This window comes from Leptodactylus fuscus, chromosome 3 (genome assembly GCF_031893055.1).
Source record: "Leptodactylus fuscus isolate aLepFus1 chromosome 3, aLepFus1.hap2, whole genome shotgun sequence".
Classification (NCBI taxonomy): Eukaryota; Metazoa; Chordata; class Amphibia; order Anura; family Leptodactylidae; genus Leptodactylus; species Leptodactylus fuscus.
The window spans coordinates 169,850,614-170,138,971 of record NC_134267.1 but is presented as its reverse complement, the minus strand read 5'-3'; the positions used below and the strand labels follow the sequence as shown (position 1 = coordinate 170,138,971).

At 40.4% G+C, this 288,358-nt stretch overlaps 2 protein-coding genes across 4 annotated transcripts; one reads left to right on the top strand and one right to left on the bottom strand.

Moving 5' to 3' along the window:
- Positions 1–48,499: 48,499 nt before the first annotated feature.
- SHOX2 (SHOX homeobox 2) lies at positions 48,500–56,208 on the bottom strand. 3 transcript variants are annotated; one of them, XM_075268753.1, is made up of 5 exons: positions 55,831–56,208; positions 53,590–53,834; positions 51,729–51,786; positions 51,041–51,129; positions 48,500–49,573 (listed from the first exon to the last, which is right to left on the bottom strand). In XM_075268753.1, exons 1-5 carry the CDS (start codon positions 56,165–56,167, stop codon positions 49,280–49,282), a joined length of 1,023 nt encoding a protein of 340 aa, XP_075124854.1. In that variant the 5' UTR covers positions 56,168–56,208; the 3' UTR covers positions 48,500–49,279. The 3 variants fall into 3 exon arrangements, with proteins under 3 accessions (XP_075124854.1, XP_075124856.1, XP_075124857.1); XM_075268755.1 differs by having other exon boundaries at positions 53,590–53,798; positions 55,879–56,208; XM_075268756.1 differs by having other exon boundaries at positions 48,500–49,537; positions 53,590–53,798; positions 55,879–56,208.
- A 3,342-nt stretch (positions 56,209–59,550) lies between these two features.
- Positions 59,551–285,942, top strand: RSRC1 (arginine and serine rich coiled-coil 1). Its single transcript, XM_075268757.1, has 10 exons — positions 59,551–59,624; positions 61,719–61,922; positions 62,426–62,539; positions 105,561–105,725; positions 145,721–145,757; positions 171,871–171,922; positions 239,418–239,486; positions 277,581–277,687; positions 283,291–283,437; positions 285,703–285,942. Exons 2-10 carry the CDS (start codon positions 61,741–61,743, stop codon positions 285,793–285,795), a joined length of 966 nt encoding a protein of 321 aa, XP_075124858.1. The 5' UTR covers positions 59,551–59,624; positions 61,719–61,740; the 3' UTR covers positions 285,796–285,942.
- Positions 285,943–288,358: the final 2,416 nt, after the last annotated feature.

Genomic DNA, 288,358 nt, shown 5'->3' with positions numbered 1-288,358 from the left:
GCTAAGGACACCATGCCTCATGGAGGAGAAACCTACATGGAAGTGTGGACTTCTTCCTTCAAGGAGATAATTTTTGGAGTCTATTGCTGATGCATGAAGATGCCTACAGCTGACTGGTATTTATTTGTTCTACTGTGGACACGTGGGACTCTGCTACAGCCTGGGAACCTATTATCACCCACCTACCCCAGGAGTTATGGAAGCATGGCAAGAGAGCAGCACCATGTATACCTGGATGGTTTCTGACTTCTTTGGGGGCAGTAGAACACCGTGGTAAGAAGAAAGGAGGAGGAGGGGGGCTTGTGATGAAGGACATTTGGGGCATTTTTTGTGGTTAATGGACAATAGTGCTGATGTAAGATACCGAACTATCAGCGGTGAGCAGGAGATCTCACCACCTACCAAAGAACTGCCACATGTTATCATGATAGCTGACTATGTCCCCCACCTCTCCAAAATTTCTGCTTGTTATATCCACATGCTGTGACCCCTCCTCGTGTCCTATAACCATGGTCGGCTGTATTATTATTAACATCAATCCGCACAGAAAACTAAATGATCCTGCAGTGTGTCTGTGTTTCTTTCTTTTTTAGTTGCTATGATTCCTAGGATTTCTCTATCTGCCATGAGCTTGTATGTGTTTTCTCTCTTGTTATATACTACTGTACCATCTATGAAACTGTATCACTGAAATTTCCCCATTGTGGGACTATTAAAGGAATATCTTATCTTATCTTATCAATGATCGGCAACCTAAGCTTGCCAAATGAACCGGTTAGCCTTTACCTCTCTGTTGAAACTTTTGTCCCAGTTTCATAGAAAGCTAGTTAACCTGTAAGTTTATGTTGATAGGGAAGGTGCAAATAGGATTGAAACCCTGAATTTTAACTCTGGAAAACCAACTACTTAGACCACATGCATTTACAATCTACTTTGCTAATGAAAATGTGCCAGGATTCAGGCTATTGCTATTAGCTTCAAAATCTGGTGTACATGTTTTACACCACTGTGAAGATAGATCCCCAGACCATAACAACAGTTGATACACAGAGAATGGAGAAGGAAGTAGACAGCTGTTCTCTGTATGGAGACAGAATGAAGTCACTTCAGCTTAACCCCCAGTCAAATGAATCTGCAGTTCCTCATCTGACCATTATTCAGAGAACAGAGCTGTCTGCTTCCTTCTCCATTCTCTGTGTATCAGCAGCTGATATTAGCTAATCCATTAGGGGTTTGGATGTCGGACCCCCACCAATCTTATACTGATTACCTATTGTAGCCTGGAAAATCCCTTTAACTGTTTTTGTCAGAACCTTGTCTTACGCTTAACAATATAGGTATTGGTCTTATTAATTAATGCTTACTAATTTATTTGACAGCATTAATACTGTATGAATAGCCCACTATTTTGGAAACCATCTTCTCATAAGGCATTATAAATAATTTTATTTGTCTGTAAGTAGTTCCCATCCCAGACTATGTAGCTAAAGATATTATAACCACATACCCTCTAACAGAACTGAATGGATATTGAAAATGACATCCAGCTGATGAATTTTATTTGCTATATTTAATATTAAAAATGAATTACTCTAAAACCACACACTAAAGGGATGGGAAAGTGCTTACATTTTCTTGTGACTTTCGAACCATGGGACCAAAGGTTGAGACATTTAAAGAAGTTAGTAAAACCACTAAGTGCCTCAGCAGCCCAAATTATAGACTGTACTTTACAAGTGCCTGTAAAATGTATACCTAGTATTATTGTGTTGTAAATCATCACTTGAGTATACGTCAGTAAATTGGTCAATCAATGATCAATGATTGACCTTTGTGTCACGTGGACAGTGCGGGATGGCTTAACAATAAATATGAAAAAGTACATCATGTTATATGTGATAGTAAAGCTTGGTTTCGTTTTGAGAAATATTATAAAAGTCACTGTACAGCAATTCGCTAATATTGTGTTATCTATAGCTCTGTTTTTGACAAATAAAAATTATTTGTTGCGGTATAAAAAGGTATGCAAATTTCCAAAAACTTGCTGTGTGTTTGGCAAAATCTTTGTTGTGATTCTATAGAAATCTTTATTATACAATCTGTTTTGCTTATGTGATACAGAGATTCTTGTCCTATCAGAAGACAGACCACCTAACTACAAGGACTGAGTAACACAAAAATACATATATACACAAAAATACATATATGCATATATACTGTGTGTCAAAAACTATACCACTTACAATATAGAAACAATAACACCACAGATAAATCACTGGTAAAAGCATTATTGATGCTGAATATACATAAAAACCATACAGATCACGATAAATCATGGAGTCCATCCACAATCCCCACATAATATATATCAATTCATGTACAAAGAGAACTGCATATCAGAAATAAACACATAATCCAAGGAAAATAGTACCAAAGTGCCAAAAGATTATTAAATGGTATAGGGAATACAGACGTGCGCCCCAGCAAGTTTTTTACCCTTCTTCCTGAAGAAAAACCCATCCTAACAGAAGGGAATGAAAACTTAGCAACTAAAATGAAAACAGACTGGGCACCCCCAAATGGACACAACCTCAATACGGATAAATATATAAAGTCCATCAAACATAAAAATCAAAGAGTGGCTTAGCTAGTGGGTGAGCAGAGGGGGTGGCTGCCCCAGGCTCAGTGCCTCTTTGGGGCCCACCCCGGGGCCGCCATTAATACATATTTTACTTGCAGATTTTCTGCCTCCATTATACCTATAGAGAAAGCGCCACTGTTCTAGTAGGTATAACATTGCCATAAGTATATCACATGCTGCGGTTTTAGAAATTGCAGCATGTCCATTGAGCATATTTTTCCACAATGTGTGGATAGGATTCGCTAGAATCCCACCCACTTTGCAGGAATTGTAAAATGCTGCATTTTTTACGTGGTGTTTATAGCATGGCCACACCACAGTTTAAGGAGTTTTCCAACTCATTTTTATTGATTATCTATCCTCAGAATAGATCAGCAGTAAGAGATCAGTGACTCCCTGCTGATCAGCTGTATGAAGGGGCCATGGCACCTGTAAATATCACACACTATCTGTCTATTGCGATCGTGTGATGTAATTCTAGCCTTGTCACATAGATGTGTATAGGACAAGGCTGTAGTTATATTACTTGGTTGCAATGAAATGTATGATACTATATAAACAGAGAAGGGGTCACGGCGCTTACACAGGTATCACAGTTCATTCAAACAGCTGATCCTGGGGGTCCCGGGTACTGGAACTCCAATCAATTTTTTTTACCTTTTAATTAGGCATCGCCTGGGGCAATATTAATGAAGGACACTTTTTATGGGGGTGCACAGGGAAGTTATTATTTTACAAATGCACTTGTGTAACATCTCTGCCTGTTCGGGTCTCTGCACCACCCTCTGCTCGCATGCTGTGGCGCAGGAGACAGGTGCAGTTTGATAATGTGCTTAGAGTTTTTGGTTGCATTGTGTGAACATGGCACTAGTTCTGTAATTGAATTTGCACCACACCCGTCTTCTGCCCTTGTCTGCCTCTGTCCATGAAGTAGTTAAATTTGGTCTTGCTCTGTGATTGACAGCCTGCCTTCCTGTCAGGTCCAGGGCGGGTTCATCCTCCCCTATTTAGTCTTGGCTCACATTCACACTGGTGCCTGTTATTGCCTTGTGCTTGCTGGCTTCTCTTGCTGTTAATTTACTTGTATTCTTATCCTTGACCTCTGGCTTTCCCTACTGACTATTCTTTTGGACTTCGATTTGGCACTGCATTGCTCGACCGTTACCGAACCATGGCTAGCTGACCTCCCATTGTTTTTGTTTGTCTTGTCTGTGTTTTGTGTGTCACATATATAGGAAGGGATCGTCTTCGATTGCCGCCTATTACGTAGGATAGGGCCTGGCAATAGGAAGGGACAGTTGGGGGCTTCAGCTTAGGGCTCACTGTCCCTTGTGCCGCTTCCTCCAGGGTTCTCCAGCAGCTTCTGGGGTATTGTCATCTAGCAATTCCCTAACAACTTGGAGGTATTATTCATTATGGGGGTTATATTTTATAATTGGGGATAGCATTAGGATGGGTGTGCAGGTGAGAACAATGTAGGTCCGGTGCCTGGAAAAGTGAGCAGCCAAAGATGTTCGTGCTGCAAACTTTACAGAGATTGAAAGTGGTTATGGTGGTCCAAATGGAAGAGATATGGAATGAAAATGTGAACGATTAGAAGAGACATCACTGGCAAGTCACTAAATGTTATTGCACTGCACTGTATACACCTAAATGGTCTGCAGAGCCCTGTGTAGAGCCGATATCTGCCACTATACTGTCACTGTATGCTGATAATATTGGTACACCTAAGTTGGGGGCCAACTTGGACAGGTTCCCCCCCCCCCCCTCCCCTTCCTCAGTCACTAGCTACACCTCTGTCAAGCATCAGTGACTAGCTTGGAAGGCAATCTTCAAAAAAAGCAATACAAGGTTATGCCATGAAAACTGGAGATAGTCGAAGTACAGTACTCAGCTCTCCCATTGAAATGAATGTGAGCACCATCCACCTCCTGACACACCTACATAGTCTGTTTGTGGTCAGGCTAAATGCACAAAAGGGTGAAAACTCAGCCCATTCTCAGGATCGGTAGGGGTCACAGCAGACAGACATTCTACCAATCAGGTATTTATGCTGTGGATAGAGAATAAATACGTTTTGTGGTCTTACCTCTTGATACCAGGAGATAAAGGTAGTATTATAGTCAAGATAAATTCATCAGGCTACGAGAAGAAGGCATACAAACAAGTAACAGATTCATTATTACTAAAAATTGAAGACTGACCCAGCACAGAATTTACAAGCATCAGTCTATTATTAAGCATAGTGACCAGAGTGAAAATTTCAGGATTTATTACTTGTTCTTTAAAATATACTGACATAGAATTTCAAAAATATAGCAACAATTCATAAAAATGTCAGAAAAACCTGACTTAAAAACTCTGTAATTTTCTTGAGAAAGGTTGGTGCAGATTTATTAAGACTGGCATTTAATATGCTAGTCTTAATAAAGATCCTGACTGGTGCAGGGAAGCGCTGATATATTGGGACTCTTCATAAATCAGTCGCATGCCCTTAGACCTGAATGGAGAACTACGTCAGTTAGGCATGAATTATAATAACTATATTGGGCCAAAGCGCCCCTGCTTGCCCCTTCCTACCTCGATTTCCCCCCTCAGGGTTATGGCACATGTTTGGTGCAAGAAAGGGCCTTCACATCAAATGTGCGTCACAATATCTGTAATAGAGGGATTGATACATTTTCCCCATTCCTCCTCAACATTCAGGTATTTTTTTATGGAAATAAACTTTCAAATAAACAATCATAGACATATACCAGATGTATAATTGTACCAGAAGCAAGTTGATTTCCTACATACAGTACTGTATTTTAGGGATGCGTGGGAAAACAATGTTACAAAGTAAAATTCATTCAAAAATTAAGTGCATGAATAAGAGAATAAGAGAAATGGAAGGCAAATGAATATTTGTTATGACTACTCTCTATAGGAGGAGACCTGGACATGATGTTATGGCCCCCACAGAGCCCTGATCTCAACATCAACCAATCTGTCTAGGATTAAATGAAGAGACAGAAGGATTTGAGCAAGCCCACATCCATAGAAGATCTGTGTTTAGTTCTACAAGATGATTGGAAAAACCTCTCTGACTTCAGTTCCTTCAAAAACTATGTGGAAGTGTACCTAAAAGAATTGATGAGCGGCCATATCAAATATTGATTTTATTTACAGTTGTATTTTGTATATTCACTTAATTTCACTGATGCCACAGTTGTCTTGTGAAGTGACAAGGTTTATGAAGAGCCCAAGGTACCACTAATCTGCCCCTGGTCTTGACAGCTTGCTATCGTCATTATCATACTTAGCTATTAAGAAGTATCAATGTAACTTCTCTGCCTATTCGGGCACCTGCACCACCCTCCACTCTGCTTGATTCTTTGCTTGGTGTTTTTCGTTGCACTGTGTGAATACTGCTCTATTGTCTGTCCTCTGTGGTTGAATGTCCACCACACCCATCTCCTGCACCTTGTTTCCCTCTATTCATTAAATGGTTAATTCTAGCCTTGCCAGTGTGATTGGCAGCCTGTCTACCAATCAAGCTTGCTGGCTATTGTGACTCTGTCCTTAGATTTTGTCCTTGCTAAGCTCTTCTTCTGCTACTATTGTTTTACTGACCTCTGACTCTTGGCTTCCCTTGTGACTACTCTTTGGATTACGATTTTGTACTGCTTTGCCTCTCTGGCTTTTGACCCTTGGCTTGCTGACTCCTCCTCTTCTGTGTTTGTCCTGCCTGCGTTCTGTGTCATCACATATATCAAGGAAGGGCTTGTCGACCAGTTGTCCTCTGTTACCCAGGGCAGTGAGGCAAGCAGGTAGGGGCAACAGCGGATTCAGCTTAGGGCACACTGTTTTGTCTTGCTTCTTCCCTCAGGGTTCACCAGCAGCTACAGAGGAATGGCTCCTATAGCAATTCCCTTACAATCAACTATTGAAAACTACTGAAGAAGATTTTATATCTTCTATGTACTGACTAATATGGAACTGTTCTACGATCTGGCTTTGCTTTCTGGCATCACCACTCTGCTTACCTCATGCTACTTTCTAGCCATGAGTGTTGTGTTTCAGTCTTGGCTGTATGGTACACTGGCCACAAACTCTAAGCCTTACTATCTGCCTTCAGCAAATCTCGGGCATCTATGGGCAGTTTGTTCAACAGAAGGCTATCTGAGTGGAGTCACCTACCTTGCTTGCGTGCTGCAAAGGTGTTAGTCTGTTTTCTTCCTGTTTATCTGTTGCCTGAACTCAGATGTTTTCCTAGTATCTGATTCTGTGCCGCCTGTCCTGATCTCTGTTTGGACTACTGCATTGATTTGTGCCGCCTTTCCTGACCATTGCTTGGATTACTGTAACAAATATATCCTACCTGCCATGATCTCAGACCAAACCTCAACTACTCTCATTTGTTTGATCTCTCAGTGCTACACACTGGTGTCCCTCAATACTCCAGGGTCAGTTATCACCTACATCAGAACTATCTCCAAGTGGTAGCAACCTGGCGATTCCCTACAGCAAAGACCAGTTTCTTTTTTTTTATATATATATATATATATATATATATATATATATATATATATATATAAATTCTTTATTTATAACCGATTTACAGGTAAGCAAAACAGAAAGCAAAACCATAACAAAACAGGACCAGAAAAACCGGACCTGCGAAACAAAGTCACACAAAAAGGCATGTCCGAACGGACGAGACAAGACAAGGCAATAGAAATCAAATATCCAAAATAAGACACCAAATAACAAAAGGAAAGGGAGGGGAAGGAAAAGGGGAGGGGAAGAGAAAGAAAGTGAAGAAGAAGCAAAAAAACCACAGGCAACCCAGAGCTCCATCCACCGACCCGCCAACTGTAAGGGAGCGTCAGCCAATCATTTCTCTGTATGTTTAGGTACCCTGAAAGAGAAGCCATGGAGTCCAAGCTTCCATATAGGCCTCCCGCGCATCACTTGGCTCTGATATCCTCACTTTATGAAGCCAATGGTGGAGGGAGGGGGGATTGGAAGACTTCCAGAAAGATCAGTTTCTTGTATGGGGCTTAAAGGGTAAAAGCAGGTGATCATTTAGCCAGTGCCCCCCCAAGAGTAGCCCAAAGCCAAATAGGTTTGGTGATATAGTGGGTACGCACTTGCTGCTTTTTACATATACAAATAATTTCTTTAGCAAAATGTAAATTTTTAGGGATTTCCGGGTGATGTGGAGACAGAAGTTGGTATGGTCATTGTTGATCAGTATGTCAGTCTGATCCTTAGGAGGATGATTTGCTGAGTTCTCGCTCATGATGAGCTAAGTGAATCTTATGTACTGCTTATGGGCATATGTTCTGCTTGTAGAATGCATCTGCATGTATATTGTGTGTTTGCATGCCTGTTTTTAAATATGATAACACCGTTGAGCTAGGTATTTTGTTAGTCATCGCATTGTGTTCTCTTTGATCTAGAATTTTCTGGAAAGAGGATGGCCCCATAATTTTTCCAAACAGGCAGAATTTGATTGTACTCATTGACTTTCCAGCAGGCATTTTTCTGTCACATAAGGTACAGTCTTTACATGCTATGGTGCCTAGACAGATTAGGTAAGAAAAAAGTTTCATATAAAAGGAAGTTACCCAGGCCTTTCAGGTTTTCCAGGGTTCTGTTCGGACCATTGTGGTCTCCCTTCAGTGTTGATTGTTTGTGTCAGTGCGGGGATGGAATCGGGACTTTTCCCGAAAGCTAGTATCACAAACCATGCCATGCAACTAGTAAAAGTGACACCTGTGTGAACAGGAAGTGACACCTGTGTGAACAGGGAGACTGCTGTGTGTTGCCGCGTGGCTACCTCTCTCACACTGATAGAAGGTTTCTGAGTACTCTACTAAACCATTTGCTAAACTATTGAGAAACTGCTGTTGAACTTTGCTGTACTTGATCAACTATTGTCAATTCCTGATGCAAACACCAAGCACCTTAGCAAGCACCCAAGTAAGTAGGGACTCAGTTGAGCTACCTTTGAATAGACCAGTGAATGGATGGACCCATATACTTGTGCCCATGTGGGCCATGATGATGGGCAGGTTTCTGATCCATTACGCTTCCTTTGGAGGCATTTTTGTAACTATGACAATACACATAGGGTAGTGGGTCAGGTTTTCTTTGGTTGACAAAATGTCCAAGGAATACTACCTTTAACCAAAAGAAGATCTTTGTGATTTACTTTCTTATGACAACCTTCTAAAACTGAGTTTTGTTAAGAATTATAGTATAAAGAAAGCACCTCCATAATATTATTAGATTTGTAGTGCAGTATTTTCCAATAGTTGAGAATTAGATCCCTAAAAATGAAATTCACTTTAATATAACATTTTCGTTGCACAGCAGAATCTTATAGTAATGTTACAACCGTACATACGATTTCTTGTGTCAAGGATATCTAGTGTCTGTCTACAAAATAAACACGAACAAGATTTGTTCATGATGTTCTATGTCATTTGTATCTCTGGACAGTATTAAATCCATGTAGCACAAATACACCCATCGATCATCTTATTTATTTTTTTTAAAGCAGAAATAATTCCTAATGAGTCCCGCCAGAGCTCTAAAAGAGACACAATAACAAGTTTCTATATAGTAGAGCCAGAAGGCATCTGCTATGGAGGTACAGTCATAACAAACCTTGCTGTAGAAATAGAAAAGGATTATAAATCACGTATACATGTAAGGTGATCATATAAAGATGATAATATCGTTGTCATTGCCCAAGGATGGCACTCTCAGACCCTCATTTACTATAGTCTTAATTATGCATATATTTTTTACTATTTTATTCCAGAAATCGTTCAGGAAAGACAAGTCTTTAATGTTGACAATTCTACATTTCTTTTCCTTTAGAAATAGCACAAGATACATAACCCAGGTGCCAAACGAAAGACTCATGCTTGCATTGGATGATGTTGAACATGTCTACACCTTAAAAAATCCCTTCATTTTCCAGAAAGCATGAAAAAGGCCATAGTATCAGGCAACTTATGAGGTTTGGCATTCACGTGATCTACTGTGAACATCGTAAAACGTTTGGGACTTCCAGGAAATATTCTGAAATTTTTCTAACAGCTGCTAAATGGTTCAGGGAAGCAAACAATATTGGCTTTGTTCAAGGCAACATTTCTTGACAATGTCTTCCAAATGCATTTTGGCTTAATCTTATACAAATGACAGATAGTGTTATTTCAGAATCAACATTCAGAATGATTCTATCCTTTAATGTCCACTCATCACCGGGGCCATGTACAACAAGCTGTTGCCACCTGGGAAACTACTTATTAAGTCATCCTGTTTCTTATACTAGAAAACTGGAGTCAAAGTGAAGTATTACAAGTTGAAAGTGAGTGCTAATATAATGCAGAGATGCTTGAGGGTTTTGCAGTGGCTATCTAAGTAGATAGAAGGTGTTAGTGTAATAGTAGTGTAGTATCTTCATATAAGGGCGGGTTCACATCTGCGCCTTGTCTCCGCTTTAGCCAATTCAGCCGATTTTCATCTTCTGCCCTGAGAAACTGGACAAAGGACGGAGACCTGGCTTTCAGTTTTGAAACCCATTCACTTTAACCCCTTCCCGACATGCGCCGTAATAGTACGGCGCATGTCGGGTCTGTAACTATGGCGACCGCCCAGGAGCCGGGCGGCCGCCATAGCCGCCGGGTGTCTACTGCTTTAAGCAGTAGACAACCGGCTCTAATGCCTCCGATCGGTCCCCGGACCGATCGGAGGAATTAACCCCTCCGGCGCCGTGGTCAAAGGCGCCGGAGGCGCCATTTTCCTAGCGGCGCATGGGCGCCGCCATTTTGCCTGGGATCGCCGGCTCCTGGAGCATGCTCCAGGGCCAACATCCCATTGCCATGACAGCCGGGAGCCTGTACAAGGCTCCCAGGCTTGTCTGCAAATCCTCTCTTTTGCAGGCTGGTCTATGCAGCCTGCAAAAGAAAGGATGCTTTTTTGCAATGCATTACAAGCATTAGCATTGTAATGCATTGTATTAGTGATCAGACCCCCTGGGGTTCAACACCCCTAGGGGGTCTAATAAATGCAAAATAAAAAATAAAAAAAAAGTAAAAAAAAATATAAAAAAATATAAAAAGTATTAAAAGTTCAAATCACCCCCCTTTCCCTTGAACACATATAAAAGTAGTTAAAAACTGTGAAACATATACATGTTAGGTATCCCCACGTCTGAAATCGCCCGCTCTACAAATCTATAAAAATATTTTTCCTGTTCGGTAAACGCTGTAGCGGGAAAAATAGTCAAAAGTGCCAAAACCGCCGTTTTTTCACTGCTTTGATTCTGATAAAAATTTGAATAAAAAGTGATCAAAGCAATAACATTTTCCGAAAATGGTAGAACTAAAAGGTACACCCAGCCCCGCAAAAAAAGATGCCCTATGCATCCCTGTACACTTATGTATAAAAAAGTTACGGCCGTCGGAATATGGCAACTTTTAGAAAAAAAAAATTTTAGCACAGTTTTGGAATTTCTTTTAGGGGTCAAAATGTAAATAAAACCATATAAATTTGGTATCCCCGGAATCGTACCGAAACACAGAATATAGGGGACATGTCATTTTGGCTGCACAGTGAATGCCGTAAAACCAAAGCCCGTAAGAAAGTCGCAGAAATACATTTTTTCTTCAAATCCACCCCATTCTGAATTTTTTTCCTGCTTCCCAGTACATTATATAGAATAATTAATGGTAGCATCATGAAGAAAAATTTGTCCCGCAAAAATTAAGACCTCATATGGCTCTGGGAGCGGAGAAATAAAAAAGTTATCGGGTTTAGAAGGAGGGGAATCAAAAACGAAAAACGAAAATCAAAAAATGCCATCGGCGGGAAGGGGTTAATGGGTTTGCAAAGTGGTCACCTGTGAGCGTCTTCTGCCTGTCCACGGCGAAACCGTTCTTTAGCCAGACACAAAGTCGGACATGCAGGACTTTGTGCACGATTAAAAAAGAAAAAACGTTTTCCCCGCGGACAGACAGAAGATGCACACGTGCGGACACTTTGTAAACTCATGCAAGTGAATGGGTTTGAAAGCTGACCACTGGGTTTCCGTCCCCTGTCCAGTTTCTCGGGGCAGAAGACGGAAACAGCCGAATTGGAAAAGCAGAGACCGGGCGCAGATATGAACCCGTCCTAACCTAGCTGGCAACCACTTGCATGTTATAAATTCTTTGCTTTCTAAGTACATTAGACGAAATATTTTTGTTCCGAAAAAAAAATTTGGCATTGAAACAATTAAATTTACAATCTGCCTAATAGGAGAAAGCACATGTGGTCAAAATTCCATAGTAAATAAGTGATAACTATTTAGGCTACATATACATGCATTGTGTGCAGTGTACATGTCAATGAAAATGTCATGGATGGCGCACAGATTGGTATTGATCATATTGTGTATACACTTTTTTCTCAGAGAATAGGTTGTTTATGGTGACAACTTGGTGAAATAAAATTATTGTACAGTATTGTACTATACTATAGTACACTGGGCTAACACTAGCATTGTAATCTCATCATTTGGGGGAACCGAATGACAGAGAGTCGGACCGTTAAAACTGCACACCCAGACCCCGTTGACTATAATGGCAATCGCAAAGTGTCCACCATTTCAAAATTGAAACTGGCGGAGAGAAAAGTTCTCCATGCTGGGCTTTTCTATCCTCCTATTGTTGACCTTTTTTTATGTGTCGGAGTCTTCTATGGTTGAAGCCCCATGTTGCAGAAACGCAGCATTTTTTGTTGTAGATTTTGTTGCATTTTTTTGAGCCAAATCGAATGAGAACTATATAGGAAGTTCTTATACTTCTTCCAACTCCTGCCTTTGGTTAAAAAATCACTCCAAAATCTTCAACAAAAAACCTGCGTTTCTGCAATGTGGTGCTTTAGCCTAACAGAGACTCTGGAGCAGATATGAACCCAGCCTTACAGAAGTTAAACTTGATGAACTGTCCTTTTTTTATCTTTACTTTATACTTAAGTTGATACTTATTAACATGTTCATTTGTGTCACAATCCAGTCTGTAGGACACTATGTATTATCTATAACATGGACCTAGTATGAATATCCAAGTTCAACAAGTTCTTGTGTTTCAAAACATTTCCTAAGTCTAGTTGCATGTTGTCTATATAATAAAGTATAATTTGCTAATATCCAGGACGACTCATCTGCAGGTTTATTTTATCATCACAATTCTTCTTGACCTAAACAAATTATTCAGAGCTAGTACCAAGGTGAACTTGTTGACCTATTTTAATGTGAGTTCTACTTTGCAAAGTAAACATTATAGCAAATATTGCATAGCTTATTTTCACAATAAGAGCATAATATAACTGCAGCATAACACATAATTGTTCAAGTCTCATCAAAATCTTAGACAAAGTTCAGTACACAGAAACTACCTGGCTATTCTTCAGCAACATGTATAACATACATTTGCAGCAGTTAGTCCATGTTTAATACACTGCAGATGAGTTGGTATCTATGCAATAGTGTTACCTAAAAATATCCTTATTCCTGAATATTAGGACTATTGTCAACTTAAGGTACCCCCATTTATAGTGGCTATTATATGTTCTAGTCTTCAGCCTGATCAATACAATGTGCCTAAGTAAATTATACAATAATTTCTATGTGAGTTAGCAGAAATAACATAACACAATGAACTGCTTCACAAAACAAGGACATCTTTAGGTGCATATACATAATTTTCTTATGTTGCTAACTCTGAGACAGATCTTATAAGCTGTTTTTCCTGGCTTTACTGTGGCCCAGGGTTATTTGTGATGAATGAACACAAGTAATTCTTTCTAATGCAAGGACTCGTAGTTTCTCAAAGAGTCCCTGCACCAACTGCGCGCCAAAGGTTCAACACATTTAATAAACATATTAACTGTGGAACATCTCTGGTATACAACTACTGCATGGACTTTTCAGTAACCAAGGAAGGGTTAATTCACCATAAGAAACCCAAGACCACTTACAATAAAGAGGTAAGCAATTGTCTGCTTCACTGCTGTCTGTAGACTACTGGGAAGAGTTGTACCTGTCTATAAGGGAGTCAGGTGATAGATACAGTTTTCTAGATACGATGGGGCTTCACACCAGATGCTCTTTGAAGGTGGATGTGACAACACCAACCAGACATGCGGCATTCACTGTAACACAGTGCAGGCTCCTAAACAAGAAACACTATAGGTACCTTTTTTGATCTGGCTCCTGCAGAGTTTCAGCATCATCTGGCCCAACAACTTATGCAACATGTGTCAAAATGTATCTCATAGAAAACTTTGGAATTCATTGTGACAGCTTGTGTGCACCACGACAACGGCAAACCATTAGGGACAATATATATATTTGAATGCATACTAAGCTTTTATCTCACTCTAAATGCTTTATTCACATTAATACAGATTTGTATTTCTCTAGAATGTCCCATATGGTTCTGCTAATACTTGTGAGGATAATCTGTGGAAGAGATCCTCCACTACTCTGTGTATAGTTTATAGCCAGACATCAGAGCAGCTAGTCTCCATACACCAGCTCTGAGACAACTGAAGTGTAAAGATAGAGCATGCAGATGTAAAAACAGCTAAAAATGCAAAATGCAACCCATATGACAGCTATAAATAGTGTTATTTCTTATGTACACATGCTGTACTATTGACATGTTTGTATGCACAGTTTGCAAACAAAGGTTAGCTTTGTTTTAGGATTTCAAAATCTTTCGCCCTCCATTTTTGTTTTATTCAAATTCATGCTTATTTCTCAATGTTTTTTGTCTTCTGACTGTTCATGCTGTTTCATTGGCAGGACTTTATGCTCGTAATTCTGTCTGGTGCCTCTCTCCCACAAAGTGAGATTGGCATCTAGACAACTATTGCCCATATGCCATAATTCAACATTTATACCATGCTTTCTGGAAAAAAGAAAGGTAATCTTAAAGGAACTGCCCAAGATTAAATGAAAATGGAGTAAAGGCAAGATACAGAATACAACTTCTAGACAATGGACATCAGAAATGAACTTCAACCATAGCAAACCTTCAGAATTCACAGTATGCCCTAACTGTATAACATTTGTATAGTTGTAACATCAATAATATGAAGCATGTATCCATACAACAGGTCCAGGAAAAGCAAAAGAATGGCAGATAACCAACAGCTGACCTGCATGGTGATGAGAAATGGATAATGGGCATGATTTTCACTGAATTTAGTAGACACACTGGCGTAACTAGGAATGGCGGGGCCCCATGGCGAACTTTTGGCATGGGCCCCCCCAACCGACGCCGAAGACCTCGATCGACCCCTCCTCCGCACTCTATTATGTCCATTAGTGTCCCCTACACACTGTATTATGTCCATTAGTGGCCCCTGCACACAGTATTATGTCCCATAGTGGCCCCTGTATACAGTATTATCCCCCATAGTGTCTCCTGCACACAGTATTATGTCCCATAGTGGCCCCTGAATACAGTATTATCCCCCATAGTGGCCCCTGCACACAGTGTTATCCCCCATAGTGTCCCCTTCACACAGTATTATACAACATAGTGGCCCCTTCACACAGTATTACCCCCAATTGTCACCGGGCCCCCTAATGGCCCGGGCCCTGTGGCAGCCGCCTCCGCTGCCTCTATGGTAGTTACGCCCCTGAGTAGACAAAAGATGATAAACTGATGGTAAACAAAAATAAAAAGATGACAGCTGACTCTAGCTCTCCCTGAGTTTTTCTCTAGATCTATCCCTAAACCTTAAGCCTAACACCAAACACGACTGTCACTGACCTTCAGTGACCCTAATATGTAATACTGACCATAACAATACTAGTATTAGGACCCAAAGAGAATGAACCCAAACAAAGAAGAGGTGAACCAAGAAGCAAGGCAAATCCAAATAGGGAGATAACATGATCTGCAATGTTTATAAACAAGGACTGAACCAGAATAAACCAAGAACAAACTACATTACTCAAGCAAGTAGGCAAGATACAAGGTACTAGACATATACCAGGGTGGCTTGAATAAAATGCACACAGCTTATTTTGTAACTGGTAAGTAACTGCAGAAGTCATGTGTAATACAGTGGGTAAGTAACCACTGTGCCACTAAACTGGATTGACTTTGAACTACTCCTAATCTGTTTTTTTGCTGCAGGGAACCACCAAGTTGCTACTTCAGGAACAGTCCTAGTTTAGTGATGACTGATTAGGTTAATAGACAACAGTGCATGGCACCAAAAGAACAGGCAAGGACAATGTCAGGGAAGGTGAAATTCTTTTGAGATGGTATAACAGGAAGAAGTCAGGGCAGTCAAAACAAGTTCAAATACAAGTAAACTGGCAGAGTTTAGAACATGGGCAGGTAAACTAAGTTAGCTAAATGCCTTTGCTGCGACACTAGGAACCTTATTGCTCAGGCAATTTCCAATGAGTAAAGGTACCTTAAATAACCCAGTGATGCAGGGAATTGGCCCAGGAAAAAGTACCGCAATGCAAGGAATTGGCGAGGAGCTGGCTTCTGTAATAAGCAGCCAAGAAGCACCATATTGGCAGAAACAGAAGTTGGAGGCAGGATGCAGGAAGGAATGCCTGCTGAGATAGGTGAGGGGAAATGTAAGTGCTTGTAGTCCATTGGCACTGCACCAAGAATATCTGAAAAGAGGCAGATTGATCAAAGACTTCTCCCCAGTTGAGCCAGGACTGCAGCAGAGAGGTTGACTGACCACTAAGGTATCATCTATGAGACAGCTACATAACAACAACCCCAAACAAACTGATGGATAGGAAGTGCCCAAACAGCAGAGGAAGTTCTGCTCTATGTAACTACAAAAGTAACAGTACTTACCAAATAGGGAGAGGCTCCAGCTGGAGATAGGCACAGTCAGGGCCTGAGCTAAATGTAATAATTGTCCTTTTCAGGGCAGGGCAACTAGGCAGGGAGAGGAACCGGATAATGTGAGGGCCAGTTAGCCTACAAATAAGAATTACCCTTTTCAGGGCAGTGACAATAAACTGTGTGTGTATACCCTCCTATACTGTCTCCTAGCACAATAACTGTGTGTGTACCCATACCGTCCCCTAGTGCAGTAGTTTACTTTGTGTGTACCCATACTGTCTCCTAGCACAGTAACAATAACTGTGTGTGTACCCATATTGTCTCCTTATCCAATAACAATAACTGTGTGTGTACCCATACTGTCTCCTAGCACAGTAACAATAACTGTGTGTGTAACCATACTGTTTCCTAGCACAGTAACAATAACTGTGTGTGTACCCATATTGTCTCCTTATCCAATAACAATAACTGTGTGTGTACCCATACTGTCTCCTAGCACAGTACAATATCTGTGTGTGTATCCATACTGTCTCCTAGCACAGTACAATATCTGTGTGTGTACCCATACTGTCTCCTAGCACAGTACAATATCTGTGTGTGTATCCATACTGTCTCCTAGCACAGTACAATATCTGTGTGTGTACCCATACTGTCTCCTAGCACAGTAACAATAACTTTGTGTGTACCCATACTGTCTCCTAGCACAGTAACAATAACTCAATGTCTCCTAGTGCAATAACAATAACTGCATGTGTGCCCATATTGTCTCCTAGCGCAGTAACAAAAACTACATGTGTACCCATACTGTCTCCTAGCGCAGACTTCGGCTAACATGGTGGATGAGTATCTGTCGACACATCTCCTGGTACTGAGTGATGGTTCCTCCCCAATAAATTTCTGGGTTGCTAAATTGGACATGCGGCCAGAGCTTGCCCTCTATGCCTTGACCTCCCCAGGATATGGGTAAGTATACATTTTTAATAAATTTTGTTGTTTAGAAAGTAGGTGGGGAGAGGGTGTTTAGACTAGTGTAGGGATTAGTTTTTATCCTGGACAACCCCTTTAAGAATTCATCCCATAGCACCATAACATGAAAAAAGTTAAACTATCCAAACCACAGACTTTATGTCACCTATTTAAATGTATTTACAATACAAAATATATCATTTTAGTATTAACACAATCATATTATCCCTCAAGATAAAGAAAACATCATTTCTCCTGCACAGCAAACTCCAATAGGGTTTTCCAACCCCACTCAAATTTCTTCAGCTCTCATGAACTATACACTGGATGGAATATTAAATGGTGCCATTTGGAAGTACAATTTGTTCTCTAAATAAAACCACTCATACGGATATGTGAATTGAAAACTAAAAAATAATTTATATATTTTAGAAGGCTGGAAGTAAAAAAAAGAAAATGCAGAAACATAAAATGTCCACAGTCAAAATATTTACAAATTTTGTTTGCTGTGAACACAACCATTTTTCCTAGAATATACAAAATAGGATGGGATTAGAATAGCATAGGTTACGTTCTTTCTGCATAGGAAATTATTGGTTACTTGCCTTTTATGCTTTAGTTCTAAATGGATTGTATGAGTTGGGTGAGGCTGAGCTGATGTTCCACAGTTGGCTACCATTTTTTACGCTAATCATATTACTTGGAAAGTAGTTGGAACAATACACATAACATAAAAGTAGGCCAACTCGACCATCTTCAACAAGAGTCCCCAACATTCTTATGGGAATAGGGCCTACTAATCCTTCCTTGACAACAGAGATGGAGGTAAAGAAGGATCAGCCATGTAACATGCCTGACAAGCAGTTAACAGAGGTCTCCAGCAATGGCATATTCCACTGTCCACATTGAAATAAAATGCCCAACCAAGTAGAATGTTCATGGTGTTTATGGTGGAGGTGGAAGAAATAATTTATGCATATGTGAGCATGCTTGTCAGTATTTATAGTGATTATACTTGTGAAGAATACTTACATTTACATTTTAATAGCCTGAAATGGCTTTTTACAGTCTAAGCAGCATATTAGTGTAATGTCTACAGTATTTAATATTAGTTGTCTATTGAATGTATGATTCCTCACATTTAGACAATTCTCTAGACATACTAAGTCACCAATATGTACATTATCCTAATATTATCTTCTTGAACAGCTGAAACCAAGCCTGAAAAGTTGGGAATAGTTTATTGTGATGATGGTGATCTGAATCCATTCGACTATCTTTATCGGTATTTGTTTGTGTAACCCTTATATATCGGCATATCTCACAAGAGCCTGCTTTCTCTATTGTTTCTGTTTGATAGTCCCATAAATTCTCTCAAATGTCTTTTCCAGTCACTGCAAAGTTTGATGTACTTGTTTCTTAAAAAAATATTAAGCATTATTATTGTTGCAGATCGTAATGTCTACCATCTGGATCCTCTTTACTGCCTTCATTGCATTGCCAGGAGAAAATGATAAACAAAACTATGTTGTGATAAATCAAAACAGAAATAACCATTGAATGTTGCCAATGAACGTAATGAGAAATGACTGTTCAGAAAACACAGGGTTGCACAAAATCAAAAGCACTAAAGGAAAGAATACCTGAAAACAGCCTTTATATCTATACTCCATGCTACTTGAACAGCTATTATAGTTGGTCTAATGCTAGTAGAGAAATGCTATATCATCTCTATTAAGATTACATTCTAAACACAAAATTGTACAGCTAGTTTAAAGGGTGAAAGAACATAGATCTATTATGTTCATATAAAACGTTAAATGCTGCAAGAACTAAGCTCTCGTTCACATCAGCGTTTGGATTCCATCCAGGGGAGTCAGCATAGGAACCCTCCCCGAGCGAAATACCAAACGCAAGTGCAAAGTGCTGTGCTGTAAAAGCATACGGACCCATAGACTATAATGGGGTCCGTGTGCTTACCACCAGATCTCCGCAGGGATCGTGCGGACAGGAAAGTAGTTCCCAATCTACTTTCCTGTCTGCATGATTCGTGCAGGCAGCGCGTGCCAAGCATATAGATCCCATTACAGTCTACGGAGTCCGTGTGCTTTACAGCACAGCGCTTGCAATTGCGTTTGTATTCCATTTGGTGGGTCTACATGCTGACTCTCCCCGGATGGAATACAAAAGCAGATGTGTACCAACCATCAGGAAGAAAGCAATGTGGCTGTGTGCGAATGAAGAAAGTAGGATTCACAGGGGCACTGCCATACTGGACTGGATCACCAATCCCCAAAGTGCCATCGACTGACAATGACCTATTGCTACAACAATCAGGGACTATTGTAGACTTGAAGGCTTGCTATATGTAAGGTAGGGCTCACACTACTGTTGGATTCCGTTATTAAGGTGTCCATTAAAAAAAAACAAAAAAAAACGGACACCTAACATAACAGACATCATTAAAGGACACTAACTGATGTCAATGAATGTCACTTAGTTTCTGGGGGGTTTTTTATTTTGTCCATTTTTTTAAATTTGTTTCTGCTTTCTGAGCATGCATAGAAAACAATGGACACAAAATAATGGACAGTAACTGATGGCTATCAGTTACTGTCTGTTATAAGTTTGTTGCCCATAGACTTCAATGTTAAAAAAAAAATAACAGACTGTTGCTGTCCATCAAGAATCTCTTTTTTTCAAACAAACATAAAAGTCCTGAATGTGGGATTTTTTGTCTGCTGGAAAAAAACGCACTTCTGACGGATTGGGTGTTAACAGAAACTAACAGACACAAGATAAAATCCCATTGAAATTAATTTAAATTTTAATGGATTACTGATGATTCAGCTAGTGTCCATTGCTAAAATCTAGAAACAAACAATAGATGTGGACACTACTGATGGTCACCAACGTTAGTGTGAACGACACCTAAACCTGCATTGCATGCTGCCAGCAGCATGTAATAGAAGAGCAGGAAATGTACAATATACTGCAATATAATACTAATGCAATATATTGTACAGGCGATCAGACATCTTAGGGCTCAAACTGCCTTAAGATAAAACAAATTCAGTTTTAAAAAATGTGAAAAAAAAGAACGTAAAACAAATTCAAATGACCCTCTTTCCATAGATCACATACAAAAATAAGTATCCTCTTGTGCAAAAATGTCCTACCTATAAAAAATATTTATCTTAAACAGTGATCACTGCAGCTAGAAAAAATTAAAATGGTCAAACCACTGTATTTCAAATTCAAAAAAAACAATTGTAAAAATTTTTTTTAAAACTATCATTTGCACCTTAAAAAAAATTCCCTTTCACAGCACCGTATACAGGTGTGAATGTAGTGAAAGAAAGAGGGGTTTTTGTATTTTTCAAAGTTTTAATTTTTTTAAATGGTGTGTAAGCCGATGGCTGGTCAGGTAATGCAGGGGGTGTAGATCTCACCCAGACTACTCAGTTGGGTGAGATGAGAAAACGCCAGGAATGTTTGTTCTCAGCAGACAACTTTCGTCTGCTGAGCATTTTGGTAAATGCTCAGTATTGGGCTGGATTTTTAGGAATGACAGGTAGATTGGTAGTGGGACCTGTCATTCCACCCCCCTCCAGTCCACACTTTGGGGATGTTTCGGCAGCGACTCAGCTGCAGAGAGTCTCCTCATCAAGGAGGCTTAAGAAGTTGCTCCAGCAGCAACACTTTGGCAGAGCTTGGCTGGAGAGTGAAAGAGAGAGGTCATATTTTTGGAGCTGTGTCCTGAATGACTCATGAATGACTGGCTTTTGATTTCTGTGATTCTAGGTGAGGTAACCTATTCTATGATTAGTTAGAGCCTAGCCGGGCAGGTATTTATTTTTGTATTGTTACCTTTTGTTGCTGACCTACCTTTTTGAGTGAAAATAAACTCTACCTTTGTTTTTGGACTAAAGAATCTGGACTTTTGTGTCTATGCCACCCCACCTAGAAACCCCAGACCCTGACAGGTGTTAAGTGAAAGCTGTAAAATTCTACCTCATTCAGATTTTTTTTTACAGCTTCCCAATACATTGTATGGAGTATCAAATGATGCCATCATGAAGTAAAATTTGTCCCGCAAAAAATAAGCCAACTCTGTAAATAGCTTTTTCAAGACTGTAAGGAAAATGCACAAAAACAGAACACTGCTGTGTCTGTGAAGGATTAATAGAAACAGAAATATACCTGTGCATTCATAAACCAAGAGAGCAATGTTCAGACTAGGATCTTTCTATGGATTCAATTTGCCAGATTTGCCTAACGTGCTAAAACAGCGTTACCTAACAATTTATTGGGGGTGGGGGATTTTAATCAAGGATTCCCGTTCAATATAATATCATAACTTGCTTGTAAAACCCTTCAAATGCTGTATTTCACAAAGCAAATAATGGGTAGCCACACATAGACACGAAAAGCAAATCACTTTGTGACACAATATTAAAAAACAGTATTGTCTTGTAAAGACAAAATTAGGATAAAAATTTAGATAAAAAGCGATCAAAGCAATAGACAAACACCCCGGCAAAACAATAGACAAACACCCTGGCAAAAAAAAGATGCCTTATGCATCCCTGTATATAGAAATATTTTAAAAAGTTACAGGTGACAGAATATAGCAAATCCAAGAATTAATTTTTTTTTTTTTTGTAAAGTTTCATAACTTTTTAAGGGGTCGAAATATAAATATATATATAACTTTAGTATCCCTGGATTTGTCCCAACCCATAGAATATAAGTGACATGTCATTTTGGCTGTACAGTGAACGCCATAAAAACAAAGCCAGTAAGAGAGTCATACAAACACAGTTTTTCTCCATTTCCACCACATTCTGAGTTGTTTTCAAGCTTCCCAGTACATTGAAAGGAATACAAGATGGTACCACTAAGAAATACAATTGGTCCCACAAAAATTAGCTAAAAAAGTTATGATGTGTGGAAGGCGGGGAATCAAAGACAATGATCGAAAAGAAAAAATGGCTGTGACAGGAAGGGGTTAAAAAAAACTATAGGAAGTGAAGCTCTGAGCAGTTCATTAGACTAGGCTGGTGAAGATCTGAGCACTCTAAAAATAGCATTTAGGAATGATTTATTAAGAATCCTAATCCTTTCCTGTATAAGGACATTAGGAGGTAATACTTATTTCCCTCGAGTTTTTTTTTATTTCATGTAAACTGAAAAATCAAGTGATCCCAAGTTAATTCAGCCAAAATGTCAGTGAGAAATTGTGAACCATACAAATGTCCCTCATATGAAATAAATCATGTTGCCTTGTCTGCTACAAATGATTTTGTTAGATGTGGAGTGACATGAGGAGAAACTTTACAGTTCACTTTGGATTTTACAGGCGCCTTGAGTTTTATGCGAATAATAATAGGTTGTGGATAAAAATGTAAATAGCCAGTATGATGTATGTTATGTCAGCGGCTTATGATGAATGAGAAAATATTGTCATAGGCCATCTTATGTTTATATAATCATCATCACATCTTTCAAGGTACATCAGTCAGAGTTTATACAATCACTGCAAGATTTCCCTTTAACCAAGCGTATTCAGCAGCTGAAAATCTGATCGATGTTCAAAGCCAGAGGTTGGCAACCTTACTCCGCTTATGAGCCATATGCAAATATAAGGTATGATACTGAGGCATAAAAAACTAACTGTGATAAATATGTTATGAAATACTTTATTAAAGAAAACAAAATCAAATAAAATCTCAATGCATTAGCAATTTACAGTCATCCTTCAAACTACAATATTAATTGGTTTGGGGATGACCATTGTAAGTAGAGACCACTTTGCAATAAAACGCTTAGAATTGGTTTCGAATCCTAAAGAATCTCAACCCAAAATAAGAAAAAATGATGAGTGAAGAAAAATACGTAAATAGTCCGGCTTTAAGGGGTTTTTGGGACGGTGTTCACCGTCTGACTTCTCAAATCTTTCAGTCTTCCCTTCCCAACACCTCAGCTTGCTTTCTTCTACATCTCTCCAACATTCCTCGATGGGCCTACCGCCGGTCGGCGATTCGCCACCTGATCAACGCGGCCAGAGCGTGTATCCCGGCCCTCTGGAAGTCTCCTAACCCCCCGTCTCTGCGACACTGGATCCGTAGGGTAGAGGACATTCAATCTATGGAGGACCTCACGGCGTCTCTTCGAGACAAACATGAGTCCTTTCTGAGGGCTTGGACCCCGTGGATCTTGTTTCAGGGATCCCAACTTTATAGAGACACCTTGGGACGGGATTGGGACCTGGTCCTGGGCTTGGGCCCCCCCCCCTTCCTCCTGCTCCCTTCCTCTCCCTTTTGTCCCTTTCCCTTCCTTCTTTCTTTCACGCCCCCCCTCTCCTTCTGTTTGCTCCGCCTCCCCCTTCCCTTGGTCTTGTTTGTTCGCCCATTGATTGTTGTGGCGGCCCGCCTCCGCATTTCTTGTCTTGTTCGGTTCCTGGGTCCCAGGGGCCCTTTGTTGTTATGACAATCGTTTGCCTGTTTTTTACAGTTTGCTCGGTTTCTACTGTATCTGTGTTTATAAACAAAGAATTTATAAAAAAAAAAAAAGAAAAATACGTAAATAACATGCAGATGTAGTAAGTCTGCACAAACAAAGTCAGAAATGATACCTGGAACCTGGAATCACTATGTATGTGTGTACATGAGCTTCTAAAGAGTCCTGTATAGTATACACAGTATACTGGAAAAAAACAGCCATCATTATCTGGAGTCCCGAAGAACAGACTATGGGCTCATTCACATCTGCGCCCAGGTGTCCGTTCTGCAGGTTTCCGTTTCCTGCATAAAACAGGGAGACGGAAACCTGCAGGATTCTTTCTCACCCATTCATTTGAATGGGTGAGAAAGCTGTCCGGCCGTGAGCGGCGGTGAGCGTTTTGCGCTCTCCGCCGCGAAACTGGGTTTTTAAATCCGGACACAGAGTCGGACATGCAGTAGTCTGTGTCCAGATTAAAAAATTCGGTTTCGCGGTGGAGAGCATAAAACGCTCACCGCCGCTCACGGCCGGACCCGGTCTGTGCTTTCCGTCTTCTGGCATGCAGAAGACGGAAAGCACAGAACGGAGAGTAGAATTCAGGTGTGAACCTAGCGTATCCTGGCATGTCTAGTACTGTATTAATTGGTAGATCGGCAGTACTAGATAACCAATTATGGCGTCCATTCTACTACTAAAATTCTCACGCTGGATTTCCAGTCGGTTATACGTGTGCCAGATCAGGGTTGTCTGTGGGACTGAATGTTGATAATGGTTGTTGTTTGACTATTGCAACACTCTAATAATTGGTCTTCTTTTTACTAAGCTCTCCCCTCTACAATCTGTCCTGAATGGAGCCGCCAGACTCATCTTTCTGTCAAACTGGTAAACAGTTGCATCTAACTTGCGTCAGTCGTTGTATTGGTTGCCCATCCATGGAAGAATAAAATAATCACACTCACTATAAATCCATCCATTGGGCTACACCTCCCCTACATCTCCTCCCTCATCACTGCCTACTACCCTAACTGTCCTCTCTATTCTCCCAGCAATCTTAGACTTGTATCCTCTGTTATCTGAACATCCAACTCCCATGTCCAAGACCTTTTTGCAATCTGCACCGGTGTTCTGGAATGTTCTACCTCTATCAATTAGATTAATACCCAACTATGGCAGCTACAAACATGCCCTAAAATCACCTTAGACAAGCTTTTTGCATGACCTGATCACATGGTTGTTCTCCTCATCGCACTCAGCTAACATTTCTTATTCAAAGCTTTCCTTTCTTCTCTATTCCTTAGAACCTGACTTCTCCATCTAGAGGTTATCCTGCAGTCCATGCACTTAGTATCTGTACACCCACAGATGCCAGCTGGTGACGACTCACACAGATTCAGCTATATGACCTTATTTATTAAAAGATGGCTGGACCATTGTACCAAACAAGCCTTCTTACCTCCTGTGTCTATTTCCCATTAGAATGTAAGCTTTTGAGAGCAGAACCCTCACTCCTATTTTGTGATATGTCAATTGTTTGTCACATTGTAATGTCAAGTACTGTCTGTTTATGTGTTCTCTGATTTTGCTGTGGAATATATCGGTGCAATATAAATAAAGGGTTTTATTATTATTATTATCATTATTATTATTATTATTATTACCACCCAGGAAAGACCACACAAGTTTGAGAACCCCTGTATTTTCAATACAAATGCTAGAAGGCAAATTGCTCTATCATTGTTGAAAAGATTCTTTGCAACTTTTGGTAGGGATTGTTCCATATATAGGAGCTGACTTATCAGACCATGCACACTGGTTTCCTGATATACAAGGCATGAGCAAATATTGTAACCTTTTCTGCCCCATTCCCCATTCTAAAATATGGGCAGGGTGAGGAGGCATCAAAGTGGACCAGGCTGGGGATGGCTCTGCCCAACAGATTTACTGTGATCCATGCAGAAAACTGGCATGAGCTATAGCTGAAATCCTCTTTAGACCTGGCTGACATATACTTTATCCTTGACACACAGAACCTCCTAAGACACACCATAAATAATAAGCGGCCAAAGCATGGAAATGGATTACAACTGACACACAAAGGAGCAGTCTTAATAAACAGGCCTCATAATGGATTTTGCAGGAAAAAAAAAGTGACTACATTTTGTTCAGCCAAAGCTGGCCTATCAGGAAGGAATATGTAAAGTAAGTGTATGTAAAGTTGGACAATAGTTGTACAAGAAATTTGAACAATGATGTAGAAGAAAAATATTAAGGGGCAACATGGCGGCTCAGTGGTTGGCACTGCAGCCTTGCAGTGCTGGAGTCCTGGGTTTGAATCCTGCCAAGGACAAAACATCTGCAAGGAGTTTGTATTTTCTTCCCGTGTTTGTGTGGATTTCTTCCCACACTCCAAAGACCTACTGATCAGGAAAAATGTACATTGTGAGCCCTATATGGGGCAAGCAATCTACAAAAAATAATATATATTGCAGGAACGATTTTGTATCAGAAAATATCATTCAGTGCATACAGCCATTCTGATTTTTTTCATAATATATCATTTTCTGGTAGGAAAAATGACTGAACATTTCGATACTCTGAATTAAAGGCATTGTTGGTCTGATGTGGGAGCCTGACCATGGGCGGATCGGAGGGGCGGAGCAAAGGGGGTGTGGCGGAGCGGCGTTAGCAGGCAGAGAGCAGGCAGGGAGAGGACCTGCTCTCTGCCTGAGCGTGAGGGGAGGCCGCTGGAGCAGTGCTGCGTCCACAGGGCCTCCCCAATCCACCGCTCGCTTCCCGTGCCGGGCTGCCGATACGGTGACGCTAAGCCAGTCCAGGACAACATGTCCTGGACTGGCTTAAGTAAGCAAAAATGCTGTCCCCCCGGGGCCCTGGCATAACGCCACCTGAAGCGGTGGTTTCAGGTCACCTCATGGGAGGTGTGGCGCTGCCAGTGCCGCACCTCCCATGAGGCGACCTGAAGCGAGCGCTTCAGGCGGCGCTATGGCAGGGCCTCAGGGAGGGCGGCATTTTTTCTTACCTAAGCCAGTCCAGGACAAGCTGTCCTGGACTGGCTTAGTACGGAGCGGTGGATTGGGGAGGCCGCTGAAGCAGCGCTGCTCTGGCAGCCTCCCCTCACACTCAGGCAGAGAGCAGGCCTGCTCTCATGCCTGTGAACGGCGCTAAGCCCTGCCCCTCCGCTAAGCCCTGCCCCCTCCGCTAATCCCCGCCCCTCCCCGGCGGGGGGGGGGCTTTCTCTAGTTCGCTTCGGGCGGCGAGAGGGGCAGGTTCACCCCTGGGCGCTGCCCTCACTGATCATGAAAACAAGGGCCCTATGACCCCCTGGGGCAGCAGGTTGACCACGTTGCTACTCTATTGATTTCTATAAGACTAGCAAAGAAAATCCAAACAATATAAAGGCAGTCCATAGAAATGAACATAGTGGAAGTGCCCATGTTTGGCCTGCTTATTTATTCATACAGGGGGACATAGGACCCACTTTTCTCTTTATCTCTTATGTGTAAAAATAATAAAAACAGTGAAACAATTAGTAAGGAGAACATAGAATTGCAGAAATATATATTTTACATTCATGAAATATTTACAGAAACAGACATTGAACACTATGAACACTTGTTTCCGATAACTGACCTGATAATCGAGCCAAATAATAGTTCCTTTATTGACTATAAAGCCAGTGTTATGCAAATGGAAACAGCTGAATGGACCAGAAATCCATTTCATTTTTTTTTTTTAAATATCGGCCTATATGAATGTTTTGTATCTATGATATTTACTAAATCTTATCACAATCATTTATCATTTCAAATTAGGTTATAATCTGAGAAATTGGATGTTACAGACGTTGTGGTTTCTGCTGGCACATTCATGTGTGGGAAATTGCATATCCATCCGTATACACTAGCTGTCTGGATGGTTGGCCTAGATGAAAGAATGAATGGGATGCAAACTGCACTGGCGTTCATTAATGGCTGCACAAGCAGAGTATACAGTATTGGTTTTTCCTACAATTAAGCCATTTACTGAATATTTAAGGGCTTCACTTTTAATAAACATTGAGTTTAATTGGAAAGAAAGCACAACTCTATAGCTAATGAAGTCTTTTCATGGAGTCGACACGACAGGCACTACCATGTGTTTACATTACTCAAGTGGCTTCATGTTATGTCCATACAGTAGTGTGAGCGCGATTTTCTCTGGGTAAGGCTCTGAGGCGCTATGTGTTGAAACTAATATATTTATGTATTAAGCTTTACAGACATGTGGTTTCCATTCATCTTAATTCAACTCTTAGGAATGTCATCTGTGAAGTTATATTTACATTTTTTTTACATTGGAAATGTTTGCTTTCCTTTAAAGGTTTACCAAATGTCAAAACAATTTAAAATGTAAATACTTTCCAATGATAGCGTACTTGTGGATTGTATGAGCTTGTAGAAAAAGGAATATAATTAGACTGAATGCAGACTGAATGTAAACATGGCTACGCCAAGAACCAAAGCGAACATTTCCCTGTAACGGAATGTAAAAGCATTCAGCAAATACTGTAGTGTTAAGATGGAGTCATTTTCCTTTCCTTTCTTTCATTATTGATATATTCTTGAGCCACTGTAGTTTTACTTCTTTGTAATGTTTAATGTATCATAATGACATAATGAGACTTGAGCTGAATCGTACGAACAGGAATTTTAGCTACTCGGTTCAAGCTACTGCCATGAGCAGCCATGGGAGCTATCCATTAAACCTATCAATGAGTCTAAGGCTGCTTTCACCTGGTATTTGAAGTGACAGTTATGGGTAAAGTACTATGCAAAAGTGTTAGGCAGGTGTGGAAAAATACTACAAAGTAAGAACGCTTTCATAAATACACTGATGAGCAAAAAGGGTAACAATGTTACAACAATGTCTTTCAGGCTCCATATCTTACGATCCACTACAGCTCATAGATTGTAAGCCCTCGCGGGCAGGGCCCCCTACTCCACTGTGCCAGTTGGTCACTGTTAGTATTATATCTACCTGTATATTTTGTGTATTGTATGTAACCCCCAAATGTAAAGCACCATGGAATTAATGATGCTATATAAATAAACAATAATAATAATAACAATAATAATAATACAGCTTTGAATGTGAGACTACCATCATGTTATAGACAATCATCTTTACTATCTCATACATAAATTTGACTTGCAACTATTTAGCATATAATTAGTTATGCATATTCCTGTCATTTAACCATATTGTTAGTGTTATGCTTTTTGTTTTTATTTTTCTTCTACTACAAAATACAACCTGTTCTCACATAACCTCATAGCTCAGTGTGTTATTAGGTGGGTTCCCAAGTGAAAGGTCACTGGTTCAAATCAAGGATCAGCCATGAAGATGATTTCCTAAGAAAAGAGAAAAATCAGCATCATCCAGCTCATCGATAGCATCTCTTGATCAAGAAAATTGCCAAACTGCATCATGTGAGTGCCGTGACAGTTGAAAGAATACAAAATGAAGTCCATCCATCCATTCAAAAGCCAATAGGTGGACACCCAGGCAAAATATCAGAGTCAACAAGTTGGCTCATCGCAAGGTCTATTAGTTTTGGCACGGCAAACATGGCAGTGAAGGTGGCTCATATGCTTCATAGTAGTGAGATCGAAGATTTCTATGCAAATCCATTACACAAGTCTGAAAAAATGGTGAAGAAGCCTCCATTTCATTTTCATCATAAGAATCATCGGCTTGAGTTTACATAACAGTATGAAATGTGAACAGTAGAAGATGAAACAGGTATTTTGGAGCAGTGAGACAAAAGTCAATAGATAGGGCTCTGATGGGTGAAAATGGGTCTGGGAGAAATAAGAGAAAAGGGGGCTAACAGATCAAGAAATTGAAGGAACTGTCAAGTTTGGTGGAGGAAGCTTGACAATGTTATTTTACAGCCAAAGGCATTGGATACTTCACCAGGACAAATGGTGGTCTCACTGCTGAGCTATATGTGAGTATCCTACATGACTAGTCACTTCATACACTTGAGTACTATGAGTATGGAATGGACAACATAGTGTTCCAGCAGGACAACAACTCAAAGCACACATTGAGATTAGTGAAGAAATGGTTCCATGATATTGAAGTAGAGGTGCTGGATTGGGCCCATAGTCTCCAGACCTCAACCAAATCAAAAACTTGAGGATAGAGTTGAAGAAAAAGCTGTGAGTCAACCAGTATGCACCAAAATTTTGAACATGTAGAAGATGATTGTCTACAAAATTATGGTAGTCTCACATTCAAAGCTGTAGCGGAAGGAAAGATAAGGAGCTTGAAAGTCAAAAGTACCTTTGATCCCATTTATTTTATAAGTTTCTTCTTGGTTGTTCTTCTACACTGTAAATAATCTTTAGATGTATTGGCTTCATAAGAAATTAGCCCTAGTGAGTAGGCAAGTTAGGGTAATGAGAATTAACATCCTATTCATGTCAAGATCTTACATACGTGATGACAATCTAGGACTTTAGTGCAGTCCAATATATAACAAATACATAAGAAACAGGAATCAGTATTTTTATTTATAAAAACTAGTGTAGAGATAAACTGGGGTGCTCTTGATGCCAGACAATAGTTGCTTCAATTTTCAACCTTCATCCTGAGGGCAAGTTCACACGGAGTTAACGCGCTCGCATTATGGCACGTATACACGTGTCAGAATGTGAGCGCTCAAAACAGATCCTATTCATTTCAATGGTCATTATGGGCGTATAACGTGCGTAATTTTGCACGTGTAATTTTGCAGCCGGAAAATTGCACGCGCAAAATTACACGCGTTATACGCCCGTAACGACCCATTGAAATGAATGGGATCTGTTTTGAGCGCTCACATTCTGACACGTGTATACGAGCCAGAATGCACACCCGTAAACTCCATGTGAACTGGCCCTGAGGCCCCACATAGCAGGCTGCAGCAAAAAAGTGTGGCGCCAAAAAATGGCCATTTTTTCCCTATAACGATTTCACAGAAAGTTCACAGAGGTTTCCTCTGCTGGCTTTCTGCTTCAACTATACTTATAGGAAAACTGCATTTCCATAGGTATAATTGACATGTTGTGATTTCCAAAACCGTGATGAACATTATAGTGTGGGTGGGGTCATTAAGGAACATTATACTATGGGTGGAGGCATTAAGGAACATTATACTGTGGGAGGGGTACTATACTGTGGATGAGAACACTAAAGAGCTTTATACTGTGGAGATATATACTCCCCCGCAGTATAATTCCCCATTAAAGCCCCCATAAATAAATAACATTTATCAGCCAGGAGAAACTTCCATCTTCTGCTCATGGTCCCCAAGCCCTGATATCTTACAAGAAGTGGCAGCAGGGATCAGCAGTCACCTGTGAAGGACGCCGGGATTATTACCAATACCTGCTGCCATTAATGCAAGGGATAAGGGCTTGGGGACAGCAGGCTGGAGATGAGTATTTCTTCCGGGTTTGGACTGTGGTCTGCCATTTAAGTATCCCTGAACTAGATTATAATGGATAGATTGTAGCACAAACAGCAGAATAATAAATAACACTTTACATCTATCTTTAACTATCATCACAAAGCATAACAAAGCTAAGAAAATGTGTAGACTTTGGAAGAAATATATGTTATCAGTCAATGCACCCTGTGAGTTTGCCCAAGGTAATGCTTGTTCATTGGACTCTGTGTAAATGTATTTGAGATCACACTTAGTATAATATAATGGAGACATTTGGAATGATCCATCCTTGGATGTCAATAAATAACATCAAAGCTGACCTAAATTTTACCTGATTAAGAAACTGGAATTAAATGTATGAGATGCAATACCTAATCGCCCTTATTTGTAACCTCTGACCTATAGTAACCCGCCTCCTGACCCCTACCCTTCAATACAATCAGAGCAATACTCATGTGGTACTTCCTCGTGCGGAGGAAACAAAAGGGTTTTACAGCAGCTTTTCTCCCCTCTACATCCTAAAAAAAGAACACACTCCACTAAGCTGTACAAGCATGTGCACAGAAGAAATGAAGCATTGCACTGAAATGAATGGCCTTTTCATGCATGATCTGGACAGTTTTAGCTCTTCAGAGCAAGAGATAATCTTTGTAGTTGTACCTATAGATAAGGATCCCAAAATGGGGGCTCTGACTCTGAAAACTGAAAATTTCTTGGTGTTTTCTGATGTATTTAATGACTGCACTATTTTTGTTGCTCTTCTTTGAATACATTGTGTTTTACGTTCTTTTCTCATAAAATATGCAGAGGTTTGGAACAAAATTTTTCATATTGGGGTGTGATAAAGAATATTAAACAAAGCATAATAACATTACGATACTGTTACTGTAGTTGTTAAGGCTAAATGTTTATCTAGAATAGGGGTCAGCAATCTTCGGCAATCCAGCTGCTATGAAACTACAACTCCCAACTAGGGTTGAGCCGATCTTGAGATTTCAGGATCATTTTTAAAATCTGATTGCCGATTATTTTCCATCTGAGCCGATCCCAATTCCAATCCTAATGCAAGTCAATGGAATTCTTTTTAATGATCGAAGATCGGATTTTAAAAACGATCCTATTCAGTACACAGCATGGAGTCCAAAAATTGAATGCTTCAATCTTTGGACTCCACTGTTAGGGAATAGCCAGATGATAATTCCCCAGAAGCTGCTGGTGAACCCTGGAGGGAAGGCCACAAGTGACAGTGAGCCCTAAGCTGAAGCCCCCAACTTTCCCTTCCTATTGCCAGACCCTATCCTAGGTAATAGGCGACAACCACGAAGACAGTCCCTCCCTGAATACGTGAAACACAAAATGCAGACAAGACGAACAACAACAAAGGGAGGTCAGCTAGCCAGGGTTCGGTAACAGTAGAGCGATGCAGTGCCAAATCAGAGTCCAAAAGAATAATCAGTAGGGAAGCCAGAGGTCAAGGATTAGAATACAAGTAATTAAACAGCAAGAGAAACCAGCAAGCAAGAGGCAATAACCAGCACCAGTGTGACTGTGAGCCAAGACTAAATAGGGGAGGAAGAACCCGCCCTGAACCTGATAGGAAGGAAAGCTGTCAATCACAGGCAAGACAAAATCAAACCACTGAATGGACAGAGGGACCAAGGGCAGAAGACGGGTGTGGTGCAAATCCAATTACAGAACCAGAGCCGTGTTCACACAGTGCAACTAAAAACTTTAAGCAGATTATCAAACTGCACACACCTCCTGCGCCACAGCACGCAAGCAGAGGGTGGCGCAGAGACCCGAACAGGCAGAGATGTTACATCCACGCTGTGTAGTGATTAAAAAAAATCCCGCCAGCTACTTAGTCCCCCCTTACCTGCACAGATCCGCTGCCGCTCCCCATTTTTCTCACTCCTCTTCTCTCTCATTCACATGTCTTCAGAGCGCCGTGCGTGCCTCTGCCTCCCTAGGTTAGTGTTAGAGATGCTGGGAGTAGGCGGGGCTTGTTGTGGCTTAAGAGAGTGTGGGCGGGTACAGGGTGGGGATATGTGAGTGCACCACTACCCTCAACCCTACTCCCAACATGATCCATTCACTTCCATAAACAGCAGAGCAAGTATGCATGCTGGGAGTTGTAGTTTTATAACAGCTGGAGTGACAAAGGTTGCCTACTTGTGATCTAGAGGAAGGCAAATAAAGGTGGAAGGCAATTGCTTCACACTAGGGAAAAAATTCCTTCCTAACTCCAGATAATGCAACCAAAGTGGATCCTGGATCAAAGCCCCATCTCCGAAAAATGCTTTTCGGAGCATCATTACACCCCAGTGCCATCTTGTTCTTATTCCCTTCACTGAGTCTAATATTTTCTTTGCTATAAACAAATGAAGATCTTAGCCTTTGCTGGTAAGCAATAACCATACATATAAATATATATATGGTATATACTGTATCTGCACATCTTAAAGAGACAGTGAAATATCTGCAGATATCTCGGCAGAATTGAGCCCACTGCAGTGCCACCAGTGAGCCTACGCTGGCCTGGTAAGCTATGAGTTATACACCAGCACAGAACAGTGTTCATACAAATGGGAAAACAGTTGCAATATGAAGGCAATAAAGGTGCCAAACTTAATAAATATAACTATGTTTTCTTGCTATCTTTTTTTCAGGGAATAGTCATTTAAACTGAGCCTGACAGTTTGGAAAAGTAATATCAGATTCATGTACACTGAATCATTTCCACGTCAGGAAGTGGCCGGTTCTGCCAGGAGAGAGCATTGGTAAAGATTTGTCAGTTAGTAAAAAACTGTATTGGGATGTGTTATTAGCTCTTCAAGGCTTCTTATTTCCCCAGGCTCTCACTGACCTCAGCTTGAGATATGACAAAAATTAGTAACCTGGATACTTCTGATTTTGACTTCTTTCAATGTTACTATTGTTATATCTTTACGTTTAATGATTATATTTAATGCTTAATCACAGCAGAAATAAACAAGCGTATGGTTTTAATGCTCTTTTTTAATATCTTTTTATTATTTTATGTTAGTTGAAAAAAATTACATTTAAGTACAATTTTGAAAATACATATACTATTGAATGGGTTTTTTTTTGTAATTGTATTGTTGAAAATGAAGTGAGGATGATTATTCAGGTTCAGCCGTATGATAATGTACATGAGACACCCATTGTCCCTTAAGTAAGTAAGTAAAGATGCATTAAAATATATATATATATATATATATATATATATATATATATATATATATATATATATAAATTCTGCTTAGATGTGATGGGGGCTAATTTAGATGAAGTGAAGGAAATTCATGTATATGGTCAATGTTTAAGCTACTTTCTCTAATAAACTCTCTTTTACTCACTCAGGTGTATCAAGAGCACTACAGAGGACATATTGTTATAGGGGTTGTCTGGGATTCAGTTTTTCCTCAGTAGTGGCCATAAGTACTTATTCATGAGGGTTTGACAGCTATCCCCTGGACTGATCAGCTGTACAAAGCCGCTTCCATCACTGCAGCTCAGGGCTCATTGAAGTTAGTGGGAGCTGAGCTGCAATGACAGCACTTGGCCACTATACAGTAGATGGAGCTTACCCCTTTAAGTGCTGATACTTACAGTATTGGTGTGGATAAACTACTTGAGATGAATTATTATTATTATTTATATATGTATATAGCACCATTAATTCCATGGTGCTTTACATTTGGGGGTCACATACAGTACACAAAATATACAAACAGATATAATACTAACAATGACCGACTGGCACGGTGGGGTAAAGGGCCCTGCCCGCGAGGGCTTACAATCTATGGGGGAAGGTGGATAGAGACAGAAGGAGAGGGGGAGACTGTTCAGGTGGCGATGTGGTTACAGTAGTGTTATTGGAGGTTGTTGGCCTTCCTGAATAATTGAGTCTTCAGGGCCTTCTTGAAGCCTGTGATTGTGGGGGTCAGACTTATGTGTCTTGGCAATGAGTTGTAGAGTATGGGGGATGCACGGGAGAAATATTGGAGACGGTTTTGTAAAGAGCAGATGAGAGCAGAGCAGAGTAGAAGGTCTTTGGAGGATCTGAGGTTATGTGTGGGCAGGTAGCAGGAGATTAGGTCAGATATATGGAGGGGTCAGGTTGTGGATGGCTTATTAAACTTACTATTATCTGCAGCGGCCTTTGCTTGTGTATGTCTATGCTTTTCTCTCTTACTCAGCTCTTCCTCCTCTTCCACCATCCCCTCACTGTAACTTTCTATAGGTATCTGTAATCCTATACTTCACTTAGCTGACAATCTGTTTCAGGAGACCAAAATGAATTCAGCAGGAAGTTTAAAGTGAATGTCAATTAACAAGCACAGAGGAAGGAGAATAAGAGTGTAAAATTATGTTCACATCTGTGTTGGAGTGTCCATATAAAACTGACGGAAACCCTATGAACACCCAGCGAACCCCATTATAGTCTATGGAGTCTACGGGTGTCCACGGTAATTGCTTTTTAAGCAGACAGGTTCTGTGTCTCTCGGCTAGTGTAAACCTAGAGTAAGGGGTGAAAGAAGGATTTTTTTCTGATAATATATTGCAAAGTTTATTATATTTAGCTTTACTATGGCAAGTTTATGCATAGTTTGTTGAAAAGGTAGTAAACTTTTAAGGGACATGATATTGCTGCATGCTGTTGTGAGCGAGCTGCAATCATCTCACCCCTATGCACTCTTCCTGGTGTCGGGAGACTTCAACCACGTCTCCCCAGCATCCACTCTACCAGGTTTCACACAGTATGTAACATGCCACACAAGAGACAACAAAATGCTGGACTTGCTCTTTGCCAATGTAAGGGATGCATATAACTCATCTGCCCTACCACCCCTAGGCAGATCGGATCACAACCTGGTACATCTGCGACCCACTTACACTCCACTGGTACGCAGAGAATGAGCTGTTACCTGTACAGTGAAAATTTGGTCAGAGGAAAGTGTCGAGACTCTTAGGGACTGTTTTAATATAACATTATGGGAAGTGTTTCAAGACTCATTGCCAGGTGACATTGAGGGACTCACTCACTGCATAACGGACTACATTAATTTCTGTGTGGACAGCACGGTACCAACTAGAAAGGTGAGGTGTTTCTCCAATAACAAACCATGGATCAACTCTGAGATTAAAGCCCTTCTCAAGGAGAAAAAAGAATCTTTAGGTCTGGGGACAAAAATGGCCTGGGGGAGGTGCAGAAACAGCTGAGACAACTGATCAGAGAAGGGAAAGCCAACTACAGGCGGAAGATGGAACTACAGATGGAGGAAGGTAGAATCTCAAAAGTGTGAGACTGTCTTAAGGCTATATCTGGACATAAACAAAAGGCTGGTCCTCAGATAGAAGGGAAGGTGACAGGAAACGGCTTAACGAGCTTAATCTATTCTTCAATAGATTTGACTCCAAACCAACTGTCCCTTCACCAGCATGTCAGCCAACCCCCCCCCCCAGCCATCACCTGTCCAACTGGATGCTAGACTATCTCACAAACCGCCCTCAGTATGTGAGAGCCCGGGACTGTGTGTCTGACACTGTGATCTGTAGTACGGGGGCACCACAAGGTACTGTTCTTGCCCCATTTCTCTTCACACTATACACTGCTGACTTTAGGCACAACTCATCCAGCTGTTACTTACAGAAGTACTCCGATGACGGATGGGAAGACCAAGGAGATGGTGGTGGACTTTAGTAAACGGAGAAGTGCTCCGACCCCGGTGGAGATCCAAGGAACATGCATTGAGATAGTCAGGACTTATAAGTATCTGGGTGTGCTCCTCAACAATAAACTAGACTGGGCTGATCACCTGGAGGCGCTGCACAGAAAGGGCCACAGCAGACTCTACCTGCTCAGGAGGCTGAGGGCCTTTGGAGTCCAGGGGACACTTCTTAGGGCCTTTTTCAACTCTGTGGTTGCTTTAGCCATCTTTTTCGCTGTGGCCTGTTGGGGGAGCAGTATATCAACCAGGGACATAAATAGACTTGACAGGCTGATCAGAAGGGCCAGCTCTGTCCTGGGGAGCCCCCTGGACCCAGTACAGGTGGTGGGTGACAGAAGTATACTGTCCGTGGTAAGCTCCATGCGGGAGAACAAATCCCACCCCATGTATGATACCTTGATGGCACTTAGCAGCACTGTAAGTGACCGTCTGCTTCATCCCAAGTGTGAGAAGGAGCGCTATTGCAAGTTCTTGCTTCCAACCGCGACCAGGCTGTATAATCTACATCAGACCAAGTGAAGGTCACTCCGCACGGTCACTCCGCACAGAAAACTAATGATTATGATTATGAAGTCTTCCTTCTTTCTTCTTTTGTTCCTTAGCTGCTATGGACTCCTAGTATATCTTCTCTTCTCAGCTTATGTATGTCTGCTTCTGTAATATATTACTGTGTATTATCCTGTATCTGTATTACTATGCTGTAACATACTGAAATTTCCCCACTGTGGGACTGTTAAAGGATTATCTTATCTTATCGCAAACTGTAGTAATACTTGTGAATTACCATTCAATGCTTCCTTACAAGAACAAAAAAAAAATTACAACCATTGCAAAAAAAAAAAAAAAAAATTAAAGTAAAAGTTCACTAGAGAGAAATAGACCTGCCAGAACTAAGTGCCAGGGCTCCATCTTTTCCCTCTACTATCTAGTGCCTGATTCATGAAGAATTTCTAGTGGTCGATTGAGCCCTAGATTTATAATTGAATCTTATTATGGGATTTGTTGTAATTATTACAAGATTGGGTATGGCAGAGTGGGAATCTGTTCCTTTTGGAATAGAAATACTAATTTGGCAATTAAATCCGCATGATGATAGTAGACTTATTAACTGAGTCATGCATGATGTTAAGGAGGCTGCCCTCTAGATGGCGGCATACAGAGTGCACTGTTCTCCTAATTACATCCTGGAGAATAGATTTGCATATTTTTTACCCAAGATTGGGTATAGTACATAAAAAATGACAGCATTTTATCAGTAATCATGCAATTTAGCTATGACTTGTATGTGAAGCCTTGTAGCCATAGAGCCCAGACTGTGCTTAAAGTAAAATAATATTAAGTATACTGCTGCTGGGAACCTCAGCAGTAACTTCTGCTTTGTCAGTTCTTACTTTCTCATCCCATTGCTACACAATTGACATTGATTTTAATGGATCATGGTTGTTCTCTTGCCACTTAAGGGGAGTCTATCACTGCCCCATCTACTTTAAATTGCTCCCATAGTGCTATAGGTGCTGTTAGTAAAACAATACCTTTCTTATGTTTCAGAGCCCCAGAGATGCATATAAAAAGCACTTTTATTCTTTATTCAAATGAAGATCTTGGAGCACGGGGGGGGGGTATCACTGAGCACTGCTGCATCATCACTAAACTTGCCCATCCTGCATTCAGCTCATTGGGATGATCAACTCCCACTGCCGAAGGGGAGGAGCTAAATGCACTATGAGCATGATTAGTAGTGCTCAGTAAAGGAAGAAAGCTCCCCTTATGCACCAAGATCCTCATTTGAATTTGAAAGCATCTTAAAACGTTTTTAGTATACTTTGTGCTATTAAGAAAAAAAAGAAAAAATGTGCAAAACAGACATGCAAAATAGAAATGACATAAATATAAAGCTCTATACATCACCAAAAAATTATATCAAAAACCCAAAATGAAAAAAAAGGATATAGCCTTTAAAGCTGCATGTACCAAAACCCTGCAAATGTGTCCATTCTTGAACCAGGAAAAATGGACCAGTCATGAAGTGGTTAAAGTGCATCTTTCACCAATTCCAATTATTTGTATCCTTTAATATTCATGGCTCCACTGATTTCAGCATAGTTGGAATTTTTTCTCTAACCTGCTACCATTCCAGACCAATCAGTGCAGTTAGTTTTGGTGCCTGATATGCTATTTAGGCTCTCTACTGTCGGCTGAGTGGGCTTAGGCAGGAGCAGACAAGGTGCTGAGATTCAGAGTTGTGACAATGTCCAATGAGAAGTTGGCAGGTCAGACCTCAGAGTCACACCACCTTGTCTCCTCTAGCCCAAGGCCCCCCAATTCACAGTAGGCACCAAAACTAACAGTACTGATTGCTCAGGAATGCTGGGAGCAAGATAAAAATGTTGACTTCTTCAGAATCAGTGGAACAGTACCTGTTATAAGATGCAAAAAACTGCAGGTGCTGGAGGTGGTGAAAGGTCCTCTTTAAGGCCTGGGCCCACGTTGCGAAAATGCACCGTTTTGGCCGTGGCAGAACCACAACAATAAATGTAATGTTAGGATCAATTTCCCATTCTGATTTCTCTCCCCTTTTATCCTCTTCTTAGCTGTTTCCTGGGGCTGGACCAATGCTAGCGTGAAACAACTGCAGTATGGGCAACATGTACATGGACCAGTTAATTGAATATACGAGTATAAAAGGGTATTGAATTGCTTTTTAAATTAAATCAAACATGTTGTTGACAGGATAAGGAAAAGGTCATGTTTTGGCATTTTTGCCTTGGCATCAAGAACCTTGTCCTGGCACTAAAGGGCTGATAAAGACTTCCCAGACGGCAAGGAAAGCATTCAGAAGATAGTCGCTTAGAGATACACAGCAAAGACGCAACAATAAATCACGTTTAAAAATAGAAGTTAGGTTTTATTATTAAACCCACATCATGAAGAAACAAGACTTTGGGGACGCTATGTGTGATTCATCCTATTCTACTGATAGAAGACAAACACAACATCATATACAGTACATATATGTAATATACTGTACGGCTACTGTGTTATATCGATTTACGGCCCTGGAAAAAACCTTCCAAATCTACAGATTTACTGTCTTGAACAGTAAAGACATTAAAGTTAATCGCGTGTTCTTAGAACCTGTTTGGCTTGTGGCATAGAATTTTATATAGGGGTACCCTGTAAAGAGTTAATGCCACTGAGTATTTAGAAGATATTTCCTCTTTATCAGATGGTAAATTTTTCTAAATATGTTAATTTCGTGGTAAAAGCCTGAATACTCCAGACTAAAATATGCCGACAGCAATATTATCTACAGATGTATAAATAAATGACTGCGTACCGTGGCAATAATTGCTGCTCTTTCTTTAATAGTTCTCAAAGTGTCCCTTACCTTTGGATTGTTATAGATTTATCATCAATGGAAAGACCATGTCAACCACAGAGCAGCACAATACAATTACAAACTAGGACGCATAATTGCTATACACAACACCATCTGCAGTGTAGGGTAGAATGTTATCAGCTCAGAAATCCATATTAATATCTAAAGTGTTCCATTCATACCGCTGGCTGACAGTCAGAAGAATTGCTTTCATTAGGTTTTTCATAGCGAGATCTTAGAATTGATCACTTTACATAATGTCTGAGATGCAGCACAGCTAGTTATTTATAACACAGCCACACAATTTAACCCCTCAGAGCTGGGGAATATTTAGAGATTCTCGACAAAAGAATAGTACCGGTTGTCCCCAATGCATTACAATAAATACCAATAAATACAATGTGCCAATAAATACCTTTGTATCACTGCACATGGTGATTGATAACATGAGTGGGTAATCTGTACTATTGACAAGCCTAGTGCGGACACATAGCCACAACAATGACACAGAGTGACCCACGGGGCAATGATTTTCCCAATTCTGCATTGTGCTCCATGCTCTTCCTCACTGGCCAATGGTTTATACTTTTGCTAGAAACAAAGGTGTCAGATGATTGTCTGTAAATATTATAATAAAGGGTTAATCGAGAGATTTCAGGTTCAGGTAGGACATTTATGGTGTCTCTTCATGTGAGTAAATTGGATTTATTTCAATGATAGTAAAACTACGAAAGTTTAAAGCGATTTTTCCATCTCATAAAATGATGGATTAGATAACTATACTGATAGGAGTCCCTCTCCCAGCAAACTGTTCGGGCGAGTAAGTTCACAGACTGAGAGTCACAGTCGAAACTCAGTTGTGTAAATATGGAGTAAAACTATATGCACATAACAGACAAAAAAAACAGACAGTAAGGCCCCGTTCACATGGAGCACGGAATGGCGTATTTTGGTCCTGATTTTGACGCGGGAAGCCGCGTCAGAATAGGACTAAAATGTGACTGCTGCGACTGTCGTGGCTCCCGACAATCACGGCTTCCCGCTCCGCAGTAGGCCCAAATGAATGAGTCAGCCGCGGAATCCGCCTGAAGAAAGGGCAGCTTGCTTCAGGAACATACCACTCACGGAAAAAAGGAAGCTAGCGGTCTACATCAACCTCTATTATGAGGGGGTGGATTGTGAGGTGAATTCGGCGTCAAAATCCGCCCCCTCTTGCCCCGTGTGAACAAGCCCTAATGCTTCAGCCCCACGTTCTGGAAACACAGCATTTTTCTTGCAGATTTTGCCATGGTTAATTTGGAGCCAAATTCCCAAGGGATTTAATAGAAGGAAGGGTTTCCTATGTATTATCCATTACTTTTCAAGTCACTGTTGACTTTGGATCAAAAACCACTTCAAAATCTGCAACAAAAAAATGCTACGTTTCCGTAATGTAGGGCCTCAGCCTTAAAATGGATTAAACTGTCAGTTTTTAACGTCCATTTTCCATCAGTGTGTTAGGTCCCATTCACACGAACAAGGTTCAACAGTGAAATTTGGTCCATGTGCTGGCCAGATTTACCATCCTGCACCTTATGCTGCTAGGAGTCCCTGCCTCCCAGCTACAGGGACCTTGCACGTCTTATACCTCATGGACATGATGTCCATGATAAATGACCGTGTGTGCAAGTGCACAGATATGGTGGTTAATGGTGGGCATGCATCGTCAGTTTTTAAGATGAAAAACAGTCATTCAATAAAATGGACATGTAAATGGTGAATTTAATTCAGTGTGTTCTCAAAACTGATGTGTGATGGACACTTCCGTTTTTTCGTTGTCATGTGAATAAGCCAAATGAATTGTGATGCAGTCTTTTCTATTCTTTCTAAAAAAAAAACAAAAAAAAAACAAACCATACACTAAGCTATAGCAACACCCTATGGGCGCTAAGGTTTTGCATGCATGTAATTTTTTGTTGTTGTTGTTGTTGTTGTGTTACTGCTATATTTACTATATTATTGTGGAATTTCTACAAACAAGGATGCCATCAACACCAGAAATCTGGAATAGGTTGGCATAAATGTGGTGCATGTTTGGTGCATGGCTGTTCAATGTGCCAAAGATACACCACATCGGTGGAATTTCATTCCCACTTGCCACTTTTTTCAAAAGTGGTTAGAACAGGGCAGAGACCACAGTGAGCCAGGACGAGAGTGCCTGATCTTGACTAATTCACTATACCTTGCCAGAAAACTAGTGTGAGTTTTTGCTGAAATCTGCGTCAGTTCCTGACTAGAGTAAATTTCATTTCTGGTGCACAGGACCTCCTGCGGTTCACCAGAATTATTAAGATGCCAAAGTCTCTAAACAGTTCAGGCACAACTCATACCAGCAGGGAATGGATCAATACTGGTGTTGGAAATAAGATAAGATAAGATAATCCTTTACTAGTCCCACAGTGGGGAAATGCCAGTCTTAACAATGCCACCCCAATGTTCTTTTCACTTTCATGTTTTACCTGAAAATATATTAGTCCCTGTCTTGGACCGTCTAATGAGAATAATTTGGAGCCATCTGAAATATGTACTTAAATAAAAGTGTGAGCTAGTAGTCAGACATTGCTCCCTGTTAGACAGGTGGTGCTAGATTGTGTGGGACTTTTGACTGCTAAGGACAAATGTCGGTCTGAGATGACAGCCTTTCACCCGACAACTAGGAGCTTTAATGTAAAGTTATGGTCAGACCTCCTAGGATTTTCCTCAAAATGTTTATGTGAATTTTCTTAGTCTGCTTATTTGGGAAGCAGAAATAAAATTGTTTCCAGCCAGTGAATCTCTTTCTGCCGAAAGCCTGTTCTAATTCCACAAGAAAATCTTACGTTATAAATTTTAGCTTCTTGATGCACATTTCTATCAAATTGTGTAAAACCTCACCCAGATACATGTTTACACTATATAGTGTACCTGTATAACAGATGGATCCCTACACTACATAGAGTACCTGTATAACAGATGGATCCCTACACTACATAGTGAACCTGTATAACAGATGAATCCCTACACTACATAGTATACCTGTATAACAGATGGATCCCTACACTATATAGTATACCTGTATAACAGATGGATCCCTACACTACATAGTGAACCTGTATAACAGATGAATCCCTACACTACATAGTATACCTGTATAACAGATGGATCCCTACACTTCACAGTGTAACTGTACAACAAATGGATCCCTACTTACACTACACAGTGTACCTGTACAACCGATGGATCCCTACACACCTACAAAGTGTATCTGTATAACAGATGGATCCCTACCCCTACACAGTGTACCTGTAAAATAGATGGATCCCTACACTTCACAGTGTGTCAGTATAACAGATAGATCCCTACACAACACAATGTACCTGTACAATTATAGACAGCAGCACTTCTTTCTCCTTCAGGGTTAGGCCTGCAATATGAATTGAGGAAAGGTAGAAATAGTTTAATTTTTTACCAATTACAAACTGCCTCTGAGAGGTGGAAGGAGTACATGACCAAAATGGAGGCAGTAAACATCGCCACGTGTACAATGCAAAAGAAAAGGTTAATCAGCACTTCTTGGAGAGTCCAGTTCTGACTTTTGCTATGAAGCCACACAAACTATATATACGCCCCTGAAATGGTGGACAACAATTCCCAGGCTTGGAGTGTAGATAATTATTTACACATATCTGGATTTTCCTGTTATTGACTGTGTATAAACCATCAAGAATTAATTTGCATTAGCAGGGGTAAAATAACTAACACCTCGGACACTAAGCTTGCACCTTGAGTGTGAACTTATGGGCACCTCTGGCCATCATCTGCATCACTCCATATTTGTCATCATCATAGGGCAGATTGAATATACCACAATTCGGGCTTAATTTGTACCATTCTGGCTTAATTTGGGCTATGCACCATATTTAGATCATATTTTATACACTTTGACCTTGTCTGACAATGTAGTGGGAAAATGGGTGCAGTTTATAAGAAAGGTTGTGGGCTTAAGATGTACAAACCTGATCCAAAATTGCTTCAAAATTTTGGCACCAATTCCTGCAAAGTAAGTCAACTAGTAAGTAGTATAAAGCAGAGAGTCTGACTATACACCAGATATATCAACTACTATTGCATTGTATGACTTAGTAGTTTAAGTCCTCACTGTCTTGGACAGTCTTTCTATATTAGGCTCTACTATGACTACTATTCCAATTTTAACTATTATTTAAGAATTTTAAACTGACATATTAGAAATAAACTAATAAAGCATTGTTGTTATCAAGTAGTTCAAGAACCATAAAAATAGCCATATTTATAATAGTACCTATTTATGTCCATTGCTTTTACAATTCTTTTATAGGGTGTGGTGTGCTATCCAGGCCCAATATATAAATGCATTCCTAAATATTTTATCACTCTGTACATACTATCTATTTCTTTTACTTTTCCCAGGGGACTGCCACTAATGCCAGCTCTGTTATAAAAATAAGTGCAGAGATGACAGTGATTGGGACTATGATGAAAAAAGGAGTAAAACTAAGCGTCTTCATTTATTTCCATTGTAGCACTATAGCGCTGCCGGCTAGAAGAGGAGGGAAAAATGTTGGTGATCAGAAACTATTTATCTGCTCATGTTGGAGTCGCTATTCCTCTACTATTTTTGCAATACTGATGTCCGGTATTGTAAAATATATGAATATTTTTAATAACTGAGTCCTTAGGCCACACTTTTGCAGTTTTGGTGTTATTTAAGAGTGAAGTTGAGCTATAGAGAATGCAAAGGTAGCAGTCACACGAAGCCCCTGGTACCCGAGGAGGCCCAAAGCCCCTTCTGCGGCATAAAAAAAACATTACTTTTATAGGCAGGGGTCTCTGGTACAGATTTTTCTTTGGAGTCCAGAGGTGTCCAGTTATTCCTAAATATAAAAGAAGCCATATAAATGAAAAATTTGTAACAGTCCATTCCACCTGGCTGCAAAAATTGGCATCCAAAAGTTGTCTTGTTATGTTGTGATATCTTGCAGTAATTCTGAGATGTTGCCGGAGTCATTATTACTGTGAGAGAACCTGGGCCTATTATAAGACATTACGTTGCTTTGGTTGGAGGGCCTGGTTTTGACTCCTATTATCTTCTGGTCTTCCAAGCTATACTTTTCATTTTATACGCAGCCATTCTTTTAGAATATATAATAGTTATTAAGCTTCCTTCACATCATGTATGGAGATCTGCTCCATACTATAAATGGTGTTAGGAAAAAGATTGGATTTTGGCACAGAGGGGAGTAGAAACTATAATTTCCTTATGCTTTTCTTCTCCCTTGTGGTTTTCTTCTCTCTTTTTTTTTTTTATAGAAAAAGAAGACTCGCTACAGGGCTGAGATTATTATTATTATTATTTTTTTTTTAAAGGCCATACAGGTAGCTAGATCACCAGGGCTGGTTATATACCTTTTAGGATTTTAAAAAGGAAGCTAAAATTTATGGTAAAATCTAATGATTGTATACTTAAGAGCTGTGCCGTACACCAACATAGATTAGTAAGGTATAAACATGGCACTTGTGAAATCTGTAAACCTGGAGAGCTACTATCAGCAAATGCTCATCGGTCTACTATTTCATGTTCAGTTGTAGAAGTATTTAAGGACTGTGTTCGTATTAAGCTTTATCTTCAGATTTGCACAGGAGAATTAGAATTCTGCATGTGAACAATCCTGTTTTCTTGAGCTAGGGAGAGCTTCAGTGCACACATAGGAAGCTTATGTGCTAATAAAATGATTGTCAATGGTTTCAGGCTGTGTCTCCCTGCTCGCTGTGGATCATTCTTTATGTAAGTATTTATGTAAAATGCCTCTAGTAACATGCATGAAACTCTGCCCAGCCTGATTCATCGCAGCACCAGGCATAAATTAATCACTTTAAGCCTCCTAAACAGCTGCCATGTACTGATTTTTAAGGGGTGGGGGCGACGTCTTCCAGGGTAATTTTACTTTCAAAAAATAAACTGTATTAACCCTGAATTGATTTGTTATTGAGTGACTCTGTAAGAGATACTATTGAAAGAAAAATGGTAGTAGCAAATGAAGAATTCTTGTGTTCTAACCGTTACCTAATAAAGACATGCTTGGTTTTATCTATCAACCTTGGCTTGACATAATGATAAATATATGGCAGCCAGGATATGTGCTGTATTTCTAAATACGTCTTTCTATCACGTAATCCAAGTATCAACCGTTATATAAACAGGGTTGCAGCTAGTTATTTGCAATAATGTAATATGTGCAGGGAAGATAGAAATAATTCTGCAATATGTCTTGTAGAACAAATTTGTTGCAAAACTGAAAAGACAATGGCGGTGGCGACACTATAGATACATCATCGATATGTTATTAATATATTATTTAAAAAGAACAAATTATTGCTTAGATTTTCAGCTATATTATCTATGACCCTTCACTAATAGCAGATAGGTAGTTTTTATTTGCTTTAAAATATTTTATTAGATTTTTTTGGACGTTGCTTTTCTTTTTTGGTTTTCTTGGCCAGTCAAGGGCTACAAAATCAGTTAGAACTCCGTCAATGAAAATGATCATGACTATAATTATATTTAATACTAACTTATTGGTTATATTTAATATGAAATCATGTTTTAATAACACACAAGTATTTTTTGCATTATGTTTTCGATTACTATATACTGATGCACTTTACCAATAGTTTGTGTTATAGAAATAAATCGAACACATTTATAGTTTTAGGATCAGTTGTTTCTACAAAAACATTCTGCAAAAACGCCAGTGTGGTAAGTCAACCTAAATTTGAATGTACCCTATGAGAGGTAATTGTAATTTATACCTGAATAATTAGATTATGATCACTTTAATATTAAAACATTCTCTCTATTCCTGTATATCTATTCGTCCTTTCATGTTATTCCATATTATAAAGATATGCAAAAATATTCTTTCTGTTTAATGATGAGAACGCATAGTATTATTTCTTTTTGCTTGTACACATGACAAATGTCAAAATCTCACATATTATTACGCTTTAATGTAATAAAACCCTGTTTAATATTAATGTTAATCTAAGTAGAAAACTATAACCATTTGTATAACGCTCCCCAACCATTCAACTAGGAGGAAAAAAACAAACTTTAGCATCTGAATTCAGTTTTGACAAGTTTTGTATTTGAAATTACGTAGCCAAAAGTGGTTAACAGAGATGAAATAAACCTGAGTGATTTCTTTTAAAATATATTGTACCAACATCAAATGTTATGCAGCAATAACATACAAAGTGTAAAATAACTTAAAAAGCACACTGAAAATGGAATATATAAATAACTTGTTTTCATGGAGAACAAATAGTTACAAAGCCCGCCCATCAGAGTTCATTTCTAGGAGAGCTTTTCTTCCCCCCCCACCCCTCTCGCAAATCTCCAAATTGTGTTTGCTAGCAAACTGTAATTACAACCGCCACTTCCACATTAAATATCTATATGTATTCAAAATAAGGATCACAAAGTACTTGAATAGAATACAACTCTGCCAAAAAGAAAATGCTAACAAATAACTATTGAGTCACAATGTAACCAAAATAAACTTTGTTCATGTGTATTAACATATTTTACATGTAGCCAAAGGCTAGCATGGGATGTGCATTAAATATCATCTTTAATACAGTACACTCCTGGCCAATGGTAAGAGTCAGATTATATCTCGCCTTTGGATCATGGGTTCTGTTACAGAAATAGAGTCCATTAAACTTTTTGAATAGTGGAAGTTTCCCAACCAACAAAGGACAACTTGGTGTGTGTCTCGAGTACACGAAGGGTTAAATAAGACACCTAGGGGGTCATATGGTCTCTTATTTCTCAAAAACTGCAAACGACAAGCAGTATTGTGTCTTTTTCTTCTGCTAAATTGAAAGAAGGGTGAATAGAAACTGCATCAATGAAATGAGAAAAATACATGCAAACTGGTAATTTGTTGCAGTCAGTTGTACATTTTGCCACTAGAAATAAGCAAATAAATAGTCTTTATTTTTAACTCTAGTCATTCTTCCAGAAGTGTTGGAGTATCCAGAAGATGATACACAAGGAGGCCCGCCTCACTTGTAGTATTCCTTGTATTAAAGTGAACTTTGCACAAAAGGGTCAGTGTCGAAACCTGGGAACTTCAAACCTCTTCTTTTATATTTTGCCCTTGATAATAGATTACATCTATTTTTTTTCTCCATTTTTCTTCTTTTGTAAGTTCCACAACACAAAATGTGCGTGTTCCCCATCCCCAATTTTTCACACACATCAGCATAAAAAATTCTAATATATAGATTATTTAAGAAATATAATTAGTGCTTTGTCTCTGTGGTCTCAGTGTCCATACATACAAGGTCTTAGTAGCCATTTTGGTCCAAGAAAGTGGAAGGTGTATTGTAGGTAGTGATACCATAGGGAGGACCAATGTCTCAAATAAAAAAGTTTTCTGATGTATAAACATTCAAGACTTCAGCAGCCTCTTCATCAGATGAGTTATGACCTCTTGATGCCTTTAAGGAAGGGAGTTGGCTGTAACTGAGACCATGTTATAAATAAAGAACTTAGGGTAATGTCTGTAGGACCCCACAGTCTGAGGCCCTGAGCATTGCCAGTCACAGCCCCAAGGCAGCTGCATGTTTTTTGGCTTTCAGTCTGAGGTCTGCAATACTTGAGTTCTTGCTTGTTGTCTTGGCAGCTGCAGCAGCAGCTACTACCGACGCAGCCGTCGCCGTCTCTGCCGCCAATGTTGCCAACGGGAGACCAAAGGGTGGAGCAGGGAACATCATGTATGGGGCGTGAGCTGTCAGATGAGGGTGTAGATGGTGATGAGCATGGGCCACAGCACTGTCCAGCTGCAACTGTGCCTGAACCTGGAAGGACAAGGATGGCACGTTGCAATGACTATCCTACAAATAGTATTGCAGGCAAGCAAGAGCAACAAGAAGAAAAAAAAATAAAGCATTAACAAAACTACAATCTGCTAGAACTGAATGTAGCATATTCTGATAACCCATAGCTGCTATGGGATATGGTGAAATGATAAAAAAAATAAAAAAATTTGTTACAAGATCATTGTTTCTTTGATAACACTGGGACCAAAGTATATAGAATTTCATGTATTAGTGTAAACTATGACAGAGAATAGTAAAAGAACTTCAGAAAATATGTGTTGGAATTATGCACCATTATTGTCAATGTCATGCTAGGAGTTCCTAGATATTACTATGGGACATGATTACATGTCTCATTACCTATCAACATGTGTATGGGACATACATATCTACTACTTATGTCAATTATTTGTAGCCTTACACATTTGGCAAGCAAGTCATATGGGTCTCATATGGGTTTCCCTCAAATTTAAGGCACATGAAAGGTCTATAAGGTCACAATTAAATTAAATGTGCTGTATAAACCACACTATTGGTCAAAAAAGATGCAATGTCAGAAAAAAATATTAATATTTTGCTTGATCGTAATTACAATATTTAAATTAAAGTGAGTAATATTTCTTTAAGAAAACCCAATGCATCTCTGTAAAGTAATGTCAATATGTTTTTCTAATGTTGACATTTGTCAGGTACATGTTGACAACCTCAGCAACCAGCACCACAAAGTAAAATCTATTGATGGATAGATGGAAAAAAAATCTAAATGGAATATAATGGGGGAATTCTCCAAAAGTCAGCACTTACTTACGGAAAAAATAGCAATACAGGAAAATTATAAAATATTAGATTTATGTATTTGGTTAATTTGTTTCTGTAAACAAACAAGAAAACTACATCATTGCTATATAAACTAACAAACTAAAATACTGCACTGTATTACAATAGCAGAGTGCTGCTTTATTTAGACTCATATAGATTGTGTCTAAAATGAGCTTGAGGGAAAAACACATGGATAAAGCACATTGATTTCTTCTCTAGCTCTTAGGCTATAGACTGTTAAATACTCCATACACCTACATAAGCATTGATTGTGTTGGAGCAGACTATTGGCAGTAATAACTATTGTATCTAAGGGATTCCAGTTGTAAATGTGATGGGCAGACAAGAGGAGTGAATACAGATAAAGCAGGACAGGACACCCTGGTGTTAACACTTGTGTCTTGACATTGTAGTCAGATCTCTAGTTTGCAGTGATGTCATTGTATAATTGAGCTGCATGTACTCACTTTATTAAATATTAACAAACATGCTTTCAGAGGAACCATTATATAAACAGTGAATGAATCTGTCAATCTCCTACCCTGGCTATTTCTGGACAGCACACATAACAGTCTTTATAGGGGCACATCAGCTTTATGATGAGAAAGAAGAAAGATCTAACCTAGGACAAGTATCACACAGAGTAGGAGTTAATGTACTTGCCTGCTGGAAGGGCATCCTCAGTGCTCCCACATTGACATAAGGTGCAACACGACACGCTTCAAACTGGCTCCCTGCTCCTATAAGAACTCCTGCAAATATCAGAGAGAGAAAGATCAGATCTGCAGGACCCCTCCTGTGTCTGTATATCAGTGCCCACTCTAATATAGAAATGCCCCCTATATTATAACAATGCCCCCTCTAACACAACAGTGCCCCTCTAATATAGCAGTGTCCCCTGTAACACAGCAGTGCCCCTCTAATATATAGCAATGCTCCCTGTAACACAGCAGTGCCCCTCTAATATAGTAGTGCCCCCTCTAATATAGCAGTGCCCCCTCCCACTACAGATAGATTACATTGATTGAGCTCTGCTGTGCACGGGTCAAGAGAGGTTAGTGATGTCAAATAGGATAAAATGAAAGCGTTAATTAAATTACATAAACTATAGAGCATACTTTTACCATATATAATCCCTATACCATTTATTCATTTTATGCAATATATATAAGGCCGTTAATAGACATAAATACTGTATTCAGATTTGTCACATCTCATTTTTGTTAGAGGATTCTATGATTCATATCTGGATAATTCTATGATTCATATCTGGATAATTCTATGATTCATATCTGGATAATTCTATGATACGAAACAAAATTATGTAACTCAGTTTATTTTCTTAATGTACCTTTATGCAATTGGTTCTCTTGTTTTCTGCATTTTGCTCTCCGATTCTGAAACCAAACCTGAATGAAACGAAATAAATGTAAATATGTCTGTAAAATGAGATGTCTTTTATCTGGATGTGGACGACAAGAAACATTAAAGGAGAAAATAAAAAAAAAAATTATTTATATATATATATATATATATATATATATATATATATATATTAGCATCAGTCTAATAAATAAGGTAGCGACACAAGAATAATGTATAGAAAATATTTCATGGACATGCCTGTATATGTATGAATATATATATGTGACATTATCTTGAGTCTCTGTGCGGTGCGCAGAATTAGCAGGCACTGCAGCCTGGATAGAAGTTTAGGTTTCTCCTCTGTGCATTACACAATAACACTCACTGTATAATTGTCTCATTATTATGATAATCTCATTGCTTCCCTCAGAGAACATCCCATATCAAGAGCTAGAAGATGATTTACAAGCAGACAGGAGATAAAGAGATAGATTATGATAGATAGATAGATAGATAGATAGATAGATAGATAGATAGATAGATAGATAGATAGATAGATAATAGATATCATTACTTTATAAATTAATATGAGATACATAGGTGCATATATAATGGCAATACCACATAGATCAGAACAAGTTTATTTAAATAATATAGTCTAATATCGCATATTGCAAGTATGAGTATATTATTTGTATAATATCTATATTCTACATACAGATACACACACTATATATAGGCTTATACCACACACTATATATAGGCTTATACCACACGTTATATACAGGCTTATACCACACACTATATACAGGTTTATACCACACACTATATACAGGCTTATACCACACATTATATATAATCTTATACCACACACTATATACAGGCTTATACCACACACTATGTACAGGCTTATACCATACACTATATACAGGCTTATACCAACACTATGTATAATCTTATGCCATGTACTGGTTCTATATCCACAGCTAACACCAACTGGAATCATTACACAACATAGCGCCACACCTAACACCGGGCTGGAGGAATTTCTATGAACTGTCTTATTATTAGACACATTTTTTTTCTCTCTGAAAAATACAGTAATAGGACAAAATCCTCATCTATCTGTAATATAAAGCTAGTCTATGAGCAGACTGAAGGTGAGAGCTGAGGACTGTTCATACTCTACTGTATTTGCCGCATGAAACAGTTCATATATGGCGGGAGGATTGTACTCCTGTATGATGGCTTCTGTCTATAGCTTACAACCTGACAGATGAAGGGATATTCCTAAAGAAAGGGGTATTATAGCTGAAACTAGCAGAGGGAAATCCGGATACATATTACAAGTAATGAAGTGGTGGAATCCCCCGAAACGGAGAGACGTCTGTAATAAGCTGAATATATAGAGATCTGATGTAGACAGGAATTTAAAGGAAATATTAGAGATACAACAAAAAAATGAAATAATTAATAATTGATGACTCAATTAATTACAACGCATAAAAGTATTCTGCTACAAAGCTGTATATTGCTGAGCTAATCACAGACACTTCCAGATTTAATATAATGGAAGCAGTAGAGAGAAAGACTGATAGATATAAGATAGATAGATAGATAGATAGATAGATAGATAGATAGATAGATAGATATGAGATACGTAGATATGAGATAGTTATTATATTAGATAGAATGATATATATGAGATAGATGATAGATAGATAGATAGATAGATAGATAGATAGATAGATAGATAGATAGATAGATAGATTCGGACAGTAAAGCTCCTCTCAGATATATATATATAAGTTCTCCCTGACTAGTATAATACCATATACCCCATGTACCTGCACTCTGGCCTCAGACAGCCCCAGCCTCTGGCTCAGCTCTTCCCTCATGAAGGCATCAGGGTAATGGGTCTCATCAAAAAGTCGCTCCAGTTCGTTCAGTTGCTCCAGGGTAAAGTTGGTGCGGCTTCTTCTCTGCTTGATCTTGGTTTGCCCCTCTTCTTCCAGAACCTTCATGTCCTCCTTCCGTTCCTTCATGTCTGGGGACACTGCATAAAGTGGAGGACACTGGTGATGAGACCCTGACCTTATACACAGCAGAGGATCATCCCTCCCATATACTTATTACACCACACACATCCTAATCCTATAGTCCTAATGAAGCCCCTTTCACTAGTCTCTATGTATAATACCTGTCTACATACAACTGTCCCTGATCAGGATGGATTACAGTCTGGCTGTTGATAATATATAACCTAGTGACACATGGGACTATAGCCTGTCCAGTATATACAGGTGAATATATTCCTCTCTGATAGTGGTAGGCACTGAAGAGATAAAATGACGTGCTCTCTATGATAGTGGTAAGTATAGAAGAGATACAATTATAATATGTTCCTCCCTGATGGTGGATGCAGAAGATATACTATAATAATCCTTCCATATATCAGGGAAAATTCCTTAAAAGTAGAAGCAGTGCCCTGCAGGAGCTTCATACACTGCTATTATCCTATTACCTGTATCCATTGGTATATCAGACCAAATCTGTAATGCAGAATGTAAAATTATCTAAATAATTTTAAAATTTTATTTTATTCCAAAAGCTATAAATATTTCTCTCTTCAAAAGTAAAAATAGAGTAGCTGACCAATGTCCAGGCCTGCATTATCAGCTGGTAATAGCGACACAACAGGTCATGTGTACAGCTGTGTATACAGGCAGTGTGCGGGCACGTGTGTGTATACAGCAATGTGTGCAGGGAGTGTATACAGCAGTGTGTGCAGGAAGTGTGCGGGCACGTGTATACAGCAGTGTATGCAGCAGTGTGTGCAGGGAGTGTGCGGGCACATGTGTGTATATACAGCAGTATGTACAGTAGTGTGTGCAGGGAGTGTGCGGGCACGTGTATACAGCTGTATACACCGCCGGCCGGCTCAGCACCGCGCACATTTGTTTAGGAAATGACTTCCTGGAGTTGCTGGATGTGCCAAGTAATTCTTCTTATTATCCTAAGAGGCAGCTCCAGAGCTGACATCCTGTGCCAGTCATGATAGGCAAATCCGGCATTGTCCTGAGATTTGATTATACAAATCTATGGCATCTTCACATCTCTCCTCTGTGCACTGGACTATCTCACTAGAAATCAGATCTAGATATTCTCTTATTCTTCTCATCTATTTTATTTTACTACTACTATCATTATTCCTACCAGCACTGTAATTATAATTATAGCCATTACTTATATATTAATATACACTCTATATCTGCATATGTCTGTTTACACTATATGTGTGTGTGTGTTTTATTTATTTATCTCTAATTATTGTATTATAGAATATATAATAATTTGTATTAGAACCATAATGTAATTGCATTCCTCATGCAATATACCATTACATCACTTATATATTATGAATTATCTCATATTAATTACTAGATTAGCATTGTACTGTAATATTTATCATTAATTTATACAATATTTTAGTGATATGACATTTTTTATTAAGAATAATAGTAATGTTAATATTTTGTATCAGAATTAGGTGCCGTTATTATACACTGCAAATGCAGAGGTCTGTACAATACTAAAACTATTGATAAAAAATACTACTATTATTAGTAATAATACTACTACTAATAATAATATTCTTCTATACTGATCATCATTGATATTATTAGAAGTTTAGAGAGAGCACACGAGGTTATAATGTGCACTCACCTGTATACACGGAGCGGTGACTTTTAGGGACAATATCACCCATCTTCTCATCATATACAATTGATTCTAGCTCCTAATATCATCCTTATTCCATATGTTAATACTCCAGAGCTGAGTGAGGGGTGGGCAGGGAGTATGGTGACACTTGTCAGTAGTGAGTGCTGTCAGTGTACTCTGCACATATGGTGCTGTAAATAATTCATCTACAATCTCCTATATACAGCTGTAAATTGGACTGGGACTTTTCCTGGGGCCATCCTGGAACTTTTACAAGTGGAATATAATCTTCTAGACTCTATCTATGTAGAACTAGCAGACAGGCCCAGAGAACAGTATAGAGTTTAGTCCATGTATATATATATGTATGTATATGTATATATATGGTGATGGGTTCGGAGGAGAATAGTTACCCTCTGTCAGCTTGGGGCTCCCGCTGTCCCGGATCCTGTCGGCGGTCAGTTCCAGCTCCAGCACCGGTGATCTGGCACCACCTCCACCTCCTCCACCTCCTCCGCCACCTCCACCCCCTGCTATCCCACGGGTCACCGGTATCCCGTCCTCCCGTAGCCCTTCGGCACAGGCCTGCTCCTTGCCCCGGGCCGGGCCGCTCTCCAGAACCTCCCGGTAAGTGATCATCTCCTTCTTCTCCTTTATCTTCTGATCAAACGACTTGGACACAAAGGCAGTGAGTTCTTCCATAGTGGTGATGATAAGGAGCTGGCTGCTCTTCCTTGCAGGCTCCTCAGTGCTACTGATGCTAATGATAAGATATAGGCAGAGCCCCCCCAGTCAGTGCTCAGCACTCCACACACATCACACAGGGATGAGCTATTGAAGTCGGACTATTTATACTTTGTAGCGCCTGCCCCTTGTCCTCCCCTTGTAATAAGTAGGAGAGATCCCCCTGACTCCCCTGCAGCTTCCTAGTGCGGGATCACTGCAGCCCACAGCTCCCTCCACAGCACCAGCACTGCTGCCCGGGCTGCTATTGGCCACCAAACCAGACAACGAGCCCTCTTTAATTTACTTACAGCCCCTGCTCTGTGTCCTGAGTGAGGAACACACAGGGGAGATGGGTGGGCTGGACCAGCTTATGGGAGGGGACACAGACAGATTGGCATCTCTTTACCAGGGCAACACATTACAACTTAGAAGCACCCTCTGCCTTATTTACTGCCATGGGCTCCACTTCACCCAAAGTCTACATTGCAATAATTTCCAACTATTTAATCAATCTCCTCCAGTATTGCACTGGTTAAGTGCAACAAATGCGGGGCAAAGGCCAATGACCCTAGTGGCCAGGGACAGATCATATTATTGTCACCAGTAGAGCTCATACTCACCACAAGATTTCATTTGTCACCAAATATTAAAGACCTGCCTTCATAGATAGAGTACATTGTTTAATAGTAGTTAATTCATGAAGATCTCAAAGATAAACCAGTCACCTGGCTCTAAATTATTCAGGTTATTAGCTGAATTATTATGCATTTATTTAGTTAGCTATTTGTGGCTGAAATTCTATACCCCGTGTCCAGATGAAACGAATTCATGTTTGCAGGGGGACAGCAGAGGGGTTGTGGTTCTAGTAGTGCAGTAATCCATGACTTTATTAATCCACTCTATTAGGATGTGTGAGATTCATCTTCACTATGAAGCATAACGAATATACCAGCTCTATACAGTCATGTGGATATAAGGACCCATCCACTCATTACACATCTATTATTAATTGTCTATAACTCCAGCTGCAAGGATTGATTCCTTCCCTTCTGACCTTTCCAAATGTAACAAACCACAGAAGTGTATTTATGTGTAGTGACATCAGGACTACTACAGGAGACCTAGCCCATAGCGGAAAACAAATGATTGTCTATGCTCTAAGAAAATTATTACCTGAGTCATAGAATTTTTAGAAAGATGCTTTAAATATTACAATATCATTTTCTATACAAATGTTGACAACTGAATAATAAAATAAATTGTACTAAATATTCTATATTATTTTATACTATATATATATATATATATATATATACATTTGTGTGTGTGTGTATATATATATATATATATGCATGTATATATATATATATATATTATAATATAATAATAGTAATAATATAATAATAATAATAATAATAATAATTATTATTATTATTATTATTATTATTATTATTATTATTATTATTATTATTATTATTATTATTATTATTATTATTATTATTGTGAAAGGGTACTCTCCAATAAATGTGCCGGAACAAACAAGGGTGTAAGAACCGAATTTGTGTGAACTCAGTAAAGCCGAGCTGTGTCTGTCCTGGTGGGGGGTAATGATAAAGACATCACTCACCTCCTCTCCTCGTCAACTACTGTGACGGGACACAAGCCTGCCCCAGAGACCACAAGGAGAAGTCACCAACTTATTACCATCAATCATACATAAAACACATGTAACTGAGAGCAACAAGCTCTTGTTCTCTTCACTGGGATTATAGTTTACATTTCATTCAACCTCCTCCAGTGATGAATCCTATAAGTGTAATGATTAAAAAAAAAAAATCAAATTATTCAATAATGCATATATATAGTATATATATATATATATATATATATATATATATATACACACACACACATATATATTTAGATATACATATATGAGAGTGTATAATATGTTAATATGTGTAATAGATAGTAATAAAATATTATATGCTATAAATATAAATATTACCAAAGTAATACAATAATAAATAATACAAACCTATAATGATTGATCCTGGCCATATCATACAATAATTACATAAATATATAATGGACGAATGATGACTAATGATATAGAGCAGCGTGTCACTCATAATGATCTTTATTATACTCGCTGTTCTTGTGTTCTTGTATTAGCCTACAAGACCTCAGTTTATTATTGATTTTAGGTATTGATTACGTTTTGGCGATGATCTTTGGTTTCACATCTAAATTGCTACAGAAATGCTTTCTACTGCTGACATATAACGTGGTCCTGATGATGATGAGGGGGCTGCCCTGTACTATATTCACCTTGATATAATATAATTGCCGTGGATGACGCTATTATAGGGGATCTAGCCCGTAATTATGAGATCATACAGAATAATGTATGTGACAGCAGGCAGTTATTACACACATAGCATAAACATTTCATGATTAGAAATATTATTTATTAATAGTTTCTCAAGAATCAAGGTGTATCACAATTGATCACATACTATTACTACAATATCGTGCACATAGAGAAGTATACAGGAAAAAAATATTAAAGGATGATGAGTGTGAGATGAGGCTGCTCCTTAGAGACAGGGCATGCTAATAGTCTGTGCTAGGAGTGACACTAAGGATTGTCACATACAAGTTACATCCTGAAAACTGCCCTTTTGTGTACTATATATTATCATAGATGTCTGCACTTGTAGATAGACAGATATTAGATGAATAGATAGATATGAAATAGGTAGGATAAAATAAATAGCCGTAGATATATATGAAATAGCTGAATAGCCATGAAATATAGTAATATGAAAAGGATTAATAAATAGATACATACATACATAGCTGAACGGATATGAAATAAAGAATGGATAGACAGACAGACAGACAGACACACAGACAGACAGATAGACAGATAGATAGCTAAATATTCAATAACATTGCAAACGTGTTTAGTTAAGCACACGTCTATGAGTAAATATACACTAAAGCTTGTAAAGCATACACTATATAGTAATATATATAGTAAAGCTTTCACTCTATAATACCCTGCTAGTAGCTCACTATATACTTCACTCACTATATACTCCACTCACTATACACACCACTCACTATACACCATTCACTATACACACCACTCACTATACACACCACTCACTATACACACCACTCACTATACACATCACTCACTATACACACCACTCACTATACACACCACTCACTATACACACTGGTACAGAGAGCTGCAGTGATCTACTACGCGCCCTGCCTCTGGTTAACAGCGCGAACGCCAGCAATCGACTATTGAGCCTTCGATGACTCGCGCCTGCTCGATTCAGCTCGATTGCTCAGGTCTGGTTGTATGTGTACAGCGTGGGTCAGGCAATAACAAGAGCGCCGATAGCCGCTGTTTCCGGTAAGTGAGCCCGGTGGTCTCCGGTGTAGTGTATGTACATCGTATGTAATGTGCAGGGGGGCTGCTGCCGGCTGTGTGTAGCAGAAGCTTCAGTTTGGCTCCTGGCAGTATAGCTGGGCCTAAGCTGTGTAGTTACAGTGTGTGGTGTGTATATTGACTGGCAGTGTTAGTATACAGATTCTGGTGATGGGTGAGGGCTGGGCAGACAGTAATGCCCTTTCCCTGAGGTACCATGCTTGAGGGTATGTCATGTCTTACTGACCTTCAGTTTTGACACTGGTCATGTTGACAAATGTAGCTATATCCTGGTGACAAGGTTTACAGTGTGACATAGAGATCACATCTGAAGACTGGTGTACTACTAAGGGGTGGTGGCATAATGTGGGCTGTGTACCTCTACCCCTGTTCGGTGGGCAATGTAGCCCCCACTAGTACAGCCAGCTTGCTGTGGTGAAGATCACCAAGTAAAGGCTGTTCCCCTTGTCCCTGGCATTGTACCTTCATACATCTAATGCTCATGCTGCTGAATGTATATTCATACCATACTTTATAATGGTTTTTCTACTGTATAAGCAATGCTACCTCTGTTGCCGCCCCTGCTACCTCTTGTGTCACCCCCTGTACCTCATAGATTGTAAGCTCTTGTGAGCAGGGCCCTCAGTCCCATTGTATGAATTGACTCTTACTCTGTAATGTATCTTTTCGTCTGTACTTTTACCCTACAGTTTGTAAAGAGCTGAGAAATATGTTGGCGCTATATAAATATAATGTATTGCTCATTGTTGAAGAGGGCCTAGAGCGCACATGAAAGCTGTGGTCTCTTCAAACAGCTGATTGGCGGATGTTGTGGTTGTCAGACTCCTACAAATCTAATATTGATAATATATGCTGGGATACTTCATCAATATTACAATGGTGCTCTAAAATAAATAAATAAATAATAATACACTGCTAAAGTCATGTGCTTGCAATATTGTGAACATTTACACCTGAGTAATTTACACAGACACTGCAAAGCAGATGGGATACTAGGAAATCTCATCCAGATATTGCAGTGGAATTGCTGAGATTTCCAAAACTGTTACGATTTTGGAAATCTGTCTAACTATTCGGCTGAGCATATCTTCTGAGAGGGGATAAAGCAACTTTTCTCCTTGAGAATAAAATATATAATATTATTCTTGAATACAAAACATCAGGCAGTTGAAATCTAAGTATTGATCCTTATTTTCCCCAGCAAAACTGATCACTTAGTTTATTGGAGTGTAAGTTTAGTGAACAATTTTGCCACCAGTTATCTCCCTAAAGCTGAGTTCGCATCTGCATTGGAGTCTGTGTGGAAAATCAATGGGCGAAAAAGTGTTGCAAGTTCAACTTTTTTATCCGTAGTATTAATTTTAAAAGAACAGACACCTGACAGATCCCATTATAGTCAGTGGAGTCTGTTGGGAGCGCTGGTCCGGACCAGAACAATGGACACTCAAGCGCAGACATAAGCCACAAAGTCGCTATTATTAATGGATATTGGTTTTGGGTGACTGTTTTAGGGACTTTTAGTGTTTGATATTCATTTTTGAAGCGTAAGTTTAAATTCTGTGGCCATTACCAACACCCATGGTTGTGGAGTTGAAATCAGACTCAGGGCCAGTTACAGACTCAGAGTCTGGCTTCAAAATAAAATGATTAAGTATTTTTAATTATATTATACAATATCAATAATTAATTAAATGCATAGTGAATTGAATCACTAGCTTTGTTTCTGAATTAGAGTAGCTTTACTTCTTCTTACCCTGGCGTCAGCCCAGTCATGAAAGGGTCTGAATTGTAGCCAGGTCGTGGAAAAATAGAGTAGTCAGAGTCATTGCTTTGGCCTACCGACTCCACAGCTCTGACGACAACGTAAATAAATGAGACATGAGACAATTCTCTACAAACTGTATTGTATTAGGTAAATGTGATTTAGTGTGTTTGTATGCGCATGTGCAAGAAATGACCTAGTACTTTCTCCAAGTGGAAAAATTTGGGCTTTTTAATGTTATTTTTCTTTGGCTATGGATAAACTATTATAGGAGATGTGCTTTATTTTTTTCCTAGTTTTCTTGCTTGAAGTTCCATAATGGGCCGACACTCTTCAGACTCAGAGGAGGATACTAGAACCCGCAAGAAAAAGAAGCATCGCAGACGCTCCTCTTCCAGTAGCTCATCAGATGCAAGAACGCGCAGTCATAAAAAATCAGGAAGAAGATCCAGATCTCGCTCACGAGATGCATACTCCAGTTCACACTCTTATGACAAGAGGTTAGTTAGTGCAGTATAGTCATGTTAACATAGGTCACTTGAAGTACATACTGTATCTAGGCTTCTATGATCCTTTGATGTCCATATAGCAATTTGTACAGATTAGCTTTTTGCAAAACTGGATATTAAATATAACATCATCCTGGCGTTTAAGATAGTTTAAAAAATTCCAATTGTGAATATTATATTGCTTTTAATAAATAAATGTTATATTATTCACCTCTATGATGTTAGAGACTGAAAAAGGAGTATTGTTTGTAGTCTTAAATGTTATGCGGTTGGGTATTTCTCCATGCTTTTGCATGTATCTGATAATGCCTATGATCTCTATCAAACTGGTTTAGTAAATAGGTTCTGTCTGGGGTAATACGTGTACTTTTCACAGCAGTCTTCCCATTTATGGCCTCCTTTTCCCTCTGACACAATGCAGTTTACAGAAAGTAATATTACAGCTTCATGCCCCTTTTCAAACCACAAACACACTTTTTTTTTCATGTTTGTAGACGTCAGCATCGTTCTAGCAGTGAGTCATCTTACAGTTCAAGAAGGAAACGCAGTTCCAGCAGGTCCCGAGACCGTGTAAAGTCACGTAAAGTCCACAGGTCAAGAACATCAAGGTATTATTCTTTTTTTTTTTTTTTTTTGTAGTAGTAGTAGTAGTAGTAATATTTTACCTAAACTTTGATGTGAGTTACTCCAAATATTATAAAGTTCCACACAGCTCGTCCTCTCAGCTACCTTGGCATCTACAGCCTGACTGGGTATATTACTTCCCTATGGGAGATAACGTCATCCCCACCTTCCCTAGAGGAGACTCCTGCACCCACTGGGGATAATGTCTGGGCTCCACACCAGAGAAGCTTCTAATTAACAGCCTACAGCTGACTACCTTCAGCAAAAAATATTCTTTTGCCTTACGAAGTGTTATCTAACCTGAAACCTTGTGGTTTACAACAACATGTGGTTGTACCACAACTGTCACCACCCATTTGCATTACTTACAACGCATTGCAAAGTTGTTGGTTTTTTTTTTTTTTTTTTTTTTTTTTTTATAAATTTGGTCCCCTTGCACCACTTACGTTAGGATTTTACTAGCCAAGAGGAAAGGTAAAGAGGGCACATCTGGACTATTTCAGGTATCTGATAGATGATGAAGGACTACATTTAGTAAGAGGCTGAATAGGGTAGCAGTCGAACTTGAACTCTGCTGCAGTTTTCAAAATCTGTTGCTCTGACGTAAACAGTCGAGACCTGTTCTAGTGATTGGTGACTTAGAGCTCGTTCACACAACCCCTAGCGTTCTTTTTTGCGCTAGCGGTGTGTTCCCGCTCGCGAAAAAAAGAAGCGAGCTGCCCTTTCCCGCGCCGTCCGCCTTGCGACAGCTCCCTCCGGACTAGGCCCATTCATTTGGGTCTACTCCGGAGCAGGAAGCCGCAACTGTCGGAAGCCGCAACTGTCGGAAGCCGCAGCAGGCGCATTTTGGTCCTATTCTTATGCGGCTTTCCAAAATACGCGATCACTCGCCCGATGTGTACTTGCCCTTACCAATCTTCAGACATTGTATCACTGATGGAGTCTCATAGATGCTACCATCATCAGCGTGACCCCAGTGGGTTAGGGATTTAAATGACTCAATGCGTTACCAATATTTAACACTTTCTTTGCTGTAATTTTTTTTAAATTGAAAGAAACAACTTGTATTCTCTATGAAATAACAATCGAATGATTAGAACCTTATGTTGTTTCTGTTCTGCCGTTATTCCTGTAGGTAATATATTAATAAATAAAACAATTAACCGCTGTCAGGTCCTCTATAAATCATTTTTAATCTTGAATAGAACCTGTTAGTGTTTTAGTGTTACAACAGCTCTTATCTTTTTCAGGCACTAATTTTTATTGTCAAAAGGATTTATGGAGGTTTAAATAGTAATAAAATTCATGAACATACCACCATGAAAGTTAATGAAGCTAATGAAAAGTAATAAAAAAAACCAAGGAAAACAGAACCAAATACATAATCTGGACTGAGCCTCATCACTGTTGAGATTCCTGGGACATTAAGATAGGCTATATAACTTAGGCGGGTTCACATCTGCGCCCCGGTCTCCACTTTCAGGTTTCCGTCTTCTGCCGACATGAGACGGAAACCTGGCAGACTGTGTCCGCCTGTGAGTGTTTTGTGGCGAAACCGTTTTTTTTTTAACCGGACACTAAGTCCTGCATGTCCGACTTTGTGTTCGGTTAAAAAAAACGGTTTTGCCGCAAAGTCCATAAAACGCTCACCAGCGGACACTTTGAAAATGACTACAGGTTTCCGTCTCCTGTCCAGTTTCTCGGGCAGAAGACGGAAACTTGAAAGTGGAGACTGGGCGCAGATGTGAACCCGCTCTTACAAGTATCTTAATGCATGCATGAAAAATATTACATGGGGACCCCCCCCAAAAAAAAAATGATCCAGGGCAACACGGTGGCTCACTTGCAGCACGTGGTAGTCCTGGGTTCAAATCCTGCCAGGAACAACATCTGCAAGGAGTTTGTATGTTCTCCCTGTGTTTGTGTGGATTTCCTCCCATTCTACAAAGACATACTGATAGGAGAAAAAAATGTTCATTGTGATCCCTATATGGGGCTCACAATCTACAAAAGAAAAAAATAAATAAATCGTGCAATACTCAATATGATACGAAAAAAAGGCCGGCACTCTGGATTGTTTTCTAAGCTTGCTTATTTAATCAGCTGTGTAAACACTCCATGGTTTTACATATCAGTTAAAGTCGCACTGCGCCTTAGCCCTGCACCTGCAATCTTCCGGATTCCCCTTCAAAGACACCTCTCATGGGCCCAGTTTTTCTACCCACTTCTCACCTCCGGCAGTTGCCCTGCAACTCACGTCTTCCTGCCTGAAGAAGGGCTGCTAACATTGCCTGAATTCTATTTCATTATGACAACTGGTACATTTATGCGGCTTTAAATAAGTTCGCTCAGAAAACAGTCCAGGGTGTTGTCCATTTTTTTTTATGCTGAGGTTGTCTGGAGGGGTTCGGTCAGCCCCTTATGAAAATTGTGTACCCATTTGCTGCTCACACACAATAGACACTCAAAATATTCTAAAAATACTTACATAATTACTAATCATGTATTAAATTTACCACATGATAACCAAAATGAATCAGGATGAAACCAGAAAAAAACACATATAGAGGAGCAGGAGAAAGTACACTCAATCTCGTCTACACCTAACGGGGAGACCTAATAACCCTGGACAGATGTCCAGTAACACCAGCTATAACATACAGCTACAGTATACATCATAATAAATATAACTGTCACAGAGAAAAAGACAAACAATATTATCACAAATGCATTATATGAAAATATAATATAGAAAAGTTTATAGCAGAAAAAAAATAAATAATAAAAAAAAATATATATATATACATATATACATATATGTATGTATTCCCTAGGTAACAACCAATAATATACCCAAGCTACCCACAATATAAATGAATATAACCTATATACATACAACAATAAATGATCATTATATATGGTATTAAGTAACACCCAGAAACACAAATTTGTGTAAAAAGAAATCATGATATAATATGCAATCAAAAGATACCCACATTATAATATAAGAATAAATACCAAACAAATGCAAGTACTAATAATCTGTAAATACCTGAAAAGAGAGAGAACTAGATCATGTGTGTAACCTTTAAAAAATGGGGAACAGTAGGCAAATACAGTTCTTGCATTCACTTGATGGGGTTGTAACAGGTACGACTCCTATTTCAGTGCTTGTCTCTCCACTAGTATTGTGAGTAGATTAGTTGTCACTTAGGAAATTATTGTTTTGCATTAATTTATTTTGGCTATTCTGTAATAAATGTTGTACTCTTGTTTTTTTTTTTTGGTGTTATAAAAAACAAAGGTAGGCTATCCTGAGTCTTACTGTGGGGAATCCTAGGACATCAAGATAGTCTTAGGGAACGCTTCCATAGCATCATTCAGAATTGTGGCTATCTTATCATAAGCTACCATTGAGGACGACCTGGGCCATGACCTGCTCCACAGAGATTTTAACACTGATCACCTGATCTCTACCCTTAGTTATTGTGATGCAGGGACGTTGCTAAATTAACTAAGATCCAGACCAGATACTAATTGTTTAAAGCTTACTTCCAATTATAAAGAATATTTTCATAAACAAATATCACAACCTTTGTAATATATCTTATTAAAAAAAATGCTGTGTTCTTCTTTTTCAGGCTAAGTTGTTTCTAAAATAGTAGCCTATAGAGAGTGGAGGGGGGGGAGGCTGCAGAAAAAGTCTCTAACATACTGCACTTGCTAAGCTCTGCTACTATTTGTAACTACAATAGCCCTTTTGACTTGACTATATCTAGTAAGATAATTCTCTACAATTGTACAAAATGAGGAGATTAAATTTAGTCTCCTCCTTACCCTCACACTCCATAGACTTCTGTGTTACAGATAATAGTCTGAGAGAAGGGGAGGAAGAGAATTGGGATTGATGCTGTACTCTAGGGATTAGTGTTAGGCAATTTAAAAGTAAAATATAGATTTTTCCAGTTTATAAACAATTTTCAATTTTAATCTCTATCTTCTTGTTTTTGTTTACATTAATTAATTAATTCATGTTCATTGATCTGGCACAATGGGAAAGTATAGGTCATATTTATTGCAGGCGTCCTATTTGTACCACTAAGTTTGCTGCAGATGGAGAAAGCCTGTATGGAGTGTATCAGATTCTGATGAAAATCAGAATTGCATGTTCTGTTTGTTTTTTTTAAATAATTTGATTCCCATCACTAGCATTTATCATATTATTTATATGCATTAGGAAGCCAACTTACAGGGATTTGCACACCAGTTTACCTCCTTAGGAAATGGACAACACCTGTGGTTCCGGAGACTGTACTACATGTCTGTCCAACCACTGGCCTAAAGAGAATCTGTCACATTGACAATGCAGGGAGAATGTTATAGAGCAGGAGTAACTGAGCAAATTAATATATAGATTCAGTATAACTTGTATTTTATTCATTTACTTCTTGTATTTATTCTTTCATCTCATTCTGGGCTTAGGCGTCCACAGAGCAGTCCTACGGTACTCAGTTATTGACAGCTATAGCTGAATGCGCCCTCCTACAGAGATAAGTGACAGTCACTGTGTAGGACCACCCACTGGACTCCTAAACACTGAACATGCAGAGATGTAAATAAATAAATGGCAAGAAATACAGAATCTTTTTTTTTTTCCACAAAAAACTATATATCAATCTGTTAAGCTACTTCTCTTTCTGTCTGCTGAACTGTATTTTCAATGTTACAGGTTCCCTTTAACCCTTTCTAAGCATCTTATAGCTTTCCTTGTTTAGTGTGTTAATTTGTAAGGCTGGAATAACACATGTAGCTTTTGTAACAGTTTTGATGCATTTATGTGCCAAAGCCAGGAGTATATCCAAACAGAAGGAGATGTATGAAGAAAAGACTGATGTTTATCCACTCTTCTGTATCCACTCCTGCCTTTGGCTCTTAAAACTGCCACAAAAACTGCATGTGTGATTCCAACCTAAAACTGTAATTACTGCCAAAGGTTCTTCTATTAATTACTGACTTGAAGGGTGTGAATAGTTATTAGTCTGGTTATTTTGTGCTTTATAATTGTAATGTATGTCAATCACTTTGTAGAGATGTGTCTCTACTTTGATATTAGACTCTTTTACAGTTGATCTTTATCAAAAAAGCATAATTCATTTCACTGTGATAAAGCGTAAAGACATGAAAAAGCTCAAGGTGGGGCAGCATAGTATGTCTCTCAGCAAAGCGAGCCCAGGTCCTTAGGTCTTTGGTATTCCATGTTCCCAAACTTTAAATTAACCTGTCCAAAGCTTCTTTCCCCTGACATCTGCCATCAGGGGAGAGCTGGGACACCCCTATATACTTTAGATGGCCAGTTGGTCTTACATCTAATCTATATCTTGTTGTCACTGTTTATGCTATGCCGATAGAAATGAATGGGGAAGTGTGCTATCAGGGAAAAACCTGGATAGCACATTGACCTAGCACACTGTTGTGTTCAAGCAGCCTTAAAGGGGCTCTATCATTAGGAAAAGTGATTTTTAACTAAACACATACTTGCATGGCCTTTAGAAAGGCTATTCTACTCATGCCTTTTGTATGTAAATCCCCTCAGTAGCTTTTGAATGAGACAGTTTTTATTCATATGCTAATTAGGCTCCAGCGGCATCCGGAAGTCTCAGCGAGCCCTGTCTGCCATGTGTACAGCACAGGCTGCTGCTGCTAATGGCTCATCTCCCTGCAGAGACAGTGCTCACTGAGAACTTCCGGTGCTGGCTGGAGGGTAATTAGCATATTAATAAAAACTGGCTCATTCAAAAACTACTGAGGGGATTTACATACAAAATGTATGTGTGGAATAGCCTTTCTATAGGCTATGCAAGTATATGTTTAGTTAAAAATGACTTTTCCCAATGATAGAGCCCCTTTAATCTCATGTTGCTGTACATTTGAGGGTTTGCATATAGTACACAAAATACACAAAACAAGCAAAATATCAACAGTGACAAACTAGTACAGTGGGAATGAGGACACTGCCCACAAGGGCTTACAATATATATAGATAAGAAATGATGACAAAGAACCTCTTCATAACTAATAAAACACTATTATACAGTACTGCTATGAGTCTCCTATAGTTTGTGTATAAATATTGCCAAAATATAATATATGCTGTCAGGGTGCATTCACACTAAGTATACGCTGATCGCGTATCACGTTGAAACCAATAGGGAAAAAAGCAGCCCATTCATTTCAATGGGGAGCGCTCGTATGCCGGCTCCCATTGAAATGAATGGGATCTGCTTTGTACGCGCTGATTCTGAACGTCTTTTACGTTCAGAATCAGCTCAGCGTATATACTTAGTGTGAATGCACCCTCAATTTGATTTCACAACGCAACGCTCAACTGATAGCACTAAAGTTATAAAATGCCCATAAGCATTTTCTTTATATACACACACCTTTTACGTTCATGTTAGCATATAATATATATATATATATATATATATATATATATATATATATATATATATATATATATTAGACACACAGTGGCACACATACGCCGACTACATAGAGATCTATAGTATACTGACTCAATATACGGGAAAAGGAAATCCACAAAACACAATGTGCCTAATTTTCATCCATTATGGTGCTATTACATTTGTTTTAGAGACCGTGGGTAATTCTTATTGTTTACCTCTAATGGCTGCATGTGTACTTGTCCATGTATGGACCTGCAGGTAGTGGTAAACTGCGAGTACAGTCATGGCCAAAAGTTTTGAGAATGACACAAATCTTATATTTTCACATGATCTGCTGCCCTTTGGTTTTTATGTGTGTTTGTCAGATGTTTTTATCACATACAGAAATATAATTGCAATCATATTATGAGTAACAAAAGCTTATACAGGTAGTCCTCGACTTACGACGTTGATCCGTTCCTGCGCGGCGTCGTAAACCGAATTTCGACGTAAGTCGGAACCTACCATACCGACGCCGCGTAGGAACGGATCAACCTCCCCCCCCCTTTAAAACTTACCGTACGGTGCAGGGTGGGCGGGCGGGCATTCAGGCCTTCTCTTCCTCCGATGTTCCGTCCTCCTCCGGCGCTCGCAAGCTGATAATGGCCTGGGCGCATGCGCAGTAGCCGTAATAGAAGCATCATGATACTGCGCATGTGCCCTGGCCATTATCAGCTTGCGAGCGCCGGAGGAGGACGGAACATCGGAGGAAGAGGAGGCCTGAATGCCCGCCCGCCCACCCTGCACCGTACGGTAAGTTTCACATTCTGTTTCAGGGTTTTATTTTACAAGCTCACTTGTAACAGCAAGCTGCCAGCATTGATTTTCCGCAGGCTAGTCCTTGCTAGCTGGGAGTGCTGGCAGTTTTCTGTTACAAGGGAGCTGTCGTAACGACGAAACGTCGTAACCCGAGACCGTCGGAACCCGAGGACTACCTGTATTGACAGTTAGAATGAGTTAATGCAGCAAGTCAATATTTGCAGTGTTGACCCTTCTTCTTCAGGACCTCTGCAATTCTCCTTGGCATGCTCTCAATCAACTTCTGGACCAAATCCTGACTGATAGCAGTCCATTCTTGCACAATCAATGCTTGCATTTTGTCAGAATTTGTAGGTTTTTGTTTGTCCACCCATCTCTTGATGATTGACCACAAGTTCTTAATGGGATTAAGATATTGGGAGTTTCCAGGCCATGGACCCAAAATCTCTATGTTTTGTTCCCTGAGCCATTTAGTTATCACCTTCGCTTTATGGCAAGGTGGTTCATCATGCTGGAAAAGGCATTGTTAATCGCCAAACTGCTCTTGGACGGTTGGAAGAAGTTGATCTTGGAGGACATTCTGGTACCATTCTTTATTCATGGCTGTGTTTTTAGGCAAGACTGTGAGAAAGCCGATTCCCTTGGCTTAGAAGCAACCCCACACATGAATGGTTTCAGGATGCTTTACAGTTGGCATGAGACAAGACTGGTGGTAGCGCTCACCTCGTCTTCTCCAAATAAGCTGTTTTCCAGATGTCCCAAACAATCAAAAAGGGGATTCATCAGAGAAAATGACTTTACCCCAGTCCTCAGCAGTCCAGTCCCTGTACCTTTTGCAGAATATCAGTCTGTCCCTGATGTTTTTTCTGGAGAGAAGTAGCTTCTTCGCTGCCCTCCTTGAGACCAGGCCTTGCTCCAAGAGTCTCCGCCTCACAGTGCGTGCAGATGCACTCACACCTGCCTGCTGCCATTCCTCAGCAAGCTCTGCACTGCTGGTAGCCCGATCCCGCAGTTGAAACACTTTTAAGAGACAGTCCTGGCACTTGCTTGTCTTTCTTGGGCGCACTGGAGCCTTTTTGCCAACAATGGAACCTCTCTCCTTGAAGTTCTTGATGATTCGATTGTTGACTGAGGTGCAATCTTTCTAGCTGCGATACTCTTCCGTTAGGCCATTTTTGTGCAGTGCAATGATGACTGCACGTGTTTCTTTAGAGATAACCATGGTTAACAGAAGAGAAACAATGATGCCAAGCACCAGCCTCCTTTTAAAGTGTCCAGTGGTGTCATTCTTACTTAATCATGACAGATTGATTTCCAGCCCTGTCCTCATCAACACCCACACCTGTGTTAATGGAGCAATCACTGAAACGATGTTAGCTTGTCCTTTTAAGGCAGGGCTGCAATGATGTTGAAATGTGTTTTGGGGGATAAAGTTAATTTTCTAGGCAAATATTGACTTTGCAAGTAATTGCTGTTAAGCTGATCACTCTTTATAACATTCTGGAGTATATGCAAAAATTAATATTTGTATCATTCTCAAAACTTTTGGCCATGACTGTAGTACCCTCAGCCTCTATCGCACATGTCACTAAGGCTACATTCACAGGCAGGTGTCAATCCTCAGAAAGTGCCGACCAAAAAAGTGCTTTTTTTGTCCAACAGTTTCAGTTACAAAAATGGACACCCAACGGGTGACTGTTATAGTCAATGGGTTCCCTAGCAATCAGCTTTTGTCTTTCTTTTCATTCATGCATTTTTGTCTGCAGATGTGAACGTAATGTCGGTTTTCCACACACATACTAATAATTGATAACCATCAGCTATTTTGGTCATATTGTAATTAAATCAATGGCAATTCCTACTTGAGCAAAAAAAAAAAAAAAAAAAAAACTTGATTTTTTTTTTTCCTTTTCCATTTCTGCATTGCCCTTGCCACTTGGCATAAATTTCCTAACAACTTCTAGTCCCAGGGAAGGATGCACCCTGCACCGTCTCAGGAGCTATAAATGTGCTAGAAAGCCGGTGTAGAAGGCATAACAAATCTACCTCTATGTCTTTAGCAAGGATAGATTACATGGTATGTTGCACCCTGAGGAGGTGATATAGTTTAAACATTAGTCTGATAAAAATAATATTCCATCTAGTCATAGACCCCTTAATAGATGAACGTCACTATATTAATAATAAATGAACCAAATCTTGATCAAGGTTGTAATGTATGGGGCCGCGTTCCTTTAAATATATATCTTACCTATTTGCTCTATGAATTTAAAAGTATCCTGGAGCGAGACCAGATGATGCAAATGGGACTTAATAAGAAGGCAAACTGAATTTCAGCAAAGGAACCATGATTTACATTAAATTAGGATTTAAGAAGGAAAAAAAAAACCTGATTTAGCTTAGCGTTATTGAGCATTTGCCTAATAACATTTTGCCTCCTTGAGACAATAATTTGTCTGTGAAACTCCTATATGTCCTCTGCAGAGAAATTGAAAGCAACAGCTCCTTCTCCAAACCTCACATGGAACGACACAAAGGAGTATTTCAGCTCTGCAAAATTTAATAAATCATCCCATTTCCTAATTCGATCATATTAGATGGTGATGTGGAAGAGGCATTTCAAATCGCATCTCCTCATTAATATACATCAGTCGGGGGAATGCAATGCTTTATGTGGAGATGTCACCGTTCCTGTGTCTTAGTTTACTAAGTGGAACAGGTTGATGTGATACAGGGGGCTATTTGTCACTGTCTCGTTAAAATGGTTTGGGTCGAGTTATGGAGTCCAGAAAGACGCTGGCTGATAAATCAAAACCGGATTGAGTGGACAGGAGGCAGTGATTGATACTGTGACAGGATATGAAGAAAGGAATGGAGATGCACGCTTGTATGATATTGAATATGTGCAAAAATGGCCTCAGAGTATGAATATTATTCAAAGAAATGGGAATTTTAATATCAAGCAGAAATAGTACTAGGTACTTATAGCAAATACTTTTCAGTTAAAGAATTACGGTATATTGGCCCGACAAGTACTAATGTGAATTTTAAAATTCTAGTTTTCCCTTAGTGTATGGATACAGTAACATATCTCAGGGTAAGGACACACACAATTGCAGTATAATTGATTTCACAAGGCCAGAAGCAGATCATTCAGCAGGGAGTAAACCAGGAGGAGAATCACTAAAACAGTATAATGTAGACATAAAAAGGACACTGGTCAAATATGCACAGTGTGTACTAAGGCTAAAAGCAGATTTTGTGCAAGTAACGTATTGGGCAAAAGTTTAGGTAGGGGTGGAAAAAATGTTGCAAAGTAAGAATACTGTAATTGTTTAAAACGCAAAGTGAATGAACCAAAGAGAAATCTAAATTGCATTAATATTTGGTGTGACCTCCTTTGCCTTCAAAACAGCATCAGTTCTTCTCTCTTTCAACTATTTACCAACAAATCAAATACCTATTCTATGTACTTTATTAGCCGAATCTCCTGCCATTTTTCATATTTTGTTTTTAGTCATATCTTTTCAATCCACAGTTAAAGGTAAACAAACCTAGAAAATGAGCAAAAAGTCTATGTTCTTTCTCTCGCCTACTTTCGTATTACAAAGCTAGTTAATCTTTGTGCTCCAAGTGATCAGGTATGTCGCCGCTCCTTCTCCTCCTCATTTTTATATATGTGTCTGTAACACAACTGGCAGGAGCAAGAGCCTCCCCTTTCTCCCTATCTTCAATTGGGCAGAGGGATCACTGACCGTTTGATAAACTCCGCCCATCAAATGATTAACAGCCAAAAACGGACAGGAGACATACTAACACCCCTTTGTTTGCTGAAGGATTTTCAGCATATTCTTGAACCTGTGTGGGGAAGATAATCCCAGACACTACAGCAAATTTCCAAGAACACTGTACTCTTCAATAACACTTTAGATTTTTCCACTGGTTGCCAATCTAAAAGATAATAACTTAAAATAATTTGCATTCTATCTTTTTTATCACTTTTCAGCCATATTAGAATTCTGCTGGACTGTTAGAAAAGTGCAATGCATTCTGGGTAGATGTAGGACTGTGTAGAACAAAAGCTGTTATGTCACTTGTCTGAAAGTGGAATGAAGGGAAACCACTTTCTGGTCCAAATAAAACCTGAAGGATTGTGTCCAGGTTTGAAAGGAATTATAAAATAGCTGGAAATTGCTACAAATAAGACATAGCTGAAATTCCTGAACAGTTGCTCAACTTTTTAAATGATCAACAATGATAAAATGGCAAAATACTTATTGACTAGGTACCAGTTACAGAAAGATCAAACTTCAGAAGGGTCAAGTCTTAGATATGTAACAGTCAAGATAATAAATATCAAAAAGTGCGTTTTCATTTTATGTAGTAAAACCATCTTTTTGCCAGGACATTGTTGTATCATTCCTCCTTCTAGCCTGAAACATTTAGATCTCCATGTTCTTGGAAACAGCCCCTTTAACTTTTTCAACATGATACCCTCTCAAGAACTTTGTGGTCAGCATTGTTGCGAAGGTGCTTCGTATGGCAACTAAACGCTTTTCTAAGAATTTATTTTACCAGCAGGTGCTCCCTCTAATAAGGGGGCATTCACACTACTGTTGGTGACCATCGGTAGTGTGAATGCCCCCTTACTAGAAGAAAAAAAAAAAAAAGGCAATTTGTTCCATGAACAACAGTTTTTCGTATATGTGTCCATGAATGGAAAATTGAAAATGGTATGGCTTTTAGAATGTGGGGTGTAAAATACAAAGGCTCAAAAATGTTAAGTAATTGTCGCAGGAAGATTTCATGGGCACAGTCACAGACAGTAGATTAGTTGCCGAAATTTTGGTAACTTCTTTTTTTATCTGAAATCCATGCATATGCTGCAGAAACAACACCATTCAGATGTATGGAACACATTTTCTGTTACAGATAGTTCGGTAACACAGTCTGTTATTGGGCTTTTAGCTGTGATTTTGCATTGTTTCATATACCCTGTTTCCCCGAAAATAAGACACTGTCTTATATTAAATTCTCTTCCTAAATATATGACCTATCTTATTTTCGGGGGATGTCTTATACAGCGGCTGGAGCTGGGGACAATCGGCAGTCATGCTGGCACTTCCTTAGCGGAGTGCCGGCATGACTGCCGGTTGTAGGTGGTCCATGAGGTGAAGGGGGGGTGTCTTATTTTCGGGGTAACAGGGTAGGTTTATTGTACATAAAAGATGGGTAATATTCCATTGTCCATTATTGGCCCTGAGAATATGCCTTCTCGGAAACTCCATGTTGCCTGTACTCTACCTTTCCCACTGCATTACAGGATCTATAATAAACTGTTAGGAATGTGTCTAATAACCCTCTTGGTGACTGCTTCCTATAATAGCTGGAAAAATTGTGAATAAGGCTCTAGATTATAATGCAAACTGTAAGGTAGGCAACACACAGAGCAGAACTGGCGTGTTTTTAGCACTTCAGAAATGTTTGCACCAAGAACATAGCATTTCATAGTCCCTGCAGTGTAGATATCATTTTCCAAGTCCTGCAAACACAACTTTTTCTTCTGTGAAAAAAATAATGGACACTTGACGGACCTCATAGTAGTCAATGGGGTCCCTTGGGTTTTGTTGCTTTCCATCATTATGCAGACTATTTTTCTGTTCTAGTGGGCATGCTCTGGAAAATGTTTTAAAAAACGTAAAAAACCGCCTTTGCCAAGATCTAAAAAAACAAAACAAAAAAGAGCAAACAAATTGGATGATTGTAAAAAATCAAATTGGCTGTATTATCGCTTTCCAAAAAAATGTAATAAAAAGCCTTCAAAGCATCAGGCACTCCCCATTTGTGTATATTGTGGTCAGTGACTGGCTACCGTTAGTCACTTGGGTATATTGTTACTTAACCACTGTAGCCAAGTATACAGGGAACGGTTGGGAGAACTGGCGCAGCAGGGGAAACGGGCAAGTAAAGCTTCTAATTGTTTTATCACATTTTCCTGCAAACCCCCCCCCCAAACCCTTGAAGGCTAATTGTTCTGCCATAGCCTGGAAGGACAAAGCTGATTTTAGAGTGAAGAATGTAGGTATGTTATTGATTTATTTCTTTTGGTTTTTTCTTTTTTTTTCCCTACAAGTGTTAAGTTTAAGCATGTGTAAAGCATGTGGTATACAGTCTGGCCATGCTGTCATGTATTTACATAACCTCTTTACTACATTGCCTTCCCTAGAAAATTTCACATACAGAAACAAGTTCACAAGCGCTGATGTTGCTAGGGAAAAATATTGAGAAATGGGCTGCTCAGTACGTCATGTATGGAAATAATGGACAGTGCTGGGTGAGAGTATTTGTTCCAGTTCACTGTGGGTTTAAACAAGCTATTAATATGGCACCTTATTCCACCCTCGGGAACACTAAATAGCCTGACACACTTCAGGTTGCTGAAAATGGCTTCATGCACAGCACATGTGATCCTCTTATTTAGGAAGGTACTTGCCCCACATATTGCTAGGACCACCACTAAGCGCATATTAGCAATGAGCTAGCACCGTCACACTATGGATTTCTATGTTGGATTTTACCCAGAGCCACTTTGGTATTGGAAATCACAATTTTCTAATGAATGAATATTAATAGTGTCTTAAAAAACATACATCTCCATAATTTAAAGGGGTTCCCCATAATTATCCTTCGTATAAGTCACCAGCAAGAAGTTGCAGCATTTGGACGAGTGTTGTCGCCTCTGCACTGTTTACTAACACAGTGGCTTTGCTTGGCATTGCAGCTTAGTCCCATTCACTTGAATTAGACTGAGTTGCAAACAGACCATGTGACCAATAAACCAATGGCCACTGCCGCTTTAAACAGCTGATCAGCGGGTGTACCCCCACTAATTATATAATGATAACCTAAGGATAAGTCTATGGTATTTTATGTTGTAAAAAACCCCTTTAAAAGATCAATCAAACTGTTCTTCCTTTCAATTTTGACAGATACATGTTCTTAAAATGTCTATGTTGGTCTATTCATTTGGTCTTTCCTCTCACATGTATCCTTGTCTTACAGAATGCCCAAAGGGTATAAATTGACAAGTAAGATTAGGTTACAGATGGCATTGTACAATCTCAATACAAGAAGTCTACTCTGGACCCTACTGTACTGCTTTATGGAGGGAGTCTGCCCCCCCCCCCCCACCGCCCCAAAAAACAGCGCCATATTTTATTGTATGTTATATTCCAGAGACGTTGATTCTTGTGGTGGGTGTGAGATTTCTTTGTGTACAGCGGTGTCAGAGATGCCATATATATCTGTACATCAATTCTGCATACAGCTCTGTGGTGTGCATGAGCCCTAATGCAAGTTTAATAATGTGGATAGGGGATAACCCCAATAAAACTTGGAAATGTTGTTTCACTGAAAGAATATTCACATGTTGGTGACCTCCATGTAGGTGTCAAATATTTTTCTAGTAGTTGAGATGACAGTTGTGGCTATACTAATGGCCTAAAAACAAGTATCCACATGACAAACTTATCGTACTATTGCATATAGATGTTGTCTCTTTGGTGTATCCTACCCTACTAATATTATAATTGTGAAAGTTTGTATGTTTGCTCCTCAATCACGCAAAAACGGCTTAACGGATTTGAATGAAATTCAGTACATAGATAATTTGTAACCTCAATTAAAACATAAGCTACTTTTTATACCAGTAAATGACATGGCCTGATGACTGTTATGAATTTATGTTCACATACAATATTACACTGCATTTATCTCCGCGTCTGAGAAAGCCAGGGCTGTTATCTCTCTATGTAAACACACACTAACCTTCAGTGGTTTGTGTTCTTCCATTTGCATATTATCTGATCTGCTCCAGGCACTTCTGACAAACTGACATGGGCAAACACCTTTAATCCGAATTGGCAGTTTGCCAATTTTCAACATCCCTGGAAAAAGAAAATCAAATTTGTCGCAAACAAGGAGAGCTATGAAGGTAGCCAGAAGTCACAGAGCTCTCCTCAAGCATAGCTGAGGGGGATCATCAACACCAACAACATGCTCATTATATGGTGTCCCAGCGAACTGCTGAGATACCGCAACAATCACGGCCACAGCTTGAGGAATGAGTTCAGCGGCAGGCCAGCTTGAGAGCTGCCAAAACGCCGGAGCATGCAGGTCATCAATGTCAACAGCACGCTCATTATATGGCGTCCCAGCGAGCTGCTGAGATGCCAGAACAATCACAGGCACGGTGCGAGAAACAAGTTCAGCAGTAGGACAGCTTAAGAGTTGCTGAAACGTTGGAGCAGGCAAACCATCGACGGCAGCAATTTGCTGAATATAGGCGGAGCATCGACGCCAACAACCTGCAGACAAAGTCGCGGGCAGAGGCTAGTACAATATAATATATTCTCAGACCAGAGCATGCAATTCTTTTTCATTTATGTGATCTTAGGCTTCATTCATATCTGCGTTTGGTTTTCCATTCGGGGGGTCTGCTTGGACCCCTGAACGGAAACCTAATCCACATAAAAAAGCGGTTACCTTAGGAAACCAGCGGACCCTATAGTCTATTATGGGATCCGTGTGGTTTCCGCTCAGTTTCCACACAAAAAATGCGTAGAGAAAAGTGCCCCACATTTTTCATGCGGAGAAGGAAACGTAATCCCCTAACGCAGATGTGAATCGGGCCTTAGAACGTATCCTAGATTCTTGTTAATCCAATTGTATTTGGGCACACAGCAGATAAATTCAATTTATTAGCTTAAGTTGGAATCCCCTTGGATATTATCAAGGTCTTTCTATAGAAATAAACCTTATAATAGAGTGTTATTTGACTTGTTTATTTAGTATTTGATTAGGCGCTAATGCTGGAGGGAAAAAGATTAGCCACAATGGGGCAGACTATTCCTTTTCCCTTCACCATCTTGCTCTGTACTCTAACAGCAAAGTTAATTTGTACCAGAAGTGCTTTCCCGAATTCTGCAAATTTATTCATAAAAAAGTTTTCCTCTTAAAGCTCGAAGCTTTTGTGATACAAGGAAAAAAGATTTTCCTATTTTCCTTATATACTCTTCTTGAAGTTCTTCCAAATTAGGTTTTAAATGCCAATTAGGAGGTTGAATATAATAAAATAAAAGCAAATACAACCAAAATGGCCCAACCTTATGGCTAGTTAGACTGTTGAGAGAACAAGCGGAACCTTTGCTCTTAGCGTGGCTTTGAGAAAGATATCCAGCTTAATGAACACATTAATTAGAAATATAACTATTTATAAGATGATAATTAGAGACGAAGCGCGGTAAACTGGGCTTTTCCTGCAATTAATGGAGGATTAATTACTGGAGGTAATGAAGTGGATTTTTAAATACATTAAGGTGAAGTACAGAGATGTGCAAGGCTTTGTGATAGTTGCATAATTATTTCAGGCTGTTTGAGCGTAGCTCGTATAAGATCGCTAATAAGCATCATTGCATCATTATGTATGCACTTAAAAAGACTTACCACCAAAATGAATCCCTAATTATTTCTAATTGGCAGGACTCTGTGTAGTCATTGAGCTGTTTGTAGCCATTTTAAGGTTCATTTAACTATGCTTAGGGCCATGTGATGGGGAGGAAAAAAAAAACTTAGAAAAAAAAAATCCCTTCTACTATACACTGGCCTTGACTAATCAGTTGTGGTGGGCTCGGGTTTAAATGCACTTACATAGGTTGAGGTCAGTGCCTGGCGTAGTCTAAGCAAAGGATTTTTTTTTTGAAGGCACTTGACTGTGTTCATTAGCAATTACTAAAATAATTGTGTCTGTCAGTGTATTTGGTTTTACCACTGCGACTCTGCTTTCTTTCATCACTCTTACTCCTTATTGGATATTAACTTCTCTGTATAGCAAATATTTTCCCTGATTCCTGCCCCCCACCCCACACGAGACGCGTTTCTTTTTAATAATGCTTCCATTTCTGTGTTCATTTGCTAACTTAAACAGCGCTGTACATTTCATCGCAGTCCTCCGACTTGCTTCTGATTGATTGGTGAGAGAAAGTTTCTTCCAAGGACAATATGTAGGCTTTTAAGGGCATCCCGGAGGAATTGGTCATTAAGCATTAAGAAGGGGAAGCAAAAAAGAAGCCAAATGGAATTTTGACATTTGCCAGATTTTAGTAGTTAGTGGCATCTATATGTAAAATGTTGACAGCTGTTCATATTAAAGGATACAAGTTGGCAATAGACATTGCATGTTTTGACTCTTTAGTTTGCTCTTTTTTATGGGCTCGGTTTATTTATGTCTCATTTGAGGGTTTCTTTGCCTTATTGGAATGTCAGTTCCAAATAATTTATTGTCGATGGGATATGATTGGTGTATAGTTATTTTTATCTCCCCATATCAGATTTATTATTATATCCCATTAGGAAGGAGTCTGTGAAAGTTATTCAATGGGTACCTTGTCCTGTTAAACCTAATCAGAGCCATCTGTGGTACGCTGTTAAGGTATAGAAACCATTCGTATAGCTTAAGAAAACAATGGTGAAGCAAATTGTAGTCTAATAAAAGGAAGGTCAGCGTTGCCTTTTCCCCCTTATGAAAATGTGGTTCTAATCATTCCTTTCATGTCTAAATATGAGGATAAAATTGTTGAAACGTGCAGTTTTCTAATATTAATAATGGTACCTTGATATTTCATTTTCCGACTTTTAATTTTCGACATTTTATACTAAGTGGTAGTGGAGCGAATGCTTTATTCTTAACAAGTTGGTGATAACATTGACCTAACTTACTCTGGTTAAGGCAGCCAAACCAATTAAATATTGCATCTAAATGTTATATTGCTTTTCCGACTTGAGAAGCTTGCTAAATTTATCTCCTGTCTTGCTTACAGGGTGGTAGCTGTGTGTATGTAGCCGATAACTTTTTGCGTGTATAGATTTATAAAATAACTTTTCTACAAAGTACTATATAACATGTTTGAGTGCACTCGCATTGCTTTTTACTGCTGTATGACAGGTAAGAAAAGCTACCCCGACTTAAAAGATTTTGTAACCAGAAATATATTTCATATACACTACTTGGCCTAAAATTTGTTGACACCCCTCCCTCTTTAAATTTAATGATTGGATCAAGGGTCTCCAAGTTAGCCAGATAAATGGGCCGAGCATAGAAAAAAATGTGAAGTTGAACATTACTTATGTTGTCTCTCATTGGTAGCCGCATAAAGTGTAAAGACGCCCACCAGTTGTCCCAGATAGCAAAATGGCCTCCACCCATTGTACCCCATATAGTGACCCTATACATTTTCTGGGTCCGCATTACTTCCCTTTTGCAAAGGTGACTATTAGTACAATGCTCCTCAGCCATGCTGTCCCCCTTTTCTGGTCACATTACTTTAACGTGTCATGTGTGTCTGGAGCAGGAAAGGTCGGGGAATTGGAAGTTAGTACTTCACTCACTCTGCCAGCAGCTGTTAGTACTGCAGTCTATAAGTCGGAGAGTGGTAGAGCAGGAAGCCTCTTCTCCATAGTTGTGTGACCTGGCTGCCTTTTTATCAACTAGACCCGCAGGACCAACTGCATCCCATCCCTGCCCTTGGGCCACAGAGACAGTGTGTTCTGAGACCCCTGGATTAGACCATTCATCTACATCCTTTTCTATCAAGTGTCGATTGTGCAACTAGTAAGTCTCCATAGATAAACCATATCTAGGTAAAGTCAATAACTACAATAGGGCCAATAGGGTCGTAGTTTACAAACTTTCCACTCTTAATCATTTCATTGTCCCATAAGAATTTACCCTAATCAGTTGTAATTTGCAATATGGAATTATATAAGGGAAGCTAAGTTCCTACATGACCACAAAAGAGGAAATGCTGAAGTATAGTGCACAAAAACTGCTTGTGCCCGGTTGCACCACTCGCTAGCTAGTACCATATTGCCACTGATATTCAGTATGAAAATAGTTTATGATGACTTTCCTCAGTTTGATTTCTATGGCTTACCAGACCCACAAAAAAGCCAGAGATTACAATACCAAGTATTGGCAGGAATAGTATACAAGAATACTTTCTTGGGAGTATGAAGGAAGCACAATTTCTAAAGTAGTATACAGTATTACACTGCATCGTGTGGCTGTGGATGCCTAGGGAATTCTTGCACAAACACATAGCTCAAGTTTAATGGGAAAGAATAATGGTGTGGGTCTTAGAACCCCAGCAAAAGAGGTAGGGCTGATTCTCTATATTATGGGACTTGTCAAAGGGTCCATCTCCATCCTAGATCACACTTATTGTGCCATTTTTTTTTAATTTTTTTTTATTTTTATTTTTTAGAATGGCCTAGCTCTAGCTCTTCTAAATCCTCAGGCATAGATCAACTATAGTGAAATGTTATTCTGTAAGCACATGCTATAAAGTTTGGCTGTATATTTGGCCATGTCTTGTATTTAGTTAGACTGGACAATTCTTCCGCTATTATAAACATACATAGTACGTAGTCCCTGAATTTGTCTACAGAAACCGTATGCAATTGAAATAAATAATGGGTTAGCTCCTAGTATGCTACTGCTTACTAAAAGCTTTGTTGTGGGGTTCATCCAAAAACTGGTCATAGGATACCTGCACTGCCTTATTCTCAAGGGAGAGAAGGACTGGGCTGGTTGCATTGGCTGAAAGTTCATTTTCTTACTGTCCATACTGAAGTAAACATGCACTTCAGGCCATTCCATACATGAATGTTATAGTTAGTCAGGTTAGATACTCTCAGTTATCACAAGTCCACAATTAACAGAAAGCTTTGGTATGCCTAACAGTGACTGGTAAATGTGAGCGGAAGAGAAATTTGACCATTGTGTATACCAGTCTCTAGGATTATCTGCTTACATCTGAGACAAAGGAACAGGGAAACTAAGGGTTAGTTCACACGGGAATTCCTCGTGTGCACATTCCGTCGCAGCTGCCGTGAAGGGATGCCGGTGCAGTGCACTGCATCCCGTTGTGGCTTTCCGCTCCAGATTAGGCCCAAATGAATGGACCTAGTCCGGAGGGAGGTGTCGCGAGGTGGACGCCGTGACTGAATCAGCCGCGGAATCTGCCTGAAGAAAGGGCAGCTCGCTTCTTTTTTGCGCGAGCGTGAACACACCGCTAGCACAAAAAAAGAATGCTAGTGGTCTGCATAGACCTGTATTGTGAGGGGGCGGATTTTGAGGCGGATTTGGTGTCAAAATCCGCGCCCTCTTTCCCCGTGTGAATGGGCCCTAATACTATCTATACTATCTAACTTTTAGACTGTGCAAAGTTAGATTTGACAGTCTTAAACTGCACCAGTTTAAGACTGTCTGTCTAGACTAACAGTACGCTACTTATTAGTTTGCTTAGTTTCCGACAAAATTTTGGCACATAGTCTAAGTGCATATTTTTGCATATTAAGAAACTGTTCAGAAACTGAAGGAAGAGAAGGGAAAATGGATTACTGACCGCTCCACTGAATTTTTTTAAGGTATTTATTTAAAAGACCCCTCCATCCCCAACTTTTCTTTGTACCAGACCCCTTCTTTAGCTCTTCTGTGTCTCTTCTTTTGGTACCTGCCGTCAGTTGGTTCAGTCTATAGTAATGGGCAGACGTCATCTCTTCAGCACTATTTCCAGTACTACTGATATAGACTTTGCACTTCCCGCATGTTGAATGGGAAAGGTGGGACAGTCATCAGTTATAGGACTCCATTAGCTAAGTATTATAATTCCATTTAGTGACCAGGCAATGAGAACTTTCATTTACATCAATTGAAAGTGTCTCAAAACATTGGCACCAGTTACAGATGCGTCCACCCTGAGTTTATTCACAGGGTCGCATCATTTGACTGATAGGTGATTTATTCTTTTTGTATTCTCCAAGTATGGTGTATTATAATTGTAATGATAGATAATTTCATCTCTGCAGTTGATTCCTGATAAGCAGATAGTTGGACATTGTTAATCTTAATCAGTTTTAATGTGACTAGATGAGAAAATACATTCAGCCTCTTTTAATAAGAATTCTTCTTAGGAATGTGCCAATCTGCAAAAAGTACTTAGCTCCCTGTCTTTTTGGATTCCTATGGGCTTTATGATCAGTTCTTACCATTAAACCAATTTCCATCACGTCTTAAATGCCTTGAATTAAAATGACTGTATTTGTACCAGTCATGTGATCTGCTCACAAGCTTTTTTTCCTTTCTCCTTGCCCATCTCTTAAAGTATAGTTCCGTGGCTTTGAATACATGTTGTTTAGGATGTATGTGTCTTATTGTAGAAATATCAATGCTGTTAGTTCAACTACTGAGATCACTATATTGTCAAATGGGTGGATGATGGGTATCGGTGAACACCCATATGAAAGTACACTTATCTTTTACTGCTTAGGAGTCATTCTTCACCATCCAGCTCCTGCCCACTTGACAATACAGTATTATCAGTATCCAAACCAACTGCATCAACATCTCTGCAAAGGGATCAGCTACCAGTAATGTATATACATCATTGGGTTTAGCAAAGCACTGACAGTCTAAATATATTTAACACTTATGGTATGTTCACACATAGGTTTTTGGCCTTGATTTTGAGGCAGGATGGCCAAATTCTACCTGAATCTGCCTTTCATTATATTCAATGGATGCCAGAGAGTACTGCAGGTCGATGAAAAAATAATCTTGTGGGTTGTGCACTTGATTCAACTACAGAACCTATGGTGCGAGACACCCATCTGGGACTGATCAGCGAGTGACAGCCATGGCAGAAAGCTGGAGGACCACAAAATGAAGATGAATCAGAGGCGAAAGTCCACCTCAATTACTCTTCATTGTCGGTGATCTGAATGGGTCCTTGAGGGGTTTGAGGACGTGAAACGTCATCAGCTTTATATCACTGATGATCTATAAACTGGTAGAGGTATAAGTGGTCAAGTGGCAGAGAAATTTGCAGCATTACTTTATCATAGTTTTTGATTATTTTATCGGCAAAGCTATCATAAAGCAAAAAGGAATAATGAATATTGGGGGTTCTTTTACATGGACAGATGATTGACCAAACTAATATTCATAGGGACATTTGTTCCTAATCATTACCCCATGTAAACGTGGCAGGGAGCAGCCAACAAATGAGTAAGCACACTTCTATCATTGATCACATCTTTTATGTGGGAATGATTGATAAGGTTTTTTCATCAGCCCATCCCTTCTGGTGCAGAGATGAAATATGGTAATATGGGGAACAATTCATTTTGTCCCCATAAGCCACACAGATTGCACCTTTAAATATACCAAATGAGCACTGATAGACATGCAAATATGGCCGACCAGCACACCTTACAGGCAGTAAATCTGCCTGCGAAGATAAAATAATACAGCCAATAAGTTGGGTTTTGAATGGAGCTGCAGTTTATTGTTCCTGGTAGAATATATTATAGCACAGCATGTCGTGAAATGTTTTGTGTCTTCTGACAGGGAAGCTGCAGGGAATTTCAGTCTCCTGCAGTTTTCATCCTTTATAGAAAGTTGCTTCTGCCTGAAAAAAAGAGGAATTTCAATTATAGATTAATATTAGAATTGTTTGTGCAATTCTGTAATATTCATATGGAGGATGATCAAAGTGGGAGGAATTAATCATTGTAGCTGCACCACTTTTTTTTTTTAACCTTAAATTGAACCACTCCATCACTTTAGAGTCTGTTACATATAGGAAGTGATTTACACTTCTCTTGTGGGTATGGTTTGAGTGGTGTGAGTTTTTCCCAAAGGGTATGAATTGCAACTTTCCAAAATGTTTTGGCAATTTTAGCGTGGCATAAAATGTTTATTCTACTCCTCCCAGGTACAAATATATATACACTGCTCAAAAAAATAAAAGGAACACTTAAGTAGCACAATGCAACTCCAAGTAACACTGATTGACAATCAAATTAACAAGCTGTTGTGCAAATGAAATAGACAACAGATGGAAATTATTGGCAATTATCGAGACAAGGTCAATAAAGGAGGGGTTCTGCAGGTGGGGACCACAGACCACATCTCAGTACCAATGCTTTCTGGCCGATGTTTTGGTCACTTTTGAATGTTGGTTGTGCTTTCACACTCGTGGTAGCATGAGACGGACTCTACAACCCACACAAGTGGCTCAGGTAGTGCAGCTCATCCAGGATGGCACATCAATGCTCTGGCAAGAAGGTTTGCTGTGTCTGTCAGCGTAGTGTCCAGAGGCTGGAAGCGCTACCAGGAGACAGGCCAGTGCACCAGGAGACGTAGAAGGGGCTGTAGGAGGGAAACAATCCAGCAGCAGGACCGCTCCCTCAGCCTATGTGCAAGGAGGAACAGGAGGAGCACTGCCAGAGCCCTACAAAATGAGCTCCAGCAGCTAAAAATGTGCTTGAGTATGCACAAACTGTTAGAAACCAACTCCATGAGGATGGTATGAGGGCCCGATGTCCACGTATGGGGGTTGTGCTCACAACTCAACACCATGCAGGACACTTGGCATTTACCACAGAACACCAGGATTGGCGACTTTGCCACTGGCATCCTGTGCTCTTCACAGATGAAAGTAGGGTCATACTTAGCGCATGTGAAAGAGTCTGAAGACGCTGTGGAGAGCGATCTGCTGCCTGCAACATCCTTCAGCATGACTTGTTTGGCAGTTGGTCAGTAATGGTGTTGGGTGGTATTTCTTTGGAGGGCCACACAGCCCTCCATGTGCTTGCCAGAGGTAGCCTGACTGCCGTTAGGTACCGAGATGAGGTCCTCAGACCCCTTGTGAGACGATATGCTGGTGTGGTTGGCCCTGGGTTCCTCCTAATGCAGGACAGTGCCAGATCTCATGTGGCTGGAGTGTGTCAGCAGTTCCTGCAAGATGAAGGGATTGAAGCTATGGACTGGCCCGCCCGTTCCCCAGACCTGAATCTGATTGAGCACATCTGAAATATCATATCTCCCTCCATCCACAGACTGTCCAGGAGTTGGCAGATGCTTTAGTCCAGGTCTGGGAGGAGATCCCTCAGGAGACCATCCGCAGGCTCATCAGGAGCATACCCAGGTGTTGTAGGGAGGTCATACAGGCACGTGGAGGCCACACACACTACTTAGCCTCATTTTGACATGTTTTAAGGACATTACATCAAAGTTGGATCTGTCTGTCGTGTTTTTCCACTTTAATTTTGGAAGGGGAGGGGTGACTCCAAATCCAGGCCTCCTGGATTGGTTAATAAATTTGATTTCCATTGATGATTTTTGTGTGATTTTGTTGTCATCACATTGAACTTTGTACAGAACAAAGTATTCCATGAGAATATTTCATTCATTCAGATCTAGGATGTGTTACTTGAGTGTTCCCTTTATTTTTTTGAGCAGTGTGTGTGTGTGTATGTATATATATATATATATATATATATATATATATATATATATATATATATATATATATATATTTTATTTACAGTTTTTTCATTACATTTTTTATTTTGTTGACTTTTGGTTAATAAAAAATTGTAAACCATAATTAGCATTATGTAAAAATGTTCTGTTATTCTGATTTCTTGTCATGGTTGATCAGGTTTTCAAAACAATATGATTTCAGGATACTCTTTCTCAAGATGCCTTTATCTAGAACTTATATATGGGTGTATGTGGTCACCCTGTAGTTGTTACTTGAATTGTGACCTGTAGAGATGAGCGAACAGTAAAATATTCGATATTCGTTTCGAATAGCTGCTCAATATTCGACTATTCGAGCGAATATCGAACCCCATTATAGTCTATGGAGAAAAATGCTTCATTTCAGGGGATCCCACCATTCTACTCAGGAGAGTCACCAAGTCCACACCCCAGGAAATGATGACAACACCCTGGAATGCACCTGGGACAGCAGGAGAAGCATGTCTGGGGGCATCTAACATGCCCAAGTCACTGTATTACGTCGGGATCCCTGTCAGCTTGCGATTTGCGCAAGCTGACCTTTTCCCATAGGAATGCATTGACCAGCGTTGATTGGCCAGTGTACAGCATTCAGCCAATGAACGCTGGTTCTGCCGGAGGAGGCGGAGGCTAAAATCCGTCCACAGCAGTTTCCATTGTGGTCTGATCTCAGATGTAGCAGTGCTGACACAGCACTGCTACAAGGAGAAGTGGCAGAGCTCAGTACACACAGAGATGCAGTAGCGCTGAGTGTGCAGCATGGTTCAACGCACACTCAGCACTGCTACATCAGATGCAGCAGAGCTGAGTGCAGCATGGTTCAACGCACACTCAGCACTGGTACATCAGATGCAGCAGAGCCGAGTGTGTAGCATGGTTCAGCACATACTCAGCACTGCTACATCAGATGCAGCTGAGCTGAGTGTGCAGCATGGTTCAACGCACACTCAGCACTGCTACATCAGATGCAGCAGAGCTGAGTGTGCGTTGAACCATGCTGCGAACTCAGCTCTGCTGTATCTGATGTAGCAGTGCTGAGTGTGCGCTGAACCATGCTGCACACTCAGCTCTACTGCATCTCTGTGTGTGCTGAGCTCTGCCGCTTCTCCATGTAGCAGTGCTGTGTCAGCACTGCTACATCTGAGATCGGACCACAATGGAAACTGCTGTGGACGGATCTTAGACTCCGCCTCCTCCGGCAGAACCAGCGTTGATTGGCCGAATGCTGTACACTGGTCAATCAACGCTGGTCAATGCATTCCTATGGGAAAAAGTCAGCTCGCGCATATCGCAAGCTGACAGGGATCCCGACCAGATAGAGCCCCAAAGAGCTGGGTGAGTAACATTCCCCCCTAAATAAAGGTAATCCCTAGCTAACCGTGCTTGTAGATCTGTCCCTGTCTCACAGTCACATAGTTCACAGTCTCAAATTAATCGAATGTTAAATTCACCATTTGTCTAAATTGGAGGTCACCTGATTTCGGCCGCCAATTCCTTTTTCCGATTTATTTTTTTGATGCCTCCGTTGTCGTAGTTCCTGTCCCACCTTCCCTGCGCAGATATTGGTGCAAAAAAAACGCCAGGTAAAGTGGGAGGGGATACGAATTTTTACAGCGTTTTCCTCGTGGTATTCGATTGTAATCAAATACCTCGAACGGCCTGATATTCGTTCGAATATCTATTCTATCAAACAGTGTTCGCTCATCTCTAGTGACCTGCAGTGTTACAATTTGTTTTGAATGGGTTTCATGAGAAATTGGAGTCCATAACCATATTCAGCTCAATGTGAAGGTGAACACATCTGTATATATGTATTCCATGGTGCCGTGTTTATATAGTCTCCAACTAGTAGTTTAAGTGTCGGTTAACTAAAATAATCAGTTTATGGAAGTCTGTTTATGAAATCGATATGGTGATAATTTCTACTTTTTGTATTATGCATATTACATCAGTTGCCGAAGTTAAAAAGGAAAGAAACAAAAAATATTTTAGGCTAATAAAGGTGAAAATCCCCCAAAACAAAACATACTCACTTATTCCCAGTGCTGCGGTGTCTCCCAATGTGGACTGGTCCTGTTCCTCTAGAGTTTTCATGTGGCAGAAGTCCCCTCCGCACTGTGACGTCCCATGTCCCTTTTCTTAGGCTTCTGATTGGTCTTAGTGGTCATATAAAGCGGGGACTTCTGCTGCAAAAAGACACTGGAGCAGCAGGACTGGACCACGCTGGGAGACATCCGTGGACAAGTGAGCATTTTTTTTTCTTCCCCGTCATAATATAAAAAACTTTTTTTTTTTATCCTGGACAACCCCTCTATAGTTTGAATTCACTGTCAAGGTGTTTTGGCCACTATGGTTATCCTCTGATGGTGTGCCAGAATTATTAAGAGCTGGAACCTTGTAATTCTGGTGTATCTGCTGTCAGTGGACACAATATTACGACTTTTGCATTGAGTTAGTAGTATGGTTTTCTCCATGGGGCACCCCCCTAAATTATGTTTTTGAGATGTTCTGGTGGCCACTGCTTTTGCTTTTTTATACTTTTACACTGCGGTTTCCCCTCCAATATCTAGAGATTATGAGGGCACCTGGCTAAAAGGGAACCCACAATCCGAGACCAGTTGTCTGACCTGGATAATAAATGTGATATCTATCTGATCTTAATGTATTGTTCTAGTCTATAGGACAATCTTTGAGTTTACGGTAACAATTGCTTTACTGCAATTAAAATCCGACCTGCTGTAAAATGGTTAACCGCTTTTATTTTTCCATTTCTAGCTTTTAATAAAAGTTAATCACAAATTGCTGTTTAAGTACTGCCATGTACTCGGCTGTGCGAGCATCTCCTACAGTCGGACTGGTTCCTAGCGATTTTGGTATTCAAACATTATTATAGTTGCTTTTGTGTATTTCTGGACATGTTAAAAAAAAAAAAATCTATATTATTATTTTTTTCACTCCTCTCTTATCTCTACTCAACTATTGTTTGATTCCTGCAGGGAAATGCTGGTATTCCACATAGTGATGATAATGGCAGTAGAGGTTTTACATCTAAAGCAAAAAAGGGTCACCTCTGGCGCTCCAGCTGTTCATGGACTGTATCCCCCGTGATGTTCAACCAGCCTAGCAAACCTCCCATGCTCTGAGCCAGGTTTTTGCTTGTGATTTGTTATCTTGACTGAGCATCATGGGAAATGTAGTCTAGTAACAGCTGCATTGCCAGAGGTTGCACTTCTCTGGTTTTGAAGACTTTAAGTTCAGTTGCACATCTTGAATGCCGCTTATCGGCTTTAGCACGCAGCTTGTTCTTAACAGATTCCATAGATCATTAATGCCGCTTATGCACGGTCTTCTACTGAAATACAACCTGTGATAATATTTATACACCGCCGTCTTGTAATATACGTTTTTTTGGGAGGACCGAGCTATCTTCACGCTAAAGTTTAATAAATATTGGGAAGTACCCAATGACACTGACCTCATTTCCTTTATAACAATGAAAATTAATAGTTTCACGTTTTATGAGGCTGATAGTCCAGATGTAGTGTACATTTAATTAAGTGTAGTTTCCTCTTGGTTATGGTATGCGTATCTGCTTTTTGTCGCAATTTCTTTCTAGTTTTACAATTTTCCACATGTTTTCCTTCATCATTTATGATTTTTTTTTTTCAAAGAAGGGCTATGAGGATTTAAATCACTTTAGCATGCAGCAAAACAGTACCCATTCAAACAATAAACGCCATTTTAAAAAGCCTTTAGATCTTCTGTCACTTCATAAATAAAAATGTATAAAACATTATGCAGTTGTAGTGCCCACCTGCTAATTAAATGCAGATTTTTCTCAAACTTATTTTCAAATCTGCCTTTTCTGTTTCAACTCTGCCTGCGTTGCGAATACATATGGCTCTTGTGAAATTAATTATGCTTATGGAGCAGCTGTTAAATTTAGTGCAACTAATTTTATCCAATATTTTACATTTTAATTGATTACCTGTGAAGAAATTAGCAAATTAACACGTATCGTGCAGCAAGTAAAATACACTTTTATGGACCTCTTTAATTTTTTTTTTTTAATCGGACATTGTGTGCCAATCTATAATTAATTATTTTACAACCTGGCTAGGTCCGGGTTGAAATAAGACTTTTACTTTAGGTACCTCACATTGGAGAACCTTCATTATCTAATGGGAGGCTTGGAGAAGGGTGCGAGCCAAGCATCTGTGTGTTCTGTAAGTCCCGACATGAGAAGCAGATTGGAACGTAATGACTCTTTCACAGAATTTTTGTAACATATGGGCCTATCTGGATCTGAGAAGGCTTTGAAGATCTTTCAACATGACTAAGTGACTTAACCTTTGCCACAGTACTGGGTCTTTTATGGCAGCCCACTTTTCAATTAATCTGTTTTGGGGGGTTTATGCAGCTAGTTTAAGCGTATTATTATTGGTGCACAAGGATTGTATTAGAATTATGTCTAAATGACTCCGTACTATATCTGTTTGCATTTTGTTTATTGAAATCAATATAATGTGATTAATATTATTGGTCTCAGAAAGAAATGCCTGGAGGCACAGAAGGCTTATCTGTATTAAGTAGTAATTTGCTTTTTTCATTTTCTATTTTGTGACTGTTTGAGCTCTAATGATCTACATATGCATTTGCATAACTTTTTAACATTTTTAAACTTTATCCTTTTTAGTTCTAAGATTACAATAATTTTGGAATTAGGAAATGCTATTCTTTTTCCTGAATTTACTAGCTATATTTATTGCTCCAGCAACTAGGTGCATTAAAGTGCAGGCTATTTGCACATGTATGTGTGTCTTTGTTTTTATTTATTATTAGGGTTTCCTTTATTTTGTTGTTGTTGTTGTTTTTTGCTATAATGTGTAATAACATAGACAGTGCTTAAATTGGGAAAACATTTTAGGGTGAACTCTGCAATAATTAAACACCCTCACCTCAAAGACCCCGACCGATTCTCCCCCTCTTCCTGCACACTCTATTATGCCCCATGTTGGCCCCTGGACACAGTATTATCCTGCATAGTGGCCCCTGTGCACAGTATTATGTCCCATAATGGCCCCTGTGCACAGTATTATGTCCCATAATGGCCCCTGTGCACAGTATTATGCCCCATAGTGGCCCCTGTGCACAGTATTATGCCCCATAGTGGCCCCTGCACACAGTATTAGTCCAAAGTGTTCCACCTATGTACAATTATTATACTCTAGGGTCTTTTCAGACCAAAGAGTATAATAATTGGAGATCCAGAGGACTACACAAGCATAAAATACACTGTTACTTACCTCTCCTGAAATCCCCCTCCAGGTATAATGATAGGGGGTGTTTGTAGGGTTCTTTATACCAGAATACTGAAAGACAGTTTGTCTTTATGCCGGAACTGAGTTCTGGCATGTTCTGGCCCAATTTAAGCACTGAACATAGTGCTCAAAAAAATAAAGGGAACAATCAAATAACACATCCTAGATCTGAATGAATGAAATATTCTAATTGAATTCTTTGTGCTGTACAAAGTTGAATGTGATAACAACAAAATCAAACAAAAATCATGACTGGTTTAAAATTTATTAACCAACGGAGGCCTGGATTTGGAGTCACCCCCAAAATTAAAGTGGAAAAACACACTACAGGATCATCCAACTTTGATTTAATGTCCTTAAAACATGTGAAAATGAGGCTCAGTAGTGTGTGTAGCCTCCACGTGCCTGTATGACCTCCCTCCAATGCCTGGGCATGCTCCTGATGAGCCTGCGGATGGTCTTCTGAGGGACCTCCTCCCAGACCTGAACTAAAGCATCTGCCAACTCCTGGACAGCTTGTGGTACAACATGACGTTGGTGGATGGAGCGAGACATTATTATTATTATTTATTTATATAGCACCATTAATGCCATGGTGCTTTACATTTGGGGGTTACATACAATGCACAGAATATACAGGTAGATATAATGCTAACAATGACCGACTGGCACAGTGGGGTAGAGGGCCCTGCCCGCGAGGGCTTACAATCTATGAGGGAAGGGGGGTAGAGACAGAAGGAGAGGGGCAGACTGTACAGATGGGGGTGCGGTGATAGTGTTATTGGAGGTTGTAGGCCTTCCTGAATAGGTGAGTCTTCAGGGCCTTCTTGAAGCCTGTGATTGTGGGGGTCAGTCTTATGTGTCGTGGTAAGGAGTTCCAGAGTATGGGGGATGCACGGGAGAAATCTTGGAGACGGTTGTGTGAGGAGCGGATGAGAGCAGAGCGGAGTAGGAGATCATTGGAGGATCTGAGGTTACGTGTGGGCAGGTAGCGTGAGATTAGGTCAGAGATATATGGAGGGGACAGGTTGTGGATGGCTTTGTATGTTAGCGTTAGTAGCTTGAACTCAATTCGCTGGGCTATAGGTAACCAGTGGAGGGACTGGCAGAGGGGAGCAGCCGATGAAGGTCGGGGTGTGAGGTGGATTAAGCGAGCAGCGCAGTTTAAGGTGGACTGGAGGGGGGTGAGGGTGTTTGCTGGGAGTCCATGGAGAAGGGTGTTGCAGTAGTCTAGGCGGGAGATTATGAGGCCCTGGACAAGCATCTTGGTAGTTTCCTGGGTGAGGAAGGGGCGAATTCGGTGGATGTTCTTGAGCTGGAGGCGGCAGGAGGTGTTGAGGGCTTGAATATGTGGCTTGAAGGATAGGTCAGAGTCCAGGGTTACCCCAAGGCATTGGGCCTGTGGGACAGAGGTAATTGTGGTTCCATTAACTTTGATAGATGGGTCAGGTGGAGGGGCCATACAGGATGGGCTGAAGATGATAAACTCTGTTTTCTCCATGTTGAGTTTGAGAAAGCGGGAGGAGAGGAAGGAGGCTACGGCCGCTAAACAATCTGGAACTCTGGCCAGCAGGGAGGTAATGTCTGGTCCAGAGATGTAGATTTGGGTGTCATCGGCATAGCAGTGGTACTGAAAGCCATGAGATTCTATGAGTTGGCCCAGGCCAAGGGTGTAGATGGAGAACAGGAGGGGTCCTAGGACGGAGCCCTGGGCGACACCTACAGATAGAGGGTGTGGTGAGGAGGTGGTGTGCGAGTGGGAGACGCTGAATGTGCGGTCGGTGAGGTATGAGGAGATCCAGGAATGGGCCAGGTCTGAGATACCAAGGGATGAGAGAATTTCTAACAGGAGGGAGTGGTCAACTGTGTCAAAGGCAGAGGAGAGGTCGAGGAGGAAGAGGACAGAGTAGTGGCGCTTGGCTTTGGCGGTTAGCAGGTCATTGGTGACATTTGTTAGGGCAGTTTCAGTGGAGTGCCGGGGTCTGAAGCCTGACTGAAGTCTGTCAAAGAGCAGGTTGGACGAGAGATAGGAGGAGAGTTCGGAGTGGACATGCTGCTCAAGAAGTTTTGAGGCGTACGGGAGCAGTGAGATGGGACGATAGTTGGCAGGAGAGGACGGGTCGAGGGACGGTTTCTTAACCCCTTCCCGACCCATGTGGTACTATTACCACATGGATGTCTAGTGCTTCACGACCGATGTGGTAATAGTACCACATGGATGTAAACAATCCCCGCAGCGCAGTGCGGGCGTTCTTGGAGCAGGTGTTAGTTGTATCTGACACCTAACAGCCTGCTCCATCCCCCTCCATCAGACATGAGTGCTGATTTTGGGTTTTAACCCGTTGATTGCCGTGATCAAACATGATCACGGCAAACAACGGGTTGCCCGATCTTGTAGGGATCCCCGGCACCCCCCGCTGCGAGATCGGGGGGTGCTGGTATCCCTACCATGTAGCCAGGGGTCTGATTAGTCACCCCTGGCAGTCCTGAGTCCCACTTACCTTTCTTATCCTGTGCGGGATCTCCTGAAGCTGAGTGTCCCGTCCGTCTGCACGAGCCGAGCCTCACTTCCTGTTTACAGAGTGATAACGTGCAGGCTCTTACTGAAGCCTGTGACTCACTCTGTAAACAGGATCAGTGATGCAAGCTTCACTCATGCAAGTGTCCCATAGGGACACATGAAAAAGTTAAAAAAAAAAAAGTGGAAAAAAAAAAAAGTGTTTTGAAACAATTAATAAAGTTATCAAGCCCCAAAAACCCTTTTTTTCTATAGAAAATGAATTATATAAAAAAAACCCTAAAAATTAATAAAAACAATACATATTTGGTATCGCCGTGTCCGTAACAATCTGTACAATAAAACTGAAACAATATTTAATGTACACGGTGAATGACGGAAAAAAAACCCGGAAAAAACCCGCCGGAAGTAGTGATTTTTCGCCATCTCACCTTACAGAATGTGCTATAAAAAGTGATCAAAAAGTCAAATGCACCTCACAACAGTACCAATAAAAAGCACACATTGTCCCGCAAAAAATAAGCCCCCAACCAACACTGTCAACCAAAAAATAAAAATGTTACGCCTCTCAGAAGATGGCGATGCAAAAAACATTGATTTATGTCTCCAAATGTGTTTTTGTTCTGCAGAATTAGTTACGCATAAAAAAATAATATAAATGAGGTATCGCCGTAACCGTACCGACCCGCAGAATAAAGGGAACATGTTACTTATACTGTACGCTGCATGGCGAAAAATTTACAAGGTAAAACGCAATACCGGAATTGATTTTTTTTATTTAAATCCAGCAAAAAAAGAGTTAATAAAATGTATTCAGTAAGTTGTAGGCACCCAAAAATGGTGTCATTACAAAATACATCTCATCCCGCAAACAACAAGCCCTTATATGGCCGCGTCACCAGAAAAATAAAGAAAATATAGCATCTAGTAATGCAAGAACAAAAGCCCGCAAAAATCGCCAAATTATTAGAACTCAACTGGCGGCGTCAGGAATGGAATATATAAGCTGTGCGAGCGAATATCAGGGGACACCCCAGATTTAGAGCTTACGAGGGAAAATATACCAGAAGTGACCCCAAAGTGACCCCCAGAGTGACTCCCCCAATTATAGGAGCTACTGGGACATAGTAGGAAATTCGGTGTTTGCAATGTCCTCCGCACAGCTTATATATTCACTCTTCGCCATCCGCTGTGCAGTCACGTCTGGGATACTAATACTCACTACACCCCCTGATACATTCTTTGAGGGGTGCAGTTTTCAAACTGGGATCACAACTTTGGGGAATCCACTTTTCTGGTACCTTACAGGCTCTACAAACATGACATGGCGTCCAGATACCAAACATCTGAATCTGCGCTCCAAAAGCCGCATCGCGCTCCTTCCCTTCTGCGCCCTGCTGTGCGCCCAAACTACAGTTTATGGCACATATATGACACATGTATGATACTGGTGTACCCCGGATAATGCACGTAATGCCATATGTGGGTATAAATTGATATTAGGGCACAGCCAGACACAGAAGGGAAGAAGGGTTATTGGGTTTTTGTAGCACAGACTTAGACGGTTTGTTTGTTTTTTTTTGGATGCCATGACACTTTTGCAGAGACCCTAAAATTGCCCTTACAGAATGGGGTCACTTCTTGGGGAATTCCAGTTCACTGGCACCTCCAGGGCTCTGCAAAAACATCATGGCACCCAGAAAGTCCCTCTAAATCTGTACCCCAAAAGCTAAAAAGCGCAGTGCTCCTTCCCTTCTGAGCCCTGCTATGTGCCCAAGCAGCAGTTTATACCTACATATATAATTTTTTGCCCCTCAGGATGGCCCACTTAATAGTTTTAGGAGTGCAGGTCTCTGACAACACGAAGTGGGTGCAACGTATTGGGCACCGAAATGGCAGATTACTTTAAAAATTAAAATTTTCATTTTGTACATTAATTTTTGGGAAGCATTTTTAGGCTCAAAATGATAATACCCCTTTATTCATTCCTTGACAGGTGTAGTTTCTAAAATGGGGTCACTTTTGAGGGGTTTCCATTGTATTGGTACTTTAGGGGCTCTGCAAATGCGACATGGCACCAGAAAACTGCCCTCAAAAGCCAAATAGCCCTCTTTCCATTCTGAGCCCCGCCATGTTCCCATACAGCAGATTATGGCCACATATGGGGTATTGCCGTGTTCAGGAGACATTGTGTGACAAACTGGGGGGCTTTTAATTCTCTAACTACTTGTAAAAATTAAAAATATGGCGCTAAATGGACGATTTATTGGAAAAAAGTAATTTTTCATTTTCACATCTCAATGGTAAAAAAAAATCTGTGAAACACCTGTAGGGTCCAAGTGCTCACTAAACCCCTTGATAAATTCCTTGAGGGGTCTAGTTTTCAAAATGGGGTCATTTGGGGAGGGGGGTTTCCACTGTTCTAGCACTTCAGGGGCTCTCCAAATGCAACATGGTGCCTGAAACAGATTTCAGCTAAATTTGCCCTCTAAAATCCCAATAGCGATCCTTCAGCTCTGGACCTTACAGTGTGCCCATACATCACTTTACATCCACATAAGGGGCATTTCTGTAGTTGGGAGAAAATGCTTGACAATTTTTGGGGTGCATTTTCTCTTTTAACCCCTTGTGGAAATGCAAAATTTGGGGTTAAAGCAACATTTTATAGCAAAAAATGTCACTTTTCCTTTTGTTGGGCCAATTCTGTTACACTCCTGTAGGGTCAAAGTGCTCACTATACCCCTTAGTAAATTCTTTGAGGGGTATAGTTTCCAAAATGGGGTCACATTTGGGGGTTTCCACTGTTTTGGCACCTTGGGAGCTCTGCAAACGGGACATGGTGCCTGAAAAGTATTCTAGCAAAATCTGGCCTACGAAATCCAATTAGCGCTCCATCCGCTCTGAGAGCGACCGTGTGCCCGTACATTAGGGTACCAGCACATATTGGGTATTGTCGTGTTCGGGAGAAATTTTGTAACAAAATGTGGGGTGCAATTTTTCCTTTAACCCCTTGTGAAGATGAAAAATTTGGGGCTACAGTGACATTTTATTATAAAAAAAAGTAATTTTTCATTTTCACATCTCAATGGTAAAAAAATCTGTGAAACACCTGTAGGGTCCAAGGGCTCACTATACCCCTTGATAAATTCCTTGAGGGGTCTAGTTTCCAAAATGGGGTGACATTTTGGGGGTTTCCACTGTTTTGGCACCTTGGGGGCTTTGCAAACGGGACATGGCGCCTGAAAAGTATTGTAGCAAAATCTGGCCTACAAAATCCAATTAGCGCTCCATCCGTTCTGAGAGCGATCGTGTGCCCGTACATTAGGGTACCAGCACATATGGGGTATTATCGTGTTCGGGAGAAATTGTGTAACAAAATGTGGGGTGCAGTTTCTCCTTTAACCCTTAGTAAATGTGTAAATTCTAGGGCTAAATGAATATATTAGTGACAGAAATTGAAAAATGTAAATTTGACCTCCATTTTGTTGTAATTGTTGTGAAATGCTGAAAGGGTTAAGAAACTTTCTAACTGCTGTTTTGGATTCTTTCAAGAGTGCAGTTTTTAGAATGGAGTGATTTTCGGGGGGTTTTATTAGAGAGGCCTTTCAAGTACCCTTCAGAACTGAACTGGTCCCTTGAAAAATGTGTTTTGGAAATTTTCTTGAAAATTTGGAAAATTACTGCTTGACTTGTAAGCCTTATAATATCTGAAAAAAATGAAAGGGTGATTAAAATTTGATTGCTACATAAATCAGAGACATGGTTAATTATATTTATGAAAAAATTTGGGTAGTATGGATTTCTATTTGAAAGGCTTGCAATTTCAAAGTTTGAAAACTGCATTTTTTTCAAAATTTTCACCAAATTTCCTATTTTTTCATAATGAAAGACAAAACATATTGACAAAAATTTACTACTGACATGAAGTACAATGTGTTACGAAAAAACAGTCTCAGAATCACTTGTGTAAGTTAAAGCGTCTCAAAGTTATTGCCATTTAAAGTGACACATGTCAGTTTTGAAAAAAGAGGCCTGGTCCTCAAGTCACTTTTGAGCTGTGTCTCTATAGGGTTAAGTATAGGAGTGACAGTGGCGTGCTTGAAGGCTGAGGGGAAGGATCCATTGGTTAGGGATAGATTGCAAAGATGGGTTAGGGCTGGAGTAATGACTTCAGCGAGTTTGGGGATGAGGTGCGACTGGATCGGGTCGAGCACGCAGGAGGTGAGGTGGGATTTGGATATTAGGGAGGACAGTTTTTCGTCAGTTATGGAGGAGAAACAGGTCAGGGATGAGGAACAGTAAGTAGTTGGGTAGAGGGGTTGTCGGGGGAGTAGGGTGAGACTGTCTCTGTTGGTGTCAATTTTAGTTTTAAAGTAAGCGGCAAAGTCGTCAGCTGAGATAAGTGATGTCGGAGGGGGGGGGGGGCGGGAGGACGGAGAAGGGAGTTGAAGGTGGAGAAGAGCTGTTTGGGGTTGCGAGAGAGTGCATATATGAGTGTGGTGAAGTAGACCTGCTTTGCAGAGGTGAGTGCGTTCTTAAATGAGAGAACTGCTTCTTTGTACCTGAGGAAATCCTCCTGGGAGTGGCTTTTCTTCCAGAGGCGTTCTGCAACCCGCGAGGCACGTCTCAGGGTTGTCTATTGATCGGTCGAGCTCTGGTGTATGTGTAGGGGGCCACAGAATCAAGGGCTGAGGTAATGGTGTTGTTATAGAAGGCAGCAGCGGCATCTGTGTCCTGGAGTGAGGATATGTCAGCGAGTGGTAGGAGAGAGTCTGAGAGGGTGCAGGTGTCAAGCCGGTTGAGGTTTCTGCGGGGGCATGTTGGTTTAGAGGTTGGGGTGTCTATTGGAGAGGAGAGGGCAGAGAATGTCAGCAGGTTGTGGTCAGAGAGCGTGGATGGAGAGTTAGAGAGGTTGCATATGGAGCAGAGGCGGGTGAATATTAGGTTTAGTGTGCCCCCTTTTATGTGGGTGGCAGAGGAGGACCATTGGGAGAGACCAAAGGAGGCGGTGAGGGATAGGAGACTGGAGGCGGAGGGGTGGTCTGTGTTAATGGGGATGTTGACATGATGTCTCAGATGTGCTCAATCGGATTTAGGTCTGGGGAACAGGCGGGCCAGTCCATAACTTCAATGCCTTCATCTTGCAGGAACTGCTGACACACTCCTGCCACATGAGGTCTGGCATTGTCCTACATTAGGAGGAACCCGGGGCCAACCGCACCAGCATATGGTCTCACAAGGGGTCTGAGGTTCTCATCTCTGTACCTAATGGCAGTTAGGCTACCTAATGGCAGTCATGCTACTCCACACCATTACTGACCCACTGCCATGCTGAAGGATTTTGGTTGCAGGCAGCAGATCGCTCTCCACAGCATCTCCAGACTCTGTCACGTCTGTCTTGTGTGTTCAGTGTGAACCTGCTGTCATCTGTGAAGAGCACAGAGCGCCAGTGGCGAAGTTCCCAATCCTGGTGTTCTGTGGCAAAAGCCAAGTGTCCTGCACGGTGTTGGGCTGTGTGCACAACCCCCATCTGTGGACGTCGGACCCTCATACCATCCTCATGGAGTCGGTTTCTAACCGTTTGTGCAGACACATGCACATTTGTGGCCTGCTGGAGGTCATTTTGCAGGGCTCTGGCACTGCTCCTTCTGTTCCTCTTTGCACATAGGCAGAGGTAGCAGTGCTGCTGCTGGGTTGTTTCCCTCCTACGCCCCATCCACGTCTCCTGGTGTATTAGCCTGTCTCCTCGTAGCACCTCCAGCCTCTGGACACTACACTGACAAACACAGCAAACCTTCTTGCCACAGCTCACATTGATGTGCCATCCTAGATGAGCTGCACTACCTGAGCCACTTGAGTGGGTTGTAGAGTTCGTCTCATGCTACCACGAGTTTGAAAGCACAACCAACATTCAAAAGAGACCAAAACATCAGCCAGAAAACATTGGTACTGAGATGTGGTCTGTGGTCTCCACCCGCAGAACCAGTGGCGTAACTACCGTAGAGGCAGCGGCGGCGGCTGCCACAGGACCCGGGCCATTAGGGGGCCCGGTGACAGCCGCTACCGCTGCGTTTTTTAAAAAAATAGGCTGTTATGGGCCCTATTCACTTGCCGATCCTGGCTGGGCCGGGATCGGTAAGTGACACTGCTGGCCCCACAAGGGCTATCATTATACTCGGGGGTCTTTGCAGACCCCCGAGTATAATGACCGGCGGATCGGGAGAGGTAATAAACATAAAAAACTGTTACTTACCTCTCTGCGATCCTGCCAGGCCTCCGTCCTACTGTTGTCTGACATCTCTGACGTCACATGAACCCGGCATGCTTCCCGGGTCATGTGACGTCCGATGTCATTAACGAAGGACGCGAGCGGTGGTCAGCACAGGAGGACAGCACAGCACAGGAGCCGGGGAACAGGTAAGAAGCAACAGTGGTTTTTTTTTTTTAATGTTTTTATTCCCCGGGTCTCCAATTATTATACTCTGGGGTCTGAAAAGACCCCAGAGTATAATAATTGTTTATGGGTGTCCACAGAGGGACATAATTCTGTGTGCAGGGGACACTATTGGGGTTAATTCTGTGTGCAGGGGACACTATTGGGGTTAATACTGTTTGCAGGGGACACTATTGGGTTTAATACTGTGTGCAGGGGACACTATTGGGGTTAATTCTGTGTGCAGGGGACACTATTGGGGTTAATACTGTTTGCAGGGGACACTATTGGGTTTAATACTGTGTGCAGGGGACACTATTGGGGTTAATTCTGTGTGCAGGGGACACTATTGGGGTTAATACTGTTTGCAGGGGACACTATTGGGTTTAATACTGTGTGCAGGGGACACTATTGGGGTTAATTCTGTGTGCAGGGGACACTATTGGGGTTAATACTGTGTGCAGGGGACACTATTGGGGTTAATACTATGTGTGCAGGGGACACTATTGGGGTTAATTCTGTGTGCAGGGGACACTATTGGGGTTAATTCTGTGTGCAGGGGACACTATTGGGGTTAATACTATGTGTGCAGGGGCCACTATTGGGGTTAATTCTGTGTGCAGGGGACACTATTGGGGTTAATACTATGTGTGCAGGGGCCACTATTGGGGTTAATTCTGTGTGCAGGGGACACTATTGGGGTTAATACTGTGTGCAGGGGACACTATTGGGGTTAATACTGTGTGCAGGGGCCACTATTGGGGTTAATACTGTGTGTGCAGGGGCCACTATTGGGGTTAATTCTGTGTGCAGGGAACACTATTGGGGTTAATACTATGTGTGCAGGGGCCACTATTGGGGTTAATTCTGTGTGCAGGGGACACTATTGGGGTTAATACTGTGTGCAGGGGACACTATTGGGGTTAATACTGTGTGCAGGGGCCACTATTGGGGTTAATACTGTGTGCAGGGGCCACTATTGGGGTTAATTCTGTGTGCAGGGGCCACTATTGGGGTTATTACTGTGTGCAGGGGCCACTATTGGGGTTAATTCTGTGTGCAGGGGACACTATTGGGGTTAATACTGTGTGCAGGGGACACTATTGTGGTTAATACTGTGTGCAGGGGACACTATTGGGGTTAATACTGTATGCAGGGGACACTATTGGGGTTAATACTGTGTGCAGGGGCCACTATTGGGGTTAATACTGTGTGTGCAGGGGCCACTATTGGGGTTAATTCTGTGTGCAGGGAACACTATTGGGGTTAATACTATGTGTGCAGGGGCCACTATTGGGGTTAATTCTGTGTGCAGGGGACACTATTGGGGTTAATACTGTGTGCAGGGGACACTATTGGGGTTAATACTGTGTGCAGGGGACACTATTGGGGTTAATACTGTGTGCAGGGGCCACTATTGGGGTTAATACTGTGTGCAGGGGCCACTATTGGGGTTAATTCTGTGTGCAGGGGCCACTATTGGGGTTATTACTGTGTGCAGGGGCCACTATTGGGGTTAATTCTGTGTGCAGGGGACACTATTGGGGTTAATACTGTGTGCAGGGGACACTATTGTGGTTAATACTGTGTGCAGGGGACACTATTGGGGTTAATACTGTATGCAGGGGACACTATTGGGGTTAATACTGTGTGCAGGGGACACTATTGGGGTTAATACTGTGTGTGCAGGGGCCACTATTGGGGTTAATTCTGTGTGCAGGGAACACTATTGGGGTTAATACTATGTGTGCAGGGGCCACTATTGGGGTTAATTCTGTGTGCAGGGGACACTATTGGGGTTAATACTGTGTGCAGGGGACACTATTGGGGTTAATACTGTGTGCAGGGGCCACTATTGGGGTTAATACTGTGTGCAGGGGCCACTATTGGGGTTAATTCTGTGTGCAGGGGCCACTATTGGGGTTATTACTGTGTGCAGGGGCCACTATTGGGGTTAATTCTGTGTGCAGGGGACACTATTGGGGTTAATACTGTGTGCAGGGGACACTATTGTGGTTAATACTGTGTGCAGGGGACACTATTGGGGTTAATACTGTATGCAGGGGACACTATTGGGGTTAATACTGTGTGCAGGGGCCACTATTGGGGTTAATACTGTGTGTGCAGGGGCCACTATTGGGGTTAATTCTGTGTGCAGGGAACACTATTGGGGTTAATACTATGTGTGCAGGGGCCACTATTGGGGTTAATTCTGTGTGCAGGGGACACTATTGGGGTTAATACTGTGTGCAGGGGACACTATTGGGGTTAATACTGTGTGCAGGGGACACTATTGGGGTTAATACTGTGTGCAGGGGCCACTATTGGGGTTAATACTGTGTGCAGGGGCCACTATTGGGGTTAATTCTGTGTGCAGGGGCCACTATTGGGGTTATTACTGTGTGCAGGGGCCACTATTGGGGTTAATTCTGTGTGCAGGGGACACTATTGGGGTTAATACTGTGTGCAGGGGACACTATTGTGGTTAATACTGTGTGCAGGGGACACTATTGGGGTTAATACTGTATGCAGGGGACACTATTGGGGTTAATACTGTGTGCAGGGGACACTATTGGGGTTAATACTGTGTGCAGGGGTCACTATGGGGGATAATACTGTGTGCAGGTGTCACTATGGGGGATAATACTGTGTGCAGGGGCCAGTAAGGGACATAATACTGTGTGCAGGGGCCAGTAAGGGACATAATACTGTGTGCAGGGCTTACTAAGGGACATAATAGAGTGCGGAGGAGGGGGTCGGTCGAGGTCTTCGGCGTCAGTTGGGATGGGGGGGGGCCCATGTCAAAAGTTCGCCACGGGGCCCCGCCATTCCTAGTTACGCCACTGCGCAGAACCTCTCCTTTATTGAGTGTGTCTCAATAATTGCCAATAATTTTCATTTGCACAACAGCATGTGAAATTGATTGTCAATCAGTGTTGCTTGGAGTTACATTGTGTTGCTTAAGTGTTCCCTTTATTTTTTTTAAAAAAAGTGTATATATTGTACAGCAGTAGCAGTCATGCTTTATAGCAGAGATTATATTGCTATGATTTGTCATCACTTCCCATCTTGGGGTCTCTGTCGGATGTACCCCACAAATTCTTAGACTGAAGGATCTGTTGCTCTAGTTCAATTGTGACTAGTTGTTTTTTGTTTGTTTTTTTAACAAACTGCATAAATAAATAAAAGCAAATATAAGAATCTTTATCTTTTCTCATCTGGTATCTTTCCTGCTCATTCATCCCTGCAAAACTGATTTTTCATCTGAAACATCTGCAAAATTCAAAAGCTCACAGTAGAAGGCTATGGAAGGGGAGAAGGGAAGAGTGATCAGGAACCCAATGAGAAGAGAGACAGAGGTATATTATAAACTGTAAATAAATAGGAAGCTTTCTGTCTTTTACCCTATTTGATTAAATCACATCAGTAAAGGATGGTACATCTTTATAACATCTATATGATCATGCTGCTGCAGTTTGTATGTGGGAGAGGGAGAGAGATGGAGCAGATTCTCCTTTACTTTCTGTGTGCTGTCTACATAAGTCTCCACCCAATAGCTTGTGATAAACTGAAACATACAGAGCAAGAGACTTTGCAGAGGATAAGCTGCTTAAAAATATACAATAGAAGTCATATAATAGCCAGAAATGTTATTACTTTTGTATACATACCTTACTGCTGTATGCAAAGTTTGTGTTAGTCACACTTTAAGATTAAAAGGGTTGTGTCATTATGAACTTTCCCTATTATAAAATCCAGTCAGATGCTAAACTCCTAAACATACCTTAGATTTTACGTGAACTTGTTCATTAACTGAATTACTGGATAATCAGGGTAGGGGGATAAGTTCTCTTTGGTCTCTGTAGAGGTAGCTGTGTATAGTTGGAAGATGCTAAGGAAAGTCAATCCCTACCAATCATGATTTCAGTTTTTATAATCCCTGTGTAAATAGTATACCTAAATTGTGAAATGGTGTTCTAGGGAAATAATGCCCATTTATGTCACTAAACTATGTATATAATATGTTAATATTGTGTTATTAGATCCAGATCAAGACATCGAAGGTCTCGAAGCCGTAGCAGTGAACGCTCCAGTCGAAGAAGATCTCGCAGCAAGTCTTATGATAAGGAGAGGGGAAAAGGCAGAGTGAAGGAGAAGACGAGAGAAAAAGAGAGAAGAAAAGAAAAAGGGTCAACTTCCAAAATTGGGTAGGTCTTTCATCTTAAGTTGATAGTTACTGCCATACGAACTAACTTATTGTGATCAAGCTTTCATAGGATAGCTAACTTATTTAGGGTCCATTTAACTTGGAAGTTTCTGATCATTACTGCTCATTTGCTAAGCTTATACTTAGCAATCATTGCTACTGTGTGGGGATGAACAAATTATTCTTCCACATAAACTTAGAAGCTTCCACAACAATGTAATGCGGACAAATAGAGATGAGCGAATAGTATTTGCAACTCTAGTTTCGAATACCTCATTCCATGGGAATGGATGAGAGCGGCTGGCACGCTGCAGGTGCCGGCGGCCGGTGCTTAACCCCTTCGCGATCGGCCACTTCCATGAATTCCTATGGGAGCAGAGGTATTCGAATACTATTCGCTCAACACTACTGACAAACACTGATTTTAGGTGTAGTATAAAAGCTGCAAACATTCCTCAAGCATGCAACTGTTTTTCATATGCTCACCGGCACCTTTAGAAAGGCCAGTTATTGGGAAGGACTGTTCCTAGGAATGGTGGTTGCAGTTATTTGTCATGATCATTTGTATATGTAATAACCCGTAACTTATTTGATGTTCATTTTTATGTTTTGAGGGTGTTGGCTGTTCTTTAACCCTGTTAGGGCTGATCAGTGATCATTGGCTGTAGATTAGGCTAGGTTCACCTCTGCATCAGAGAGACTCCACTGTAGATTGTAAGTCCTGCACGAAGAACTTTTCTCTCCTCCGTTTTCAATATAAAAACAGAGGAAACCCATGGACACTCCGCGGACCCCATTATAGTCTATAGGGTCCACGGGTAACCGCTGTTTTAGCAGATGGATTCTCTCCGTAATTTGGGTCTGATGGGGAACCTGAACGACGGAGAGCCCAGCTCAAGTGTGCACCTAGCCTTTGCTGTACCACTCATTGGGGCACCTCATTTATAGCTGGCCTACATTTCAGGGGTTATTTATCCTTTCAGAAAAGTTGTGAGAACAACGCAAAGATTGATAAAGGTGCATTTTTTATTTTTGTTTTTTACAAACAAAAAATATTTGTGGGAAAAATTTCCACATCTTAATGCCTTGTTTGCCAGAGAACTGTCGTACAAAGACTACTAAGTCTCCCCCATTGTAATTTCCATCTGCTACAGTACACAAAGTTGTATACTGCACATCTGATTGTTTTGATTTTACTTGATGTGTATAAACCAATGCCACAGTCACAATTTTGCCCAATGCCTTCTATAATCTGTGTACAAAGGTAGGAAATCAGAACTTGGGCCGCACTAGAGCAAGGTTTTTATGGTACAAAAGATTCAGGGTGTGATTTATCATGCCTTGTGTGCCAGGAAACTTGTATTCATACCATAAAAAACTGCTTTTTTTAAATGTACAAATGAGAATTCTGCAGAAATTGTGACGCTTTGAATTTTGCACCCTGCACACCACTTTTCCTCAAAGGGGACATGGTAGAGGTGGTGCTATTGGCCTTTCAGATTTCTGATGCCAGAAATCCAAGCCAATCCTGGCATAGATTTCTGCTTAGAATCACAGACCCCAGAGGATGCTCCTAATTGTGCTTGTACCTCATAATAAATTCGGTGCAAACTCCAGGGAAGCAGGTGTTATCTACAATGACATGGAAAATGTTGGTGTTGATAAATCAGCCCCTAAATGTTTATAAGCTTGTAGCAGCTAAATTGCAGTGATAACAGAAGACTATTTGATACTGGTGATGCATATTGAACCCTCATTGTCATCATGTAGAGGGTCCTGGCCAGTTGTGACAAATTAATTTTAATAATAAGGCTTCATTCAGACAAGTGAGGTGCAAAATGGTTGTGAAAAACATCCATTATTTACGGCTTTCCAGCGCCTGAGGGGCACCCATTTTGACAGATTCCCCATAGATTTCAGTGAAAACGGCCAAAAGTAGCCCCAACATTTTGTAACAGTCATGTGAATAGCCCCCGTTCACTGACATTGAATTTAATGCTGCCTTGTGACATCCATTAAAAAAAACCCAAACAGACACACGGCCATTAATCTCCTAGTCAATCAATAAGTCGTGTGAATATACCTTTAGACAGCATTTCTTTTTTTTTTTTTTCTGAAGTATATACCAGTTGAAACAAATCCCAGTATCTTGTAGAGGGGAATCTGCAGTTTCCAAATATTCTGTTGTTATTCGCCTTTGAATCCCCATTTTCATGTAAATCCCAGTTAGAATTTACTCTGTGGACTCCACCAGCAATCTGTGCATTTAGTTTTGTGCCTGATATGCTGTTTAGATTTTGTACTGTTAGGTAGTCAGTGTCAGGAAGGAGCAGGTACGGGGCAGTGATTCAGAGCGCCAGTCATAGGTGGACAGTGTCAAAGCTCGGAATATTTCCCATTCCTTGTCTTCTCCCTCCTTACAGTACAGAGGCTAAATAGCACATGAAGCATCAAAATTTTTTTTTACATCTTTTAATAGCTGCTCCACTGATTTTGCAAAAAGGAGATGGTAAAAGGTCCTTTAATAACCATATTAAAAGTAATGCACCCAATACTGAGGAATGATGCTCATAAAATTAGTATATATTTAAAAGCTAAAAACACACTACTGAAAAAGGACATAATGTACCAAAAATACATAACAAAAAATGGCCACACTTACCCAATACCAAATAAAACATGGCTGTTAAGGATGCAGACAGGCCCTATTGTAATATATGATAGAGTACAGGTGTAAAATACTAATAAGACATCCACTCACACGACTACAATCCATCTATCTTATATCTGTATCATTCGGTATTGGGTAAATAACATACTTCTGGACCCTCTCACCTGAGAGATAGGTAGGAAGTCTGCTAGACGTTTTGTTCATCTCTGCACAGCTACCAAAACTGGCATTGCCCTGCGCTGAAGTTTTGCCCTCAATAACTGGTTGCACTTGAGGAACTTGGCTCAAGCTGTCTTATTTCTAGTCTGTGATTGTTCTGAACCCACAGACCAATCAGACTGAACTCATGGGTAATGAAATTTGTGTGAGTTGACCATTTCATAAAGACCTTGGCAAAAAATGTTTTTGGAGAGAAGTCTTCAGTAGTTGATACCTTTATTAATGGCTAACTTAAAAAATGATGACATATTACGAGCTTTCGGGATATTAAAGCTATCCTTTCATCAGGCTAGTGAAGGGATAGCTTTAATATCCCGAAAGATCGCAATATGTCATCATTTTTTAAGTTAGCCATTAATAAAGGTATCAACTACTGAAGACTTCTCTACCTAAAAAAAAAAAGATATTTTTCCTTATAAAGACCTTGTGTGAGCCTTTCCGTTTCCTGGTGATGTCCCTTGGCTCTATTGTAGTCCATGTCCCTATTCTGGGACATACTGTGGGTTTCATGCTGTTGGGTCTTGTTTCTGCTCTCCTGCTTCCATTCCTTGCTCCATGTCTTGTTCTCTCGCTTTTGTTCTACGCTCCACATCTGGTGTTCTTGTACTCTACAACTCTGTTCTTCATGGTCTCGCTCCTTGTTCCAATTCTTGTCTTCATGCTTGCAGTCCCATCCCTGCTGCATGTCTCCTCTTATTTCTGACCTGTCATCACCAGTGCATCTGCATACCATCTGGTGACTATCCTGGAAAATCACAACCTGGGGATCTTTCTGTATCAAAGTCTACATCCTTTTGCACAGGCCAAGTCATTTTATAGATTTTACACCACAGGCTAGCCAACGCAATAGCCACTGCAGTTATGAGGATCTACAAGAAATGTAACAATGATGAGTAAAGGACGTGACATTCTTCAGATGACCCAGACACTATGGTTGTTAGAGAGCAGATGCTTTGATGGGTTCGCAAATCAGAATCAAGAAATCTACTTCAAAAATATGCATAAAGGGGATGCCAGGGTCATCAAATTGTTCTAGAACTTTACCCCTAATTTGTCAGAACAATATTGTAAATTTCTTTAAAAATAAACTTGCTGCTTGGCCAAATGTTTCTCCTGATTTCTCCATTCATTGTGTCCATTCAGTTAAGTCTTAGGAAGAGAGGATATAATTTGCTTTGTCTATGCTGATCATCCATCAGATAAATGATAATGCCGTTCTTCTGAGCTTTTTCCCCTTACGTACGGTGACAGGACTCCTGTCTTGTCAGTGATTGCTGATGATCACCGGCATCTCAGTCTTCAGCATACAAATCTGGCTAACCGCTCGGCATCTGAAGCCTCTGATGGAGTATACATATTTTATCTCAACAGCTTCCTCAGAAAATCCATGTGAGGTTCTTATCTTTTGGAGTGTATGAAGTTTGATTTACACCGGAGTGTGGAAGTTGTATCATGATAATGTGCATGTTATTCATTTTAAACATAGAGATATTAGCAATTCTATGTGATTGGTGAAGGCCATCTCTGAGCGTGGGTATAAAATAGCATAATTTTATCAAATAGAGCTGAGACCACCTCCATTTTAGGAGAGACTATGACTACAAATCTCTTCCTCATGATAGCATTAGTTATTATGACTGCTACTTGAATAAACTCTTCTTGTATAAATTTATGGGAAGTTCTACCTAGGCCCTATAGAATTATTTAAATCATAGCTCTTTACTGTTCATCTGTTTCCTCTTATTACATTATTACGGCCTGGCTGCATCACTACTGTCTCCTGAGTTATTATATTACACTCAACTTTGTCCATTTTGGTCGAGTAAACCTTATCAAGCATCAGGACTCCATTGGTGTCGTCTAGCGGTGAGCATTAATCTGAATACAATTTTCTTTAACAGGTACTTGCATAGGGGTGGCATCTATTCTGAAAATGGCTTGTTAGAAACAGTTGCATTGAAATAGCTCTGCTTTGCTTGTTGCACTTTAAAGTAACTGTTTTTCTTCTGCTTTTTATATAAAACCAAACAAAATTGAAGTATCAAGTTGTTATCATAGTAGTCCCCTTATAGCTATGCATGTACGTATTTTTCTATCTGCCTTATTTGTTCATTGGAATCAATTAAAAGGGAAACATTTCACTAATCATGATAGGAAACTAATTTGGTGACTTAAAACTGGCGTATATTATGGCCACATATCTCAGCCCGACTTCAATTCTTATAACCTACATAATACTTAAAGGGGCTTTCCTATCCCAAATGCATTTTTGTTATACAGGATAGGTCATCAGTAGCTGATCTGCAGGGATCCAACATGGATCCGTTGATCCAGCAGACTGTGGGCACCAGAAGCGACAGCAGTGGCAATCCAGTGAGTAGGTCATCAGTAGAAAAATACATTTAGGCCAGGAAACCCATCAGCAAAATGTGTCACTTCTATCAGCCAGTAACAAATATGAGCCCTGGCTCTTTCCAACTCAGTCCATAAAACACAATATACCATATATGACTTTTTCATATAGGTCCCTTCACTGGGGTCTATCTCTCTCAAGAATCCAGATCAGGAACCCGATCTCATTGCTGCGAATGGAGACGTGGCTACACATGTATGGTTCTATCCATTGTGGGAGTTTCTGATTTTCCCATTAAAGAGGATCTTTCACCATATCCGGGCACAGGCAGTGTTATATACTGCCGGAAAGCTGACAGTGCGCTGAATTCAGCGCACTGTCGGCTTTCCCGTCTGTGCCCGGTGTGAAGAGCTTACGGTCCGGTACCGTAGCTCTTCTATGGTCAGAAGGGCATTTCTGACCATTAGCCAGAGACGTCCTTCTGCCTCGCTGCGCCTATCGCGCTGTGCTGTGGAGCGGGGAGGAACGCCCCCTCCCCTCCCTGATAATGCTCGTCTATGGACGAGCTGTGTGAGCAGAGGGAGGAGGCGTTCCTCCCCGCTCCACAGCACAGCGCGATAGGCGCCGCGAGGCAGAAGGACGTCTCTGGCTAATGGTCAGAAACGCCCTTCTGACCATAGAAGAGCTACGGTACCGGACCGTAAGCTCTTCACACCGGGCACAGATCGGGAAAGCCGACAGTGCGCTGAATTCAGCGCACTGTCAGCTTTCCGGCAGTATATAACACTGCATGTGCCCAGATATGGTGAAAGGTCCTCTTTAAGTATGTTTAAGTTAAGTGTGCAGGATACTAAATCTCCAAATGTGGCTTTATTGAAAATGTATTGCACCGTAACCCCTTAGAGGAGCCACTTTATTCTGCCTCTGAATTGCATTTGGGGGGGTACTTGTTTGTTTTCTTCCCCATGGTGAGACTCCTCCATCCATTCTTCCACTTTTGGTGGGTGGTCTGGCTCTTTGAGGACAGCTTGGAAGGAGAATCACTTGTGGGAGCAGTGGATAACTTTTGAGTGTAGCCAGCTTGAAAGTACATTGGGCAGCAGTGTTCGGGAGTATTTAAAATACAAGTAATTAAAATAGTATTTAAAATACTTGTCAGGTATTTGTATTTTGTAATTAAAATACTTTTTTTATTCAATATTTCGTATTTGTAATTAAAATACTTTTAGGAAGTATTTTACGTATTTTAATTACTGTCTAATTCAAAACAAATGTAATTTAAATAACCCGCCTCACCGGACTTAAAAAAAAATACAAAACAACAGCGCGAGTCGCATCATCACTCTCGTTTCTCGTATCTCGTGCGAGGTGCGACAAGAGGAGGGAAAATTCCAGCGCGTTCCAGAAACGCAAGTCCGCCTTGCAGTGAAGTGTGATTTATTTTTAGTTTTTAATCATCCCGATCGCGTAATCCATTCCGTAAAATTACTTAAAAAATGGAGGAAAATCGTAATACCAGTGAAGGGGACGCAACCGACAATGATTCAGATCTCGAAGACCCGCATCACCCTGCAATTTTGGATGGAACTTTTTTCAAAACTAGCCCATTTATGGTCGAGTAACCGGAAAAACTACTTCGGCGTCACTGCTCATTGGATCTCCAATGATTTGGAATGAAAATCAATCGCCATTTCCTGCAAAAGGCTCGTCGGGGCACATTCTTACAAAGAAGTTGCTGCAGCTTTATACCACACGCATGAGAAGTTTGGTTTAAGCGTCGATAAAATTTCGTACACCATCACTGACAACGGTAGCAATTTTGTTAAGGCGTTCAACGAATTTGGTGAAGAAAATACATTGGGTTCTTATTTCTGTGCCTCTGAAGACGTTATTTGGAAGATGAAGATAGTGGCCGTGTCAAGGATGATGACTTACAAAGGCTGGACATTAACAAAATTCTTCAGCATGAAGAAACGGACAATGACGGCACCCTGGATGAAGGTGACTTAGGTGACGCCATTATCCTGCCTCAGCACTTAAGGTGCCAGAGCCACACCTTGAACTTGCTTGCCACAACCGACATCAAGAACGCTTTTACAAGCACTACAGGATCGGGTCAGTACAAGAAACTGTACTGGAGGGGGCCACACGGTGGCTCAGTGGTTAGCACTGCAGCCTGGCAGCACAGGAGTCCTGGTGTTCAAATCCCGCCAAGGGCAAAAAACCATCTGCAAGGAGTTTGTATGTTCTCCCCGTGTTTGCATGGATTTCAAACCCATATTCCAAAGACATACTGATAGGGAAAAAATGTACATTGTGAGCTCTATGTGGGGCTCACTATCTACATTAAAAAAACAAACAAAACTGTACCGGGCCACATCCATTTAGCCTATGTTCAATTGTTCCATTTTTTGTTTTTATTAACTTTTTTGTTTACATTTTTCAAGTATTTTAGTATTTTTAAAATACTTTTGAAGTAGTATTTAGTATTTCTATTTAAAATACTTCAGTCATAAGTATTTTGTATTTAAAATACTTTCCCAAAGTATTTTCCCAAACACTGTTGGGCAGCTTAAAAAAGGAAGCTTCCTCTAGCCAGAAAGACGCCATCTTGTTCTGCAAATCAGACAGCCTAGGACACGTGGTTAAAAGCAGTTCATCCCCCACAATAGCATTTGGGAGTGTCTTTGACACCATGCCCTGTGTTCTTGGACTTTGGGCCTAACTACAATTTCTATTTTAAACTCATCATCTGGCACTGAATTGTATTACTTGTTAATCCATCATCTACCTCACCAGTGGACAGGTTTCAGTGATCTGCAGGGGTTGCTATTTGGGTAACAGCTTAGGCGGAAACTGTTGTGGGACACAACAATGTATTGGCCCTTCCTCCTTCCCCTTGCAGCATCCCAGCCTGACAGACTGGTGTTCTCCTCCATTAACTCCAAAGGCCCTTCTTCCTTCTGCACCTCTAGGACTACTCCCTCTGCACCTACCGTACATCCTCTTTATGACACTTAGGGAGCGTTCACACTACCGTTGTTGTCCGATAGCTAGTGTCCGCTGCTAATGTCTGTTCAAAATCTTGCACGGACATTAGCAGCGGACACTAGCTGTGTCCGTGACATTTTGCATTGATTTACATGGACATTAGGTGCGTTCTTTTACAGTCCGTGCCTGTCCTTAACTGTCTGTTCCCAAAGATGTCCGACTTTTCAAGCGGACAGAAAAACCCGACATGTAGGTTTTTGCTGTCTGCTTTAAAAGTCGGACATCTTTGGGAACGGACACTTAAGGACACCTACAGACTGTAAAAGAACGCACCCGATGTCCATTTAAATCAATGCAAACTGTCACGGACACAGCTAATGTCCGCTGCTAATGTTCGCACAAGATTTTGAACGGACATTAGCAGCGGACACTAGCAGTTAGAGCATGCATTCCTGCCCTCTGGAAGTCACCAATTCCACTTTCTCTCCTGTATTGGATCTGTGGAATGGAGACTCCCCCCCCCCCTTTTTCCCTCCCTCTTCTTTGTTGTTATGTCCCCCCTTCTCTTTTTTTTTTTCCCCCTTTCTACTGTGCTTCATTGTAACTATTATTATTTGTTTGAGATGTTCATTTTTTGGCCCTTGCTGTTTGGGGCATGCTTTTCTGTTTTTGTATTTTATGCTTATTTGTTTTAATTGTTGTAGATAAAGAATTTATAAAAAAAAAAAAAAAAAAAAAAAAAAGGTGTTGGCTGCAGAAAAAGTGTGGTTCTGACTGCTGTGGAGCAGCCATATTACCACCATCCCAACGCTGGCTACTAGCCTCCAGTTACATAAGTGCTCAGCTGTTTTCAGAACTCCTGTGGATATGCCATGTACTGTATGTCTGTGTTGGGAAAACCTCTCTAGGCTAATGTCTTATGTTGCGTAAACATAGTGTTTTTGGCAGTTGCAGCAGAAAAAAAACAATGCAATTTGTAGTACAAGCAAAGTGAATGAGAGATTATTTAACCTCATACATACATTGCGGGGAAAAAATCTGCAGAAAAGCTGCATTTTCAAAAATTTGTTTAAATTGAAACCTGTGGTATACTGGCTGCTAGCATGGGCTCTTGAGCATGAGTAGGCCCCCTCATCCCCTGCATACTTGGTAGATTGGGGTAGTTTAGTGGTTAGCAGCACTGTTTCCTTCCAGTGCTGGTGCCTGGATTTTAATCCAAACTCTGTATGACATCTGTATGCCCCCCCCCCCCCCCCCCGACTCCCCCTGTGTTTGCATAGGTTTCATCAGGGTACTTTGCTTTCCTCCCACATGACAAAAATATACTGATGGGCAAACTGGCTTCCTGTAAAGCAACTCATCCTTGTGAATGTTGGGGATGGGCACATGTATGTCAGCCACTAACTCCCTTACTCCACAGTGCTCTCTTGGGTGAGAATAGCACATTACAAATGTTTGGGGGGCCATAGTTCAAGACAAAGACTAGTCAGCATTCTCCTGAGAGGGCTTACAGTACAGGAACTGTCTCAGGCAAGGTCTAGTACTGAAACAAGATTAATGTCAATGCAGTTTTAGGAACTGGCAAATAGGTGTCCAGTAATATTTGTATGTACAGTATTTCTACAGTGTGCCCTCAGGATCAAATTTAATTTTCCCTCTTTAATTTTAAAACACTGCTGAGATTTATTGTGGGATCTGTCCCCATGTTGGCCTCTTACTTGGTGTATGTATAGTGACTACTGGGCATTGTCTTTCACTGACTAGTCTACAATATAATAAGATACACTGAGTGGCCAAAAGTCATGGCAAGGTATTGGATGTGCCGTTAATAGTGGGTCGTCCCTCTGCGAGGCCTGATAACTGTAGCAAGATGGCGAGGCATGGACTCCACGAGGTGTTGGAAGAGTTCTGGGGGGGTATTGATCCACGCAGTCTGCACTGCAGCTCACAATTGGTCCTGTGTACTTGGCGCTTGGTCCATGGAGCGGACACTGGCATCCACAGCATCCCAGCCTGGAGTTGAGGTTGGGCGAGCGGACAGGCCAGTTGAGAGTCGTTATGTCACTGGTGTGTTCATTAAGCCAGCCCCATGCCACCGAGTGATGACATGTTGCATTGTCCTGTTGGTACACAGCATCCCCATCAGGGAACTCCAATACCAGAAAGTGCAGATGATTTGCCATAAGTTGCACGGATCGAGCACCGGTCATTGCCCCTGCACCCAGACAATGGGCCCCAGACCATGACGGAGCCGCCTTCCACCTAGACATGTCCCTGTTGGTATGCAGGATCCATGGCTTCATGGATCATACGCCACACTCTCACATGCCCATCGGCTCTTTACAACTGGAACCATTATTCATCAGGCCATGCCACATGCCGCCACTGTTCCATGCTCCAATGACTATGGTCATGGGTCCATGCCAGTCTTTGAGCTCTGTGTTGCGGCATCAGCAAAGGGACATGGGTCGGACATTCTTGCAGACAGTCCTGGTTGAAATGGGGTCCTGGTGCCCCACATTCAAATCGGCAGCGATTTGACCCACATTAGACCGTCAAGAGCCCCCTACAACTCTGCGGAGGTGTCGTGGCATCCGTTCATGAACACTCGTGGTCGACCAGTGCGCCAGTTTATGCGGCTGCCAATGTTGTCTCTGCGATTTTGCAGGTCCACCCGAGACACTGTTGACCTCGGAAACCCAAATTCCTGTGTAATCTCAAAAATGCTATGCCCTGTGCGCCTTGCACTGATTATTATCCCACGTTCAAAGTCACTTAACTTGTGACGTGCTACCATGTTCACAAGACACCTGTCTGCATCAGACTGCTCAGATATCCTGGCGACACTAGCGCCATAGGCCGCATCACGTCACAATGTTTGAGTGTCATATCCAACTCAACTGGCACTGGGACACGTCTTCCCGTGACTTTTGGCCCCTAAGTGTATAAACTATTTCTGACTCCTTAACCCCCAGATCCATTGATGTTGCTTGTATCTCAGAGGCAGGCACCAGGACAACTGAAGGAACTGTGGACCAAACATGAAAAGTTATCACTGTTTACACTGGAGGCATCCTTGCCTAAAGTTTCAGTTACTTATTTCTTGTCCATTTGGAGATCCATGGGGATCTTGCAAGCTGTGAAGGTCCACTTGGGAGCCTACCCTTTTTGGTACAGTTTCCCGTGTGGTTTCAGGTACACTTTTTGGTCACCCATAATCTACTGTAACTTTCGATAACCTATAGTTCTCATAAGAGTTCCTTATTGTACATTGCGTAGACGAAGAATCAGCTAATGCATTGCCATCTTAATAACTATGGCTCCATTGGTACGAGCTGGGAATCCCTGCCTTGTAGCTCTAGGACTATAAGTAGGTGTACTTTGCTCACCACTTTTATTTTTTTGCAGCATCTGATGCTATCACTTGGGGATCCTGGCAAGGGAGACACTTCTGTATCTCCTCTGTGACAACATATTTTCACAAACAAACTAAGGTTTCTGGACTTTTCTAGTCTGACAGCAGACGCTAGCTTTTTATTTGGAGCTTGTCATATTTTTTTTCCCTCTTACATCCTCTTTATGCAGCAGGAAGTCATTTATGCTAATTCCCTGCTATTTGCATATAGGTTATAGAGTTCTGTGGAGCAAAGCATTCTCAGAACTCCTTTTAAGTGTCTGCTTAGATCAAAGCAGGTCTGTGTGATAGCTGTTGTCTGACACCAAGCTGAGCGGTGTTGTTTTCATTAAACATTTATCATACTTCCAATGCGACAGCAGGCAACTTTGTGCTTGGGTAACATGTTTTCATGCAAAATTTATTGAAAAAGACGAGACCTTGTAAAAAGATCTTGTTGCCTTTCACCAGTGGCGAAGGGTAAATGTTTGATTGGTGGGAAGGAAGTATATATATTTACGGTACCCTCGCTGTTTGCACACCCGGCATCAAACACGGCGATGGAATGGTTTTGTTAAACATTACAAGAGTGTGATATGTTATGCAGATATTCCTTCATTAATGTTTTTAGCCACCCTTTATGTCAAATGTTGCCATAATACATCATTTACTGCCATCTTTGAGCAAATGCAGGGATTATGCTACACTGGAGAACTCAGGAGAAATGGATCCAGCGTACCATAATTGATTTTATTTTATTTTTCATTTTGGAAAGGCTCAGCAGTTTGTCAGCGATCCACAGCTTTTTATAGATACCTTTTAAATTAGTTCATGATAAAGAGGACCTGTCACCTCCCCTGACTTGTCTGTTTTAGGCGCCACTTACAGGACATTTTGATCATCTGTTTAACAGGTCCATTTTAAAGATTTAGAAATGGATGCAAAAAATGGACTCTAATGGATGCAAAAAAATGGACTGTAAAAATGGATGAAAACAGATTTTGGCCTTCCCATGGAGTAAGTGGTAAATAAAATCTGATCTATTTCTTTTTTTTTTTTTTTTTTTTTTGAAGGATGCAAAAGTGTCCCACTTTTCAGTCCTCGGAAAAAAAAATATATATTTTTTTACATTTTTTTTTTTTACATTGTTTTCTTCAATTTTAACGGACAATCCATGCATCCATTTTTATAAATTTTTAGCATCTGTGTTTTTTATTCTGTTATCAGGATAGTTGAAATATGTGCAGGGTCTTGCTGGGCAGTCTGTTCTATGGCTGTATAAGCCTTTTATAAGTGCTGTATAAGTTTTTCTTTGCTGCTAATAATCAAATTATGGCTGAAACATAGTTTACATTTCTGTCTGAGATTGTGGGCGTGTACAATAACAAGCAGTCTGCCCCCTCCCCTATCCATTACTGAGGAATAATCTGCCCTTCTGCCCGGAGCAACTATACAATTGCAAACAAATCACTTAGAAAAGCCTAAGAGGCCCGAATATAGGAGATGCTGCTACGCTAGACTCTAAATACAGAGCAACTACATGCAACCAAGCAGTTAAAACCCAAGAAAAAAAAAAATTGTCTGGAGACGCACTGGAGAGCGATCTGCTGCCTGCAACATCCTTCAGTATAACCAGTTTGGCAGTGGGTCAGTAATGGTGTAGGGTGGCATTCCTCCATGTGCTTGCTTGACTGCCATTAGTTACCAAGATGAGATCCTCAGACCCCTTGTGAGACTATATACTGGTGCGGTCGGCCCTGGGTTCCTCCTAATGCAGGACAATGCCAGACCTTATGTGGCTGGAGCGTGTCAGCAGTTCCTGCAAGATGAAGACATTGAAGCTATGGACTGGCCCTCCTGTTCCCCAGACCTGAATCTGATTGAGCACATTTAGGACATCATGTCTCGTGCCATCCACCAACGTCACGTTGCACCACAGGCAGTCCAGGAGTTGGCAGATGCTTTAGTTCAGGTCTGGGAGGAGATCCCTCAGGAGACCTTCCGCAGGCTCATCAGGAGCATGCCCAGGCATTATAGGGAGGTCATACAGGCACGTGGAGACCACACACTACGGAGCCTCATTTTGACATGTTATAAGGACATTACATCAAACTTGGATCAGCCTGTTGTGTGTTTTTCCACTTTAATTTTGGGGGTGACTCCAAATCCAGGCCTCCATTGCTTAATACATTTGATTTCCATTGATGATTTTTGTGTAATTTTGTTGTCATCACACTCAACTTTGTATTCAGTATTCAATGAGAATATTTCATTCATTCAGATCTAGGATGTGTTATTTGAGTGTTCCCTTTGTTTTTTTGAGCAGTGTACTTTATTAGCACATTTTGGATCCTGTCTGTGAAATCCTCCATTTTTTCACTTTCCCTTACTTCTATATTAAGAACTGTTTCTGCCTCTCATTGAATGTTACTGTGTATGGAGTAGGAGTGTGTGGAGTACAGGGTTGAGAAAATGAGGGGAGGGTCTCGTCAAACAGGTATATCTAGGGTATGGTGCTGAACTTTCACTCCAGCTCATTATTTTTGGAACCAGTGGGGGTACCCCATTGATATGCCATCACTTATTGGAACTGTCCCTTTAAGGGCTTTTTTTTTACTTAGTTATTCAGTAAGTGCGGTATTTTTTTAGTACAGTATTCTAAGTCTCCACTTGCTGTCATTCATTCTGCTTACTGCCAGTGGATCCCTCTATAGATACCGGTCTCTGATGGATCCATGATAAAGGATGCCTTGTCAATGCATCACAACTGTGACAAAATGGACTGTTTGCCCGTTTTTTTTATGTCTGTACATAGGCTTTTGATTTTTTTTTAATTATATTTTATAAAGCCAAACACGTGCATAGACTTAGAAAACATAGCCGATTTCAGCTCAATTCGATCTTGTGGTTGTTTCTTTTTTCCATCTAGTCCTTTTATTGCACTTCACTCGGGTCCAGTTATGGCTCAAAAATCTAATGCTAAATTCATATTGAACCAAGACGTTGAGTTTAATCTAAAACTTGAAGGGTGTAAAATAATTGAAGACTTTGTGATATGCGGAGCATATCGCTTTGAATTGCTAGGCATCTGTTAGCGTGTACAACTTTTGTTTTATAATTAAAGATATGATTAATATACAGAAGCTCATTTATTAACATTGGATACCCATGGGTACAGCCGGGCTGCATGGATACACATCTGAAATCTGAGCATGGTCATGGCATAGTGCATAGAGGTCTGTGTTATTATTCCATCTCTGTGCTTTGAAATGTTCTCTATGATCTGCTTCAATTACACCAAGTTAACAGGAAAAAAATTAAATTTTAATAATTTTTGTTAATTTTCTTTATATTTATATACATCCTCAATTTGCTTATGCAGAGGTGATTTTTCACATAATTGTACAAATAATTTGTGTAGAGCAATGGCCAAAGCAAAATAACTTATTACATTTTTGACTATTTAAAAACCTATAATTTATCATAAAAATGCATATGACGCTGGATTCACACCAGTGCCTGAACTCTGTTTTGAGGTTTCCATCTTCTGCATGCAGAGGACGGAAACCTGTCATGCCGAGTCCGGCCGTGAGCGCCGGTGAGCATTTTATGTTCTCTGCGGCAAAACCATTTTTTTTAACCGGACACAGAGTACTACATGTCCGACTCTGTGTCCGGTTTGAAAAAAACGGTTTCGCCGTGGAGCGCATAAAACGCTCACCGGCGCACACGGTCAGAGACTTTTCAAGCCCATTCAAATAAAAGGGATTGAAACATGCCTGCAGGTTTCCGTCTCCTGCCCTGTTTTGGGCAGGAAACGGAAACCTGCAGAACGGAGTAAGGGCGCAGATGTGAACGAACCCTAATTTATTATAATGGGCATACTAGTGTACTGATACAATTTGTCCTCTTTTCCTAAGATGGTGAATGTGCCATTTTTAAATACAGAACAGCAAGGTCCTGAGAATCATATATGTATTTGTTAGGTATTCTGCAGCATCAGTATTATGTTAAATTAATATTTAGTATTATATCAGGTAGTGCTGGCTATTATCTAACTGTACTTTACAAATGGCATTTTTGGTACACAGTCCTTTTTTATGATTTTTTGACACACACAGTATGGGACACTTTTTTTTTTTTTATAACATAATTTACAAAAGTTTCAAAATTTTATATTTTAATATTTCTAAGATGTTTCAGACCCAGTTTGTAGTCTAAATTTTATAGTACACTAGCAGGAGGGCCCGATTTTGCACGGGTATATTTTATTTTTTGTTTGTGCAGTGGCGCCATAAGAATTGCCCAGTTTTGCACTGGTTTATTTTGTATGTTGTTTGTGTTTGTGTCCATTAGCGTCATGTGATCATATGTATCTCAGTTTGGATATCAGTGAAAAACCTGCGATCGGTTGTTATAGATACCTGGAGTAAAGCTGTGTGAATATAACCTTGTGTAACAGTGTCATTCATCCACAGCGCCCTGCCCCCTTAAAGCTGACTGACAGCAGTGAAGAAAAAAGTCTGATACTGTGGCTGAGCTATGTATCTAATCCTCCGGCGTGTGGTACTGTGTGCTGAGTCGCATATCTAATCCTCCAGTGTGTGATACTTAACGCTGAGCCACGTATCTAATCCTCCGGCAGTTATTTATCCTTAAAATAAATCTAAATCTAACAATCTTGCAATAACGACTCTTACTCTTAAGCCTAATCTGTCATTTCCTGTTTCAAGGAGATGAACTGGTCTGGAGCAGAACCTATTGACTCCTATTATAGAGTTTTCTAGGCATGTTCTGTGACCAGTGCAGAGGCTGTAGAAAAGGTAATAGATAAGCTGTGATGTCATCTATTGTGACTGATATACATGATAGCTTTGATTATCAGTGTGTTGGTAAGTGAGGTGACTGCTGCAAAGAGATCTCCTACAGAAAACTGGAAGTATGAGCATGCTATTTGATTTAGTGGCCAGAGTCAGAACTGAAGGATTTTTACTGTTCAAAAGTTTGGGGTCACCCAGACAATTTTGTGTTTTCCATGAAAACTCACACTTTTGTTTATCAAATGAGTTGCAAAATGAATAGAAAATATAAAGACATTGACAAGGTTAGAAATAATGATTTTTATTGGAAATAATAATTTTCTCCTTCATACTTTGCTTTCGTCACAGGATGCTCCATTTGCAGCAATTACAGCATTGCAGACCTTTGGCATTCTAGCTGTTAAAGAGGACCTTTCACCATATCCGGGCACATGCAGTGTTATATACTGCCGGAAAGCTGACAGTGCGCTGAATTCAGCGCACTGTCGGCTTTCCCGATCTGTGCCCGGTGTGAAGAGCTTACGGTCCGGTACCGTAGCTATTCTATGGTCAGAAGGGCGTTTCTGACCATTAGCCAGAGACGTCCTTCTGCCTCGCGGCGCCTATCGCGCTGTGCTGTGTGAGCCGGGAGGAACGCCCCCTCCCTCTGCTCACACAGCTCGTCCATAGACGAGCATTATCAGGAGAGGGAGGGGGCGTTCCTCCCCGTTCCACAGTACAGCACGATAGGCGCCGCGAGGCAGAAGGACATCTCTGGCTAATGGTCAGAAACGCCCTTCTGACCATAGAAGAGCTACGGTACCGGACCGTAAGCTCTTCACACCGGGCACAGATCGGGAAAGCCGACAGTGCGCTGAATTCAGCGCACTGTCAGCTTTCCGGCAGTATATAACACTGCATGTGCCCAGATATGGTGAAAGGTCCTCTTCAACTTTCTGAGGTATTCTGGAGAAATTTCTCCCCTTGCTTCCAGAAGCCCCTTCCACAAGTTGGATTGGCTTGATTGGCACTTTTTGCGTACCATATGGTCTAGCTGCTCCCACAACAGCTCAATGGGCTTGAGATCTGGTGACTGCACTGGCCACTCCATTACTGATAGAATACCAGCTGCCTGCTTCTTCCCTAAATAGTTCTTGCATAATTTGGAGGTGGCTTTGGGTCATTGTCCTGTTGTAGGATGAAATTGGCTCCAATCAAGCGCTGTCCACACAGTATGGCATGACATTGCAAAATGGAGTGATAGCCTTCCTTATTCAAAATCCCTTTTACCTTGTACAAATCTCCCACTTTACCAGCACCAAATCAACCCCAGACCATCACATTACCTCCACCATGCTGGACAGATGGCGTCAGTCACTCTTCCAGGATCTTTTCAGTTCAAACACCTTAGACTTTGATTTGTCTGTCCATAACACTTTTTTCCAATATTCCTCTGTCCAATGTCTGTGTTCTTTTGCCCATATTAATCTTTTCCTTTTATTAGCCAGTCTCAGATATGGCCAGTTGAGGACTTGTGAGGCGTCGATTTCCTAAACTAGAGACTGTAATGTACTTGTCTTCTTGCTCAATTGTGCAGTGGGGCCTCCCAAAGGGAGTAGTACACACCATTGTAGGAAATCTTCAGTTTCTTGACAATTTCTCGCATGGAATATCCTTCATTTCTAAGAACAAGAATAGACTGTTGAGCTTCACATGAAAGTTCTCTTTTTCTGGCCATTTTGACAGTTTAACTGAACCAACAAATGTAATACTCCAAATTCTCAACTAGCTCAAAGGAAGGTCAGTTTTTTAGCTTCTCTAACCAGAAAAACGAAAAACAGTTTTCAGCTGTGCTAACATACTTGTACAAGAGTTTTCTAAACATCCGTTAGCCTTCTTACACAGTCAGCAAACACAATGTAGCATTAGAACACTGGAGTGTACAGTGTCCATATTAGGACATCCTCAGATATCAGAGTCAAACATCAGATTAATGCTAGTTTACAGCTCTGATACCTGACTTCTGACATCTGATTTGTCTGACACCTGACCCTGATACCTGACCCTGATACCTGACTCTGACACCTGACCCTGATACCTGACTCTGACACCTGACCCTGATACCTGACTCTGACACCTGACTCTGACACCTGACTCTGACACCTGACTCTGACACCTGACTCTGATACCTGACTTTGACACCTGACTCTGACAACTGACACCTGACTCTGATACCTGACTTTGATACCTGACTCTGACACCTGACTCTGACAACTGACTCTGATACCTGACTCTGACACCTGACAACTGACTCTGATACCTGACTCTGACACCTGACTTCTCACTCCGTCAGAGATCAGACTCAGGCATCACATACAAGCCAGCACATACACTATGCCTCCCAATGATTGGCCAGGATTACAGAGCCCCCTGCTGACACTCAGGAGTAGAAGATACAGTGTATATAGGAGCTGCAGGCTGAGAATCTCAGATGAGACCTGATACCTGACTTGTGACTCCTTCATAGATCAGACTCAGACATCACATACAAGCCAGCACATACACTATACCTGCTAATGATTGGCCAGGATTACAGAGCCCCCTGCAGGAGTAGAAGATACAGTGTATATAGCAGCTGCAGGCTGAGAAACTCAGATGAGACCTGATACCTGACTTGTGACTCCTTCATAGATCAGACTCAGACATCACATCACAGTAGAGCTGATTGGATGAGACTCTTGCAGTAATTGTCATTGACAGCATCTCCACCAATCAGAAGCTCTGATTGGTGGAGATGCTGTCAATGACAATTACTGCAAGAGTCTCATCCAATCAGCTCTACTCCTCCTCTACTTTGTGCAGGACTTTTCTCTCTGATGATTTTTTGGTAAAATCTGCAGCAGGGTCTCCTATGGAAGATTAGTTGAGGTTCTTTGGAGCTTATTGGTGAATTTTTGTAGCACAATGTTGTAGGTCCCGCCCCTTTACTGTGGGTCTACGCCCCTTTTTTCACAAGTTTTAAAAGTATTTAAAACACTTGATAAATGTGGTGCCCAACATGTTACAGGGTTTACTTGGTGAAAATGATACTAGAATTCTGGAGCATTTCACTTGATAAGTTTCCACCATTGTATGTGCTGGCTTGTATGTGATGTCTGAGTCTGACTTCTGAAAGAGTCACAAGTCAGGTATCAGGTCTCATCTGAGTTTCTCAGCCTGCAGCTGCTATATACACTGTATCTTCTACTCCTGCAGGGGGCTCTGTAATCCTGGCCAATCATTAGCAGGTATAGTGTATGTGCTGGCTTGTATGTGATGTCTGAGTCTGATCTATGAAGGAGTCACAAGTCAGGTATCAGGTCTCATCTGAGATTCTCAGCCTGCAGCTCCTATATACACTGTATCTTCTACTCCTGAGTGTCAGCAGGGGGCTCTGTAATCCTGGCCAATCATTGGGAGGCATAGTGTATGTGCTGGCTTGTATGTGATGCCTGAGTCTGATCTCTGACGGAGTGAGAAGTCAGGTGTCAGAGTCAGGTATCAGAGTCAGTTGTCAGGTGTCAGAGTCAGGTATCAGAGTCAGGTGTCAGGTGTCAGTTGTCAGAGTCAGGTGTCAAAGTCAGGTATCAGGGTCAGGTGTCAGAGTCAGGTATCAGGGTCAGGTATCAGGGTCAGGTGTCAGAATCAGGTGTCAAAGTCAGGTATCAGGGTCAGGTGTCAGGGTCAGGTGTCAGGGTCAGGTGTCAGAGTCAGGTGTCAGACAAATCAGATGTCAGAAGTCAGGTATCAGAGCTGTAAACTAGCATTAATCTGATGTTTGACTCTGATATCTGAGGATGTCCTAATATGGACACTGTAGGAGTGATGGTTGCTGGAAATGGGCCTCTATACACCTATTTAGATATTACATTAAAAACCAGATGTTTGCAGCTAGAATAGTTATTTACAACATTAACAGTGTATTGTATTGTTAGTGTATATTGAAAATGTATTTCTGATTCATTTAATCTGATCTTAAAGGGGTGTTCCCATGTCCCTTGCTCGCTAGTCTTCGCTGCTGCAAAGACTTCTTTCTTCCTGGATTTCGACATCAATTGGTGGGCGGGGTTTCATATGCAAAGCCACACTGTCCGACTACCTCCAGTTTAGTCCCGCCCCAAATTAGCATGTAGCTCCTCCCACCACATAGCGTGATCCTATGGGATGACTGAAGGGCCTGTGATGTCATCAAAGGTCCTATAACACTTGGATTTAGCTTGTTCTATATAGAGTCGGCTAATTCCTAGTGGGCTAAGGGACTGGTCCTTCTGCCCACTAGCTTTTAACCTGCTCTATATAAGAAAGCTAAATCCTAGTGAGCAGAGGGACCAGGTCCTTTAGCCCACTAGACTGTTTTATATAAGAAAGCAGCACTCATTTCCCCCCTCCTTTATCTGAGAGCAGGGAGCTAGGTCACAGGATACAGACACAGGAACAGCTACAGACACAGGCTCGCTCCCGTGCACTTAGCCCCCCTCCTCCCTCCCTCCTGAGAGCAGGCAGCTACATCACTTGGGAAATGAGCAGATAATCCCAAGGGCCATAGAAACGCAGTGTCAACAATTAAGTGAATAAATTAAGATAGTGGACAAACAAAGCAGTTTTGCTGAAGCAATGTATTTAGGAAAAGTCTTAAATCCACATTAACAAGCAGTATAGATAGGACCCTTGTTATGGGACAACCCCTTTAATTGAAAGAAATTGTGCTTTTCTTTCAAAAATAACTTTTGAATGGTAATGTGTGTGTGTGTGTGTGTGTGTGTATATATATATATATATATATATATATATATATAAATAAACATGGAGGAGAAAAAAAACAAATGTCTTACAAATATCTTTGCCATAATACTTGTTACATTGTTTGTTCACCAGTGTAACAGGACATTGTCTAATCATTTCTTGGCTTATATAGTAGTACATGTAACCAGGCACAATGTACATTACATATTCATACTCTGCGCACATAGTTCTGTTTGGGATGCTGCACCACAGTCTAAGTTTTCTTCTAAAAGCATGGAAATCAGAGCTTGCAATCTTTTCTTAGTATTGTGTACTGTTTCTATGAGATCAATGCCATGCCTTAGCCTGCCTGCTTTAATTGCATAAGAAGTTAACACTGGTCATCTAGCCGTGTCATGTCACTGGCATCATTGTAAAATGATGGTGTATCTGTCAGGGGTCATTACCACACTTCAGTTAGCAGATGTATACCATTATGCTGTGGACAAGGAGTACGTCATGAAAACATCCACTCAGTACGCTGCAAGGACCTTTACTTGTGATGTTTCCACCAGTTGTGCCTGCACATAGTTCTCTTTTCCTAAAGAATAAAAAGAGGGCAGTTTATTTCGCAGCCAGGGCATTTTGTATCATTAAGCTACTATTGTCTGGCAGAGCCCTCCTAATCTGGGCATGTGGAATCCAAGGTGAACGATATGGAGCTGTGAAAATCCAGTTAGAGTGAGCTGTAATCTCTTTACTGGTTTTAAGTAGTTAGAGGGGCATTCAGACACCCTGCAGATACTGAACTCCAGAGATACAGTAATCATCCAGCCCTGCACACCATGTTCTGCTATCGCCAAGCTGCTGTGAGAGCGCCTGCAATAATTGAGTGGCTAAACACATAATCATATTGGCTTCAGCGGAACTTGCAACATCTCATGTGTTAATTACATTTCATAGTTTGATGTAAAGCAATATAAACAAAATTGCCTTCGCCTGACCTGTAATTTCCTGTTGGTTTAAGCAAAGTGCTAGTCTCTATTGCTTACATTTATTGTTTGTGATCTTAACCATAAGGCTATTTTTGTATTCTAATTTAATCACTTATTTACACCACCTCTGTCAAGTCCAGCTTATTCCGTAATGTAGTAGACCTTGCTCCCCCTATTCTGCTACAGTTGGAATTTTTTCTCTAGCCCCCACCGTTTCTGAGCAATTAATGCTGTTATTTTTGTTGCCTTATATACGTACTATTTAGTCTCTACTGTCAGGAGGGCGGTGTCAGGCAGGAGCAGACAAGGGGTGGGATTCTGTGCTCTGACACTGTCTACTTCAGAGTGGAACTCTGAGTCACGCCCCCTTGCCTGCTACTGCCTTGCACTGCCCACCTGACATTAAAGCAGAACTGATTGGGAATGGTAGAGGCTAAAGAAAAAAAATCCAACTGTGCTGGAAACTGGAGAACTGCAGAACTGGAGTTGTTGGTGGTGAAAGGTCCTCTTAGGGCTCGTTCACACGGGGCAAGAGGGGGCGGATTTTGACACCGAATCCACCTCAAAATCTGCCCCCTCACAATACAGGTCCATGTAGACTGCTAGCATCCTTTTTTCCGTGAGCGATTTGTTCCCGCCCACGGAAAAAAGAAGCGAGCTGCCCTTTTTTCATTTGGATTCCACGGCTGATTCTGCCGCGGCGTCCGCCTCGTGTCAAGATCAAGACTAAAATACGCGGTCCCTGTCCCCATGTGAACTAGCCCTTAAAGCTAAGGCCCTGTGTGGTGGACTGAAGCAGAAACGCACTGCGTGAAAAATCCTGGTGGCAATGCATTGCGGTGTTTTCCGCAGTGCTTTTCACAGAAAGTCTGTAGAGGTGTCTTCTGGATACTTTCTGCTTCTAGTATACCTATAGGGAAAGTGATGACCTTTTCTGGAGGTATAATTGATATGCTGCAGTTTTCAGAATTGCAACGGTTTTGGAAATCGCAATGTGTCTGCTGCGCATATTTTTCCATAGTGTGCAGATAAGATAGGATTCATCAGAATCCCAACCACTTTGCAGGAACTGTAAAACACTGCGTTTTTTTCTGTGGCTTTTCCACCACAGCCAAGCCATGGCATTTACGTTACGTGGGTCCCTGGCCTTAAATGGTTTGCGGTTCCAGTGCCACCATTCAAGTTGACACCTGTTCTACACATATGATATCACATATACTGCTTATGAAACTAAAATTGGCAGTGATTGTAGTGGTAGTGGTCTGGGGAATGACTGTTATCACTGTTTCTGGCCCACTGCAGCATCACTGGAATGGCGTAACATTTAAAAGGAGATTATAGGATGCTTCTTTATTTTATATAGCATTCCACCCTTTTACAGAAAGTTGGATATCCCCTTAAATATGCAAGAATTGTTGCACATCTTGAAAGTACTTGTAGAAGATGCTCCCTATGGTTAGGAGTTCACATACATGGGGATGATTATCAAACTCTGAGCGTTGCATCTTTCCTTTCATAAACATGGCAGCGTTAGGAAATTAGGAAGAGCCCTTGCCGTTTTAAGATTAAGACATTCTGAGACCTTCCTGTGTCTTGAACCATGAGTTTTTTCTGACATTTGCCTGTCTTCTTTGTGTTTCTCTAATTTACAGGTTGTTTTTTTTCTAATGTAGATTGTGAGCCCCATGTACTTTTTTTTTTTTTCCTATCAATATTTTGTAGAATGAGATAACATACAAACTCCTTGCAGGTGTTGTTCCTGGCAGGATTCGAATCCAGGACTCCAGCGCTGCAAGGCTGCAGGGCTAACCACTGAGCCACCGTGTTGCCCCCTCATTTATAGTTTTGAAGGAATGTCAGTATACAATAGATGTGGTCAGTGTCTGTCTATTTATTGGGAACGAGTGACATAACTGAGGCTTGTGGTACTCGGGTGTATGCACTTATGTGTACAGCCTTTATACCTCTGCTTAGTCTTTCAGTAGAATATATTGATTTTGTTGAGGCTTAGACATAGACATAGCTTTACAATATTGCCCTGGCTGTTAGTGACCAGTATGTATATGGTTAAATCTTCAGTTGTAGACAGTACGACTTTTTCTAAATGCAACTTAGGTATTATAGTATAACAAGTGTTTGCCTTTGCCTGTATAAAACCCCATAGGAACTCATTGATTGGTTGTTGGTGCTCATACTGCTGCTGCTACAGATGCCTCAAGCCATGCCAATAATTCCACCAGTTGGCTGATCAATAACTGTCTGAGAATGCAGCAAGTGGTGTTTGACTGTTTGCGCGTCTGTGAAATGGATTTACATGTCCCTTTAAGTCCTGCATTTTAATAAGAAGCATTGTGGTATCAACTAACCTACGTGTATAATATATTGTAAACTCTATCTTTATGAGCAGTGTTGTTCATAGTTATTTAAGTCTTTTTTGATTCACTTCTCATTCATTTGTTCATCAGTTCATTCATGTCTTGACATATTCAGTAATATTATATCAGCATCAATGGAGCTTTCTTTAAGAATCCTGACACATTACTATATTTTACATGGAGGGGATTTGTCATTACATTTTTGAGGAGTAAGATAAAAGCAAGGATCTGTTCTAGAAAGCTGCTGTTAAAGTGCCTGCTCGGCAGATCTAGCGGTACCATCACATACACGGAGGGGCATCTATTGAGGCCGAAGGGGTGACTATTCTCTTCTACCGCACCACCCAGATGTCTATAGATGAGCACTATTTGCTGTTTTACATCTTATTATCTGGCAATTTTTGCAGGGCATGTTTAGAAAGGTATCAGAACACACTATAATAGCTCTCCAAAAATCTTGTGATAGGTTTTCCCTTAAGTTACAAATTGATGATTCTGTTTTACCAAAGCGTATCAAAGGATTAAAAAAAAAAAAAAAAAAAAGACTTTTCTTAGATATGGATGGATATGAAACGTAACCAATGCTTTGTGCTGCGAGTCCGAGCCATCAACATTTTATGGCTAAGAACAATATGCAAACTTTACTTTAAGGTCTATTAAAGTTTAATATGTCCATGAATCATTAAGAGGAATATGTCCTGTTTTACATGACTAGGATCTCCCGATTATTGTGTTAAATGACTTCATTGGGCATTGGATAACTGTTTAACTGACATCTAAATAATCCATGAGGTTGGAGATATTAAGCTGCACTACATCACATCATTGTAGAGTTGGTTGCCTGTAGAATACTGGTTTTTGTGTTCCAGGATCGCTGCTTCTGCCATTGGGCAATTCTAATAGCTTTTTTGATAGATGACATATATTACCGTAGCAATTGTTAACCCCGTTAATGACTAAGGCATCCCATGTTAAAGTTCCCAAACTCTTATCCTAATGTTAAGAAAAAAAAAAAAAAAAAAAAAGTAAAAGCTTGTAGCATTCACATTCTGTACAGGTCGAGGGAAAATGAATGCGGATAGAAATGGGAGCCCTTTAATTAACGTGCCATGTCTTTCATTGTGGTTAAGAATCCCCTCTAGTGCTCCAGGGTATGTCTTGCTCCCACAATGTCCACACACTGGTGTATCGCGGAACTGTAGACAATATGAATACCAATTGTTCGCTGATACACTCTTCTATCCGGCTGTGTAACCTGCAATCTATGGAGGCTGAATTAAGCAGCATATAGCTTTTGTCACCCCTTATCCGAGCTGTGCACTTGTAAAGAAGTGTACGGATAATCGCCTAAATCTAATTAGGGGTTAAAAGAGGCCATGACTGTGATGTGGCAGCAAGACACCTTACTGTATCAATCCTGTTTGCGTCTGAAAAATAAGGTTGTCATATTGATTATTCAGATGAGCTCCTATTAGCTTTGGCTCAGCGGCCCGTAGCACAGCTGAATCAGCTGAAGTCTTAGCGTTTTTTTTCTCGGAGAAAACATGCTATGGGCTAATTTTGTCTTAATATACTTTACATTCTAAACCCATGGGCTTAGCAAGGTGAAGACTGACTCCAACTTTCATTCACTGCAGCAGGCGTGCAGAAGTGGGTGTACATAGAAGACTTATGAATATTGACATGGATAACACCATTAGCATTAAAACAAAGTTTTCAGTATATATCCTGTATCTAGAGTAGGGACCCTATTTGGAATATGTTGCAACTTTCGCCATACTGGCCAGATTTTGTTAGTTGCTAATAAGAGACCTTTAGAATATCTGTGATATTTTAGAGAATTCCTAGAGGGAAGTATTGAGGACCTATCCGACATCCAGGACCCCATAGTTCAGCTGCTACAAGCACCAGGTCAGTGATGTCACTTTGATTCATTGTGTGGCCTGTTTGCAGTTCAGTTGCACTCCACCGACCAAAGTTACGTTGGAATACCAAACATGGATCCAAAGCAATGTATGACACTGTGCTTGCTATGTAGTGAAGAGACAACAGCGATCATCTGGATTGTTTCTTCAGTGGATCTGTGGGGTCCTGATCAGATATTGATGTGAACCTCAATATGATCTTTGTTTTTGTTCCTTTTAAGTCATTCTCAACGTCAACAATGATCAGATTCCACCTTCTTCATTCAACTGTTGGCTCTTACAATATGTACTCATTGTGAGAAAAAGCACATTACAAATATTTTTTACACCATTACTGTTGTAATAAACATATTAATATTATATAATAAGATGCATAGCTGGTTACATATTTACTTTCATAGGAATTCAATCACTACCTCTTTAGAGAATTAGAGGATCTTCCATACTTTTGACTCTCCATGGTTGTCAGCCATTTATGAAGGAGTCTGAGTCAGGCTGTGGGAAAATAGAGGTGTCAGATTTTGTGGCTTGGCCTACCGACTCCACAGGCCTGGTGAATAGAGGTTAAAAGGCCAGGAAGAGTAAGAGAAGAAAGCACCTGTCCTCTATGAAAGTGTTACCTTTTCATTTTAACAAAGCAGTCAGTCATTTTTCGTTTTCTCAGGTTTTGTGTTAGGTTATGGCAGACAAGTATGCATTGTAGAGATCTGCAGCAATAAACACAACTAATAACCTACAAATTCAATGTGGAAATCAACAGAGACCAAAAAAAACAGTGTAAGGGTGCATTCACATGATGTAACGTGTAGCGTGATCTGGCATGCAAAATTATGGGCGCAAAATAACGCGGCGTATACGCTCGTAACTCCCATTGAAATCAATGGGATCTTTTTGAGCGTTTAAACTCTAACACACCATATATGTGCCAGATCACGCTACACGTTACATCGTGTGAACACACCCTAAGGCTGGGTTCACACTGGGTTTTTCTTTGGACCGGATTTTGGCACGGAATGCGCCTCAGAATCCATCTAAAAAAAAAACACCTCCCCCTTGACTTCAATGGGAGCCGTTCACTTCCTTTTTCTTCGAGTGGTTTCCTTTCTTTCCACGGATTCCACGTCTGAATCAGCTGCGTACGTCCGCAGCGCGACACTCCGTCCTGACTAGGCCCATTCATTTGGGCCTAATCCAGAGCGGAATGCCGTAACAGTCACACTAGCTGAGGGAGGCGTTCTTTGGACCGGATTCTGAGGCGGATTCCCGCATCAAAATCCGGTCAAAAAAAACCCATGTGAACCAAGCTTAGGGCTAAGGTCCCACATTGTGAAAACGCAACTCTCTGGCTAATCTCATCGACACAGCGGAAAAGCTGCATTTTCAAAAACATTTTTGAAAATCGCTTCCTCAATTTTACCTGCAGAAATGTCCACGTTTTCCATATAAGTATAACTGGGACAGAAAGTTTGCAGAGGAAAACTTTCTGTGAAAAAAGCTTCTGAAAAAAATGCAGTGCAGTGCGTTTTCCGTTGCGTTTTTTTGCTGTGACTCACTATGTTGGGCGTAAGCCTAACAATTTTTTTTGTAATATCAAAACAAATTTCTATGAGGTTATATATAAATATACATATATAATATTACAGCAAAATGGAGGACGTTTTGGCTTATATGTGAAAAATACCTGTGGAAACAGTAATAACCACTGTATCGGCTTTATATATTTATTTGTATATATGTTCTTTTATATTTGGTAAGCGTTGTGTATCTACTGTATATGACTGCCATCTTGCATAAGTCCACATTCATTATATTTTTAATATATATATATATATATATATATATATATATATATATACACACACACATATATATACATACATATAAATACAGATGGAAAATACTGACCAGATAATCTGAATGGGGCTTTATTTTTAAATTTTAAGCAACAGACCATAGATATGTGAAACTCCTTAGTAATGTTACTATAAAGGCCATCACCAAAATTCACTGTGTTCTCTGTATGTTATATCTTAACTAGAAGACTATGCTTTGATCATTGAGCGCTGCGCTGTAACTTTGTGTAGGTTTTAATATGTATTACAAGCAGTCCACTGGTACATGTTTTCTGGCATCTCTTGGGTTAATGTCCCCGCATTGTTTTCTAGTATCAAATGCTTCTTATTTTGCCACAACAGACTGCAGGCCTCAAGGAGTAGAGGAAGAATGGACACAGATGTATCCAAATATCTAATTTTGCCTAAAAGCAAGTGCCGGCAGATAAATGCCCATAAAGGGATTTCTTCCTTAAGCCCCGTGGATTTTCCTCTTTCCTCTATTTTTTTTCTTTTTTTTGGCAACTTTTTGTGCGAGTTAGAAATGAAAAGCATTCATCCAGTGCCCTAAAGAACAGCTCTGCTGAATGGAATAACAGCGTAATATAGCATTGAAGGCAGAATTGAAAGTGATTATCTAGTTAACTCTTGACAGTTACCTCCAGATTGAAAAAGAAGTGGCAGGCTTGATTTGCAAATGAATTAGAGCTTTTTCATTTGGTGCCAGGATCATCTTTTTATATTCTGATATGACAGATGCTGTGTTCCACGCTTTTGTCCCTCCTTAGTCTAACACTAGCAAATAAAAAACAAAGGATAATGGTACTCATTTTATTTGCATCTTTTCTCCAGGAGTTTATGCTTTGTGTGGAAGTTTTTAATATTCGATATTCTGGAAAAACAAAAAAAGTAAATTGTTCTGAATTCTTTTGTTTCAGCCATTTGTTTAGGTTGACTAGTAATTGGGAAGTGATTGGGTTTGGGTTTTTATTCATTTGAGTGTCCAATGAGAGTAAACTTTCTGGTTCTAACTTATGTTTGAGCAATGGGAAATGTACAGAGGGACGTGTAGGAGGAAATGTAAGTTAATAGTTTGTCGTTTTTTATTCTCCGCAGAGATGTTTCGCCATCTGGGTTTTATGCCCTGTTTTGTAGGACCAGGCAAAGTGTTTCTGAAGTTAGTGATCTGTATATCAAAATCAGACGTGAGTTTGTGCATAAAGGTTCTGAAGATCTAGACCAGGGGTAGGTGAACCTTGGCATGCCAGCTGATGTGGAACTACAAGTCCCAGCATACTTGCTTTGTTCTTCTTGGACCTCATATGGTAATGAATGGAGCATTCTGGGAGTTTCACTGCAGCTGGTGTGCAAAAGGTATTTGATCCCTAAGCTAGACCAATAAACACATCAATATGGATAATAATGATAAGTAGTTATGTGTGGTGCCATGAAAAAGGATGCCCTAGGGCTAGTTCACACGGGGTTCCGTGTGAACACATTCCGTCGTGGCTTTCCGCTCCGGATTAGGCCCAAATGAATGGGCCTAGTCTGGAGGGTGGTGTCGCGAGGCAGACTCCACAGCTGAATCAGTCGCAGAATCCGCCTGAAGAAAGGGCAGCTCGCTTTTTTTTTTCCGTGAGTGGGAACGAACCACTCACGGAAAAAGGAAATGACTGGCTTCCATTGATTTCAATGGGAGGCGGCAGAATTTTGACGTGGATTCCGTGTCAAAATCCTGACCATTGTGCCCCGTTTGAACTAGGCCCTCTTGTTCAGCAGACTAAAGTATACTTTTAGTGTACTTTTAAGTTTTTATTTTGAAATCTAGGAGTTCAGTGGGCGGTCCTACATAGCGATCAACTCCTATTTCTGTTTGCACAATGCTACAACTGTGGCTATCAATTATTTAATAAGACCAATGATTGGAATTTTAAGACCGGAACAGGTAGGAAATAAAGTAATAAATATAATAAAACATTAGTTATACTCAGTCTTTCCTTGATTGGATTATATAACAATTCCTGCTCAGTTCCTCCTTCTCTATGACATGTTGCCCACATATTACACTGTAGTCTCATTGTGACAGGTTATCCTTAATAGCTAAAATTCTCATATTTTACACAGAGCTGAACACAGAAGAAATCCTCCATTACTTAATCTGTTTCCATAAGGTAAAATTAATTGATAGGGGTACAAGGGCAAAATGTTCATATTTTACATCTTGGTGCAAATAGGAAATCGCTTGAAGACAAAACCTAGCATTATACCCAAGCCTCTCAAATCTGTCAGTATTTGTACTTCCAAGGAGCTATTAAGAACCCGTCAGATTGTGCGTTTCCTGTCAGCATTGGTTCCACTTGGCGAGGACGTCGACGTCTCTTGTGTTTGCATCCTTATTGTGCTTCCTACTTCCTGTTTTATTTACGTGTTATTTCAGAGTTTCTTGTCAGGCTTTGTCACCAGAAGGAGTAGAGTGACTTCTCTCTGACATCTCTCCACGTCTTCTTTGTTAATTCTACTACATTTTAATGAGCGCTTTCTTTTGTTGGAAAGCAACAGATTATCTGATTTGTGATGTTTTGTGATCCTCATTGTATATTTCACATTCAATCCCGGAAAGGGTTTGTGATGTGAGTGCAGTGACAATACTGGCATCGCAGTGCTCGGTAGGAAATTACTTGTATTTACAGCTACTATTGCTTATTTTTTGGGGAATTATGGTGAGTTTTTTATGGGCAATACATTGACCAATGTTCCATTTGTTCCAGTGCATTAAAATTTTTTAAAAGTTAGTAGTTTAAAGGAGTTGTGATATGTATACAGATAGCAATAAATAAAAGGGATATGTATTTTAGAGTGACTGTGTAAAGTATAGGTGTTATTTAGAAAAAAAATATATATATCATCTGCTTATATTAGCAGACTTGGTGACCAAAATCTTTGTCTATGCATGTCATTCTGGTGAGCCACTCTTAAACATGCATGATTAGTACAATGCAGTACAGCTTCTGCTGTATCCTCAGTGAAATATGTATACCCAGCATGCGCAGCAGCATTTATAATAGTAAAAAGAAGACATCATTTTACAGACTTCAGTCAGTGAGGGGAAAGCAATAGTATAAGCACCCTTATCACAGAAGAATAAGCCAATGATGATATCCCTGCTTCTTACACTGGGGAACCAGCAGACGCTGTACTGTATTCTGCTGGGCACACATAACAAACAGAACCTCACTGGAATGACAGGCACAGTCCTATACATTTTGAACAGCAGGGTGTGCTATTTCAATCAGATTGTGAGTAAAGATTTTTTTTTGTAATATTTTACAAAGTTATTCTAAAATGCATATTGCGTAATGTCGTTTTTATTGATGACAAAACCCCTTTAACAGTTGTATTCTCTATGCAATAATGATTCTGGAGCATCCTCTTGTAGACATCTACATTGTGCCTTTCCATTATTTTACCTGCTAGAAATCTATGAATAAATTGGTAACTGAGTGTTACCCCATTACCCTTGTACTGATTGTCTGTGTACAGGAATATGCCCCCCAATTGTTAACACCAAAATGGCAATTGATTCATACATTTAATTATATATTTGTTGTTGTATATTTCATATGCTTCAGAATTATTGCCCACGTTAAATAGCTCATATTTAGTGTCTATGGCTCCTGTGCAGACCTTTGTGTTTCTATGGTTACAGATTTCAAAGAAAACCTCTGTAGTCTGATCCTACAGTTATACTCTTTCCCATATGTACCCAACTTGGGTACTGTTGTTGTTATTATTATTATTATTTATATAGCACCATTAATTCCACGGTGCTTTACATTTGGGGGTTACATACAGTACACAAAATCTAAAAACAGATATAATACTAATAATGACCGACTGGCAGAGTGGGGTAGAGGGCCCTGCCCGCGAGTGCTTACAGTGTATGAGGGAAAGGGGGTAGAGACAGAAGGAGAGGGGGAGACTGTTCAGATGGTGGTGAGGTCACAGTAGTGTTATTGGGGGTTGCTTAACAGTATGTAAAAGTCCTATTACATGACCCCATTATAGGACCAGTGTTTATAGGAGTTCTTGTTAAAATTAGTCTGTGTAAATGTCCTCTGGACCAGTCAGCAAACAAATTAGACTGTAAGCGCTAGTTCACACGTGAACACATTCCGTCACGGCTTTCCGCTTTGGATTAGGCCCAAATGAATGGGCCTAATCTGGAGGGAGGTGTAGCGAAGTGGGCGACTGTGGCTGTATCAGCTGTGGAATCCGCCTGAAGAAAGGGCAGTTCGCTTCTTTTTTTGCGTGAGTGGAAACAAACCCCTAGCGCAAAAAGGAAGGGAGCGGATTTTGAGGTAGATTCGACGTCAAAATCCACCCGTTCTTGGCCCGTGTGAACTAGCCCTAAGGGTGAGGATCAGTCCTACCGTACATACCTTGCACTGCCCAGTGTAAAAGGCTGGTGCATACAAGCACCAAACAATGCGTTTATTGCCAAGATGGTGAACATTGAGGGAACAAGGAGGGCGAGACAATAGGTGCAGCATCGGATAGCACAGAGTTTGTAAACTGTAAGTATAGGTATTTATAGGTTTGCCTAGGGGCTATGGGCACAAAATAATAGCATTTTGATTAAGCGTCATATAAGCGTATTTACATACAATAAATTTTAGTATAAATCTATACACCTAGGTCAAAAACCTTCTTCATTTGTTAAATATTTTTTCCATAGCTATAAATGGCACCAGTGGTTGTAAATGAATGCTCCCATTATTCCTGTAGTCTCTTTTGACCACAGCATTCACAGTCGGTCAGTTTCAGTGACACCTCCTTATTACTATCTGCACTGCCTCAAATACAAACAATCCATGTCACTTTCTCAATATTATTACATTAAACCAAGTGGATTTTGATTGATAACCTAATATTCGACTAATGCAAAGCATCAATCATAGGCACTATATTAATTATTTAATATTGCAGCCTAATTCAGAAATCGATGTGCAGTATGAGCGGAAGGGAAACTCTTTCTTCCCTGAAGATTTAAAACAGAGGATGATTAAAAAAAAGCGAGAGACCTGCAGTGCTCCTATGTGTTTTCTCGATACAAATCTTTATTCATTTGCCAATAATCTCTTCCCGTTCTGCACTTCAGGACCATGTTATCAGTTCTGAGGCCTGTAATTGAATTAGGGCTGCTTTCAGCGGAGAGGCAAAGTTGTACAAATATTGATAAAGTCATGACGGGGACAGCACATCGCACAGACCACTAAATAACATCCAGACACCGCATCAGGGAGTTATCAGCTAGTGATAGAAAGCCTTTCCCTCTCTCTACTAAATTAGCTTCATTAAGAAGGTTGCACTTAAATGTCTCAATAAATGCTCAGGACTTCATCTCTGTCTAGATAATGGACGGCTCAATTCCTTCTCCTTGTTAATGGATTCTCATCAGCTTTTCAGCTGCCTTGTGCTTAAACCCTTGAAAATAATGACCTGTTGGCAAACATTCTTGACCTGAATTTTTTTCTTTCCCCCTAAATCCTTTCGGTTTTTATTCCAGCACTGACAATACCGTCAAGAGACAACTTTTTCAGCACAAGCTTGTCTTAATTGACAGCGTACTTTATTAGGAATGGATCCTGTGTGCGGCAGCTGGAGTTTTTCTTTACAGAAAAAGTAAATGCTGCTTAGGCTTTGAGAGTTACTTATGGTTAGTTGGTGGTGTCATTTATCCTGAACCTTAAGCTCAGTGTGTCAGATAGGGACACAGAATAGCCCTATGCCACTGCATCAGTATGTCAGCGGTCAAGCTGAATATTCAGGTCTCATGTTAATAGAGGTACTGTAAATTTATGTTTGTTTTTTAAAATTGAGGTATTAAAAAAACATTTTTAGGAGATATATATATATATATATATATATATATATAAGTCCAGGGAATTTTCTGGCCAAGGGAGTACAGTAATCTCATCCTGGTGCTCCTCGAACCACGCACGTACACTGCGAGCTTTATGACACGTCTCATTGTCCTGCTGGTAGATGCCATCATTCCTAGGAAAAATAATTCGCATGTAGGGGTGAACATGGTCCGCAAGGATAGATGCATACTTGTGTTGATCCATCATGCCTTCCACAATGATGAGTGCACCCAGATATCTGATGACACGTGTCTTTTGCGATTGGTTATTTAACGTTGATGTCAAAAGTAGGCGGTGGTCACATTAATATGACTGGACTATGTATGTATTATTGTATACAATTATTGTGAATGGAATAGGGAGGTTCTTTTCTCTTGCGTGTACTTGCCATGTATTTTCCCAGTATTTTCAGTTGAGTGATCCTGGATATATTGTGATCACTTGAGATTTTCTTATTTGTTTGTTTACTATTGTATTGCTACTCCTGGCAGAATGGCAGAACATTTAGTTATGTCATCTATTCATGTGAGTTTGAGTCAAATCTCCTAGTAGAGGAAGTGTATGTCAGGAATTGTAACTTGTAAACGGGGGGATATATATCATTGTTGCTTAGTATTAAACACAGCACTGACGCTATTATATTAAACTAGGAAATATCAAGGATATTCCCCTAAAATACATACCACCTGCCATGGACAGTCATTTTACAGGTGACACCCATTTGGCCCATACGTCACCTAGAATTAGAGATTACACAAATGATGATGCAGCCATGTGCTAGGACTCCCTGAAAGTACACAGAAGGGATGTATATGATGTAATTATGTATAGATACTACAAGTAAGAAAAATTCCCACAAACCTGTATTAACAGACTTATTCCTTTACCAAACCCCACATACAGTAGGAATAATAGATGACGTAACAATATACCGTATTTTGTGGACTATAAGGCGCACTGGACTATAAGGCACACTGGACTATAAGGCGCATTACCCATGAGCGCCTTATAGTCCTGTCTAAGTTCATATATAAGGCGCACCGGACTATAAGGCGCAGCACTGTCCGGTGTGCCTTATATGTGATTGAAAGCGGCGACACGCACTTTGCCAGCGGCCGCTTAACCCCTCGTGTGCCAGCCGCTTCTATTCATTTCAATGGCATGCTTCCATTGAAATTAACGGAAGCGCTCGGCACGCGAGGCATTAAGCGGCGGCCGCCGGCAAAGTCTGCGTGCCACTTCCATACATTGCAATGGGAGCGTGCTATTCGAATAGTATTCGCTCATCTCTAACTTCAAAGCGTGCCGCTGCTTCCATCCATATATAAGGTGCACCGGACTATAAGGCGCACTTTTGATTTCTGAGGAATTTTGGTTGTCCAGGATAAAATGAGAATGAACCCCTAAGCTAAACTCCCTCCCCTCACCTAACTTCTAATTTACTTCAATAAAAAAAAACAACTATAATTAGCGATATCCATGGAGTGCTCATGTGACCACCCCAGAGACACTTTCTGATAATCCGGTGATGTTCTGTTTCACCACTTCCAAAATGCAACGCCACCATCACTTTTCCCCCTCCCTTATCCACTTCAATACTTATGAAGCCTTCCTGTGTCTGGAGAACAGCTCTTCTTGTCTTCTAGCAGTGGGTGGAATAGTTAGCTATGGAGACCAGGAGTGAGGGTAGGAGATGGGGGTAGTGTGGGAGGGTCTATCAAAGGGTAGGATCACTAGGCTATAGAGAGATGGGGAAGGGTTGGAAGGGCTGTTAATGGATGGGATTGCTAGGCATAGTGAGACAGGGAGTGTGGTAGGGGCTAGTAATAGGCGGGCTCGCTAGGCATAGTGAGACAGGCACAGTTTGTAATAGAGTGAGAAGGAACTAGTGTAGCAGCTACACAGGAAGATGCACATCAGGAAGTTACACCATTTAAACAAAGGCAGAGGATGCGGCAGCAACCTGAGACACCCAGTAATCACTCCAAACACTGCTAAAGGTATATGGGTGTACTTATTAACCCATTACTAGCACCAACAGACTTTTCAAAAAAAAAAAAAAAAAAGGTTTTCTGCCCAGAAAACTCCTTTAAGGTAATTTCCAAGCATTTATTGTTTTTGTTATAATATTATAACTTTTTTTTTTAAAGGCTTATTTTTTTATATATGTCCAGAGGCCGTGTGCTTTTTGTGGCTACATTTCCTGGATGTACAAAGCCTATTTTACATTTGGGTTGATTATTTCCTCATCCTTGACTATTTTACTACTGATTAACAATGGGTTTTAGAGAGTTTGACAAGAAAAGTTCATTTTAATCATTATGGTGCCGTCCATAGAATGTATTAGGTAATTGTTGATGCAGCAGCAAATATATTCCACTCAAGCAAACCAGAAAAACTCCTTGAAAATGTGCGGCACCTTGTGATATGCTGTGAACATAGAAAAATAAATAGCTTGAAACTGTTAGACATAAACCATTTCCATTATATCCAAGCTCTTATAACCCTGCTGACAGCTTGCAGAGCAAATATTTACAGCAAGTTGTTGGTATTTTACAATCAAAAGATGGTTTTTGTGCAACATTTTTGTACCAACAGAGTTGGCGTTGCGTTTTTGATTGATATACTTTGGTTCATGATCCACAATTTTTTCCTGATATGCTATTGAGATGTTTGGAGCAATGAAGGCTGTCCTATTGCTCTCATTTCACCAAAGTGTCATCTCCCTCCTATGACGGACAGGGCTAGACAGTGTACATGTTGATTATATATCCTAGCTCTTAGAGCTATGACTATTCAGGTTACAGACTGCTAACTTCTATTTTTGCGGACCATAAATAGTAACATTAACCACTTCAATATATTTCCTTTTTCTATCATATTTTTGCTTCTATAACTCCTGTATTGCTAATCAATAGATGTTAATTATCTGGGATTAGGCCGCTGCTGATATATTAAAGTAACTTTATCCCTGTTATTAATTGGATTCTATGAGATTTGCAGAAAGAATCTGCTTTAGTCCCAAAACAATTTCACTCTTTTTCATGGGCTAATCCAGACCCTTTAAAAAAAAAAAAAAAATCATATAAATCCTTTTAGACTGTAAATTGATCTGAAAATATTTCAGTAGGTTACACAGAATGACGTTTATAATGTGAAATGGTTAAGGCCCATTTACACAGGTTAATAGTCGACCGGATGATTGTTTGCATGAACATGAGGTCCCAATCATTGTCTCTGTGAACTTCCCCAGCAATTCAATGCCAAAAGGCTTGTTTGTTGTTAACTGCATCTTTGCAGCATGCAGACATAAAAGTATTGTTGTCGGCAGTGCGTTCCCTTGTATAAACAGGGGACGTGCTGCCGACAATCAGTATTTGTTGATCAGCTGTTTGAACAGACCTCAGTGCTCAGGGGAACCCTGTGGGCTCTTCACTGAGTTCCCGGCACAGTGCCATACATTGTGTAGGAGCTGTGCTTGGTGTGACAGCTCAGCCCCATTCATTCGAATGGAACTGAGCTACATACAGGTCACAAATCAATGTGACCTCACTGACCTGTTAAGTGAAATCACTATATATGGAAGGGAACAGGAATTATGTGGGTTTGTACTTAACAATATAGAGGTCAGATTCCTTGTAACACTACTGGGTGGGGAACAATGGATTAAGAGAAATAAAAGAACTGATAATTCAGTAATTCCCCACCACTCCTGTTCCAATTCTTACCTAGTCCCAAATCAACACACAGGAAGTGTCCACTGAGCCTATCACTGTAGTACTTTGATGTTTTTAACCATTCATATCTTCAAGTGTTTTTATTAATATTTTCCAATAAGTTAATACAAAAACATTAAAGGGATTCTATCATTGGGAAAAATAATTTTTAACTAAGCATATACTTGCATAGCTTTTAGAAAGACTATTCCAGACATATCTTTTGATTGTAAATCCTCCTAGCCATTTTTGAATGAGCCCGCTTTTATTCACATGCTAATTAGCCTCCAACGAGCACCGGAAAAGTCTGTGAGTACTGTGTGATGTGTGTACACAGGGGGAGGTGAATGCAGGGAGCCAGATGAGTCAGCAGCAGTCTCCCTGTGTACACAGATCATACAAGTAGTGCTTAGGGAGAATCACAGGCACTTCCGGGTGCACGCTGAAGGCTAATTAGCATATCAATAAAAGTGGGCTCATTCAAAAATAGCCAGGAGGATTTACAAACAGAAGGTATGTCTGGAATAGCCTTTCTAAAGGCTATGCAAATATATGCTCAATGATAGAATCCCTTTAACAGAAGCCATAGCTACACCCCATCTGAGACTAGCAAAACTTCAGTACAAGCAATAGCAAGACTTCTTGCATGCAATCCAACCATCATATCTAGCAAAGGAAAGGGGGGGCGGGCAAAGAGGGAACAAGAACATGGGGGACACGTGAAAGTAGATTGGAAGCGGGGGGTGATGCCTCCCACAACACTACCAGTCCAACCAACCAGTAGTGAGAAAAATAAATGGATGGCATGTCCCACTCACTCTCCACCAGTGCACAATATCGAAGGGAAGAGGAAGAGTAAATAGGAAACAAAACAAACAGAAGGGAGAAGAGGAAGGGAGTGAATGGCACAATGTGAGGGAGAAAACCCCTGGCTACCCTAGTGAGATAGCAAGAACCTCACTGACTAGCAAAGGACTGAAAACATTCTCAAATCGACTTCCTACTTTGAAGGGGCAGTATATCAATAAGGCTCTCCCAACACTTAAAGAAATTTCCTACATTGGTCTCCTTCTTACTGGAGGCCTTCACCAAATCCATTTTCATTACGTAAGCCAACTTTTCCAGAAATAGTTTAAAGGGCGGACCATCCGGTCTGGGTGTATCCAGGCTTGTAGAATAGTTTTAACCTCTGAAACCACATGTAGCAGTGTTCTACTGCCTGGGTTGCACAGGTTGTGACTTTGCCAATATATTCAAGTATCGCCCAAGCAGAGTAAATTGGGGCTGCAGTGGTAAAATGAGTAGTTGTGAATAAATGAACCCTGGCCCAAAATGTCTGCACCCTCACACACAACTACAGACAGTGGTACAATTCCGCTCCCTCCAGTTGACCCCAAAAACATTTATCACTAGGGTATATAATTATTTTGTAGGCCCTCGTTGGAATGAGATATGCCCTATGGTAAGTCTGGAGAACAATTTCTGTGTAACGTCTAGACGGGAGATGTCTTTTAATAATGTCTTGATATTTTAACCCACGAGACAACTCCTTTATAAGCCACATAGGCATCTTTGGGTATGTTTAGTATATATCAAAAATAAAGGCTTGTCCAGAATTACAAAACCCTGACTGCTTTCTTCAGTATATAGCGGCACTCCTGTCCCTGTTTCTGTTTGGTATTGTAGTTCAGTCTAATGGATGATAATGAAGCTGAGTTGCAGTACTATGCTAAATCCACAGACAGGTGTGTCGCTGTTTTGGGAAGAAAGCAGCCAGCCATGCTTTTCTAATCATGAACATCCCTTTAACTTTATTAGGAAGATATTTTAAGCATGGTTTGGAATATTAAACAGCTTTTCTTTAGCCCTCATTGCTTGTCTTAGATCTAAGATTATAAATATTTTATATCCCAGTGCTACCACAGATAACACAATACAATACTGGTCAATATTTAACGTCTGGGAGCTGTGGGCAAACGTGAATAAATTGTGTTGGACAAGGATTTAGCAAGTATTTAGAAGTTTTGTTCTTCTCTTTCAGGGACTCGGTAAACATCAAAGCTGGATTAGAACATCTGGTAAGTTCTACATTTCTCTTGAACATTTGCATCATCTTTGATATCTGCATTCCAAATGAACACTTTTCAATGAGCTTTGAATACCTTGAATTGAGAAAGTCAACTATTTCCCAAAGGGTTCGCTTACCATTATTATGTGATGGGACTTACTCTTTCATTTAGTTTATCATCTCAAGGGAATATTAATTTTTTTTAAATTACCTTTTTTATTTTGATGTGGAGATGAAATGGAGAGGGAACACATTCATTGGATTGATGATTGTTTTAATTATCAGCAATAAGAAATAAAATAATAATGTTTGGCTGTAGATTTTTGGCACGACAGGATCTGAAAAGAACAAATGTGTTCTACACACACATATTGCATGCATAAATAAATATGATTAGATTGGATTGGTGTTCTTCATGTGTTTCGTGTTTTATTTAGGTGCTTTATATTACTTCTACTAGCTCAGCTGACAGGTCTGTTTTAGCGAATACCTGAAAATGCTGCAGCATTTCTTTTTTTTTGTCATTCCTCTGTTATTCACCCTGGAAATATTTGAGTAAATGCACTTTTGTATATACAAAATTGACAACTTCACACTCTATAGCGTCAAACCCTCTTATGATGAACTGTCCAATGCAATGTTGCGGAGTTGTTTTTTTCCTCAGGAATGCTCAAATGTCAGCAGAATTGACAGGTTCCTGTTCAAAGATGAATTGTACAAAGAAATGACAATTCACAACTTACCTGATCTAACTGGCATTGTAAGTATAGAGTTGGAGAACTTCAGACTTTCATTGAGTGAACCACTGTGACAACTCAAAAGAACTCTGAAGAGACATGACGAAACTGGTCATGCTGAATGGCAGGCTGCATCAGGACAGGAAGTGCGCCTGTGCAGTAAGTAGTAATGTACAGCTACACCTTATAGGGGTCATCGGTGGAGTAATGAAGCTTACCAGTACACCCTCGTCCCCCGATGACCCTTCATTACTTTCGCTGGTTCCTGTCTCCCTTACAGCAGTGCTGACTCTGAGTCACATTGTACGGAATAGAGCCGTGGCTAAAGTCTGTAGGAGTTGGTGACGCACCTGTATGGCATACAAAGGGACTAGAGTTACAGCCTCCCCTGCAGCCCTCCCCAAACTTATAAACGGAACTGTGTGTGTGGGGGGACCATGATGTACATTAGTAATAAAGCTTAACTTTATTACTCCCTAGATAACCCCTTTAACAGGAGGGATTAGTGAAGCTTCTACTCCCTGCTGTTTAACCCTTTAGATGCCAGTGATCGAACTACGTCAGTCAAATGAATGATGTGTGTCACAGACTGGCAAGGTGACGCTGGAGCGTTTGATAGGTGAGTAAAGGTCATTTCTATACTTAATATTTCCTCCATATGGACAAGTTTCTCAAAATCCCAGAAAACCCCATTAAAGGGATCCTATCATTAAAACTCAATTTTTTTTTACTAACACGTAGGAATAGCCTTAAGAAAAGCTATTCTCCTACCTTTAGATGTCTTCTCCGCACCGCCGTTCGGTACAAATCCCGGTTTTCTTCTGTATTCAAATGAGTTCTCTCGCAGCACTAGGGGCGTGCTCCAGCTCTCAAACAGCGCTGGGGGCATCCCCAATGCTGTGAAACAACTCTCTCCAGCGCCACCTCCATCTTCTTCTGGAACGGCCTCTCTGCGCGTCTTCTTCCGGCGCTGGGGGTCAAACATCAAGACCTCAGGCAGAGCCAACTGTGCATGCACGTTGCCACAAGAAAAATGGCCGCTTACACAGTAAGTAAGCGGCCATTTTCTTGTGGCCTGTGGGCATGTGCAATCGGCTCTGCCCGAGGCCTAGACGTTTGACCCCCAGCGCCAGAAGAAGTTGCGTGAAGAGGCCGTTCCAGAAGCAGATGGAGGCAGCGCCGGAGAGTTCTCGCGCAGCATTGGGGACGCCCCCTGTGCTGTTGGAGCGCTGGGGTCCGCCCACAGTGCTGGGAGATAACTCATTTGCATACACATGGAAAACGGAACTTCTACCGAACGGCTGCACAGTGAAGACATCTAAAGGTAGGAGAAGAATAGCCTTTCTTAAGGCTATTCCTACGTGGTAGTCACAAAAAATTGAGTTTTAATGATAGGATCCCTTTCACCTGTGAAATTTAAGTGGGTGTTTTCTAAAATATTTTTTCCACTGTGCTAATTTGGGAAATAATGTCACGTCACCTACGCTTGTAATTATTCATCTAAACCCTCCCTTTTTCTACAACTTTATTTGTTCAGATTTATTGCTTGTACTTTTCAATGCTCCTGTGATCTCATTGCCCTACCGATTATGTAGCAGAATATTCTTGACCTTTTTGTCCTTGTGGGTAAGAAATGCTGTTGTGCCGTTGTAAGTAATGTAGAGTAATCTATCATTAATAGCTTGTGGTTTATTAAGAGATAACTGTAGGTTCTCCCGTTGTTTCTTGTTAATCAATACTCGTGGATAATGTGTTTCAGTGCCGGCAATTTCCAGGCTGATTTATTTTGTCTGTTTGTTTAAGAGAGCACATAAATGTAGATGATTATAAAGGGAACGCCACATTTCTTCCCATATAAAACCTAATCTAAATGAAGGGATGAAGTCCAGACCCACGCTGAATCATTTCTCTTTCCTACAAAGCAAATGAGAGATGAGCTTTTATATGGTCTTGTAAGAGATTTGCTAGAATGGTTAACATTTGTTAGTGCCGAGTGTAATTGGTTGTCATTTAATATATGGCGGCTATGAAGAGCGCTATGGAAATGTAATCATTTCTGATGAATCCCTGCAATACTAGTCGAGCACTTTTTGTGCATGTCAATAATGCTAGTCTACATTGAAATGCACATTAATGCGAAGATTCCTGTATTTGATCTAACACATGGATGAGGACCTAATGTGTGTGGTTTATGAGATTTGCTAATCTACAGTTTTATGACACAGTCTAGGGAGTAAAGTGGAATCGACACTAGTACGCATTCAGTTATTTGTGGTGGAAATGAAGCATCATTGTCATCTTGATACAACTTTGTCTGTGCACGTTACAGAGAGGCCTAGAGTTATTCCCTATTACTATACAACTGAATGTGATTGGAGTCACATGCCAGGGCTGTGGAGTCTGAGCCAAACTTCTTATTTTTTACACAATCTGATTCCGTCATAAATGATTTTTGTATAATCATTAGTACATGTTAGTAATAATATATAATAGAACACATGTTTTTATATGCTTTAAATGCAATAAATATGCTATAATGTATGTTTAATGAATTGACTGTGCAATACTAATATCTTCTAATATTTTTTTGTTTGGAGTCAGTATATTTCAACGGATACTGACCACACACATAACCGGTTTCATATCCACATGACCCCACAATGAATAGGAGTTCTTTACAAACTCTGCTATCTTTACTTGTAAAGTGCACTGGCTGAAAGAGATTTTTTTTCTGCTATTGCACTCTTATTTTAAAGTTTGAATGCCCATGCCATTTACATACAGTCTAGATCCTTGATGGCGAACCTAGGGCACGGGTGCCAAAGGTGGCACTCAGAGCCCTCTTTGTGGGCACCCATCTCTGGAACAGATTATACTGTAAAGGGCCACTGTGGAGAAAATTGTAGTATGTGGGGGCCACTGTGGAGCAGAGTGTACTGTGTGGGAGCCTTTGTCCACAATTTTGGATCCGCACAGTATTAAGGTTAAATTGCCGTGTTGGCACTGTGTGATAAATTAGTGGGTTTTGGGTTGCAGTTTGGACACTTGGTCTCTAAAAGGTTCACCATCACTGGTCTAGATCTATAGGGGTATTTCCATCTTCAGGATCATATATAAACTTGTAATTTTGCTAACTGAAGTTTTATACACAATACATTGCTTTATATATATTGCCATATACTGCTGAAATCCCCCCTCTGTGTCTACAGCTCGTTGTCTAGGTTTCAGACCACCTCTGCTATCCAGCTGCAGTGGTTGGCCTGCAAATTCACCACATCTGAGTTTTATCTTTTATAGTGCCATGCTTTGCAGAAGAACACACTTTTTCCTTCAATAAATTACTATTACCGATTATACATCCTAGAATGGAAATTAACTACTTGGAAATCAATAGTATAAACAATTGTAAGACACCTTGTAATATATGTTATCAGAGAAATTGGCTCTTTATGCTGTTGGGCTGTTTTCCTGATCCTCTTAATTCTGCCAAATTGACCTTTATTTTCAAAAATTCTACAGTAGCCTTTATGAGATGGACTGAAGGTCGGGTAACTCATATTACACATGTCTGTAAAAGTATATGGACAGGGAAAAGAAGGAGTCAGACAAATAACAGCATAAACACAGATTAACATGATGCTGGAGCTAAATAGAAGCTTCCTCCTGCAGTACCTCTCTCTCTCTCTCCCTAATATATACAAACATACACACACACACACACACACACACACACGGATGATTCTTAGTGATAGAGAGAAACCATTATGAAGCAGATTCTCCTTTACTCACTGCATTCAGTGTATGGTAGCTAGTAGAGATGAGCGAGTAGTATTCGATCGAATACCTCCCCTGCATAGTTATTGGTGTAATCGGTCGCATACCAAGTGGTAAACGCAGTAAAAATTTGATGCCCCCCCTCCACCTTCCCTGGCACTTTTTTACAACAATAACTATGCAGGGGAGGTATTCGATCAAATACTACTCGCTCATCTCTAATAGCTAGTCTTCACCCACCAGCTCAGAGAGAAATGCAACTACAGATAGAGCCTTCAGGGGTAAAAAGTGCTAAAAATTGTCATATGATGGCCAGAAAAGTGTTAATCGTCATGTATGCATGTTGTAATATTGATTTATACAAAGTCTGTTATACATACATATATATATTTTGAGTCTATAAGACAAGCTTCTCTTCATGAAAAAAAAATAGACAACAGGAAAGACATCTGTTCAGTGAGATTCATTTATAATAGAATTCTCTCATGTATGTGAAATATGGATTTTATATGAAAAAAAAAATCAAAAAAGGGAAAAAAAAAAACCTGACTCGCCTAAACAAAACCTGGGCAACAGAACAGAGATATTTTAAAAGAAATCTGTTACAATGTGCAATATTAAACATTCTCTGTTATAGCGCTGCTTAACTGTTATGATTGCTAAACCCGTATGTGCGATTTGGGGGGAAAAAAAAGGATAAAAAGAAACTTTTTTTTTGTTTTGTTTTATGGAATTTATGCCAATATCTCTTGCTCAAACATATTAAACTTTAAACATTAAATAAACTATCCATCTGGATCCAGACGCCAGTGTCTTTAACTTGGAGGAGACGTAACGGGAGTTCAAGGAAGCATTGTTTCTGTGTTTACAGACTTTTGACTTGTATTTATTTCTTTTACAGTTTTAGACGTTTGTGTCAAATACAATGAGTATACAATGAAATCAATTTACTAGCTCTCTTACATTGTTGAAAAAGGCTCGAAATTCCAGCTGTGGTCCCGTCCGGTTTCTTATTCATTCATTTACATCTTTCTTGGTCTTTTCTGACATATCACCTGTGCTCAGTCAGTAACATTACTTCTAATTTACATTAAGTAGAAATTGAGAAAAAAAGTGTTTTCATGATTAGTCAGAAACAAAAAGTTATTAGATGCTGTACTATCCTGCTAGCAGTAGTTCACTTACTTTGGTAATGCACACTAAGATTTATTCTGCACAGGGGGTTAGTGGGTTTTACATTTCCATCAATCTATCTACCTATCTGTCTATTTCATATTTACCAATGTTTCCTTCCTTACCTTTCCTTTTATTTGGACATGTCCAGATATGCATGTTACTAGGTTACTCTCTTTTCAAGACAATAATATTTTGCAGTATTGCATTACAAAGTGATATGCCATGTGTGTCTATGTGCGGCCACCCAGTGGTAGTCTTGTGAATTTCAGCCTTTCAAGAGTATTGTTAGCTTGTCATGATATTGCATTAAATTTGTTTCATGAAAACTTAAAGTCTTAAACCAATTTCAAGCATTGTTAAAGGGATTGTCCATGCTAAAATATATTATATTTTAAATAGGAAAGGGAGGCAAAAAAAGAAAAAAAAAAAAAAAATCATACTCGCCTATCTCCAGTTTTCCTGTGCCTTCCCACATGGTCCGGTCCTGCTGGTCCATAGTTGTTTTCCAGCAGAAGTCCCCGGTGAACAGGACCGCTGACGCCAATCGAAGGACACGTGACCTCATTATCTGTGATGTGCCGAGGTCTCTTCCTGAGGTCTCTGATTGGCCTCAGCAGTCACATGATGGCTGAGGCCAATCAATGGCTTCAGTGGAAGGTACTCGGGACATCACAACCGGCGAGCAGATTCACGTTGAGAAGAGAGCCCAGCAAAAGGACCTAACCATGCTGGAGGGAAACTGGGGACATATAAATATGTTGTTTTTTTTTCACCGCCTTCCAGCCTGTTTTAAAAATATTTATTTTGTCTGTACAACATCTTTGAGGTTGAATATATCAGTATGTGTCTATCTGTTGATCTATCCTCCGCAATCATATTTGAATAGCATAGCAATTTATTAGAGCCCAGCCCATACACAACATGTCAGTCCACAAAGGGGCCTTTTTCAAGTGTATCATTTGCCTTATTGCTTGAAGATGCTGGTGAAGGATGTTTTTTTTTCTTGCCATGTCTAGGTTTGGAGACTGGGTTTTTGCCTTGCAGCTTGGGTAAGGTTTCTACTTGGTTAGTTCAGTCTTGTTCTCTTTTTTTGTTAATTTGTCAATCTTTATAATATCTCTCTATATAAGTACAAAGTACAATATATCCATTTGTGATTGAAAAAATATTAATTTCAGATTAGGGCACAAAGGTTAATAGGATTTTATTTTTGTAACTATAACCATATAACCAGCAGCAGTAGTGGATATGGTATGCTCTAAAAGTGGGTATTGTATTCTAGAATAATCTCCTGTCTATCCACATACTGTGTCTGTGGGTCTCGTGGCCCAAGCTCAGAGTCTGGGTTTAGCAACCTGCCATGACTGTTTTATGTGAATGTGAATTGTACAAATGTTTACTTTATGGACAAAGTCACTCCGGGAAGACATTGCATCATAAATTAAGATAAAATATTAAAACTGAGATGTTACCTTGTAACCATCACTATCATATGATCATGCTGACAGCCATGACGAGTATGGTAAAATGAACCTTCCTCTAAAGATGTTCATGAAATTATTCCTGCACATGTACTACATTGTACAGCAAGTTTATCAGATTGGATTCGATTTTTTTTTAATATTTTATATAATTTGTTTTCTTTTTAGTTCTATATATAAATACCATACTACCTTTTTAAATGTTTAGTTTTTTTTTTTTTGTTTTTTTTTGGTAATTGAAAAAAATCAATCATGAAATGAGGTTTAAAAAAACAAAAAAAAAACCCCTGTGTCCATGCCAGTTAGTTGACTTGTCCTGAAATGATGACATTTTGTATATTTGCATGTGATTTTTGTTGATCTAAATGTGGGTATTGCCATTACGGCCAGTGACTGGCTACAGCGGTTACTAAGACCAGTGGTGACCATCAGAGTATGGCGCTGGAGGAGTAGGTGATTTGGCAGGTGAGCATTGGTTTTTGTTATTATTTTATCGCTTTTAATTTTTCTCAGTTCCCAGAAAACCCCTTTAATTTACTATCTGGCCTTTTTTCTTTCAAGTCCATAAAATCACCTATTTTGGCTGTAGTTTGCAGCTTTGAACGCACATTACATTATTTCCCACCTTGTCTATAGTAACATTCTCTGATGTCGCATATGCTGTTGAAAACCATATCCCGGGCAGACACGCAGGGAGGAAAAAAAAAAATGAAAAAATTCTGATTGAAGCAACATTTCTCTGTTGCCAGATATTTAGAATATCGTTTTTTTATTTATTTTGTGACCTTTCTGAATTATTTTGTGTCATCCCGCTCCTGCTTATTGCTCTTTCTGCCTTAATTTACTTTGACTCCAGACTTCCATTCTTAACAAGCAGATATGTACATGAGGCTCCTCATAAAGCGAGCGGTTATGCGAGCAAACAGCTATAATACAAAAACATGTCAGAAAGAAAGTGTATTATTTTCTTTGGCACCAGCAAAAAAGAATTGCACTTGGAAATGTTGTTCCCCATTGCACCAGTGGTTTGTACGTAATTTCAGTAATTTGATCGTCGCTGATGAAAAGCTGACAAGATTTCCACAGCGCCCCATTAGATAAAAGCAGCATGAAACCACAGGTTAATCTGCAAACAGATTTCCATGCTTATTACTCTAATGATTCCATCATATTTGATGTCGCAGGCAGCAAGCCGCTGCTCGGCAGCAACAGTGTGTGCTCCATTTTGATCTTTCTACTCATTAAATGATGTAGTAATTTGACTGACCTCTGACCAGGTGCATATCTATTCATAATTGCATGTCATTCTGATGGCGAAATTACTTTAGAGAAACCAAAGTATTCATCCCGCTTCCCAAGTCAAAAAACTAACAAAAGAAATATTGCATTAATTTTCAAATGATGATATTACATTTAGTGCCTGGGCCCCATATATCAAAATCTGAAAACTGCTCCGTTACTATATGCGCTTAATCTTAATGGTATCTCTGGATGTCAAGGGCATGCAGGAAATTAAATCGGAAAGTGCAGATAGACCTAAGAAGACATTATCTCTTGATGATTGCAGTTTTGATAGGTATTTCAGTGAATTTCATTTTCACAGAATGGTAGAAGATGAGTTAGCCAGCAGATTTTCTCATTTTTCTTCCACATGATTTATGTGAGTTGAGTATAAAACTTTTTATGGGGAAGCAGTTACTGAAGATGAGAGGTAAATTAATGCACTGGGTTTCCATCTCGGCTCCATACACAAATGTCAGAGCTGTACGTACGTAATGGCTGCCATCATTATTCAGAGTTGTTTACATTCAAAATATGTAATGAAATCTGTTCAGAATAATGAGGGAAATAAAAGTTTAGAAAATTGTAAAGGTCATGAAGTTTGAGAAATGATGCAATGCTTCCAAAATAACATTTAGGCAATATAAATTACATTATTATGCACCAAGTCTGCATTATGGAGACATGAAGATGAAGTGCTTTGGACTAGTAAAATGCTGTTAGCGCTCTCTGAAGTATGAGAATGTGTAAAATATTTCTGATTTTCATATTCTCTGGATTTTTTTTTTTTGTGCTTAAAAGCAAAAGAAGTTTATCTCCTCGCCGCTATAGTGTCTTCTGCTTTAAATCTCAGCCAGAACGATTTGGCCAAGATGCCGCCGTAATCTAATTTCTTCCACTAATTGACGTGACTTGACGAAGCTTTCTCTACTGTCCGCTAAGTTTTTTTATTTTTATTTGTGGCATAATAATTCCCGTCCTCCTTTGATACATGACGAATTAGAACAGAATGTGTTTATTTGTGGAGTTTATGGAGTTTGCAGCTATTACGCTGGGGACCCGCTGACCCTTCTATAAAGGAGCCATGTCCTTATGTAATGTGTGCTTAGTATTTTTTTTTGTTTTCTGCTTTTGGCTGAATTATTTGCAATCTGTATTGGATGTGGAATGCTACAATTTATCTTAATTGGGATGAACTTGGCTGGGAAGATTAGCTGCTGCTGTTCCTTGCAGAAAATCCTGGGCGTTTCTCATACAGTTGTAGACACTTTAGTTAAATAATTCCATAATAATGTTTTTTGTCGATTATCTCTGACATAAGAGTCATTTTGTAAAACTCCATGACCCCCGGTTGATTAATCCCGGCTGATTCATAGCAGGGCGACCTTAAATAGCGCAAAGCATACACAGCATCTTTAATGAAAAGTTAGAAAGTATGCAGCCGTATAACATGCGATAAGTACATTTTACCCAATGTTTTTTTTTTCCTTGTAAGAACATAAAATAACCTCTATAACTTATTGCCGTGGGGAATCAAAAAGATGCAATGAAGCCAAAATCCTGGTTCTCCAAGCCATTACTGTTTGTGCAGTGATTTACTGAACATAAGATTACAAGCTTATCCATATATCCAGGATACATAAATTTTCCGGACTTTTCCTCACTTGCATTCGTCTTCATATTACAAATAGCATTACTTTTAGAACCCAGAAATCTAGATTAAAGCTGCTATTTATCTGCGGGATCTTGTTCTGTATAAATATGCCTTACTGTATCCTAATAAGTAGTCTTACTGTATAGTCTGCCAATTTGACAGGAACACTGATGGTGAGCTTGATATCATTTTCACAAAACATTCATTGGGTTTTGTTTATCCGGGCCCAATATGGCTGTTGAAGCCTCGTGCCGATGAGCATATTCTGTTTCCATGTTGTGATCCCGTTCAGAACTATATTTAAGTCCATGTGGCTCTGTGTAGGGCCTACGTACACCTCCATGTGCCACAGTGTTCTATGCTAGAATCTACGTTAACCATGTTATAAGCTACCCAAAATAAACTTTGTGTAGGAAAATCATATATGATCTGTTATTGATATCTGATTCATAGAGAGTTTGACAGGAAAAAAAAACATCCAGGTGGCCTCTGGGCATAGGGTGGTACATTAGGGCCTTGTAAATGATTGACATATTGAGTGAGAGTCGCTAGGAAGCGTGTCACCAGAGTAGGGAAGCTCTCCTAGATCCATGTGGGCACTAGCGGGAGCTTGCTGTATTTATATGGACATTCCATTAACCACAAGGATAGCGTTAAAAATATACTTTGAGTGCCTACTAATGGTTTCTTTTGGCATCTTTAAATTATACCCCTGCTACGGTACATGAAGGAAAGAAGGCAAATTGGAACTATGTAACAAGACTATATTAAGTAGTTAAAATAGGTTAAAGAGGGTATATCTGCCATGCTTCGCCCCCTCTGACCTTGCACAAGGCATAACAGAATTTAGTGAAAAGGCAGCATTACATATAAATATTGTATATGTTTAATCATGAACCTGTGCCTAGGATTTGTGATGACTATATGATGGTTGGGGCCCCCTATGGGACACACTGTCAATTACAATTGTTTCTGAAGCCTCCCCGCTCCTCCTCAATCCATGCCTGTAGACCTGAGGTGTATGAATTGGTTGGTGGTTATACATGCATGCTGCCAATCCATCCATTCTAGGTTTTTGTTGACCCCCTAGACATTGAATGGCAGGGAATGTGCATGACCCACCACTCCACTCTATATTCTTCTTACAGAACAAAAAAAGGGGGAGAACAACGAACTTGCTTATAGTGTAGATGAGTTTGCAATGGATGTTGGAAATAAAAATGTACAGAGAAATAGACCAGTTGGTCCGTCGCCTTTAGATGTTGTGAATGAGTCACAACACCAATGGAAGCATAGAGGTTGAGGTGGCTGCAGAGTCCACAGACTGGTCACCGAGGAATGGAAGGAAGGAGGTCAGCGGCTGGAGATGGACGTCTGTGCCCTCTGGTCCACAGATTGGAGTGTCGACAAGGTGAATAAAATATATGACCTTTTTTTGGACAAAAACGTGTATTTTATTCACCTTGTCGACACTCCAATCTGTGGACCAGAGATTGCAGACGTCCATCTCCAGCTGCTGGCCTCCTTCCTTCTCCTGACAGAGGAATGGGTCTGTTGGGAACCACATTCTGATGTGCAGTAGGGTCCAGAGCATCACCTCTCCTGTGTAGAGGTCATATATGTTATCCCACAATAACTTATTACATTTTCTTCCCTTTATAAAGCCATTTTGTCTTTTTCTGAGGCTTGCATTTGTGGGCAGCTTTTTATAATAAAAAAAAAAATGGCGTGCCACCTATTAAGTCTTCCTGAAAACAATTCCTACAGGTAGGCGAACAAGCTATAGATCGGAAGATAGGCATTTTCTGGTTAGCATTATTTTTTTTTTATTATGGTTGTTTTTTCTTCTTGCAGGTCAATAGATTTCTGTATTACTGTTTGCTATGCTTTTATTATTATTATTATTATTATTATTATTATTATTATTTATATAGCACCATTGTGAAGGCTAGACTGGTCTATGAGCGTGCACGCAGGGCCAGCGGCATCTCGCCGCTTGGCTTTGCATATGTGAGCCCAGAGTAGAATAACAGCATCGCTTGTGCTCTGCTGGCTTCATGCAGGGCAGAAGCATAGCGATGTTGCTGGCTTCACCTGTGCCGGCGTCTAACAGTCCCCAGCATCCGCCTCTCTATGCCGCCTCTCTATCCAGCGTCTAACCCTGTATTGGCGGCCCCTTCCCCCAAAGGGTAAACTACCCCCCCCCCCCTCCAGGCTCGCTCCCTTAGCCCCTCCTCCCTCCCCCTTGAGAGCAGGCTGATACATCACTTGACTCAGGAGCAGCTAGGTCAGGGCTGTGGCCACAAAAAAATGAATAAAGTAAGATAGTGGACAAACAAAGCAGTTTTGCTGAAGCATTGTATTTAGGAAAAGTCTTACATTCACATTAATAAGCATTATAGATAGGATCCTTGTGATGGGACAACCCCTTTAATTCCATGGGGGTTTACATACAATACAAAAAATATAGAGGTAGATATAATACTAACAATGACCGACTGGCATAGTGGGGTAGAGGGCCCTGCCCGCGAGGGCTTACAATCTATGAGGGAAGAGGGTAGAGACAGAAGGAGAGGGAGGAGACTGTTCAGATGGTGGTGTGGTGATAGTGTTATTGGAGGTTGTAGGCCTTCCTGAATAGGTGAGTCTTCAGGGCCTTCTTGAAGCCTGTGATTGTGGGGGTCAGTCTTATGTGTCTTGGTAAGGAGTTCCAGAGTATGGGGGATGCACGGGAGACATCTTGGAGACGGTTGTGTGAGGAGCGGATGAGAGAAGAGCGGAGCAGGAGGTCATTGGAGGATCTGAGCTTACGTGTAGCAGGTGGCGGGAGATTAGTTCAGAGATATATGGAGGGGACAGGTTGGGAATGGCTTTGTATGTTAACGTTAGTAGCTTGAACTCAATTCACTGGGCTATGGGTAGCCAGTGGAGGGATTGGCAGAAGGGAGCAGCCCATGAAGATCGGGGGGGTGAGGTGAATTAAACGAGCAGCACAGTTTAAGGTGGACTGGAGTGGGGCGAGGGTGTTTGCTGGGAGTCCATGGAGAAGGGTGTTGCAGTAGTCTAAGCGGGAGATTATGAGGGCCTGGACGAGCATCTTAGTGGTTTCAGCAGTGAGGAAGGAGTGGATTCGGTGGATGTTCTTGAGTTGGAGGCGGCAGGAGGTGTTGAGGGTTTGAACGTGTGACTTGAAGGATAGGTCGGAGTCCAGGGTTACCCCAAGGCATCGGGCCCATGGGATAGGGGTAATTGTGGTTCCATTAACTTTGATAGATGGGTCAGGTGGAGGGGCCATACAGGATGGGGTGAAGATGATGAACTCCGTTTTCTCCATGTTGATTTTGAGAAAATGGGAGGAGAGGAAGGAGGCTACAGCTGCTAAACAATCTGGAACTCTGGCCAGCAGGCAGGTAATGTCTGGTCCAGAGATGTATATTTGGGTGTCATCGACATAGCAATGGTATTGAAAACCATGAGATTCTATGAGTTGGCCCAGGCCAAGGGTGTAGATAGGGAACAGGAGGGGTCCTAGGACGTAGCCTTGGGGGACACCTACAGAGAGAGGGCGTGGTGAAGAGGTGGTGTACGAGTGAGAGACGCTGAATGTGCGGTCGGTGAGGTATGAGGAGATCCAGGAATGGGCCAGGTCTGAGATACCAAGGGATGAGAGAATTTCTAACAGGAGGGAGTGGTCAACTGTGTCAAAGGCAGAGGAGAGGTCAAGGAGGAGGAGGAGGACAGAGTAATGGCGCCTGGCTTTGGCGGTTAGCAGGTCATTGGTGACTTTTGTTAGGGCAGTTTCAGTGGAGTGCCGGGGTCTGAAGCCTGACTGAAGTCTGTCAAAGAGCAGGTTGGACGAGAGATAGGAGGAGAGTTCTGAGTGGACGTGTTGCTCAAGAAGTTTTGAGGCATACGGGAGCAGTGAGATGGAACGATAGTTGGCTGGAGAGGACGGGTTGAGGGACGGTTTCTTAAGTATAGAAGTATAGGTGTGACTGTGTCGTGTTTGAAGGCAGAGGGGAAGGATCCATTGGCTAGAGATAGGTTGAAGAGATGGGATAGGGCTGGAGTAATGACTTCAGTAAGTTTGGGGATGAGATGTGACTGGATCGGGTCAAGAGCGCAGGAGGTGAGGTGGGATTTGGAGATTAGGGAGGAGAGTTGTTCGTCAGTGATGGAATATATTTGTCAAATGTGATATTTACTAATTCATGCTACTATTAAGATTACATTTGGGATTGTGTTTAGAACAATGAGCTAAGAAAGCTGAGACTGCATGTCTACCTCTACAACTAAAAGAATAACACAGAAACGTAATCATTACAGTGGCCCTTTAAGGAAATCTGAGGATAAAACAATAGACTGCAAAACACACAGTTCATTTTTCCAAATTTAGAATAGTTTTAATGCTCTGAATGAGAACTCCACTAAAAAAATGAGCATTCTTTACCCTTGTCTGGAAGAGGAAACAGGATTTGCTTGGGTTGAGATAAGTAGCTGTTGACTTGAGCTCTCAAGAAGTTAAGGGCTGTTGATAGATCAGCAACAAGTGCCTGTTTACTTAGGGAAACTGTGTGAGTGAGCGCTCTCACTTTACCATGTTAATTGTTAAGAAAACATGTCAGTAAAAGCTGCGCCATTCAACACATTTAGGGCCTATGCACACGGGCACACGTGAGTGCAGGAAAATGCATCTATTAAATCTTACACAAATTCTCACTTATGTGTTCATAGTGCACTACTAAATATATGATCATTTATCTTCAACTTCATAATATATAGGATTCTCCTATTAATAAAGCAGAAATCTTCAGTTACGCTAATACTATCTATTGTATTTGCTTGTGGTCTTGTCCTCCTTTTTTCTTTAGCCGTATTTTGTGGTGTTTATTGCTGGATACCAGCCAGACAAGCCTGTGTGTGTTCTTAGATTCTTGGCCGCATATACCCATTCCATCGTATTAAACCATCCTCCGCTCCTGATCTGAGCCTCAGATCACAACTTTGCTGCATATCTGCAGGAGAAGTCTAATAAGCTGTGGAATATATCGCTGCTATATGAGCAACATTAACAGAATAAACATGTTGCCTAAACCTTGCATGCCGTAGTAAAGTTCTTCAGCGTATGCTTGTTGGAAATATCTACAGCAATGATGAAGTCCAGGCTGTGCAGTGAGGTGTAGTGTTTCTATTTTTATAGCCAAAGCCAAAGAAATTATATAATTACATGTGACACTTTTTGACAAAACCACAACACTTTTGTAGAAAAATTCTCCAGTTATTGAAATCACAACACGAAAATGAACGAACATGTAATATAATGTGGTAGGCTAAGGTCACAAAGAAACAGATACTAGATGGCTCCATAGAAAATATTATCAGTCAATGGATTGACTGGTAGGAATGCCTGAGCAACTTTGGCTGACGGATGAAAACCTAAAATAGTGCCAGCTGAGGCCAGGGATTGGCTACAGTGGTCACATGTCAACAGGATGTTATCGCTGCAGATGAGCAAACAAAGCCCAGCAGAAGGTTCCCCAATTTTTCCTGAAACCCCACAACCCCTTTAATATTAAACATCTATTTTACGTCTAAACAAAATAGACATACAAGAAGACTATAAAGCTTTTAAGGGGCATATAGATTCACTTATTAAAAGCAAACAAGTTAATCTTTAAGTCGCTATGTAACGCTTCCTATATAAGTTTGGGTCCCAGGGCTGCATTTGATCCACAAAATCGGCATAATGCAACATCCCTGACCTCTCTCCACTAGACCAGACCCATCCCTTGTGTCCCCCTTTTCCGGGAGACTCCGTGACATTTTGGGATAGCTGACAAGTGGTCTCTAAGGTCTGTCCTTCATGGCAAAACCTGGCATCATAATGGAGGGTATTTAGATCATTATTAGAGATGAGCGAACAGTGATCAATCGAGTACATGTTCGATCGGATATCAGGCTGTTCGAGATGTTCGATTCCAATCGAATACCACGAGGCAAACTCGCTAAAAATTTGATTCCCCTCCCACCTTCCCTGGCGCTTTTTTTGCATCAATAACTGCGCTGGAGAGGTGGGACAGGAACAACGACAACGGAGTCATCGAAAAAAATTCGGAAAAAGTAATTGGCTGGCTAAATCAGGTGACCTCCAATTTATACGAATAGTAGATTCTGGTTCATATGAGACTGTGAAGTATGTGACTGTGAGACAGGGATTGATGTACTGGCAGGGTTAGCTAGGAATTAGCTTTATTTAGGTGGGAATGTCATTCACCCAGCTCTTTGGGGAGCTATCTGGTCTATCTGGTGCAGCAGGGTTCACATCTCCGGTATAGCAGTGCTGGCCGTGCGCTCAACTCGACTGCATCTCCGGTGTAGTTGAGCTGAGTGCACGGCCAGCACTGCTACATCTCGGCATAGGAATGCATTGACCAGCATTGATTGGCCGAATGCCATACAGAGTACAGCATTCGGCCAATCAACGCTGGTTCTGCTGGAGGAGGCAGAGTCTAAGATCGGTCCACAGCAGTCTCCATTCTGGTCCGATCTTAGACTCCTCCTCCTCACAGACGAGCCTCCGGCAGAACCAGCGTTGATTGGCCGAATGCTGTACTCTGTATGGCATTCGGCCAATCAGTGCTGGTCAATGCATTCCTATGGGAAAAAGTCAGCTCCCGCATAACGCAAGCTGACAGGGATCCCAACGTAATACAGTGACTTGGGCATGTTAGATGCCCCCAGACATGCTTCCCCTGCTGTCCCAGTTGCATTCCAGAGATGTTGGCATCATTTGCCTGGGTGTCATAGTGGACTTGGTGACCCTCCTGAGTCAAATATTGGTTTCCCCCTAAACGAGTATCTATTCCCCATAGACTATAATGGGGTTCGATGTTTGATCAAACAGTCGAATATTGAGTGGCTACTCGAATCGAACTTCAAACATTTCACTGTTTGCTCATCTCTAATCATTGTTATTGAATTTCCTCTTATCTGATCATTTTCTATGTCAGCCTTTTGCATCTGTCTATTCACAAAGCACAAAAGCGTTTAGCTGAATGTCTACGTGTAAATAAAAAACACACACATATACTGTATATATACACTATATAATATAATTTATCTGAAGTTGTAATTCCTGGACAGTTTAATCATATCTGTAGATAAAATAATAGTAATACTGAGCATTATGTAACAGTTTAGCATGACTTTCGGCATTTTTTGTGAGCATTGTTTTAATCATTTAGGTGTATATGTAAATGTGTGACATGGCTTTTGGTTTTCACAATAGAATGATCTCTGCTCTATCGGATTTGTGTGCGCATATGTAAAATATATGTGGCATTTTAACAGGGTAATCATTTCCACCGAACAGGATTTGCCTCTGGTGTATTTTTATATATGAAATAGAATTTATATCCCTTTTATTGGATTTTATTTTACACACTCTGTGACCCTTGTACCATGTTTAAGATTTTGTGAAACTGCATGTGATGTGCAGATATAACTGATTTTATTAAATCGCTGAGGTTTGTAGCTTTCTAAATTGTGTTTTCCGGCTTTACTGTATTTTTTTTTCCTTTTGTACAAATCTGATACCCAGTTGAAGCAGCAAGCAATGAAGGTACATGCAGCATATCATTGTACACTGTATTTTATTTACGTGACCATCTTAAAGGGGCGCCATAGGATTTAGTAAGAAATTGAATTACAGAAATATTAGTATATAAACAGGTCACCACTGCAATAATGTAGATATTCTGCTGGTTCCTTCAGGATATGGGTTGGGTCCTAACTTATGGATGTAAATGATGATATAGATATAGATTACAACGTGCCAGCATACGATTAACTGCATTAACATGAATCTCGGTAGGGCTTTGAAATTGGTAGGCCAAACCACCGACTCCAAGTATTTTTCCATAGCCTGACTGACTCCGACTCCGACTCTTTCATAAATGAGTGACTGCCCTCATCATCCAGAAACAGTAAAAATCTTCTAATTTATGGAAAATCAAGTGATAGAATTGCTATGAAAGTAAATGTATTTGTATAATGTATAAATGTAATTGATTACACAATTAAAAATTATATAGTAACATTAAACATAATCCCTTTGTTTTGAAGTCAAAGTCTGTAATTTTTTATTTTTTTTTTCAATTAAACTCCACCCAAAATTGTAAAGCCCTGGTTCTAGGTATCTCATCAATTGGGGAATTGAGCCTGTTGAATAACCTTTTAGTATCACTCTTGTATGTTATAATATTATAACTTCCAGCCCCCCTACGCTATCGCTATGTGCTTACAAATGCTGGCATCACTAAAGCTATATGTACAAGTGGATACCAAACGTATGTGCGGAAAATGTGCAACATGTTACTGAACCAATTACACCAGATGCCAAAAGAAGGCAAACTACCACATGAATGTGAATAAAAATTGTATATTTATTAAATCCCATTAAAAAAGCATTATAACATACAAAAGAGAATTCAGAAGGGAGAAAAATAGGACATGCAAATAAAAGTCATACAAGGTATATGGCAAGTTAGTTATTTCTCAAATTGGTCCTATATACATAGGTATAAATAATACAGAAGGATGATTTAGCTATGCACATGTTATTTACTGACTGCATTAATCTAATGCATGAAACAAGAGTTTTTGTTGAATAGCAATTGTTTGAATATTAGCATGTAGTTCTAGCAGTCAAGGTGTTACATATAAGAAAGATAAAGGCATAATCATGCACACAAAAAAACAATTTGTAAGAATATACGGACCTTAAAGCATTTTGTATATATTACCTCTATATCCTTGTTGTACAGATAACGCGTCCCGACGCGCGTTTCGCCGACTCTGGCTTCATCAGGGGGAGTTATTGCAGCAGCTACTGGAAAATTTCAAAAATTAAAGTGGTCGGAGTTTTTTGCTCCTATTAACCCCTTCCCGACGGAACAGGAGCACTGCAGATACCCTATATTCAGTAGACCGGGCACTTTCAGTCACAGGGATACCTAATGTGTATGTGTTTCACAGTAATTCTCTACTTTTATATGTATTCTAGGGAACTTTTATTTATTTTTATTTTTATATTAGATTTTTAAAGCATCTTTTTTTTCACTATTTTATGGGAGATTCTATACATTACTATTGCGGCAGATCAGTATTTTTTTTATTTATTTATTTTTTTGCTTGACTCGAGTATAAGGCGAGGGGGGCTTTTTCAGCACAAAAACTGTGCTGAAAAACTCTGCTTATACTCGAGTATATATGGTAACTCTTTTGACTCTGATTTACCTTCTCCTAAACCCACAGATTTTCCGCTTTGTTTCAGTGAGGAAACCTCCACAGTATATCCCATGATTTAAAAAAGAAAAAAAAATTCTTCTATTTTATAATTAAATGGGTTTTTATGTCTAGCAGAAGTTGGTAGACAGGAGAACCTCACAGCTCACATTGCAGCTCTTCCCATATAAGTGAATGGAGCAGTGCCCACACTTTCATACCACTGCTTTATTCATATTGCTAACTTATAAGTGGCAAAACTTCCACAGCACTGTTAACAGAAAGTTCACAGAGTTTTCCTCAGCAGACCTTTTGCTTCTTTAGAGGGGTTTTCTGGGCAAAAATTTTTTGTTTTGTTTTTCAGTGTCTGTTAGAGCTGTTAATGGGTTGATAAATGCACCCATATACCTTTAGCCAAGTTTTGAGTGATTTCTGGATGTCTCTGGAAGCTCCTGGTATCTCCTGCATTTGGTTACATGCTTCAGCTTCCTGCTATGTAACTTCCTCACTAACCCTTCTAACCTCACTCTCCCCTCCTTCCTCCCTCCCTCCTTAATCTCCATTTCCTTCCTCTTTCTCTCTCTCTTTCCCTCCCTCCTTCCTCTCTCTCTCTCTCCTTCCTGACTCCCCTCCATGTCTCTCTAGCTATCCTGCTCTTCCCTACCTGCTCAGCCCAACCCCAACCCATATTATATACTTACCCTCATGCTTCTTCCTGTGAGACGGCTCCTCTTGCACTGATCCTGTCTGTGCGCGCTCTTCTACATCGCTGCTCTGTTATCATCAGCAGTGCACACAGCGCTTGGACAAGAGTGCGCACAGATAGAATTAGTACAGGAAAAATAAGTTCTGGATATACAACTAGGGTTCATGCTTCTACATAGCATTATAGCTGTATAGGCTTCGTCAGATGTTGAATATATGTTACCTAGAACCATGCTGAATTACTGCACTACTATGGCAGTCCTATTATGGTTCCATCCTATTAGAGCTGTAATAAGGCACTGTGGGCAGGTTTTAGAAACAGTCAAGCTCATTTTGTTATAATGTTTCATCACAGGTTTTTTTTTTCCTATGAAAACAGCTATATTTATATTTGTGGAAAATGTAATGTTTGAATATTTTTGCTAATGTAAATAACTATTTTGTAGAGTTTTAAAATTTTATCTAACCATCTTAGTCTTTTGTCGTGATCGTTTTTCAATGGATATGACCATAAATACATGAACTTTCTATGGTCTAGCACATGATTTCCTTAATGAGGTTGGGTTATCTGCTCTTGTATTTAGTATCACTCTCTGATAATCTGTCCGCCATTAGGCTGGGTTCACACCAGGGCTTGAACTCCGTTATGGGTTTCTGCTTGAACCCACTTAAAAAATGTATAGAGAAAAGTGCTGCAAGCAGCGCTTTTCTCTTCACATTATCATCCTTCTCGCGCATAAACTCTGTGGACTCTGTTGTAGTCTATGGGGTCCACGGGTAATGGCTTTTTTTCCAGGGGTCCCCCCGAACAGAACTCAGAAGCAGGTGTGAACCTAGCATAAGGAAATCACATCTGGGTTTCTATGAAATAATAGACAATAGAAAGTTCCTGGTTCCTGATTTCATGGTTGTATCCATTGGGATCAAGACAAAACATTATCACCATTGAGATGGCTAGAGAAAATCTTTAAAAATCTGTAAAATTTTGAATTACAGTCCTATGAAAAAGTTTGGGCACCCCTATTAATCTTAATCATTTTTTGTTCTAAATATTTTGGTGTTTGCAACAGCCATTTCAGTTTGATATATCTAATAACTGATGGACACAGTAATATTTCAGGATTGAAATGAGGTTTATTGTACTAACAGAAAATGTGCAATATGCATTAAACCAAAATTTGACCGGTGCAAAAGTATGGGCACCCTTATCATTTTATTGATTTGAATTCCCCTAACTACTTTTTACTGACTTACTGAAGCACAAAATTGGTTTTGTAACCTCAGTGAGCTTTGAACTTCATAGCCAGATGTATCCAATCATAAGAAAAGGTATTTAAGGTGGCCAATTGCAAGTTGATCTCCTATTTGAATCTCCTCTGAAGAGTGGCATCATGGGCTACTCAAAACAACTCTCAAATGATCTGAAAACAAAGATTGTTCAACATAGTTGTTCAGGGGAAGGATACAAAAAGTTGTCTCAGAGATTTAACCTGTCAGTTTCCACTGTGAGGAACATAGTAAGGAAATGGAAGAGCACAGGGACAGTTCTTGTTAAGCCCAGAAGTGGCAGGCCAAGAAAAATATCAGAAAGGCAGAGAAGAAGAATGGTGAGAACAGTCAAGGACAATCCACAGACCACCTCCAAAGAGCTGCAGCATCATCTTGCTGCAGATGGTGTCACTGTGCATCGGTCAACTATACAGCGCACTTTGCACAAATAGAAGCTGTATGGGAGAGTGATGAGAAAGAAGCCGTTTCTGCACGTACGCCACAAATAGAGTTGCCTGAGGTATGAAAAAGCACATTTGGACAAGGCAGCTTCATTTTGGAAACAAAAATTGAGTTGTTTGGTTATAAAAAAAGGCGTTATGCATGGCGTCCAAAAAGAAACAGCATTCCAAGAAAAACACATGCTACCCACTGTAAAATTTGGTGGAGGTTCCATCATGCTTTGGGGCTGTGTGGCCAATGCCGGCATCGGGAATCTTGTTAAAGTTGACGGTCGCATGGATTCCACTCAGTATCAGCAGATTCTTGAGAATAATGTTCAAGAATCAGTGACGAAGTTGAAGTTACGCCGGGGATGGATATTTCAGCAAGACAATGATCCAAAACACCGCTCCAAATCCTCAGGCATTCATGCAGAGGAACAATTACAATGTTCTGGAATGGCCATCCCAGTCCCCAGACCTGAATATCATTGAACATCTGTGGGATGATTTGAAGCGGGCTGTCCATGCTCAGCGACCATCTAACTTAACTGAACTTGAATTGTTTGTCCAAAATACCTTTATCCAGGATCCAGGAACTGATTAAAAGCTACAGGAAGCGACTAGAGGCTGTTATCTTTGCAAAAGGAGGATCTACTAAATATTAATGTCACTTTTCTGTTGAGGTGCCCATACTTTTGCACCGGTCAAATTTTGGTTTAATGCATATTGCACATTTTCTGTTAGTACAATAAACCTCATTTCAATCCTGAAATATTACTGTGTCCATCAGTTATTAGATATATCAAACTGAAATGGCTGTTATAAACACCAAAATATTTAGAACTAAAAATGATTAAGATTAATAGGGGTGCCCAAACTTTTTCATAGGACTGTATATTTGTAAAATTGTTTAACTTTTAATTGTTTAAAAATGAAAATCTGGTTCCCCCGTTGGCGTTTATCAAACATTTTTGGCATACTCTATGGATATGCCGTTAAAAGGGTTCTCCGGTTTCTAAAATTGGTGACCTATTAAATCTGTGACGGACCCCTAAAGATCACCGGTACCCACGCTGTCTCCGTACCAGTGATTTATGGGGGTCTTGGTTGTGGGACCCCTGCAGAGCTAATATCTTAGAAAGCAGATAACTCCTTTAATGTCTCTGGTGAGAGAACCCCATTAAGTCCCCTTACTACTTGGGGCGTACCTCCCTTTGATAAAATGTTGTAGAATTAGAAAACCATTCATTGTGACAAATATGCAGTAATATAAGACGTATGAAAGGGGCACATATGTTTTATTTTCTATCTCATCGTCTAATTACAAACATTCTTTGTTTTTGTCGTAATGTACGTTGTAATTTTCTTTTCGTTGCATGTTTTTGCTCGACAGAGGTGTTAGAGTTTTAATATTGTGTGGTTTTATTTGTTTATATTGCTGTCTTCAGTTTAATATAGTATTCCACTATTTGTTAACCGCTTTAACATTTCCATACTGTAGACGCAGATAAGTTTTAGATTAAAGCCAGAAAAAGCGTACATTATTTTTACACAAATGAAGAACATGTACTATCCTATCGTTCTCTTGGCTTTTGAAGTTTAACTTTAAAATGGTTTATATGTGAACAGCAATATATATATTTATGTAAAAAGATATAATATTTTCTGGAGCTTTTATAACATAAGACTTCTTGAACGGCTCACGGACTCTGCAATATTTCAAAGGAATCTCAAGGCTAAAGGAAATTTGTTTCTTAAACATTATTTCCCCGTCATTGTGTTTACCAGCTTTTCTTTATAGACCGTACAGCCATTTCTTTCTTAAAGGCATCACACTGATGGAAGTATATAACCATAAACCTGTTTTGTTTATACCAGTGCCATTTTTTTTATCCCTTTTAATAATGTGTTTCAAAGCTGCAAAATGTCCCTGTCCATCATTTCTACACCCATAAAGGTATCTGTGATACTATGCCATCAATGACCATGGTGACCTTTGCCAAGTAAAAGAACCAAGAGGCAGCAGCTCTACAAACCCCAAAGCTTCGCACTTTTTTTGTTTTGCTTTAAAGCTGCATGTTTGGCAGCAGGAACAACAGGAGTCAAAAAAAAGGGAGAATTGTAGTTGAGATATGGTAAGCTTCAACTACAAACATGAAAACCTTCAAGCATAGACAAAGAAGTATATGTTCGTTTGAAATTTATTGAATTATAGCAACAGTAAAAAATAAGGTAAAAATTGGATCAAACAAAGTGCAGGTAGAAGAAGGTAAGAAAACAATAAGAAATATCAAATACAGAATCATAGCGTGCAAATAATATATGGAAACACAAGGGAGAAACAAGAGGAAAATAAAGACATAAGAAAACAACTGGAGACGGAAGAGCAAGGGAGAGAAAAAGGAGGAATAAGTAGAGCCACAATGTATTAGAGCAACTGAAAGGAAAACTTAAGGATTCACCTGAAGGAGGAAGAGAACTCTATCCAGCCACACAATCAAAGTTTAAGACAGTAAGGGGGACCTGGGATGCAAGACCTGTGGATCAAGGTGCCCAAACCTTATCAAAAATGGGGCAGGTATCAGAAATGGCGGAATTGATCTTCTCATGAAACATAATGATGTCGACCCGTCTCAAAACCTCAGCCAGGGAGAGGAAAGGTTTTCTACCATTCTAGGCAATGTGGAGTTGGGCTGCTAAGAAAATATATTGGAGCAACTTAAATTGGGCAAATTTCAAATTAGGGAGCTTTACGTTAAGGAGAAATAAGGGAGCTTGAAATGGGATTGACTAAATAGCGTTGTGCAATCCTATGGATAGCCAGCCAGTAGTGTCGGCCTGAGGGCAGGTCCACCATACATGAGGTGTAAAACCCATGGCATTACAGCCTCTAAAGCATCATCAATTCCTTACCAGCAACCACTGAGGCGCAATGAAAAGTGAACCAGGAATGGGATGCTGGGGACAGGTGAGTATGCCTTTTTTTCTTTCACACCCAATCCAGCTTCCCAACACATTGATAAAATCCTGTAGCGGAAGCACCTTGCATTGATGGGATTAGGCAGAATGCCATCTACTTTGTAGGTACTTTAAAACGCTGCAGTGAAATTGCGGTGTTTACGCAACGTGGGGCCCCAGCTTCATATGGTAAGTAAGGGTATAGAAAGAGTATGTGCCTGGTTTGCAGGCCCAAAAACGTACGTGTGTGTGTGTGTGTGTGTGTGTGTGTGTGTGTGTGTAAATATTGTGTATATTGTATATTATTGACAGTAAGGTTATAACAACACTGAAGATGTTCAACAGCAGATTTTTGTGTAAACTCTGCCGCAAAAACACATTCAATAGTTTATATTTTTTGGGATTTTTGTGAGTGAGTCATTCCTACTGGAATTGCTGGAGTTCTTCTGTCTCAACTACTGCATTGTTAAGCCTGAATGCCATGGGTATACCCACAGCATAAATTGACATGCCACAGGTTAGTTTGTTGCAGGTTTTAGTCACCACATGTTGATGAGATTTGTACAGAAATATTGTGCTGCTTGTATGCCCTGTGTGGATGTAAGAAAGCTTGGACCATCATTTTTTCATTCTTGTACAAGTGTCAGTTTTCTTACTACAGTAATTCTGATTTTCCTAGGTTATTAAAGTGTTATTGAATCCATCTTTAGATTAGATACAATTTCCACTGGTCGGTGCTGTTTGTTACTCTGTACCTTGTGCTTACAGTGCAGTCACATTAACAATAAACATTGTATGTCCAAAATGTTTCCTAACAAATTATGTCCTATCTGCCATGTAATGTTTTTTTATATTATATATTTTTTTAAATTTTATTAGACTTTGAATAATAATGTTACTATTGATAAAAGAGTGGTATTGTATAATACAAAATGTATGATATGATTTCCTAATTTCAGGAATGAGACATTTTCTTTTTAGAAAGACCAGATCGCCTAAATGAATACATAATGCAGTTAGGACGTGGCCATCTTTTACCTCTTTTCTGCACGATGTATTGACTTTGTGTTTAACTGATAATAACTAGTAGGAGAGGCGTGCAGTAATTTACATTGGATAGAAGTAAGAGCATCCTAACAATTAAATGTAATAGTGGCAGCATAGGTTGGGGCTAAAAAATAGGGAGGTTGCCTAATAGTGAATGTCTTTTCAAATGTTGGCTATTGCATAGAAATTAGGAGGGATATGTTCTTTTATGGATGTTTTGGTCTATCTCAGTGCGGTGTCTTCTGTATAAAACACTATGCCTTTGATTAGTACCATAATGTATGGTAAATATGCTTTTTGTCTTTGTTTTTAGTCTCCTGCTGAACAGGCCAAAGCAACGCTGCAGATGGTTCTCCAAGCTGCTGGTGAGTGATGGTAGATGAAGGTTTACATTTGTGAGACTGAAATAATTACCGAGCAGAAACTACATTCTGTAGCACACCTCATTATAAGGCGGTATTATGCACTGGCACTGCTCTAAAGTCTATTTCTATCATTATTTTAAAGAGAAAAGAAACTCATTTGCAAGAACAATGACAACAGAAAGTAACAATTATTTGCATTCTTTTGGGTATAGCAATTATGTAGACTGAAAGATGCACAAAAATCGCAGCTAAGTAGACGATCATTTTCACAGCTTGAAAGAGTTAGGAACTTGCATAAGGTAGCTGTTGGGGACCCTAGACCTTTCTCTTATTAGTATCTACTGTCTGGAGCAGGTCTGACCCTAGGGGTAATGTAGAAATGTTTTACTGATATATGTTTGATAAAGACTGGAGTAGATATTTAAGGAAATACTCAGAAAAGACTCTGTCCTGGTGTTTGTGAAACATCTCTATAACCTGTAGCAGAAATGAAGTTGCTTTAAAAAGTGGTATAACTATATGGGTTATATAGGCCGTAGTCATACCTGCTCAAAGGCCCCACTGGCCCCACCAGTTTCAGAAATTTCATATGGTAGGTAGAGGGCTTGTTTGGCTTGTTATGCCTCTGGAGTCTATAATTCTGCAAGCCTACCTATTCTGAGGACATCCCACATATTATAGGGTTGTCTGTTCCCACCAAATCCAAAATGTTTTGACTAGCACTAACCTAATGTGTATGGCCAGCACAACAACATACCCTCTGAATTTATTGGGAAGCCTAGGACCCTACAGTGGTGAGTTACAGCAGGTCTTCCGTTTTCAAGTATTGCATTGTTAAGCCTGAATGCCACGGATATACACACAGCTAAAATTGATATGCTGCAGGTTAGTTTGTGCTGCAGGTTGCTGAACATGGTTATATTCTTCTATTTTCCCTAATTGATCCTTTAACTGTCCATCAGCATCTCTTGCATTCAGTTATACAATTTACTAAGGCATCATGCATAGAAGTATCATTGAAATGCTCATAACATGGATAGAAAATACAGTTTTAATGAGTTTTAGTAAGGTATTGCATGCTACAGTAGAAAAATACAATATTCAGAGAATTTTTGAATCAGTCTGAGATACCCTTAATGCATTCTGCTACTTACAACACCCTGCACAATATGGTCCTGCTTGTGCACCGTATTGTCAGCCAAAATGCTCATTTCTCCTTCTTTTTTACCCACTATTTAATTCCCCCAAGAAAAAGCTGACTCTTCTCCTCTTTACATGATAAGAAGTATCAAAGGTTTTACCCTCCATGGTTTGTGTCAGTAGATCAATGCCTTGTACATGCTTGAAGTACCAAAAATTGATAGTTAAATTTTATACGTTCCTACCCAAAATGTAGTACATTGCAGTTTAACCATGTTCCAAGTTCTTAGTACTTAAAAAAAGCAAATATATAATTTCTTCCATTATCTCTTCACTCCCACTCTAGTCTCTTCCTACTTTTACGTCTTTTATACCTTGGAACATTAGTTTATTATAGTTGAATATACCAATTTTATTATTATTTTTTTTAATCCCCGTGAAAGTGAGATTGTGTATTGGTAGCTCTCGAAAATATTCCCATCTTTTCCAATAAAGTTTCCAAATAGCGTTATATTTCTCAGTTTCAAATATATGCATTATTCTCCATATCTTTAATATGCCTTTGAAGCGTATAATTATAAAGCAGATGTGACAGCCCAGCCCTCAAAAAGAACAATTTGTTTATTCTTCACATAGCTGTCACCCCTGATTTCTCTAATTTAACACCTTGAAATGTATTAAAAATACAATGAGATATATATCATTTTGGCCTCAGTGCTTTGGATTTTAAGCAATGTTTAGAAATATTTTGACACCTTAATGCTGGGAAACAATATCTGAAGTTTAAACTGTAGATTTATTTAGCAAGGCTTTACGCTGTGTGTGCATACATAGATATATTCTACATACTAAATATATATATATATATTCTACATTAAAATGGCACCTGTCAAGCGGGAGATATATGGGGCAGCAAGTGAACAGTCAGTTCTTGAGGTTGATGTGTTATAAACAGGAAAAATTAGCAAGACTGAGGATTTAAGAGATTTGGGCAAGGGTCAAATTGGACAAAACCCTCAAACTGCAGATCTTAAGGGGTGCTCCCAGTATGTACCTTCCAATAGTGTTCAAGGGAAGGTCAACCTGGTAAAGCAGTGACCTCATTACTAAATGTATAAAATGAAGGTTATCCCATTTGGTCTAATACCACAGAAGAGCTCCTGTAGCATAAATTACTGAAAAACTTCATTCTGGCGAGGGTAAAAAATTGTCATTACATGTAGTGCATTGCAGACCTCTCAACGATTAGTGCCGAAAGTGTCTACCATGGGCATCCATGTGCACCATGATAGATGGACCATGTAATGAAGAAGAAAAGTGACCTGATTTGCCAAATTTCTTTTTACATCATCTGGACAGCTGGGTGCTTGTGTGTCGCTTACCTGGAGGTGATGGCTCAAGAATACACTATAAGAAGAAGTCAAGGAAATGTACTGCTGAAAAGACTTGGGTCCTGACATTCACGTGAATGTTACTTTAACATGTAACTACTTAAACACCAGACCAAGTACACAATAACAGTATTACTTACAGGCAATGGCCTTTTCAGCAGAATAATATGCCCAGAGTTTAGGATGTTGACTTGGTCTCCTAATTCCTTATATCTTAATCTGACTAAGCATCTATGGGATTACTGGGGGTTTTTCAGCCAGTGTCTTTGCACTTTGTCCATTAAACACATAAAAACCCAGTGTAACTATAGTTGTCGTTTTGGCTTGTTTTCTTTTATAAATTCGTTCTTGTAAATATTTCTGGGCTAGTGACACATTTAAGCAGTAGTAACATCAGTAGCCATTTGTAAATGTGTTATCGGTTGCTTACTATGCAGTAGTTTATCACATTAATGTTCTTTGTCTGTACATTGTAGCTCATTGTTACATTAGTCACTTGTATTTAGCTTCCATTTTTGTCCATTTACTACAAACTACAATAGTGCTGTTGTATGTAGGCCAGCTTATAATATAGATACCAATACTTTCTCAGCCACAGGTTTTGCCACAAATCTGTTAGTTACCTCTAGAGACAATTTGGATTGATCTTCATTTTTCCATCTTTGTACCATAGTCCCCAGTTTGTGCTTTCTTATTTAACATAGAATACAGTAAACTATATCACAAGAGGAGACAAGTTTGATTTGAGGAAACAATTTTTATGATATTTTGTATTTCTAGAATAAATAAGTGCGGTTATAGGGTCACGACGCGATGAGCGCTTCACATGAGCTGGGATAAGAGAAGTGTGGCTGACATGTTTTCCCATGACTTTGTCTGCAGGCTGACACTTCTGTGCATGTGAGCTAACACGGCTTAATTGGGGATTCACACTAGACCTCAGTCCATTTAAGAGTAGTCAAAGGCTCAGCCGCAAAATACTGCACGTTTACTCAGATCTCCGAATATTTATATACAAGAATAGCTTCTTCTGCTCAGGCTAACAATATCACAGCTACTTCCCATGTTTGAGCAGATGTTAAGCAAGCCGTGGGTGAATGTTAATTTTGAGAGGGTGGCATGTTTTAAGCCCATCTGAAGTGGGCTGGTTTCCCTGCCCGGCTTACAATGCTGCATCCCTGGGGGGAATTTTCCGCTAAACCTCTTTATTTCACTCCCTCTATATGGACTCTCTCAAGTCAGTATAAAGCAGATCATCCCTCGGCTAAATCTCTTCAGCCTTTGTTATTGGGCTCTGTAGACCTGTAATTAGGCCTCCTGGCAGGCCTTGCAGGCCAGTTAATGGTCATATGGAGATTCTAGGAGGCAGACTGGCTTTGAATAAATCCTTGGTAGGGATAGGTTTATGGGTCACTTCCTACCTGGACCAAGCTTTGTCTGTGTGCCCTACGGGCTGACAGGGAGCAGGTTCCCTTGACCATGGACAGCTCAGTTTGCTTCTCAAGCCCTACCCTGCTAATCTCTAGTGTAAACAGAGGATTTAGCTGAGCTTCTGTCACTTGCCAATCCACTTGGGTGTTAGTAAAGCTGTTCATGAGACTTCATTATAGAACAGAACAGAGTCTGTGAATCAAGCTCACACTGCTCACGGCCATTGACTGTACAATAATGGCACTTTGTACAGTAGTGCTGGAATATTGCATTATTATATATTATGTTATCACAGATTAGTGTCTTATTGGCTAGTGAACTACCTATGTATCATTTACCATGTCGCAAATGCTCCTTTTATACTATGCTTTGCACTTGAACTAGATATCTCTTATGTATGTGGATGCCTATGTATGCAAAGCAGTATGTATTCCATACAATATTATGTACATATACTTCCACCAGAATCTCTATTCTTAGCTAATCCAAAACCAAAAATGTCAATTAAAAAACTAATCTTTATTAATATTTCTATTAAAATAATTCCCCTGAGTACAAAAATTATTATTAAAACCAACAATGTCTTTTCTGCACCATTTTTTCCTAACCACCCGGGAGTGTCTAATATGTATATAGTCAATCTCTTCACACAATCCCTCTCTCTTAGGGGTCTGTCAGGAAAAGCTGAAAAAATTTTTTTTAATTTTTTTTCCCCTAAATTATAAGTCTGCAGTCAGAACACTCATTTAAACTACAAATTGGGTCTAACTCCGATCCTAGCCTATCTGGTCTAGGGATCAGGTCTTAATGCGATACCGCACCAGTAACAGACTACTATTCAACTGGGGCTAACTGCATTAACAATCTCTCCCCAAAGCAGATTCTACCGCCCACCAGCGTACTCAGTCTGCAGAGATTTGCTACAATTGCACAGCCTAAATATCTATAAATGGCGGTAATAACCACCATTCTCCGTGCCCTGATGGTAGGCACGGATACTTTCTACCAATATTTCCATACAATATTATGTGACCAATATGAGATTATTGACAACCGATGGTTCAATATGCATATATGCATCGGGAGCTTTAATGGCACACACAGTAATGGTGTAAAATAGTGTAGAAATAAAAAGTCTGCGTCCAACATATATCTGGAAATACAAGGTGCAAGATGGGATATTAACATGGGAGTAAAATTTCCAATGCTTGTCTCCATCAATGCCATCCATTGCCCATGTTAAAAACTAATGTGTTTCACCTATGGATGTAACAGATCTCCTTCTGTCAGTCTTGCATTACACTTGGCATTCTATATATTTTATGCTTTTAACTAATATTTTTTTAATGGATAACAAAAGAATATATTTAATTTGTATCATGACAAATTGTATAAACGCAATTCAAGAAAGTTTAAGGATTGACAGCTCTATAAGAAACCGAAAGGTGCAACAATCGTATAAATGTTCTACATACAAACAAGGGAAAAAAAAGAATAAATTGGTTGGACAGTGTGTGTTTCTTAAGCCATGTGGCTTGTTTTTCCCCAATGTAATGTTTGCTGAAGGGAATGATGGAATTGTGTTCTGCAAGTTGTGTTTATCTTGGATACAGTTTCTAGAACACATGTATGAGCTCTGGTCTGGTTTAAGGTGAATAATGTTCTTGGACCCGATGGCAACAAAGTATTCAAATGTATTCCGCTAACTAATATATAAAGGAAAAGAGACTGCTCACTACAGAATCAAAATGGATGATGACAGATGTGTCTGGAAGGACCACATACGTCGAGCCTCTGATTTAAGTCTGCTGGAACTAATAGGATCATTGGTTTACTTTCTTGCATGCCATTTTTTTGTCTAAGGACGGCTCAGTTAAGCAGGTTATTTTGTCTCCAGATATGCAAAATGATCAAGTCAGCAGCTGGTACTGAATATGAAATAGAGACTGACAGCAGAACACTGACCAGCTTTGTATATTTTTTGTGACACTTTTCAGTGGTACATTACAAAAGGTTTAGACATGCATACCATATAGCTGATTTATGTGTGAGGGAATCATCTGGGATATGTCCAGATTTCATAGATTTCAGAGTGTTTATTCAACATATACTTAACTAGTAGTAAGAACACTAATAATAAATCTTAAGTATTAAATCTTTCTGCAATACTATACAATGTGTAGGTGACTATCCCAATGATTTCATATAAATAGTGGATCAGTCATAAACTCAATAACAGCTTGGCTGTTAATATAATATATGTATATGGACCTAGTTATATAGAAGCTCAGTTTTTTATGGAGGTGCAGTACAGGTAAATGGAGAGCTTTATGTCAGTCCTAACTTTCCTTATTAGTTGTGTATACTTCTCTTCTGTCAGTATTCCTTACCAGTCAAGAACCTGATGGCAGAGAAGAATCAATTGTGTCTAGTTATTAGTTATTCATATGTGACATAATATATCCTCAATAATTCTAGTAATATAAATAAGCATAGGACATTATACTTACCGTTTATACTCGAGTATAAGCCGACTTTTTCAGCACATTTTTCATCTGAAAAATCTCTCCTCGGCTTATACACGAGTCAGGGTCCACGGAGCACAGAAAACTGGATGGACCTGGAAGGGGGAGATCCTTTAGTGCTACTGCTCTGTGATTGGCTTGTCATGAGGTCACGTGACTGTGATGTCATCAAAGGTCCTGTAGCCACTGGTATGTAACATCTGCAGATAAGGTTGAGACTAAATCCTAGTAGCTCCGCCTACACCATAGTCCGATCACATGGTCATGACGTCATCAGAGGTCCTTTAGCACACTAGGATTTAGCATCTACCCTGCAGATGAGTGGCCAGGATTCATTGTGTCTTATGGAAGATGCCTGTTGTATGGAGGAGAGGAAGCTACAGTAAAGTGACACACACAGGGACCTTCCTTTAGTTACTCTGCCTATTAATGTCAGGCATTTGGGGTTATTAATTTAGTTTCAGTAACTCCATGGGCCTAACATTAATAGCAGTTAACCCCATCATGTCCCTCATATTAACTAGAGATGAGCGAACACTGTTCGGATCAACCGATCCGAACAGCACGCACCCATAGAAATGAATGGAAGCACCTGTGACGCCGGCCGGCCACCGGCAAAGTCAGCGTCACAGGTGCTTTCATTTATTTCTATGGGTGCATGCTGTTCGGATCGGCTGATCCGAACAGTGTTCGCTCATCTCTAATATTAACCCCTGTGTGCCCCATATAAGGGTTACTAATATGGGAGACACATGAGGGTACTAATGAAGGACCTTAATTATGAAGATACCTAATTATTTCCTCCATATGTCCCACATATCAGTAACTCTTATGTGAGGCACACAGGGGGTTAATGTGAGGGACATAATGGGGTTCACTGCTATTACTATGATCCCCATGGAGTTACTAAGCTGTAATGCACATGACCAGACTTTTTATCTGCAATAGTGGATTTCCCCCCCCTCGGCTTATACTCGAGTCAATAAGTTTTCCCAGTTTTTTTAGGTAAAATTAGGGGTCTCGGCTTATATTCTGGTCGGCTTATACTCGAGTATATACTGTACCATTCAGGTTCCCAAGTATATCGGTGCCCGTGTGTACTGTGGTGACCTTACTAATAGGTGCCATCTTAATACCATGGGGTGAGATTACATAACCTTTATGACCAAGTATCTGGAGAAGAGCTGTGTTAAACTGAGTCTTGGATAAACACACAAGAGTTTCTACTTGCTATTGTATCCATTTGGGTAACGGATATTGGCCATCTCCATTCACTTTTATGGTGGTGGTGAAACAGGTGAGCTTTACTGTTTTCATAACGGCCATAAAAGTGAATTAAATGCACAGCCACCTGTCCATTCATTCCACACCAAGATGTGTTATTCAGCAGTGGGCTTTTGTGAAAGCCAGTACTGCGAACACTTCCCCAAATCTCATTTTTGTTTTTGCAGCAGTGGGGCAGGAATCTCAGGAAGTCTTCCCCTGCATTCACCCTTGGGCCTGCAAATTTGAAAGTGATGGGAAAAATATGTTGCAACTGAAGTCCACAGTTCAGATCACCATGTGACTTTAGGCTGTGAGTTCACAGCCGGCTGAGCTGTACTGCAAGTTTTAGTTGCAACATATGGGGATGAGATTTTGTAAAATGTTACAGTACATCTTAGTGAGAGTGTCATGTGTGGATGTAGCCTAAACACTTATCTTAATCCACTGCTTACTTTAAAAGTGTATTTTTTTTTCTGGAAACATGGGTAGTTGACCCTTGTTTAACTTGCTATGGTCAGCTATCCAGCGTCTCTAATCTTTCTACGCTCACTTATACCAGATTGTAATGAATGGTGATGGATTTGGAGTCTGGAAACTTAAACTGATGCTTAAACATCTTAAATACTTAAACATACTGATACTGATCATAACAGATCAGGTTATGCAGACACATATGTCCACTATAGGAACATTTTAAATTGTAGAAAAAAATGTTTGGTTTTCCAGAATATTCATTTAAAGGGATTCTACTATTAAAAAAACTTTTTTTTCTAGGTATCACGTCGGAATAGCCTTTAGTAAGGCTATTCGTCTCCTACCTTTGGAAGTGCTCTCCGCCGCGCCGTTCGTTCGAAATACCGGTTTGTACCGGTATGCTAATTAGTTCTCTCGCAGCGATGGGGGCGTCCCCCAGCGCAGGAGATGCGATGGAGGCGTCCCCATTGCTGCTCGAAAGCCGACTCCAGCGCCGCCTCTGTCTTCTTCTGCATCCTCCCCTTCCTCCTTCGGCTTGACATCGGACGCCTGCGCAGTACGCTCTGTTTGGGGAACTTGTGGTGTCGGCACTATGGCCGCGGGCATGCGCAGTACGTTCGGTGAAGTTGTCCGAACAGAGCGTACTGCACAGGCGTCCGACGTCAAGCCAAAGAAGGAAGGGGAGGATGCAGAAGAAGATAGAGGCGGCGCTGGAGTCGGTTTTCGAGCAGCAATGGGGACGCCCTCATCGCATCTCCTGCGCTGGGGGACGCCCCCATCGCTGCAAGAGAACTAATTAGCATACCGGTACAAACCGGTATTTCGAACGAAGTGTTACCTAGAAAAAATATTTTTTTAATGGTAGAATCCCTTTAAATGTAGAAATGTATTAATTTCAGATTACTCAGTAAGGGTGGGGTTTTCTTCAGCTGAATGCCAATCCTATTATTTCTTCATTAGACTGGAAAGTGAATTTATGTATTAGCTTATTAAGACTTACTACCCAGGGCATGAAGTAGATAAGACAGTGAGGAAAGAGAGGCTGATGGAAATCATGTTTAGGTCCTAAGCAAGAGAAATGTGCGACCAAGAACTAGATTATAATTTATTATGGGACCTTCAGACTATACACGCGTGTGTATGTGGGAAAATTCTTCCAAACAATAATATGTGATACTTCTACTAGATCGATTATTAATTCCTAAATTTCACTTGATGAAGATTATAATATGATTTTCATCAAGCTTAGTGTAATGTGAATGTAGACCAATAACTTGGTTTCCCACACACATAACCATTTTTACATTTCTAGACAATTAAATGTTAAAGGGGCTCTATCATTGGGAAAAGTCATTTTTAGCTAATCACATACTTGCATAGGCTTTAGAAAGGATATTCCACATGTACCTTTTGTATGTAAATCATCTCAGTAGTTTTTGAATGAGCCCGTTTTATTCATCTGCTAATTAGCTTCCAGCGAGTACCTGGAAGTCCCATTGTGCACCCTCTGCTCTTCTCTGCTATGTGTGTGTGCGCAGCACAGGCTGCTGATGACGACTCATCTCCCTGCTTGCACACACACACACACACACATAGGAGAGAATAGTAAAGAGGAGGCTCCTGAGAACTTCCTGTGCTGGCTGGAGGCTAATTAGCATATGAATGAAAAACTCATTCAAAAATTACTGAGGCCATTTACATGCAAATGTTATGTGTGGAATAGCCTTTCTAAAAGCTATGCAACGATGTGCTTAGTTAAAAATGACTTTTCCCAATGATAGAGCCGCTTTAAACATTAATCAAATATAACTGATTAAAAAGATGCAGAATTGTAAATATTTTTTTCTAACCATTTTAGTGGTGATAGTCTTTTGTATTGATCAGTTGCCAATGGTTATGACGATGAACACAGGAACTTTCTATGGTCTGTTGCTTGTCAGAAACTCAGTGATTTCCTTACTGTGACCAGAGTATATTCTTTTACCTGCACTGACCCTGCTTGATAACCTGTTCAACAATAAGGAAATCATGGCTGTGTTTCTGACAAGTCCCAGACCATAGAAAGTTTCTGTATTCTTGGTCATATCCATTGTAAACCAATCAAGACAAAAGACTGACCACTAAATGGTTATAGAAATACTTTATAACACCACAGATTTTATAGCTTATATGTTTGTAAAAATGTTTCATTTTTGTCTGCAATTGTAACTATGATTATGTTTGTATGAATATCCATTTAAAGAGGACCTTTCACCGATTTGGGCACAGGCAGTTCCATATACTGCTGGAAAGCTGACAGTGCACTGAATTCAGCGCACTGTCAGCTTTCCCGATCTGTGCCCTGGGTAAAGCGCTGTCAGTCTTGGTACAATAGCTCTTTACAGTTAGAAGGGCGTTCCTGACAGTCTGTCAGGTACATCCTTCTTCACAGCAGTGCCTATCGCGCTGTAGAGTGTGAGTGGGAAGGAACGCCCCTCCCTCTGCTCACAGTGCTCGTCCATAGACGAGTATTATCAGGAGGGGAGGGGACGTTCCTTCCCGCTCACACTGTACAGCGCAATAGGCACTGCTGTGAAGAAGGACGTACCTGACAGACTGTCAGGAACGCCCTTCTGACTGTAAAGAGCGACGGTACCGGGACCGATAGCGCTTTACCTGGGGCACAGATCGGGAAAGCCAACTCAGCTTTCCAGCAGTATATAGAACTGCCTGTGCCCAAATCGGTGAAAGGTCCTCTTTAAAGGTATGTTCACCTGATGGAAATGGAAGGGGAATTTTAGGTGGATTTCTTTAAAACAAAATGAGGCAGAATTGTGGTGGAATTTACTGCAAAATTTGGTGCAAAATTCCACCATGTTAACATACCCTATGTCTCTATGCACACAACTATGGTATTTTATGGTATATTGTGTGGGCACTGTACAGTGGTACATACATGTATCAGTAGCAGGCAGTGTGCTACTGTACAGGGCCATGAATTCTTTAATCTGATATTTCCAGCATTCATTGATGATTTGGTATGACATGATAGTGGTTAGAGCTGTATTTTTCTGATACAGAGCTCCAATATCACATATACTCTTGGAATATTGGATATTGCTTATGCAGAGTGAACTGTGTAATACATCAGTATGCAGTAAGTTCCTAGGCAATAACACTCATTTGTGTGTATTTGGAGCTCTGTATTAGGAAATGCCAGCTCCAGGGGGTTGTCCAGATTTACAAGAAAAAAGGAACAATCTTTATATTCTAAAACATTGCCACTCTTGTCCATTGTCTGGCTGAGGTATTGCAGCTTGGCATCACCACTATAAGGATATGCTTGAACACTAAGCACAACCCCTGGACCCTCATTAGACTGTGTCCCTGCAGGGGGCGACACTATCAACACTGTTTAGGCTGTCAGACTATTGATAAAGGCAGCGCAAGTGATCAGCAATTTATTCATACATTTCAAGGAGTGACACAAGCCGGTTCTAAAAAATTTACTGTACTCCATTTATATTGTATGGGGAATGCAAGCATTTTCTAAAATATATACCTATATATGGATAGCTGGCGGGTGTTCTTTAAGTAAAAGTATATTGGCAGATGGGGGGTCAAGAAGATGCTGCCAGTCCAAATTTCCCTTAACAAACGGCATTACAAGCATTAAAATATGACCCTTACAAGTTGTGTAATAAATGTCATGACTGTTGTTTCATTAATAACATTTTCTTACTGTATATTTCATATATTTATATGTTGCTGAAGCATCTTTATCATTCTGGTGGTGATATCCCTTCTCTGCACACCAATATCCTTCCATTTTATTTGCACAATAGATGAGTCTGGTCTTTGGTCGATATTTGTAACTTTCCATTCCTTGTGTTTGAAATTTCTGATGGGATTTACGTGAAGGAGCAGCATATGGCATAACGGATTTTGATGCAAATGCGCACACTAATTATGGATGGATGAATATTTCTATTTTTCTCTTGATCTTTATCACACAGAAGTTTTTAGACGTAAAGTTCTTCAGTCTATTCTGGACTTGCGGTGGTAAATGTGGTCCTTATTGTCATCTATGATTTTAAAAAAAATTAAAAAAAAGAGCATAGCATCAGATGGGAAAACATCTAGTGACCTTGATGCAGTGTCTTGTATGTTGTCAGTCTTTTCTATTACACTGTTTCAACAATGTGTTGCTTGTTACTTGTTAATGTGCATGGAAGTTTGCCGGATATACTTTATTCACATCTGCATTCTTCGTGTACAGTATACGTAACTGATGACATACGTTTTTCACTGACCCAAAGACATAGAAAGTAAACTTATAGGGGTATTCCCATGAACATAATCATATCTATGTTAGTAAGTAATAAAAAGTTCAACATTTTTGCAAATATAAGTAGTTACAATTCTGCAGAGTTTTAAAGATTTTCTCTAACTCTCTTAGTGGTAACAGTCTGTTGTCTTGATTGGTTGCCAATGAATACGGTCACAAATGCAGAAACTTTCTATGGTCTAGGACTTGTCAAAAATCCAGCCATGATATTCTTATTGTAGCTGGGTTATCAGGCAGGGACGCTACATGTATCAGAAGATATCCCGGCCACAATAAGGAAATCATAATGGATTTTCTGACCTTAGAAAGTTCCTGCATTCATGGTCGTATCCATTGGCAACCGATCAAGACAACAGACTGTGACCAAAAGATATTTAGAGAAAATCTTTAAAACTCTGCCAAATTTTTAATTACTTAGATTTGCTAAAATGTTTAACTTTTAATTATCTACAAATTTAAAAATGGTTATGTTCATTGGAATACCCCTATAAGTGGATCAACCGTGGACAGCACTACCCCCTGCAAATTATCATTGCTGCTGTCCGTGCATATTATAGTCATCACAAATCCTCAATAATGGATATGTGAATTACAGGGTTAACCCAAAAAACTGTCCAGCAAATACCAAGTAACACACAGCAAGCAATATATTGATAAATGGTGTAATGGAAGACACTACATGCATGGCCATATGGCAAGTCCTGCTTCATGACCACTACAGGTGTCCTCACCTTTGTCATCCAAATCACGGGCTCGGATATTTAATCACTGTACACTCTGTGTATACATGCGTATGGTGGAGCAGCGTTGTCAGTTCTTTGCTGTATGTATAGCGTGCGTTTAAGCTCTTACATGGGGCTGAAATGGCAGACATGAGTTCTGATATTGATGTATACTTTGATTCATCTCATTTTTACAAACGCCTCAAGCAACTTCTCTCCTCATGTCTCTGGAATCAGTCCCTAGCTTGACAAGCAGCAAAACACACAAACCTGTAGGCAATTTTCAACGATTTCTATTTTTCTTTTACAATTTTTTTCTAATGAATATACCTGGCAGCTCTGTCACCTCAATATACTGTTGTACTTACACAAATTTCTTTAAAAAAATAAATAAATAAATAAAAGGTTTAGTAGTTGTACATGACATTTTCTCTGTTGTTCCATAAATGAAACATGCCGCATTTCTTCCTAGGTATACTGTAGATGTATGAAGTGACATAAATACCTGACTGTATTATTATAGTACTTAGCATCACATTGCTTTACCTCAGTGATACCATAGTAATACATTAAAATCACATTCTGTCTCATCACACATATGAATAGCCTTAAGAAAGGTTATTCTTCTCCTACCATTAGATGTCTTCTCCATGCCGCTGTTCGGTAGAAATCCTGGGTTTTGTCTGTATGCAAATAATTTCTCTTGCAGCACTGGGGGCGGGCCCCAGCACGCAAACAGCACTGGGGGCATCCCCTATACTGTGAGAGAAATCTCAAGTGCTGCCTCCATCTTCTTCAGGAACAGCCTCTCTGCGCGCCTTCTTCCGGAACTGGATTCAAACTTCTACGCTTGCGCAGTCGGCTCTGCCATCGCGACTTGGGCAGAGCCAACTGCAAATGCGTGTGACCATTCTTTTGTGGCCACTTACCCCAGTTTACTATGCTGCATCAAGAAAATGGCCACTTACACCAGGCGGGCATGCGCAGTCAGCTCTGCCGGAGGCCCGACGGCAGAGCCGACTGCGCATGCGTATAAGTTTGAATCCAGCTGCGGAAGAAGACGCGCAGAGAGGCCATTCCTGAGGAAGATGGAGGCGGCGCTGTTGATTTCTCTCGCAGCATTGGGGATGCCCCCAATGCTGTTTGAACGCTGGGGACCGCCCCCAGTGCTGCGAGAGAACTCATTTGCATACGGATGAAAACCGGGATTTCTACCGAACAGCAGTCCAGAGAAGACATCTAAAGGTAGGAGAAGAATAGCATTTCTTAAGGCTATTCCTACATGTGATCGAGAAAAAATGGGATTTTAATTATAGAATCCCTTTAACAAACTGGGAAATTGATTTCACAGCACTTTATTGTTAAAACTTAAAGGGATGGTCTCATAAATACAACTCCTTTTCTAATGATAACCACCATGGAATCAGATGACTACTGCGGGAAGCTCTACATGGCAATACATTTTCCCTTGCTTTTCCACCATAGATTGATGAGTTCTTCCAGAGCTGGAGCTGTTCTTACTGTAGTCCATGGTTTTTGACTCTGGCTTTGACTCTAGAGGATGTTCCCTAGTGGGAGACTTCCCTTTTATAAGGTCGGTAAGCCATAACAGAGGGTTGTCTTGAGGAGTTTTACTCATTCACTCAATGTGAGATGTCCCCATCCATAAATTCTCAACCTATTCACAGAGATGTGTGGGGAAAAAAAAGGATAAAAGTTAGCCTTAAAGTTTTATCCTTTTTAATTTGTTCTTCTTTTATTCATTTCTGTGAATTAAGTGAAGTTTTACGCGAGGTTCACAGCTGCATTTGGCTTTCTGTACTTTGGGTCTGCTTTGGGACCCAAAGAATGGAAACTTAAAAAGCAATTACCCACGGAAACCCACAGACGCCATAGACGCCATGTTTTCAAAAATGCTTCATTTTTGTCTGCAAATGTATCTGTGGTTATGTTTGTATGAATAGCCCTTTAAAGGTAGGTTCACCTGATGGAAATGGAAAGGGAATTTGAGGTGGATTTCTTTAAAACAATGGTAGGCAGTTTCGTGGTGGAATTTACCACAAAATCAGTGCAAAATTCCATTGTGTGAACATACCCTATGTCTCTATGCACACAACTGTGGTATGTTATGGTATATTGTGTGGGCACTGTATAGTGGTATATTCATGTATATGAGTAGGAGGCTGTGTGCTACTGTACAGGGCCATGAACTCTTTAATCTGATATTTCCCGCATTCAATGATAATTTGGTATGACATGATAGTGGTTACAGCTGTATTTTTTTGATTCAGAGCCACACTATCCTGTATAGCCATAGAGTTTTGTATACTGCTTATGCACAGTGAGCTCTGTAGTACAGGAGTATGCAGTAAGTTCCTACGTAGTAGCACTCATCTGTGAGTATTTGGGCCTGAGTTTCTGTCCACTTTTTTGCCCGAAAAATGCAGAGAAAAATTTTTTCTTCATTTTCCAGTGGATTAGGAGACGGAAACCCCGAACGTAGGTTGAATGCTAGTCTGAACCTAGCCGTAGCCTCACAATTACTGTATGTATGAAGAATTGGGATACTGTCTATGCTTTTGCTTTGACTACTGTTCATCTTTTTAAGAGGCTAATTTTGATTGACTTGAAGAGAATGTAAGTACAAAGTTGGCACTGAGGCTTAAAGGGAATATTACAGCATCAAATTGTCCTAAAGAGGTTGAGGGCAAAGGTGAGCTGGGACCATAACCTATTGTTAATGGTGGATCCCTGTGTTGTCTGCCTACGTCGTTATAAATTTGACCTTTTACTATATGATAATCAGATGACAATGGGAAAGTGATATCTATAGAACAGGAGGTGTCAGCCTATTGTGAGGCTCAGTGGGCAGTGCAACGGCAAGATTTTAGAATAGTTTTTCCTATAGAATGTGAAAAGGAAATTAGAAAAATTAAGTAAAATATGTTAGACATAAAAACTTTAGACGTTAGATCCTTTTCTGGTGAAAAAAATTCTGTAAAGGGAGCTTAGCAAATTCTCCATGCATATTCAACTACCACAGCATTATAGAGCACATTTCAGTTATAAACAACATACTTTTAATATATATGTCACATTTGTAGATTTGGACTTTGAAGTCTTATGCAAATGAGGGTGTTGGTGCACTGGGGGTGGGGCTTCAGCTGCCTGGAGCACTGCTCTTGCCACACAGTCCCCTATCATCTCCTGTCTGCGCCAACCCATTCAGTGAAAGTTGATCTTGTCACTGCTATATCTTCACCCATACTATTTCAGCTGCAAGAACAGTGCTCCCTGGGATGAAGGCCAGCCCCCAGTGCACCAAGTGTCTCATTTACATAAGACTTCATAGTTGCTTTTCTCCAAATCTACAAATGTGACCTACATAACAAAGGTATGTTACGTATAGCTTTAATGTGCTCTGTATTGGTTGCAGCGATGATAGTATGCAGAATTAAATCGAGCCTTTATCTAGATGCCAGAGATTTCTGCTGACTCCTTAGCCATGCATCTCATACGTGTAACTGAGACGTTCATGTTTTGCCACTGAATCTCCAGCCCTATTTATTTTCTGCACTTTAATTGCTGGAATCCTGATGTAATCACTTTCCATATTGTCTTATTTGGATTTATACGCCAGGAATATGACCTGATGCGCGGAGTGTTTGTATTTAATCCTCAGCCCTATAAGTCTAGCATTTTATTATTAATGAGAGTATTTATCATTGTCTTATTAAATACGGTGCAATAACTGTGCCATCTTTTCCAGCTAGTTTCATTTGCCCATGTTTTCTTTGTTGGGCCAAATGAATGAAATTAGAATAAACAATCTCAGAGTCATTTGTAATCATTGGCTGATTAATGGAGTTTGGTTTCACAGCCATTATTCATTCACTAGCACCTGATATCTCCTCCATAAACAAATTATGTTTGGCCAAATTATGAAATTAAATGAAGCATTTGATGAGTTTATGATTGACCCTTCTAGCTCAGTGGCCATTAGTCAATGTCGTTGCTGCACTTAAGCGGCTGACAAATGCGCTGTCTGAAGAAGCACATGGATTTATTATGATTTCTGATTAATGCATACTGTTAGGCAAACTAGATTCTAATCATTTCTTGACTCTCGTTTTAGCAGTCAAGGAAGAATTTCATCGCTGATGAAATACATTTGTGTCTCTGTAGATTTAGGGATGATTATGAAATGCTGACTGGATAAATCTTGTGATGTTCCAAAGGATTTTACGAAGAGCATATTTTATGTAACATCAGCCAGTTGTAGGTTCATCTTCCTTCCTATGGGCTTGTTGTTATTTGCCCTCTATAATTAGTGGAAGCAATTAAGTGGAAGAATGGACTTTGATGAGCCGATGCTTTTTTTTTTTTTCTAATTTAGGTCATTTGAGTTCCTCGTGTTCCTGTAATACACATATTGCTCTCGCTGCACCTTTTCTGTCTCGCCCATTTAAGTGGGGTTTATTTAAAAACACTTAGCAGGGAAAAGCAGATTTATAAATTTACAGGCTTTCTTGTCTATTGTGGATTTCATGTAGTGTACACGAAAGAGGTCTCCTTCAAGAGCAAGAAAACTATCATAAAGGCGTTGTCCAAGATTTACACCAACCTGAGGTTTCTCCAAAAGAACAAAAATAAAAGACGTACTCCTCTATCCCGTTCAGTCCCTTTCTCATTTCCCTCACATACTGGAGGTTGTAACACTGTAAGCTGAGACTAGTTAGTGGCCTCATGAGTCGTTATAGAGGGACCTGTGATGTCACTCATACGTCACCAATTCCTTATCAGTGACACTGTGACACCCAGCATGTGAGGGGAGTCGGGATGGTAAGTGGAGTGCTGGGGAATAGGCATGTCGTTTTTTTTTTTTTGTAACACTCACCTCGGCTGTCCCTGAAGATGCTCCAAATCTTGGAGACCACTTTAAGCTAAATTGGAAAAGCACTGCAAAACCCCCCCAAAAAAACAGATGAAAACCTAATGTATAAAATATAGTTTATAGTTGCATTTTTCACTTTGTTTTGCCATTTTCTGTTGTGGAAATTAAGCTGCGTTTTCTATCCCTTTTTCCATGACTTTCTATTAGTATATGGGGGGGACACAGCATTTAAAGAGGACCTTTCATCAAATCGGGCACATGCAGTTTTATATACTGCTGGAAAGCTGACAGTGCGCTGAATTCAGCGCACTGTCGGCTTTCCCGATCCGTGCCCGGTGTAAAGCGCTATCGGTCCCGGGACCGTAGCGCTTTAGTAACAGAAGGGCGTTTCTGACTGTTAGCCAGGAACGTTCGTCTGCCTCGCGGCGCCTATCACGCTGTATTGTGGAGCGGGGAGGAACGCCCCCTCCCTCTGCTCACACAGCTCGTCCATAGACGAGTATTATCAGGAGAGGGAGGGGGCGTTCCTCCCCGCTCCACAGTACAGCGCGATAGGTGCCGCGAGGCAGAAGGGCGTCCCTGGCTAACAGTCAGAAACGCCCTTCTGTCACTAAAGCGCTACGGTCCCGGGACCGATAGCGCTTTACACCGGGCACGGATCGGGAAAGCCGACAGTGCGCTGAATTCAGTGCACTGTCAGCTTTCCAGCAGTATATAAAACTGCATGTGCCCGATCTGATGAAAGGTCCTCTTTAAACAACTAAAGTTATTATGCTGTGTTTTTTCTGCAGTGTGTGAATAAGATTAAATGTAATTTTTAGTTTCCTTAATCATTTACTTTGCTGGGACTGTAAAATGCAGCATTTTTGACACTTGCTTTTCTACAGCAGTCAAATACACTGTGTTTCATGTCTTAGGCTAGGTTCACTCTAAACATCGGAGAGCCAGTCCACTAAAACAGCGATTATCCACTGACCCCATAGCCCACAACAATGTAATGTTATGTTAGGTTCACACTAGTGTTGGCCTCTCCCTCATTCGGGTCCATATGGGGACCGAAACAACAGAGAGCCCATCCACTAAAAGGAGATTAGAGTATAATGGGGTCTGCCAGGTGTTTGTTGAGTTTCTGCTGTTTTTATACTAGAACAGGTGGAAAGAAAAGTCCTCTCTGACAGTTTTCGGTGGAGTCTACTTGGATGCTTTGACGCAGCTGTAAACCTAGCCTTAGACTTGTAGAATATGGCTAATTTACATATTTTCCCACTGTCTGTTTTTAAAATCAAATTTTTGTGTTAGATATGTTATTAAGAATATTTGATGACTCTTGCCAATTCTGTAGACATTTTCTAAGCCATAATCATCTCATTCACATCACAGGTAGGATTACAATAGAGGATAACATCTTTATAGCTAAAACTCCCAAACCATCATGGCATCCACTACTGCTAATAGATGATGTCACAAATTATCCACCCCCCCTCCCTACACAGAACATGCCTAGAAATTTCTTCTGTAGTACTCAGTGAGACTAGGTTCACACTTGTGTTGGCTCTCCATCTTTTCGGTCCACTGGGGTTACTGAATGACAAATGCCAAAACAGTGGTTGCATGCATACCCCATAGACGTTAATGAGATCCACTGGGTGTACATCAGGCTTCTGCCATTTATATACTGTAACTGATTTTCAGCAAGTTTCCTATGTAGACATTGATGCAGCTCTGAACTTAGCCTTAGTCAGCTACAGAATATTCCTGCCTTTGGCCATGGCTGTGCTATAAAGCATATGACTAAATGCTGTTAACTGAGCAGAGGAGAAACTTAGGCAACATGGCAGACCAAGTAAATGTGTGCAGAAAAAATTAGAAAAAGCACAATCAGAACAAATTCATATATTTCATTTTCTGGTCTGAATAAATAAAAATAACGTGGAAACAATACTGCCCATGAATGCTTAAAGAGATTCTACCATTAAAACATATTTTTTTCTCGTTGACACGTAGGAATAGCCTTAAGAAAGGTTATTCTTCTCCTACCTTTACATGTCTTCTCCGCGCTGCCGTTCGGTAGAAATCCCGGTTTTCGTTGGTATACAAATGAGTTCTCTGGCAGCACTGGGGGCGGGCCCCAGCGGTCAAACAGCATTGGAGGCATCCCCAATGCTGCGAGAGAACTATCCAGCGACGCCTCCATCTTCTTCAGGAACATCCTCTTCTCTTGACTTCTTCTGGTGCTGGCGGTCAAACTTGTGTAAACATACTGTGTAAGCAGCCATTTTTCTTGTAGCCATGGGCATGCACAGTCTGCTTTCCCCAAAGCTTACAAGTTTGACCGCCTGCGCCGGAAGAAGACGTGTGAAGAGGACGTTCCTGCAAAAGATGGAGGCGTCGCTGGAGAGTTCTCTCGCAGCATTGGGGACGCCCACAGTGCTGTGAGAGAACTCATTTACATACCGACAAAAACGGGATTTCTACCGAACAGCGGCGCCGAGAAGACATCTAAGCCAGTGGTTCTTAACTGGGGTTCGATCGAACCCTAGGCCCTATGCACAGTTCATTTTGTGTACCAGTAAAAAAAAAAACATACCTATGTCTTGAATTTGGAAAAAAATCATATTTGATTTATCACTAAAGAAGGGTTCGGTGAATGTGCATATGAAACTGGTGGGTTCTGTACCTCAAACAAGGTTAAGAACCACTGGTCTAAAGGTAGGAGAAGAATAGCTTTTCTTAAGGCTATTCCTAAGTATCAATGAGAAAAAAATGTGCTTTAATGGTAGAATCCCTGTAACCTAGTGCATCGCTTAGTACTATAAAAGATGCGATGCCCATAGCATTATATTTAAACCATGATGTCATATTATTTTATTTCCATTACAATTCTTGTATAATTAAGTTTTTGGTGTGTTTTAATGATTTCAGTAAATCTGCGAGCATTCTGTTATTTTTGTAGGTACAATGTGCTTTCAGAAGGCTTCTTTCATTGGCCATTGTTATATTACGTTATAATGTTGCTGTTGAGTCTGAGCTTTTATCATATTAGACGTAGAACTTCCTCAGAAGAGTCCATTGGGTATCACTGGCAGAGAACATCTAGTTACCAACTTTGCCTTGCCAACAGCATACATAGTCACTCATCTTGTAAATAATAAAAGCAGTTGTATTGGTGCATTGAAAAGATTCCTGCACTTGGAGCATAAACAGTATTGGAGTATTTTATCTGTCATTTTTCCCTTTAGATAGTAGGGTTGAGAAAAGACAAATCAGGTTTCTATACAGTATAGAAAATAAAAAAAGAATTCATGGTTAACCTTGGTTATACAGAGAAACGGTAAGGGAAAATATACTAATTTCTGACCATTTGTTCTAACCAAACTTTGACTATATTCTTCTCTTCTTTTATAGCTATATCTAAAGGTAATTATTAGAAGCTATGGGAGCTCACACGTGCACCCTCCGTCTCCTCATTTACATTGTGTGCATGGGGTAATTGAATCCCAGATATTATACTAACTCCTCTTTAGCGGGATATCATATATCTAGGTGTACTAAGGCTTCATGCGTACGACCAAGTGTGCAGGCCAAGGCTCTTCCAAAGGAGGGGGGTCTGAAGCTGATACATTCTAAATACAGAAAACACACTTCCTAAGCCATTCATAGCTTTAATAATGACTCCTATGATGCTGAGGGTAACTTCTCCATCTAGTTTCGCACAACCACATAACCACTGTGCTGGTTTTGCCTTTGGCAAACAAAACCTCATTTTGTCACAGTAATAAGTATTTACTATTTAGATGGCTGGCAATACAATTTACATGAATGAGATTTTCTTGGGAAAATGTTAACTGATTCAATTACGTTTTTAATGGACTGTAAAAGCTTGTAGTAACACTTTATGGGTGATTTGCCTGTAATGCACAGATTATTCATTCTCTTATATATGACTGCATGCTAGCCATTCAGACTGCTAGCGATATCCTTACTGGGGTTAAACACTGTATTTCTAGACTTATAATACCGTATAACATTTTACATGAAAGTCTTAAGCAAAGCATTATTTACAAAGCATTTCAGAATAAACCAAGCAGATTTGTATTAGATTTATGTACGGTAGTAACATTGTAACGTAGAGCTTTTAGTTTGGCTGCAGTGCAATGTTGATCCAGGGAAGGTAAACCACCCATAAAGCTTAGGATAATTTTTTTAATTTTAGGAAAACATAATCCTTACTACTGGCAATTAGAATAAATCCTTGGAATCAGGGTCCTATTTCCAGTAATCTAGCAACCATAACTTGTAATATTACTTTAAAGAGGACCTTTCACCATATCTGGGCACAGGCAGTGTTATATACTGCCAGAAAGCTGACAGTGTGCTGAATTCAGTGCACTGTCGGCTTTCCCGATCTGTGCCCGGTGTAAAGCGCTATCGGTCCCGGTACCGTAGCGCTTTACAGTCAGAAGGGCGTTTCTGACCATTAGCCAGAGATGTCCTTCTGCCTCGCGGCGCCAATCGCGCTGTGCTGTGGAGCCGGGAGGAACGCCCCCACCCTCTCCTGATAATGCTCGTCTACGGACAAGCTGTGTGAGCAGAGGGAGGGGGCGTTCCTCCTTGCTCCACAGCACAGCGCGATTGGCGCCGTGAGGCAGAAGGACGTCTCTGGCTAATGGTCAGAAACGCCCTTCTGACCATAGAAGAGCTACGGTACCGGGCCGTAAGCTCTTCACACCGGGCACAGATCGGGAAAGCCGACAGTGCGCTGAATTCAGCGCACTGTCAGCTTTCTGGCAGTATATAGAACTGCATGTGCCCAAAAGTGGTGAAAGGTCCTCTTTAAAGAGTCATACATGCCCTTAAAGGGGTATTCCCATGACGCTTGTTCACCAACCTGCAGGCTGTTGTGCTCTATTCACTTCCTGCTTTTCTCGGCACATTGGTGGGCGGGGTTTCACTTGCACGGGATTGGTTGTAAATGAATTACCACAATCTATATTTTTCCCTATCAGTATGTCCTTGGAGTATGGGAGGAAATCCACACAAACACAGGGAGAACATACAAACTCCTTGTAGATGTTGTCCTTGGCAGAATTCGAACCCAGGACTCTGTTGTTGTCCCTGGAACATGACATAACTTTTTGTCTGATTTGTTATATATTTATCAAAAACACCCCATAAACCTTAATCTACAGAAAAATTGGATGCATAGATAGGTACAGGGTGGGGGTCACATACTCGTATGGGTACTAAATGATGGCTCCATACCAGACAATACCTCTGTGTGCATGAGACCTGGCAGGCTTTCTTGTTTGGCTTACTTGTATTTATTCTGAATATTATTTCCTATATTGATCTATTTTCTAATGCCAGTGATTCAGCAGATAAATGCTCAAATACAACTTTCAGTGGTTGGAATAAGATTCTGAAAGGTTCCAGTTAAGCACTGTAAATCTTCTATACATGATGCATCAGACCGTTACTGCTTTGTACATTTATCCAAAGGATAACTGTAAATTAACTTTTTTAGTCTTATTTATTTTCTCAAGTTAATTTTTGTGATCTTTGAATGGGGAAGAACCATCATATTAACCAAAATGCTGTATTTCTTTGTGTTTCTTTTGCCTATTGCCAGTTCTTCATACAGTGTTCCAAGCCGAGGCAGTCATCACATGAATGGCATTAGGCATGAAATCTAATTGTGAATTGCTTCTTACTTTGAATTATGGCTTCTTTGATGTAGAATTTACATTTGACATGAGCCTCCATATAATGGTAACTGCATTTAAAACAAAACCAAGTAACAGATTGAAGTGGTTTCAGGGCTTTAATCCCTTGGTAAATTAGCCAGCAGGCTCGCCTTTTCATGGTCTTCTCAACAACAGGTTGAAATCGTTTGGGCATAAGCGGAGAGATCCACCACAGGGAGCAGTTTGTGAAAGAGACCTGGTTGGAAGTAGTATCTTACTGGAGCTGTTCCTGTCTCATGGAGCACAGTATTAGGAAACACTGCCTTCATGAGAACAAGGATTGTTTCTGGATGTATGGGGTAGAGTGTTCCACTAGCCAGATGGAACCGCACGTTACACCTCTAGCTTGGGGAAGACAATACACTTTACTTTGTAAGCTAGGTGGATTGTAAGTTTTGGGTAGAGAGAGTCTGTTTGCACACCCTCACGTACAAAACAAACCATTACTGTAGATAAATGTATGTAGTGCTGGTGCCCACACAGTGCTTGTGAACATTAGTAGAGATGAGCGAACACTAAAATGTTCGAGGTTCGAAATTCGATTCGAACAGCCGCTCACTGTTCGAGTGTTCGAATGGGTTTCGAACCCCATTATAGTCTATGGGGAACATAAACTCGTTAAGGGGGAAACCCAAATTCGTGTCTGGAGGGTCACCAAGTCCACTATGACACCCCAGGAAATGATACCAACACCCTGGAATGACACTGGGACAGCAGGGGAAGCATGTCTGGGGGCATAAAAGTCACTTTATTTCATGGAAATCCCTGTCAGTTTGCGATTTTCGCAAGCTAACTTTTCCCCATAGAAATGCATTGGCCAGTGCTGATTGGCCAGAGTACGGAACTCGACCAATCAGCGCTGGCTCTGCTGGAGGAGGCGGAGTCTAAGATCGCTCCACACCAGTCTCCATTCAGGTCCAACCTTAGACTCCGCCTCCTCCGGCAGAGCCAGCGCTGATTGGCCGAAGGCTGGCCAATGCATTCCTAGGCGAATGCAGAGACTTAGCAGTGCTGAGTCAGTTTTGCTCAACTACACATCTGATGCACACTCGGCACTGCTACATCAGATGTAGCAATCTGATGTAGCAGAGCCGAGGGTGCACTAGAACCCCTGTGCAAACTCAGTTCACGCTAATAGAATGCATTGGCCAGCGCTGATTGGCCAATGCATTCTATTAGCCCGATGAAGTAGAGCTGAATGTGTGTGCTAAGCACACACATTCAGCTCTACTTCATCGGGCTAATAGAATGCATTGGCCAGCGCTGATTGGCCAGAGTACGGAACTCGACCAATCAGCGCTGGCTCTGCTGGAGGAGGCGGAGTCTAAGGTCGGACCTGAATGGAGACTGGTGTGGAGCGATCTTAGACTCCGCCTCCTCCAGCAGAGCCAGCGCTGATTGGCCGAATTCCGTACTCTGGCCAATCAGCACTGGCTAATGCATTGTATTGGCGTGATGAAGCAATGCTGAATGTGTGTGCTTAGCACACACATTCAGCTCTACTTCATCGGGCTAATAGAATGCATTGGCCAATCAGCGCTGGCCAATGCATTCTATTAGCTTGATGAAGCAGAGTGTGCACAAGGGTTCAAGCGCACCCTCGGCTCTGATGTAGCAGAGCCGAGGGTGCACAAGGGTTCAAGTGCACCCTCGGCTCTGCTACATCAGAGCCGAGGGTGCGCTTGAACCCTTGTGCAGCCTCGGCTCTGCTACATCAGAGCCGAGGGTGCGCTTGAACCCTTGTGCACACTCTGCTTCATCAAGCTAATAGAATGCATTGGCCAGCACTGATTGGCCAGAGTACGGAATTCGGCCAATCAGCGCTGGCCAATGCATCCCTATGGGAAAAAGTTTATCTCACAAAAATCACAATTACACACCCGATAGAGCCCCAAAAAGTTATTTTTAATAACAATCCCCCCTAAATAAAGGTTATCCCTAGCTATCCCTGCCTGTACAGCTATCCCTGTCTCATAGTCACAAAGTTCACATTCTCATATGACCCGGATTTGAAATCCACTATTCGTCTAAAATGGAGGTCACCTGATTTCGGCAGCCAATGACTTTTTCCAATTTTTTTCAATGCCCCCGGTGTCGTAGTTCCTGTCCCACCTCCCCTGCGCTGTTATTGGTGCAAAAAAGGCGCCAGGGAAGGTGGGAGGGGAATCGAATTTTGGCGCACTTTACCACGCGGTGTTCGATTCGATTCGAACATGGCGAACACCCTGATATCCGATCGAACATGTGTTCGATAGAACACTGTTCGCTCATCTCTAAACATTAGTATCATGTACTATGTACAAAACTCATAAGGTTTAATTAATTCTTCACTTTTGGGCAATTCATCAAAAATAACTGAAATTTAAATCAGCTTGTGAACTCGCACCAATATGATATTTTTTTTTTTAAATGTAGCTTGTGAGCTCCACATAGGGATCACAATGTACATTTTTCTTTTCTTTTCCTTTGTAGAATGGGAGGAAATCCACGCAAACACAGGAAGAACATACAAACTCCTTGCAGATGTTGTTCCTGGCAGGATTCAAACCCATGACTCCAGCGCTGCAAGGCTGCAGTGCTAACCACTGAGCCACCGTGTTGTCCCCTCGGTCTGTTTGAAGAGAACCTCAGTGGTCATGACAATGCCCAACATCCAAGTGTGACTGGATCAATAGTGTGTATGCATGACCACTGATCCAATCTATAGGACAGGCTGAGATACGGTGCTCTTCTAGTCTCATAAAAGTTAATGATCTAGTGGTCATGCATGTGTACTAACAGTCCATTTACGCAGGGTATTTGGGGAACTCCCTTCATGTGGTTACCACGGGTCTCAATGGTCTGTCCCTCACTGATCTGACACTTATCCTATTTTGTCTATAGGGAATAAGTTGTCATTTTAGGAATATCCTTTTAAGTAGGACCTGTAAAGGGCTGATGGGTATAGTTTTGTATGCTGTTTAAAACAGTTCACTTTTAAGGGGAACCTTCACGACCTCCACAAAATCTTTACATCCTTCAATAAGTACTGATCCACTGATTCCAACACAGCCTGAATTTTTCCTCTAGTCCCCACCATTCCTAAGTAATAATTTGAGTTAGTTCCAGCACATAATACACTAAGTGGGCAATCCCTGATTGTGTGCTTCAGCCCAAGACCACCTATCTGACAGTAGGGAGCAGAATTAACATATTGAGTGCTGAAAATAAATACACTGAATGCTCATGAACAATGAGGGCTGGAAAAAAAAAAAAGCTGCAACTGTTCTGGAATTAGTGGAGTTGCCCCTATTGATGGGTGCAAAGATTCAACTTTGGTGGAGATGATGACGGTCTATTTTAAGTATTGCCTTTCTGTGTATGGACAGCTTTACTTGGTTCCTGACGTTAAAAGGGTATTCCCATGAACATAACAATATTCAATTTTGTAGACAACTAAAAGTTAAACATTTTTGCATGTATAAATTTAAAATTTTGCAATTTTAAAGATTTTCTCTAACCATTTTAGTTGGGACAGTCTGTTGTCTCGTTCATTTGCCTGTGGATTCAGGAACTCTCTACTCTCTGAAACTCAGCCATGATTTTCTTATTGTGACCATATTATTATCTTATATTATTCATATAATTTTCTTATGCATGCACAGCCTCTGCCTGATAACCTAAAGAAATCATGGCAGGTTTCTGACAAATATCAGACCATAGAAAGTTTCTAAATTCATAGTCATATCCATTGGCAACCGATCAACAGAGCTGCGATGAATGAGCTAATTAGAGAAAATCTGTAAAATGCTGCAAATTTTTAAAATTATTTATATTTGCAAAAATGTTTAACTTTAAATTGTCTAGAAATCTAAATATGGTTATGTTCATGGGAATACCCCCTTAAGGTCACATATATAAAGAAGTTTTCAGGTGGAGACAGAGCAACCCTGGTCATGTACAGGTCCCAATAACATGATTTGGGATAGGATCCAGCCTGGAACCCCTGGGATCTGCCATAAAAAGAGTAAGGGCTCGTTCACATCTGCGTTCATGGGTCCTTATTGCAGGTTTCCGTTTCCTGCATAAAACAGATGCAGGAGACGGAAGCCTGCAGGAGACTTTCTCACCCATTCATTTGAATGGGTGAGAAAGCTGTCCGGCCGTGCGCGGCAGTGAGCGTTTTGCGCTCTCCGCCGCGAAACCAGGTTTTATAATCCGGACACAGAGTCGGACATGCACTACTCTGTGTCCAGATAAAAAAATCCGGTTTCGCGGCGGAGAGCCTAAAACGCTCACCGCCGCGCACGGCCGGACCCGGTCTATGGTTTCCGTCTTCTGCCATGCAGAAGACGGAAACCATAGTACGGACACATGAACGCAGGTGTGAACCCAGTGTCATTCACAGAGAAAGTAAGTGTTCAGACTCCTGGAGATCCTCTTTAAGTCATCTTTAAGCCACTAAAATTAATTTCTTACACTTCATCTTAGGGTTTCCAACTCGGAAAAAGCTGGACTTTAGTATAACATACTATTTTATTTTTTATGTAGATTGTGAACCCCATATAGGTATCACAATGTACTTTTTTTTTTTGCCTATCGGTACGTCGTTGTAGAATGGGAGTAAATCCAACGCAAACACGGGGAGCACATACAAACTCCTTGCAGATGTTGTTCCTGGGGTGATTCGAACCCAGGACTTCAGCACTGCAAGGCTGCAGTGCTAACCACTGAGCCACTTAGTATGACATAGTATGTTACCAACAGTGGCTTCTGGCACTGTTCATGTTATGCTATACAATCTTTATCTTCTTTCTATGGATCCATACTATGAGCGAGTGTGTGTTTATCTATAATGTATATACAATTGATTTTTATTTATTTTATTTTTTTTTACTTTTCATTAACAATGAAGTTTGTTTACTTTGCTTCCAAATTTTGGACTGCGGGCCATATATTTAAGTTACTGTAAAAGAAAATGCATGCTAAATTTCCTGGTATTACATTTTCTACAAGTGAAAAGTCAATTGTCGTTTCTAGAATATTTTATTAAAATTGCTTTTAGATTGTAGCAATAATCTGAGGGTTTCCAAGTTCTGGTTTAGTTATGGAATTTTTTTTTTTTTTTGCTGTTTTTCAAACAAAACCAGGTATGGATAGCGTATCTAGCGTATTCTTAAAACAAAAACTAGGAGTGGAAGGAATAAGATATGAGCAGTAATAATTACTACTACTCATATTTTATTCCTTCCACTCCTAGTTTTGACTTTAAGAATAGTAACAACATACCAAACAAATTCTGAAAGTGGAACCCCATCTTCAGGCTGAACTTACACAGTGAGTCCCAGCCACATCCACTATACACGCATTGTCGGCTCCACCTGTACTGTTGATGTTGGTGCATTTAGAAAATACAGATGCATCCCAACAATTGGCACAGTGGACCTGGCTGGGGTGCGCTGTGTAGGGCACCCGAAAGGAAATTAGATGTTTGTGTTATTATCATATACCATAAACCAGCATTGGCATTTAGCATACCGTCTCAGTTGTCATCTTGCGCAAGCTTTTCAGGTTTACATTGATTTGACAACCTTGTCATAAAGTGTAAAATACACCCTCCTCGAATCACAGCAATGCAGAGGTATTAAAGATTGATATTTTGTTATTGATAGCTGTCAACAATCTAAGATTGAGAGAAAATCTGTTGTATTATTGAATGTGTTCAAGCTGATCTGTGACCCTTTAGTGCTGTTCTCTTGGGCTTTCATATTCTATTTAGCACAGACTTTAAAGGATCAATATAAAATTCAGTTGATGATAATATATTTAATTACACCAAGTGAAATTCCTGCTTAGAGCATGACACCTGCTAGAGAGCACTTCAAACAAGCATGAGGCAGCGTGCAATGATACAGCCGCGTTTTCCTTGTCCAAGAGTGCAAATCTTGTGAGGGTCCCAAATGGGGCCACTGAGGCAAGCCATTTCATAGCCTTTGATACAGTTTTGGGGGTGGTTTAATTTCCCATAATGCCATTGATCAATGATTTCCTTTCAGCAGTGATGTAATTAAAGGGATTAAGCCGGCGTGTGCTGTGTTGTCTAGAAATATATTATTCTGGAGATTTAGAGAAAATCGATAGCAGCGAGAGAGGCCAGTGTTCAGAATAGAACAGCAGGAGAGTGTTGAAAGACGGAGCCGAGAGTAAAACAGCGCTTTAGGACAAACGTATAGTGGAAATCTACCTGGGAATTTATGTTGACCTATGCAGGCCAGATTCTCTGTAACCACAAGCATTTCACAGCTCTTTATCATTTTATTGTACATTATAGACTTACAGCCTTGTGCCTAGCAGTTTGGATTCTTCTTTAGAGACTATGTGTTGTCTAGGATCCTGCAATCATTTATATAGACCTTTATTGAAAGTTTAGATGAAAAGTTTTACAGACAATTTGAAATATTTTTTTTTTACATTTTGGAAATGTAAACATTTCCGTTTCTAGAATATTCCAATAAATGTAATAATTCAGCGGTTGTAAAGCACTAAGATATTTCTCATTAGGATAGTATAGTTTATGTTGTATGTTATATGCTGTATTGATCTTCTGACAGTCAAAGAAAGTTGTGGGTGTCTATTTCTTAGTAATAACGTCTCACGCATGATTGTGCCCACTTTATTCCTTAATGTGTTTTACCGTATATACTCGAGTATAAGCCGAGGCCCCTAATTTTACCACAAAAAAACTGAGAAAACTTATTGACTCGCATATAAGCCGAGGGGGGGAAATGCAGCAGCTGGAAAATTTCAAAAATTAAAATGGTCGGAATTTTTTGGGTGCAGTAGTTGCTGGGGAAGGGGAGGGGTTTTGGTTGTCTGTCTGCCCCTTACCTGAGCTTGAGGACTATTTTTTTCCCCCACTTGGAATTCAGCCTGGCTGAATATAGGGTATCTGCAGTACTCCTATTAACCCCTTCCCGACGGAACAGGAGCACTGCAGGTACCCTATATTCACTAGACCGGGCACTGTCAGACACAGTGATACCTAATGTGTATAACGTGTTTAACAGTAATTCCCTACTTTTATGTGTATTCTAGGGAAAGGAGGGATTTAGAACTTTTATTTACTTTATTTTTTTATTATATCTTTTTAAAGCTTCTTTTTTTCCCCCCACTATTTTGTGGGAGATTCTATACATTCCTATTGCGGCTGGTTATAGACACCCTTCCCCCCCCCAAAAAAAAATAATAATAATAAAAAAAATTCTGCTTGACTTGAGTATAAGCTGAGGGGGACTTTTCGTCAGCACAGAAATTGTGCTGAAAAATTTGGCTTATACTCGAGTATACACTCACCGACCACTTTATTAGGTACACCATGCTAGTAACGGGTTGGACCCCCTTTTGCCTTCAGAACTGCCTCAATTCTTCGTGGCATAGATTCAACAAGGTGCTGGAAGCATTCCTCAGAGATTTTGGTCCATATTGACATGATGGCATCACACAGTTGCCGCAGATTTGTCGGCTGCACATCCATGATGCGAATCTCCCGTTCCACCACATCCCAAAGATGCTCTATTGGATTGAGATCTGGTGACTGTGGAGGCCATTGGAGTACAGTGAACTCATTGTCATGTTCAAGAAACCAGTCTGAGACGATTCCAGCTTTATGACATGGCGCATTATCCTGCTGAAAGTAGCCATCAGATGTTGGGTACATTGTGGTCATAAAGGGATGGACATGGTCAGCAACAATACTCAGGTAGGCTTTGGCGTTGCAACGATGCTCAATTGGTACCAAGGGGCCCAAAGAGTGCCAAGAAAATATTCCCCACACCATGACACCACCACCACCAGCCTGAACCGTTGATACAAGGCAGGATGGATCCATGCTTTCATGTTGTTGACGCCAAATTCTGACCCTACCATCCGAATGTCGCAGCAGAAATCGAGACTCATCAGACCAGGCAACGTTTTTCCAATCTTCAATTGTCCAATTTCGATGAGCTTGTGCAAATTGTAGCCTCAGTTTCCTGTTCTTAGCTGAAAGGAGTGGCACCCGGTGTGGTCTTCTGCTGCTGTAGCCCATCTGCCTCAAAGTTCGACGTACTGTGTGTTCAGAGATGCTCTTCTGGCTACCTTGGTTGTAACGGGTGGCTATTTGAGTCACTGTTGCCTTTCTATCAGCTCGAACCAGTCTGGCCATTCTCCTCTGACCTCTGGCATCAACAACGCATTTCCGCCCACAGAACTGCCGCTCACTGGATGTTTTTTCTTTTTCGGACCATTCTCTGTAAACCCTAGAGATGGTTGTGCGTGAAAATCCCAGTAGATCAGCAGTTTCTGAAATACTCAGACCAGCCCTTCTGGCACCAACAACCATGCCACGTTCAAAGGCACTCAAATCACCTTTCTTCCCCATACTGATGCTCGGTTTGAACTGCAGGAGATTGTCTTGACCATGTCTACATGCCTAAATGCACTGAGTTGCCGCCATGTGATTGGCTGATTAGAAATTAAGTGTTAACGAGCAGTTGGACAGGTGTACCTAATAAAGTGGCCGGTGAGTGTATATGTCTTCTGTACATTCACACAACAAATTTATAATGTTAATCTGTTAAAAGAACTTTATTTATTTTAGATATGTATTACCATATCTAAAATGGTCATATGTTAGTTTTATGATTTTAGATTGTACTTTGAACAATGCTGTTAATTGTAGGAAATTATGGAGTTTTAGGGTAAGCTCACACAGGGTTTTTGGTCCGGAACCTGAAGCGGAGGCCGCCATAGGCTCCGGATCAAAATACGGGTAGCTGCGTCTGGATGGCGGTGCAGCGCACCGGCATAAAGTTGCACACTTCGCTTCGGATTAGGCCCAAATGAATGGGCCTAGTCGGGAGGGAGTGTTTTCAGGTGGATATTGCAAGGCAAATCCGCCTGAAAGAATGAGCATGTCACTTTCTTTTTTCACGTCTTTTTGGTCAGGATTTTGAGGCGGATACATCCTCAAAATCCTGACCAAAAAACCCTGTGTGAACTTACTCTTAGCCACCCATATCCACTGGCTTGTACCGGTAATGGCAGTAGTCTGTATAGCAGTATTAGTTCAGCATTTCTGATGTATTATGTGATAATATGGATACTGTGTGGTATTATTGAGCACTGTATAGAGGTGTATGAAGGTGATATTTCTGCACTGTATTATCTAAACCTTACATAGCTTTTATAAAGTAGTAATTCCTAGCATTATAGATGAATATGTTGCTCATTGTCTGGGTCCCAGCTCAAGGTTTGGTCTGAGAAATACTGGTTATACCCAGTTTGTATATTACAGATCAAACCCACCCTTGTGAAATAAGTTTTAAAGGGGTTCTAGAGGGAGTCTATCATCACAAACACCCACTGAGGTTTTGTATGTTATGAATGCAGGGGTTCTGGGCTGCTACTGAACCCGGGTCATATGATCTGCCTTCTCTCTCTGTGTTCACCATTAGCTATTTATACCTTGTGGCCTGTCTTCACTAATATAATTATATGTTAGCTATCCCCCATGATACTATGCCTGTGTGTCTGCTGGGAAAAATATGCAAATCTGTTTTCCAAGATGTAAATAGGAAAACCGTGCGTCTGTTTGCTGCCCTCTAGGGGTAGCCCTCTTAAACATCATGCATGACTTTTTCAACAAGCCTATTGCTATGATGCGAGGATTTGCCAAATCAATAGATCTATTACAAAAGGTACACAGCTGGGATTCTGTTCCTTTTGGAATAGATCTATTGGTTTGGCAAATCCTCGCATCATAGCAATAGGCTTGTTGAAAAAGTCCTGCATGATGTTTAAGAGGGCTACCCCCTAGAGGCAGCAAACAGAGGCACTGTTTTACTATTTAAGTGTAAACTGAATTTTATTGAAATTTCCAAAATAAAGAAACAGAATCACAAAGCATTACAAAATGGCAAAAGCAAAACAGTGCCCAGGACGGGCTAAACAAGAGGCACACGTGCCAGCAGTATGCAAGTCAAAACAAGTCCTGTTTTACTATTTACATCTAGGAAAACAGATTTACATATTTTTCCCATAATCCCCCAGTGGAGCGAAAATGGTTTTGTAAGACTCCATGCATCTGTGAAGGTGCTCTCTCCTTAAGGAGTGATATTATCCCCATAACCTGTGTGTTTGCTGACGATCCATTTTGGGAGACATGGATGAGTTCAGCACATATTTCAGAGTTGCATGTTTGAGACGGACGGGGCAATGAGTCGATAAATGGAACCCTCAGTTTTTTTTCAGACAAGTTATATTACAAAATGTCTTGTATTGTCTTATACTTTTTGTATTTATGCAGAATTTGTTAAAGATTTAGTGACCATTTACGCACTGCTTGAGGTAGTAGATAAGAATTGTAGAATGACGTTATTTCACCATTGTATGGCAATACCACATTTGCACAGCATGACTGCTTATACATTACTTGGTAATATACTGTATATAAGTTATACAGTAGTGTTTGTGTATGTGTGTGTGTATATATATATATATATATATATATATATATATATATATACAGTACATACCAAAAGTTTGGACACACCTTCTCATTCAAAGATTTTTCAGTATTTTCATGACTATGACAATTGTAGATTCACACTGAAGGAATCAAAACTATGAAGTACCACATGTGGAATTATATACTTAAAGGGGCTCTATCAGCAAAATCATGCTGCTAGAGCCCTACATATGCGTGCATAGCCTTTAAAAAGGCTATTCAGGCACTGTAAAAGTTAAATTAAACTACCCCCCCGTTTTAAAATAATAACTTAAAAAAAAAATCTTCCCTACTTACGGAACGTGCACCCTGGGCGGGCATTCAGGGTGCGCAGTCTTCTTCTTCCCCTCCTCTTCTTCCTCTGACGTCTTCGGGTCCCGTCCTCCTCCGGCGCTTGCTCGCGGACACTGATAAAAAAAAATAGCCCGGGCGCATGCGCAGTAGCCGTAGTAGAAGCCGCGTGCTACTGCGCATGCGCCCGGGCTATTTTTTTTTTATCAGTGTCCGCGAGCAAGCGCCGGAGGAGGACGGGACCCGAAGACGTCAGAGGAAGAAGAGGCGGGGAAGAAGAAGACGGCGCACTCTGAATGCCCGCCCAGGGCCCGCCCAGGGTGCACGTTCCGTAAGTAGAGAAGATTCTTTTTTAAGTTATTATTTTAAAATGGGGGGGGGGGGGTAGTTTAATTTAACTTTTACAGTGCCTGAATAGCCTTTTTAAAGGCTATGCACGCATATGTGGGGCTCTAGCAGCATGATTTTGCTGATAGAGCCCCTTTAACAAAAAAGTGTGAAACAACTGAAAATATGTCTTATATTCTAGGTTCTTCAAAGTAGCCACCTTTTGCTTAGATTTATTGCTTTGCACACTCTTGGCATTCTGAATCAGTTCAACCGCAAGGTACGGTTCCGCATGGAAACCATCAAGTCTGTGTTACCTTTTCTGCAGCCCGGAGATCACTTCGTCACCTTGGACCCAAGGGATGCATATCTCCACGTACCCATCTTTCCTGCACACAGGAAATTTCTAAGAATTGCGGTATACCTGGACGGAATATTGCTGCACCTCCAGTTCACCACCCTCCCATTCGGCATATCCTCAGCCCCCACACCTTCACAACGGTAAGAGCTCCAGTCGCTTCCGCCCTGTGCCTCCAAGGAATCTTCATAGTCCCATATCTGGACGACTGGCTTCTCAAGGCCCAATCAAGGGAGGTCTTCACCACGCAGGTACAGACCGTAGTAGCTTTGCTGAGCCAGCTGGGCTGGCTAATAAACTGGCAGAAGTCAGTCGTGATTCCATCAACACGTACCCAGTTCCTGGGTTTCATTTTAGACTCTCTCAACATGACGATCTCTCTGCCCTCTCTTCGCAAGGTAAAGATTGCTCGAGTGGTTCATCATCTCTCCGTTACCAGGAAGGTTACCATGAGGTCGGTCATGAAGGTTCTAGGCTTGATGTCCGCCTCCATAGAAGCAGTCCCCTGGGCCCTGTGGCACATGCGCCCACTGCAGAACGAGATCTTGAGAGTCTGGAATCACAGTCCTTCGGGACTACAGAAGCCTATCCAGTTAACCATCAGCACCCGGCGATCACTAGCCTGGTTGTCCCATCTACGCGATGGGCAGTCCTCGGTCAGGTTCACCTGGACCCTGTTGACAACAGATGCCTCCATCACTGGATGGGGAGCTCATCTGGGGGAGACCCCGGCACAAAGTACATGGAACTGTCTGGAGAGAACGCGCTCATCCAATTGGCGCGAGCTTATGGCAGTTCACCGAGCACATCTGACGTTTGCGCCTGTTCTGCGGGGGAAGGCAGTCAAGATACGGACGGACAACCTGACGGCAGAGCACTACATCAACAAGCAAGGTGGAACCAGGTCCCCTCTCTCCTTCAAGTCACCAACTTAATCTTCGCCTGGGCAGAACAGAATCTCTCCCAGTTGTCGGCGGTTCACATCCGAGGTTGTCTGAACATCCTGTCGGATCAACTCAGCAGAGGCCTGGCAACCTCAGGCGAATGGTCTCTACATCAGGACATCTTCCACCATCTCACCAAGATGTGGGGTCTCCCCGAGGTGGATCTGATGGCCACCCAATACAACGCCAAAGTAGAAAGGTTTTGCTCCCTGTACCGGGAAGACAACCCTTTGGCGGTGGATGCCCTGTCAATACCCTGGAGGTTCAAACTGGCATACGTTTTTCCCCCCATTCCGATGATTCCGAAGGTATTGGCGAAACTCAGGCAGGACCAGACTTGGGTAATAGTGATCATGCCGTTCTGGCCAAAAAGGGCATGGTTCACCGACCTCATCCTTATGAGTTTGGGGGAACTACTGGAGGCTTCCATCAGTCCAAAACCTGGTAACTCTAAACAACCGGCCGTGCCAGGGCCTGGACAGGTTCAGCCTCACTGCCTGGAGGTTAACCATGCCATATGCGGAGACAGAGGATTGTCCTAGGGAGTGTTAAGAACCTTAGCACATTCAAGAGCAGAGTCAACTAACCAGAGCTACCAGAGGATTGCTCGGATATTCCAGAATTGGTGTACAAGTAACCAGCGCGACCTCAACAGAGATTAAGTCTTGGAGTTCCTACAAGACGGCCTGGAAAGGGGGTTAGCATCCGCTACACTGAAGGTCCAAGTTTCAGCTCTGTCTGCTCTCCTGGAGACCAGGTTATCACAAGATCCTCTGATCAAACAATTCCTAAGAGGGGCTACAAGACTCCGCCCCCAGGTGCAGCCTCCTGTCCCTACCTGGGACCTAGCTGCGGTTCTACAGGGGCTCTGTGCTCCTCCCTTTGAACCCCTATCTGATGTGGATTGGAAGTACCTATCATACAAAGTGACTTTCCTGTTGGCAATAACCTCCACCAAAAGGGTTGGTGAGCTACAAGCCCTAACGGCCTCCGAACCCTTTCTAACCTTCTTTCCACACAGAGTACAGCTGAGGTTCGTCCCAGGATTCTTGCCAAAGGTACCCACTCTTCAGAATATCAACCAGGTAATTGTCTTACCGGCCTTTTTTCCCTCTCCCACCTCTGAGTGGGAAGAGAAGATGCACAGTCTGGATTTGGTGAGAGCATTACGTATTTACCTGGAGCGCACCGCGCCCTTCCGGAAATCAGAAAATCTACTATTCAACGTGTTTGGCCACAACAGAGGCACCAAAGCATCAAAACCAACCCTGTCAAGATGGATCAAGGAAGCCATCATCTGCTCTCTACATGCTCAGGACCTCCTGGTACCAGACTTTGTCCGTACCCATGCCACCCAAGCAGTGGCAACATCTTGGGCCAAAAGGCGGTCCCTTTCTTTAAAGCAGATATGTGCCGCTGCTTCCTGGAGTTCGCATCTAACATTCGCCAAACATTATAGACTGAATTGGTGTACGTTGGATTCTACAGCGTTTGGACTCTCTGTGTTGGCATCAGCCTGCCAGGATCACCCACCCTAGGGTAGAGCTATACTTGCTAAATCCCCAGTTGTGCTGCTGTTGGGCGTAGGGGGAATGAAAGATTATGAATGATGATCTGTTTTCCCTTAGCCCAAACAGCAGCACAAGGCTCCCTCCCTATGCTGTACTATTTGTACTATTTGTATAATTTGTACTCTATATGTTATACTTGCTACTAACACAAGGGGGAGCAGGTCTTCCGGCCTCTTATAGGTCAGAGCTGTTAGGTAATTAAAAATTGCACCTGTCCTAACAGCTCATAGGGGCAGGAATACCCCAGTTGTGCTACTGTTTGGGCTAAGGGAAAACAGATTATCATTCATAATCTTTCAATGATAAATCAATGTTTTTAAGTATTTCCTAAAGTAGTAAGGGTATATTCACTGTTCAGTTAGTTTACTAGCTTTTTTGCATGATATTTTTGTATTTTCAACTAAGATGGTCCTAAGATGCTCTATCACTAAAATTATTTGACACTTTTGCCACTGGTTGCTCCACCACATTTCTTGGTTCGACAGACTTTCTACGATTGATACTTCTTGTACAGCTGAAAGCAACACAAAGCAATGCATTACCTCACAGCAACATTGTGTTGTCGAATTGTGCATTAAACCTACAGTAGGAGTCATGTAGAGGGGTTACCCAGTTTCTAATATTGTCGGTCTCTGTGTTAAATATGTTAATTTTAATTTAATAGAAAATAAAATCCTATTAAGATACAGGGCACATTGCAAGATAAACCTGGTGACCCCAAAGTGTCTTGCCTGTTCAATGCCCCTTATCCAGAGAGTCAAGGCCGCTGTGGGATGCTGATTCTTTCTAGCTTATCAGAGAAACAAGACAGACACGCCACTGCATTTCTGGAATAGCTTCTAAAGCTGGAAAACAATTCTGCCGATGTTTGGTTGGTCATCTTAAATGAAGACATGTAACTTGGACTCTCAAGTATTTAGTGTCAGGGATTATAAATGTTTCATAAAGGGTTTAGCATGCTCACAGAGGTTTGTTATTGCTTGCTATTAGGAAAAAAATAAAATATGTCATTGCTGAAAACCATAAAACTATTTTGTTATATATATATATATATATATATATATATATATATATATATATATTCCTTTACTTAAGTTTTTAACATTTACCGTCCCTGATCCCTAATCTTAAATCAAGTTTGCAACGATTTCTGATGTTAAAAACTTCTGTGTGCTGTCACCATGTGTTTTCACATTAGAGAACAGTGTACACAGATCATAGTCACACTTATATGACTAGTAATAACATTTCCTACAGCATATTATAAAAATAACTAAGCTCTAACTAGTTTGAGAAAAGTATAGAATATAAAATAAGCATAATCCATTTTGGTAGGGTTGAGCAATTGGGATCAGATCCGATTGGCGATCGAGCAAATTTCACGATCAGGATCGGCTGGAAAATGATTGGAAATCGTTATTTTAAAATCGATCCTGAAATCTCAAGATCGGCTTAACTCTACATTTGGGACATCATTGCAAGACAGAAAAACTGGCAACAATAAGACATAACTTGGTATGTAAGTGGTTAGAAGGAAAAACTTTGGCTTTCAAGTGTGTAACCTGGGTCCTGTAATGCTTTTGTTTTTAGACTCTGATCTCTACTGATGTCTGATGGTGGTATCATAGAAAATATCAAGGTGCTGCCAGAATCTTACTGTTCAATCACATTAACATAGAATAATATTTTCCTGGTATCCTCAGTGAAAATGTGGTCTGTTCTATCAGGAATTTGTGGACATTTTCTCTAATGAATGCAAAAGTTAACCACCCCCTTGGAGAATAAGAGTTACATATGATTAACTGGGGGCCATATCTTTGGAATGGGTGGACATAGTTTAAAAAAAAAAAAAAAGAAAGAAATTTTACAAACAAATTATGTATTTTTGTATGTATAGATTTTTTTTTGTTTTAAAGAACACTCTGCAAACATAATTATATATTTCTGACAATAGATTGTAATCTATCTATGTTGGAAAGTCTAAATGGATTGGCCCAAAGGTACAGGAGTGCTTAGCAGTTTTCTACTTAATGCATGTGTCCATGATGCCGCTGCTTATAAGAATCCTGCTTGATCTAGACATGTTTGACATTTTTAAAATGGCAGATGAAAGTCTTTCATTCTGTTACCAGGTTCACGGTGGAGTCTTTCAGCTTTGCTGACAAGCTGTCATGTGAATTTTTTTTATGTGCCATCAACCAAATCCAAAAACGTCAACAGTCACGTGTAATAATTCCAGCGAACATCTGGGCTCTTCTCCTGTTGATACATGATGTATTCCATTGAATTCCCAATAAACACCGATTCTGTATTACTATCCATACATGAGATTTAATAGGTATATTGGATTATTTACCCCTAATCATTGGTTTATAAATCTTGAATAAAGAAAACAATGCAGCTTTAAAGATAAATTCTTTAAAAAAAAAAAAAAAAATATTGGCACATTGCAGCTATGGGTCCAGCTTCTCTAACACCCAGGGATTAATCATACCTCCCGACTTTCAGAGGACAACTGTTGAACATGTTTCACGCCTAGGAATGTTTTGTGTGTTAAACCACCCCTAACTCCACCAAACTCCATCCATGTCCTCTTTGATCGTGACTATTCCCTGCTCTCACACAGTATTAATGGCCTTCTTTTTGGAACACACAGTTGTGATGCCTTCTTAGTTCTCCCCACAAAATATCAACCTGCTAGTGGCCTCTCTCAGCATAATGCCCCTCATAGTGCCCTCATAAGGTATAATCCCCGTTAACCCTTCCACACACAGTATAATGAACCCGTAGTGCCCTCACATAGTATAATGCCCCTTAGTGCACCTCAAATGGTATAATGCCCACCTTAGATCCTCCCACACAGGATAATGTCCCCTACATGGTATATTATCATATAATGTCCGTTTAATGTCACCAAAATAGTATAATGTCCCAGTAGTTCCATCACACCATTTAATACTTCCTTAGTGCCCTTACACAGCAAAATGTCTGATGCATTATAATGCCAATTTATCCTAGGTTCACACCTGCGCCTTATCTCCGCTTGGGGATTCCATTCTTCATTCCGCTGCCAACAGGATTTTTCTCTTTGCACTTTTCAGGCGGAAATCTGGCGGACCCCATTGTAGCCTATGGGGTCAGCTGTTTTCCACAGTTAACCCTTTTTTAAGCTGATTAGGTTTTTGTTCGTAGGTTCCCCAGGCGGAATGGAAACACCAAGTCTGGTGTGATCCTAGCGTAACTGAGCCCTAACAGTGTAATGCGCTCTTAGTGCCACCTCACAGAAGCAAAAATAGAAGTGTAATGCTCAGCTAGCCCCCTTACTACAGAGCAAGTGTTCTCCCATGTGTGCAGTCTCTCACTCTGGGAATGATGGATGCTCATTGTCATCATTGCCACAGGGTGAATGGTAAACCAAGAAATCTTTAACTTCACCATTGTATTCAGCTCTATCTTCCTCCTGAGGATGCAGTAATGTTATTTGGGCATACCATCCACCAGATCCAGGACATTTGGGAGGTATGGATAGGCTGTTATCACTGGTAAAGCTGCTGCAGAAACAATGTAGCATTACAATGGCTGTCCATTTTGGTCACCATTGTCATGATAATCTCCATCATCTATTCTATTATGGATAGAAGCTATCATGGAGAGACAGCCCCTTTACATGACTAAAGTTCTTTCTTAGTTACATTTGCATGGATCTATTGCCTATTAAAGTTCAAATTTAAGGGATGTTTCTGGACTCCTGAACGTCCTATAGATCTTGTGAAAGATACATTTATTAAAAGAATAAATAAATAACATGGAATGAGTTGTTGGAATTGAATTAAGATTTATATGTATGAATATATTGGTGATACACAGATGTAGCAAAAATTAACATGACTCATTGCATTAACAACACTGGTACTGTGGATTTTTTTTTATTGTACTTTCAATGGCTTTTCTTTTCTTCTGAGATACGATATCACAGCACAGAACGTTATCATAAAGCAGAAAGTCAAAGAGCGCTACGTCTGTACATAAATGATCGCAATACTAGAGCTAAAAGATTTTTATTGGGGAAAACTGTACAAATTAAAAAAAGCTCCAGTATCCTGTTGGGCCACCTGTAGTCTGCATACTAGATGAAATAGGGTTGGGTATGAAGGCATACAGGTTCCCTATGGTATTCTGTGGCACACTTGCCCACTTTTGTTGAAGTTAAGCCTGTAGATCCTGCACACTTGTAGGTTGCTGGAGCTGAGTTTTCAGCTGGCTTCATAAATGCTCAATTGACGATAAATCTTGTGAGCGCGCAGGTCAAGGAAGTGTTGCAGTATTGGTGAGAAATAGAGACGAGCGAGTACTATTTGAAACAGCCGTTTCTAATAGCACGCACCCATAGGAATGAATGAAAGCGGCCGGCCGCTTAACCCCCTGCTTGCCGTCTGCGTCCATTCATTCCTATGGGTGCGTGTTATTCGACACGGGAGTTTCGAATAGTACTCGCTCATCTCTAGTGGGAAACCTTTCCTGTGTGTGAGCGTTATTCTGCTAAAACATGCGAGTAGGAAACCCTGCCATGAGAGGCAACACATATGGCCACAGGATGTCCTGCACATATTACCGTCCATCGTTTCACTAATATGTGTGACCGAATGTCGTATGTAGTGGCTCCCCAGGACATCACAACAGTAACTAGGGCAGTGTATTGCTCTATAGCAAAGGCAGGAATTAAGTGCTCACCACAAGTCTCCATGCTTGAACTTGACCATTGTTGGGTGCCAAACAGAACCTAGATTCATTGCTAAAGATCATATGATTCTATTTCATAGCAGTCCAAATTTCTCACACAACACCACTGAAAACAAAGGTAACAAAGTCTGACTGTCAATAAGAGGGCACATAATGGGTGCCTTACAACAAATTTCCTTCTGCTTAGTACCTGGAAATGGACTGGGCAGAGACTTGTGTTGCCATCTCTCATTACACATTTGGGTAGCAAGCATGGATACTGTTGCAGCTGGTAAGCACAAGTAGGTGATCTGGGTGGGCTTGTTTGCCTTGTGTACATGCCCTTATGTAACTACTACTTCAGAACAGCCTAGATGGCAGGCAGTTCATCAAAACAGGCATCCTGCTTCTCTCTATCCAAAGACGCACCCTCTAAGGCTGGATTTACACCAACATTCGAACTCCATTCGAGGTTTCCATCCCCGAATCCGCTTGAAAAAATTTTCAGGCGGAAAGCCAGTGGACCCCATTATAGTCTATAGGGTCTGTGGGTTCCGCGGGTAAGTAGATTTGGTTTCCTTTCTTCAGCTCTCCAAGTGGACCTGAAGAACGGAAAGCCATACGCTAGTGTGAACCTAGCATCAGTCTTTCAAATGGGAGAAGTCTTCCAGTGCAACAGAGGCATGTCTAGCAGTCCGCAATCTCTCATCAAGAGGTACACTACCTAAAATAAGCCTCTGGGAGTCTTTATTATTGAAAAGCACTTGTACACACTCTGGTTGCAAGACCTAATCCGACCACACCTTTAATTATTTACATATTTGCTTGAGACATACCTGAATGGCGAGTTTTGCAGTAATTTGATGGGTGGTTGCGGTATTTTTTTTTGTCAATGAATGTAACACATCATGAATTTGTCTATTTTCTGGACTCTCAGTGAATACTGTAGGACCAGATACATGCATTTAATAGAGCATTTCTTGGATGTACTAGTCTAAAATCATATATTTTGACAACTACCCTTTAAGGACTTTGTTGTTTACATTAGTATTTGGAATTGTGTTTATTGTCGTATAATATACATAAAGGCTCATTGTTCTCTAAACACAAAAGAAACCATTGGATTTTTTTTTTTTAATTTTCAACTTTGTGCAAAAACAAGGGTGAAAGGTTTGTGGAGCACATCCAACCAAACAGCTGAGGCCTGTATGTCCAGAGAATTTACTGGAACTGACTTAGAAATTGAAATACTCCAGTGCAAATTTGGAAGAGGATGGTTTGATTGACTTAATAAAAGCGTCAGAACTAGTTACTAATGTATTTTAACTTGTTTTGCAAAGTTGTCAAACCATGTAGTTATACTACAGATGTTCTCGTTCGTATTTAAAATGTACCCTTTTTGGGCCTCTCTACCAGTAGCATGTTATTATTTTCATCCGGTTTATTGCCCCAAACATGGTAAAGTTTCCATCTGTCATTTTATTCTTGAAATTTATAAGTCTTCATTTGCTGAAAGGAGTGTAAGGCCAAAGCCCCACGTTGCTGAAACGGAGGAAAGGTGTGATTCTGAACTTTGTCACTGGCCACCTCTGATTGGAGCTCTGAATCACACCCCCTGCCTGACACTGCCCTTCTGACAATACAGAGCTTAAATAACACATCAGACACCAAAACTGACTGCACTTTATGCTCGGGAATGGTGAGGGCTAGAGAGAAAACTCCAATTGTGCTGGAATCGGTGGAGTGGCGCCTATTACCTTATACTAAGACCTTGAGGTGGTGAAAGGTCCTCCAAGTTAAATCTGCATATACTGATCTAAGATTTTAACCCTTAAGTACTATCATGGTGTCTATCATAATGATATGTGTATGATAGTGGTGTATGATAGGGACCATGATAGTACTTAAGGGTTAAAAGCACATAGCTTGTCTTTTTAGCAACAGAAAGCTTAGTGAGGGACACCATAGGAAAGGTCATTACATGCTGCTACATGTTCTGGAGCCATTGTAGAGTGGAAAAAAACAACTGACAGGCTCCCTTTAACCTGTCCGGTAACTGATCCCCAAACGCTTCCCTGTGCTGTACCTTGGGTCCGTCACTCAAGAGCAGAGACAAAGGGTTGGGGGACATTTACTGCAGAAAGCCCAGTACACTGATAGCTTTTACCTCGTTCATGAGTCTACCATGAATATTCACATATAGATATGTGTAAACTGATTTCCAGGTCACAAGCAATGGCAATACTGATTTAACTAATTGTTCCCTTTCTCTTTGTATTATACTACAAAAGTAATAAAAAAGATATATCAAAATTAAATTGGCATTTGTGGCCTTTAATTCTATAAATACTGCAATGATTCTTACACTATCCAAATGTGTCTTCACCACTAGGAGGATTTCAGTGGAGCCATCCTTTCGATATATAGGACAGATATACAAAATATGTATGCAGGAAACATTTACCCAACACACACAATATTGTTCTTTAATTAGCAGCTTGTAGCGTTGCGTTCTTTTGACCTGTGCCCCGTTCCAGTGTACCAGTCATGTCTGTTTAATGATCCCTCCTCAGTGCCGGTAGAGCAGGGATGTGCTTTCATGGCTCTCACTAGAATAATGTTGGCAGGAGAGTGACAGGAGTCATTTTAATATCATTTGAATGTGTTTGAAGACACAGCCGTGTATATTTATTCTCTGAGACACATCCAGGCTGACGGGGCTCTATTAGGCTGACTTTGGTCCTAAAATGGCAATGAATGCTGCAATTTTTTTCCCCCTTGCTTTTTCTAGTTACATGTTAGATCTATTTGGCAGCTTTGTTTAATTGTTTAAAAAAGTGTATTAGGGAATAGCATCACCTTGTCAGAGCAGGCGTGCACGCGGAGAACTGCAGCTAGATGGATATCCTTGGTTACGTATATGTAGCAGCTCTTGCTGACTAGTTAGTATGTCATAAAATATTAAGGCTAATTTACTATGGCAAATATGTCCTGATCAAACATTAGGGGTTAAATATGCTCTTGTCAACACGGATCAACATAGTCCGCTTCATTAGTGCATCATGTTGCAGGTTTATCTTGGAAAAGCTTTATTTTTTATTTATGTGCTGTTGTAATCTCTTCTTGTTCTATTCTAGAGTAAGTCAGGCGTAGAGTCTAGAAACTGGCACGCATGTGATACTTGTTATTGCTGTTATATGTTTATGGCTACCTTACTTTGTTCACACGTTCACTATTATCACATTCAAAGAAAAGCTGCACTGAAAACTAAAATTCCCCATGTGTTCTATAAGGGTATGTTCACACAGAGGAATTTGCCATAGATTTGGGGGCGCAGATTTCTCTCGGAATCTGCCTCCCGTGGAAAAGAGAAGCTCCCTGGTCGATCTTGCCACGAACAGCGCCTGTGACCAGAATCCAGCATATCAAACCAGCGCTGCAGATAGAAAAAGGTCGTCTGATTTAAACAGTGGTTTTCTCTTGTGAATCAGTACTTCTGGGGCTGAGATACGGAGCAATGGCAAAACCCTCATTGCTTTAAAGAGCTCATTTGCATATTGACAAAAAGGCAATATCTCAGCAATGAAGGCCCTGATTCACATGGAGATTCCGGTGAACCTAACCTATCTGTCTGCAGGGATGGGCTTGATTTGCCATATTGTTATGACAGACTCCCTTTAAGGCTTCCCATATGTTATTTTCTTGTCTGTTCTTTTTCTTGTCAGGGAAGGATAATCTCGCTATCTTCCCGCAGGGTAAAGATGGTACTGGCTGTAGCTGATAATATGATGCTCTGCTGAGGCAATATGGGCTTGATAGCATAGGGGAATTGAAAGCAGGGTTTAATCTAAAATTCAAGAGGGTGTCAGATGAGCAGCAGACAGGAGGCTGAGTTATAGAGGTAACCACACTATATGTAAAACGTCCAGAGGATGATGGGAAATAAGTGGTGGGTGCAATGATGGAAAGTTGTGTTCCTGTTGGACTACATATCAGTATATATATATTCATTTTGCTTCCTGACACTTCCTCTACAACTAAAAAGGATTTTCCGATCTAATGAAACTTCCCTATGAGTTGTAAATTGCCAAAAAGTAAGTCTTCATTCACATCTGCATTGGAGTCTCCCTCACAGGGTCCATTGGTCTCTGTATATGTCCAGCACTTTCATGGTCCTCCTGTCTGTTGTCTTCTGACAGACCAGAAGAATGGACACACAGTTGCAGGTGTGAATACAGCACGAACCTCATTATCAGAGCCGGTTGCTGTTTGTTGTTGTCGTCATTACAAACTTCTAATATAAAGTCTCCTGGTAAAGGTCGATAAAAATTATTAGAAAGAAATATAAAAAGTATACTTATTTGGCTTGTTGTGGCTGAAGTAATATGCATAGTTAATTAATAATTGTAATCTCTAGTTCCAGAATGTACTATTTAACCCTTTAGTGAAACCCAACGCTTTAGCCGCCTGTTGCATACACTACACCAGTGGTTCTCAACCTTTCTAATGCCGTGATCCCGCAATACAGTTCCTCATGTTGTGGTGACCCCAAACCAAAAAATAATTTTGGTGGCTACTTCATAACTGTAAGGGCTAGTTCACAAAGGGGGCGTTATAGCGGATCTATAGCGGATTTAGGCACTGAGAGTGACGCGGGGAGCCGCATCACTCTCGGGTCAAAACACGCTTGCCACGATTGTCACGGCACCCCCCTCCCTGCCGCTCACGCAAAAAAAACAAGCCTGGCGGTCTAAACTAGGATCTACCCTGCTGCAAAAGGAAAGCGCGGCTTCTCAGCTGCTAAAGCCATCGGAAATATGTCTTTTCCGATGGCTTTAGGCGACCTCTGTGTTTTGGTCGTTCGACCCCCGCCGGGGTCTCGACCCACAGGTTGAGAACCGCTGCACTACACAGTAAGCATAAGAATCACACATGGACCTTTTTTACCATACCCATATGCAGTACAGAAAATATCCATGTGTGATATGAATCTGGTGCACACGTGTTCAATCAGTATAGCAGCACATGTAGTAGCATACAGTTGTAAATACAGACTAGAAGTGGTTCTACAGTGAAAGTGCGTTTTCCCAAGAACAAGAGTATATAGCGCTTACCATTACAGCCCTATAGGGGACCATCTCTTGTAGCTTAGTAAGCAGACCAACAAGGGCTGAACATCCATCCTATGTAATAAAAAGCGGCATCCCTTTCTACTGCATATAAAGCATTAGAGGAACCTCTTCAGTACGTCATGTGAGGCCTGATGCATACTCACCTATGTGGTGATAGCCATTTTGTACACTTTTATTATTATTTTAATAAACATGGAGACTCTACTAGTCAGATCTTCACTAGGACCCTCTCTCACCACTGACAGAAATATGGCAACAAACCCTGATTCTTTTAAAGGTTATTAACGTGTCTATAAAAGGCTTTTTTTTTTTTTTTTTTTACTGAAATGCATGTATTTTTGCCTTAAAATCAATTTTGTAAATATAAAAAATTCTTCTATGCATTATAATACATAGCAAGCAGTGTAATGAGGTTCACTTCCAAGTCTGTGGCTTGGTTTCCAACTCTTCCTATTCACCACTGAACATCATCTTGGCTGATTTATGATCAAATCAATTTCAACTAAACTAAACATGACCAATGTGAACTGAGCCTTAGCAAAATCCCACCACTTATAACATTGTTGTGAACAGTATGTTGTAGTTTGTAAGTCCTGAAGTGTTTGTGCAGACCAGAGAGACACAGCAATTTCAGTTGTTGAAAAATTGTTTTCCAATCCTAAACGTCTATTAATCCGAATTGGTCAGTAAAATGGGCTCTCAACCTTATTGCACGCACAACACTTATACTTCCCATTGTTACTCCTATATAATATACTAAACATTGAGCCAAATTTACCACAATGAGCTTCACACTCATCTCCGCACGATCAGAGAAAGCGTTAAATGGCTGAGACTTGTAGAATGTTTTGTCCACCCCATGCCAAGCATCTCTGAATGAGCTGAAGCTCAACCTGCCATTCCCGGCACTTAAAGTCAAGCTATCTGCCAGGGAACCCTGGGGGTTCCTAAACACTTATATAGACTGTCAAATTGTTAACACCTTAATCACGCAGGATTGTCTTTGCCAAGTGGCTCAGTGAGGATTTCCAAAATAGTTTCCTTTAAAATAAATGTGAAATAACATAAATAGATTTTAATTTCCTGTGCTCTGTGTGTTTTCCATGCTCACAGTAAGTAAAGGAAAATACGTTATGAAACACACCGATGGAATTACTCTTCATAAAATCAAAGAGGTTTGTGTTTCAGATGTATTTTATATCCTCTTTGAGCTCACCAAATGTATAGAAACTTTGGCATCAATCTTATTTCTTATTTATTTTCCTTTTTGTTACTGAGATTCACCAAAAATAAGCTATACTATTTCTGTAATGGGCTGTACTGGGGGACTGTACTGGGGGACTATACTGGGGGACCCTGCTGTACTGCCAGAGGAGAAATGAAGAAGTGCACAAAACTAACGCTAAAATGAATAGCTGCCCATGGGGGACATACTGCCAGGGCAAGGTAGCCTTTATGTCGCAACTCTAAGCTTTAACAATTGCGTCCCTCTTCCGACTCAGAAGTCCCTAATGTTGAGTACTTGAAAATGGAGTTCCATTTTTCTGGTACAGTCTTATGGTTGAGACCCACTTATGGTTAAAGAGGTTGTCCACAAATTTTGTAATTCCTGGAGGAGTCTGGGGAAGGGGAAACGTATTAAAAAATTTTTAAAAATGATACTCTCCTGTCTCAGTCAGACCATTGTCGCCACTCTCCGATCCAGCTGGATCCTCACCACGTGACCGCTGGGGCCAATCAGTGCAACCGGTGGCCTCACTTACATACGTTACTGGTCCCTTTCCTTCGGCTACTGAGGTCACTGATTGGCCTCAGCAGTTACATGTGGCAAGGACCAGCATTTGCTGGACTGGACAGGACCACATTTTTGTGCTTTACGACAGTGACATTATCCTTGTCCTGATCTTTCTCATAATCTAAGAAATTATAAAGATATCATCAGAGGGCTAAGATAATTATATGGCAAGAAGTGTCGAATCATCCTTTTAGTATCTTGTGAAAGAAGTTTATGTGCTCACTGTGTGAAATAGCCAAAAAGTCCAAGAGTCCGATATTTAGACTGAGCTTAAACCAGTTGACATGTAGGTTCAGAATGAGATCACAAGACCCAACTGAAGAGAAGGTTCCCATGAATTTTTTGATATATATACGTGTGTGTGTATATATATTTGCAAGGGTGTTCTACAGAGATGTACAGTTGCATGTGATGATCAGCTGCAGAAGAAGGGAACATCGAGAGTGCATGTCTCCAAAAAAACAAAAAAATGTGTCTGGTCCCGAAACAGTGAAAACCGCCCTATGGTTAATATGGGTTCCACACAATGAGAAGTTCACAATGCTTCCATATAGTCTGTATTTAGTTATGGTGTTTTAGCTCTGTGGTAAATAACAAAGTGTCCAAATATTGCACTGTCATAGTGGAAAGGGTTTTGTTTGCTTTCTTTCTATGAAAACTGCAGTGGCTGTTTTCTGGCTTTTTTTCCCCAGATTTTCCCATTATGATTCAAAATTTATGTTGTATAATCAGCAATGAACATTTTGTTTGAATTAGTCCATTTTGATCAGCGTAAAGCTATTTTTCATCCTCAAAGGGATATTCCCATCTCCAGGAACTGAAATGTTTTACCCTATACATAGCTTTATCTATTTTGCTTCATTTACCAGATACTGCTGAATATGTCCTTTCCTGTGTGTATACAGTCCCTTGCCTTGGTTTTCGACCACCTCTGCAATCTAGTAGCAGTGGCTGGGCTTGTGATATCAATCCCTGTTCCCGACCAATTTCTGTTGTCTTATCTTCATTGTGACTGACTGCTAATGGAGCCAGTGTGTCAGCTCTGTAAAGTACACCTAGCTGCTGAGCCCTGATAAGGGTAGAACAGTGTGCTAGTATAAAAATCCAGAGATGACAGTGTGCAGTTTAGTCCAAGTATCAAAAGCACGCTTGTGACCTGACTTATACATAACATAGGCTAAGCATGCCCACTAACTTGTCACCAAAACCTGAAAGCAGAGACAAGAACAGATACAACACTTAAATGGGAAAACCACTTTAAGGAATCCTTTACCATAAGAAGGCCTCAGTATAATAAGTGACAAATGGCAGGTGTGAGGACCCTGTTACAGATTTTGCTTTGGGACCTTACCACTGAATGAAGGTCAGTTTAATATCTCCATTTTGACCATATGCTAACATACAACTGTGAAACTATTCTAAATTGTCGGCGAATTGTTGTAAAGTGCATTGTCGTTCCATCGCTGTATACTTATGGAAACGGTAATGATTCTTTACATATTATTTTGTTTACACTTCCTCGGCTTGCCATTTTCCATTAACCGTTCTTCTCTACTTTCTCGCTCCCTGCAGATTACCAATAACGACCACAAACTACTCGCCGTGTCCATTATACCTGTTTAGCTTGCAATGTTTTCCTAGGAAAATCTATTGTGTCCTCGGCAGCTCATTATCTGCTATAAGTGAAACCCAGTGTAATCTAATATGGCAGCACATTGAAGTGAAATATGTCAGCTCATTTAGCAGCCTTTTGAGAGACATGTCAAGTACATAATAAAAGGAACTAATTATTGAATCATTTAAAAGAAGGGGAAAAGGGACTCATTTCCTTGCTGTTAAACAGATTTAACCCAAGCATAAAAAGGCATATTTTATATTCTGACTAAATGACGCCTATCCGATCGGCGATATTTTTCTATTTACCTGTTTATACGCTTTGCAAGGAAATTGGCAAAACTTTCTTAATCATATCACCATGACATTAATTCTTTATTCAAAGAGGACTTTTTTTTTGCATCTTTATTTTTTTTTTTTGTATCCAGAGTTTTCGGAATATTCAGCATGTCGCAGCTGTTCATGAATAATGTCCATTTAAAGCGCCTGGCATCGAATGCTGGTGTGTTGGCGAGATGAATTAAATGTTTGGGGGATCTGACAGGCAGCACGCTGCTTTGTGATCATTCCAAAGTTCTAATAATCTCCCTCACCTTCTCTGCCTGCCACTAATGAAAGAGAATAGGTGATTGCACCTCCGGCTATGTTCTTCGCCTAATGACTTCTCCAAAGGCAGATTTATGAAGAAAAAATTAACTTTGAATGAGGATTGAATTGGTCCTGACAGTCTGATAGACTGTGACACAGATTCTATGGCAAAACAGACGTAGCCCTAATTGATTATCAATATTTTAAGCAAAGTGATGAAAATAAGCATTAAGTGATGAGAAAGGCAGTCTTAATACAGTAGGCAGTAACCGGGACGCCGATAGTCTGTGGGGAGGCTGGCCCTGCTTGCTGCTACCGAGTTTTATCTGTCAATTCCCCCCCCCCCCTTTTTTTTTTTTTTATTATACTTTTATTTTTTTTTCTATTATGTTTTTTTTTTTTACCTTTGCGCTCTAACGTTGTCCCTTTTGAGCTGGCTTTTTCTCTTTTAGGCTTCTATGACTGGAATGTTAATATTCTTGCGAGGCGATGTACGCGGCGCTTTCTCCAGAGATGTTTGTTTTATTATTTAACCTATTTAGAGCAAGGGGAGATCTGGTTCTGTTTTCTGCGTTTTGCGCTGCAGAAAGAGACCTACTTTTAATATTGGTAATTTAGCATCAGATTCCAAAGCATTGGCTTTATTATGGGCAGACAAGGCAGCCTTTTAAGCCTTCCTCCAGTTTGGTGATTACATGATAATGTGGAGATGGATGTTTGTAATTACAACGCCTAATAATAAGAGTCTGTTTTGTTTTCTTACTTCCCTGCCTGGGTAGCTAAAAGAGCAATCGCAGCATAGATTACCACTAGAAACTCAGCGGGTATCAATTAAAAGCAACATTAATCTGTCCTAATTTTACAGCCTCGGATTTGGATGTTTTTTATGATGCTGATGGTGTGTGAAAGTCTTGTTACTACTGCTGAGCAGGAGGAACGCTCTTCACTAAATATTCGCAACATATTTACATCTGCTCCAGGGAGAGCTAAGAAGAGTGCATAATTGTGTGTATAAATTTCTGTATATAATATTTTATGTATTAATTTAATCTGGTTCCCAATGTACCAAGATCTGTCAGTAATACTCCCTTTACTTAATTTTAGTAGTGGTATCTTTTTTGGAGGGGGGAGATTCCATTGGAGACCTATGTATCCATATGGTATTTATCATATAGGCATTGTAGCAAGATGTGTATGACCGCAACACTGAAAGAAGTTAGTCGGGATGAAGTAGTCCCATATAGTCTCATGATTGGGGGGATGAGAAAGTCCTATGGCCACGTATAGTCTCAAGTACTGCGCTCCACCATAGATTTTAAGGACACGTTGATCCAGGGTTTTTATACTGACTGCCAGATTTGGAGTCAGGAAGGAATTTTTTCCCCTGAAATAGGGCAATTGGCATGAGCCTCATGGGGTTTTTTGCCTTCCCCTGGATCAACACTGTAGGGATTGTAGGGTTATAGGTTGGACTTGATGGACTAATGTCTTTATCCAACCTCATCTACTATGTAACTATGTGGCAGAGAGTGTTTAGAATACAAAGGACTACAGTTGCAATAGTGTGAACAGAACTTTTCACAAACCTCCCAACTTTCAGATGGTGTGTGAGAGAAATGTATAGTTCACTGGTAGGCAATCTTTGGTATTCCATTGGTTGTGAAACTACAATTCCCAGCATGCATACCTGCTCTGGAGCATGCTGGGAGTTCTAGTTTCACAGCTGCTGGGGTGCCAAAGATTGCTGAACCCTGATACAGTTCATTGTATTATTTGTGTTTTCTTTTTATCAATATCTATCTTCTTGAGTAGATGATTTACGTATTAGCACAGGGGTAAGGAACCTTTGGCTCTCCAGCTGCTGGGAAACTACAACTCCCAACATGCTTCATTCACTTCAATGGTAGTTCCAAGAACAGCAGAGCAGACATGCATGCTGGGAGTTGTAGTTTTACCACAGCTGGAGAGCCAAGGTTCCCTACCCCTGTATTAGCAGAAACATGTTTAACTATAAAACCTGTTTCAAAAATGCATAAATCCATTAAAGGATTTGAATCCAGGACCTCAGGGCTACAAGGCAACCATACTAACCACTGAGCCACCATGCAGCCCTGATGAAATGTGATGTATATATACTAGAGATATGCTTTAACTTTATAGTGCATTTATAATTGTAAATAAGCATATCAGATTTAGATAAGGGACATGGAGAGCAAAGAGGAACAGGGACTATGGACTATCCTTCAACAAATAGAGGCCATGGGACATATTTACCAAATTAAATGCACCAGAAGTAACTTAAGGAATTCCTCTTCATTTTCTACCACCGGCATTTTTGCCACAGTCGGGATGCTGATGCAGTGTATTCCGGATGAATGGGCCTAATCAGGAGGGAGTCTCGAGCCGCGGACACCATGGCTAAATTAGCCGCGATATCTTCGGCAAAATTGAGCAGGACGTTTCTGTTTTTGCATACTGCTGCGACCTCTGCCTCCCAATGAAAACAACGGGCGGTGTATTCTGGGAGGAATCTGCTCTGTATTCGGGGGTGAAATCCACCCACAAATCTGCAAATATTCCTCTGTGTGAATACAGCCTTAATTTGTGCCTAAAAAACTGGCCCACATTTAATGTGTTGTAGACTCATTTTCTTATCTTATCCAAAATTAAGTATGACTCAGCAATAAAGGGTTAAGTTTTAAGATGCAACAGAGTCTTAAAAAGAAGCAAATGGTGCAAAGAAAGCCATCTAACAGGTAATATAAACTTAGACATCACATTTATCATCCAGCATCAACCACTGTGACAGTTTGCGTAACTAACACTGGAGAGTCATGGTGTAAATCTTAGCTAGTATTAGTATGTACAGTACATACTGCGCCATTCCTATCCTCTGCCAGTCAGTGGTGTGATCTTGCCCATCTTGTGCCCAGCGGTACAATAGGTCTGTCAGTCCTTCATTTTGAGACCACCCTACTATTCGGTCTGAACACCTGAAAGGAGGAGGATATCCTGTTCCTATATGTGCTGTAGTAACCACCAGTGTAAAACTATTATAAATAATTGTATTCTTTCTATATGTTTTATCATAAAAGAAAGAAAAAGATTACAGAAAATATGTTTAGTGGATGAGAAGTTCTCATGTACACAGTTGTATAATGCGTCCGTTCAGTAGCTGTATAATTACTGCCAAGGCCTGGATTTTGTCTGTTTTCTGAGATCCCTTAGACCTTTCTCAAAGAAAGCCATAAGATTGGTATTATTGATCTCCCTGGTTGGGATCTGACCTTGTTATTGGCTCTAAATTTATAACTTCAGCACAGAGTTGTAATATGGACGTGTAGACAGGCTGGGAATCTTTAAGTCCTCAATTTATATTGCTTAAAAAAAGAAGTAAAATAAGTTGAGTTTATTGCTTTCTCTTAAGGCTTTCTGAGTCTGTATGTGGTCTTAAGAGGACTTTCTGAGTCTTCATGGTGTTTTATATGTACCTGTTCACACACAGTAAGGAATAATGTCAGTGTAGACCAGTGGTCGCGACCCACAGGTTGAGAACCGCTGGTGTAGACAGATGTTGTTTTTTTTAAGTTGTTTTTTGTGTGTGGGGGGGTTTATCACCTTTTACCTTGTGCAACTGTTTTATATGATGTTTGTAGCGTATAACTAATATTTTTCTCTGTCACTTTTTTAACATGAAAATTTTGACTTTATTTATTTTTGAATGTAGATTGTGGGCCCATATAGGGATCACAATGTACATTTATTTTCCTTTCAGTATGTCTTTGTAGAATGGGAGGAAATCCACACAAACACAGGGAGAACATACAAACTCCTTGCAGATGTTGTTCCTGGCGGGATTCAAACCCAGGACTCCAGCGCTGCAAGACTGCAGTGCTAACCACTGAGCCACTGTGTTGCCCCAACATGGGAAATTTGACAGCTCCTCCAGGACACACCTTATTTCGGGAGGTTTTAGAGGAGTTGGCGAATTTGTTTTTAAGGCTATAGCCAACTTTATTTGCAAATCTTAATGAATTTCGGCTCATGGATTACTAGTTCTTAAAATTAATTTGAATAAAAATCAGGCGCATGTAGTTTTAAGTTGCATCTACAAAGTACCCAAACGTGAGTCCTTTCTCTCTTACTTTACAATTTCCATTCTTCATATATGTGAGTTACCTTCTATATCTACATATCCGCGATCTTCTTATCTACTGGCACTGTTTTAAAGACAAAAGTGTAAATTCTCATCAAATTTGTGCATATAGTGAAAATTGTGTAGAATATTTTCAAGCAGGAATTCAAAGGGTTCAATATTAGGTCACTGGTAATTTTATAATAACAGGTCATGTAGTAATATAAAATGCTTTTGCAAAAAGTACTTATGTATAACTTATCATATTGATTATATTCATTAGGAATATAACAGTATGTTGACCTATATTAACCCTCGCTAATGCATGTCCTGCAGTTACTATTAGATTATTAGTGCGGAGATTAGTTTATTAAAGCTTTATTCTTACTGCACCATCTAGTGGCTCAAAAGCAAATTGTCCGTAATAAATCACCATTGACAGTGCCTTTAATTTTAGGTAATTATTGCTTGGCACTGTAAGCTTTGCTTTTGGGGTTTGATATGTTATTATTTCATTTCTATAATATTTCAATATTTTTTTTTCTCTTCAGTGTTTGTATGTCCAACGAAAAAAGAATCTAGACAATGCATATATATATATATATAGTACGTGCGTGTGTGTATACTGTTCAGTTTATTTCACACCGCTTATGCCTTGGATCATGTTTTGTACGCACCCTTATGTTTTAACATCCATGACTGTACTTTATGTTAAAAAAAGATTTGGTTTCCTGTAAAGATTATCTGTAATGCACTGTTACATAGAGTATCTGTCTCACAACGCTCCTCCTAGCACCAGCATCCAGTAGCCACTTACCTCTGAAGACTGTATCTGTTTTCATTATAGTTCACTATCTAAAAGCTTTGACCTTTAACCTAGAGGCTCATTCACTAATATCCTGCATTGAGAGTTTGTCAGATCACATAGTTTACCCGTTATGCCTTAAGAAAACCCTTAGGTAATTGCAAAGTGCTTACCTATCAAACAGCCCAATCCACTGAAGGTGTTACCTATACACCTGGGTAGCTGCAACCAAAAACATGGTCATACTTGGGCCTTACCAGTAGCCTATTTGACAAGTATTTCACTCTTCTCTTGATTCCAGTGTGATAGTAACATAATCACAAGATGAATTACAATAACACTATTATTGTATGTGTATTATATTTTATTGCAGTTATCTGTTTAGTATAAAGGAGCCCTAGTTTTGTTGTATGACCCAATTCCTATCTGGTGGCATTAAAGGGGATTTCCGGGCTAAAAATATTGATAATCTATTTTTAGGAAAGAGCGTCAGTATGAGATTGGGGACAGTCCAACACCCAGGACCCCTACTGATCAGTTACTCTGGGCACCTGTAACACAGAGAATGGAGCAGGAAGCAGACAGCAGCTCTGGTCTCTGTATAGTGGCCAAACCAGGTTACTTCAGTGACAGCTAAACTGCACTTAAACTGGTTTAGCCTCTGCATGGACAACAGAACTGTTTGCTTCCTACTCAATTCTTTGTGTATTAGCTACTAATACTAGCTGATGAGTGGAAGAACCAATTACATTTTCAGAATTTAAAGGGAATCTGTCAGCAAGAAAATCGGTATGAAAATAATGATGGTACCTGGTAGGGCGGCTTCTATACTTTCAAAAAATGCCTTTCTTTTTCTGGATTGCAACTTTTTCATGAATATCAGCATTTTATTTTTATGCAAGTTAGCTGAAGTGTGCTTAAGTGTTATTTCTTCTCTTGCCCTGGCCTTGCTCTTTGATATAGATAACCACCCAGTAAGTACTACACTTACCATGGGCAGTCCAAACAATGAGTGCAGGGGGAAATGTCACTCAAGCAATGGGGAGTGGATCTGGGTGCAGTTAGGGGCAATTATCTAGAGGGTTAAGCCCCAGCAGGAGAAGGTTTGAGTTGCGATGCCAAGCACAGCACTATAGACATATTCAGAGCTGTGCTAGGTAAGTACTGGAGAGGCTGCAGTATATGTGCTTCTTCCAACTGCTGATGGGTCGGGGACCAGGGTGTCTGACCTCTGCCGATCTTTTACTGATGGCCTATCCTAAAGATAGGTCATCAATTATGTAGTCTGGAAAAACCCCTTCGATGATATTAATTACAAAATCTATCCAGAGTTATGGAGCTGTACAGAATACATGGCTGAGAACTAATGACCTAGGCGGTAAAGACTGGCACCATGAAAGTGTTAGAAGAATGCTTTTGCATTTAGTGCTCGGTCCTGTTTTACAAAGTGCTGTCACTTAGCGCACACACATAGATCTTGTGCACCGTCAGTGATGAAAGCTCTGGTTTTCTTCTGGCAGCGTTTCAGGCTTACACCCCGCTGCAGATTACACTTTGACTTATTGGAATAAAATCTCTGGAATGACAGAGCTGAGCAGGTCATTTTTTTGTTCCCGTTATTAAAATGACCGTTTGTACACTATTATTCAAAATAGCCAAGTCTTTATGGCATTTTGGTGAAATTCTCTTGTAGCGGCGTACATTTGCTGGAAAGGGCAAACTTGCATAGTAGAAAAGATAAATCAAATTCAAGAATGGGTAGTTTATTGAATCTAAATTGTGCCCAGTTGGCCTAAGATCTATATGTGAGCAATCCATCTTGTGTTGATAATAGAGGCTCTGGAAATCCACCTGATGTTTGCAATATTAAATTTCAGTCTAATGAGCTGTACTAATACATATTGAAGATGGTTGTAAAGAGCAGATTGTGAGTCCAAGCGGGATAATTTGAAAGAAACATCAGCTTAGCCTTTAACATGACTCTAGGGGTACAGCTACAATTACACATATAAGCAAAATTGCATTTAAATAGAATTCCTATTATGCTTGTTTTCTAGGAGATGGCACGAAGCCTGGGAAAATGTCAGTGCCTTCATAGTTTAGTGTTTTATTCTTTTATTATTCTATTTATCAGTACGGTGTGATACCTAATATCTCTGTATATGGTTATTGACATGAACTTAATTCTTCATTTTTTTTCCCATTTGAAAGCTACTTTTTACATAAAATATCTAAAAGGACACAACTGTAAAATTCATGAGCACTACTAGAGAGAATGGCCAATAAGCCCTCTTTTCAAAATGTTACAGATTAAAGCATACCTCCAAATGTAAAATAGCATTACATTAATGAATAATATAAGTGAATCTAAGGAATGTTGTAATATATCTTATTAAAGGAATATCTTTCTCCACGTGTTAGACTGCTCTTATTCTTCACCATTTAGCTGATTAGAACCCTCACCTCAAACAAAGAAGTCTATGGAGAGGGGAGGTGGAGGAGTGTGTTGATTAATTGCCTCTTTCTCTGCCGCTTTAGGGTCAGTGCACATGGAGTATTTTGGTGCTGATTTTGACGCTGAATCCACCTCTAAATCAGCCTCCAATAAAAGCCTCCCAATAGAACTCTATTGGGAGGCTTTTTTTGGAGGCTGATTTTGAGGTGGATTCAGCGTCAAAATCAGCGCCAGAAAACTCCTTGTGCATTGACCCTTAGGATGAGTTCACACGGAGGAAAGTGAAGCGCAATCTGGCACGTATACACGTGTGAGCAGATTGCGCTCGCAAAAACATCCCATTCATTTCAATGGGAGTTAGGATCGTACACGCTGCGTTATTTTGCGGCCATGATTTTGCAGCAGCAAAATAACGCGGCGTATACGATCCTAACTCCCATTGAAATGAATGGGATGTTATTGCGAGCGCAATCTGCTCACACGTTTATACGTGCCAGATTGCGCTCCACTTTCCTCCGTGTGAACTCACCCTTAGAGTCTTATATAGAAAGATAGCAGTGTCAAAAGAGCTCCCTCACTCACAATGTGTCTTTTCCAGCAGTCTCTGCTCCCCCTCCCCCTCCCCTTAGCTTCTAAGTAAAAAGTAACTGCACAGCAAATGAAGAAGACTTGTTTCTCTAATAAGATATATTGCAAAGTTTCTTATGATCACCTGTACTATTATTTATACAAAGTTGCTTTATAATTGGAGGTACGCTTTAAGGATTTTACATGAACAGCATGTTTTGACTCTGAAGCCTTTGTCAGGTGAAAGTATAAATGTGTGGGTTTTTTTATTGTATTTCACTGCTAATTGAATACTACTACAAGTACAAGAGCTTTGTTTTCCTTTTGGCCGTGCATCTAGTTTCCTGGACATCTGTAGTGATATACAGATGTTATATAATGTCTACTTATTGCAAAATGGCCATTGCAGTGATCTATTGAATGATGAATTATGACAAGACCCTTTTTACGGTATGTGCAAATAATTGTATAAGCTGTAGTTGAAGCAAAACCGTAAGGCCTATGTACACAGAGTGATAATCACCCAAGCAGTCATTAAGGCTAAGGCTCCACGTAGCGAGCTGCAACCAAAACGTACTGCGGAAAAGACTGGCGGAAACAAAAATCACGTTTTTTCCTTCATCACTTTTCGCTGTCTCTTTTATACCTATACAGACAACACCAGCCTTTCCGCAGATATAATTGAAATTCTGCAACTTAAAAAAACGAGACCGTTTTTGAAATTCCAGAATTAGCGCTGTGGATATTTTTCTGCAATGTGTGAATGAGATTAGCCAGAATCCCATCCACTTTGCAGGTACTGTAAAAAAACACCATGGTTTTTGTCGCAGCATTTTCGCAATGTGGGGCCTCGGCCTAAAGGGGTTTTTCAGGAGTGAAATATTGATGACGTATTGATATGATAGTTCATCAAAATCTTATTGAGGGGGTCAGATAGCCAGGACCCCCACAACAATTAGCTGCTCGCAACAGCACTTGGATGAGCTCCCCCATCCCCAAGCCAATAACGTCATATTCATTGGTAACATGCCCTGTTTGTAGATCAGTGTCATTCAAGTGAATAGCACAGATCTGCAATACCATGATCAGCCCCTGCCCAGTGTAATGCGCTGTGCTTAGTATTTAGTGAAGAGGCTGCTGTGCTCACCAAAACATTGCAGTCCCTTCATACATTTAGTGGGGTCCTTAAGAATTGGTCATCAAAATTTAATTTCCATAAACACCTGCAGCAATTTTTGCCAGTGTAAACACTTCCAGCAATCCAACGATAAATGCTAATTGTCTTCTTTGTCATTGTTTGCATTAGTCTTTACTCATTAAGGTGTTCTTCAGGATTATGATATTAAAGGGGAGGGAGGGATCAATACGCCCTTCGCTGCTGTCTGTGAGTGCAGGTTGTGCCTTTGTCACCTGAAGCCCTGCACCCCACATGACTGCTGAGGCCAATTGGTAACGTATGTGACTACTTCCAGGGACTGAGGCACCGCGCCCGACTGATTGGACTGCGGCAGCCAGCACCAGAGTGCCAGGAACAATTGAGCTTGGCTCTTTTTGTTTGTATTGCTTTTTACTGTTACACCTGTCCCCCAGAGTTTGTCCAATTCGTAGACAACCCTGTTAATGACCTATCCTTGGGATAAATACAGAGGAAGGAACCAGCCTTGCGGAAAACAGGCAGATAATCAGCGCTCACCCAGTTTTGAGAAAGAAGGTAGACTTTATTTGGCATTATCCTTGGGATAGGCCATCAATATCAGATTAGTGGGGGCCACCAGTCTGAAGAGGCATCCTCGCTGCTTACCAAGCACAGCTCTGTACACTATATAGCTATTGTTCTTATTATTGCAACTCAGCCCTATTTACTTGAATGGGATTGAGCTGCAAACAGACCATGTAACCAATGAATGTGATGTCATTGACCTATAAAGCTCTGTCACCTGCAACAGCTGATCAGTGGAGGTGTCACGCTTCCACCAATCTGTTATTGATGACCTATCCTCATGAATTATTATAATTATATAAGTCCCAGAAAACCCCTTTAAACCCATGACTCGGATTACCATGGTGCACCTGTAGCCATTCCTATGTGTTTGTGTACACACCAGTGTCATACCGTACTGCGCCCTCGCGTTTCGTCAAAGTTGAGATTCTTCACTTTTAATTTTTTCTCTTCTGACAAGGCAGTACTTTTTAAACTTAATATTTCATCAAGTATAATGCTATTAGAGACTTATTTTCACTTAGTTCACTCATCAGGCAGTGAGATGGCAATAAAAGGGAATGGCTCCTTTGAGACATTAATGCTTTGGAATAAATGATGTGCTAGAACAGAAATTTAATTAATTTACAGAGTATATTGATAGTCCCCTGTTACTGTGCTGTATATTTTTAATCTTCTTTAACATCTGTAGTAAAGTGTTTCAAAACCCCTGCAGTTGAGCAACTAATAGATAATTAAGTAATAAGGGAAGAGGTTTCCAGAGGGAAAGAGAATCTTTTAACGAGTGCTGTCATAATAGGAATAAAGCGCTGTTCACATGATTTATCGAGAAGAAAATATCTAATTCTATTATGTTTTAAACTCTAAGCTCTATCTGTGCAATATATGGAGAATGGATTCTTATAGGGTTTTATGAGCAGGAAAATAATCTGCACACCGACGACTTTGTATTTACTTTACCAGCTTTTTCTGCTGAAAATAAGACTTACAGAGAACATAAGGTACATGTGTATATGGTATAAACATATGCTTTCATATATCACAAGCCGCCAGGGAGAGCCTCCATTTTAACTATTGTACTTGGTTAAATCTGATGATGATACTACAGTGTTTTTTTTATTCTTGGAGTGTTTTGTTACCTTCTAAAAGCTTTCTGCAATGTAGAATTAAGTAAGTAACAGATCTGGCCCTCATATTATTAGACTTTTCTAGGGTTCAGTACCAACTAGGTTCACCTCTTTGTATATTATGTCCTACTACACAGTCCAGTCATATTAATGTGACCATTGCCTACTTTTGACGTCAACGTTAAATAACCAATCGCAGAAGGCACGTGTCAACAGCCATCTGGGTGCACTCATCATTGTGGAAGGCACGATGGATCAGCACAAGTATGCATCTATCCTCGCGGACCATGTTCACCCCTACATGCAAATTGTTTTTCCTCAGGATGATGGCATCTACCAACAGGACAATGCGACGTGTCATAAAGCTCGCAGTGTACGTTCGTGGTTCAAGGAGCACCAGGATGAGATTACCATACTCCCATGGCCGGCAAATTCCCCGGACTTGAACCCAATCGAGAATCTGTGGGACCACCTTGATCTGGTTGTTCGCGCCATGGATGCTCAACCACGTAATCTAGTGCAGTCGGCCACAGCACTGGAGTTGGCATGGCTCAACATCCCAGTGATCATCATCACAACATCCCCTCTCTTCCTGCAAGTCTCGCAATGGTCCGCTATGGAAATGGTGGTTATTCTGGATTTTGACAGGTGGTCACATTAATGTGACTGGACTGTGTATATTATATCCCACTAGTAAAGAATCTAAAGACTAGTTGAGATGATGGGGTGAATGTATTTAGACCTGTACTCCAGAGAGATTTGGGACTTTTTGATCTGATTTGCACAACTATGTTGTGACCTTTTGAAGCTTTACACCAATTTATCCCCTTTTGGAAAGTCGCAATCTCACTCCAGCAGAAGGAAAATGGAGTAACATTTCAGGACAGAATTTCTAGACTTAAAGATCTGTCAAATCTGTCAAACATCTTGCAACATTTGATAACTTTGGCACAATTTATGATAGCACAGACTCTAACAAATGAATTTCCTCCATGATAAATCCCCCCAATGTTAAGCTGTTGCCCACAGCAGCCGTTCACTATTTACTTTCCAGTAGAAAAATTAAAGGCTAAAGAGCCAGCGCCTCCAAATTTTATTGTTCTACTTTGTGCTTGTTACACAAGGTACTTAAACATTTGTTCCAAAAAGGTTGTGTTTATTTCTATGTAATCAATATTCAGACATACCCCCCAGGGAATCCGTTCACTTTAATACAGCAATCGGAAAGCAAAAGGTTATAGCGTGTACAATACTTTTGTGTCTAGCCAAAGAAACATGCACAGGTGGAAGGCAAATCTCTTAGTCTCCACTTGCCTAATTAAAAGTTTATTTCCTTTTATTACATGATATGTTATACAGTCGTGGCCATAAGTGTTGTCACCCCTGAAAATGAAGTATTTTGCACTGAAAATTATTGCAATTATACATGTTTTGTTATACACCTGTTTATTTCCTTGTGTGTTTTGGAATAGCACTATAAACAGAGAAAAAAAACTCAAAAAAATTAGCTTGGCCAAAATACTGCCACCCTTGACTTAATATTTGGTTGCACTTTGGAAAAAACTAACTGAACTCAATCGCTTCCTTTAACCATCAACAAGCTGCTTACACCTCTCAAATGGAATTTTGGACCCTTCTTCTTTTGCAAACTGCTCCAGGTCTCTCATATTAGAAGGGTGCCTTCTCTTCACAGCAATTTTAGAAATTGGAAGCCAAATAGAATGGATAGGGAATCCTGGTGGTGGTTCCGACAAATAAACGTTTCGGTCTGAAAGACCTTCCTCAGTATGTCGGTAGGAAGAAATAGGAAGACAAATAGAATGGACAGGGAATCCTGGTGGGTGAGTGTCACCCACCAGGATTCCCTATCCATTCTATTTGGCTTCCTATTTCTTCCTACCGACATACTGAGGAAGGTCTTTCAGACCGAAACGTTTATTAGTCGGAATAAAATTCACTTTGGAAGCACATTCATAGAGTGCCGGAAATTTTTGTTTACTGCATTATGATGGCTGTGAGAAGCCATTTCCGGGCACCTGCCTAACCACCGAGTGATGGTTCATTATTTACATGGTATTTAGATTCAGACATATTTCTGGCCACTTCAGAACTCACCAATGCTTTTTTTTCTACCCATTTCTGGGTGCTTTTTGAAGTATGTTTGGGGTCATTGTCCTTTGGGAAGACCCATGACCTAGGACACAAACCCAGCTTTCTGACACTGGGCTCTATATTGTGACTCAAAATAATTTGTTAATCTTCAGTTTTCATGATTGTTTGCACACAGTCAAGACACCCAGTTCCAGAGACAGTGAAACAACCCTAAAACATCTTTGAACCTCCACCATATTTCACTATTGGTACTGTGTTCTATTTTCTGTAGGCCTCATTCCATTTTTGGTAAACAGTAGAATGATGTGCTGAAAAGCTCTATATTGGTCTCATCTGTCAACAAGACATTTTCCTAGAAAGATTTTGGCTTACTCGTGTACATTTTGGCAAACTCCATTCTATTTTTTTATGTCTTTGTATCAGCAGTGGGGACTCCTGGGTCTCCTGCCATATCATTTCATTTCATTCAAATGTCGCTAGATAGTTCACGCTGACACTGATGCCCCCTGAGCCTGCAGGACAGATGGAGTAACTGATGGCTATCAATTACGGTCCGTTATAAGTCTATTGCCCATAGACTTCAATGTTAAAAAAATAACGGACACTTCCTATCTGTTTTTTTTTTCAAATGGACAGAAAAGTCCTGCATGTAGGATTTTTTTGTCCGCTTAAAAAAACAGACATGGGTGTAAATGGACACTAAAGGACATAAGATAAAATCCCATTGAAAGTAATGGAAATTTCAGACAGACAAGCTAGTGTCCATTGATAAAATCTTGTACGGGCAATAGCCAACGACACTGCTGATGGAATCCTACAGTAGTGTGAACGTCCCCTAACTTGCCACAGGCGAGTTTGAACAAGTATCACTTTCTTGAAAAAAGTTATTTACCCACAATGTTGAAAAGATGCCAACAATTTTATTCAGCCAATTTTTGTAGGTTTGTGTAAAATTATGTAAAGTTATTAGCTTTTTTTCCCTCTGTTTTTTTTTTTTTTTTTTTTGATGTTCCAATACACACAAAGGAACAAAATATCCATAATTGCATTTTCTGGAAGAAATATTTCACATTCTGGAAGAATTTCAGGGGTGCCAACACTTAAGCCTATGACTGTAACTGATAGATAAGTCCAACACTTCTCTCAAGAACGGCAGTGCTTCAAACCCCATCTTGTGGACAGGTGGACACATGCTCAGACCTCTCCATTCATTTCTATGGAATCTTGGAGAATAAGTGTGTAGGGCAGTCCAGCTATTCTCAGTAGTCCCATAGCAGTGAATGGAGGAAGCCACACACGCTCAGCCACTTCGCCTCTCACTGCAGCTTCAAGACTGGTGTCCTGTAAATGTACCATTAATGTCTCAGATTGGAAAACCCTTTTAAAGTAAAGAGACCCAATGTGGGATATGAATAGCCTTCAGGTACTTAGACAAATCCCTCTAATGGAAGATGCCATGGTCCAAATTGTACTGAGAACTGGCCTGACCATTGCCAGACCCTTGGGATAAAGGCTTACATGATCTTCTGCTGGAACCATGCACTGAGTATGTTAAAATACTACACACCTAATTCATTATTTCTGCTGAAATTGTAGTTTATGAAATGTGTTTTAACAAAAATTTTACAGAAGAGGAAAGATGATAACATGAAAGAACAAAATTATACCTGTACACGTTGCAGTTGCAGCAGTGGTGGTCTTTGCCCATATCCTTCTTTGCAGTGATGACATGACCGCCGCTGTGTCACTAGTATTTATGGCATATGACCACTGAGGTCAGTAATCGGCCACAGGAGTGACTTTGATGTGTATGATGTCATCATTGCAGGACAAGTAAGGACCACCAAAGCAGTAGCACTAGAATGGATGGGATTAAATAGGTATATATAGGTATATTTTTAATTTTGTCACAAGCAGAGGACCCAAAGAACTATAAAACTTAACTTTTAATATAAATTATAATATTTAAGATGGTCAAAAAACATCACCAATTTAAGAGCACAAAACAAACCGTTCTCTAGGAACAGTCTTACCTGGACCAACTGAGAGACGTTGGGAACTGGCAGATGAAGGGTTGGTGCATTTATACCCTATCTCTCAGCTATGTCCCACAATTACTCCTGTCCAAACAAGGACAGTCCCCAGAATTCTCCTTGTATCTCCCTATGAAATTAGATCCGTCTCCTTTATTTCCTGCACCCCAATGCGTTTCATGTCCCAACAAGATAGAGAGGCAATCCTCAGGGGATTTCTAAGTATGAGCCCAGTGGGGAGTGAAAGCTCTTCAAGCTGCTCAACCGTAGTGAGTTTGCTAGTTGTAGGGCTATAGAGGTGGATTCTCCACTCTGAGTACAGGGGAGCATTTGTGTCAGCAGTATTTTTTAATTCAGAAACTTTTTTGTACCTTGGCAAGTCTTTTAAATCCCAGACATCCCCTCATTGGCTCACTAGTTGAAGACCAACACGGTCGGACATAAAGCCAATGTATTATGAAATCATATATCTAGTTGGCTAATAAAAGCTATTACATTTGTTATAAGATGCTGTCATTGGAGTATTGGTAATGTTGGTAGCGGTCTGTCCTGTCTGCCATGCTTCCTGTTAAGCGTTCTTCTGATCTAGGTGCTATTGACATTTTATATTTTGTGACCTATTTTTAGCAGTGATTTTTCTGCTAATGCTGTATGGTACAACAGCATTCTGCTGTATTCATTGACTTCTTGCCTAAAGCTTTCTAATCTGCTGCTGATATATTAATGGAATTAGGATTGTCTAATTCTTTCTTTTTCTGACCAGCAAAAGCAGATGAAGTATTACGAGCAAAGGAAAAGAGTGAAGAGGAGGCCAGAAAGCGTAAAGAAGAAGGTAGGTGTCAATATAGGTCTTTGTCAAGGCCAAGACAAAATCTGTAGCATGCAAATTATCTGAAGGTTGTTAGAGCCTATACAGGAATATCAGACTCTATCAGTCTTATAGCATTTCATCAGCATTATTAGTCACTAGGTGCCACTTTCTGGAATGGTTTCTGAATAGAATCTGGAAGAGATGTATTGCTTGATCAAAGGTGCCTGTATTTATGTAGGTTTCTCCATGTCTGTGCTTGAACATGGTGAGAGTAACATATTTAAGATTGGCCGGCATGCAGGGGAGGGGAGGGAAGAGGATACATGTGAATGCTGAACACCCTGCTCCATATAGGCTTATACTTGCTACGCTGTGTCTTCATTTATGATCCTAAAACGCACACAGGCAGCTGCCCTTACAAGTGTGGTATATCACATATAAGATGTACCGTAGGAGAGAATAAGCCCTAAAGCATTTAAACAGATTACTTCTGTCTATAGAGTCATTCCTCAAAGTTTTATACTTTTCCTGGCATACTGATTATGATTTCCACCATTGATATGATTTCCACCATTAATATTTTTTGCTTTTCCACACCTCTGGTATCTATAAAACAGGGTGGATCTGTCCGTTCACTTCTTATGAGAGTTATGAAATTTGGATACAATAAATAATGCTTATATTGAAGGGAAAGGTGGACAGCTTTCACATCAGGTGGGTTGAGGACCATGTTGGGCATACTCATCGATTAGACTTCGAATACGCCATACATTTCTAAGGGGGAAATGCCCCTTTTAAAGGGGCCTAAAACTGGTCTATATGATTTTTTAAAATAGAGGGGAATAATCTACTGCCAGAAACCACTGATACCAAGTTAATTCCGGTTGAATTAGGTTATTGGCCAGTCTAAACAAAATCGGTAAGTTAATCCAAATTCAGTTTAATTTATGAGCAGCTTAGACTTCTCGGTATACTCAGGATTGTCATAGCAGTAATATGCACATTGATGTACACATTTGCTTTATAGCAGTCGTTGGTGAATAAAGCACTGTCAAGGCAGGACCCATGCAACAGAAGTGAGTAGGGTAGGCAATGTTATCTGTTCTGTTTGAGGCACACGTGGATGGAACATGATCGGATATATCAGAAAAAGAACAATAGGGAATATTTAGTGAGATACCGTCCCGCGCATAGCACTATAGACAACTTTACAAGCCTGAACCGCCAATGAATGAGGAATACCGCAAATGAAAGAGGTTAGCTGGCTTTTCTTGGCACTGTTCAACTGAGTATGTTTCTGTTTTGCCAGAAATATCCCTTTAATTTGCATTTCCTATCATTTGTTACCCACATTTACTACGACATCAAAGTGCAGAACTTCATCCTACAAAGATAATAATCTATTAGTTGTATTTCACATTAATAATGGAGGAATACTGAGACTTATTGGATGGGATGTAGGCATTCTCAGAGTCTTTGTAGGCCCGTCTACTTCTACACTTTTATTTATCTTTGCTTTTGAGTTCTCATTCATTGTAGAATAAAGCTAATGCTAGGAATCATCTTTAGAGGTTTTAGGATATTGGCGTTTAAACATCTTCTCATTGATCATTTAAAAGAAAATATATAACTTTTACCGCGTAATGAAGAAAATTTAAATAATCTATGCAAAACCGATCTCACTTCAAACTACACTGGGCACTCACTTCATCTAAAGAATATCTTTCTTTCTCTTATGTTAATTTGCTAATTATGTTAGCCAGATATGTAGCTTAATACATGAAATGAATTGCAGATGTAGCCATGATTAATAGAGGTAAGACTAAAATGAAGTTTTCCCTTTGTTGGAGGATTTTTACATGTCATCTCTCCATGGTTTGGTAGGTCAATAACTTAAATTCTGAGGCAACAAAACTTAACATATGTCAAATAATTTCTATTATTAATACTTTATAATCTTTAAAGGGCTTTTTCAAGTTTAGCTATTGATTGCCTATCCATAGGGAAGGTCATCAATATATGATTGGTGGGGATGTAACACCCAGCGCCCCCACCAATGAGCAATTTTAGCACAGTATATGGAGTCAGACGCAGATGACTCTATGCTGTATAGGGATCATGCTGCAGCACAGATCTATGTACTTAAAGGATAAACCATCAATATTTAGGCCTGGACAAGTCCTTTAATTATTCAATACAAGGGTGTTACAGTTATGTGAGCTGCTATGGGGTTCAGAGGCTGAATAGGTGTGATCAGATGGATGGGTGGACAGACAGATGGTTTTGCATTTTCAGGGAAATAAAAAAAAGTGATGGCTTCTGCTATATAAATTTACAGGTTGGATTCCCCTTTGTGCAGATCTAGTATATAGCACTACTGTAAACAGTATTGGATTATAAGAAGGGCAGTATTGCCATGGCTGTGGCCCCTGCACTCCCCCACACCCCAGTTACCTCTTGCACTTTCAAGTAGAACAGTCCCGACCACTTCTTTTTCCAAAAGCAAATATTGGGGGACTATTGAAATCTTCCAATACACAACAGTGTGATGGCAGAATGTGTGAAAATTAGTCACATGCGTATAGCTGAATTTTTAAGATTGAGCAAAAATTGCCGAAGAAGGTGTAATTGAGATAAAATAATGCAGTACTGACTTTTTAAGTTCCCTACTGTTCCCCTTGTACTCCCCGCTGGTCTTGTTTGACTGCAGCGATGAAGTAACATCTACAACATGTGACTATCGTAGCAAGTCTTTGGCCTCAGCGATGTATCGCTGCAAGTTTGGTCAGGACAAGACTTGGCCTATAAAATTTTAGTTTTGCCCTTGATGCAACAACTTTATGTACTCTGCTTAACATCGGTAAAACCTACCTAATATAAAGACAACTGTTCCCCTCCAATTTTTGTTCCACTTTTTTTTAGATTCCTATGGGTATTATTTTTTCATGTCATTGGACAGTGCCAGATTGTGAATGGACACAGAAGTAGAATGGTAACTTTTACTTGTCCGTTCATTTATCCATTTGCAGGAGTAATAGCACAATGCAGAGAGAGGGGGCTCCAGAATAATATTTGCTGATACAGTCCTATGAAAAAGTTTGGGCACCCCTATTAATCTTAATCATTTTTAGTTCTAAATATTTTGGTGTTTGCAACAGCCATTTCAGTTTGATATATCTAATAACTGATGGACACAGTAATATTTCAGGATTGAAATGAGGTTTATTGTACTAACAGAAAATGCGCAATATGCATTAAACCAAAATTTGACCGGTGCAAAAATATGGGCACCTCAACAGAAAAGTGACATTAATATTTAGTACATCCTCCTTTTGCAAAGATAACAGCCTCTAGTCGCTTCCTGTAGCTTTTAATCAGTTCCTGGATCCTGGATGAAGGTATTTTGGACCATTTCTTTCTACAAAACAATTCAAGTTCAGTTAAGTTTGATGGTCGCCGAACATGGACAGCCTGCTCTCAAATGATCTGAAAACAAAGATTGTTCAACATAGTTGTTCAGGGGAAGGATACAAAACGTTGTCTCAGAGATTTAACCTGTCAGTTTCCACTGTGAGGAACATAGTAAGGAAATGGAAGACCACAGGGACAGTTCTTGTTAAGCCCAGAAGTGGCAGGCCAAGAAAAATATCAGAAAGGCAGAGAAGAAGAATGGAGAGAACAGTCAAGCACAATCCACAGACCACCTCCAAAGAGCTGCAGCATCATCTTGCTGCAGATGGTGTCACTGTGCATCGGTCAACTATACAGCGCACTTTGCACAAATAGAAGCTGTATGAGAGAGTGATGAGAAAGAAGCCGTTTCTGCACGTACGCCACAAATAGAGTTGCCTGAGGTATGAAAAAGCACATTTGGACAAGGCAGCTTCATTTTGGAAACAAAAATTGAGTTGTTTGGTTATAAAAAAGGCGTTATGCATGGCGTCCAAAAAGAAACAGCATTCCAAGAAAAACACATGCTACCCACTGTAAAATTTGGTGGAGGTTCCATCATGCTTTGGGGCTGTGTGGCCAATGCCGGCATCGGGAATCTTGTTAAAGTTGAGGGTCGCATGGATTCCACTCAGTATCAGCAGATTCTTGAGAATAATGTTCAAGAATCAGTGACGAAGTTGAAGTTACGCCGGGGATGGATATTTCAGCAAGACAATGATCCAAAACACCGCTCCAAATCCTCAGGCATTCATGCAGAGGAACAATTACAATGTTCTGGAATGGCCATCCCAGTCCCCAGACCTGAATATCATTGAACATCTGTGGGATGATTTGAAGCGGGCTGTCCATGCTCGGCGACCATCTAACTTAACTGAACTTGAATTGTTTGTCCAAAATACCTTTATCCAGGAACTGATTAAAAGCTACAGGAAGCGACTAGAGGCTGTTATCTTTGCAAAAGGAGGATCTACTAAATATTAATGTCACTTTTCTGTTGAGGTGCCCATACTTTTGCACCGGTCAAATTTTGGTTTAATGCATATTGCACATTTTCTGTTAGTACAATAAACCTCATTTCAATCCTGAAATATTACTGTGTCCATCAGTTATTAGATATATCAAACTGAAATGGCTGTTGCAAATACCAAAATATTTAGAACTAAAAATGATTAAGATTAATAGGGGTGCCCAAACTTTTTCATAGGACTGTATGTCCGCTTTGATAGTAAGGAGATCACCACAGGCTGATTATAAATCATTCTCTCACTATATTTGTACAGCTATGCTAAGTACCTGTCTGTCCTTGGACAGACCACAGAGTAGGGTAAAAGAACAGATATACGTTGTTCCTATTTTCCACCTCGGCCAAGCCTTTTCTTTACCATTTTCTTCTTTCATTGTATGTCATAAGAGTAGTAGCATTAGCTGGTTATTTCTCTACTGTAGGCTGTCATTGCTGGTTTATCTGGAGAATTCCCACCACTTGTCCTCTTCTCGGGTTATTTGATTGTGAATCTTTACTTCTTTGAAATGTTATTGTTCTGCTTGGTAAAATGATTTGCACCTGTCACATTACAGAAATGCACGGGAGCCTTTTATTACCGGTTAGTTTTATTATTAAAAATATTAAATATTACGGTCCAGACCCAGTTATTTGTATTTATACAAGCACATGATCTTCTGTGTTTACCTAGGAATTGATGGTATATTTGAATCATTCTTACAACACTTACTTTGTATTCCATTATGTTTGTTCTGGGTTTTTATTTTGTCATTATACCTTTCTGAGGTTTTTCATCATTACTTACAGGAGCGGAGAGCAGCAGTAATGAAGTCTATAATCGTATTCTAAGTTGCCTATTAAAATGTAACTTTTAGGTTCGGGCTAAACAGTGAGTGTGCAACATTAAGATAGCAAATCGTAGCTAGCACTATGAAATGTGGTCATGTTGAAATCCGAGTAGGTTTGGAATTTTAGCAGCTATTGTTTTATATAGCCCGTATAACTAACTAAACACTGAACACAGGACATAAAACTATTTATTTCACAGTGTTAAAGGCGTTATCTGACTTCCAAAACTTATCTACAAATCCATCCACAGCAGTGCTAAATACTCCCTTTTGCTTTATGCTGCCTTTTCTCGGCTTTATTTTACTTGAGACTCCTTGTATCACTGTTATTTACATGCAGTGAATCTGTGAATAAACTACAGTTCCCGAAGGGACAACATGGTGGCTCAGCGGCTAGCACTGCAGCTTTGTAGCGTTGGAGTCCTGGGTTTGAATCCTGCCAAGGACAACAACTACAAGGAGTTTGTATGTTCTCCCCATGTTTCCATGGATTTCCTCCCATACTCCAAAGACATACTGATAGGGTATAAAAATGTTCATTGTGAGCCCTTTATGGGGCTCACAATCCACATTTAAAAAAATAAATAAATAAACTACAGTTCCCATGATGCATCTTAGTGCTCTCGCCTCCAGTGAAATCACAGCTAATATATCATTCCCACATCTGAGGTCACATGATACTGTGATATTTTGTTTGGAAGCGCACTCTCGCCCTCCCACCTGTAAGCAGCAAACACAAAGAGGGAGAGCATCATGGAAAAAAATATTTTTTTCACAGATTCACTACATGTAAATAACAGTGATACAAGGAGTCTCAAGTAAAATAAAGCCAAGAAAAGGCTGCACAATGGAACAGTGAGTATTTAGCACTCATGTCGATGTATTTGCAGATAATTTTTGGAAGCTGGATAACCCCTTTAAGATAGAAAGTAGTAGTACAGCAACCATAAGATTGCTCTTCCAGTACTGGTGCCATTTTTGTTATATGGTGTCTGTATATGTTCACTACATATATGATTAGAAGTATAATACCACTGATACTTTGGCTCTAGCTCTTTATGGGTAATCTTATGGTTGCCTTAATACTGTAATAAAACCAACTATATATATATATATATATATATATATATATATATATATATATATATCCTATTAATATTATAAATGTGAAAGTTTGTGGGTTTGTGTGTTTGGATGTTTGCATGTTCGGATGTTTGTTCCTCAATCACGGAAAAACCGCTCCACCGATTTGGCTGAAATTTTCCACAAACATAGTTAATACACCTGATTAAACAATAGGCTACTTTTCGTCACAATAGCGCACATACGTTTGTGCCAGGACCCCCACAAAACCCAAACTCACACCACCATCTCTGCAATCTCACACACTTTGGACCATAGCAAGCCACAAAATTCATATTGCCCTCTACAGCCTAGCCCCTAACCCCACACAATCACATATACATATACTTTACCACTTTGCCCCTCACCTTACCGATACTCCAGGAGGCTCTCTTTAACGCTCCGGAGCAACCATGTTTGCCGATCCCCAACGCTCTGACAATCCGCGACACCGCCCACCCATGTCAATACCCCTAGGCGGTCTAATAAATGCAAAAAAAAAGTTTTAAAAAAGTAAAAAAAATATAAAAAAATAAATAAAAAGGATTAAAAATTCAAATCACCCCCCTTTCCCTAGAACACATATAAAAGTAGTTAAAAACTGTGAAACACATACATATTAGGTATCCCCACGTCTGAAATCGCTCGCTCTACAAAGCTATACAAATATTTTTCCTGTTCAATAAACGCAGTAGTGGGAAAAATGGTCAAAAGTGCTAAACCACCATTTTTTCACTGTTTTAATACTGATAAAAATTTGAATAAAAAGTGATCAAAGCAATAACATTTCCCGAAAATGGTAGAACTACAAAGTACACCCGGTCCCGCAAAAAAAGACGCCCTATACATCCCCGTACACGCACGTATAAAAAAGTTACAGCTGTCGGAATATGGCGACTTTTCAAAAAATAATTTTTTAACACAGTTTTGGATTTTTTTTAAGGGGTCAAAATGTAAATAAAACCATATAAATTTGGTATCCCCGGAATCGTAACAAAACACAGAATACAGGGGACATGTCATTTTGGTTGCACAGTGAACGCCGTAAAACCAAAGCCCGTAAGAAAGTCGCAGAAATGCATTTTTTCTTCAAATCCACCCCATTCTGAATTTTTTCCCTGCTTCCCAGTACATTATATAGAATAAATAATGGTGGCATCATGAAGAAAAATTTGTCCCAGGAAAAATTAAGACCTCATATGGCTCTGGGAGCGGAGAAATAAAAAAGTTATGGGATTTAGAAGGAGGGGAGTCAAAAACGAAAATCAAAAAATGGCATCGGCGGGAAAGGGTTAACTTCAAATACTTCTGTCCCAAAGTCACTATGTAAAGTTTATACCAACACCGTATAGCAGCTCAAATACAAATGAACTTCAACACAAAAGTCTCATGTGCTCTCAGAATTACAGCAAAAACAAGATACAAACTTACATTTCATATCCCATCCCTTATACACAGTACGAAAACCTTACCCATGCCTGTCTATACCCACTTCTACAATCACCGCAGACAAAGTCGCGGGTACCAGCTAGTATATATATATATATATATATATATATATATATATATATATATATATATATATATATATATATATAGTTGTTTTTAAAGGTTGTTTTTTTTTACCTCTCCCAAGCATATTCATCTTCTACCCCTGCATTACACAGCAAGTTACAGTAATAAACAACATTCCTGTGTTATGTATATTGCTTTTTTAGATGTATTTTGGATGAAAATAAGTTTGAGATAACATGGTAAAGTAGCAGATGGTGTACTGGAGGCGGGCCTTCAACTCTGGAGCACAGGTCTTGGTACTCAAGGATGATGTTATAGCAGTGGCAAGAGCAGTGCTCTAGGGACCTGAAGGCCTGCCCCCAGTGCACCAACTGCCTCATTTACATAAGACTTCAAAGTTGTTTATCACGAAAAGTGACATATATAACAGAGATATGTTGTTTATCACTGAAATGTGCTCTGTAACATGGTGGTGACAGTTATCCATGCTTGTAGAATTTGCTACCATTGACTTGGCATGAAATAAAGATTATGGATTATTTCTTGTGTCTTGTGTTCTGTCTTCAGTTAGTTTTAGGTGCTATTTGTTGTATATTATGAGACAGTTATTTGCAGTTATGACATCTTTGCAAATGGACGCAGATATGGGAATAACTGCAGGACTGGGGTGACAGCTTAAATGTTCTGCTTTATCCTATAAAAGGGAGCTGTGGAAACAGTATAGCACAGCTGAGCTGCACAGGTCCTGTAGCTTCACAATTACAGAAGCAACATGGCTAAATGTTTCTGTAGCTCCCATTCACCTCTGTAGACCTTACAAGGACAGCATTGACTGCCCCCATCGGTCTTGCTATGTGGGCTATGACTTACCAGCAGTTATTCCTATCTCTGCAGTGATGTGAGATGGGACTAACCCTTTGATTAAGAAAGGTTATGACATCTGTAGAACATATGGATTAGGATCGTAGCTAACATGGTAAATATATGGATATATTTTGAGCAGATAGACATTTTAATGTCACTTTAAGGCATCAGAATTTTAGGTGCCGGACATACAGTATGTGCCTACTAGTACTGCTCAGACAACTTGGTGACAAAGGCCAACCTCTTGGATTGAAACTGACATTAGAGGTTGCTCTTTTGTCACCTGATACCTTGACACCTGAGTTATTATCGGTGACAGCTAGAGCTCCTGTATAGGTACATAGATGAATAGTATAGATAAATGATTATTTATAAATGTGCATATATCTTGACCTAAATATTCAAAACTGCCTGCTCTGTATTATAAGACTGTCCCTCGCCTTCGATTGTGGTAGACCTGTAGCCCTTAGATCTGAGATTGGAGATTAAAAAGGGCTTCCCTGCTGTAGCACCATAAAGATACCTGGCTACTTTCCTAGCTACAATGATTTATCAAGGCTGCCATTTTGCCATCTATTTCTTGGCTTCTTTTATACATGGAACTAACTAATATGTCCACGGCATTACACCTTTCTCGCCACTCTTCCCACCTGATTTACAACTTCAGCCTCCGATTGAACTCTGTTTTTCATATTCAAGATTTGCCTGCTATTGCCAAGCACTGGCTCATTCGATCCGCGCGACAATTACTCTGGCCAAAACTCTCTCCGACGACTCTCACTTTTCTTTTTTATATATATTTCTGCACATTACACTCTGCCGATCTTTGCCTGTTAATTGCAGAATTTTTCAGTTTTTTTTTTTTTTTGTCGTCCATCCACATATATATTGAAATAGTTTGCTAGACATAATTATGACTCAGATAAGCGGATTCACTGATCTTTCCATGTCTTTAATCACGATTGCTTGAGAGAGAAAAAAAAAAATAACCTCTGCTATCAAACTGTCTAAAACGCCGTTAAATAAGCAAACACATTAAACGCCAAGCTTTTTAAGCTGTTTATTAATTTGTGCAGAAGAAATAAGAGATTGTCCGGCTCCTTGCCTCCAGTAGATGTGTCATAACACTGCTTTCATTGTAATTTTGTTACCAAACGATGTGAGATTAGATGTTGGATGTTGTATGTAATCTGCTGTGAAATCAAATTATTTGACCTCCAAGCTCACCAATACCCCCTCCTGCCAGCTTGCTGTTAAATATTCAGCATTCTGCTGTCATGAATACAAATGGGGGACAAATTAGAATCTACAGACAGCTGACCCGGGCTGCAGATTAGAGACTGGAGGCTGGTGCTGTTTTAATTACTAAGGCCCCGGTAGCTATTTAAAGGACATATACACAAAAAGAAATCATTTCAGAAGGGACAAAAAAGAAGGAAAAGGGAAAATAAATAGCTGCCTCTTCCCAATTTGAAATTTTGATTTCATTTGCCCTTAGATAAGAGTCATGCTAATTTGCTGAATGGGATATCATCTCTGGGGGCAAGAAATAATTATTACATTATACAGTACTGAGGTTTTTTGTGTTTGTGTGACTCTTTTGATTTGTAAGACTTTATGAAAATGGAAGCTAAAACCCCCCAGTATTTCAATGCAGATGTGAACACTAAGTGGCTTAGTCATTGTTAACTAATGGATCTCGTTTAGTTTTTTTCTTTTAACGTCATGTTAGAAAATCTAGCTTGCCAATCTAAAATGCACAAATAAAATAATCTAAAAGAAATATCAAATCAATTTTGTAAAGTTTATTTTTTTTATTGTAATATATAGTTTTTTTATATATATAATATAATAATTGTATAGGTGTGACTCTAAGGTTTATATCATGGGAATCTGAAGGGGGTACTTTTTTCTTTTTTTTTTTTTGTCTTTAGCAACCTGTTACAGAATTTTAGATGTAGGTGGAAGTGAAATATGGTCGGTCTTGGGGCATATGCTTGAGATACATCATTGTTCTTTATTGTTAAATCTGCATTGTATATTGCTCATGTGTGTTAACCCAACGGCAAATTGATTAGTTATGCCTGGCTAGTAAGCAGTGAAACATTTTGATATCCACTTGGGAAATAAATTTGGCAGAAAATCAGCATGAGTTGATTTAATTATCACTCTGAGACCTTCTCCCTTTCTGGTTTAGTGATCCTGAAACACTCCTTGTTTCGCTGAAATCCGGATGGATACTAAACTCCGCTTACTAATTTGTCCTCTCTTACTATGATAAGCCAAGCAATTACTGCGTTATTGATTTTTCATCATGGCAAATTTTACATTGTTGTGTGTTTTTTTTTCTCTCCTTTTGTATTAAAAAGGCTGAGAGGGATGTGTAAGTGGTTTATGCATTTAGTGCACAAGTGATGTGTTGCAGAATTTAATATCCTCAGTTTGACCTCTGTTGGCAGATAATACAACGTTTTGGCTGCATGTTACAGTAGAAAGCAGACTACAAATGTGATGGGATATATGTGGAGACAGTTTAATTTGTCCTAGTTATATAAAAATCAGGTGGCACATGTTTAGAAATCTGAGTTGTGACGGCGAAACTGGAAAGAATTCCATAATTGTCCCATACATTCAGCTATTCAGCAGAAAACAAGACTTCAATGCTGCTGAGATCGGTAATTATTCTGGAAAAAGTTAATAGTTGCTTAGAACAATGGATTGAAAATCTATAAACATGCAGATTTATACAGTATAGCTGTAATTCTAAGAATTTGTATTACTTTTATGTAACTCTTTGGAGGATAGTTAATGTTAAGCAACCTTCCATTCGGGAGCTCAAAAATGATATACAAGTCAATACTTATAGTGGATGAGTGTTAGTTTTCTTGCTGCTTTTCAACTTGACACCATTATGGGCTGTGATCTGTAACTGCAGTTTAGCTACTGCGCTTAGGGGGCATTCACACTCACGCTACTGTCCGACTGCCATGATTCCGCCGAAATTGCAGGAAAACCAGCTTGGGGGCGGCTTGCCAGTGGTCAGTTTAAAAATCCATTCATTTCAATGGGTTTTTTAAAGCAAACGCCGGTGTCTGTATGCGGCCTCTCTTCTGTGAAACCTGCATGTCCGATTTTGTGTCCGTGCCCCCCCCCCAAAAAAAATGGTTTCACAATGGAGAGGCTGCATACGGACAGCAGTGGTTTGCTTTAAAAACCCATTGAAATGAATGGGTTTTTAAACTGACTGCCAGCAAGCCATCCCCAAGCTGTTTTTTCTGCAATTTCGGTGGAATCACGGCAGACAGACAGTGGCACAAGTGTGAACGCCCCCTTACAGGGAGTCTGAGGAAGTTTGAGACATACCCACTGTTTCATAATTGGTTTAACATGCTGTTCTGCTACATGAAATAGATACAAATGTAGCATGTTGGAAATTGAAGAGGAATTTGTTCGGTCTCCTGCCTCAGATTCCTCTCCACTTTCCAATTCTGTGCAACTTTTTATGGAGTGCTGAAGCAGACCTTCAACTTCCCACCAAAGTTTTCCTATTTACCCTAAGAATAATGGGCGAATCAACTTCAGATACTTGCCACAGGTTCTGCGACTGAATCAGCCATGGAATCTGCAGAAAGAACAAGAGGGACGCCTATTTTTTCAGCGTCCTGTATCAATCTCCAACTCTTATGGAAATCAATGGAGAGGTAGATTCTGGGGAGAACTTGGAACTGATTTTGAGGTGGAATCTGCCTCAAAAGCAGTAGCAAATCCTCTGTGTTAGATAACCCTCAAGGGTATGTTCAAAAATGGAAATATTTGGGCAGGCAGAAAAAAATCTGCTTCAGGAATTTGAAGTAGATTTTGGAAGCTGATTTTGATGGCGATTCTTCAAAAACAACTTAAATTTGTCTCATTTTCATTGGGAGTTTCAGGCAAAATCAGTCTGAAGAACAAGCAGGACTCTTCTTTTCCTTGTCGTCCTACGAAGCAGCCCAGATACTAAGGGGTTAATTCCCCCTGCTACTGGTAGGGCAGGTGACACTATACAAAACTTAACAAGTTTAGGCATATATATCCTCAATTGTGGTTTTTTAGCAGAAAAAAACTGCCTCCAATTGAAATGAATGTGAGGCAGATTTGAGGTAGAATCAGCTCCAAATTCTTCTTTTGAAAAGATATCCACACTGGTGCAGAAAATATTAATTTGACTAATTTTTCCATGGCTTTTCAATGGGTTTAGTTGTGTTTTACGATAAGTTATCGTGCTGCAGCAAGTTACCAGTGTTGGTGTCAGTTATTTTTGTCGCATTTGTAGATAGATAGAAACATGGAAATTTGAGAGAGAAATGTGAAAGTTAAATACATACAGTAGATGGCTAGACAGATGATAGCTAATAGGTAGAGGTTAGGTAGAGTCATGAGATATGAGACGTAAGAGAGTGAGAGAGAGACAATATAGGTATTAAAACTTGATTGTATTCTTGTATTAGCAGTATACTGCTTTTAACAGTATGTAGTCTCAGACATTTCTTTCCAGACTTGCCCTGCTTTCAGATTCTAGTTCATATTGTAGCTATCATTATCTGCTACATTGGGACTTCTTCTGTCTCCAAGACCTTTGCTCATTTCTCAGTCACTCTGGAAAGTATACTTCATACAAATATTACAAGGTGCTTGTTTGCCCAGGTTCAGCATATAAATGTTTTTGTAAGATGAAAAGTTCTATACATTTTCTACATAAATTCCTCACTGTTTTCAAGATCTCTGTTGTTTTTCATTGTTTACTTCCTGTGGATAAAAATCAGTCCATGGTCACGTGATGGACAGTCTATAGTCATGTGATATACAGTCCATGGTCATGTGATGGACACACAGCTGCACAGCTTGCCACAGCACAGTAATCGGACATATGTCTTGTAACAAGCTGTGCACCTGTGTGTTCGCCACATGACCATGGACTGTATATCACATGACTATAGACTGTCCATCACATGACCATGGACTGAGATTTAGCCACTAGACATGAGCAGAATGAATGAAAGCAAGCAATCTAAAAAACCGTGAGAAATTGATACAGAAAGTATATTTGAAAATTGTAGAACTTTTCACGATACAGACAATAACATTTATTTGCTGAAACTGAACAACCCCTTTACCATGTACAAGTGCCCTTCTATAAACGCCTTACCAATTATTTTTTTTTTTTTTCATTTAAAGGGGAGTCTGTCAAATCAAAATTGGATGTTAAGATACACTCTGTATAGGATGAAGGACAGCCCTCTGTCCTCTTTCAGCTTTACGAAAGTGTGTAATAGGCATGCCCAATGGCGTCACCCTTCACCCGGAAGCGCTGTGCTATGTGCCGAGGTAGGACAAAGGGCTGTCCTTCATCCTGTAATGGGCAGACCTTGGAGGGAATTAGAGCAGTAATCTGTAGCACTGACCAAAACCCAGATCACAGATTATAAACCCCTAAAGCCATTTTCAGTTCATTTACATATTTATCAGACTCTGAATATCTCTGCAATGGAGCGGAAAGTCAGTTTTGAAAATCTTCTCACAAGCCCTACAAGGTACTGTATTTTTCTTTTTATGCAGTTTGGAGCTGACTGACTCGCCTTAACTATCCAAGATCTACTAATGGTATATGGAACATTTAATTTCCCTAACAACTTTCCTATATGTAATCATAGCTTGAACTTTGCCGTGTTTTCTCCAATCTCATCTACTTAACATTGACCATCAATGTTGAGGGCTCAGCTTAATTAATATCAGGGTATTGGTTCTGTTACATCAGCATCAGCTGTGTGAGGTCACGAACTGCAATTGTAATAACTTAAGTGCTGTGTTCAATGATAAGAACATTTAATAAGATGTTCATTAGAATTTATCTAGGGTCATACTTTTATGTTCTAGATATTTTATAGCAGATCAATGGCTTGACCTTATGTCCTTATAAAATAAGTCTTGGACTTCATATTATGGAGAGTAATTCATTGAGATAACCTTTAATTTTTGTTACATTACTTGATTATAGGTCAATGAGTATTACTTTTGCTCCACTTATAATATATTTTTCAATTAGGTAAAGCTGCAGACTACGGTATGAGAGATTGGCTTAGACATCGTTTTATAAGGGTTGTCTGTTTTTAAGCAAATAAATGTTATTGCTTGTATAATGTGAAGTTGTACAATTTTCCGGTATCTACTGTATCAATTCTTTACAAGTTTCATCATTTCTGCTTGATGCCACTTCACAGCTTACTTTCATATGACAATAGTTCATGGTCATGTGACACACACAGATGCACAGCTCATCTAAAGGCATAGCTCTGATTACTGTAACGAGCTGTACATCTGTGTGTTCAACACATGACCATGGACTGTACATCACATGACCATGGACTGCACATCACATGACCATGGACTGTACATCACATGACCATGGACTGTACATCACATGACCATAGACTGTACATCACATGACCATAGACTGATTTCTATCCCCTGAAAGTAAGCAATGAATAACAGCAAGCAGAGATCTAGAAAACCGTGATGAATGTATATTGAAAAATTGTATAACGTTTGATTATGCAAACAGGATCATTTATTTGCCGAAAGTGGACAACCGCTTTAATAAATAACTTTGACCAGTCACTTGACCATACAAGTTAAATGCTACTGTGACTTGACCGGATGCAGTGAAATGTCCAATTCAGAATCCATTAATCAAAAAAATGAAGTAACCTGACAACAAAAGGCTTAGCACAGGTATCAAATTGAGTAGTAGGAACAATTTTTGTTAGGACATTGGTTGAGAATAGATTTGTTCAATCTCTGCCTTGGGCCAGTGCCACATGAGTATATTACTGGCACATGTTTGTGCCTATATTATGACTGAATGTCTAGTGCTACTCTAAGTCTAATGACGTGAACTGACAATATTCTATGGATCTATAATGAACCATCATCAAGTGATTACAAAATCCACTTGTAAAACACTCTTAGATACAGGCCTTATTGTGGCCATTTATTACAGGGGCTCTATCATTGGGAAAAGTCTTTTTTTTATGTAGATTGTGAGCCCCATATAGAGCTCACAATGTACTTTTTTTTCTCCTATCAGTATGTCTTTGTGGTATGGGAGGAAATCCATTCAAACACGGGGAGAACATACAAACTCCTTGCAGATTTTGTTACTGGAAGGATTCAAACCCAGGACTCCAGCTCTGCAGGGCTAACCACTGAGCCACCGTGTTGCCCCATTGGGAAAAGTCATTTTTAACTAAACACATACTTGCATAGCCTTTAGAAAGGTCATTCCACACGTATCTTTTGTATGTAAATCTCTTCAGTAGTTTTTGAATGAGCCAGTTTTTATTTGTATACTAATTAGCCTCCAGCGAGCACAGGAAGTCTCACCGTGCACCCTCTGCAATTCTCTCCTATGTGTGTACAGCACAGGCTGCTGCTGCTGCTGATGACGACTCCTCTCCCTGCTCTTACACACACATAGCAGAGAATAGCAGAGTGTGCTCACTGAGAACTTTCTGTGCTCGCTAGAGGCTAATAAGCATATGAATAAATGCGGGCTCATTCAAAACTACTGAAGCGATTTATATACAAAAGGTAGGTGTGGAATAGCCTTTCTAAAGGCTATGCAAGTATGTGCTTAGTTAATAATGACTTTTCCCAATGATAGAGAAAATGTGTTTTGGGTAAGGAGGTGGTCTTTGGAACTGCTGTAATTCTTGTAATGAGCTAAACTAAGAGGTAATTCTATATTTCTATTTGTTAGGGTATATGCAGTTTGCTGTCTATACATATAGCTCTTTAATGGTCTTGGCCTTCTATCAACTAGTACATTTATACACTACTAGGGCCTGCTCTTATCACAATGCAAAATCAACAGATGCTAACCGTGCACGTGTCTGCGGTGATGGGGTCTGTCGCGGGTTATCAGTTATGTGGCATGCTACATAATATATATGTCCTCGGTCATTAATCAGCAGGTCAGGCTATCATCTGTATTCCTCAGATGCAGGCTATCATCCATGTTGAGTGTGCGGTTTCTTCATTAGGCCATTACAGTCACCTGGTGTGGGTTGGAGAGTCCCCCGAGAATATCTGTGCATCTGCCAGTAACTCCGATCCTAATCTGCTGACCTGCTGAGTGATCCTGATTAGTGTTCACATTATACGCATGCTGCCAAGATTGTGCAGCCATTAGGAACATTGTTATCATAACTTAATGGGACAAAGATTAACAGTAGCATCATCCGCTAATTCAATTTAACTCATTCATAAAGCATCATTTTGAGCAATTTGCTTCCCTCTGCTCTAATGCTTTGAGTGGCCCACTCATCATTTCAGTCAGTGATGCTAAACAGGTAAATTTGATGAAGGCTTTAATATAATTGATGTTTCTTTTTTGTGAGACTCATTGTCACTAAGCCAAAAACAATAAATTAATGTGTCAGTGCGGCTTCCCACTTGTTAGCAGGTACTTTCGGCAGAATAGCAGCCTTCCAGCCCAGTAATCCTACTTCTAAGTACACTGTGTATAGCCACTTAAGGATAAATAGGACTGTTCTCAAGATCCTGTCAACATTCTTCAGTTATGTAACTGTGCCGTGTTTACTACCTCTGTCGTCCTACGTGGTCATCTAATACAGAGTGACCGTCTAATAGCAGCCATTAAGGTCTGAATGCCATAACAATCTGTATTTTTATGCAGAATGAAATATCAGTCTTTACGTCCTGAATAGGTGCATTTGTAGTATAGGCACCCCTGTTTTGACAAGAACAGTAACATCTGGGGGGTATTTTTTTCCATGGCAAGCTTCTGCTAGAACATGCACAGTGTGCAGGGATGCGGATGCCCACACACTATACACCTAAATAAAACCGCAAGCCGAACAGGGACCCTTCTGTAGTGGGTGAATGGTTCCATTAAAAAAAACAGGTGCCACACAATCCTGTACTGGACAGGGCCAAGCCTCCGCTCAGTTGTGTGAATACAACGTATCTCGTGGCAGACTCTTTTTGGCACTCCTTGTCTCTTGGAGAAATAGACAAAGCAAAAAGGAAAAGTCCGTCTTGTCTAATTCTAGTTTTCCCCATTGAAGATCCTTAGCTTTGGATTTCCCGAACCAATTTACAGATCAGTCATTATAGGCTATTTATCAAGACTGTAATGACTGTGGCCACCGTATGCCTTCTGAGCTTGAATGTACCTAGGACTAGATTTAGTGACACATGAAGTGTCCAGGTTTTCTTTTTTTACAGTGGGCGATCTATATCAGATCAGTGGCGTCTGACTCTGAGTACCACTGCCAATCTGCTATCTGAAGGGGCTGCTTCCACAGCTCCATTCATTTTGTAGTGGCTGTGCCTTGTTGAACTGCAATACCAGCCACAGCCACAGAGAGCAGGCCATCCGCTTAAGTCACTGAAAACCCCCTAATTAGTGATAGATATTGGATTCTTTAAACCACACAAGCCATTAGAAAGGCCTACCCTGTTGAATCACAGCATGGCTTTGTCACAAGGTCTGTTAGTAATAATCTGCATCTGTTCGGTTAATGGGGTCTTCTTTATGGTCGATAAAGGTTATAGAGTATAAGAATAAGTACAGCACATATGTATGGCAACCAAATGTATATTAGAAATCACAGAAAAAAATCCCATGATAAGTTTGTTGTTATATCATATTTAATACATATTAACCATCTTACTTGACAAGGCCATCCCTCTAGAACACCATTTTTATTGCAATTTTGAGTCACATAGGATTATAGAGAAAGCACTGGCTTTTCCATACATATATATATATATATATATATACAGTAGCATGACTCACTGTACAATGAACTGTTGGAGTGGGTTAATCACAATGATAAGAACGTTCCTCCAATTAAAGTGAGTACAATGTAACTATAGTTATAAATAAACCAGAGCATTATGGAACAGTCTCTGGCCAGTGATCAGGTAATAGGTTAGGACTACATTGATTCTTCACTGACAGTACTCAATTCAGACCTGCAAATGTATCAACTGTGTAATAAGGACCTATTAGTCCTATTGATTTTCTGATTTGTATTGATAGCTAATAGGCCAGAGCTACAAACCAATATTTGCATAACCAATTCCCCAGGGTTAACAATTTTCACTAATGAAAATCTCAGCACAGTCACCAGTGCACATTAATGGCAATGTAAAGGGCAAAGCCACTGCCATTCAATTAAATATCTAATATGCAGTTTTACTGCTGTGTATAGGCTTCAGAAAGGTTATTGACTCCTTCATACGACTTCATGCGTACAGCGCCATAGTGTTGTGGTTCATTAAGTTACCAGCTTAAGCATATCATGTATTCTATTAAATTGTACAAATTGCATATGAGCTATAGTGTCAAGTGAGTGTTAATATTTCTTCCATGAATTAATATTGGCCCTAATATAGTGATATTCACCAACAAGTGTGAACCTAGCCTTGTGAAGCTTAATATTTGGACCTCTATAGGGAATTCTTTAGGCTATGCCTACTGAACCCCAGGGATGGGCAACATTGTTAAAGCGTCCTTCCAATTATAAAACTTTTTTTCTATAAACAAGTAGTACATGTGAATATGAGAAACTTTCTTAGGCTGTATTCACACAGAGTAACGCCAGGCGTTTTTTGTGTGTTTTTTGCACATAGCGCCGCGTTTACGCCGCGTAGCGCCGCGTTAAGGCCGCGTATACGCCGCGTTAACGCCGGGCAACGCCACCGCTAAATAGTGCGGCGTTAACGCGGCGTATACGCGTCGTTAACGCGGCGCTATGCGGCGTAAACGCGGCGCTATGTGCAAAAAACACACAAAAAACGCCTGGCGTTACTCTGTGTGAATACAGCCTTACTGGGCTGCTCTCTTCCTCCTTATCTCCTTATTAGTCTGTTTGTTTCCATAGAATCGTTTTGGTCCCCAGTCCAGACAGAACTCTATGGGGAGGGAGAGGAGGAGGGTGCTAATTGATTTATTGCCTCGTTCACTGCACTGGTGGCCTGTCACTTTGAAACATAGCAGTGGTCAAAAATCTCCCTAAATCACAGATATACAGTAGCAACTGGAGCTGTTTTCAAGCAACTGCCTTCTACCCCTTCCCTTTCCATAGACTAATGTCTAAAAATTAATTCTGCTTGGTAAATGGAGAAGGAACCTTGTTTATCAAATAGGATATACTACAAAGTTTCTTATATTCACCCGAACTATTCATTTCTGAAAAGTTGTTTTATAAAGGGAGGTATGCTTTAAAGCAGGATTTTACATAATGGCAGGAAACTTAGCAGTGATGTATTTTTTTGCAACTAATCCTCTATAAACTTATGTTCTCCTTTACCCCCCCCCCCACACACACACACACACACACACACACAATAAACTAGCCCACCATAAGTTGATATAGCATATTTTTAAATGTAATGAACCAGTAACCTGACTAGTTAATGTCACTTTGTCATGACTAGGTACCAAAAATAATCACATCCTCATTAGTAGTTGCTAATATTCCTTGTCTTTTCCATCTAGCCCAGACTAGCATCAAAGCTTCTTCCATCTATAACGCACTTCTGCAGAGCTTACTGCCTTTTTTACTTTTATACCACCCAAATTGCCCCCATGGCAGCCACAGTCAGCAAAAGACCCACACTTATCCATGTGCTGGGAACACTTGAGGGCTGAGGACCACCCACTTCTACAGCCAAATGGCCATGAGGTATCACATGGCTTACAGTAGTGGAATTGTTCATGTACTAACCATAACTCCTCTAATAATATTGTAAAGGGGTTTGCTCAGGGAGTGTGTCAACACTTCCTACAGGTTCTTTGTGTTAAATCTAGGTTATTCGGGCTGGTCCTGGGTAATGTGATTAAATCAGCACCCTGCCCTTGAGATGCTTTACCCCTTCTCCCATGTTCACATATAGATCACATATAGGGGGGATAGTTGTGCTATAGTCTGCCAGCCCCTATTGTATAGATAAATATCTACCTGTGAACACAGGAGAGGAAGTCATGTAACTCAGGGTTAGGTGCTGGTTCCAATAATATAACACAGGGTTGGAACCACCCTAAGTTTTATGTATAAAGAACCCTGGAAAAAGTACTGACATGCTCACTGGATAACTCATGTAATTAGTTTTTTTCCCCTCATTTTCAGTGTTGTAAATGAATTTGCACAGTGTGCACTATGTGTCCATCACCTGCACACTGTCTATTGTTAGTATGTACAGATTTAGCAGTTATGTGATATGAGATACCTTCATTTAGCAATCCTTAGTTAGTGCTATGCTAGGGAGAACTTTGGAGCCTGTTTTTTTATTTAGAGGAAGTTAAATAGGTTAACAAGTAGATTATAAAAATTTCCTACACTAAAAGTGAAAAGTTGGTTAACTGTGAGGGCTCGTTCACATCTGCGCCCGGTCTCCGTTCATGCAGGTTTCCATTTCCTGCACAAAACTCAGCAGGAGACGGAAACCTGCAGGACTCTTTCAAACCCATTCATTTGAATGGGTTTGAAAGATGTCCGGCTGTGAGCACCGGTGAGCGTTTTATGCTCTCCGCCTGGTCTGACAGCTTTCCGTCTTCTGCATGCAGAAGATGGAAAGCTGAGAAAGGACTCTGGGCAATAGTGTGGACCTAGCTTCAGAGTGTGGTGAGCAGTGGGTAATTTATTTTTTACTTTCTTTAATCCAGTCTTAATAATTGTAAAGAAAATGATTAGTGGTCATTGACACACTGATGGTGTATAGGGGTTATAGCTCATTGCTTATTCCAGCACATTTGTAAAAGTTAAGTTAGTGGCCAATATCTTTTAAATGATGTTCCACGTATTATAGCCATTTTTTTTTCAAGCACATTTTATGTTAATTATACAAGGTGAAGAGAGATAGTAAAGATATCTTGTGTAAAAATTCAAAAACCCCAAAACACTTAGTAAAGAATATGTTTAATAAACCGTGGGATATCAAGAGGATAATGCAAATTTTAGATTTAATTTGCCGCAGGTAAAAATCTCATCATATTTCTACAGGCACTTGCTGTTTATGTGTAATTCAATTGAATTTCCTATCTAAAAATGTTATCTTTTATAAAATCTGCCCCCCTCCCCCCACCTCTGTGCTCAGGATTAAGAGAGATGCTGAGCAATAATTGCCCCTTTATCCCTCCAAGAGATCAGCAATGCTCTGGAGAAATAGAATACTTGGTCTGCGAGAGACGATTCAATTGACTAAAACTGATATTGAACAAGTAAAATGTATATTGCCACATCACAATAACATAACTTTAAGGCAGATTTTGTATGTGTAAAAATAGATATTGGGAATTTAAAATCCTTCAGAGCTTCAGGCGACATTGACAAATTGCCTGACCTTCAGCTTTCTCTCTTTATGATGTCACCTGAACTCTCCCGCAGTATTGTTTTCCCATAATCACTCGTTCCTGACTGTTATTCTATATGTTTTACAGCAGACCCGAAATGTTATCTGCTTCCAGTTTGCCTTTCACCATCATATTTCTATTTAATTTGATCTGTGAAATATATTGATTGAGGAGTACTTAATTTTTACAAGACCTAATTATGTACGCTGCATTGGTGTTTTTGTTTTTGCTGTAAATAAAGATTTTTCCTGGAAAAAAAAAAAAAGCAAATTCAGCTGTGGCTAAGGGATTTTATTAGTTATTATTGTTCTGTTAAATTTTTGTTATTATTATTAACTTTCCCTATTGTAATATAGTTAATTATAGAACATCTGCTCTAGAAAATAATGTCAAATACAAGGAATTTTGATTTAATGGGAAAAAAAGTCTGTCCATTTATTGTCCACATAGCAAATTATTGATCTAGAACAATTTTAGAAATTTCTAATAAGATTACTAATTATTTTGCTATCGTAATACATATAGTATTGCAGCTAAAGTCATATTCCAGTCTCCAGGATTATATTTAGCTTAAAGGGATTCTACCACTAAAACCCTGTTTTTTGTGCTTTACACTTCGGAATAGCCTTTAGAAAGGCTATTCGTCTCTTACCTTTAGACGTGGTCTCCGCCGCACCGTTCCTTAGAAATACAGTTTTTTACCAGTATGCAAATGAGCTCTCCGCAGCAATGAGGGCGGGCCCCAGCGCTCAAACGGCAATGGAGGCGTCCCCACTGCTGCCCGAGAACCCACTCCAGCACCGCCTTCTTCTTCAGCTGCATCCTCCCCTTCTCTGTCATCTTCCTTCTTCGTCAGCTCTGACACCTGCGCAGTTGGCTCTGCCAGCGAGACACTGGTAGAGCCGACTGCGTGTGCCGGCCGACGGCCATATTTTCGGGGCCACAAGGCAAGACTGCACAGGCGTCAGAGCTGACGAAGAAGGAAGACGACAGAGAAGGGGAGGATGCAGCTGAAGAAGACGACGGCACTGGAGTGGGTTCTTGGGCAGCAGTGGGAGAACTCATTGCTGCGGAGAACTCATTAGCATACCGATAAAACATGGTATTTCTAAGGAACGGCATGGCGGAGACCACGTCTAAAGGTAAGAGATGAATAGCCTATCTAAAGGCTATTCCGACGTGTAAAGCACAAAAAACAGAGTTTTAGTGGTAGAATCCCTTTAAGATAACTGAAGCATTTACCCAAGATATTGCTTTATCTATATTGCTCCATTTGCAAGATACAGTAGAATATGTGTTGTCAGTGTTTAGAGTTCACTGCCTAAGTTTTAGGCCACCTCTGCTATATAGCAGCAGTGGCTGGGCTGGTGACGTCAGTGAAGTCAGCGTCCTTTACTCTTCACTATTATTGATAGCTAATGGAACTGTCTGTCAGTTGTAAAAGCAAATCATGACTGGTTCTCTGACAAGTGCCAGATCATAGAATGTGCCTTCATTTATGTTCATGGCCATGAGCAACCTATTTCACTTCTGCTTTAAATATGGTTATGTTTGTGGGAAACCCCATTTGAAGGTCAGCTAAACCTTCTCCTGTATAATGGAGCAGCACTGAGGTGTCCGCACACTATACTTCTGAATCCTCTATTTCTTCACACTCAACTCCTTATGGCTGTTTTTTTTGTTTGTTTGTTTGTTTGTTTTTATAAATAGACTCCTAGACTTCAGTGAAGGTAAATACAAGGTGGGCCATAAGTATGGATACACTCAGATAAAATGGAAGTGGCTGCTGATATCACCTTACTGTTTGTGGTACATTAGTACATGGGGAGGAGAAACATTTAAGGCCGGGTGAAGCCCATGGTGGCCATCTGCAAAGCCGCCATTTTGGATTCAACTTTACTTTTTTCAATGGGAAGGGGGTCATGTGGCACATCACACACATGGAGAATTGCACAAGAAAAACAATGATGTGCTCATTTTTTACTTAGCTTTATTCATTATTGAGTTACTGACACGTTTGTGACATGGAGCAATGACAGTAACCCACTAAAGGATGTGCTCAAAGTGCTGCCCACTTGAATTGACAACTCTATTCTCTTCTCCCACTCTCGACACACCGAGAGCAAACAGCTGGATCTTGTAAGGGTGCCATCTGTGTGTAGCCAGTATCCGTAGAATGGACGTTCAACTGATGCCACACTCCAGTGACATGTGGTGAGTGCTATGCTGTGGGCTCTTGGTGAATGCTGTCAGAACAGCCACTAATGTTTTGTCATTGATGACAGTTTTCATACGTCCAGATTTGGGCTCATCCAACACTGAACCAGTTGCACAAAATTTGGCGAGCATTTTGCTAACTGTGGTATGGGAGATGGGTAATCTCGTAAGGTTTCTTGCATTGAAGTCTGCTGCAATGACTTGAGAGCTGCGTTCACCAGACATCAGCACAATGTCTGTCCGCTCCTTGTTGGTTAACCTCTGCGACATGTCAATGGCTGTAACAATAAGAAACATGTCAATAACTCGATAATGAATAAAGCTACATTAAAAATGAGCATACCATTGTTTTTCTTGTGCACTTCTCCATTTGTTTGATGTGTCACATGACCCCCTTTCCATTTAAAAAAAAAATAAAGTTGAATCCAAAATGGCGGCTTTGCAGATGGCCACCATGGGCATCACCCGACTTCAAATGTTCCCCCCCTCCTATATACTAATATGCCACAAACGGTAAGGTGATATCAGCAACCACTTCCATTTTATCTGGGTGTATTGATACTTATGGCCCACCCTGTAGAAGTAGCAACCTCTGCATTTATATAATTTTATTGTGAAGGCGAGTTGGAGATTATATGTTTCTACCAACTCTAGCCAAAACTGAACCCAACTTCACTCCTTGGCTCTGTCTACACAGTCCCTGAATGTAAGCTAATATCCTGAAAGGGAATTATGAATAAATTGTAAAACAAAAATAATTTCCTGGAAAAAAAAAAAAAAAGAAATGGTCACACTAAATATACCGGTAACATTAAGTTGCAGGCTCCAGTATTTGTCCCGATTGTAGATGCAGTTGCCTGTATTTAGTAGAGCAGTGTGATCTGCATTGGAGCGCTGCTTACCAACCAGTCTAGACTATTGCTGAGATGTATCCAGAGTGTGACGTGGAGGTTCTTAAGTTGTTTTACTGCTTTGTTTTCTGACTTCTTAGCTGTAAATTTATGAGTAGGATAGACTTTTCTTGAGATGCTTCTATATTTCTTTGTGCTTTTGAAAGCTTATAATCAATGAAAACCCATTTAACATGTCAGGGGTGCTTAGTAATGTATTGCAGGACCTTTTGTGTGCTTCAGCATCCTGATCTGATCTTATCTGGACATTGTAGATGACAGCTCACCCCATCTTTAGCTCTTTATCTACTGTATGAAAAATGGCCTTATCGGCATGCATTAGAGAAAGCGTGTGCAGTCGGTGCAGGATATCTCCTGAAGCCGCTATATACTGTACATCAACCTGTACTCTCATCAGGGTCATTGCATGTGATGATACCAGCCACTACCAGGTTTTAGCTACCACCACCACTAGTAAAGTGGGCACAGATTGTTGCAGATTGTTTTGATTATATTGGGTACACCACCAAGATCGTGGCTTAAAGTGCCACTGAGTTCCAATTTTATTATCCAACTTCAATAATGTTCATTAATTAATAATTGACAAACACATGATGTCACTATTACAATAATGTATGTATATTTATACCATTAAAAATATCAAAGATTAGTCTTTGGCTTAATATAATGGGGTTCTCAGAAGGGACACAACCAGCATTACCCCTCTAAACATAGCCACTGAAATATATCTAGTTATATTGTTATTTCTTGTTTTTTACTGATTGGGAGTACCCTAAAGATCTGGACAAGACGAGGAATGCAGTGTATGTCCAGTGTTATTGTATTTAGATTAGAGACACCCATTACCAAAAATACAAATAATGCTTAAATTAGTATCACAGTAATTTGCTGATCAATGGGGGTTTGACCACTTGGATGCTTGGATGAGAACTGGGATGTTGTGCACCCTAATTGGAATGGAGCCATGGCATACATTTCTGACCTGCTGGACACAATGAGGTGCAAAACACCCCAGCCCTCGTGATCAGTGGGGGACACCAGCAGTTAAATCCCCAATAATCAGTGGCGTAACTAGGAACAGCAGGGCCCCATGGCGAAATTGTAACATGGCCCCCCTGACGCCCGCCGAAGACCCCGACCGACCTTTCCCCCACACACACATTCCTGCGCTCTCTATTATCCCCATAGTGGCCCCTGTACACACTATTATGCCCCAAAGTAGCTCCTACACACAGTATTGTGTCACATAGTGGCCCCTGCACACAGTATTATGCCCCATAATGGCCCCTATACACAGTATTATGCCCCACTGTGGTCACCCATGAACAATTATTATACCCTGGGGTCTTTTCAGACTCCAGAGTATAATAATCGGAGACCGAGAGGAGATACAAACATAAAAAATAAAGTTACTTACCTATCTCCAGCTCCGCTGCAGTCCTCAGTGGTGTTAGCCGTCTTCAATGACATCCGGGACATCACATGACCCGGGACCTGCGTCCCGGGTCATGTCACGTCAGGGAGTGTCCAGAAGTAGGCCTGAACCTGGCCGGAGCGCGGAAAGGTAAGTAACACAGTTTTTTATGTTCCCTTACCTCCACTGGGCCTCCGATCATTATACTCAGGGGTCTGAAAAGACCCCTGAGTATAATAATGATGTTTGTGGGGCCCATGGCGTCACTTACCGATCCCGGGCCCTGCCAGGATCAGTAAGTAAATAGGGCCCATTACTGGCTAGAGTAACTCCAGCCGGTAACGGCCTATTAAAAAAAAAAAAAAACGCAGCGGTAGCGGCTGTCGCCGGGTTCTTAATGTTCCGGGCCCTGTGGCAGCCGCTACCGCTGCTACCCCGGTAGTTACGCCACTGCCAATAATCAACGAGTTACCCCTATTCTCTGGGTAGAAGGTAACTTGTTTTTATATTACTGGAATACCACTTTAAGTAAAAAAAGGAATAAGGAATATAAATATACAATTAGAATAAAAAAAATACATTTTCCTCAAAGCCATATGAAATCAGGCTCAGCAGGTGGGACACTCCGCAATGCCAACACTTCTTGTTTTATTTAACAAATTAGTAGTATCTTCACGGGTTGCACTCCACAAGGAACATTCTCAAGAGTGAATTATTATGTAGGTGGTAGATGCAGTGTGTCTGCAACAGGGGTGTAACTACCGGGGTAACAGGGGTAGCAGCTGCCACAGGGCCCGGGACATTAGGGAGCCCGGCGACAGCTGCTACTGCTGCGTTTTTGTTTTTTTTAATAGGCCGTTACCGGCTGGAGTTACTCCGGGCCCTATTTACTTACCGATCCTTGCAGGGGCCGGGATCGGTAAGTGAGGCCGCGGGCCCCACAAACACTGTTATTATTTGGTCTTTTCAGACCCCCGAGTATAATGATCGGAGGCCCAGGAGAGGTAAGGATATATAAAAAACAGCGTTACTTACCTCTCCGGGCTCCAGGCAGGCTTCTGGCCTACTTGTGCGACATCCCAGACGTTGTGAACGCAGGCCCCCTGGGTCATGTGATGTCCCAGACGTCATTGAAGTTGGCCACCATCAGCGGGGAGCGCAGGGATAGGTAAGTAACAGAGTATTTTTTATGTTTGTATCCCTCCTGGGTCTACGATTATTATACTCTGGGTTCTGAAAAGACACCAGAGTATAATAACTGTTCATGGGTGTCCACAATGGGGCATAACACTGGGTTAAGGGGCCACAATGTGGCATAATACTGGGTGAAGGGGCCTCTATGGGGTATAATGCTGTGTGCAGGGGCCACTATGGGGTATAATGCTGTGTGCAGGGGCCACTATGGTATGCGCGGGAATGCAGGGGGTGGGTTGGTCAGGGTCTTCGCAGTCAATCAGGGGGGGGTGGGACCCATGTCAAAAGTTTGCCACGGAGCCCCGCCATTCCTAGTTACGCCACTGGCCACAGCATATGATCTATCACAAGATGTGCCATAAATGCCAGCCCTGAAATTCTTCATATAACTTCAGTGGAGACATTGCCACACACAGATGCAACCACCTTTCCATTGAAGTACTGTATATGGAGAAAGCAGCTGCCAGGAGTTAGCAAATGGGTGTCATATAATATTTCTGTGTAATATCCCTGGCTAGTGGGCCTCCGGTGTTAATTTTACTGGGGAACCTTAGGCACTGAAGTCTGATACTACAGTCCTATGAAAAAGTTTGGGCACCCCTATTATTCTTAATCATTTTTAGTTCTAAATATTTTGGTGTTTGCAGCAGCCATTTCAGTTTGATATATCTAATAACTGATGGACACAGTAATATTTCAGGATTGAAATGAGGTTTATTGTACTAACAGAAAATGTGCAATATGCATTGAACCAAAATTTGACCGGTGCAAAAGTATGGGCACCTCAACAGAAAAGTGATATTAATATTTAGTAAATCCTCCTTTTGCAAAGATAACAGCCTCTAGTCGCTTCCCGTAGCTTTTAATCAGTTCCTGGATCCTGGATGAAGGCATTTTGGACCATTCCTCTTTACAAAACAATTCAAGTTCAGTTAATTTTGATAGTCGCCGAGCATGGACAGCCGGCCCTCAAATGATCTGAAAACAAAGATTGTTCAACATAGTTGTTCAGGGGAAGGATACAAAAAGTTGTCTCAGAGATTTAACCTGTCAGTTTCCACTGTGAGGAACATAGTAAGGAAATGGAAGACCACAGGGACAGTTCTTGTTAAGCCCAGAAGTGGCAGGCCAAGAAAAATATCAGAAAGGCAGAGAAGAAGAATGGGGAGAACAGTCAAGGACAATCCACAGACCACCTCAAAAGAGCTGCAGCATCATCTTGCTGCAGATGGTGTCACCGTGCATCGGTCAACTATACAGCGCACTTTGCACAAGGAGAAGCTGTATGGGAGAGTGATGAGAAAGAAGCCGTTTCTGCAAGTACGCCACAAACAGAGTCGCCTGAGGTATGCAAAAGCACATTTGGACAAGCCAGCTTCATTTTGGAAGAAGGTCCTGTGGACTGATGAAACAAAGATTGAGTTGTTTGGTCATACAAAAAGGCGTTATGCATGGCGTCCAAAAAAACCAGCATTCCAAGAAAAACACTTGCTACCCACTGTAATATTTGGTGGAGGTTCCATCATGCTTTGGGGCTGTGTGGCCAATGCCGGCATCGGGAATCTTGTTAAAGTTGAGGGTCGCATGGATTCCACTCAGTATCAGCAGATTCTTGAGAATAATGTTCAAGAATCAGTGACGAAGTTGAAGTTACGCCGGGGATGGATATTTCAGCAAGACAATGATCCAAAACACCGCTCCAAATCAACTTACAATTACAATGTTCTGGAATGGCCATCCCAGTCCCCAGACCTGAATATCATTGAACATCTGTGGGATGATTTGAAGCCGGCTGTCCATGCTCGGCGGCCATCAAACTTAACTGAACTTGAATTGTTTTGTAAAGAGGAATGGTCCAAAATGCCTTCATCCAGGATCCAGGAACTGATTAAAAGCTACAGGAAGCGACTAGAGTCTGTTATCTTTGCAAAAGGAGGATCTACTAAATATTAATGTCACTTTTCTGTTGAGGTGCCCATACTTTTGCATCGGTCAAATTTTGGTTTTAATGCATATTGCACATTTTCTGTTAGTACAATAAACCTCATTTTAATCCTGAAATATTACTGTGTCCATCAGTTATTAGATATATCAAACTGAAATGGCTACTGCAAACACCAAAATATTTAGAACTAAAAATGATTAAGATTAATAGGGGTGCCCAAACTTTTTCATAGGACTGTAGCTGTAAAGAGGTCTGATGGTTGGGTCCTACACTACACGCTTGCTTATCAGCTATAGCACTAGCTCCTGACCAGGTGCTGTGTTATGTATTGCAGAGCCAGTTTGCTTAAGATGATACAGCATAACTCCCACTCTGCAGATAGCCATGCCTTCACGGATATGTTACAGCAGCAAATACAGAACACCCAGATAGAAAAGTGGTCTGATAACTTTGTTACTAATATGCAATGTCAGATACAGTGGCTAGTCAGTAATAGTGCCATGATACTAACATTACCTTATGAATAAGGGGGGGAAATGGTTCTGTTATTTACCGCTATATAGTAAACCTATTCAACTTGTCATGGCAGTGCTATGGGTCAACCATTTTACTGCCACAGAAATGTTCCCCGTCATTTTTCCTCTACAGTGACTTGTTGGAACTGTCCTGTGATTTAGTGGCAGTGAAATAAATGTATTCTGAATGTCTTCATCTTGTAAGTTAGGAAGGTTTACCATGTTACTATCTAGTTCTTTATATGGTCACTGTGTACAGCACAGTCTGACTTTAATATAATCTTCTGTTGTTCTGCATATGGTTTTAGTGCATTTGTGAATAGGCTGATAAGAATCCAATGAATCTAGTATATATGTAATAAAGTCCCCATAGAGCCATGCTAAGCACTCAATATTTGGCTATTGCGACAGGCAACAAAACTTTTATAACCTTGTTTTCTGTCTAATAGCTTGTGGTTCTCGTATGATCTATTACAGTATTAAATGAACTATTACTATTTCTATTATATATTTATAAAGTATATTAAAATGTTATTACTCCAGAATCCAATGGCTAGGACATCCCAATAATCTGGCATGTGACAAAAATAATCCTGTAATGCATTATCCTAAAAATAATGCTCTGACACATCAAAGTGATGGGACTGTGAGGGGACTGACGTGACTAAACGGCTGCCTTCCCAGTTGTTAGAACGTAACAATTTGAGTTTTGTCCTTTTTTGACAGACTGGTTGCTAGCCATACAATACGAAGCAACCAATCTCTTAAATGTGGCGGTCAGGCAAACCGCCTGTACCAGATTACGCCTGCCAACCTGACTGATTCCAATCTTCCAGTACACTGATACTTCTTTATATAAATAATACATAGTAAAGGCTTAACAAAACCATAAAAATTCTATCACATGAGGGTTGCTCATTAAGGCATATATACAGACGTGTCACCATGATTAGACATTGGTATCATACATGCTTTATGAATATGCATCTATAACTGTGAGTACATGTGATAAATCTGCAGATGAAAGTAATGCGGCCTCTCAATTACATCTCGCACGTGCTACAATCCTGTCAGTTTATGTGGGCATGCCTGTCACCGTGGGCTGCCTGCATAGAGGTTATAGGGGGGATACACACAGGCGTAAGGAGGAGCAGTAATTGCCTTTAAGATCACAGCCCCAAGCATTACTTTGGATTTTTACAAGGCCAGCCAGCAACAAAAGAGCAGTAATTTATGAGCTCAGCGTAAAAGAATAGCATAATTGCATTAAAAATTAATGCTAATGAACACTAAAATGGGGAAGGTGGTTATTATGAAAGTTTGTATTCATCTTCCCTGGGCTGAATGATGGCTAGTGGCTTGATTAATGGCTTAATTTCTATCAATTAGCAGGGAAAAAATCTCCTACGAGACAAGGGTAAATCGAGCATTGAATTACATATCTTTTGTGTGTGCTAAGAAAGCAGGCTACACTGTATCTCTGTGACAAATGTGGTGTGGCCTGCAGTGTGACAGCTCGTGTGTTGTTATGGGGTGTTGGGAGATGACAAGCAGACTGCTCGCCCATCTCTACTATCTTAATTAGTGTCTGTGCCAATGGGAACGGAAGGTGGCCGCTAATCGTTTTTTTTTGTTTTTTTTTAAACGGACACAAAGTCCTGCATGTCCGACTTTGTGTCCGGTTAAAAAAAAAAAAAAAAGATTTCACCGCAGAGAGCATAAATTGTTCACCGATGCTCATGGCCGGACACTTTTCAAACCCATTCAAATGAATGGGCTTGGAAACTGACTGCAGGTCTCCGTCTCCTGTATAACGGAAATCCCGGGCGCAGATGTGAACGAGCCCTTAGTTGCCCATAGCAACCAGTCATAGTGCAGCTTTGATTTTTCAGGAGCAGAATACAAACTGAAAGCTGTGCTGTGATTGGTTGCCATGGACAATTTTGACAGTTTTGCTAAAACTGCCCCAATAAGTGACTGCTGAGACTAAAGCTAAGGAATGATGGGCGCTAGAGATGTCACCGCTAATGTCAAAGGGAGCACAAATAAATGTGTAATGGGTGGCTCAGTGGTTAGCACTGCTTCTTTGCAGCGCTGGAGTCCTGGGTTCGAATCCTGCCAAGGACAACATCTGCAAGGAGTTTGTATGTTCTCCCCATGTTTGTGTGGGTTTCCTCCCATACTCCAAAGACATACTGATAGGAAAAATATACATTGTGTGCCCTATATGGGGCTCACAATCTAAATTCAAATAAATAAATGTGTAATGAAAAAAGTGACACATATAAAAACTAGTAAAAATGAGAACACTTACAAAGAAATGTTAAAAACATTGATAGGGAACCTTTTGAAACTATAAGCTGGCGCCATTATGTGCAGTATAAAGTAATTCCCTTTCCATTGCTCCTCTCTGTAATCTTTCTGTTGCCACAAAGTGAAGTTATAAATGTTTGAAAGCATAAAAATTTGTATGCAAATTAACCTAAGTAGTCACATGGTCGGGGAGCCGCTTCATCCTAGTCACAGTGTCCTTACTAATCTCACCTCCTGGGCATGATGAGCACTTTATTGACGGCTTTCTTCCATGGTACAGTGATGATGATGATTGTTCAATTCCCGTACAAGTGCCTGGAGTTCCCCAGTTAGAGACCTTGGAGGCTCGGGCACACCCCCATTGCACTGGAGCCTCATTTGTGTGTTTAAAAAAAATCAGCTTTTTCATGGAAATGGTGCAGTGAGTGGACTATTGAAAAGTTTGATGGTGTTCAGTATAATGCCCCCTAAAATACACTTTGGCTGGTTGGATATTGAGCTTCCTGGTAATAGATTCCCTTTAAGTAACTAAAGGGGTTCACAAATGTAGTACACAGTGTTTCTATCCTAATTACTCCATTGATTTTGGTAATTATTACACATTTTTAGATTAGTTATATTTATATAAAATTGACCGAAGAATATGTACAGATTCCAAACTTGGCTGGTTCTGGGGTTATTATTGCATTACAGAATATATGAAGTCTATAAAGAAAATGATGCATCATCCACTAATAAGATCTATTTCTGATGTTTAATGCCATTGTGTAATAATAAAGATGAGGGGATTGCGGATATGCAGCAGTTCATTGTATCCTTAAGTTCAGTTTATTACTCATTTACTTTATTATTTTCATTACTAATTTATTACACTAGTTTATGGAGTTTATGCTTTTATGGTAGATTACATGGTGTATCCTGGATAAAAGTGCTTCTATATGACAAGACAATCTTCAAATCCATGGATTGTATTATTATTACCTATTGCTAATATTGGGATAATTTATTCTGTAACATTGTGCCAAAAACTAAAAGAAGAGAAGACACAGAGCTTACAATCTACACTCACCGGCCACTTTATTAGGTACACCATGCTAGTAACGGGTTGGACCCCCTTTTGCCTTCAGAACTGCCTCAATTCTTCGTGGCATAGATTCAACAAGGTGCTGGAAGCATTCCTCAGAGATTTTGGTCCATATTGACATGATGGCATCACACAGTTGCCGCAGATTTGTCGGCTGCACATCCATGATGCGAATCTCCCGTTCCACCACATCCCAAAGATGCTCTATTGGATTGAGATCTGGTGACTGTGGAGGCCATTGGAGTACAGTGAACTCATTGTCATGTTCAAGAAACCAGTCTGAGATGATTCCAGCTTTATGACATGGCATTGCATTATCCTGCTGAAAGTAGCCATCAGATGTTGGGTACATTGTGGTCATAAAGGGATGGACATGGTCAGCAACAATACTCAGGTAGGCTTTGGCGTTGCAACGATGCTCAATTGGTACCAAGGGGCCCAAAGAGTGCCAAGAAAATATTCCCCACACCATGACACCACCACCACCAGCCTGAACCGTTGATACAAGGCAGGATGGATCCATGCTTTCATGTTGTTGACGCCAAATTCTGACCCTACCATCCGAATGTCGCAGCAGAAATCGAGACTCATCAGACCAGGCAACGTTTTTCCAATCTTCAATTGTCCAATTTCGATGAGCTTGTGCAAATTGTAGCCTCAGTTTCCTGTTCTTAGCTGAAAGGAGTGGCACCCGGTGTGGTCTTCTGCTGCTGTAGCCCATCTGCCTCAAAGTTGGACGTACTGTGCGGCGTTCAGAGATGCTCTTCTGGCTACCTTGGTTGTAACGGGTGGCTATTTGAGTCACTGTTGCCTTTCTATCAGCTCGAACCAGTCTGGCCATTCTCCTGACCTCTGGCATCAACAACGCATTTCCACCCACAGAACTGCCGCTCACTGGATGTTTTTTCTTTTTCGGACCATTCTCTGTAAACCTTAGAGATGGTTGTGCGTGAAAATCCCAGTAGATCAGCAGTTTCTGAAATACTCAGACCAGCCCTTCTGGCACCAACAACCATGCCACGTTCAAAGGCACTCAAATCACCTTTCTTCCCCATACTGATGCTCGGTTTGAACTGCAGGAGATTGTCTTGACCATGTCTACATGCCTAAATGCACTGAGTTGCCGCCATGTGATTGGCTGATTAGAAATTAAGTGTTAACGAGCAGTTGGACAGGTGTACCTAATAAAGTGGCCGGTGAGTGTATATAGTAAGAGTCAGTGCCATGTAACGGAGAGCTACAAATGATACAGCGCAGTGACTTATATATTGGCATTGCTTGAAGCTTCTGTGCTTTTAAAACATTTCTTCAATCACTTTATCATTCATGACATTTTTTCTGATTAATCAGTTTCTGAGATTCTGTATTAAAACCCCATCATTGCCTCCTTTCCTATCTATCTTAGCTTGCAGAAGACAGCCACCTAGTGTTTGGTGTGTGTGACTGCCTTTTGACAGAATCCACTACAGTGATTTTTCTATTTAAAAACCTATAGCCATACTTCTGAGAAAATAATAAAATATTAATAATACATGTGTATTTCAGCACATAAGTTATGATTGTTGTTGTCTAATATGTTTAGTGATCACTATGTTTAGCAGTTTCTTTATAGTAATAACTATTAGCCTAGATTGACTCTTATTTATTAAAACTAGATAGGGAAACATGCCTATTTTCATAATTTGTTTTTACTTTCTAATTGCAATTTTATTTATTGTTGGGTAACCATCTTGCCTTTATATTGGCCATGAATTTTAGATCGAGCTGTCGTGCCTTTTTGTGTTACATAGCAATCATTACGGCAGATTACACTTGTATTTTATCCAGAGGGGCAATCCTTAGGTGGCAAAAGAATGTGAAAAGTATTCTGTATCTATCTAGTGGTCTCCTAATCTGTCTAATTTAGTTTATATATGAGAAAAGATCTAGGCATTAGCCATTTACTGGCTACCTAATTGTAATGAACACTTGATGCTCACAAGAGCTTACAATCTATGAGGAAACAGGTGTAAGAGGGCTTGTTTGGTACAATGGTCCAATCATCTTTTAATTAATAAAATCATATAACTGAAGCTGTATGAGCAGTTACCATCCGATATCTGGGAACATACAGATTCTAAGTACAGGGTAAATTTTGGATGGAAGGGTCAGGTACTGAGGAATAGAGTGGAAAGGATAGCTTAGCATAGAAAGTGTTTATTTACCCTGAGGAAAAGTAACCCGGTGTGATAAGTCTGTCTAAAAAGCTGCTGGAATTGGGTATTAATCTGTGTAGAGCATTCCAGAGCACTGGTGCAGCTCAAGAAAAGTTTTGGAGACGTGACTTGGAAGTTCAAATAACCTTACAAGTGTAAGGTCATTGGCAGAATGGAGAGGACGGGTAGGATGGTAGATATTTTTGGCAGAATTTCATGCAGTTATAATTCTAATTAGAGAACTGTCTATATAGGAGGAATGAGCCCAGTGTACATAGTTACCTAGTAGATGAGGTTGGATAAAGACATTAGTCCATCAAGTCCAACCTTAGTAGGGTCCGTCCCTTCCACCCAAGGATTGTTGGTTTTGTATTCATTTTTCTACTGTATTGTGACAATGTCTCTGTGCATTTTATATAGATTCCATAAGTCTGACGCTTCTGCCGCACCCTATTACAATCATAAAAATATAGACATGGTGAAGTAATTGTAATATAGGATTGTGTAAACTAGGGAAGAACCAGAAAGCAGGAAAGGCAGCTTATAAAGAGAAATTAAAAGCTATCGGCAGCAAATGAGCATCTGATTTCCGTACAAGACATCAGCTATTATTGGAATGGCTTTTCATTTTCGTCTTCAGCAAGGACTTTTACTGAATGAGCATTGATTTCTGCAGCTCCTTAGCTTTCTCCATCCATTATTTTTGATTTTCCTATGAAATATATATATCCTTTCTACTGACATCTGACAAACATCATATGGAAGTCATTTTATCTTCAATAATGTGTTTGTCAAAAAGTATCAGACACTAATGGATTTCACTTCCTCACGGTCCATTCCAGGCATGTTAATGTCATCAGCATAACTCTTAGAAACATTTTGCCAGGTATTTATTTCTTTTCGGCTTTGTTCCCGCCCCTGTGTAATTTCATACCGCCTGTCACTTCCTATCTGTTTGGCGTGGATAAATACTGCATACAAATAAGGCTAATGGTTAATGAGGAGTATATATGTTTGCAGACAGAGTACACCAAGATGTGCTCTCCACATTATGGAAAATAGATTTGTTATCATTGCAGTGAGACAATGTTGTTGCAGTTGTTATAGTCATTTTATCAGTTCATCATTTACAACACAAAGAACAATGTTAGTAATCCTGATGCCTGACATAATAGGGAAGAGTTATAATGACTGGGGCCCGACAAACACAAAGGAGCCATAATGTATAAATAGGCTCCGGCCTCCGGTATAGACTTCCAGTGTAACTGTTGCCAGAAATCTGCCATAAGTTATCATACATATGATGGGGCAAGAAGTGCCCGGTCTGCCCCGCTCAGCTCACTTTCATGAGAAGTGGCGGGCTAGACGCAGATCCAGGGATGGGACTCATCATTGGTGCAAAAGAGGGTCTTGGTCCAAAGATGCAACACATTCACGTATCTACGCCAGAAAACTGGTGGCAATGTGTTAATGAATTTGCCACATTTTAAAAAGTTTCTCACATATAAATAAAACATATTTTTTCGTCCACTCTTGCTCAAGACATATTCCATATGCAAGATGGGCAATGTGTTTGAGAAAGCCACCCTCAGTACATGGCACAACCATAGGACCCCCACTGATCATGCATGGTAGAGATGGGCAATGCAGACAATAGGCCATGTATTTTATATTAAGGAAGACCCCTTTAAGAAACCTGTGACATTGGACATGTAGACTCATCTACAGGCATCATGTTGTTCAGGAAGAGCTGGAAAGATGTACAAATGGTTTTGTGTCGAAAAATTCAGTATAACTTATTGACTGAAATCTGTAGTCATTCTAGATTTAGGAGTCCAGTGGGTGGAGCTAGCGCTATATGCATACTCATACAGAGAAGGCTGTCGGTTATGAAGTGAATCTTATCATATTATAGGACATGATGCAAGTGTGCTATACCTGTCAGTCTGTAATCCATGATGGCTAAACTGTGGATTGTCTTCACCATCTCAAGGTTCTTTGCTTCTATCTCCTAAAGATTTTCCATTAGACCAATTGTTAAAAAGATATATAGATTGGCATTGTTTGCTTAACCTCTTATGTACATTTCTTTTATATTTCAGACCAGGCACTGCTGCTTGATCAAGTCAAACGTGCGAAGGAGATCGACGCCATTGAAAGTGATTCTTTTATACCACAAGTATTCAGATCAAGCCGGGACACTAAAGCAGTAAGTGTTAAGCTGTTCCAGCTGCTTCCGCCATCTTGGCTGCATGCTCTGGGGTTATACTTTACTGAGACATTTCTGGAGGTAATAGACAGAATTCTCCAAATTCTGAAGGTATAAGTAAAGTGTGGTGAAAACCAAAATGGCCACTGTTATGGTCTCATAGAGATTGTTACACAACTCAACTAATAAGCTGCAAGAGAAGTATGACAGGATCTGTCTTATTGTTACTTATAGGGTATATAAAATATAATGTATGTACTCTTTCTATGCTTATAGTATGCTATTCTTATGTACATACTGAAATGCATCTGTTTACTAAGCCGCTTTTTTCTCATGTAAGACAAAAAAAATTGTCAGATACTGAGCACTACAGTCAATAAGGTATTAAAGGAGTCTTCTTGCACCCAGGTATTTTTTTTATACTAATCAGTTTGGTCTGACACCCAGACCCCACACTGATCAGCTTATCCTTCCAAAGGACCCCTTTAAGAGAGCTGCCTCCATAGAGAAGTAGTGTCTGCTCCAGAAACATCCCCAGTAAGTCACAGCACTTCGCTCTTCATAGTGTACACATAAGATCCTCAGCAGGTGAGCAGAATTTTTACTTTCAGAAGTCAATATTTAATGACCATGCCACAAGCCTGTTCTAAAGGGGACCTGTCATCTGATTTCTGTTTAATCTAATGACATGGCGCTGTAGGGCTTAAAACTAGCTCTTGTGACATGCTGACATTAGATCCTCAGTTATAGTTTGTGAGGAAAATAACATTTAATAGCAGCAGTGACCAAAGTCATGAAGTACCTTTGGAAGCGACTGTGCAGAGGCATGGCAGGCACAACCCTGATACGCTCAATAAAGGAATTGCCGTTCAAGGAGTTTCCTGCTGAAACTACAAGCGGTAGTGGATTATTAAAACTGTTTCCTTACAACAATAACCAGGACAGGCTGAATAAGAACAGTTTGGAGTCTTCGTACAGTACCCATTATCATCATTGCTCCCATGACCTGACACAGTGCTCTTTCTCAGCATGAAATGCGTTGTCATTTCTCAGCTAGCTCCAGTATTTTAATTTTGGGGGGTTTTTGCATTAAAGAAAGTCTAATAAAATAAAAATTAGTTAAGAAATATTCAGCCCCTCCTTGGAATTCTAAGGATATAGCACCGATAATCAAGTCCACTACATTTCACTACCTGACAGTGCGGACACATATGTGAGGGTACCATGTACCTGGACATGCCATTTCATCTGACTAGTAGCATAGTATACAGCAAAGCAGTTGTCAGTATCACCAGTATATATGGTAACGTATACAGACCATAAGACACTATTATATCCAGTAAACCAATTCTGGATGCTCCATTTGTCTTTAAAATCTTCTGTACAGCTATGTTCACAGACACCCAACAGACTCCATCATAGACAGTAGGGTTCCTCATGATCCTTCAGTGTTATTATTTCCGCCATCAGACAGACTGTTTTTTTTGGTTCTTCTGGTCTTCAAATGGACCAGACCAGACTTCCCGGCGAAGATGTGAACATAATATTCACCTAAAAGACATGAAAACAAAGGCAGCCAAAGTGCTATAGACATAGTAGTTGATTTGTGGAAGAGAGAACCAACAGACAATGCAGAGCAGAGAATGAAAGGCTGTATAGGGATAGGCAACCCGTTATTTCATCCTAAAACTGTGCAGCCAATGTCCATTATATTCTGCACTGAAGCGGTTAAACATATTTATTATATGGAACTGCAAAGAAGGGAGCGAAACTATATTCTCAGCAACCTATCATCTCCAAAGTAATTGACAAAGGGGTGGAGGGCTAAACGCAGGCTGAAATGAGTTTGTCAATTCTCTCAGCCTGCCGTACATGTCTGGAGATCGGGCATTTTATGAGCGCAGCCTTTCTTGCCCAACATACTTCATTGAGAATCATGCTTTATGACAGCCCTGAAGGTCACAGCAGAATTTATTTAGCACACACTGCTCGACGAGATCTTTATTCACATTTCTGCCCTGTGAAAATGAGCAGCAACCATTTTAAACTGATTTATGGGGATAATTCATGTTCAGCGCGGCTGTATTTCAAGACTTTTAATATGCTTTACATGGTGTATATTTAAGCAGCACAGCTTAATAATGTTTGTTTATATATTTATTTCAAGCTGCTAGAAACCGTACGTGCCTTCATCCGAGCTTTCATGCATTTTATACTGGTTTAGTGAAGTATTTCCATAGAGAAGCCGTATGGTGCACATGTCAGTCCCTGTGGTGGACGGCTACTGAAGTGGACACAGCCAAATATACAAAGAGCCCGAAAAGATTGTAAGATTTAAGAAACAAAAGCGATGCGTTAAAAAAAAAATACAAATATTTTGAAAATGAAAAATTCAACTTCCTGTCACCACTCCAAGAGGATGTCCCACTATAGGATAGAAGATAAGTGTTCGATCACTGGGGGTTCCAACGGTGGGGAAACACCTTTAAAGGCGACCTTTCACCATTTTCGCGGATTTCAACTCTGCTCCAGCCTACTTAACTGTAAAGAACATAGTCAAACTATCTGGTGCTAAAACTAACTGCACTGATTTCTCAGGAATAGGGGGGGGGGGGGGGGTAGAGAAAAAAAATGCCATCAGAATCAGTGTAATAGGCCTGTTAAAGGATGCAAAGAAAGGTTAAAGGGTGCTGAAAGGTTCTCTTTAAAAGCATACCCAGGAATATATGTGAATGACTTATGGTACCAAATCAGTGGTATTGAGCTTGTAGCACTTCTCCTGGCCTTACAGATAGATAATCCTTTAGTAGTCCCACCATGAGGAAATTCAGTGTGTTACAGCAACATAGATAATACAATAAGACCAAATACAGAAGCTCCACGGTAGAGGCATTACAGTGACAGTAGGTACAGATAAAAAGATAAAGGTAAAGAAGATAGCAGAAGAGATATCACAACTTAAAGGGGCTCTATCACCGGATTTTAGCAAATTGAGATGCACATATCCCTGAATAGCCTTTAAAAAGGCTATTCAGGCCCCGCTAATCGTTTTATAAAAGACCACCCCGTTGTAAAGTATCACCGTAAAAACGTATATGTAAATGATACTTACCGTGCATGGTGGGCGTTGCGTGCACCCCTCCACGTCATCCTTTATTCACGCCCTCCTCTTTTTTCTTCTTTGTAAGACATTCTCCTTCCCTTGCGATTCCCCGCCTCCATTTTTTTCATGTTTCATGTTCCCTCTCCATCAATGCCCCCAGTATAATGTTCCCATCCATCTCAGTCCCCAGTGTAATGTCCACTTTACATCTCTGCCCAGTGTATAATGTTCACATCCATCTTCCTCCCCCTCCATCCAAAAAAAAAAGACTATTGGCCAAAATAAACGCCCCCCCCCCTCCCCCAAACCAAAAAAAAATCACTCTGGTGCCCAAAAGTCAAGCATAGGCTGCTTGATATCTGTTTTGTCATTGTTTCATTCAAAAAAACAAAGCAGAGTTTTTCAGAGTTATTCTGCTGATACTTACCTTTAAATGTACTCCCAGTGAAGCCATAATGATTTCACTTCCAGGTGTACAGAGGGACTGAGCATGCTCAGTTCCCCTGAGAACTATGCGAGCGTACTGCGGTCGTGCATTTCACTACACCAAAACGGCGCCGGAGCTTGCGCAGCAGCACTCCAGAGGGAGCGCTACTGCACATGCACGGGATTTCACTGAAACCCACCAGAATAAAGGAAGATGGAGGTGGGGAATCGCAAGGGAAGGAGAACATCATACCAAGAAGAAACTAGAGGAGGGTGTGAACAAAGGATGACGTGGAGGGGTGCATGCAACGCCCACCGTGCACGGTAAGTATCATTTACATATATGTTTTTACGGTAATACTTTACAACGGAGTGGTCTTTTATAAAATGATTAGAGAGGCCTGAATAGCCTTTTTAAAGGCTATTCAGGGATCTTTTTAAAGGCTATTCAGGGATATGTGTATGTCAATTTGCTAAAATCCAGTGATAGAACCCTTTAAGGATCTTTCAGTTCACTGTATAGAATGATCTCCGCTTAGCCCAGTGTTGGTTGTACAGCCTAACCGCAACAGGGAGAAAAGACTTCCAATAGCCATCGATCCAATAGATGATATGGGACTGTGCTAGTTGTAGCACACTGAGACCACAAACAGCTGATCATACACAAGTGTTTTCTAGGCAAATGGCCTGCGGAATCTTGTATATACTAGTATTGAGCCAACTTGTTGATGATTCCATGTAGCAACCATGTTATTTCTCCACACAACATGAACCCAAACTAAAATCTAATAGCAAACTAAAAACACTGGATGAGCATTTTGCTGAGTGTGTCTCCAATGTTAGTAGAAGATACTTCATCCTGCATATTGTAGGAGCCGTGTGATTCTAATGATGAAGAGTCCATCACTTGTCAGCTCTACAGAGTCCTACACCTCGCCTCCTACTCAGAAATGCCTTCTTAATTGGTGAAATGCTAGATAGTAGAAGGAAGCGAGATCCTATGACGGACTGTAATGATGGACAGTCACACTTCACTGGTATAATGAGGGTAGATTCTAATTACAATAAGAAGATATGTTCAGCATCCAGCCCACCAGAAGGAAACCGAAGAATCTAAGATCCCATCCTCCGTTCTCAGAAATGACTGAGGCACATTGCCTTCCTTCTATTTACTATCCTCTATGTCTTGTACAACATTTATCGGCCACTACAGCCTTTACGTATCTCAGCCATCCAGCCGTATATAGTGGAGAAATCACATACAAATCCTGTTATCATTGATTGTAGAAAATGACTACAATAATATGGCAGCGGATCCCCAGATACTATGTATGAGTAAGTAGTAGCGGATACCTAATGAGAAATCATTCATTTTGGAGGAAATGGATCCTCAACCCACTGTCCCTCACATTAATGTGCTTGGACAGTTTCATCCTCAAGACTGACGTCTGGATGGACACATAATCTATAATGGGCAGACCCTGCTATAGATTAGTGTTCCTGCCATGACACCCTTGTATCCATTTTAAGGCGTCCTCCTAGACATAATTACAGCTCTTTAGAGAGGTGTTCACGTCTAATTACAGACAGAATTCGTACAATTCTAGTAAATGGGCTGCTTTCCATTTAATCCCGCCATTCATACATGCAGGTATAGACACATATGGTTATGCACTGTCACTTTCTGTAATGTCACATCACCTAAACGACAGAATTGTATTCGATATGATGTCGGATGTTTCTTAAGGAAAAGATCTATAGGAAAAGAAAATATGATTTTTGTAACATACTACAAGCCATGTAATATGAATTCAGTTTGGTGTCAGGACAAGACATAGGAACCACTTAGCCGATGCAGCTAGAAATATGGATTCTAACTTTTTGGGTTATTTCCAAGTTAGGTTTCTTACTATCTGGCCACACAAAAAGTGGCACCAGGAGTGATAAAGCTGCAGAATTTTGTCTGGTTCCTGACTTGACTTGGATCATTACAAGAATCTTGGATCATTTTCTAGAACATATACTGTTGCGTTTAAACATTTTCTCTGTGGTTACCAATTTTGTGTATTTTTAGTCAACAGAAACCAGTGAAAACAAGCATGAATCTGCCATATTAGGTGTGGGAACTTTGGATTCATTTGGTGATGAGAAAGAAGCAGATGTTAGTACTATGCCGACTGCTATCAAATATCTGGATGACAACTCCATCGCACACCCAAATGTAAGTTCTCTCTTCACATTATTTTTGATGTGATACAATTGTCAAGATGACAGGATTTCTCACTAAAGTGATAGTATATACTATATGCACAATGCCAGATGAAAGGGGTTTAATCGTCTTAGCAACTTATTCCCTAGCCTTAGGAAGTAAGGCTTTGTTCACACTATAGCCATCCATATTCAGCCTCACACAAAGAGCTCTATGGAGGGGGTAGGAAGGATTCAGATTCTCCAGCCATATGGTTAATTGATTTATTGCTTCATTCTGTGCTCTGTATCTATAACTTAGTAGTGTTAAAAAAAAGCAAGGAACATCCGAGTGTAACAGCAGCAATTATTTGAGTGTGTTTTTTATCCCTCTCCCATCTTGATTGACTGATATAGAGAAAGTAACTGTCTGAACAGAAGAGAAGAAAGCATATTTGTTTTGTAAGATATATTACAGAATTTCATATTTTGAAGGGGGTTTTCCCAGCTCCCTCTTCCTCTCACTTCCTTTATTCTTCAGCAAGCTGATAGTAGAGCTTTGACTGTTTGATGAACAGGACACTGTGAAGTACCTCAGTAGATATATACTTTGCCTTTACCATGAGCGATTATTTATTATGATTACTAGGAATATAATAGAAATGTAGATCAAATAATTTGTACAGTAGCTATATATTACATTACACAGGTTTGTATAGAAGACTTATCATGATTCGACAGAGAATAGACAGTAAACTCAATGTTATCTTTGTGTTTACATAGGGACATAGACACTGTCTAAGCCTTTCTCAGTAAACTACAATTAGCTGAACTGTTTGCGAGAACAGGAAAGCAGCAGAGCACTCTGCCCCTCCAGAGAGCAATGACTCATTGCTCCATCCTGTCTTGTCAGACACAGGTGGTGAACCAATGAAATGCTGTGTAAACAATGAGAGGAATAATGTAACATAGCAGGCAAACAAAGCAGCATTGCTAAAGCCATGCATTTAGGAAAACTCATATATTTACATAAGTTAACAGTAGGATAGAATCCTAGAGATGGGAATACCCTTTTAACCTGTATTATTAAATGTTGTTTATAACTGAAAGGACACTTTAAAGTTGGTTGTTAAAATTTTAACATTTTAAAGTAAGTCAATTAAAAGTTAAAAATGACTTCTTGGAGCCCCAGTCTCACATTTAGAACCTGGAGCCCGCTTGCTATTGCATCCACATACTATAGGGGCACATCTGGTAGGAACCTGCATTACACAGGGGAGTGGATACAATTTGAGTGAGGCAGTTAGTGGTACAGGTGAGATCTTTGTCACTAGCTCTCCTGGATACAGAGATGACCGGACACCAGACAGAGTTAGTCAGCCTTACAACTATCATGCAAATTATTCATCAAGGCTGACTTTTGTCAACACTATTTGATTCTCCTATTCACGTAGAGCTCTTGAGGCCTTGTTCCTGCTGCTAGTCTTGTACTTTAGAAAGTTCCTTGTTCCTGTTGCTAGTCTTTCGCTTTAGAAAGTGATGTTGATGGATGGCTTCAAGGCATGTGCACCAGGTCCCCTACTTGTACCTGTGTATAAAAAACCTAACTTTTCCCAGTCTTCATATCAAGCCTTACCCAGCCTTCTTATCATATTAGAGGAAAGTCAGCAGAACCCTCCAAATCAATATTAGAAGAATATATGGAAAATGATGTGGGAAAAATAGACTGCTGGATGTCTGTGTGGGAGAGAAGGATCAGACAGTTGGATTTTAACATATGACATCTTCTGTTCCCACAAGAGATAGTCCACCACCAGAGGTGTCTGACGGCGATTTTTTTTATTTTTCCTACTAAATACATATGTATGATCATCTGCTCCTGACATTCATGTGTATGGTGGAGTTAAAAAGAATAGCTCTCAGCTAATCCTATGACATGTATGTGCATCCTTATCACCCAGTCTAGTTAGTAAGATCTCAGTATTAGAGCAGTTTGATCCCCAGAGGTGTTTCTTTGAGGAGCTGAGCAATGTTAGGTAGTGGGCTTCAGCACTTCAGGTCTTAAGGTCTTAGATATTTGACATACCTTGATGGATACTTGAACATATAATAGGGACCTTATTGGACTGTGAGTAGTATGTCATATGAGAGCATTTCTATGAGATAGATATACCAATGAGTTTTTAAAGTGAAGAAGAAGGAATGACCTCTAAATATTAAAATACCTGCCATGTGTTTGGTTTTTCGGAGATCCCCAATGATACATAGTTGTGAACTGTGCTTTTTTTTTTCTCGACAGCTGTACATTGAGAAGGCGGAAGCAGAACTGAAATGGTACAAGAGGCTAACTTCTCTACGCCATGAGCGACTGATGGGCAGTCCCGTGGCATAACGGTCTAGGAAAGACTGATGCTGGACAGCGTGTGCTTTTATGTATACCCCATCCTTCCTTTCTATTTGTCCAATGTGAAGAGTGAATATAACACTTTATATTTTAGACAAGTTTGCAACAAATTCATTAAAGTAAAGTTCCACTTTTGATGTGTATGGCTGTGCGAGTCCATCAAAGTAAACTAGTGTCTGTTTTTTTATACTGTCCTTTTTTTTGTTTCTACTTTCTGAGAATGTGCAAAAAAATGGACAGAAAATAACGGACAGTAACAGATGGCTATCAGTTACTGTCCGTTATAAGTCCGTTGTCCATAGACTTCAATGTAAAAAAAAAAATAACGGACACATGCCGTCCGTTTTTTTCAAATGGACAGAAAAGTCCTGCATGTAGGATTTTTTGTCCGCTGGAAAAAAACGCACTTCGGACGGATTGGGTGTAAACGGACACTAACAGACTAGAGATGAGTGAGTAGTATTCAATCAAGTAGGTATTCGATCAAATACTACGGTATTCAAAATACTCGTACTCGATCAAACACCACACAGTAAACGCAGTAAAAATTCAATTCCCCTCCCACGGCGCTTTTTTTCACAGCAATAATTATACAGGGGAGGTGGGACAGGAACTAGGACAACGTAGGCATTGGAAAAAAAACATATACAGTCATTGGCTGGCTAAATCAATAGCAGCAGCAGCAATAATAATAATAATACTGGGACTTGGGCATGTTAGATACCCCCAGACATGCTTCCCCTGCTGTCCCAGTTGCATTCCAGAGGTGTTGGCATCATTTTCTGAGGTGTCATTGTGGACTTGGTGACTCCAATTAGTTGAATTTTGGTTTCCCCGAAACGAGCATGTTTTTCCCATAGACTATAATGGGATTCGATATTCGAACGAATAGTCGAATATTGAGGTCTACTCGAATCGAATTTCAAATTTTCGAATTTTTCACTACTCGCTCATCTCTATAACAGACACAAGATAAAATCCCATTGAACTGAATGGAAATTTGAACGGATTTCTGATAGTTCATCAAGTGTCTGTTGCTAAAATCTTGTAATGGACAATAGCTACGGACACTACTGATGATCACCAGCGGTAGTGTGAATGCCCCTTATATAGTAGCTACAGAGAATGTTACTACGTCTGTCTACAAAGCTGCGAGGACACAATTACTTGCATTCACTTACATGGTAGGAGTATAAAGCTGCTTGCATTAGAGTCAGTAGAAACAGTTGTACTGTCTGTATCTGTGTGCACCCTGACACAAAGCCGCTACTGCTCCCTCACTGCATATACAGGTATACTGTGCAGTCTGTGCAGTAACTGTGCTGTCAGACCTATTTATTATTTGTTCAGAAGACCAGAAATACATCTTGCAGCTTATTCACACATGTACTTTACATCTAAATAACTTGACTAGGTTAGTCACGAACAGAGTAGTATGAGATTGTGAAACTTAATACAACGCAGATTTTTTTCAATTTTTTTTTCTTTTTATTGCATGCAGATTTTGTCATGGTTCTTTATAAGTTCCACCTTTTGTGTGTACAGGGAAACATAGCAGATGTTTCCCCTGCAGATTTGGTGGTATACTGCAAAGTGTGAACGAGGTTTTGAAAACCCCATTCACATGTATGAAACCAAAGGAGCTGGAAAATGAATGAAAACCACAAAAGAGCAGGTTATATTAAGAAATGCTAGAGTTAACATTTTCTGATCTAAGTGGTTGTCCAAATTTTAAGGAGACAATCGTCAGACCACGGGGTATCAACTCAGACCTGTAGATAGATAAGTTAGGGTCACCTGAATCAGTGTTATTCCCCCAGTGCCTCCGTTGCTGAGATGTCACTATATTTGTCAATATGCAACGACAAAAACAGCTCAACAACAGAGGCAGCGAATCACAAGGGAAAACACTGTCCTACTAGTTTTGTGATGTTCAGTACATATTTCAGTTTTCATGTTTTAACACCTATAAGGTTTATCAAAATCCAATGCTGATCACATTTATCATCTGATAAATTCATGTGTGTGCACAAATCTGAAATGTGACATTTGCCAAGTGTGTTAGATCACTAGAGCAAATGGGTGACACATCACCATATGGCCACAGCTTAGGAAGTCTTCTAAGCACTATCATGTGTGGGACTGTGCTGGAATATATTACAACAAGTGTCTGAACAGATGTGATTACCCCGCATATGCAGGCCAGCCTGTATGGAAAATCTGGAGCTATGTGGTCGTTGCTCGGTAACACTTTCTAAAACTTGTTTTACTGCAAAACTTCTGAGATCTGTTCCAGTATGATTATAACTGGGAATTTAGGAGATGGTTCTGGGGATTTGACTTAATTTGTTGTACAAGGCTACATTACACTCACAAGACACAAACCATCTTTCAGTTACTAAAACGTAATGTAGAAAATATTTGACACCAGGACATTTGGATGGAATAACAAGTGGGAGATGTAGAAATGTACTCTATAAGATATAATACAAAAGAATAGACGTGTAACCGGTTGTAGACGCACATGAGCAGTGGGTTTTACATAAAACAT

Excerpts from the sequence above, each read along its gene's own strand:
- RSRC1 (XM_075268757.1), top strand. The coding sequence starts at position 61,741 with ATGGGCCGACACTCTTCAGACTCAGAGGAGGATACTAGAACCCGCAAG. Across the intron at positions 62,540-105,560 it reads CACAGGTCAAGAACATCAAG|ATCCAGATCAAGACATCGAA; the intron begins GTATTATTCTTT and ends TTGTGTTATTAG. Across the intron at positions 283,438-285,702 it reads ACTCCATCGCACACCCAAAT|CTGTACATTGAGAAGGCGGA; the intron begins GTAAGTTCTCTC and ends TTTTCTCGACAG.
- SHOX2 (XM_075268753.1), bottom strand. The coding sequence starts at position 56,167 with ATGGAAGAACTCACTGCCTTTGTGTCCAAGTCGTTTGATCAGAAGATA. Across the intron at positions 53,835-55,830 it reads ATATATATACATATACATAC|CAGGGTCTCATCACCAGTGT; the intron begins ATATATATATAC and ends TGTGTATAAGGT. Across the intron at positions 51,130-51,728 it reads AGAGAACCAATTGCATAAAG|GAGTTCTTATAGGAGCAGGG; the intron begins GTACATTAAGAA and ends TGATATTTGCAG.